The sequence below is a fragment of the Eptesicus fuscus genome, chromosome 3 (genome assembly GCF_027574615.1).
Source record: "Eptesicus fuscus isolate TK198812 chromosome 3, DD_ASM_mEF_20220401, whole genome shotgun sequence".
Taxonomy (NCBI): domain Eukaryota; kingdom Metazoa; phylum Chordata; class Mammalia; order Chiroptera; family Vespertilionidae; genus Eptesicus; species Eptesicus fuscus.
The window spans coordinates 54,576,224-54,831,702 of NC_072475.1; the positions used below are offsets into that span (position 1 = coordinate 54,576,224).

A 255,479-nucleotide genomic window follows, 5' to 3' on the forward strand; every position below is an offset into this window, starting at 1 on the left:
AACATCGATGAGAGAGAGACATCGACCTACCGGGGATGTGCCTGCAACCAAGGTACATGCCCTTGACCGGAATCGAACCTGGGACCTTTCAGTCCACAGACCGACGCTCTATCCACTGAGCCAAACCAGTTTCAGCTTGAGCTTAGATCTTTTAATTCTCAGTTTCTAATAAACTGCTCCTGTGAATTGAATACCCATAGAAAATGGTGGAATGGTGTGAGCTTGTCCGATATCTAAAAAGTGGCAAATATTTTAGCATTTGTAGCATGATAAGTAAATCTACTAGTGATGATTTTGAGACTTCATTATTTTGGTATTCAAGTTATATAGACGGACATATTAGAAAAAGTCAATGTTTCTAATCTATATAAAAAGGCAGCTACCGTAAAGACCATTAACAACCTAACAACTGGTCGCTATGACACCCACTGTGGCCAGTGAACCAGCCCAACATGGGGTGGGGCCGGCGGCCAACCTCATGGCCCCTACCCCCTGCTGGCCTGCCCCTGATCGGACTCTCCCACCCCAATCAAGAGCCGGGCCTGCTGGCCAAATGCCCCCTCCCTTCCCCTCTGGCCAGCTGTGCCCCCATCAGCCTGCTCCACCACAATAGGCCCGCCCCTGATCACACCCCCCACCCCAATAGGAGGCGGGGCTGGGCCGCCAATCTCCTGCAGCCCCTCCCCTCATCCGGCCATGCCCACGATGGACCCCTCCACCCCAATCAGGGGCAGGGCTGGCTGGCTAACCACCCATGGCTCCTCCCCCAAGGCCACTGGCCCCTGATCGGCAACCCCCACCAACCCCATTCAGGGATGGGCCAGCCGGCCCACCACCCACAGCCCCTCCATATGACCGGCCATGCTCCCAATCAGCCCCCCAGCCCCAGTCGGGGGCAAGGCCCGCCAGCCAATCTCCCTCGGCCCCTTCCCCAGCTGGTCCAGCCCTTATCGGGCCCTGATCCAGACAGGCTGGCTGGCCAACCTCCTGCTATCTCTTCCTCCTGACAGGCACAGCCCCCATCCGCCCTGATTGGGGCCAGCCGGACCCCACCCGTGCACAAATTTGTGCACTGGGCCTCTAATTTTTTTAATATGCATAAACTTGACAATTTTAATTATAAGCAAATCATAAAGTACTTCTGAATATGAAGACAATAGGCTTCATTGTCCAGTGGTTATTTTTATATCTATATCTATCTATCTATCTATCATCTATCTATCATCTATCCATCCATCTACCTATCTCTCCTATATAATAAAAGGCTAATATGCAAATATACTGAATGGCAGAACAACTGGAATAACCAAACAACTGAACAAACAGTCGCTATGACATGCGCTGGCCACCAGGGGGCGAGTGTGGAACATGGCAGGCTTCGGCTGTGGCGGGATGGTGGAACAGGTGAGCGGGGGCACCAGACCAAGATGGAGTGCAGTTTGCTGCCATCAGGGTGAGCCTCTGATGGTTACTGAAAATTCTTTGCTCCTGCGCACCGTGGTCCCGCCCAGGGCTTGCACTGGCTGCCAGCGCCAGCCCTGCTTGCACCCACAGCCGGTGCCAGAGCCGCTGCTTGCACCTGCTGCTGGTGCCCACTGCTGGTGCCTGGTGCCAGTCCCGATCACCGGTTCCAATCTCTCGGCGCCATCAACAGGTATGAGCGGTGGCTGCCGACCCTGATCACCCCTGAGGGCTTCTCCATCTCCCCCTGCTCCTGAGGGGTGATCGGGGCAGCAGCTGCCGCTTGCACCTGCTGCTGGCACCGGCCCCCAATCGCTCCACACCTTCAGCAGGTGTTAGTGAGGCTGGCTCTGTCAGTGCATGGGAGTGCCAGCAGTGGGAGCGGGGCTGCTGGCAGACAGGGTGGGTGGGTGGGGCATGTGGCAGGAGGTGCCAGGCAGGGGGTGCGAGGATGAGCTGAAACCCGCCCCTGTGCCTACTGCAGCCTCACGGCCCACAGTTCCTTTCAAGGTGCACAAATTCGTGCACTGAGCCCCTAGTTTTTGTGTGTGTGTGTGTGTGTGTGTGTGTGTGTGTGTGTGTGTACATATATATATATAATTTTGCTGTCAATAGCTTTATAATTCACACAACATACACAGTGTAGGGTAATTTCTGTTCTTATTTCTATTTAAGGAGAGAGAAAAATTGCTGACTTTGCACTAAGGAGAATACCATATATTCTAAATGCAGGCAGTATTAGGGCAGAAAATTCATTTCATTTCTGATCAGTATACCTTTGACCTTTCATCAGAATTATATTGGGTTTTTTTTGCCACTGTAAAAAAAGAAGCATGTGATTTAACCTTCCCTTTAAGGAGGCTTCTTTTTGCATAAATCAATTTGGAGTTTGAGCCTTTTTTTAGATGACACCAATAAGCCAAACCATTTACAACAATTTTGGACTATTGTGGACCATTAATAGGGATTTGGAGATTTGCTTATAAATTATTGACTTCTAATATCTCTTTTTATTCCATGCTATTACAGTTTACTACCTGAAATCTTTAAAACATAAAGTTTGATCAAGTAATTCCTTGTCCTTAATGTATTCAGGTGAGGTTTATGGTTGTTTAAAGATGAATAGGAAACTATTTCCTTAGTGTGTATGTGTTTAATTTATATATCAATTTTCTTCTAGGGTGAAGGAAAATCATATTGTCTAAATTTTCTTGTATGAAGTTTTAAAAAGTCAATTATTACTGCTTCTTATTAAAGGAGTCGGAAAGGGAAGGACCAAACATTGAATATATTCAACAAGCCAGTTTCTGTGTTTTACATTTGAAGAGAGTGGGATTGGCCAAGATTTTAACCCTACTGCTTTGAGTTTATAAAAGTGGAGCCTTAAAGGAGTGACCACAAAATATTTCTAATGAGTAGGAAGGGGGAAAGGACTTTATTTGTGCATGGTGTAGTCAGATATAGAGCAGGAGAGAGCTGTTGAGATCTGAGTGAAATCTTTGCTCCTAACTTTCAGCCTGTCAAATAGGAAGAAGCAGAGAAGTTCTCTATATTCCCAATGTTCAGTAACTCCCGCTGCCTATTTCTTCAGCTGCTTCCAGACCACAGAGCAGAGAGCAGAAGTGGAATAAGTTACAGATCCCTGTAGCTCTTTTGCTCACAGCCTTTTTGGAACCGTTTCTTTTATTCATCACTAAACTGGTGAACTTCCCACAATGATTCCCTTTCCTGTATCTCATTCTTTTTTTATTTTATTGATTTTTTACAGAGAGGAAGAGATAGGGATAGAGAGCTAGAAACATCGATGAGAGAGAAACATCGATCAGCTGCCTCCTGCACACCCCCTACTGGGGATGTGCCCGCAACCAAGGTACATGCCCTTGACCGGAATCGAACCTGGGACCCTTGAGTCCGCAGGCCGATGCTCTATCCACTGAGCCAAACCGGTTTCGGCCTGTATCTCATTCTTGCAAGATGATCTTGTCACTTGCTTTATGGAGAAGATTGAAAGAGTAGGATGAGAATTCCCTCATATTGTAAATGAAACCTCAAATCCTTCCAAGTCTCAAAAGTAATTCCTTGATCTATCTTCCAGCTTTCTTTACCTAGGACTTGTTCTCATATAGTGGCATATATAGCATCTTCAGTTTCCTCTTATCCACAAGCCTTTCTTTTGGCCTTCATATATTTACATACTTATGTATTCTGTTCTCAAAAATTGTAATTCTTTTTTCTTTCCTCCTAACCTTCTCTCCTGTATTTGTACATAACTTCTATTTTGTTAGTACACAACCCATCTTCTATCTGCTTCTTCCTATCTTAAACTCATTAACACATTGTGAATGGATCAGAGAATTCTCGATTCATATTACACTGTTTTACAAAGTATCATACTTTAAAAAGATATTAGCTTGTAAGAATATGTAAAAAATAACTTCAAAATGCAATGGGTATTTAATTTTAAAGTGTGCCTTTAACATTTATGTAAAACGTTTTTTTGTACTCGTTCAATAGAAACTTACCTGGCCACTGGATAAAGCTAGCAATAAAACTACTGGTCCGCAGGGCCTCTTATACTCATACCTGGGTTATGGAAGATAATGATAGATATTTTCTAATTGAATGGACAAGTAACAAGAAATATATAAATTTGGCCAGAAATTCAGAGACCACGATGAGCATGGAATGTTGCAATTATAATGAAATGTACAGATAGATAGGAATGAGTCATATTACAGAGAACTTGTCAGAAGACTTTAGTGTAAATGTGGAAGGTAATAAGTAATCAAATATAGATGACATAATGGTGCATTTTAGAAAGATCTGGCAAGTACATTTATAGTGTAGCATTAACATGGAATATATAATTATGCTTTTAGTCATTTTAGTTGGAATACTGTATCTCTAAAAAACAAAACAAAAGGAACTTAAAGTCTAAGAGCAACAAAATTTTAGGAATACCAGAATAATAGAAACCAATTCATGCATTGGATAAATGTTATTTGCCAGGAATAACAAATATATCACGTGCCATTGCAGTAACCCATGCTCATAAAAGGGCATTGATAATTGAACATGAAACTTGTTGTTGAAGAACCTAACATATAGTCTTGAGTTCATAGAACAATTCTGAGCAGCCATTACTAATTACCTTTGGTACTGTGTCTAAACATTTTTACAATCTCTTCTGATTAGGTTTAGGAGTCGGGGGAAGTGCTAGTCAAGGTTTCATTCAAGAGTTGGGCCTTGAATGATGAGTAGGATCTCCAACCTTATTTTCTTTTGCTCTCTGACATGAACTTTTGCCTGTGGCCTTAATGTTCTCCACATGTATCCATTAAAAATTATACCTGACTTTGTTCATGCTGATCCTCCCAATCTGGAATATTGCTCTCACCTTCCAGCCTACCTCACTTAATCCGGATTTGATGAAAAACTTAACTAATTCATGACATAGATTCCTTTTCTCTGAATTCTGATGGGTTATCCACACCACCCCTATTCAGATCTTTTTTCTTGTTCTCTAAATGGTCTATTTGGAGTCTATAATTAGATTGTAATATAGTAAAATGACTATCTGACAGCCTCTTCTACTTCCCACAGTAAATACTTGATTGGTTGTTGGGGAAATTTACACCATGTATCAGGAATGGCTTAAATGTACCAAAATACAAAAAAAAAAAAAAACCAACACAAAAAATCCTAAACCCCCAAACCCAATAATATGCTAAAGACTGCACTATAAGTGAAATCTAATTGGTTTAAAATATATTTTCCATTTTTTCAAAACTAAATTGTGTGTGTGTGTGTGTGTGTGTGTGTGTGTGTGTGTGTTACCACTTTCTTTAGTTCTACCTTTGATTCCCACATTTAGATTATGGTCAGATCATTTTCTCCTCAATTTTGGTTTCAGACTAAAATTTTAGACTTTAATGCCTAAAGTTCTTCTTGCCTAAAGGACGAGTACTATTTAAGATGCTTGTTTTATATTTGTTAACTATTTTATAAAAGCGAGGGAGGGCCTAAAGTACTTATATAACCCTTTCAGTGAGACCTATGGAGTTTGGGAGCCAGTTTAGCCCTTATTTTTCCTCAGGCAATAATAGTTAATAAATCCACAAGTTTCCATTTGTATCATTTGGTTTACAGAACGACAAGCTGGGAAATTTTTTAGATCGCAACGTTTTCGGGGGCGGGCATGAGGAAAGTGGGGGCATGAGTACTGGGAGTCTTGAGTGCCCGTCCCCTTCTCTCACTGCCCAAGTTTCTGGCAGCAACGGTGTTAAGAAGCCTTAATTTAATGCTTCATTCAATCCTCCAGTACTGAGAGAAGAAGGCAGAGAGAAGTTTTGAGAGGAGCGTTGTCTTAAAGATATTTTTGTAGAGGCATTTTAAAAATGCTACTGGCGGCTGCTCCAGATTTGTGTTTTCTTTTCCCTTTAAAACCTCGAGGGCGGAGGCAAGCGCCTGAACGCGTGGAGGGCTCCGCAGCCCAGTCCATCAAGAGGAAGGTCCGGGGTCTGGAAGTCCCTTTCCCCGCCCACCCCGCAGCCTGGCCGCGCATGCGCGGGGCCGGCGGGTTGGGTAGTTGTCGGCTGGGAAATGGCGGCCGCGGGCTTGGTCGCTGTGTCTACAGCTGCAGAATATTCTGGCCCAGTAGCGTCGGGAGGCAACCTCTCCGGGGTTAACTGCGGCCCAAGCTCCGGGACGTGTCCCGGTCCTGGCCCGGGCTCGTGGAGCCGTTCCCTCGATCGAGCGCTGGAGGAGGCGGCGATCACCGGGGTGCTGAGCCTGAGCGGCCGGAAACTGAGGGAGTTTCCCCGGGGAGCGGCCAACCACGACCTGACGGACACCACCCGGGCGGGTGAGCGGGGCGGGAGGCATTCCTGCCGACGGGAGGCCCTGGGCGCGGCAGGAGCCGCCCCGGCCGGTGGGAGGACTCGAGGGTAGGCACAGCGTTGGTTCCCGGGACCTGGGCAACGGGGAGAAGGCGACCGCCCCAACCCAGCCGGCTCCCGGGTCTGCGGGCCGCCCCCGAGCGTGGGGCGCGGCGGACGGCAGCATCCCTGGGGCAGACCGGAGGGGACTGATGGGCGGTGTTTCCCTCTCCTAGAGAGTTAGGTGCCAAGCCCCGGTTCCTGCAGGCCCGTGCGGACGTGGGAGTCTCCCAGCAAATGGACTTGGCCAAGATTTGGGTTGTAGCGCGCCCTTAATTAGATCACAGTAGTGTTGGTCGGTGCATTATCCGGAATGCTTTCATCTCAGCACGGGCGTTTTTTTGGGAGTTGTTTTTCGTGGGAACCCGAACGCTGTAACTTCACTTTATCGCCTCCTCTATCTATTTGAGTTACCATATGTACTTGTAAAAATAACTGGAGCCCACCTTCAGACTCCCTTTACTTATGCCCCCACTGCCCTCATGCCCGCCCCCGAAAACTTTGAAAGGAGAAAACTTGGAAAAGATACGTTGGTTGCCTACCATATCTGTATTTAATGCGCTTAAAAAACAAGCATTATTTTGCTTTATACATATTTTTGAACCCAGGAAAGATAAGGAATTAGATTTTCATAGTTGGAGAGAACCGTGTCTGGTGACTGAGGTGTTCACCACATTATTCTTCTCTTGTGTTTAAAATATAACTTCCTCAGGGGGTGGATTAAAAACAGTCTGTTCATGTTTTGCACAAATACAAAGGAGAAAAAAAAAATCACACAAGTTTGTATAGTATGGTGTAGTTAAATATTTTATTTTCATATAGTGTTTTGCGACCAAAGAATGTGTCTTATGTTTATTCCATTTTATTTACCTTACTTTATTTATCTTTATTTTAAAATCTCCAGTTTAACACCTTCCTATGTTTGTGCACTATTACATATGATTCATTCATGATAGAAAAATAAACAGAATGTTAAACTACTTCAGGAAACTTCTTTCCAAAGAAACTTTTGCTCTAGTGTAAAATAGAAGAAATTAAACACCTACTTATCAAATCCCTTTCTGGAAACAGTTGTACTGAATATAGTTTGTATTTTTTAGTAAATGACATTTAAGTTAAACTATTGCTAAGGTTAATATGAACAGCGACTTGCCTTTTGCATGTGTTCTGATAGATAACATCTAAAATTATCATTTGTATCCCATATCTGATTGTGTTCAGGAGATGGTTAGCATAGCGATTTCATATTGGCGTGAGTCATTTCATATTACTACATTAAGCCTGAAGCTAAAGAACAAGTTGATTACAGGAGTTTATCTAGTTCATTACTTACTTGCTTTGAAATAATTGTAAAACCAAAGTGTTTTTGCCTTTAGAAAATATTTTAACTAACAAAACCCAAGGGTATTTATTAAGACCAATAAGTAATCCCAGTGAATTTTTCTTTGTGCTCTGAATTTTTAATTTATCATTATCCATGTTTATTTTAATATTTAATAAATTTTATTATTTTAACATAAACCACAATTTCTGATGGTTGACATTTATCTGGTCAAAAAGTATGAAAAAGGGGAAAAACGTAAAAAAGGGGGGAAAAAAGACTGAAGGGTATTCTCTAACCTATTAGGCTAAATTCATTTTAATATGTTAGAAATACCATGTATTATGTATAAGAAAGCTTTGGTAGACCTTGTACAAAAACACAGAATAATTCTTTTTAATCAGATAGTTTGATGTGGATAAACATCATTTATTGAGTTTTCAGTGTTTGCTATTCAATGTGTTAGGTAGGTGTTTTAAAATACATTGCCTTGTTAAATGATTAACAACCAGTTGATTAAATATTATTGCATATGAGCAATTACACAGCATTTACAGATGAGGAATCACTCAGAGAAAGTCGTATAACTAGTATTAGTGGTAGAATGTCAGCCTGGGTCCATCTAATTCTTTCCACTATATCACATAGCCTCTTTATGTACAGACAGGTATTACCATTCCTGTTTTTACAGGTAGTGAAACCAAGATTTGGAGAGAGAAGATAATTTGCCCAAAGATCTGTAGCTAAAGGCCAGGGAAGGCGATATTAGCCAGGATTTGAGCCTAGTTTGAGGTAACTCCAAAACCATAGTCTATCTTAAAACAGGTACTGAGATGATGTTAGGCCCAACCTATTAGCTGAAGTATTTTGTTTAGACCCTATAGGAAATTTAAAGCCAAGAAAATTATTTTAGTACTGCCACACAGTTCTTTGATAATATATAGAATGTATCTGGTAGAGCTGCTGTCCTTCAAGAGTTTTTATCCTAAGAAACAGCACTCATTACCCATACCATTTATAATTTGACATGATTAGAATTCATCATGGAATCTTTTCTGGAGGTTCTCCCCTCCTGTTTATTTAAAAAGGAAGAGCTTTAGAAAAGGGGAGATCTTTACTTGGAATGAGTGACTTGATTCAGTAAACAAGGAAAATCTTAGAAGAAATCACAGAAGACTTTTGGGGGCAGAAATGACGTAGCTTAGATTTGGGTAAGCAGAAATGAGAAGGATAGCCTTTCCAGATATTGGTGGACATGCACAAAGTCTTAGAGTATAGGGCACGTCTGTTAATTTTGCCAATCTGTCCTGCATTCCCCTTCCCTCTGGTAACAGTACTGTACTCCAGTTTTCCTAGGAACCACCCCTCTCAGTTACACAGATCCCACCTGACACAAGGATGTGCACTTGACTCAGGCCTAGCCAATCAGTGTTGTCCATCCCTCTGTCCACAGTGATTATTCAAAGAAGGGCATCTTTTCCAGTCAGCACACATGAGTGCTAATTCAGAATTTTTTATTCAAACTATTGAGAAAGAGCCATGCTCTAAAGCCTGTGGATGCTGAGAGAATAGAATGTGATCCTGGAACTTGCCAATAAGTGGAAAGCAGAGCCAAAAGATGGTTCTGATGATAGTGTTGGTATCTTTGGATCTGTATGAATCTTTAGATCAGAGAATATAAGACCTATCTTTTGAGTATGCAGTAGCTAGATTGATGATAGGTTTGGAGTGAGGCTACTCAACTTTCATTTATTCAGCAAACATTTATAGACTAAGGGATTTTGTCAGGTGTAGATGTACGGAGAAGGACCACGACACCTCCTGCCCTCAAAGATTTAAGGGGTCAATGGAGGAATGAATAAATAGATGTAAAGATTACATGAGTTATCTAATAATAGTGAAACTTTTATGTATTAGGCATTATGCTAGGTAGTATAGGGGAAATAAAAATAAGAAGAGGTTCTACCCTTTAAACATAAAATCTAGTAATCTGGTTAGACGTCTGTGATGATAATCCTAATCTATTTGGGAATGAAAAACAGATGTCAGAAAATAGGCCCAGCCATTGTAGCTGAGTGGTTGAGCATGGACCTATGAGCCAGGAGGTCATGGTTCGATTCCTGGTCAGGCCATATACCTGGGTTGTGGGCTTGATCCCCAGTGTGGGGTGTGCAGGAGGCAGCCGATGAGTGATTCTCTCTCTGCATTGATATTTCTATCTCTTTCCCTTTCCCTTCCTCTCTGAAACCAATTAAAAAAATTTTTAAAAGAAAAATATACAAATGCTGATTGAATTGATTTTTTTTTAAAAAAAGAATCTGTCAAAGATTACTGAGGTATTAGAACCTGGATGACTAGGAAACATGGTAATGCTACTGATAATAGTAGTAGCTAACATTTATTGAGCTATTAGCATGTTCCAGGTATTATACTAAGCTGTATATATAAAACATGCACATATAACAAACCATATGAATTATAAGTACTGTTTTTAACCCTATTTTACACATAAAAATGGAGACAAGATTAATCTGATCAAGGTTATTCTCAGCTAATAAATGACAGAGCTGGGATTCAAATTCAGGTACTTCTGATCCTAAAACTTGTTTTTTATCACAAGCCATACTGACAAAGAAGTTTGGTACACATACACATAATTTATTTGGTTTGCAAGATTCCTTTAGAGGGCACATCTAGTTAATCATGTACAAGAAATAAAAATTTAAATCTGGAGCTTTAAAGTTAGGGCTCCAGCATAAATTTGAGAGAGTCATAATAGTTTATAAGATACTTGGAGAAAGAATGTAGAGAGTGGAAAAGCTGGTCACTGACAACCATGGAATATTCATTTATTTAAAAAGGCAAAAAGAGGAATTAGCCTGTTTCATAACTAGGCCTGTACTAGAATTCTGAGAATCCTAAAAACCAAAGGAATCATAGTACTCTAGATTATTTTACACAGGAGAAGTAGCAGTCTCAAAGAGGTTAAATATGTTTAAGATTAGATAGTGAATCTTACAACAAATGGAATGTCACCAATAACTGTAGTTATTGTAACTAGTATGCGGAGGTGGGAATAGAGTGAATTTCTTTAAGGTCTTGCTGAACTCAAATTTTATAAATATCTGATCTCATCAAAATGATTCATAGGTTTGTAAAGCGTTAGCACACACAAGAAACAAAAAGCAATTTTAAAAAAGATTATATAGTGAAGTGGTGCTGTTTCACAGAAGGCAGGCAAGTGTAAGGGTCTTAATTGAAGCTGTAAGAAATTTCTTTTGAATGGAAGACAGAAAACAGGAAAACAAGGACTTAGCTTTGGGGGAAAGCCTATAGTTGAAGGCAGAAGGGGAAGACTAAGGTTGCACACAAAGAAAGAAAAATTGAATTGTGGTGAGACAAGGTAATGCAGTCCTGTTGAAGCCATGAGAATTGAGACTTTGAACAAATGGATACTTATTTCCTAGGTAAAAAAAAAAAAATGAGGATTGCTAAAAGGCCATTTAATTTTTTAAGGAAGCAGTTCATAACCCACATAATTATGGGTTCGTTAGTCTTGGAAATATGTACTAACTGGAGTGTCAGGTCTTAAGAGGAAATCATATTTTTCTTGGAATCCTATTTATGTATATTTTGTAACAAATACAGTAGATATACTGTGAATTTCCAATATGGTAGCTACTAGCCATAAGTGGTTATTAAAATAAATTAAAATTTAACAATTTGGTTCTTCAGTAGTACTAGCCACATTTCAAGTGCTTAATAGCCAAGTGTGTCATATTGAACAGCATAGATAATAGAACTCTTGTATCATCGCAGAAAGTTATGTCGGACAGTGATTTTGGGGCATACTGTCTTGAATAGAATTGAAATTTTCTTCTGTATTACTACTTTATAAAATCTTACTTCTTTTGGAATTGTTTTTCTATATCCATGAATACAGTGAGCCAACATGGTGACAATAGCTGAAAACATTGTTAAATAATGGTTGAGAAGGGAGAGGCAAAGGGAGGAGGTAGCAACAAATGGGGGCACAATCATAATTACAAGATCCTTGCTACCATCTTAGGGTCAGGGGTGATATATAATTTTTTCTTTTAGAAATAAAATCTTATTAGCAGTGACTGCCATTTAAGCATGTCATCTTTGTTAATAGAAGCATTAAGTGTATATTTGACACATTTACCATCCACTGAATGTTATGTGTTCAAATCAGGAAGAGTCTTTTAAGAGCCTTAGAAATGAGGAAAGAGTAGAAAACAACAAAACTAATTTTATTTGATTAATCAGACTGGTTTGACTTAGTAGACTTTAAAAGTGATTTCTTCTGATATTAAGAGTTGTGGATGCTCAGTATAGTTTAGAAAGTTATAAAGAAGACACTAAAGATCATTCATAATTCCAGATACCAGAGATAACTAGTAGTAAACACTGGTTTGAAATCTTCCAAAAATTTTCTTCATTAATATACATATCCTCACTTTTTTAAATTACAAAATGAGATCATACAGAGGCTGTTTTATCATCAGATCTTTTTATTACATGAGAGACAATATCAGAAAATAGAGATCAGCATAATTTTCAGTAGTAGTTCACTGAATAAATAACTCATTTAATTTACCCTATTGATGCACATTGGGATTTTTAACTTTCACTATTACACATGATATTGCTGAGAATAGCCTAGTATGTATGTCTTTGCAGACTTGTCTAATTATTTCCTTAGGATAAATTCCTAAAAGTGTAAAAGGTATTTATTTAAAAGGTGTGCACAATTTTAGTGTTTTTATATAGATTGTGAAATTGTCCTTCCAGAAGGGTTATTCAGCTTAGATTTATACCAATAGTACCTGAGTTGTCTTTACTTTGCACCCACTGGTCTTCTCATCCTTTTTGATTTCCCACATATCTCTCTCTAAACAGTGTGTGTATGTATTAATCACATAAATTTTTAATTAAGTACCTCTAACCTCAGAGGTGGTCTGGGGGCAGAGTTTTAAGTTGCCTCAGTAGGGAACTTGAAATTTTAAGGCTTGAAATTTTCTTAGAAATTCCACCCTATACAGGGGAGGGCAAAAGTAGTTTTACAGTTGTAAATAAATACAAATAAATAATACAGTAATAAATAAATAATAATACAAAAATAATCTCTGTGTTTCACATACTCACAACTGTCCTACTTTTGCCCACCCCTGTAATTTCATGCTTGTTTTAATACAGATCTATGGTTTCATATGACCAACCATTAGGGAAGATCAAACCAAATAAGTTTCTATAAGGTTTATACTGTTGTTTTTCTGTAATCTAACCCCCCCACCATGCCCTATATCAGTGTCAAAAGTATGGATATATTATATATAATACTACTTTTTGTAGCACAGTTTCTATGGCTATATGCATATTGAATTGAAATGTGGGATGCTAAGAACACATCTCAGGAAACAACATTTATAACTTTCTTATCATTTCACCTCCCATTTGAAATAAATCCTTTGGCTCTAATATATTCTCATCCACAGACTTGTTACTTAATGTCCTCCCCCCCCCCACCCCTTCTGCAACACACATATATACATACACATGTTTAATGAAGAGAGGCAGGATCATGGGAAGATCATGGCTATTGGGTATAAAAGCATCTGAAATAAGATTTAAATTCATGTTTCAGGAGGAAAAAAATCTAAACTCAACTGTAGTGGCATTGTTTTTTAAATAGGAAGAGTAAATAGTAGGATGGTGCCTTTAGGAGGGATATGAAGATGAGTCAAATCACCACAAACTCAGTATTGAGATTAGAAGAATGGCAACAGTGTTGGGCCCAAGGATTTTCTAGGGTTCATTTCCTTATACAGTGGCTGTTCGGGGGGCTGGTGGTTAATATCTCATATTATAACATGAAATACTACTTTTTTTTAAAATACTCCATTTAAGTAACATAAATGTTAATTTTCCCCCTGTTCGTTTATAAAAGTTATTCATCCAAGCATGGGGAAAAAATATGGTAAGTATGTCATTTCACACATTATTTTGAGTTCTTGAAGTAACCAGCAATATTAAATGCAGTGCTACTAATCTATACTAATAATAGAGTAATATGCAAATTGTCCAGGACGCCATCACAGTAACAGTAATGACCAAATAGCAGGCTGTCTGGGGTGACCAGGCCACAGGGGGGTTGGTGAGGGACAACCAAGTGACCAAACAGCAGGCTGCATGGGGCAACCAGGCCGGTGGGGGGGGAGGGAGAGGGCAGTTAGGGACTATCAGGCCGGCAGGCAGAGGCAGTTAGAGGTGTTCAGACTGGCAGGGGGGGGAGGGCAGATAAGCAGTTAGGAGCAGCCAGTGGTCCCAGATTGTGTGAGGGATGTCTGACTGCCAGTTTAGGCCCGATCCTGTCGGACATCCCTGAGGGGTCCCGGATTGGAGAGGGTGCAGGCTGGGCTGAGGGGACCCGCCCCCCCCCCCCCCCCCCGCTCCTGTGCATGAATTTTGTGCACCAGGCCTCTAGTTTTAGAATAATAAACTAGTCCTAAATATTTCAGGTATTTCCTTTTTGTTGTTGTTAATCCTCACCTGAGGATATTTTTCCATTGATTTTTAGAGAGAGTTGAAGTAAGGAAGAAATGGGGGGGGGGGGGGGGGAGAGAGAAAGAGAGAGCTGAGAGAGACACATTAATTGGTTGCTTCCCACATGCCCCCTACTGGGGATGGAGCCCACAACCCAGGCATGTGCCTTGACTGGGAATCTAACTAGTGACCTCTTGGTGCATGGGATGACACTCAACCAACTGAGCCACATGGGCCAGGGTAGATTAGTACTCTTAATTATATCTGCAAAATCTCTTCTGCCTCATAAGGAACATGATCAAAATATATTTCATATTCAGAGCCCCAGGGATTAGGGTAGAAAATGTTGGGGGGCCATTTTTGTATTCTTCCTACTAAAGAGGGTTCTCTTTTGCTCTCTCTTTATTGTACAACAGCTAGTACAATGCCAATGCCCTCTGAGTATTTATTGAATGTATGTTATGTACATTGGATGGATGGGTGAATGAGAAGGGGAAAACAGAAAATGATGAAGTGCCTATTCACTTTCTTAGCTTGGGAAATAGTGACAACTGACTTTTGTGTGACTGGGTTTAATGGGGACCCTGGGGGCTTCAATCATGGTAGAATTCAGTCAGAACATGCTCAAGGATAATACCAGTGAACAGGCTTCCTTTTGATGTCAAAAAGTCAGGCTTTCAGACCCTCTTTAATTGGTGTTATAGAGGATGAGAGGATTTACATGTACTAAGAGTCAGTCCCCAAAAATGTAACCAGTGGCAATGAGAATTTTTAGGTCTTTGAAATTTTTCAAAATAAGATCTTGATTTTTTAATAAAAGAAAATAAATTTTAAACTCACAGTGAAGTTGGCTTTCCATGTATATTTAATATTTATAATGGATAATTATGCAAGTCTCAGTTGCCTGAGGAAAATCTTAACCTGATAACTATGTGATGCTTTTTCTAATTTAATAACTTTGTGATTTCTGGCCATCTATTATCAAGTGACAAATGAAGCTTAATTTTCAAATTTTAGTATGCATAAAATCACCTGTGGCAATTTTTTAAAAAAATGTACATTCCTGGTTCCAGACCCTCGAGAGTCTAATTGGGGAGATATGGAGCCGGGTGCATAAACTTGCTTTTTTAACAAGAAGTCTGGTGATTCTAGGGCAGATAGTCTATGAACCTCCAGTGAAGAAATTCTTTCTTAGACTTTTTTTTTTTTTTTTTTAATTTCTTTATTGATTAAGGTGTCACATATTTGTCCTCATCCCCCCATTCCCATCCCACCCCTCTCCCCACGCATGCCCCAATCCCCTGTTGAACTTAACCGTTGGATAGGCTTATATGCATGCATACAGGTCCTTTGGTTGAACTCTCCCCCTCCCCCCCACCCTCCCCCTACCCTCCCCTATCCTCCCTCTGAGGCCCGATAGTCCGATCGATGCCTCCTTGCTTCTGGTTCTGTTCTTGTTCCTCAGTCTATGTTGTTCATCATTTCCCCTAGATGAGCGAGATCATATGTCACTAGATATATACTAATAAGAACTGAATGTGAGACGAGCAATAATAGTTATGCTGACAGGCAAATGAATCAATCTGTAGCGAGCTTCCCCCTGTACCAACAGTTCTTTTGAGACCCAATTTCAATGTCCAGTAGTTCCTTATGTGTACATGTCAGCACTGACCCCTCAGCTCTGGATGGAGGACAAATGGTGGTAATGGAGGTCCAACTCCCTCTGGTTTGGTCTCGGCCGAACCCAGGGGCACGGCGTCACCCGGATTAAGGGGCACGTGGCCTCACCCATACCCAAGGGGCGCGTGGTCTCACCCGGGCCTGGGACCCAGCCTCACTCGGATGGATCCAGGGGCGCATGGCCTCACCCGGACCCAGGATCTGGCTTCACCTGTACCCAGGGACGCTTGGCCTCTCCCAGACCCAGGGGCACGTGGCCTCACCCGGGCCTAGGTGCACGAGGCCTCACCCGGATCCAGGGACACATGGTCTCACCCGGACCCAGGGACGCTTGGCCTCTCCCAGACCCAGGGCCACTTGGGCTCACCCGGGCCTAGGTGCACGAGGCCTCACCCGGATCCAGGGACACATGGTCTCACCCGGACCCAGGGACGCTTGGCCTCTCCCAGACCCAGGGCCACTTGGGCTCACCCGGGCCTAGGTGCACGAGGTCTCACCCGGATCCAGGGACACATGGTCTCACCCGGACCCAGGGACGCTTGGCCTCTCCCAGACCCAGGGCCACTTGGGCTCACCCGGGCCTAGGTGCACGAGGCCTCACCCGGATCCTGGGACACATGGTCTCACCCGGACCCAGGGACGCTTGGCCTCTCCCAGACCCAGGGCCACTTGGGCTCACACGGGCCTAGGTGCACGAGGCCTCACCCGGATCCTGGGACACATGGTCTCACCCGGACCCAGGGACGCTTGGCCTCTCCCAGACCCAGGGCCACTTGGGCTCACCCGGGCCTAGGTGCACGAGGCCTCACCCGGATCCAGGGACACATGGTCTCACCCGGACCCAGGGACGCTTGGCCTCTCCCAGACCCAGGGCCACGTGGGCTCACCCGGGCCTAGGTGCACGAGGCCTCACCCAGATCCAGGGACACATGGTCTCACCCGGACCCAGGGACGCTTGGCCTCTCCCAGACCCAGGGCCACTTGGGCTCTCCCGGGCCTAGGTGCACGAGGCCTCACCCGGATCCTGGGACACATGGTCTCACCCGGACCCAGGGACGCTTGGCCTCTCCCAGACCCAGGGCCACTTGGGCTCACCCGGGCCTAGGTGCACGAGGCCTCACCCGGATCCTGGGACACATGGTCTCACCCGGACCCAGGGACGCTTGGCCTCTCCCAGACCCAGGGCCACTTGGGCTCACCCGGGCCTAGGTGCACGAGGCCTCATCCGGATCCAGGGACGCATGGTCTCACCCGGACCCAGGGACGCTTGGCCTCTCCCAGACCCAGGGGCACGTGGCCTCACCCGGGCCTAGGTGCACGAGGCCTCACCCGGATCCAGGGACACATGGTCTCACCCGGACCCAGGGACGCTTGGCCTCTCCCAGACCCAGGGCCACTTGGGCTCACCCGGGCCTAGGTGCACGCGGCCTCACCCGGATCCAGGGACACATGGTCTCACCCGGACCCAGGGACGCTTGGCCTCTCAGACCCCGGGGCACGTGACCTCACCCAGGCCTAGGTGCACGAGGTCCCACCCGGATCCAGGGACACATGGACTCGCCTGGACCCAGGGGTGTGTGGGCTCTCCCAGACCCAGGGGCGCTTGGCCTCGCCCGGGCACGGGATCCAGCGTCATCCGGGTCCAGGGGCACATGGCCTCACCCGGACCCGGAGTCCGGCCTCACCTGGACCCAGGGGCATGTGGCCTCACCTAGACCCAGGGACGTGAGGCCTCACTTATACCCAGAGGTGTGTGACCACACCCTAGCCCAGAGGCGCGCAACCCCGCCCGCACCCGGGTCTCAGCGGGGCCCCGTCTTCCCGATCCCAATTCCTGCCGGTCAATCCCCCCTCAGCAATTCCCCTGGTCATCCTTCCAGAGCTCCAGTATGGCTGCTACTGAACTCGTCGGGCGGCGGCTCGGCGAAGCTCCGGTGCGCCCGGTGCATGGCGGTGGGCCGGTCTGGCGTCGCTGCGTCAGCCCTTGGGTCTGCATCGGTGGCCGGTCGCCGAGCATGCGCACCTGGCCACTTCCGGGGCGTTGAGATTCTTGACGGACTCGGAGGTCAGCAAGCGCGGAGTCTCCCACCCCATGTCTCATAGGAGCTCGTCTGTCCGTGCTTGGCTGCCAGTGGAGCCGTCCCCTCAGCCGGAGACCGCCGGGGGAACTGCGCCGAGCACGTTCCAGGCCGCTGTTGTATCTCCTGAGCCATAGTTCTTTTGTGTCGCCTGAGCCGTAGTTCTTAAAGTGTGGTCTTTGGGTCACCGGCATCAGCATCATCCCATATACCCCTCTTTTATTCTAGTTGTAGAGCATCTACTCAGCCAGCCCTATGGTGGTCTTGGATGGTGTCTGCTCTGCTTTCTTGTCGTAGTCTCAAAGTTGTTGTGGTAGGCAACAATCAGGCTTCCGCCCTATGCCTCCATCTTGGTCCTCCTTTGTATAGTTAAGTCTTGATTGTTGTTGGTGTCACTGGGGGGGCTCTCTTTGTCTATAAAGGAAGAGTTGCTGTGCAGGAGACACGTTTATGGGCCGGGTCTTGGTGCAGCAAAGCTTTGGCGCTCACTGAATATTCCCGTTGAATGTGTCCCTTATGCACGTGGTTGAAATCTGGTGTCATCTCCCACAGACCACTAGATGCCCTCGTTTCTGGGTCTCCAATGGGGTGTAGATCAGCTACTGCCTTAGGCACTCAGCAAGGATTACAGCAAAAACTGTAGTTTCTTCCTCCTGTCTGAGTGGCCCTGGAGCAGTCCGACTAGAACAGCAGTTCATCTGGTCCGCTGCCAGAGGGCAGGCCACCCACATGCATAAGCCGTTGCTTGGGGCGCAGGTGTGCCTGCAAGACTTGCGGGGCAGGTCTTCAAAACGTGCGGGGCGGGTCCCAGGGCGGGGCGGGGTCTCAGGGCGCCAACAGGCCATGGTGCGGCGAGCCACGATGGCTGTGAGTCTGGTCCTTCTGCCTTCCACGTATATAAGTCCCCTCGTTCCGCACTCCAGCGCAGCAAACACTGATTGCTGGGCGCACCTCCGCAAGAGTCCCGCCTCTCCCCGCAGGCATCTGGGTCTCCCGCGGTTCGCCAGAAGATGGCTTTCAGGGTGATGGAGAGCTAATCTCCCCTAGGTTTGGAACAAAAGCCCCTTTCCCCCGCCACCAGCCAGACCCACGCGCCTCCACACCTCATCCCCTCCGATTTCGCTGGGTGCGAGGCAACAGAACAGCCTTTAACCTCCGCCGCCATCTTTTTCAAACTTCCCAATTTTACTTCTTAATCCCTTCATTTCAGTCAACTCTACTGAAGTCTAGCGCCGCCGGGAGGTGCACGGAAAGGGCGCCCGGGCCTCCGTCCGGTGCGCGGTGCGCGCATCCCGCGGAACCAGGCGCGCGAGGGCCGCGCAGCGGGGACGGGCGCTGGGCGGCCGCCGAGCTCCAGGCACCGCCATCGCCGCGTTCCGGGCGTCGCCGCCGCGGCGTCCCCCCAATTGTACTTCTTAATCCCTTGAATTCAGTCAACTCTACTGAAGTCTAGCGCCGCCGGGAGGTGCACGGAGAGGGCGCCCGGGCCTCCGTCCGGTGTGCGCTGCGGCGGCGTCCCCAGCGTTCCGGGCCGGGCGGCCTGCGGGGGCGGCGGAGTTGCGAAAGTGAGTGAGTTTCCCAGGGTTTCGCCCGGAATGGGGTTCAGTGCAATCGGAGCGGACGCTCAGCGCACTCCGGAGCCTTTATCTCCTTCCTGCCAGTGAACGCCGGCCAGGTCATCAGCCGCCCCTTCCTCTCCGGTTCCATCCTCCCCGCAGGCGCGTGTGCTCGTGTCTCCGCCCGTTTCTCCATACCTCAGGCTTTTACGGCTTCCCCGACTGTCCCCGTGGCCTTCTCCTTCCCCCCAGCTGTGGGCTTTTCAGTCCACCAACTTTCCTGTGGTTCTGGACGATGTCCGTTCTGACCTCTAGTTGTATTTTTGAAATTGTTGTGCCCGGCTGCAGATTAGGTGTTTAACCTATGGCGCCATCTTGGTTCCACTTCTTTCTTAGACTTTTGCTACTTTACTCTAAAATTCATTTAGTAAGACAATTTTTCACATTCTAAAGTTCTTAATTAGGCAAACCAAAAATCTTATTCAATTTAAAATGTAAAATACATACTTTATTTTGCAAAATTGGACACTTCAGTATAGAATTAACACTTGAAAGATTGGTTTGTTTGTTTTAAAGATAGTGTCACTAAAGAACTGTGTTGTTAAAATTACAAGTAGATAACCAATTTACATGAAAAATAAACTATGAAAATTGAGCATGTATAGTTAGGGTTCTTAGTTATAAGCAACAGAAACCAGCTGTAGTTATGAGTAGTCCACAAAAATCTGTGGGAGGATGGAGAACCAGGCTGGAAGGAAGGTAACCAGGAGCAATATCCAAAATCATGTGACAGGGCTTGTCCTTGGAAGACATCCCTAGAACTGCCACTTGGGATAGACATCCAAACTTGCACCACCAACACCAGTATAATGAATACTGTCCGGCCAGCGCTGGAACTTCTGCCAGCACTCCTTCTGGAAATTGGGGTGTATTGTTACCTCTGTGCTTTGAGTTCAAGATTAGGGGAGGACTTTTTGGCTTGGGGGAACCTAGATCATGTGCCTATGCCCCTCACTGCAAGAGAGACTCGGAAAGCAAGTATATTCTGTTGAGGAGAGAACTCTGTTTCATTAAGGATTGGATTCTCTAAACATAGGAATAGTGTTTACATCCCGGGCAGCCGTGGAAAATGGCATGGATCTTCTACAAGTTGTATTTAATACTAAAATCAAGTAACCACGTAAGCATTTAGTGTGGAGTATATCATTGTAATGCACGGTAAACAAGCATTAAATGATAGGCTTTACTGACTATAATTAGTGTGATTTTTCTACAGCCAAACTTTCCATTTCTTGGTTTAATGGGGAGAAGAAGAAAAAAACTATTAATTAGACTCTTTTCTAGGATTATCTCAGGATATTTTTCTTTTTTAATTCAGAGAGAACCCTCATTTTCTTTTTAATAACTGCAGTCTGCATTAATTTGGAGAGAAGAAAGATGAACAGGGTTGCCTACCTCCTGCTCCTTCAAGTGTCTCTAGTATCCCAAATTCCAATTCCAGGGACAGTATTCTATTGTCATTTTAGCCAATGATTCCTATAGTAAAAGTTGACAACAAATGTATGTTTATTTACATTATATGAATGTACTAATATATTAAAATTATATGTATTTTAAATTATACATAAATATAAAATTGGAGAAATTAAACATAAGTAGAAATAAAAATTTTAATGTTTATCTTCCATGCTCCAGTGGATCATTTTGTGTATCCCCTGGATAAAAGGTTCACACTCCTCCTTTGAAGACAATTGATTCAGACAGTGGTTATCCTCTTAGAAATCTTTAAATAGGAGAAAGGGAATTTAATATTAATTATTTGAAAGCATTGCTTTGAAGAAATAAGGGAAACAGTCTGAGATGTGGAGGTCAAGGATAGAGAGCCTATAACCTTTTCAGAAGGAAAGGGTATTGGAAGACGAAGACTGAAGACATTTCTTGAAGCAGTGCTATAAATAAGGAGGGATGCCTTGTATAGCATGTACAAAACAAACCAGTGTGTATGTGAAGTGGAGGTTAGAATAGTTTGTAAAGGCTGAGCTGCTTCCATGAATTTGATGTGATTGCATGGGGTAGGAACCATGTTACTTAAGGAGTAAGAAGATTTGGATGTTTTAACCTCGATTCTTTACTATTTAGTTGTTTGACCTAAATCAGTCTTATCTTTCCTCATTGAGATCTTAAAATTTAGAAGGCCTAGAGCTTTGGAAGAATCTCCTCAGAGGTTGTGCTTTGGCATGGGTATGAGTTAAATTGTGCCCCTCCCCCAAAATGGCTTCAACTAAAATCAACTTTGATTCTGTGGTGTATTCATTTAACAAACAATGTTAGTCATGACCTTGTTCCTGAGGTCCAGACATATATTTAGTTGTCTACTTGATATTTTCACTAGATATCTAAATAGACATCTTAAAGGTACCTTGAGCAGAAAGGATTCTTTTTTAAAAAATATAGATTTTCATTGATTTCAGAGAGAAAGGGCGAGGGAGAAATGGAAACATCAATGATGAGAATCATTGATCTGCCTCCTGCACGCCCCCCACTGGGTATCAAGCCCGCAATCTGGGCATGCGCCCTGACCAGGAATCGAACCGTGACCTCCTGTTTCATACGTCAACACTCAACCACTGAGCCATGCTGGCTGGGCAAGCAGAAAAGATTCTTGATTTGTTTCCCCTACTCCCTTGCCCCTAAAAAAGAGGTAGAGAGAAGAAACTAACATCAAAAACCTGTTCTTGTAGTAAATGACACTATCATTTTTTATTGAGGTGGAACACATCTCAATTAGTGTTGAGTAATTGATGCCATTACTCCACCATCTGTGTATCCAGGGCAAGTAGCTCAGGCCTCAAATGTGCAAGTCATCTTTTATTCTCTCTATTTATCCCATCCTCTTCCGTCTGTTAGCAAATTATCTACTTTAACATACCTTAAATCTGTTCACTTCTCTCTGCCTCTCCTGCTGAACTCTAGCCTAAGCCCCATGATCTGTTGCCACGAGCTACTGCAGTAGCCTCATAACTAATTTTATTTCTACTCTTACCATTTGAAAGCATTCATACAGCAGCCAAAAATGGTAGTATTTTTAAAATGTCAATTGGATCATGTCTCTTCCCTTTAAAATCAAACTAACAAAATTTTATGGTACTATCCACTGGCCTTTTTAAAAAATATGTATTTTTATTGATTTCAGAGAGAAGAGAGAGAGAGAGAGAGAAAGAAAGAAAGAAAGAGAGAAACATCAGTGATGACAGAGAATCATTGATCAGCTGCCTCCTTCCTGCACACCCCACACTGGGGATCGAGCCTGCAACCCAGGCATGTGCCCTGACTGGGAATCAAACCATGACCTTCTGGTTCACAGGTCGATGCTCAACCACTTAGCCACACCGGCCAGGTTATCGACTGCCTTTTGTATAAAATTCAAATGTCTTACCAGGGTCAAAAAAACCTATGTATCTCTTCGATAAATGGTGTTGGGAAAATTGGACAGATACATGGAAAAAAATGAAACTAGACCACCAACTAACACCATACACAAAAATAAACTTAAAATGGATAAAAGACTTAAATGTACGATGGAAAACCATAAAAGTCTTTGGGCAACAAAATAACAGACATATGTCATAGCAATATCTTTACCGATAAGCTAGGACCATGCAAACTAAGGAGAAAATAAACAAATGGGACTGCATCAAAATAAAAAGCTTCTGCACAGCGAGTGAAACCATCAACAAAACAACATGAAACCCCACTGTGTGAGAGAACATATTTGCCAATGTTATCTCCAATAAGGGTTTAATCTCCAGAATTTACAGGGAACTCATACAACTTAACAAAAGGAAGGAAGGTAAACAATCCAATCAAAAAATGGGCAAAGGACCTAAATAGACACTTTTCGAAAGAGGACATACAGAAGGCCAAGAGACATATGAAAACATGCTCAAAGTCACTAATCATCTGAGAGATGCAAATCAAAACGACAATGAAGTACCATCTCACACCTGTCAGAATGGTTATCATAAACAAATCAACAAATGACAAGTGCTGGTGAGGATGTGGAGAAAAAGGAACCCTCGTGTACTGCTTGTGGGAATGCAGACTGGTGCAGCCACTTTGGAAAACTATGGAATTTCCTCAGAACATTAAAAAATAGAACTTCCATTTGACCCAGTAATCCCACTTCTACGAATATATCCCAAGAAATCAGAAAGGATATATATGTACCCCTATATTTATAGCAGCACAATTTACAATAGCTATTTGGAAATAGCCTAAGTGCCCATCAGCAGATAAGTGGATTAAAAAACTGGTACATCTACACAATGAAATACTGTGCTGCTATACAAAAAAAGGAACTCTTACCATTTGCAACAGCATGGATGGACCTAGAGAGCATTATGCTAAGCGAAAAAGCCAGTCAGAGAAAGATACATGTCACATGATCACACTCATTTGTGGAATATAATGAACAATATAAACTGATGAACAAAAATAGAGCCAAAAGAAAACTATATTTTAGAATATAATAGAAGTAATCCTGTTATTTGCAGATTTTTATTATTTTCTGCAACTTTTGTGATATACGATGTTAGTGTCGTTTTGGTAATATTATTATATTTAAAATCCTTTTTTCTTGAAATAATGTTTATTGGATGTAATATATTTAAAGTCATTTTTCTTGAAATATTAATATTTATTGCACATAAATAGCTAATTATTTTGTATCTACAATCTGGTAATAGATTTGTATATTGTAAAAAAAAAAAAAAAAAGCCTATGTGTGACCTCTGCCTACTTCTTAAGCCTTCACTGGGTTCATTCTTGGACTTAGCTCATTAAATCTTATTATACTTACACTTTTCTGCTTTCTCTTCATTAAACACATCAAACTTGGTTTTCCTTCATAATCTTTGTACTTGATATTCTCTATTCATAGAATGCCCTTCCTCCAAGTCTTTGTGTGATTCTATGTCTCTCATTCTTTAGATTTTTAGCTCAAATATGAGTTATTACATATAAAGCACGTAGGAATAATTAGGAGTAATTTTTAGTGATCAATAAATGATAACCCCTCCCCCTCAAAACTCAAATCTTTGCAGAGGTTCATGATAAACCCTCTCTAGGTACCTTGAACCACTTTTCTTCAGTGTTCTTTATTTCCTTCATAGCATGTCCCTATTTATTGATTGTTCACTCCTTTATAATAGAAGCTTCAGTAGAGTTAACAACCTTTTCTCTCTGTATCTCCAGCATTTACAGTAATGTGTGTCATATAGTATACCCTCAGTAGTCCTTTCTTTTCTTTTCTTTTTTTTTAAATATATATATATTTTATTGATTTTTTACAGAGAGGAAGAGAGGGATAGACAGTTAGAAGCATCAATGACAGAGAGACATCGATCAGCTGCCTCTTGCACACCCCCTACTGGGGATGTGCCCGCAACCAAGGTACATGCCCTTGACCGGAATCGAACCTGGGACCCTTGAGTCCGCAGGCCGACGCTCTATCCACTGAGCCAAACCGGTTTCGGCTATTTTCTTTTTCAAAAAATATATTTTATTGACTTTAGGGAGAGAGAGGTTTCTGAATTAAGTTAACCCCGATTCAAACCCCATGTCACATAGCTGACCAAATTGAGCACTTTCAACACTAGTCTATTAAAAAAGAGAAAGGACCCTTTTGGGAGTGTGGTAAGCAAAGAAGAAGGCTATAACACCAGTTACTTTGTTCCTAGGGTATAGTAGGCTCATGATCTGAGCATATCGTGTATATGTATATGGCTACAAGTTAAATACGATATTAGCAAGTCCTTTTAGCCTGTGCCTTGTTTTAGCTGGGCCCCTGCCAAAGTTATGCTAACAAGGTATAAAAAAAAAAATAGCCTTAGTATGTCATCCTAATAGGTATAGTAGGGGTCCCAGCCTATGTAGAAATCCTAGCCTGTGTCCAGAACTCAGTCTTCTTGTGTTGTTACCCCCCCTCCACCCCTTCTTATCTGTGAAGCTCTTTATCTGACCTTCTATTATGAAGGTAGGGTCTTTCTACCCAAAATTGTTATACCATAAGCAGGCCTTTACTTCTCATTGGTATATTTGTTTCTAATACTTGGTTTTGGAAGCTTTATTATTACTGCTTTAATTGCTTGTCTTGCTTTTGGAGACATTGTTTAGTAACAATAGGAACTAATCATTCTTGAGGTCAGATCAATAAGACCAGCATAGGTTTATTAATTTTAGTAATAAAACTTCATCAAATTTAGAACATCAATTAATTTTGATAATTGACAAACTAAGGAATTTACCTAAATTCTAAAGGTCTAATTTTGAAAGGTGAATATTTTAAAATATTCATGGTTACAACTTTGCATTTGGAAGTCCTAGTAATGTTATTTGCTGCTGTATAGAAATTTTATGTCATTCTCCCCACCATACTTTGTTTTAAACTGAAAAGCTGCCTTTTACTTTTTAGGAACCATTGAATGGGTGTGGAGTGGAGAGAAGTAAAGCTTTGATCACAATATGAAAATGTTATTAAAAGTTTTATTAGCCGAAACCGGTTTGGCTCAGTGGATAGAGCGTCAGCCTGCGGATTCAAGGGTCCCAGGTTCGATTCCGGTCAAGGGCATGTACCTTGGTTGCGGGCACATCCCCAGTAGGGGGTGTGCAAGAGGCAGCTGATCGATGTTTCTCTCTCATCGATGTTTCTAACTCTCTATCCCTCTCTCTTCCTCTCTGTAAAAAATCAATAAAATATATTAAAAAAAATAAAAAAACAAAAAAGTTTTATTAAATACTTCTCTTCTTCAAAATGTGCTAGAAAACAATGTTCTTGTGTACTATTTCAACCAGAAGAAAAAAAGGAACAACTGTACCATAGTTTAAATGAAATGAAAATACCCAGTATTGCAATCCTATCTAATAAAGAGGGAATGTGCTAATTAACCCTCACGCTGTCGAAAAGATGGCAGCATCCACAGCCAATAAGGAGGGAATATGCTAATTGACTGCCCCGCCCTCAAAGATGGAAGCACCCACAGCCACAAGATGGCACGCCCAGTCTCTTCAGCCCCACCAGGACGGCAGGCCCATGGCAAGGCAAGGCCCGCCCCCAGGCAGGCCTGGCCGCTCTGCGTGCCTGCCTCTGGAGTCCCCCAGTCCCCTCAGACCCCCAGCTGCCCAGGGCCACCCGAGGCTCAGGTAACCAAGGCAGGTCGAGGCTTACACTGCCAGCAGTGGCAGCAGCAGAGGTGTGATGGGGCATCGCCTTCCCCTGATCGCTAGGTTGCCTCCTGCCCCTGAGGGCTCCTGGAGTGTGAGGGGGCAGGACGGGCTGAGGGATCCCCCCTCCAGTTCATGAATTTTCATGCCCCGGGCCTCTAGTAAAAAATTAAAAATCCATTTACCCAAATCTAGTTGTGATGAAAATAGATGACATTGCTTACATTTTAGGACTTTGTCAATAAGTAGTCACAAAGTTTAATACTAATTTGTGGTCAGACAGAGCTTCTTGAGATAAAAAACAAACAAAACACCTTAGAAAGTAGCTAGAAACATCTTGTTTTAAGATGTGGAGAAATAATCAACAAAAGCACTTACATAAAATCAGTGTTTAGAAGTTTTACACAACTGCAAAATAGAAGTTGGCGGGTTTTTTTTAAAATAAATCTTTATTGTTCAGATTATTACAGTTATACAAGAGTTTTACAAGAATGTTAAGTTTTAAAACAAATGCTTATTTCATGCAATTACAATAAATGTAGGCCAACTGCTTTTTTAAAAAGCAAATATATGTTCAAATTACATAATAAATCAGAAAAAAGATTTTATTAGGAAAGATTCCATTTATGTTAAGAACTGACGCAAATTAAACTAATGACAGTAAATTATAAATTCACATTATAAATTCTTTTATTACATTGAAGTTATTTTTTAAATTGCATAAAATAATCTGAACTGAGATTTAAATGTTTTTATTTTATGATATTTCTTTTTCATAGTTATTATATCTTTTTTCATACTGTTGAGCATTTTTACCATCATTACTCTGAACTCTGTTTCAGATAAATTTCTTATCTCTGCTTCATTTGTCTCTTCTTCAGGAGAATTCTCTAGTTCTTTCAGGGTTGTTTCTTTGTCTCCTCATTTTGTTGTCTGTTTGGGTTTGTGACTATTTTTTAGCTAGATCCTCTACACCTCTCAATCTCTAGTGCCAGGACAGTGTTAAAGGCTGTTTCTGATTAATTGGATCAGGCAAAGACTCAAAGTCTCCAGAGACCGCCTCTGTCTACAGACTAATAGGATTCTGACTTGAATAGCCCCAGGCAATCATCCTCAGGTGTGGTGAGAGTTTTTCTGTTGTTTGTTTTTTGTTTTTTCAACAGGGTGAGACAGTTGCTTTGCCTGGAGACTAATTGTTATTTTTAATCTCTTAAGTGGCCTCACAGTCAGGTGTTTTCCAATAGGGTGTGTTGACTGTCTTCCCCCAAGGCAAGGCATATGTCTATGTGGGAAAGATGTCCTCCACTGCGTGAGGGAATGACTCAGCGTAGGAAATGGGGTGTCTGTCTTCTGAGCTTTATCCTCCGAGTCCCCAGTCCTGGGTTCTCCCCTCACAGCTCCATTCCACTTCACCCTCCTTCTGCCAGAGAACAAGGTGGGTAGCTTCACAGGGAACTTTTGTGCATTGATCGTTTAAGAGGGTGCCCGAACTTTCAGCTGCCACTCCCTGGTAGTCAGCACCCTGATGCTTTTCACAGCTAGATGTTATCTGAGTACCCTCCTCAGATTTGGTGCTCTCTGCTGGGGAGCCCAGCTTGGGGATTAGATCCCAGTGTTCTCAGTGGCACCCCCCCGCCTCCCTAAAAGCTGAAATATCTCTCCAAGACAGGACTTCAGTTCCTGTCTGTGGGTGCCTGGTCAGCCCTTTCCCGCCCCCGCCCCTCCTACCAGTCTCTATGCCGTCTCCACCTTCGGTCCTTGGGTATCAGGATTCTCTCCTTTGAGTTTTCCGTTGATTATTCAGGAAGCCTTTCTATATTTCAGTTGTAATTCCAACTTGTTCTTGGGAGCATGTTCGTGCAGCATCCACCTACTCTCACACACGTTATCTGTTTTATGGTATTTCTTGACACTACAACATACTCAATAAGAAATTTCTGTGAAATTAAGTGTAAATTTGAGGCTGGAGGTGGGTTTAAACATTTTATTAGAGATAAACCCAAGCACCTAAAAATATTAGCAGTTTATTAGGAATTTTCCCCTTTATTTAGTACAGGAATTCTCACCTGTGCTAAATACAAGTTACTGGTATCAGTATTTCAAATGAAAGTGTACTGTAAATAGAGCAAAGGACATAGACTGTGTAGGTTGGAAATAGTCTGGCTTATGCTAAGGAAAAAATAATAGCAACAACAAAAAGCCTTTTCTTAAAGCAGACATGCAGCTACAAACAAATTTCTTAAGTGTCTAGATACTTGGTCAGTCTTTATAGACAAAATACATGCACTTGTTTTTTAATGAAAAGTTAAATGAATTGTATTTTTTCAGAGTTACACATAAAATCATATTAATATTCACAGGTATTTTAAAATGGGAAAACAAGTTGCTTCTAACAATTTATTTTTCCAATAGCGTGTTATTACTATGTTAAGAAAATTTTACAGTGCATTCATATAATCTGGTGATCTTAATTTTAACCTATTAACAACAAATTAAACTTCATTGCAAAGAAATTCTTTTATTTTTTTAATCCTCACTCGATACTTTTCTATTGATTTTTAGAGGGGAAGACAGAGAGAAATATCGATGTGAGAGAAACACATCAATTGGTTGCCTCCTGCAGGAGCCCTGACCAGGGCCTGTGTCAGGGAGGAGCCCACAACTGAGGTACGTGCTCCTGATAGGAATTGAACCCAGAACCCTTAGATCCACATACTGACACTCTATCCAGTGAACCAAACCAGCTAGGGCAAGAAATCCTATCTAATAAAGAAGGAATATGCTAATTGACCCTCACACCATGGCAAAGATGGTGGCGCCCACAGCCAATAAGGAGGGAATATGGTAATTGACTTCCCTGCCTTCAAAGATGGCAGCACCCACAGCCAATAAGGAGGAAATATGCTAATTGACTGTCATGCCCTCAAAGATGGCAGAGCCCACAGCCAAAAAGGAGGGAATATGCTAATTGACTGTCACACCCTCAAAGATGGCAGAGCCCACAGCCAATAAGGAGGGAATATGCTAATTGATGGCCACGCCCTCAAAGATGGCAGTGCCCACAGCCACAAGATAGTGGTGCCCAGTCTCCTCAGCCCCCCAGCCACTCAGGGCCGGCCCAAGGCACAGGCAAGCCTTGGATGGCAGCTGCCCAGCCGCCCAGGGCCGGCCTGAGGTGTAGGCAACCCTCGGATGGCAGCTGCCCGGGGCCGTCCCAAGGTGCAGGTAACCAGGGCCAGCCAAGGCTTGTGCTGCCAGCAGTGGCAGCAGCAGAGGTGTGATGGGGCATCACCTTCCCCTGATTGCCAGGTTGCCTCCCGCCCTTGAGGACTCCCGGATTGTGAGAGGGGGCAGGATGGGCTGAGGGACCCCCCTCCACTGCATGAATTTTCATGCACCGGGCCTCTAGTTCTTTATAGTATTATAACCAGATTTTCTAATCCTAGCAAAGGCCACAATGAAATGGCCCAGATATGATGCCATTAAAGCTATGATGAGATTGTAACAAATTTGCCCAAAATGTTCATAAAATTCTAACTTTCAAGGTGCTGTAGAGAAACATAAGAGGATATCATTGAATCATGTAAAAATATGACTTTTAAGCATAGTCTATGCTTTTTATTTTCTAACTGATTAGAACTAATACTTGCCTCAAAATGAGGCATATTTGTCATCTCTGTAATTGCTGCTACATGTAAGTGAAAATAAGGAAAAGAGGTTATGATACATTCATAGCTTTCATCGAAAAAATGTATTTTCTGAGATATCAAGTGGCCATTATTTAGTACAAATTCTAATATTATAAACAAAATAAGACATAGATTTTTCTCTAATTGCCTATTTCTAACACTGCTTCAGAACTCATTTATCAACATCCCCATCATTGAATCCCTGGGTCTTTCTAGTTTACATTGTTTACGACTTTAGCGGTTGTGAACTATAGAGACTAGATCTTGTTAAAGTATTTGCTTTACTCTGTAGTCAAAAAGGCTCAATGGCACATTCTCTTGAAATGTGCCTCTCTAATTTTTTTTCTCATTTCAGTAATGACTCCGTATTTATGGTAGTCTCAGTTTTCATGCTTTAATGCAGAACACTTAAAATTAACATGCGGTTAAATTTTTGAAAATTTTTTCAGTCCATGAAGTATTTGCTATTTATCTTCTTCCTCTAAGGAATCTAGAGATTTCTCGAAGGCCCTTGCTTTCTGAAAAGGAATAGTAATCTTATGACAGGCCATTTGTCTTTTCTTCCTGCCTCTCCAAACTACTGGGGAGTGGTCAAAGTCCTAACTGTACTTACTAGTCCTCCTCTGACATCACACTAGCAGGAAGGTGGAGGACACCTCTCCACATGGTGGTGAGGGAGCCACATTACCTTCTGGCAGGCATGAAAGTGCTGGTTCCCTACTTGGCCTTCTTTGATACCACACCAGTGGAGACTGATGATGAGCCATCAAAATGCCAAGTTACAGCCTTACAACGGTGGAAGTTTGGCTTCCCACTCAGCCTTTGCTGGCAAAGGTGGGTGGTGATGTGTTTGGCTGGAGTAGAGCAGTTATTGTCTAAAAGTTTTCTGTCTTAAGTTGCCCCTTTCCTGGTATCAGTATTTCTTTGGCATTTCTGGGTTGCTAACTTGGAGACGTCAACTCCAAGTCTAGAATGAGTGAGGCAAATAGAGCCCAGGGAACTGATCACTATCCTAAAGTCTCTAGTCATCTTTTTAACCCTTTAGAGTCTTCTTATGTTTTTAAACTTATGTTGGCCATGGTTTTTACTTGTACTTAGCAGAAGGAATAGGAAAAAGTACATCTGCTCCATCTTCCCAAAAGCAGAAGGCACTGATTGGGATTTAAAATTATATAAATTCACCCAGCTGGTATGGCTCAGATGGTTGAATGTCAACCTATGAACTATGAGTTCAGGTTTCTATTCCTGGTCAGGGCACATGCCAGGGTTGTGGGCTCAATCTCTAGTAAGGGTTGTGTAGGAGGCAGCTGATCTCATCATTGATGTTTCTATCTCTTCCTCTCCCTTCCTCTCTGAAATCAATAAAGATATATTTTAAAAAATAAAATACTAGTAAAATTATATACATTCGCTAACTTTGATAAAAAAAACTTAAATTTAAAATTTTTAAAAGAAAACCTACAATTTATATCAAAAACTAAATACAGAATGAAAAGCATTATAAGACATTCTCATGTTTTATCTCCCTGGGTTACATAATTTGGTTAATAGCTAAAGAATGATTTTTATTGCATTCTCTTTCAGTAAAATTTTCATGGTAATGATGTAGTGGTTGCAACATAAAGGAAATACCTTAAAGTATAGAGTGTGTTTTTAAATGTGGCCAATTTAAAGAAAGTTTCAAAAGTATAACAAACTTCTATCAGTCATCACAGTATCTTCGTTTAATGGACAATTATATTCTTTCTCTCATTTGTTAGCTTGTGTCCTTACCATTTCTTTATTTGTTGAAGAATATTTATTCCTATAATACTCTTTTAAAGTTTACATTGCTCAGTGTAAAAATTTCTTACAGCATATTTATCATAATCTTGGACCCTTTTAACATTCATAGCAGTGACTGTTCTCATAGAAAGTGATAGTACTGTATCTGTGAGTATTGCATAATGGGCTTTATTTGGTAAGGATGATGTCATTGCGTGGGATAGCCTGAAGGAATTATTAGAAGAACATAAGACTTTTGACTGCTAGCATTTTTAATAAATGCCATTGCGTTGAAAACATTAATTTGTGTTTGCACTGAAGTGAACCTAGATTTTCCTGGCTTAACAGTAGAGATTTGAAATAAATTCTGTCATAATTACATAGTTGAATAGAATTTAATATTACATATTTTTCTCTCTGGGAAAGAGAAATGGAATTAGGAAGAAGTTAATAAATAACTGACATTCTTTGTTACACAGTTTGAGACTAACTTCTGAGAATTGACTTACAAGAATACTTTGAATTTTTGTTTCTGTATTTTCTGTATTATTTAATTTATTGCTGATGTATAGATATATTTATTAAGAAAAGTCCATCATTTTAGAGAGATGTTTAAGGTGTATATCAATAAAAAGAGGCAGCTTACATTATTTTTCATTTTGCATACTACACATTTGGTTTTTTTAAATTGTGTAAAATATACATAACAGCTTACTGTTTTAACCATTTTTAAGTATAAGTTCAGTGGCATTAAGTACACTCATATTTTTGTGCAATCAGTACCCTATACATCTCCCAAACATATTATCCAGTTAGCTCCTCCAACGACCCCCTGGTAACCATTTTACTTTCTGACTCCTTGAATTGGACTATTCTAGATACATGATACAATATTTGTCCTTTTGTGTCTGGCCTGTTTCATATAGCACAATGTTTTCAAGGTTCATCCAGATTGCAGCATGTATTAGAATTACATTCCTTTTTTAAGGCTGAATATTATTTTGTTGTATGCATATAACACATTTTGTTTATTCATCTGTTAATGACTATTTGGGTTGTTTCCACCTTTTGTCTATTGTGAATAATGCTGCTATATGCATTAGAACAAATAACTGTTCCAGTCCTGCTTTCAGTTCTTTTGGGTATGTATTCAGAAATGTAATTGCTGGATTATAAACATAACTTTATGTTTAACTTAAAAAACAACAACTGTTGTATTCTTTTCTACAGCAGCTATACCGTTTACATTCTCACCAGCAATGCACAAGGATTCCAGTTAATCTATATCCTTACCAATACTTGTTATTTTCTGGCTTTAAAAAAAACAGTAGCCATCTTAATTGATGTGAAGTGGTATCCCATTGTGGTTTTGATTTGCATTTTTTTAATGATAGTTATGTTGAGTGGCTTTTCATGTGCTTATTGGCGATTTGTATATCTTCTTTGGAAAAAATGTTCATTCAAGTCCTTTGCCCATTTTTTAATTGTGCTTGGTTTTTGTTGAGTTTTGGAGTTTTTAAAAATGCATATATATTCTGGATATTAATCCATTATTAGATTACTTATTTTATTTTTAATTTGTTGCAGAGGGTTGTTAGTGGTGTGGGTATAATCTGACCTATACTGTATTTATGTTTCCTACATTTCCTCTTTAGGATCCTTTCTTATTCCCTTCATGGAGTCACATTTTAAAAACTACCTCCCAAATAAAATTCATTTATTTAGAAACTAGAGGCCGGGTGCATGAAATTAGTGCATGGGGGAGGGGAGCGGCCCCCAGCCTAGCCTGCACCCTCTCCAATCCGGGACCCCTCAGATATCCCTCTCACAGTCCTGGAGCGCTGGCTCCTTATCACTCACCTGTCTGCCTACCTGTTCACCTTTAACTGCCCCGTCCTGCTGGCCTGATCGTCCCTCACTGCCTCTGTGTACTGGCCTGGTGACCCTTAACTGCCCCCCGCTGCTGGTCAGGTCGCCCCCAACTGCCCCACTCTGCCGGCCTGGTCGCCCTTCACTGCCCCCCCCCACCAGCCTAATCGCCCCCAACTGCCCTCCCTGCTGGTCTGGTCGCCCCCAATTGCCCCCCCCCCTGCTGGCCTGGTCGCCCCCAGCTGCCCCCGCTGCTGGCCTGGTCGCCCCAAACTGTCCCCTCTGCTGGCCTGGTCACCCCTCACGGCCCCCCCCCCCCCCCCGCCAGCCTGGTCACCCCACGCAGCCTGCTGTTTGGTCATTTGGTTGTCCCTCACTAACCCCCCTGCCGGCCTGGTTGTAGGCAGCCATTTTGTGAGGGTGTGAGGGTTAATTTGCATATTATCTCTCTATTATATAGGATAATTAACTTTCCAATTTTTAATAAAAAACATAAAATAGCTAATTAGAGATTTGACTAGCATGAAATATCCGATGTTAGCTTACTGAGTTAATTTTAGCAAATAAGCTTGACCTTTTAATAAATCAGGTATTAGATGTTAAAGATAAAAGCTCTTGGTTTCAAGGAACTTAAATTCTAATGAAGAATTATAGTACAGTGTAATAATTACTATAGTAGAGTAATAGAAATGCAGTCAGAGAATCCTTTGAGTGCCTAGACAAGTCAAGGGGAGTATAATGAGATTATGCTTGAGATGGCTCTTGACTGATGGTCAGGAATTTACCAGGATATTAAGAATGAAAGGCTCGCCCTAACCAGTTTGGCTCAGTGGATAGAGCATCGGCCTGCGAACTCAAGGGTCCCAGGTTCGATTCTGGTCAAGGGCATGTACCTTGGTTGTGGGCACATACCCAGTAGGAAGTGTGCAGGAGGCAGCTGATTGATATTTCTCTCTTGTTGATGTTTCTAACTCTCTATTCCTCTCCCTTCCTCTCTTTAAAAAATCAATAAAATATATATTTTTTAAAAAAGAATGAAAGGGTCACTAAGGTTAAGTAAGAATCACTGGTATATATGATGCTGAAAAACTGGGAGGGAGGGAGAGCCAGCCCCTGTGAATGAGTAGTAGTAAGCTGAGCAGATGTCCTAAAAAAATGTCTATACACACACACACACACACACACACACACACACACACACACAACATATACACACACACACATACACATATATATATTTTTTTTTAACATATATATATGTATACACACACACACACACACACATACACACAGGCAGTCTTCGGGTTATGTCGGACTTGACATACATCATTTCATGGTTATGTCGCCATCTCCCATTTATTTATAAAAAAATGTTCCATCATTTCGACGTATGTACATATGTGCTTTATGTTTTTTATTATTTACTAGAGGCCCGTTGCATGAAATTCGTGCACGTAGAGGGGGGGTGTCCCTCAGCCCAGCCTGTACCCTCTCCAATCTGGGACCCCTCGAGGGATGTCCAACTGCCCGTTTAGGCCTGATCCCGGTGGGGATTGCCTGCCTGCCTTCCTGATTGCCCCTAACCGCTTCTGCCTGCCAGCCTGATCACCCCCTAACCACTCCGCTGCCAGCCTGATTGATGCCTAACTGCTCCCCTGCCAGCCTGTTTGCCCCCAACTTCCCTCCTCTGCCGGCCTGGTCACTCCCAACTGCCCTCCCCTGCAGGGTTGATTGTCTCCAACTTCCCTCCCTTGCAGGCCTGGGTCCCTCTCAACTGCCCTCCCTTGCAGGCCTGGTGCCTCCCAACTGCCCTCCCCTGCTGGCCATCTTGTGGTGGCCATCTTGTGTCCACATGGGGGCAGGATCTTTGACCACATGGGGGCATCCATATTGTGTGTTGGAGTGATGGTCAATCTGCATATTACTCTTTTATTAGATAGGATAGAGGCCTGGTGCAGGGGTGGGGGCCAGCTGGTTTGCCCTGAAGCGTGTCCCGGATCAGGATGGGGGTTCCCTTGGGGCGTGGGGCGGCCTGAGCAAGGGGCCTGTGGTGGTTTGCAGGCCAGCCACGCCCCCTGGCAACCCAAGTGTAGGCCCTGGTATCTGGAATTTATTTACCTTCTACAATTGAAACATTGTAGCCTGGAGTGGAGCCAAGCCTCCTGCTTGCTCCGTGGCCGGCAGCCATTTCTGTTGGGGTTAATTCACCTTCTATAATTGAAACTTTGTAGCCTTAAGCGGAGGCCTGGGCCTGGCCAGGGTGTGCGGAAAGCTTTGCTTTCTCCGTTGCCGGGGGCAACCCTGGCCTGCTCTCTCCAGCTCCGTGGCTGCCGCCATTTCTGTTAAGATTTGTTTACCTTCTATAATTGAAACTTTGTAGCTTGAGTGGAGGCTTAGGCCTAGCAAGGGCAGGCGAAAAGCTTGGCTTCCTCCGTTGCCTGGGAAACCTTGCTCTCTGTGGCTGTAGCCATCTTGGTTGGGTTTATTTGCATACTCGCCCTGATTGGATAGGGAAAATGGTACTACTGCCTCAGAAGGATCATGTTATGTACTACTTTTTATAATCAGGGCAAAAAAATGTAGCTGCCCATACAACAGCAAGATGCCTTTCACCTGTATGAAAAGTATGGTCACTGGTGCATGCAGCATCCCGGATTGCAAGAGGATGTCCTACTGCCGGTTTAGACCTGACATCCCATGAGGGTTCCCAGATTGCGAGAGGGCGTAGGCCAGTCTGAGGGGATCCCCCCACCTCTGTGCACGAATTTCGTGGACTGGGCCTCTAGTAAAGTCATAAAGTTATTGAACAGGTAATGGGACAGATAGACTTAGGAAAAAAGTACTTCTTACCTGCAAAAAAAAGCAAAGTAATTGAAAGCATCTCACCAAAAGTCCTAGAGAAGGAGATTCTCAAATGTTCTAGAGATTAAGACAGTATAAATGGTAGAAGTAGCACTAAAGGCTATATCATATGACCCATCTACACTAATAAAAGAGAAACATGCAAATTGACCGTCCCTCCGCTACGCCCACCAGCCAATCAGAGCGAGTATGCAAATTAACCCAACAAAGATGGCACGGAGTGAAGACTGGAGACAAGCACTGTAGAAGGGAGTGAGCCGGAGCACTCGGCAGCGGAGATAGGAGCGGAGCCAAGGCAGTGGAGATGGGAGCGGAGCCGAGGCAGCAGAGACAGGAGTGAAGCCCGCCTCGGCAGGCTTTGTTCCCTTCTCTGCTTTGCTCTGGCCACAGGAAGCCCTATTCTTGCAGGAATCTTCATGCAATGGGCCTCTAGTTTAAGATAAAAGTTTGCTCTAAATTGTATTGTTTCAGGGTATGGTTTTGCAAACTTTATTGACAGAGTGTGAGATGAGCAGTGTTTCAAGATGAAAGAAAATATTGTAAGAAATGGATCACAGTTTAGGATGGTCTTTATAGACTCTAAAATTGAGTTTGTTTTCCAATATTCTGTGAAACCAGAATCCATTCTAGGCAGAAATTCATGTTCGTTCTTGTGTGAGCAAAGAGGGTCTTTTAAGTTGGTTGGCATTATTTCCTTTCTCTGCATTATTTGAAAAGGAAAAATATGTAATGTATTTGAATGATATCTAAAAATAAGAGGGGGAATTAAATTAGATGGAATATTGCTGCAGTGTGTATATGCATACCCTTTTTCATCATTAAGATCTAAAATTAATACTTAGTGATCTTTGTTGTCATATATATCTTAACTTCAACTAACATATTTCACTACAGATCATCGCATATATTTATGGTGATTTAAATCCTTTAGGTACCCTTTCACATTACTGCCAAAGCAGAACTAGGGTGCCCTTTTCTCCAGCCTTTAATAGCAATTTTTTCACTGCCTTCCAGCCTCCACTAACAGGTCTGGGAGGTCCCTTAAGGCCATTGTCTGCTGCCTCATTTTAAAAATAACAGATGTTTTGGGTTTTTATTAAAGCAGTACTCCATTTCCAGGTACCAGTTTCTGTTTTGCTTTTCTATTGCTGTGTAACAGACCACTACAAAGCTTAGTGGTTTACAAAAAACCAAGTCATTTATTCTGAGACTTGTCAGGATTGGTGGCTTTCCCTTTTGCTCCTAACCACCACTCACCAAGTCTGACTTGCCACAGAAGTTTATGTTATATGAGGGTGAGAAATAGATTCCAAAACTGGGGCACGGAAGTTGCAAGATAAGACTGGAACATGTTGTTGTGCCAGAATATAAGGAAATGCTAAAAAAGAAAATGAAGATGGCATATCAAAAAGATACAAGAGCTAACCTAAAATAGGAAGGGGAATATCATAAATTAAAAACATTTTGTACTTCTGAATGGAAAAAAGTTCAATGTCATTTATATACCTAAAACACTGTTTTTAAAAATACTTTTTAAACTTATTTTAAGAGAGGAAAAGAGAGATGGAGAGAGAGATAGAAACATTAATGATGCAGAGAATCATTGATTGGGTGCCTCTTGCATGTCTCCCACTAGGGATCCAGCCGCAACCTGCGCATGTGCCCTCACCCGCAATCGAACTGTGACCTCCTGGTTCATTGATCGATGCTCAACCACTGAGCCACCTGGGCCAGGCTACACTCTTTTTTTCTTTTTTCTTTTTTACAGTTGTAGCCTATTTCATCTTTTTTAAAATTATAAAGTATCTATAGTTTGATACATATGCTAGTTTTCCCTCTCAGTAGCTGTATTTGATTAATTTTATTTAAATATTTACTTGTTTGGAAAGAAGTTATTTTCAATCCAGATTGTGTATGTAGTATTTATTAAAACAAAACAAAAAATTATAAACATAAAATTGTGATTTTTTTCCCCCCTGTATGTTATGTTATATTCATGTTTTAGATGAAGCTCTATAGGTTGAGGACAGGATTCTGACTCATTTCAGAAAAAATGTAACCAAGGAAGTGAAATACCTGATATTGAATTCAAGACATTAATTAAAAAACTGAAAAAGACGTAAATAAATGGGAAGATATTCCATGTTCATGGATTGAAAAAAATAATATTTTTAAAATGTCCATACTACCCAAAACAATGTTCATTTTTCTGGATTTTTTTAAGTAATTTAGCTTTATAATACAAATGTTAGGCATACTTACTTTAATTTTTTTAACCATATTTTTATTGATTTCAGAGATGAAGGGAGAGGGGGAGAGAGAAACATCAGTGATGAGAATCATTGATCAGCTGCCTCCTGTACACCCCCTACTGGGGATCTAGGCCGCAACCCAATCTTGTGCCCTGACCAGGAATCAAACCGTGACCTCCTGGTTCATAGGTCGATGCTCAACCACTGAGCCACACTGGCCGGGCCAAACTGACTTTAAATAGTCCCTTCTTAAGTTTAATTTGTTGCCTGAAGTCATTTTCGGGGGAGGTTAAGTTTAAATACTTAAACAGTTTGCAATTGAAGTTAATTTCTTTCATTGTTTTTTCAACTTTTAAAATTATACAAATAATATTAAAATAAGGATTGCACTTTGTATTAAATAAATTATTTACAGTTATTTTGTAGGACATTTTTAGTTTTAAGTTCTTGATGGCCTCTTACTTGGGCTTTAACCTTTTCCTGATGACATTTTAACAAGACTGTTTCCCAGCTTCATTTAGTAACTGTCACTTCAGAGTAAAGTAGCTCTGGGGATCACAGGCTAGTGGTACCTGTTAGTTAGAGGGTGTGTGAATCTGGGATCCAGATGAAAACAAGAAGTAAAATTAATGGGGCAATAATCAAAACTTGAGTCCTTAGAAAGAGTTGTATCTGGGGAAATGGTGGTGAGGGATGGAGGGAGGGAGGTGTGTTCCAGACATTGTAGAAATTGCTTCCATTGTTTTGGTATTAATTCTAGCAGCTTGAACTGAGCTTCAGTATGAGGCAAGGTATGAATTGGCAATGAAAAATAATTCACTTAAAGGAACTCCAGCAGCCAGAGAGAGGATTAATAAAGATTATATCTAGAACAAATGACTTCAGTGAAATAGAACTATTGGAAGAGATAGATTACAACTTTAACAAGCAAAACAAATTATCCTGAGATTCTCAAGAGAGACAGTATGTTTCTAGTCATAGCATAAAATAATTAAAAAGTGAGGGGAAAAACTTCTATATATTAATTTGTGGGGAGGATGATTATTTTTGATACTCATATTCATGGTTTGGGACATTAATTAGAGTATATCAAAACAGAAAAAAATATAAAGGAGAAAGAGCACATTGAGGAGATGCACTAACTAAAGATATAATTGAGGAGAATTTCCCTGGTTTAAAGAAGGATTGAAAGAACCTACTGAGTTCCAGAATAGAAAGTTGGGGGTGGTTCAGAGATAAAAAACAAACAAAAAAAAACACAAGCCGCTTACACAGGAAAAATGATCAGATATGTGCTGGACTACCCAGTGTGACACTGAAAACTAGAAGGTAGTAAAATAACATCTACAGATTACTAAGAGAAGAACTGTACCTATTCCTAGACAAAATATAACTCACTTGTTATGATGAAAGCAAGATATTTGCAGATATGCAGGAATTCAGTCCTCTATTAGATAGAGGAAAGTTCTCAGTAAAGGGTTCTTACCAAATAATTCCCAACAGAGACTAAGATGAGACAGAAGAAGAGAAAACAGTGGTGAGCAAATTTATCTCACAGTCTATTTTATTAAATCTAAATGTGTAGTGGTAGAAGGACTGTATTCAGCATATTCCTTTGTCCTCTGCATTTCCTGAAAATCTGCAGCTGATCCAGAAGCTTGATTAGATTTGATTCTTTTCTCTGTGTCAAGACTAAAAGTGATATTCTGTTCTTTTAGTGGGAGGCATATAATTTCTGATTGTAAAGGCAACAGCCATCAATACTCAATTCTCGATCAAATAATTTATTGAGTGTTGGAAAATTGGTGATATTCTATCATTATTTTTCATTTATAACTAAAACGCATGTTATAAATGAGACATTTGGTTACTCAGTTCATATAGAAAAGACAAAGATAAATGTTTGATTTTCCCCTTTGTCAGTGTGCAAGATAATGAATTGGTTCTCTATTACCTTTTGGAGGTGGAGGAGAATATCTCATTATCAGCTTGTATAATTCAATATGTAGGATAGCTTTTAATCTGTTACAGTTATTATCTTTATTGGAGCTCAAATTGTCTCATTTTTGGCCAGTAGGAGCAAAGATGATTCCTGAGTCCTTTGACATGACCCTGTTTATCTTTGACTGGTAAAGAAAGAAATAGTATTTTTTGTTTGTTTTTGTTTTGCTTTGCTTTTCTAAAAATCCTCAGAATGTTGTCTGTTCTTTTGTAAAGGTGGATTTTAGGGATCCATTCATTTCCTTGGATATTGGGTAGTTAGTATGATCTTTGATGTAATTTGTTGGCAGATATGCCTTAGACTTTGTGTTACTTGCAAAGAACAATGGTTTTATTTTTTAGTATATGTGGAGACTCAAGAAGAATCAGCATTTCCCAGCAACAGGTGTAGAAGCATAAATTAAAATGGTTTGTTCTATTAATAAAAATTTGAATGTTTATTTTGGATCAATCTCCACAGTAGGAAATCTTGGTAATTCAAACATTCACAAAAAATGCCTATTTAAAATTTCAATAAAATGAGTTCCAAGGATTGATTTTAAACTTTATTTTTTCTTTCAGATCTGTCACGAAATCGCCTCTCAGAAATTCCCATAGAAACATGTCATTTTGTTTCTCTTGAGAATCTCAACTTATACCAAAATTGTATTCGGTATATACCAGAGGCAATTCTAAACCTACAAGCTCTAACATTCTTAAATATTAGGTAAGATGTTGTTTCTTTTTTTTTTTTAATATTTGATTTTATGTGACCTTATCAATTTTCTGCTCCTTCTTACTAAAGTTTACATTATCTTTTTATATCAGCAGTTACTATACATGTTCTTAGGCTAAATTAACAGTATTTCCTATGTCCCTCTAGTTTCTCCCTCTGTCTTTGCAATAATTGACAAACTCTAATAATAGTCATTAGCCTAATAGGCTTGCAGTGGTTCTCCAAATAACTTCGTTTGGTTCTTGTGATTATGTATTTTTATGTATTCAGTTCTGAATGTATAATTGCATTTCAACTCATGTACTTACTCCATTTTTTCACATCTAAGAATTCTTTGTTATTTTATAAGTTTCATTGGAGAAAATTAGCAAATGAAATACCCTTTGGAAATATTTCTATAAGTAATCATTTTATTATACAGTTTACGTACTTCTAAAACTCATTTTGCCTCTTCGTGTATACTGTAATGGTTAGGAGGGAATTATACCCTATTTTTTAATCATTTTTTTCTTAATATAAATTAACTTCAATAAAATAACATGTTGTATTTATATAGCACTTTATTATTTACAAAGGTGTTTTATGGTACAACGTAGAGGAGAAGTTAAGATTCTCAATTTACAAATGAATCTATATAAGATGCAGATAGGTTAAATGCTATGCCTAAAAATTACAAAGCTGACAAGTGAGGAAATGTAGGCTACAACTCAAATCTTGAATTCTGTTTGTTTCTTGCAAGACTTATATTTGTTATTTTACTGTGTATAGAGTGGGAAAGATGGAAATTTTTTTCTTGAGTAATGGGCTCTGAATCTTCTTTTTTTTCTGCTTACCCATTTTAGTCGGAACCAACTGTCAACACTGCCAGTACATTTGTGTAACTTACCATTGAAAGTCTTAATTGCTAGTAATAACAAATTGGTCTCACTTCCAGAAGAAATTGGACATCTCAGACATTTAACAGAACTTGTAAGTTAATATTTTATTTTTTGATTTTTTACAGAGAGGAAGGGAGAGGGATAGAGAGTTAGAAACCGATGGGAGAGAAACATCCACCAGCTGCCTCTTGCACACCCGCTACTGGGGATGTGCCCGCAACCAAGGTACATGCCCTACCGGAATCGAACCTGGGACCCTGAGTCCACAGGCTGATGCTCTATCCACTAGCCAAACCGGTTAGGGCAATATTTTATTTTTTGATTGTCCCACATATCCATAGTAATACCCTGTTCTTTTATATGGTAAAGATCCATTATTGCGGTGTATTTTTTAGTTATTTTCAAGTATTGATAATAAAGTTTCACTGATTGTTCAGTACTCAAGGGCTTCAGTACAGAATTAAGAAGGAACTGAAAGTACAAGTCTGACAGGCTCACATGGAATGGGGAAAGGTCATTAAATTAGGTTCTAATTAATATTAAGTGATTTCTGTTATTAAACTTTTGAGGTATAAGTTAATAATTCATTTGAACTTTTCAAATTAAATCTTGTTAATATCAATATTCTGATTTTTGGTTAACCCCCATTGGTAAATGGACACTATAGAGGTCAGACTTACCTTTTTTTCCTTATATGCTATCTTTAGAACCTATCTCCCATTCTAAAGTAAGCTATTCTTTTTTTTTTTTTTTTTAATATATCTCTATTGATTTCAGAGAAGGGAGAGGGAGAGAGAGATAGAAACATCAATGATGAGAGAGTATCATTGATCGGCTGACTTCTGCATGCTCCACGCTTAGGGATCGAGCCTGCAACATGGGCATATGCCCTGACCAGGAATCGAACCGTGACCTCTTGGTTCATAGGTCAATGCTCAGCCACTGAGCCACATCATCTGGGCAAACTATTCTTTACTGCCTTCTATTTCTAAGAACTTGAACCCTCACCTACCACTCCTTGTTACTCTTGAGTACTTTTGTTACGGGCATGGCAATAAGACTTTTCTCTTTTAATCACCACAGTTACATTATTAATTGAATACTATAATTATCGTATTACAGTTGAGGAAACTAGCACTCAGATAGGATAAGGCCCAAGGTTCCATAATTGAAGTAGAATTTGAAAACACTCTACCTTAACTCCAAAGCCATGTTTCATATTTCTGAAATGGTCAGATGCAGTTATGCCCATTGAGATTTGGGAGTATAGTTCAATGTACGTTTATTAATAATAAAGATGAACTTCACAAAAAACAAACACTATACACATATACTCTAATTGGACTACATATTAGCTAACTTTTTCAGGTAGATTTATGAATATAAAGGTCACGTAAAATTCACAAATATATTAAATCTAGATACTAGACCACTATTTATTTAGAGCCAATTAGATCTAGGAAATAGTTCAAAAATGTATGTTTGTTGGCATTTCTTCAGAGCTTGGGTTAATAACATGAACTAATAGTAAATTATACTCGTGATTGAAATTCTGATTTTCAAATCTTTTAAACTTTCTATTCCTACTTATTGAATCCTCAATACTTAAAATATAGATATGTCTTGCAAAAGGTACTTTCAGATTTCTACCAGAGTGGTGAGTTAATATCCTAGTTATACAAACAGCTTGTTGCAGAGTAACAATTAGTAACCTTAAACTTACTGATTCATACTTGATGGTCTTTCTGCACTATTCTTATTCATTTCTGAGTGAAAGTAAACTGTCTTTCAACATATACATTTTCTGAGAGAAATATTATAGATTGCCATTACCTCTGGCTCAATTTTCCGACCCTTTCAATTTCTTTTAGAACTCTTTTAACTTTTATGCCTAGAATATTGGACTAAGAAGTCTAGCTTTTGATTCTACTTCTGTCACTAATTGATAGAAAAATAAAAGTAAAATTAATTTTTCTAAAAATGTTCTGGGAAAATTTTAAAATAATATTTGAAGCTTGTTGAATTTTTTGATAAGTGGTCTTTTCTTTCTTTTTTTTTTTTAAAATATATTTTATTGAGTTTTTACAGAGAGGAAGGGAGAGAGATAGAGAGTTAGAAACATCAATGAGAGAGAAACATCAATCAGCTGCCTCCTGCACACCTCCTACTGGGGATGTGTCCACAACCCAGGTACATGCCCTTGACCAGAATCGAACCTGGGACCTTTCAGTCCACAGGCCGACACTCTATCCACTGAGCCAAACTGTTTAGGACTAAGTGGTCTTTTCTAATAGTAAGTCTGTTAATATATTTTTTACTCCTATATTGGAGGAATTTTAGGTGTTAATGTGGCATCTTGACACTTAATAACCTAGGCAGCTTCTTGATGCTACACATGGGTGTATAAATTATTCTGGCTGGTCTCAGAATTATGGAATCCTGGATATATCAGGATTAGAACCTAAAGTCATCTCTTTTTAGAACCAGTGGAATCAGAATCAAGCTATTACCAAGATAACAGAAGGCCTACCTAATATATATATATTGAAACCAGGTTGATCAGATGCTAATAAAGCAGTATCTATTTTTCCATATCCTTTTGAGTTATGTGTACTTTGTCATTTCCTCCTCACTTTGAATTTGATAAGGAATGATATGAGTCATCTTCAATGTATCTTTATCTTATACTAGAGGCCAGGTGCACAAAATTTGTGCACTCAGGGGCGGGGGCCCTCAGCCTGGCCTGGGTCCTCAGCCTGGCCTGCACCCTCTCGCAGTCCGGGAGCCCTCAGGGATGTCCAACTGCCATGGAGGCGGGAGAGGCTCCAGCCACTGCCGCTGCGCTCACCAATCATGAGCCCAGCTTCTGGGTGAGCAGCGCTCCCCCTGTGAGAGTGCATTGACCACCAGGGGGCATCTCCTGCATTGAGTGCCTGCCCCCTGGTGGTCAGTGCACATCATAGTGATTGGTCGTTCCACTTTTGGGTCGATTTGCATATTAGCCTTTTATTATATAGGATTCTTGACCAGTTGAACTGGTATTTTAAAAATGGGATTTTTAAAAAATGTATGTGGACTTTTTATTTTTTAAATTGATTTAAGAGCGGGAGGGGGAGAGAGAGAGAGAGAGAGAAAAAAAAAAGATCATTTTGTTCCACTTAGAGAGAGAGAGAGAGAGAGAGAGAGAGATCGCTTTGTTGTTCCACTTACACATTCTGTATGTGCCCTGACTAGGGATCGATCCTGCAACCTTGGCATATCAGTATGATGCTCTAACCAACTGAGCTAGCTGGCCAGGGCTTGAAAATAGGGGGACCCTTTCCCCCTCTCCACGTGGGAGTACATTCTGTGGGACTCTTTCCCCTCTCCCCATGTGGGAGTCTGTACTTGTTCTTCAATAAATCTCCACCTTTGCTATACCATCTTCTGTCCGTGGATTCACTCTTCGACTCTGGCGGACGAAGAATCCGGGATCCAGTCCAAAAATTCCATATCATAAATGACACAGGTCAGTAAGCCAGGACAAGTGGGATAGGGAAACTGTGATGGTTAAATAGCAGTTTGGAGCCATCTAGTAAATCCTATCTCCCCAAAACCAAGGACACTTAAGAGTAAATGATTTGCCCTAACCAGTTTGGCTCAGTGGATAGAGCGTCGGCCTGTGGACTGAAGGATCCCAGGTTCGATTTCAGTCAAGGGCAACAACCAGGGTTGGGGGCTCAATCCCCGGTATGGAGCGTGCAGGAGGCAAAGGCAACCAATCAATGATTCTCTCTTAACATTGATGTTTCTAACTCTCTTCCTCCCTTCCTCTCTGAAATCAATAAAAATATATTTATTTTTTAAAAAAGAAAGTAGGATATTCTTTCAAATAATTTTATAGTAATTTTTATCATTTTTTCTTCTAGCTTTATTAGAACAATATAAAATATTGTCCTACATCGATGTATTTATACTTTTTCCTTTTTTACCTTTTTCACCTGCATTTTTATTGATCTGCTATCCTATGCCTACCTGCTTTTTAATCATTTAATTTTAATTCTCATAAAATTAATGTAGGTATATGTAAAATGTATAGAATCAGTCAGAAGACTACATTTTTATAATTACTAGTAAATGCTTTTACAAACTACGGAATTATTCTTGGACACAGAATTATAATTTTTTTATAACAAGGAGGGACTGCAAGTATCTTGTCCATCCTCATTTTACAGATAGTTTAAAGCAGGCAAGTTTGGAATTTTAGAATAATTCTTTATTTTGTATCTTTTTGAAATAGGATGTGAGCTGCAATGAAATTCAAACAATACCTTCTCAAATTGGTAATTTGGAGGCCTTGAGAGACCTCAACCTCAGAAGAAATCACTTAGTACGTTTGCCAGAAGGTAAGAAACTGTGAAATAATTGTTTTATTATTATTTGTCTTTTTATTTTAAAGATAACTGAGACTGATGGGCATAAGACAAAAATGTATGGAGTTACGGCCAATGTTTGAGATGTAATGGTTGACTTAATATGTTATCTCTTCCATTGTGAATTTTATTTTTTTTCAACATTTTTATTTCTTTATTTTGAAAAATTTAAAGAAATATAGAAAACTATAAACATACCTGTACTCACCACCCAGAAATAAAAGGTGTTAGTTTTGTTACATATGCTTTGTATTTTTTTGAAATAAATTTAACTCTTAGTATTTATAGTAAAAGTCACATTCTATATATATGCATACATACACAATATATTTAATTTCTTACAACAGTTCTATCAACTTGCAACCATTTCTCATTTTACAGTAAAGTAATGATCTGATGGATTCACTGGTCCATTGTCACATTCTATCAAGTGACTAAACTAGGAATCTTTGATTATGAGGTTCTATACTCCCACTCTAGCTTGATTTTTTTTTTTTAATTAAATCTTTATTATTCAGATTATTACAGTTGTTCCTCTTTTTCCCCCCATAGCTCCCTTCCACCCAGTTCCCACCCCACTCCCTACCATTACCCCCCCCCTCCACTGTCCTCATCCATAGATGTATGATTTTTGTCTAGTTTCTTCCCGCATCCCCCAAACCCCTTTCCCCCTAAGAATTGTCAGTCCACTCCCTTTCTATGCCCCTGATTCTGTTATATTTACCAGATTATTATGTTCATCAGATTTTTTTATTCACTTGATTTTTAGATTCACTTGTTGATAGATATGTATTTGTTGTTCATAATTTTTATCTTACCTTTTTCTTCTTCTTCCTCTTCTTAAAGAATACCTTTCAGCATTTCATATAATACTGGTTTGGCGGTGATGAACTCCTTTAGCTTTTTCTTATCTGTGAAGCTCTTTATCTGACCTTCAGTTCTGAATGATAACTTTGCTGGGTAGAATAATCTTGGTTATAGGTTCTTGCTATTCATCACTTTGAATATTTCTTGCCACTCCCTTCTGGCCTGCATAGTTTCTGTTGAGAAATCAGCTGACAATCATATGGGTACTACATTGTAGGTAATTAACTGTTTTTCTCTTGCTGCTTTTAATATTCTCTCTTTGTCTTTTGCTCTTGGCATTTTAATTATGATGTGTCTTGGTGTGGTCCTCTTTGGATTCCTTTTGTTTGGGGTTCTGTGCACTTCCTGGACTTGTAGGTCTATTTCTTTCACCAGGTGGGGGAAGTTTTCTGTCATTTTTCTTCAAATAGGTTTTTAGTATCTTGCTCTCTCTCTTCTTCTGGCACCCCCATAATTCTGATGTTGGTACGCTTGAAGTTGTCCCAGAGGCTCCTTACACTATCTTCATATTTTTGGATTCTTTTTTCTTTTTGCTTTTCCAGTTGGATGTTTTTTGCTTCTTCGTATTTCAAATCTTTGACTTTATTCTTGGGATCCTCTAGTCTGCTGTTGGATCTCTGTATATTATTCTTTATTTCAGTCAGGGTATGCTTAATTTCTAGTTGATCCTTTTTCATATCCTCAAGGGTCTCACTAAATTTATCGACCTCCAGGCCAATCGTGTCACGGGTTGTTTTAATGGGTCTTGGTTCTGTTCCTACATTATGGAAACCTATTTATCTCTAACTTGTTCTTTATACAGACTATCATCTAATCCCTTTGTTATCCCCATCTTTCTATGGTATCAGGCCTTCAACTTTCTGTAGCTCTGTGAGGAGTCAAACAGCTTGCTTTTCATTAGTATTCCTGCCTGTAGCATCTAGATTTCATTTTATACCACTTTGCTATATCACTTAATCATTAAGAAAAAATGGAAGTAAATACATATATTAAATCCACCATATTTATTTCTTAATCATTAAGAAAAAATGGAAGTAAATACATATATTAAATCCACCAAAACAATTGTCTTGTTTTGAAGTATCATTAATTGTTCATTTCCATTTTATCTCTTTGCAGAGCTGGCAGAGTTGCCTTTGATACGGTTAGACTTCTCCTGCAATAAAATTACCACAATCCCTGTTTGTTATCGGAACCTCAAGCACCTACAGATGATTTCCCTAGATAACAATCCATTACAGTCTCCTCCTGCACAGGTAAACCATCGTTTATTTGAAGTATGTTATGAACTTTTTTGCAAAGAATGAAACTTTATGCATTTGTTATATGCATTTGTCTTTCTGTTGAAAATGAAGTTCTTTTAAAATAAATGCACACACTTATGTATTTATTAGAAGCCTTGACTAAATAGTGTGGAAGATAGGTACAGTGTCCAGAAGTGTTTTTTCCTTTCATTAAATTGATCTTCTAAAAAACTTGTCGGCCCTAACCGGTTTGGCTCAGTGGATAGAGCATCGGCTTTTGGATTGAAAGGTCCCAGGTTCAATTCCAGTCAAGGGCATGTACCTTGGTTGCGGGCACATCCCCAGTAGGAGGTGTGCAGGAGACAGCTGATCGATGTTTCTCTCTCATCGATGTTTCTAACTCTTTCTCTCCCTTCCTCTCTGTAAAAAATCAATAAAATATATATTTTTTTAAATTAAAAAAAAAACTTGTGGGAGTCTTTCATAAAGTTTTTTCTAATAAAATTTGAGTTAATTTTTTTCTGGTAAAATTTGAATGTGCACAATGTAAATGCTAGAGACAAATAAAAATTCTTAGCTTTCAGAACTAATGACTATCAATGCATCTTTTCTTACCAGTGTTATTGTACCTTTCCGTTTTCTAAAATCTTAAATTCCTTTATTTATTTAGTTTGGTCATTTGCTTAGCAATGACTGAAATGAGTCTATTTTAAATAAAGTAATTATGGGTAGTGTTACATATAGATTCTAAACATCGTACAATCTAAAAAATATTTACCAACCTGTAGCTTTTTTTACTTTATAATCAGCTGATGGTACCAGCCTTTGTCTAGCAACTATAAAACTTTATGAGTAAACATCATAACTACAGAAGGGTCTCATAATCCTAAAGAATAGGTGTTTTGACTTCTGGGACAGAAGCCAACAGGTAGCAACAGAAATATACTGTATATATAGCTTTAATATTTAAACATTTCCTGCTTTTCTTTCTGACAGAATGTACAATGGAGAACATAATAGTACATGATTGTTGGATTACTAAAAGCAAAAGTTGCTAATATAATTCATGTGGGAGCAATGCTTTAAATTCCTGACAATGCCTAACTAATAATAAGTTTACTTGATATTCTGTTTGTAATCATAAATTATTTTATATGTTACTGAGACTTATTAGTATCTAGAAAATAGAACCTATATTTATATCATTTAAATGCCTAAAATAACAAATAATATAATTTGTTAAAATGAGTGTTAGATTTTTAGTATTTGTACTTAATAGAAATGCCTTCTGTTTCCAATATACATTAAGTAAAAAGCTGATTGTGATTAAAAAAGGGACACATTTCAGATGAGTAACAATTTGATTGCATGTATGTGTTACTTTATTTAGATATGCATAAAAGGCAAAATTCACATATTTAAGTACCTGAACATACAAGCTTGTAAGATTGCTCCAGATCTGCCAGATTATGATAGGAGACCCTTGGGTTTTGGCTCCTGGTGAGTATGTTCTTTTTATTATTATTATTGTCATATTCCATCTCACAAGAAATAAAATACACTAGACCCTTAAATCTGCCTGAATGTTTGACTATAAGGAAATGACCTATTTTGACACTATTTTTCTCAGAATACTTATATTCAGTAAAATATTGATTAGTTAGATATGGCAAAGCGTAGCTCTAATCAGGGTTTCTCAACCTCAACACTGTTCGTTATTTTGGACCAGATAATTCTTTGTTGCGAGGAGCTGTCCTATACATTGGAAGATATTTAGCAGTATCCCTGGCTTCTATCATGCTCTTCCAATATGACAAATAAAAATGTCTCAAGACATTGCCAAATACCCCTGGGGGGGTACGGGAGGGTAGAGGGGTCTGTAATTGAAAACCACTGGTCTGAGTGATTTGAATATTAACCTAGCTCTGCTCTTAACTAGCTCTGTGATTTAGGCAAATCTCTCAAACTTTTTGTGCTTCATTTTTCCTATAGGGAGTGAAGAGATTGGATTTGATGACTATTGATGTCACTTTGGGATCTAAAAAATCAATTAAAGAAAAGATGTACTAAAAATAAAAGTAGCTTTTATTTTATATATACTAATTGATTTTCTCCCTTGGAGTTAGTAATTCTTGCTACGATAAACTTTTCCCCTAGTGAAATAACAGAATAGGAACATTAAACTGCTACTCTACCTTTGAGATTTGAGTGTAAGACAATTAATAGTGCATCCTGGTAGCTATATTTGAGAGTATGCCTAAAGACACTAAGGAGGAAGCATCGGCACCTATTGAATAACGAGCTTTAGCTAAGGGCTGCAGTGCTAATTGTAGACCGTGTGATTCTGTCTTTTGTCTTAGCCCAATTTTTTTTTTACTATAGCAATCATCATCAGATTACTTTAAAAACATACATAAAAAGCAACAACAAGTGCTTACAGCTCTTTTTGAATTTGTCCAGCATGTCTTCCGGCTCGTACCGGAAGGCCCAAAAAAAAAAAAAAAAAAGCAACAACAACAACCCAACAAGAGACTTGTGTATTTCTAAGAGATAAAAGAAACCTTGGATCAGTGGAGAAACCTTTCCTAAATGCAGAGTCTAGATAGCATAAATATGTCATGTCTCTCCAAAGGAGTTAAGATACTTTATTTGTAATGGTTTCACAATGTGCTAGAAAATTTAAAATATACATATATGTATACTAGAGGCCTGGTGCATGAAATTTGTGCACAGATCGGGTCCCTAGGCCTGGCCAGCCATCAGGGCCGGGGCGATTGGGGCCTGCTGGCCAGGGGCAGGGACAGGGAGTGGGAGGTTGGCTGCCGGCCCCAAGAAAGGAGCCAGCCCTCGGCCCCCCTGGGAAAGGGGCCACATCCGCCGCCACCCACCCCCGTTCCCCATCCCAGTCCAGGGCCTGGAGAGGACGCTATGGTCGCCAGGCCAGGCACTGATGCCGCAACCCTGCCACCACATGGTTCCCTGCCTCCCCCACTCCTCCTTCCCTCGCCGTCGTGCTGCCACCAGGGCCTGCCTGCCAGGGGGGAGGGACAGGGCATGGGAGGTTGGCTGCTGGCCCCCCTGAGAAAGGGGTTATGTCCGCCGCCACCCACCCCCGGTTCCCCATCCCAGCCTGGGGCCTGGCCCCAATCTGGTGATCAAGGCCTGCAGGCCAGGGGGAGGGACCACAGGAGGTTGGCCAGCCGGGTGGGAAGGACCGTGGGAGGTTGGCTGGCCAGGGAGGTTGGCTGTGGGAGTGCACTGACCACCAGAGGGCAGCTCCTGTGTTGAGCGCCTGCCCCCTGGTGGTCAGTGCACATCATAGCTACCGGTCGTTCCTGTCGTTCTGGTTGTTCCAGGCACTTAGGCTTTTGTATATATAGATAGATAATTTATATATTTACATATACATAAAATATTTCCTTGAACTCCACATGCACCAGTGAATGAGATATTATACGTTCATATCTTTCTCACTGGGGTACAGATTAGTGAAATTGCATTGTAATTTATTCAAAGTGCCGTCATGGAGTCAGAATGTTTTGGTTCTAGCTGTGAATCTCTGTACTATTGGGCAGTTCACTTAAATTCTTTGAACCCCCGTTTCTTTAATATGATCTTTACCCTCTTTATACTCTCACAGTAGTTCTGAGGATCAAATGACCTGTGTGTGAAAGTGTTTTACTGACCATAAAGCCTTATACAAATATTAGGCATTGTAGTTACTAGCTATCCACTGTGATCTAGAAAGAGTTTAGTTCTAAAAGAGTCCTGTCTTGCTAAAGAGAATTGTTATTAATCCTGTAGCTCTTCAGGTATTCAATACAAATTAGATGCTGTGATAGAATTAGTCCTTAGATGCAGCTTTCTTACTACTTTTATGTAACATAAAAGCAACACACAATTTTCCTTAAATCGTTTTATGAAGGTCACAAATGTTTTACTCATTTCCAGAGGTAAATGCTTCCAACTCCTTTAGCAATTGGCACTATTGTGATAATGCTTTCATTTTATACAGTGGCACACATATTTTTCAGTAGTGATCTATAGTGACCTATGCTTTTTTGCTGAGGTGATTTTAAGCTGATATATTTCTTTATGATGATGGCAGTGAAACAAACCTAAAGAAAGACTAAGCTGCTGGTAAGAACAGTCCTGCATCTCTAACCCCAGTAATGGAATTCTCTACAACAAGCCTGAGCTTGTGAAAGCAGTGACCATCATATTGTCTTCTTAGCACTTAGAACATTGCCTAGCATTCAGTAAGTGCGTGATGAACTAAACTCAGACGAAGCAGATTTGGTGACTTGTTATAACAGGAAATGTTCTTTCTTAAGGGTGCATTCTTCACAGATTGATAACTTTTATTTAATGCTTTGTGGCAACCAGGCGTTGTGTAAGGCTCTAACTTATATTTTCTCACTTAATCTTTATAGCAGCTCTCTGAGATAGATGTTAACCTTTTTCTATTTGAAACTTATGAGAAAACAGAAGTTGAGAGAAGTTAAACAAGTTAAAGTCATACAGCTGGTAAATTATGGTGCCAAGATGTTGGGCCAGATCTGTTAAACTATGTTTGAAACTCTTCACTGCATTACACTGATTTCATAGTTCATCTTCCTGCTACAGAGGTCACTTATGCGTTTGAATCTAGGTAGTTTATTAGGGAGACTGGACTTTCTGACAGCATAGCTGGAGCCTGGCAGAACTCTGTCTGGCCCCCTGAAGGCCAAAATTAAATATAGGATAACTATCTGTCTTGATTTGTGTATAACTAAGGGGATTTCTGGGACATAGAACTTTTAGGGCTAAAACCAGGAAAATACTGACCAAACCTGGAAAATTGGTAAGCTGGTATGTCTCACTGTAATTTTACCAGTTTAATCTCTGAGCCAGAGCGAATATGTACAGAAGCTAGAGGTAACTGAATAAAACAATAAAATAGCTTAATGCAAATATTCTCTTAATTTTCTTTACTTTTTGGTTTTTTAATATTTTTTTATTGATTTCAGAGAGGAAGAGAGAGGGAGAAAGAGCTAGAAACATCAATGATGAGAGAGAATCACTGATCAGCTGCCTCCTGCATGCCCTCCACTGGGGATGGAGCCTGCGACCCAGGCATGTGCCCTGACTGGGAATCGAACCATGATCTCCTGGTTCATGGGTTGATACTCATCCATGAGCCACACCAGCTGGGCTCCTTTTTGTTTTTTTAATCATCACTGGAGAATATAGTTATTAATTTGAGAGAGAGAGAAAAACATAGAACAGTTGCCTCCCATACATACCTTGACCGGGTACTGAACCTGTAGCCTTTTGGTGTACAGGATGAGCCACCTGGACAGGACTCTATTAATTTTTTGTTGACCACTGAAAAATGTATCTGAGCCACCTGGCCAGGACTCTCTTAATTTTATATTGACCACTGAAAAAGTCACAGTAAAATTGGGCGTATTTTGGTTGGCCACTTGTTAGAAAATACATTACAGTATATAAACAGTATCCTCTAGAGCTCTGAATATCTTTAGTTGGAAAACTTACATAATATTAAAAAGTATTTTTCAGTAAATCTTCAAATATACATATTTCTTTTGGCAGCTGCAGAAAAGAGTATTTTAAGTGTGGCTTAAATGTATATATATATCACAATGTGGCTTAAATGTATATATATATCACTTAAATGTGTATATATATATATACATATATATATATATCTCACAAATGTATAAATGTATGTATGTATATATATACTTACTCAGACTCACTCCCTCTGAGCTCCAGTGCTGAGGCAGTGGCTTGGGGGGATCCAGGAATATATTCACAAATTTGTGCCCAGGTGGGGGCCGGCCAGGGGGAGGACCGTGGGCAGTTGGCTGGCCAGTCCCGCCCCCTGGTCGAACTCCCGGTCAAACTCCTGGTCGAGGGGACAATTTGCATATTAGCCTTTTATTATATAGGATTAGAAAGCTTTTAAAATTAGGCACCTTGGCTTGACTTTGCCATGATAAAACACACATAGCACCTGTTTTTAAGATCTGGACTCTAAAACAAGCGTAAGAAAAAAGGGGGAAAAAGCACAAGAACAGATGTGTCATGTAGATGATATACATAATACATTCTGCTTAAACAACTGGGATATCTAGATGAAGGACAAATGATGTTCATTGTATTATCCTCCCAACTCAGATAGGTATAAGTTTTTTCAAAATAAAATGTTGGGAGAAATTAACTGCTTTTCTTGTAGAAAAGTAATTTTAGAATTATACTGAAAGAATTTTTGGTTAAAGTTTTGTGGAGGAAGGTAGGAAAATGAGGAAGGTACCTATATTTGTTGGATCTTTAGAATCAGTACATTTAGTACATTGGACAGATAGGTCTATATGTTACCACATGCAAAGTAAGATCTTTAGCAATAAAATAATTGACAAGTTATAAAAACTGTTTTACATTCACTAGGAGCTTTGCTGCTTTGGTTTTTACTTGACAAAGATTTATTTTACTATATGAAAGGCATATGATTAAATTTGGTAACTTTATTTTATAAATATTAAGTGACTTCTTTGAGCTGACAGTTCATAAGTAGTAAACTTGGTACCTTATCTGTGAAATCAAAGTTCATTGCTCTTTCCCTGTACCTGAAATTCTAATTTGTTGTGACAACATGATATAACTTTTTACAAGTTATATACATGAACAATGTAAGAGTACATGGAATAGAAAATTCAATACCAGGACATTATTTTAAATTTGTACCATTGAAAGTTATTTTACAACCTACGTAGGGCTATTCAATAAAATTCTAATAGACCATTAAAACATAGACTGTTGCGCCTGGTTGATGTGGCATTTCTGAGGACACAGAAAGCAATAACCATAATGAAATTAGAAGCATTTATCATGAAGAGAAAATGTTAAGAAAATTAACAGGTAGCCCTAGCTGGTTTGGCTCAGTGGATAGAGCATCAGCCTGTGGACTTAAAGGTCCCAGGTTTGATTCCAGTCAAGGGCACATGCCTGGGTTGCTGGCTCAATCCCCAGTAGGGAGCGTGCACGAGGCAGCCAATCAGTGATTCTCTCTCATCATTGATGTTTCTGTCTCTCCTCTCCCTTCCTCTCTGAAATTAATAAATATTTATATTAAAAAAGCAATCAATGAGTGCATTGGAACAATAAATTGATGTCTCTTTTGCCCTCTGTCTCTCTAAATACAATAAATAAAAAATTTAAAAAGAAAATTAACAGGTAAAGCACAGATTGGGAGAAAATATCTGCAAAATATAAATATGACAAGGACTTGTATCCAGTCTATCTAAAGAATGCCTGCAACTTAATGTTAAAAAGACAAGCCAATTAAATAATGGACAAAAGACTTGAATAGACACTTCACCAAGAAAGATATATAAATGACCAATAAGCACACATACAAGAAATACTCAACATCATTAATCATCATGGAAATGCAAATTAAGTCACAATGCTATTCCACTCCCCACCCTCTAGAATGTCTCAAATTGAGGCTGACAACATAAAATGTTAGTGCACATATGGAGCAACCAATGCTGTTACGGCAGATTTTTAAAAGCAGCTCTGCTGAGATACAGTTTTTGAATATCCATTTTAAATGTGTAGTTCAGTGAGTTTTAGTAAATGGATACAATAACGAAACTACCAACACAGTCAAGAAATATATCTCCATCACTATCATGCCCATTTATATAGTCAGTCTTTGTCCCCTACCCTCAGCCCCAGGCAGCCAGTAATCTTTCTGTCAGTATAGTTTTGCCTTTTCTAGAATTTCATATAAATTCAATAAAAACATTATGTGACATTTTGTGTCTGGCTTTTTTTTAGCAAAATATTTTTAAGATCATAGATATTAGTTTTACAACTAGAGAATTAAAGAAGAAAGCACATTGAGACTGGTAGGAAGGGCAGAGGCACAGAACGGGCTGCTCTAACACCCACATGTGTTTTTTTAATCAGGAGGGATATCTAGCCTGCGGAGGTGTACGTGATGAGCAAGGGGTCCCAGTTCCAAACCAGATCACTCAGCCCAGAGTTCCAGTGCTGGGAAGAGAAGCCCCCATAACTTTGGGCTATAAAAATCAGCGGGGATGGTGGCTGAGTGACACAGAGGCTGCTGGAGTCCCAGGCAATTCCTCCTAAAGAGCTGGTGCACGGACTTACTCAGACTCACTCCCTCTGAGCTCCAGTGCTGAGGCAGTGGCTTGGGGGCATCCAGGAATATATGGGGAGGAACTGAATTGTATGGCATTGGGGCAAGAAGTCAGGGGTGGCTTTCTCCCAGATGGGTGCTTGCAGGGGTCATTGTTCCTATGCTGAGACTTCCCCCATAACAGAGCTGATTGGCAGGGGCCATATCTGAATTTCCATTAACCTGGCCCACACTGTTTGCCCACCCTGGTGATTCCCTGTGACCCCACCCCACCCAGTTTGCAGCCCAACCAAGCTGTTTGCAATAGCTTTTCTATTTGAATGACCTGTTCTGGCTCAGACTTTCAGACCATCCTAAAATCTCTCAAACAAGGAGCTGCTGGCGTTAGCATGCCCCATGCCTCTCTATAAGAGGGCCCAGGCCTGGCACTAACAGCAGCTTGTCTTGCTTCACAGCTGGGCTTCAGCTGGGCACTTTCAAGCCCAACACAAGTAGCAGACATCTGCAGATAGCTCTGTAGCTCCTACCAGGTGGCCCCAGGCAGGACACAGGCAGTGGCTGACTTAGCACCTCCCAGGAGGCTGCAGAGCCAGTGAACCCTGTGGATAGCTTCAGACCATGCCAGATTACAACTCTACACAACCACGAGTGACACACTCAATTGGCAGACTCAGTGAGCACCCACTGAAGCAAGTCCTGCTCCATAGGGGTGTCTCTTGGACAGCATCTCTTTGCAGCTAGTCCTTACAGCCTATTGGCGTGGGGGTTAATTCCTCTGAGCGATGCCAACAGCAATCAAGGCTCAATTACAATAAGACAGTGCACACAGCCCACATACAGGCACACCCAGAGTGCCCAACTCAGGTGCCTGGGGAAGCTGAGCCCCTGGGCCCTACAAGACACCTACTACACAAGGCCACTCGACCAATTCCAGGAGACATAGCAGCTCTACCTAAAACATAGAAACAAACATGGGAAAACAGCCAAAATGTGGAGACAAACATGTCACAAATGAAAGAACAGGAGAAATCGCCAGAAAAAGAATGAAATGAAATGGAAACAAGCAAATTACTAGATACAGAGTTCAAAACAATGGTTATAAGGATGCCTAAAGATCTTAATGAAAGCTTCAAGGGACTTAGTGAGAACATCAAAGACACGGAAAAGGACCAGTCAGAAATTAAGCATACACTAACTGAAATAAAGGATAACTTATAGGGAATCAACAGCAGAGTGGAGGTTGCCAAGAATCTAGTCAGCGATTTAGAAAATGAGGAAGCAAAAAGCTCCCAATCAGAAAAGAAAAAAGAATCTTAAAAATATGAAGATAGTTAAGGAGCCCCTGGGACAACCTCAAGCATACCAACATTCACATCATAGAGGTGCCAGAAGGAGTAGAGAGAGCAAGAAATGATAGGCAGCAAAATCTCAGACATCTCTCGTAGCAAAATGTTTACAGATACATCTAGGGCAATAAAAGAGAAAATAAACAAATGGGACTACATCAAAATAAAAAGTTTCTGTACAGCAAAAGAAACCAACAAAATGAAGAGAGAGTCCACTGCATGGAAGAACATATTTGCCAATGATATATCCAATATGGGATTAATTTCCAAAATATTTAAGGAACTCAGACATCTTAACAAAAGGGAGACAAACAATCCAATTAAAAAATGGGCGAAGGACCTAAGCAGACACTTCTCCAAAGTAGACATACAGAAAGAAGGCCAAGAGACATAGGCAAAAATGCTCAAAGTCACTAATCATCAGAGAGAGGCAAATTAAAATGACAATGAAGTATCATCTCACACTGTCAGAATGGCTATCATCAACAAATGACAATGTTGGCAAGGATGTGGAGAAAAGGGAACCCTAATACACTGCTGGTGGGAATGCAGACTGGTGCAGCCACTGTGTAAAACAGTATGGAGTTTCCTCAAAAAATTAAAAATGAAACTACCATTTGACCCAGTGATCCCACTTCTAGGAATACCAGTATATCCTAAAAAACCCGAAACACCAATCAGAAAGAATATATGCACCCCTATGTTCATAGCAGCACAGTTTACAAGAACTAAGATCTGGAAACTGTCCAAATGCCCATCAGCAGATGAGTGGATACAAAAAGCTGTACATTTACACAATGGAATACTACATGGTGGTAAAAAAAAAAGAGAGAGAGAGAGAAGGAAATCTTATTTGCAACAGCATGGATGGACCTGGAGAGTATTATGCTAAATGAAATAAGCCAGTTAGAGAAAGATAAGTATCACATGATCTCACTCATATGTGGAATCTAATGAACCAAATAAACTGAGGAGCAAAATAGATCCAGAAACATAGAAGCATGGAACAGACTGACAGATTCAGAGGGGTTGAGGTTGGGGAGAGAGGTTAACTGGGAAACTTACTGGTATATGCATATGTGCATAGCCCATGGACACAGCCAGTAGTGTGGTGAAAGCCTGGGATGTGGGGGGGGGGGGGTGTCAATGGGACAAAAAAAAAACCAAAATACAAAGGGGACATTTGTAATATTTTCAACAGTAAAGAAAAATGTAAGTAAAAAAAAAAATAAGTATACATTTCCCATTTAAAAAAAAAAAAGAAGAATTGCTTCACAGACAAGAACAAGCTAAAGGAGTTCATTAAGACCAAACCAGCATTACATGAAATGTTGAAGGGTCTTCTTATTTTTTTTAATCTTTGTTGAAAGTATTACATATATCCCCTCTTTTCCCTCATTGACCCCCTCCAGCCTGCCCCACCCTCCACCCCAGGCCTTCACCACCTTGAAGGGTATTCTTTAAGAAGAAGGGGGGGGATCAAAATATGAACAAAAAATGGCAATAAATACATATCTATGAACAATTGAATCTAAAAGTCAAAATAAATAAGCAAGGCATCTAATGAACAAAATAAACTGATGAGTAAAATAGAACCAGCGGCATGGAAACATGTAACAGACTGATGAATCTCAGAGGGGAGGGGGGTGGTGGTGGGGTGGCAGGAAGAGATCAACTAAAGAATTTATATACATACTAGAGGCCTGGTGCATGGATTTGTGCACCGGTGGGGTCCCTTGGTGTGGTCTGTGGGGATCGAGCTGAAACTGGCAGTCCAACACCTCCTGCTGTTTCTGCCTGCTGCTCCAGCTCATCCCAGCCCCACTGCACCTGCCGCAGGCTTGCACCCAGTCAGTCCTGATCAGGAGAGGCTCACGCTGCCACAGTGGTGCTCGCCAGCCATGAACCCTGCCCCTGGTGCCCGTTGGTCAGCTGAGTGGCAGTCCCACTGTGGTAGTGCACTGACCACCAGGGGGGCAGCTCCTGCGATGAGTATCTGCCCCATGGTGGTCAGTGCACTTCATAGCGATCAGTAAACTGGTTGTTCGGTTACTTAGGCTTTTTTTTTTTTTTTAAATATATTTTATTGATTTTTCACAGAGAGGAAGAGAGAGGGATAGAGAGTTAGAAACATCGATGATAGAGAAACATCGATCAGCTGCCTCTTACACAACCCCTACTGGGGATGTGCCCGCAACCAAGGTACATGCCCTTGACCGGAATCGAACCTGGGACCTTTCAGTCCGCAGGCCGACGCTCTATCCACTGAGCCAAACCGGTTTCGGCTAGGCTTTTATATATATATATAGATATGCATTACCTATGGACACAGACAATAGGGTGGTGAAAGCCTGGGGCAAGGCGGGAACCAGGTGGAGGAGGGGGCAATGGATAGAAAAAAGGGGGACATCTATAATACTCTCAACAATAAAGATTTTTTTAAAAGATCATTGATCTTACATTTTAAAATGGGCAAAAGAGCCTGGTTGGTGTGGCTCAGTGGTTGAGCATGGACCCATGAACCAAGAGGTCCCTGGTTCAGTTCCCAGTCAGGGCACATGCTAGGGTTGCAGGCTCGATCCCCATGAAGGAGGCAGCTGATGGATATCTCTCTCTCATTGATGTTCCTCTTTATATATCCCTCTCCCTCTCTAAAATCAGTAAAAACGTGTTTAAAAAGAACAATAAAATGGGCAAAAGATTTAAACATTTCACAAAAGAAGATAAATAATAACCAATAACCACACAAGAAGATACTCAGTATCACTAGTCATGAGAAAAATACAAATTAAAACCATAATGAGATAATACTTCACCTCCACCAGAACACCTGAAATTAAAGACAGACAATGCAAATGTTTGCAGCTTGAACTCAAATAAGTTGTTGGTGAGACTGCAAAATGATATAGTTCCTTTTGAAAACAGATTAGCAGGGTGTTGATTTTTTTTAAGTTAAACCTACACTTACCATATTATTCATTCATTCACTCCAGGATATTAAAAACATCAATATTTTCACTGTCATGATGCTGAATTTTAAAAAAGTACATATAATTTCATTTTATGAGTTCTACAATAAGATAAACTAATTGTATTATTTTTCTACTACTGCCATAACAACCAACCAAAATTTCAGAGGCTTAAACAAGACAAATTAATTATCATACAGTTCTGTAGGTCAGAAGTCTAACTATTGGTCTCCTTGGGATACTGGCAAAGCTGCATTTTCTTCTGTAGGCTCTCAGTAGGATGCATGTTCTTGCCTTTTTGAATGTTTAGAGGCTGTCTGCATTCCTGGCTCTTGGTCCCCTTTCTCCATCTTCAAACCAGCATTACACCACTATGACCTCCTCTTCTGCCTCCCTCTTCAACTTTTAAGGACCCTTGTGATCCCAGTGAAAATGCTTTCCGATAATTCAAGATAATCTTCCTATTTTTTAAAAAATATATTTTATTGACTTTTTACAGAGAGGAAAGGAGAGGGACAGAGAGCTAGAAACATCGATGAGAGAGAAACATCGACCAGCTGCCTCCTGCACACACCCCCACCGGGGATGTGCCCGCAACCAATGTACATGTCCTTGACCGGAATCGAACCTGGGACCTTTCAGTCCACAGACCGACTCTCTATCCACTGAGCCAAACCGGTTTCGGCTAATCTTCCTATTTTAAGGTCAACCAATTAGCAACCATATTTCTATCTGTAACTGTAATTCCCCTTTTCCTTGTAAAGTACAGGTTCTAAGATAAAGTCTTGGGCATCTTTGCAGACCATTAATGTAAGGTGAAAAAAATCAAAATGGTGATTGCACACAGTGGTGGGGTGAGAAAAATTGACTGGGAAGGGATGGATGTGTGGCAATTTTCTGGCAAAATAGAAATATCCTATATCATGATAGAGGTATATGTTATTATAAAGATGTATTTATTTGTCAAAAGTGCACAGCAATGTTGAGTGTATTTCAGTGTATGTAAGAGTACTATTAAAAGTAAAAACAAATGACAGGGGCATTGGAAATGGATGGAGGAATAGATGAAACAAGGATGACAGGATGTTATTTTTGAAGCTGGTAACAAGTACCTGGGAGCTCATTATTCTGTTTACTCTGTTTTAATTTGGAATTTTTCATATTAAAAAATTAAAAGAATGTTCATTTAGTTCTAAATAGTTAAATCCCTAAAAGCCATGAAAATGTTTATTTGTAAAATTGAATCTGATTTATTTCAAATGTTAATTTTAAAATATCAGACTTTGCAGTAATAACTAACGTCTCTTTTTGGCAGCCACGAAGAACTATACTCAGGTCGCCCTTATGGAGCCCTTGATTCAGGTTTCAATAGTGTTGACAGTGGTGATAAGAGATGGTCAGGGAATGAAGTAAGTGTTTATTCTGTTCTGCATGTTATAACTCCTGATTAAGAGAAAATCAAATGATGAAAATGAAAAGTTTCTTAGTTGGGTTCAATTTCTCATTACATAAAATATACAGAAAAACCAAAGGAAGGATATAAATTCCATATAATCATACCATCCAAAAATTGTTTCTTCACTTTCTTTTTACCATGTGTGTTTTACATGTTTGTTACCTCAATGTCTTGTATAAATAGTTTTATATCCTAGAAACCTAAGCAAGAACTGAGCCAGTTACAACTGATGGATAAAGAAATGGGAACCTTAGTAAAGAATATCCATATACTCAAGATAAATGACTTTCTTAGCCAATTATATCTCTTTTGTTTAGTTATTAGTACTATATTTTCTCTTTTTATAAATTACTAAAGTATAATATTTTAGCTACAGATTGGGTTAAGTGATTAAGTACTATTTATAACATCATTTCATTGGGAGTACAAAGCAAGTTAATTTTAGGTGTGCAATGATTTGTAAAATTACTTCTGTATTTATATGTGAGTGGGTATGTACATAATTTTGGCTCTATCCATATCCTCCTATATAATAAAAGCCTAGTATGCTAAGTGTCCAGTTGTCCATTCAACCAATCAAAGCATAATATGCTAATGATATGCTAAGGCTGCTCAACCGCCTGCTATGACATGCACTGACCACCAGGGGGCAGATGCTCCAACAGGTAGGTTAGCTTGCTGCTGGGTCCAGACGATCTGGACTGAGTGAGACGGGCCGGATACGCCCTGGAGCCCTCCCGCAGCCCCTCCCCAGGTGGCCAACCTCCCGCATCCCTCCCCAGCTCCGATCGTGCACTGGTGGGGTCCCTTAGCCTGGCCTGTGCCCTCTTGCAATCCGGGACCCTCACGGGATGTCGGAGAGCCAGTTTTGGCCTGATCCCGCTCAACACAGGAGCTGCCCCCTAGTGGTCAGTGCACTCCCACATGGGGAGTGCCGCTCAGCCAGAAGCTGGGCTCACAGCTGGTGAGTGCAGCAGCAGTGGCAGGGACCTCTCCCGCCTCTGTGGCAGTCGGACATCCCCCGAGGGCTCCCAGACTGCGAGAGGGCGCAGGCCGGGCTCAGGGACCCCCCCCCTCGTCCCACAAGTGCATGAATTTCGTGCACCGGGCCTCTAGTAGATACATATATGTAAATACTTTAAGTTCATGTACATATGTATACAGGATGGGGCAAATGTAGGTTTACAGTTGTGAGTACACCAAACACAGAGTTTATACTACTACTAGAGGCCTGGTGCACGGATTTGTGCACCGGTGGCATCCCTTGGCCTGGCCTGTGCCTTCTCGCAATCCGGGACCCATTGGGGGATATTGGACTGCTGATTTCGGCCCAATCCCCGCAGGCCAGGCCAACGGACTCCACTGGTGCATGAACCTGTGCACCAGGCCTCTAGTATGCATATAAGATCTTTGATTAATCTCGCCCTCCCCCTTTCCCTCTGAGATTCATCAGTCTGTTCCATGTTTCCATGCCTGTGCGTTGAGCATCTGCCCCCTGGTGGTCAGTGCGCGTTATAGCTACCAGTCAAACAGTTGAATGGTCGCTTAGGCTTTTATATAGAGAGATTATTTATTAATTATTGAGTTATTTTCCATATGATCAACTATAAACCTACTTTTGCCCCACCCTTTATTTATAGTCATACATACCCTTCTATATCACCCGATGATATGTTTTTTATAGATCTGAGAGACAGAGAGAGAAACATTGATCTGAGAGAGAACCCAGAGAATGGGACCCTCAACCTCAGTATATGCCCTGACCAGGAATCTAACCCGCAACCTTTTGGTATATGGGATGATGCTCCAACCAGCTGAGCCACCCAGCCAAGGCCATTTTAACCATTCCTAAGTGTGCATTTTAATGGCATCAGGTACATTTACATTGTTGAGAAACTTTCACCACTATGCATATCCAGAACTTTTTGGGTATTTTTTTCTTAAATATACATTTTAATGAGTTTATATTATATCCATGCTTTTAAATACTTGGTAACCTAAAGTGTAGAATAATATTTTTTAATATTTCTACTAATTTTTTAAGCCTACAGATGAATTTACAGATCTACCTCTTCGAGTAGCAGAAATTACTAAAGAACAAAGACTACGAAGAGAAAACCAGTACCAAGAGAATCGCGGCAGTGTAGTAGTAGCAAATGGAGGTAAATATAATTCCTGATGACATTTGAAGTCTTTATAATTATTCTAAAAAATGGTCTTTTTCACACCTACTCCTTTGGTTTGTGTATCTGTAGTTTCTTCAACTCTTTTAAAGACTTTCTCTTATATGATTGGGAAAAAAATGTTTTCTGTTGGGATTAAATTTCAATTTCTCTGTATTTTCAGGCTTTCAGTTAAAATACGGTGCTTCTCTCTTATCTTTATTTTGGGAGGAAAATATTAATGACAGTTTATCTGGATTAGATTTTTGTTAATCTTAATTTAACCAGAATCTTCTTTTGAAGTATTAGTCTCCTTTCAAAGATTCTTTTTGTGGTTATTACTTTACCTCTTTTAGGAATTCACCGCTATTCTTCATTACCTTTTCCTTCATCTGGAATTGTGCTCTTCAAGGGCATCTGAATCTGAGTCATCCTTATTCTGATATTTTAATATTTGTGATTTAAAATTTTTAAAATTATATAATTGTTTTTATAGTTCATTAACAGACAGAACTCTTTCTGCTTGTATATCTGTGGCAGACTTGATTTTCTTATTCTACTCAATATTGCTTTAATTTGAATTTTTAAATTTTGAGGGTAAGCCATAAGGGAGAAATGACTTTGATTTTCCAGAAATCCATTGTATTATCTGAGAAGAGGTTTAATCTCTGACTCATTATTTCAGTTAAGTGGTTTGCTGTCTTTTTTTCCTACCATTTTATATTCTTTTTTTACTTCTGTTATTTAGCATTTCATTCATATTTTAGTAGTTTTCTTTTTAATCTTGCTTGTATATGTAATAATCTTTCTCATTGATTCATTTAAGCCTTAAAATAATGTCTATATCTGTGCTGTCCAATATAGTAGGCTCTAGCCACATGTGGTTATTGAGAATTTGAAGTGTGGCTTTTCTGAATGGAGATGTACTGTAAGTGTATAACAGATTTTTGAAGACTTTGCATGAAGAAAGGAATGTAAAATAATGTTTTATATTAATTACATGTGGTAATGATAATATTTTAGATCTATTGGACAAAATAAAATATATTATTAAAATTAGTCAACTTTTCTTTTTACTTTTAAAAATGTGGCTACTAGTTAATTTAAAATTACATATGTGGTTTACTTTTGTGGCTTACATTCTATTTCTCTTGGAGAGTGTTGGTCAAAATAGTATGAAAAAATGATATTGCATTCTTGGGAAGTAGTAATAAAATGAATTATTTATTTAGTCACACAAGTTGTAACACATTGGGAAAAAAATGCATTTATGTACCTGTTTCTAATGTGGGTGTAGACCTTTTCATCTTTTTACCTATTAATATAACTAGTAACTCAAAATTTATTTTTGTATTAACTTCAGTTATGGATATATTTAGAAATAATTGAATCAGAAAACTAAATTGAGAGGTACACTTCTTAAAATTGACTATTCCCAGAAACTGCAACTTTTAGCCAGCTTATAGAATATCATACAATAATAGCTGGGATTTAATACATCTCTAGAGAAACGATCTTCATAGCAAGTATTTTTTTTTTCTAGCGTGCCATTTTAACTGGATTTTTAAATGGCTACTGCCTTCGCAGTTCACCCAGATTTGGTTCTGATTGGTCAGTTTCTATGCCAGTCAGCGTTAAAAGCTCTGTCTCTTAGGCAGCCATTGGCTCCTCACAGTTCACCCAGATTTGGTTCTGATTGGTTGGTTTCTATGCCAGTCAGCGTCTCCAGGCCTGATCAGAGAGGCAGGGCTGATCAGCAGTCTCCGAGGCTGCTGGTGTGGCCCAGAGAGAAAGAGAGGCGCGACTGTTGGCGAGGCCCGGAGAGAAAGAGAGAGGCAAGGGCTGATCAGCAGCTGCCACAGAGGCTGCGGATCAGACCCTGCTTCCCTCTCCAGGCCTGATCCGCAGCCCTCTCAGCAGTCAGTGCTGGGTCACCGCGCCGGCACTGACTGCAGGACTGACTTGCGGTGTTCAGTTGTCCGTTCGGTCGTTTTGGACGTTATGGACCCTGGCTCTTTATATATAGATATAATGATGTGATTTTATACTTTATTTATATACTTCGCCTCACCCCAAGACATTTATAGAATAAAAAATTCCCCAAATGATTTTCTTCTATCCGCAAACTGCTATAAAATATCTACAATGCTGACCTCTAGAAAATCATTTTTAAATAGAAAATCTTTGTTCTGGTTTTGGACAGCAGTTACAGGAAGGGAAACAGTAGTCAGTATCTATTTCTTTATTTCCAAGTTCACTTTCCTCCAGTCCTTTCTCTTTTCTTTTAAGTTGATTGTGTTAGGTTTTCTGCCTCCCACCTCTTCAAAGAGAGGTATGATTACGCCCCAAATCTAAAACATGGGGAAGAACCTAAAAGAATATGTACCGTCCGATGTTTAAAAATTATTCTTTCTGCCCTAACTGGTTTGGCTCAATGGATAGAGCATCAGTCTGCGGACTGAAAGGTCCCAGGATCGATTCCGGTCAAGGGCATGTACCTTGGTTGTGGGCACATCCCCAGTAGAGGGTGTGCAGGAGGCAGCTGATTGATGTGTCTCTCTCATTGATGTTTCTAACTCTATCCCTCTCCCTTCCTCTCTGTAAAAAATCAATAAAATATATTTAAATAAAAATTATTCTTTCTTTCTTTGTGTCAAAAACTCAGACTGTCTTATTTAAACCAGTAAAGAGCTATCCAAGGAAAAAATAAATATTAAAGGTCTGTATTCTAATTCTTATCAATTACTATATGCTTTAGTGAATTAGGACTAAGATTTTTCTGGAGCCTATTTTTGTGAGTGGCCATGGACTAATAATAAAGGCTTACATAATTTAAACTTCTCATTTCTTCCACTTTCAGAATAGAAAATGTTAGGGAAAAGGAAAAAATGCAATGTAATGTCTTTCATTAGCTATCTAATTTGAATGTTTTTTTTCTGATGTGTGTGTGATGTGGACAGTGGAACATGATCTAGATCAAATTGACTACATTGACAGCTGTACTGCAGAGGAAGAAGAGGATGAGGTGAGACAACCCAAGGGCCTGGACTCAGACAGCCTCAGTTCACAGTTTATGGCATATATTGAACAACGGCGAATCTCTCATGAGGTAGTACACATATTTAAGCCTAACTCTGTTGCTACCCCCTAGTAAAAATAATTTATGGTAGTATAAATTTCTGTCTATCAGTGATTTGTTGGTTTAGGCCTTATTATTTGTTTTATTATGTTCAGTTCCAGTTTCATTACTGAATTTTTCAGATTCGTTTTTAAAAATCAGACTATAGTCTCAAATAGGGTTTACGTTTATTGTCTAAATAAGACAGATATCAGAATTTTTAAAAAAGAATTTAAAAAGTCCTAAGAGTATTCTATGCCTTTGAAGAAAATGCAAAGGAATGTGATGCTTTTAATTGTTGTTCTTACTGCTTTTTTATTGTTACATATTGACAAATCATAGTTTGATCAGTAACTAAGAATTGAACCAAACCGATGACTTTCGGAGCAACATAGAAACTTAACCATAGAATTTGTATAACCATAAAATTTGAGCTTAATGATATTGGAGCTTTTATGCTCAGTCACACAGAATATAAATTGTTTGCCAATAAAATTCTTGGATGTCTCTTACACTGGAGCATTGAGTTGCCTTATAAAACAAACGAGCATTCAGTCCACTGCAAGAACTATGCCAATTCCCCAAAGGTCTCAAGTAGAAATAGCATTCTTCAATAAATCTTGTCAGCATAATAAAATGGCTCCACTTTAGTGTGTGTGTTGTTAATGTCTGGTGTTGGTCCCAGGTTCTGAGCAGGGGTTATTGAGAAACACTTGGGCCTTTTTGGAGAATGATGAAATAGAGAATAATCATTTTAAGTGGGACATGTTAGGGAGTGATATTATCATTCTTTTAAAAAATCCTTTGGTTTTCCTATCTGAAGGCTTTTGAACACAGTATTTTTGTTGGTATTCAGAAGGCACTCTTGTATTTAAAGTTGAATAAAGTTATATAAATCAGAGTCCTGCAGCCCAGAGATATCAGTGTGTTCGAGGTGATTAATGTAACTACTTGTGGTTCAGGTTATAAACGTCCCTGCTAGAGCAACTACTTTATAATAAAGTTATAATCACTAGTGCACACTATAACCTTTTTTAAAAAATATGTTTTTATTTATTTTAGAGTGAGAGGAAGGGAGAGGAAGAGAGATAGAAACATTGATTAGAGAGAAACATTGATTGGCTACCTTCTGCACTCCTCCATCTGGGGATATACCCTGACTGGGAATCAAACCAGCAACCTCCCAGTGCATGGTTTGACGCTCAACCACTGAGCCACACCAGCTGGGCAACAATGCACACTATAATCTTAAAGGGAATCCTTTTTATTTTCTTAAGGTCTCTTTGATTATTTTATGGTTAATTAGACTGTATAAATGAGGTGTCTAATAAAAGTGATAATGCCTATTACTCTACTGGTGAAAAATTGTAGTGCCGTTTCTTCAATCCATTATATTGGCCAGTTTGTAATATGTTTTTAATTCTTGCTTCCTATTATGTATGGCAGTCTTTATGTCTGTCATAAGGCTCTTTATGACTTCTGTTTCATAAAGCTTTCTAAAATTTGGCATCTATAAAAATATGATGAAGCAACCCTGGCTGGTGTGGCTCCGTTGATTGAGTGTTGTCCCATACACCAAAACATTGCAGGTTCTGGATCTGGGCACATGCCCAGGTTTCAGGTTCGATCCATGGTCGGGGTGCAACCTATTGATGTTTCTTTCTCTCTCTCTCTCTCTCTCTCTCTCTCTTCTCTCTCTCTCTCTCTCAAAGCAATTTAAAAGAAAAACATTTTTAATGTGATGAAGCAGTATTATTTTAGATGGTTTAATAACCAGTGAAGCCCTAGCCGATTTGGCTCAGTGGATAGAGCGTCAGCCTGCAGACTGAGGGTCCTGGGTTCGATTCCGGACAAGGGCACATGCCTTGGTTGTGGGCTCAATCCCCAGTAAGGGGTGTGCAGAAGGCAGCCGATCAATGATTCTCTGTCATCATTGATGTTTCTTTCTCTCTCTCCCTTCCTCTCTGAAATCAATAAAAATATGTTTAAAAAAATAATCAGTGAAGTTTTTTTATGTTCTTGAATACTATCTGAAAATGGATTAAGATACTAATCTATTTGAGATTTTAAACACTCTGCTATTACTTGATTTTATTATAAATCTCTCACATATCTAGAAGTATGATAAAATAGGGCATGACTTACAGAATATGACTTTTTTAAATTAAACCAATGTCATATACATTTTTTTAAATATATTTTATTGATTTTTTTACAGAGAGGAAGGTAGAGGGATAGAGAGTTAGAAACATTGATATCAATGCTAACATCTTATCATTCATTTATACTGCATGTCCACTATAATTTATATAATACAGTGAGAAGGAAATCTACTTTTTTGAAAATAAAATAAACATTTTTGGATTATGAGTAGTTTTGTTTTTACCAAAGCAGTAAGATAGCCTATAATCCTTTAAACATAAAAATTCACATTTGAAAATTTTGTTATAATATTATAATATTTTTTAGTGTAATATATATATATTCCTAAATGTCAAGTTGAATGTGAACTGTGTAATCACAGTGTTCTGGATATATATTTAAATTGATTTATTTCTGCTTTTTTTGTGTAGAGTTCACCAATAAAGCCAGTACCCACAAGGGAGTTTCAAAAAACAGAAGACATAAGAAGATATTCACATCAAAACAGGTTTGAAAAACCAATTCTATTCATTTTTTTCTGTCTTAACACTCAATAAAAAGCATGAAATGATTTTAGTTTTATATAGATCTGTGTATAATGAAGACATTTAGATACCGTGTGTTTTAGACACTGTATTTAGAACTGCGTGATAATGTGCTTTGTGCTCATATAATAGCAAAACAAGTAAAATTGATTTATTGTTTCTAAATTCAGATCACCTAAACAATTATTTGATTTGAAGATAGTTAATAACAATGAGATTTTTATGGTGATAATCTGGATTTATCCATAAAGAAAGCTAAATGAAATTCTCAGCCTTTGTTTTTTTGCTTCCTCTGTTTTTATGAACTCCTAAAGCAGTAGACTTGGCATGCCTATTCTTAAAACAATAGTATATTTAGTATGTAGACGTGTCATACATAGTTCTTTACTTAAGCTTGACAGGATATTATAGTTTAGGGGACTGAGATATAGATGGATAAAGAAAATGGGGAGAGTAATTAAAGAAATTTATAACTTGGCCTTTTATAGTCTCATCAGTCAGTTCATAGTGATTTAGTTAAATTTTGTATCTTTGAAATTTATCTCAAAATGACTTTTTAGTTGCCATGTCTACTTCTACTGAGGGTGTAGTGTTCTAAGATTACAATTCAGGGATTTCCTATTACATTTTCCCACTTTGAATGGACCTAGACTCTATCTCCTGGCCCTGTTAGTTCCTATGTTCATCACAAGTAAAGCTCAATATCTCTAGGATTTTAGTATAAACCCTCAAGGTGAAAGCCAGCTTTTTAGCCCAGTTGCCTTATGTATTGGTTTCTAATGCTTATGTAACAAATTATCACAAATTTAGCAGCTTAAAACACACCCATTTATTATATCACAATTCTGTCGGGTAGAAATCTGTACAGGATTTCCTTGGTTCTTTGCTTTGAGTCTCACAAGGCTGAATCAAGGTATTGCCTGGCCTGGATTCTTATCTGGAGACCCTGGGGGAGAATCCCCTTCCGGAATTATACAGGTTGTTGGCAGATTTCATTTCCGTGCAGTTGCAGACTAAGGTCCCATTACCTGGTTGGCTATCAGCTGCGAGTCATTTTCAGCTTCTGGAGTCCACCCACATTTCTTAGTTCATGGCTCCTTCTATATCAAGCCAGCAGTGATGGACCAAATCCTTCTCACATTTTGAATCTCTCTGATTTCCCTTTCTGCTGCATCTCACAAACTATGTTGCCTTCCTCTTCTTTTAAGGGTCCATGTGATTATATTAGGCCCACATGGGTAATCTCCCCATTTTAGGTCAGCTGATAAGTAACTTTAATTTCATCTGCAAAGTCCTTTCGATGTGCCATGTGTTCACTGGAGTAACACCAGATGTGGGGATCATAAGGGCCAAAAATCTGTCTATTAAACCTTAATCCAGAGTTCCTATTTTTACTGATTTTTATAATCTGTGAATTCTTTATTTTCATGGCACTTCAGCAGTGTATTTTAAAATACTATTTTATTCAACATTTTAGTTGTTTCCATTGGAAGAATCATTCAGAGTGCCACAGTGCTAGAAACTGAAGCATAATTATAATCCTCCCTCATCCACAGGGGATTGGTCCCAGGACCACTTCAGATTCCAAAATGTGCAAGTCTGAGTTTGCTCTCCATATCCCCGGGTTCCACATTGGGATATTCAACCAGCCATGGATTTAAAATGTTGGTTGAGCCTGGCCAGTGTGGCTCAGTGGTTGAACGTTGACCCATGAACTAAGAGGTGACCAGTTCGATTCCTGGTCAGGACACGTGCCCAGGTTGTAGGCTCGATCCCAAATAGGGGGCAGGTGGCATGCAAGAGGCTGCCAATCCATGATATTTCTGTCATCAGTGTTTCTATCTCTGTTCCTCTCCCTTCCTCTCTAAAAAAAATTTTTTTTTCAATGAAAACATATATTTTTAAAATGTTGGTTGAATCCTGATGCAGAAGCCACAAATACAGAGGGCCAACTATACTTTGAATTGTGTGTTTCCAATCACTAGACCTTAATATAGTCTTTGAATGGGAGCTCAATAACCAGTTAAGCTCTCAGATCAATGCATACAGTTGACCCTTGAAAACCACGGTTTTGAACTGCACAGATCCACTTATACATGTTTTTGTTTGTTTTTTCCCCAATAAATACCTATACTGTTTTTGATTCACATTTGGGGGTCCACAGATGTGGAAGACCAACTTCATGCATTGATCTACGCCATTTTATATAGGTGACATGAGCATCTGTGGATATTGGTATCGCTGGGGGTGGGGGCTAAAACCAGTTTGCCAGGGATACCAAAGGACAGCTAAGTTTTTGGTGTGTCAAAAGTTATACTCGGGCCCAGCCAGTGTGGGTCAGTGGTTGAGTATCGACCTATGAACCGGGAGGTCACGGTTCGATTCCCAGTCAGGGCACATGCCTGGATCGCAGGCTCAATCCCCGGTAGGAGATGTGCAGGAGGCAGCCAATTAATGATTCTCTCTCATCATTAATGTTTCTATCTCTCCCTCTCCCCTCCTCTCTGAAATAAATAAAAATATACATATTTTTTAAAAGTTACATGCAGATTTTTAACTGTGCAAGGGGGTGGGGGTTGATATTCCTAACTGCCACATTGTTCAAGTGCCAACTGTACTTCATTTTTTCAATTAGATATTTGCTCAGTATCTACGTGCTACTTCTGTGTGCCAAGTACTTTTCCAGGTATTTGGAAACAGCTGTAAACTTTAATCAAAGTTCCCATCCTCATCGTGCTTATATGCAAATGGACTTGATAATTAGAACCTACAAAACAACATCACCTCTAACGACTGGAAACTTCAGGCTCCCAAGGCCTGTCTTAACCGAAATATCAGTCCTCCCGTTACAGAGACTCAAAGGAATTGAGTCAGTTTAACAAACTGCTACTTGCCCATTAGTCATTGCTGAAAAGGAAGTTGCTTACTTTCTCCTCCAAGTTCTCCTTCACATCCCTTACCCTCCATATACATTGCTCCCCACCTACCCCTTCCACACACACATAGTACCTACCTGCCTGGAGAATAATAAAGGTAGGGGGATAGATTATGATAAATTGTTAAGTATTTTATAGTTATTTGCCAAGATGGATTAAATAAATGTAAAGTCAAAACTAACAAAAATTACTGTTTTTTTTAAAGTGTTTACTTATTATCTAAATGTCATTTTAGCTCAGGAGAGGTGATAGTATCACGCTAAGTCTTGTAAAGTTTATTAATTTATATTGGAAGCAATATAGAATTAAAAACCATTTGGCTAATAATCATAGTTTAAAATTTCAGGTCCTAAATGTCAAAAAGTCACTGTTGCAACATTGTTAGTTTTAAAGACACAGATGAGTAACAGAGACTTGAAGCACCAAGTCCAGTTCAGGAAAAAGATAAATACCAAACTATAAGAATTAACACTGATAAAATGGAGAAGCAAGTTTTACTATTTTTTTAAGCATTAAATCAGGTTTCATCGTTTTCTTGAAAATAAAAACCAAGAGTATCTTTACTTTTGCTCTTAAAATTGCTTTGTCAATTGAAAATGGGAGTCGGAGTTCTTTGCAAGTACAGTTACCAGGTTCTGTAGTATTCCAGATGTCTGTTCATAAATTACTTTGTATATAAAACGATCTCCATTTATATGTATCTTGTTTCAATCATGGTAGTAAAGAAGATAACATTTATGCTATAAAAAATGATACTGTTTGAAAGTGATCTCAAATAATTGTATTATCAGCATTGGCTGATCACAGACAGTTGTTAGCTGTCTATAACTTGATCAGTGATATCATCACGTGAAACATGAGTTGAAGACATCAGGTAGTCCTGTAGCTTAATTTAATGACTTGGGCTCAAGTTTACAAAATTTATTTAGCCTTTAAGTGCTCACTAGACAGTTTGCCTGCTGATTAATAGAAAGCTACATTAACAATGAAGTTTCACTTGTCTTTTATATATCTGTCTCTCTTATCAAAGAGGGTTTTTTCTTTCTCCTTTTTCTTTTCTGGGTCAGGGTTCCAGTTGGGCCATCTTCTTCACTGTCACCAAGTCACAATCAGGTAAAAAAATGTTCCGTTTTAGTTTTTATTGTTTTTAAACTAAGATGGTTTTCCTTTTTTATATTACTTAAGTTACTATTAATGGCCAGATATCTGTGAACTTCACTGCCTGTCTCCTCAGTCATACATATAATATGTACACCTGATACTTGCTAACAGTGTTTTTAGTTACCATAATATAATATGTACACCTGATACTTGCTAACAGTGTTTTTAGTTACCAGACAGAAAATAAATCTTTATCCGCATGATGGCTTTATCCTATACTAGTGGCCCGGTGCATGGGGGGCGGGAGGGGGGTCCCTCAGCCCAGCTTGCACCCTCTCCAATAGGGGACCCCTTGGGGGATGTCCAACTGCTGGTTTAGGCCCGTTTCCTATGGGATCGGGCCTAAACCGGCAGTTGGACATCCCTCTTGCAATCTGGGACTGCTGGCTCCTAACCGCTAACCTGCCTGCCTGCCTGCCTGATCGCCCCTAATCACCTCTGCCTGATTGCCCCTAACCTCTCTGTCTGCCTGCCTGATTGCCCCTAACTGCCCTCCCCTGCTGGCCTAATCTCACCCCTAACTGCTCTCCCCTGCCGGCCTGATCACTCCTAACTGCCTCTGCCTGCCTGATCGCCCCTAACTGCCCTCCCCTGCCATTCTGATCTTGCCCCCAACTGCCCTCCTCTGCAGGCCTGATCTCGCCCCCAACTGCCCTCCCCTGCAGGCCTGATCTCACCCCCAACTTCCCTCTCCTGCAGGCCTGATCACCCCTAACTGCCTTGGCCCCTACCACCATGGCTTTGTCCGGAAGGAAGTCAACATCCGGAAGATGGCTGGTCGACCCGGTCTAATTAGCATATTACCCTTTTATTAGTATAGATAGATTATATAGGATAGGATTTCTTAAATGGGGGGCAGGGGGAAGCCTTTTTCAGCAGGAGGAGTTGCTCTTGGCAGACAAAAGTACATAATCCCTATATCTGGACTGATACCCAGCCATATGCACTATACTGCCAAACTGGTCATTAAAAAATTGAACCACTTTCTTATACCTTACACCAAACAGCTGTTGTCCTTAAAACTCCTCCTCAGCCCCCACCTTAGGTTCTGCCTTCGCAGTTCACCCAGATTTGATTCTGATTGGTCGGTTTCTATGCCAGTCAGCGACAAAAGCTCTGCCTCCTAGGCAGCCATTGGCTCCTCACAGTTCACCCAGATTTGGTTCTGATTGGTCAGTTTCTATGCCAGTCAGCGTCTCCAGGCCTATCTCTGGGCCTGATCAGAGAGGTGGGGCTGTTCAACAGCCGCCCCAGGCTGCTGGTGAGCAAGCTGAACTGCTGACCTCTTGGAGAGAGAGAGAGGCACGGCTGCTGGCAAGGCCTGGAGAGAGAGAAAGGCAAGGGCTGATCAGCAGCTGCCACAGAGGCTGTGGATCAGACCCTGCTTCTCTCTCTCTCCTGGCCTCGCCAGCAGTCGCAGCAGCAGCTGATCAGCCCCGCCTCTCTCTCTCTGAGAGGTCAGTAGTTCAGCCCACTCGCCAGTCCCCGCCCACCCAAGCCTGCTGCGCATGCAGCCTGGTGTTCGGTCGTCCCTTCAGTCGTTTTGGATGTTACAGACTCTGGCTCTTTATATATCATATATAATAAAGAGGTAATATGCAAATTAACCTTCATGCCCTCACAAAATGGCTGCCTACGACCAGGCCGGCAGGGGGGTTAGTGAGGGACGACAAAACGACTGAACAAGCAGGCTGCGTGGGGTGACCAGGCCGGCAGGGGGGGCAGTGAGGGGTGACCAGGCCAGCGGGGGGGGGGGGCAGAGTTGGGGGTGATCAGGCCAGCAGCGGGGGGCACTTAGGGGGCGACTAAGCTGGTGGGGGGGCAGTTAGGGGCAGTCAGGCCAGCGCACAGAGGCAGTAAGGGATGAACAGGCCAGAAGGGGGGGCAGTTAGGGGCAACCAGGCAGGCAGGCAGGTGAGTGATTAGGAGCCAGTGGTCCAGGATTGTGAGAAGGATGTCCCGGATTGGAGAGTGTGCAGGCTGGGCTGAGGGGACACCCCCCCCCATGCACAAATTTCATGCACCTTGCCTCTAGGCTATACTAATCCTATCTAATAATAGACAAATATGCAAATTGACCATACCTCTGACACACCCACAAGCCACGCCCACCATCCAATCAGAGCGAGTATGCAAATTAACCCAAACCAAGATGGCTACAGCCACAGAGAGAAAGGTTTCCTAGGTAACAGAGGAAGCCAAGGTTTCCGCCTGCCCTTGCCAGGCCTAAGCCTCCACTCAAGCTACAAAGTTTCAATTCTAGAAGATAAACAAATTCAAACAAATGGCAGCAGAATGGAGCTTGAGAGAGCAGGCCAGGGTTGCCGCTGGCAACAGGGGAAGCAAAGCTTTCCACACACCCTGGCGGGGCCCACCCGCTTAAGGCAACAAAGTTTCAATTATAACCCCAACACAAATGGCTGCCAGCCACGGAGGGAGCCCCAGGCTTGGCTCCACTCCAGGCTACAAAGTTTCAATTGTAGAAGGAAAATAAATTCCAGACACCAGGGCCTCTGCTTAGGTTGCCAGGGGGCGTGGCCAGCCTGCAAACCACCACAGGCCCCTCACTCAGGCCGCCCCACACCCCAAGGGAACCCCCACCTGATCCGGGACGCCCTTCAGGGCAAACCAGCTGGCCCCCACCCCTGTACCAGGCCTCTATCCTATCTAATAAAAGAGTACTATGCAGATTGATCATCACTGCAACACACAATATAGCTGCCCCCATGTGGTCAAAGATCCTGCCCCCATGTGGACACAAGATGGCCACCACAAGATGGCCAGCAGGAGAGGGCAGTTGGGAGGCACCCGGCCTGCAAGGGAGGGCAGTTGAGAGGGACCAAGCCTGCACGGGAGGGCAGTTAGGGGTGACCAGGCCAGCAGAGGAGGGAAGTTGGGGACAAACAGGCTGGCAGCAGAGTGGTTAGGGGGTGATCAGGCTGGCAGGCAGAAGCGGTTAGGGGCAATCAGGAAGGCAGGCAGGCAAGCAATTGGGAGCCAGCAGTCCTGGATTGTGAGAGGGATGTCCGACTGCCCATTAAACGGGCAGTCGGATATTCCTCAAGGGGTCCCATATTGGAGAGGTTACAGGCTTGGCTGAGGGACAACCCCCTCCGTGCACGAATTTCGTGCACCGGGCCTCTAGTAAAAGAAATAAAAGAGTAAGATGCAAATTGACCATACCTTCGCCACACCTACCAGCCAATCAGGAGTGAGTATGCAAATTAACCCAACAAAGATGGTGGGTTAATTTGCATATGCAGGTGCCAAGTGGCAGGGGTGGGGCGGGACGGAGGCGTTCCGCCCTGCCCCAGCCACTCCAGGACTCTGGGCAGTGTGGGAGGCGGAAAGGTGGCTCCAGCCGGAGCGAAGGCAGTGCCCACAGCCAGGGCAAGGGAGGCCCATTCTTGAACGAATCTTCGTTCATCGGGCCTCTAGTATAGATAATAAAAGGCTAATATGCAAATAGACCAAACAGTAGAACAACCGGTCGCTATGATGTGCACTGACCACCAGGGTGCAGACGTTCAACGCAGGAGCTGCCCCCTGGTGGTCAGTGCGCTCCCACAGTGGGAGCACTGCTCAGTCAGAAGCTGGGCTCACAGCTGGCAAGCACAGCGGCAGTGGCTGGAGCCTCTCCTGCCTCCATGGCAGCACTAAGGACCCCTCGGGGGATGTCCGCCTGCCAGTGTGGGGAGTGGGCCTGAGCTGGCAGGCGGACATCCCCTGAGGGGTCCCAGACTGCAAAAGGGCACAAGCCAGGCTGAGGGGACCTCCCCTCCAGTGCATGAATGTCGTGCATCGGGCCTCTAGTAGTACATTTAAGAACAGTGCAAAAATGAGAAAAAAAAATAGCAATAAACACATTTAAAGAAATGCTAGGTGACTGCAAAGTTAAAGTTGGGTCAGTAGTAGTTCCCTAAATAGATAAGTTGGTCTTTATCCCCACTTGCATATGCAAACTGATTTTTGTTTCAGCTATCACATACAGACTTAGAACTTCATCAGAGAAGAGAACAGTTAGTAGAGCGCACTAGGAGAGAGGCACAGCTTGCTGCCTTACAGTATGAGGAGGAGAAAATAAGGACCAAGCAGATTCAGAGAGATGCTGTCCTGGACTTTGTCAAAGTGAGTCCTTTGAATTCATTTAATGATATTCCTAAAGTTTCTTAGAAGTGTTTATTTGTTTTGCTGAAGCTATCAGTTTTTATTATCTTAATTAAAAGATCGACTTTTTTTTGCTCATATAAAGAATCTTGAGTGAATACTAGTAGTCTAATTTTCTCCTACTTGTGATTAGATTAATTGTCCTCATGTAGATAGGCCTGAGGACAATTAGAAGTTATGATCTTGCTCTTAGGACAGCAATCTCTTCCTCTTAATTACCAGTCACTTTATTATCCAGCTGCCATTCTCTCAATCTCTAGTGCAATAGTTATGAAAATGAAAGAGCCATGCAAATATAAACTATTGTTATCTAACCTATCTCTAATTTCCTCACTCTACTGGATACCAAAAATTTGAGAGATTCACAGACCTCTTTAGAGTTATCCTTTGATTCTTTCCTTTCTGTCCTCTCCATACCTACTCAATTAACAACTCCTGTTAATACTTCTTTTTTTTTCTCCCCTAACGTTTACAGCCTCTGTAGTTGCTTCTAAACCTGGTTCATTTTTTGCCTGTATTGCTTAAGTCTTCCTGTTCTGAAATCACTTTGGATTTATTTTCATAATTAAATAATTGTGTATTTTTGTTTGTTTAATATCTGTCTCTCCCATTTATCTGTAAATTCCATGAAGACAGGGACCATATCTGTCTTGTTTATTCACTGCTATATCCCTAGATCTGAGCAAGTCTAATCCTGTAGTAAAGCTCAATTAATATTTCTTGAATGAATGATTGAATGAATGAATCACTTTTGTCCTCCCAAAATTTTCTCTCCTGTGTTTCTTAACTCTAGCCAAAGACCATCTTCTTTAAGTATCATCTTCATGATAAATTCTTTTTTTTTTAAATTGATTTCAGAGAGGAAGGGAGAGGGAGAGAGAGATAGAAACATCAATGATGAGAGAGAATCATTGATCGGCTGCCTCCTGCATGCCCCCTACTGGGGATCAAGCCCACAACCCAGGCATGTGCCCTGACTGGAATTGAACCCAGGACCCTTCAGTCCGCAGGCCGACATTCTATCCATTGAGCCAAACTGGCTAGGGTTTCCCCCTCCCCGCCCCCCCGCCCAAATGTATCATCCTATGATGATGATGATATCTCGTGCTTGAGAGGATGATAATTTGCCTAAGGTTAAATACTCAGCTAGTATGTGGCAGAGGAAGGATTCTAATCAAGACAGGCTGAACAGAAAATGGAAATAAGGTTGAAAAAGAAACAGTTTCTTGCCCTAACCAGTTTGGCTCGGTGGATAGAGCGTCGACCTGCAGACTGAAGGGTCCTAGGTTCGATTCCGGTCAAGGACATGTACCTTGGTTGACGGCACATCCCAGTAGGGAGTGTGCAGGAGGCAGCTGAATCGATGTTTCTCTCTCATTGATGTTTCTAACTCTCTATCCCTCTCCTTCTCACTTCCTCTCTGTCAAAAATCAATAAAATATATATTAAAAAAAAGAAACATTTTCTTAAAAAAAAAGACAAACTGGCTCCAAACCCTACTCTATGACCACAATAATAAAAATGGCTAACTCATACTGTGTCCTGAGTGCTGTTCTATGCATTATTTTTGATATTTTTAAATTAATTTTGAGAGAGAGAAACATCACTGTGAGAGCAAAACATCCATGGGCAGCCTCCTGCACGCTCCCTACTGGGGATCAAGCCTGCAACCCGGGCATGTGCCCTGACTGGGAATCAAACCTGTGACCTCTTGGTGCATGGGACAACACTCAGCCAACTGAGCAACACTGGCCAGGCTATGCTTGACTTTTGGAAAGTTACTGAACCATTTTGTGCCTTTAGTTTCCTCATACATGTAACATTTAACTGTTAAATATTAACTATTTCAGAATTATGGATACATCTAATACTTTTACTACTATGGTGAGCATTACACACCCTACCATCACAGTGGATTTTAAAAATTGTAAGAGAGATTTCAAGAGAAGCATCATTATGTCTTATACATAAACTAGAGGCCCAATGCACGAAGATTCGTGCAAGAATGGGCCTTCCTTCCCCTGGCTGCCGGCACCACCTTCGCTCTGACTGGAGCCGCCTTTCCACCTTCCCACACTGCCCAGAGTCCCGGAGCGGCTGAGGTGGTGCGAGACACCTGTGTCGTCGCCATGGTGACAACACAAGCCTCCCACCCCGCCCCCAGCCGCTCGGCCTGCATTTGCAAATTAACCTGCCATCTTTGTTGGGTAAATTTACATACTCACTCCTGATTGGCTAGTGGGTGTTGCGAAGTTATGGTCAATTTGCATCTTACTCTTTTATTAGTATAGATGAGTGGGGAGGGGAGTCCCAAAGCAAGAATTTGAGGCAAAAAATGATGGTTTTAATAGGAGTCTAGCATTGTGAAAAGAATGTAGGATTTGGAGTCAGAAGACATAAATGCAAATATCAGCTATGCCACTTAAAACTTTGCAGCCTTGCATATGTCACATAACCTCTCTTATCCTCAATTTTCTCATCTCTAAATGATTATGATGTTTGTTTATCTCACAGAGTAACAAGAAGAATCACTTGAGAGATACTGTACATAAGAACACATTGTAAAGCACTGGCTATACAGATGTTATATTTTTATTTGATATAATAACAGAAATTAGCAAATTGGGGAAAAGAGTCAGTTGGTTTGGAAAATTGTGAGTTTGTTTCTGGATGTATTGAACATGAGGTGAGAGTGGGGTTTCCAAGTAGAGTTGTGTCCTCAGGCAGTTGAAATGCAAATATGAAATTTGCTGATGGTTGAGAGCTCAAGCTGTTAGTATAGAGTGATATCTAAGCCATTAGAGAATGATTTCAGTATGAAAACGTAGTGAGAGATCACTACTTTGTGAATGTTTGTATGCATGTGTATATGAAAAAGATAGTTTTAAATTTTTCTATGTATAGATGTTTATAGACATGAAAACACTGTTTGTCATTTTATTGCCTTTCCTCATTTCAATTGTAAGCTATTTCAGGGAAAGAGCAATATCTTCTAACCAGTAAATCTAGAAAAAACATTATACATAAGAAATACCGAATATGATTATTTTAGTAAATAGAATTTATCATCTCTAGTGTTCCAGCTTCTAACCAATTTCCCTTTTTTGGGGGGTGGGCGTCTGTAGCAGAAAACATCACACAGTCCACAAAAACAACAACACCCCTTAGATGGTGAGGTAAGTCTTTATAATCACCTTTATTTTGGAATTTTTTATTGCAATGGAAATGAAATGTTTGACATGTGCTTTCAGTGATCAAAATATTGCTATTTTCTCTTTTTCCCCTCACAAAATTCTTTTTATTGGATGGAAGAAGACACAAGCCAGGGAATTTATCAGAATCTGTAGATCAGAGGGTTTTAAAAGTATACACATCCATCTGGAGATTATTTATTTCCTTCCCTATCCCCACCAGAGGGATCATCTTCCTCATCCACTTTCAAAGCATATCACATAGTGAGAGTCCCAGAGGGGGATCCGGCATGGCTGACTGGTGTCAGTATTAAACAAAAAAAGACTCCACATAGTATTTTCAACTTCATTGCTCATTTCTTAAGCATGTATGTTATTTATTATACTTGTACACATTAGTTAACACACTCTTCCTTTTCCCCCCTACATTTCCTTCTTGATGGTCATTCTGGAGAATTCATTATCTGAAAATTAAAGCTTTTCAGGAAAATAACAGTTCTAAAATTTTCAATTATACTTTTGTTTTGTCTGAGAAAGGTAATAAAGAGATACCTAAACTAGAAATCATGATTCTTGAGTTGATTGTTTTTATTTGTCACTGGCTCACTAACTGACAAATTCTTCATGTTACTGCTCCATCTATACTTCAGCTTTCTCTTCTGTGAACAAAGAATAATCCCTGTTCCCTCTTTGCTTTAGAAAGTTTATAGGCAAATAAGATCATATTTGAAGTTATTTATCTTTGGAAGAAAATCATTACTCAAAACCAACTTATTAGCTCTTATGGTATGTGAATCAAAATGATATTGAATGCTGTCCTATATGTTAGCATCTTCACAATTATGTCTTAATATGGCTCTTTGCTTGTGTATTTGTGAAATATGTCACGTGTTTGCATAGTTTGTTTTGACATTGCTTCATTTTTTCCACCTCTCCAGTGTCCCTTCCCATCCAGAAGGTCTCAACACACTGATGATAGTGCCTTGTTAGTGGTAAGAGCCTTGCACAAAATGGAGTTTTAAATTGTTGTGTCTAGAGATTGGAGAATAGCGATTGTATTTTTCATTCAGAAATAATCTCAAAATCATAAAACATGATGGGCATCATTACTAAATGCTTTAAAAAATAGCTTGAACTGTTTTCCTACATTACCATTCATGATTTATCCAGTGGTCCGGTGTTCTGCAGCTATGATTAAAATATCTTTGTTAATGTTGCAAATGTAAACCATTTGCATTATGAACCATATTGACTTTGTATGTGTGTTGGGAGTTTTTTAAATGTCATTTCTAATTCCAGGTGCACTTATTTTATTAATAATTAATTTAACTCATGAGTCACCTGTGTGTTAAATGGGTTTCTTTACTCCATGGTGCTAATTATACAGCTGTGTATTTGGCATCCTATTTTGTCATTTCTCTTAAGCTACTGAAAATCCCAAACTTGAAAAAATTACTTACATCTCCATGCCCATTTTTACATTCAAGGGAAACATTAACTTGGAATGCTATCTACTGATCCTTTTTTAACACTGGTTTACTTTTATTGCCTGTTTCATCAGCCAAAACGCAGTATATTATGAGAACTTTATTAAAAGTTTAACTTTTATCAGCCTTGAAAGATAATTCTAACCATTTACATATTGCTTTTCCCATCATGTTTTATGTTATTTTTTCACAGTAGTATTGAAAACTAGCAGTTCAAAAATCTGCTGTCTATATCAATTCCTGTCTTATGTGTTAGTAACTGCCGCCATTGTGCATACTACTGCATGAACTGCATACTTCAGCATGAGAGTCCTAGTATGTTAACTTCCATTGTCTGTCCAAATTTCTGTGTGTTCTGCAATCATCATTTCCTTTGAGAGAGAGAAAGCACATTTTAACTGCGCAGTTTTATAGATAAATGTAACCACCAACTTCTGGGTTTTAGTGGAAATTAATTGGCATGAGAAGCAACTAATAATTTAAATCAATGCAGATATTGAGAACCTTTGATGGTTCAGACAGCTTACCAGAATTATCTCATTTTCTCCTCACAGCAACCTTAAGGTTAGTTTATCACCATTTTACAAATGGTTACTGAAGCACAGAATGTGTCTTGTCCAGAATGTAACTTGTCCAGGATCACATAGCTAGTAAGTGCCAGGCTTGATTTAAGTCTAGATTTGGTTGACTTGAGAACCGGCATTAAACACCATGCTGTATTGCCTCCCATACTATAATTGAAAAACAAGATGAGATTTAAGGATATACATATCTAATAAAAGAGTAATATGCAAATTGACCGTCACTCCAAGACATAAGATGGCTGCCCCATGTGGACACAGGATGGCTGCCACAAGATGGCCTGCAGGGGAGGGCAGTTGGGGGGCACCAGGCCCTGCAGGGGAGGGCAGTTGTGGGCGATCAGACAAGCAGGGAGGGGGCAGTTAGGGGTGACCAGGCCAGCAGAGGAGGGCAGTTGGGGGAGACCAGGTCAGCAGAGGAGGGCAGTTGGGGGAGACCAGGCCAGCAGGGGAGGGCAGTTAGGGGTGACCGGGCCAGCAGGGGAGGGCAGTTGGGGGTGACCAGGCAAGCAGGGGAGGGCAGTTAGGGGCAATTGGGCCAGCCGGGGAGCAATTAGGCATCAATCAGGCTGGGAGGGGAGTGGTTAGGGGTGATCAGGCTCGCAGGCAGAAGCAGTTAGGGGCAATCAGGCAGAGGCAGGTGAGTGGTTGGGAGCCAGCAGTCCTGGATTGTGAGAGGGATGTCCAACTGCCGGGTGGTCGGACATCCCTCAAGGGGTCCCAGATTGGAGAGGGTGCAGGCTAGGCGGAGGGGGGGGGTCCCTCAGCCCGGCTTGCCCCCTCTCACAGTCCGGGAGCCCTCGGGCGGGAGGCGACCCGGCAATCAGGGGAAGGCAACGCCCCATCACACCTCTGCTGCTGCCATTGCCGACAGCGCAAGCCTCGGCCAGCCCTGGTTACCTGCCGCCATCCGAGGCTTGCCTGTACCTCGGGTGTCAGCTGGCAGCCACCATCCGAGGCTTGCCTGTGCCTCGGGCTGGCCCTGGGCGGATGGGGGGCTGAGGGGACTGGGGGACTCTGGAGGCAGGCGCCCTGGCGGGGCTGAGGGGACTGGGCGCTGCCATCTTGTGGCTGTGGGCGCCATCATCTTTGAGGGCGTGGCAGTCAATTAGCATATTCCCTCCTTATTGGCTGTGGGTGCCGCCATCTTTGTGAGGGTGTGATGATCAATTAGCATATTCCCTCTTTGTTCGATAGGATAAGTCTTAGTGCCCAGACTTTTTTGTCAAGGAAAAAGTGGGATTTGAAACAATACAAATCCCCTTAGCATGAAATTTGAAATGGCCTTCAGCCATTTCAAGACACGTACACTTGTACTTTAGTTATCAGTATTCATGTCTCCCCTAAATGAGATGGCCTTTACTCTTTCTCCCATCTTGGAGCCTGAGGAGGCCTGCTTGGAACAGGGCTTCCATAGCGACAGATGTAACTGGAGGCTGTGGTCCAAGGCCATTTTCACTGGCCATGAGTGGGGTCTCCGGAACCAGAGGGCCCACACAGCTCTTCTTAAAATTGAAGGTGTTTATGCTTGAGGTGAAACTGAATGCTGTCTAGGCAAGAGATGTACTTACGTGTGCAAACTAAAGAACAACACAGTGACTCCTGGTGGCAAACCGAACAAAACCAAAGTAATCTGGGGAAAGGTAACTCATGCTCATGGAAACAGTGGCATGGTTGGATCTAAATTCTGAAGCAACCTCCTTGCTAATAAGGCCATTGGACACAGAATCTGTGTAATGCTGTACCCCTCAAGGATTTAAACTTATTGAAGAGCAAATAAATAAAATGGATTTGTTCTCTTGTTTAAAAAGGTGGGGGGGGGAGGGCGTGCCAAAGGCCATGTCTCACATATTTTTGTGTGCCAAATAGTGTCCAACACTGCAAAAAAAGTCACATTTTATTTTTTTATTATTTTTAAAATATATTTTTTATTGATTTCATAGAGGAAAGAAGGAGAGAGAGAGAGAGAGAAACATCAATGATGAAAGAGAATCATTGATCCGTTGCCTTCTGCATGCCCCCCACTGGGAATAAGTATTAGTAATATTTAATGTCAGTTGTACTCACATTCTCTTGGAGCTGCCCTTCAGGTTTCTGTTGCTTTCATCTGTGTCCCATCTGCATCTATATCCCATCTCTAGATACTTTCTCTTCCCTCCACTCCTTTTTTCCTTCTTTGCCAAAATAATGGCTTTTAGCCCTTTTATATTTGAAATTGACAGTAATTCTAGTACATTTGTGGTAGTGTCACCAAAGGAAGTATGCATGAGGCCAAAAGAGGTAAAGAATTATAAATTTACTAGGGGCCCAGTGCACGAATTCGTGCACCTTGAAAGGAACTGTGGGCCGTGAGGCTGCAGTGGGCACAGGGGCAGATCTCAGCCCATCCTCTGCACTCCCACCCGGCCCCTCCTGCTGCAGCCCCCTGGTCCTCTGTCTGCCAGCAGCCCCACTCCTGCTGCAGCCACTCCCATGTGCTGATGACTCTGAGCCCTGCTCACACCCGCTGACGGCGTGGAGTGATTGGTGCTGGCGCCAGCAGTGGGTGCGAGCGGGGCCAGTGCCGTCAGCGAGTGCGAGTGGCGGCTTCTGCCCCAATTGCCCCTCAGGAGCAGGGGGGAGGTGGAGAAGCCCTAAGGGAGATCGGGGCCGGCACTCGCCACTCACACCTGCTGATGGCGCTGAGCAATCGGGCCGGCACCGGGCACTGGTAGCGGGTGCAAATGGTGACTCCAGCGCCGGCAGTGGGTGCAAGCAGGGCCAGCACCGGCAGCAGGTGCGAGCACCAGGTGGGACCGCAGAGTGCAGGAGCAAAGAGTTTTCAGTAACCTCCAGAGGCTCGCCCCAATGACAGTCAGTGACTGGTGCCCCACCTTGGTCGGGCGCCCCCGCTCACCTGCTCCACTATTCTGCCGCAGGCGACGCCCGCCATGTTCTGCACACGCCCCCTGGTGGTCATTGCACATCATAGTTACTGGTTGTTCAGTTGTTCTGCCATTCAGTCTATTTGCATATTAGCCTTTTATTATATAGGATTAAGTTATCTGAAAACCAGATGGGCTGAGCCCCAAAATGGCACCAGAACCCAGGGACGGGGAGTCAGAGGTTTTTAAGGACTCTAGGCGGGCTTTTTTGTCTGGGAATTCGCTGGGCAGGTCCAGATCCTGGGCAAGTCAGAGTGTAAAGTTACTGGTCTTAGCAAATGGAATGTGATTTGAGTGAAAGGAAATATCAGTTGGGAAATGATCTAAAGGTCAGTTTCCCAGGGGAGGGGATATCGACTCAATTATTTGATCAGACCTAACAATTTGATTATAAGGAGGCCCTGGAAATCTCAACAGGTAAAGTATACACATTGTATTACTGTTGTTCTTTGGTATATTTCTTCACTTTTTTCTGCCTTAAGATAGATTATGTTGTACTATATATGCTACATGCTTTGGGGTGGGGTGGGGTGGGGTGGGGTGGGGTGGGGTGAGGAAAGACATTGCTATCAACTCTCATTAAAAATAGTTGTATTTACTTTATTGACCACCTACACACCTTTATTTTCTAAACACCCACATGTGTTCTTGTTCATCTGTCCCATGATTCAGATATTTGTGTTCCTAATTTAAATTTCTTAAAATTATTCAACTAATAAAGTCTTTAATATCATTAAGCCTTTGGCATTTTGTTGTTTTAATAGGTACTGTCTTATCCAACACCCTTTGTGAAAGTCCTGTCTTCTCTGATTTCCATCCATCACCAAATGAAAAAATTGTCATGTTTTGAGCAGCTTTTATCTGTAATCAAAATTATGTACAATAAATACTAACACTCTCTCTCATTAGTTACATGTAGGGTGGTGAATGGATAAAGGATTTAAAGAAAAGGACTTGCTCAGAGGTAGAAATGAAATGCTGGTTCATCCTTAAGGTGTGATGCAGAATTCTCATGTTCTGTCTTCTCACATCAGAACTATTAAATATAATACATCTAATTTGGATTAATTTTGAAAAAATATTGTTCTTCCATGCTGGTTCTGCTCAATTAAAATGACCTCTTTGGCTGGACTTTTTTTTTCTTCTATCATAGGAACACTCAGAACTCATTAGTTTCAAGGCTATTTTGCTAAAATAACCACACATGATGTTCTCAGTTTTATTTCTAAACTAGAGGCCCAGTGCATGGATTCGTTCACTGGTGGGGTCCCTCAGCCTGGCCTGCGGGTATTGGGTCAAAACCAGCTCTCTGACATCCCCTGAGGGGTCCTGGATTGGGAGAGGGTGCAGGCCAGGCTGAGGGACCCCAACGGTGCACGAATCCATGCACCGGGCCTCTAGTATTCATATAAGATCTTTGGTTAATCTCTTCCCGCCCTTCCCCTTCCCCCCTTTCTTCTGAGATTTGTCAATCTGTTCCATGTTTCCATGTCTGGGGTTTCTGCTCCTGTGGTGAGTGTCTGCCCCCTGGTGGTCAGTGCGCATCATAGCTACCAGTTGGCCGGTCACTTAGGCTTTTATATATATATATATATATATATATATATATATATATATATATATATATATAGCATAGTTTTTAATAAATCATGCCTTTAATTTCTTGATGTGGTATGAGGTGTTGAAATAGTTTAAATTATACAGGTGGAAACTTCTATAAATGATTAGAGGCCCCATGCACGGATTCGTGCATCAGTGGGGTCCTTTGGCCTGGCCTGCAGGAATCGGGCCAAAACTGACTCTCTGCATCCCCCAAGGGGTCCTGGATTGCGAGAGGGCACAGGCCAGGCTGAGAGATCCCACCAGTGCACAAATCTGCGCACCGGGCCTCTAGTGCGCATATAAGATCTTTGGTTAATCTCTCCCCACCCTATCCCTCCCCCCTCCCCACTTCCCTCTGAGATTCATCAGTCCCATGTTTCCATGCCTGTGGTTTCCGCTCCTGTGTTGAGCATCTGTCCCCTACTGGTCAGTGTGTGTCATAGCTACTGGTCAAACGGTCGGCCAGTCGCTTAGGCCAGTGGTCGGCAAACTCATTAGTCAACAGAGCCAAATATCAACAGTACGATTGAAATTTCTTTTGAGAGCCAAATTTTTAAAACTTCTTCTAACACCACTTCTTCAAAATAGATTCGCCCAGTCCATGGTGTTTTGTGGAAGAGCCACACTCAAGGGGCCAAAGAGCCACGTGTGGCTCACGAGCCGCAGTTTGCCGACCACTTGCTTAGGCTTTATTTTATTTTATTTTATTATTATTATTTTTTTAATGAGAGGAAGGGAGAGGGATAGAGAGTTAGAAACATCGATAAGAGAGTTAGAAACATCGATAAGAGAGAAACACCTACTGGGGATGTGCCCGCAACCAAGGTACATGCCCTTGACCGGAATCGAACCTGGGACCCTTCAGTCCGCAGGCCAACGCTCTATTCATGGAGCCAAACCAGTTAGGGCAGGCTTTTATATATATAGATAGGGTTACCCCCACCCCCCAGTATTCTTTTTGCACTACTAATATCTTAGTACACCATTTGAAAGTTTGTAAATGACCCTTCCTTTTCTAATTTTACTGACCAGATCTGCTTGCCTGCCTGTCTGACTTTTTTTTTTTTTTTTTAAGATTTTTAAAAATTGATATTTAGAGAGAAGGGAAGGAAGAGAGAGAAACATTGATGTGAGAGTAAGACATCAATGGATTGGCTGCCTCCTGCACGACCCCCCCTACCCCCACTGGGCATCTAGCCTGCAACTGGGGCCTGTGCCCTGACAGGATTCAGACCAGCAACCTTTTGGTTCATCAGATGATGCCCAACCAAATGAGCTACACTGGCCAGGGCCTGCCTGACATTTTGCTAACATAAATCCTGCCTTCTGTTTCTTCTCTTTCTCTTTTGAAATTTAGTTGCTGTCAGGGTTGAAGCAAGTGGGCTGTGCTGGTACCCTGCCTCACTCTTCTGCCTTCACACCTCTTAAGGTATCTTTTGTTATTGTAATTTACCAGGAACTTTGGGGGGGTGGTATGTAGTGGAGGTCTTAACTTTTCCCATGGATTGGTCTAACAGTAAGCAGTCTGGCATCTAGGGTTACATGAAATGTACTTAAACTATTTGAGTTTAACGTTAATTTCACTTGAAGTTTTGTAAAAGTTTTATCATACCAGAAACAGTCATAAAGCCTGTGTTAATTCTTTATAAATGTCATTCTCATTTTCTTATCAGTTTTTCTTTTGTCATGAGTTATTTTATTTTGACTAATACGTAATATCAAATTTACTCTGATACTACTGTACATGCAAAGTAATTTGAGTTCCAGACCTCAAACTATTACTGCCAAAACCCTCTACAGTGGCTCTAGGAGATCTGTTTGGGTAAATAGTTTTGCTGCTACACAGCCACTGCCATTTGTTTATGTATTATCTGTGGCTGCTTTTGTGCGTAGCAGCATACTTGGAATAGTTGTGATGGAGATCATCTAACCTGGAAACCTAAATAAAGAACCTGTAGTATATTATTTTTTAAAGGCCCATAGGGATGGTAATTCCATCTTTGTTATCATATGATACATGAGATGATTAATAATCCTCACTGTCAAGATCCTCTCCTTTTCTAACTTCTGTCTGTCCTCCTGTGGTTTATGCATATTTCTTTCCAGAGGGGAGATTTTCTAGTAAATAGCAGTCTTCAAATATTCTTTATATTTGAAAATTAATATGATGTCACCCTTGTCTTATCCTTAAATAAACTCTGATCCTTTTACATGCCTTTCCCAGCCTTAGGAACTTTCACAAGTTCTCTGCCTCCCATTTTGGCTCCACTGTCTCCAGCTACACATATCCCTCTCCTTAGAGCGCGCCTGGGGCTGAGCATGAAACAAGGGTTTTTCACACATCTTACAGAGCATTAGGTTGGCCTTTTCCATTTCAATATTCATTTGCTCAGTATCTGTTATAATTCTCAAATGTTTTAGTTAAATGAGAATTAACTAAATTTAGATAAATTTCTACATCTTATATCGTTTGTTTTCCAAAATACTTAATTTTGATTTTTTGAACATTTTTACTTCTCTAATGGACCAGAGTACTTTCAAATTCTTACATCATGTTCTTCTAAATGCTGACCCCAGCTTTATAACATCTGTAAACCTGATAAACCCCTCTGATGCTACAGGTACCTGAATGACTAGTGAAAAAACTTGACAGTAGGTCCTTGGGTTACATCGGAGATCCGTTCCTATGGCGCAACATAACGCAATTTTCGCCCTAAGTCGGAACCCACCTACATAAGCACCTACGTCACCCACATGGAGCACATACACAGCAGTAATGAAGTGAAACAGTAAAAAAAAATTTAAAAGAAAGATAACAATTCCTGACCTTTACTTGTGGTAAATAAATAATAAAAAACATAAAGCACATATGTACATAGGTCGAAATGACGGAACTTTTTTTTATAAAATGGCAGATGGCGACATAACCCGAGGACTGCCTGTATAATTCTCTTCTGTGTTAACCCTTTGCTAGCCTTTCTCAGCTATGTTCCTTATTTGAGCAGCAATACAGAAAATTATTTGAAGGACTGTTTCCAAAATTCTCTCAAGTAAGCTCTATAACTGGTACCATTCTAGTTGTAGAGGAGAAAACTTAATTCATTACACTTAATGGACAGTTTAGGACATTGGGGCTTATTCTAAATCAGAGTCGAGAAAGAACAGATGGAAATTTACCAAAATTGTAAGTCTAACTTTTTATCAGATGTGCTACACAGTCAAATGATTCGTTTTTAAAGATTTAGTCTTTATTTTTTGATATCCAGTTACTTTACGGAAGGTATACACTATAGTTAGTGTGATTTTATTTCTGTTGTTGCTTAACCAGGATAAAAGTTGAGTTTATGTCGGTTTGCTTTTTTTGCTCTTCAGTTCTGCAAGAATTCTGAAATTTAGTCAGTGGCTTGTGAGTGCTTTAAACTAATCGTTTTAATATCCTTGAATGCAAGTCACTTAGATTTATCCTATATAATAAAAGCCTAATATGCAAATTGTCCCCTCAACCCAGAGTTCGGAAGTTCGACCAGAGGGTGGGGCCAGCCAGCCAACCGCCAGGGGAAGGGAGGATTGAAGGGAAGCCCCGGCCAGTGGCAGTGCCGTCAGGCAACTGAGGGAAGGAAGGTCCCAGCTGGCAGTCACTAGGGACCCTACCCATGCACGAATTTTGTGCACTGGGCCTCTAGTAGTTTTAATAAAATTACATTTTTTAAATCATCATTTTACATCTTTCCTCTATTCTAGCTTTGTTTTTCATTACACCTAACTGTGTATTGTCTTTTGGTGTTTTGGGAGGTAGAGAACATTTCCTGCCATTCAGTGGAATTTTTTCTACTCTTCCTTCTCTCATCTAATAAAGTTGCTGATTAACTTTATCATTTTTTTTCCCTTAGCCTAACTCCTACTAATAAGTCTTTTTAAATTCCTAAAGAATATTTTTCCTCAAAAATTTTTTTCTAAATATATATGGAATAATTTCTACCTTTTCCATTTTTCTGTTTGTGCCATTGGTCCTTGAACAAGTCTTTAGCTAATCAGCTTTCTCCTTTCTAGCTCATATTTTTAAAAAATAAGGATAGTCTTTTGTTTCTTTATAAAGATATCCAGCTTTTGCCTCATTTGCGTGTAAATTTCTCTTAGTAGTTCCTCTTGTTATTTTAAGTTAAATTTATTTAAATTCTATTTCTTCTCAACATTCTAAATTTAGTTTATTGCCATCTGTAAAACTTGTTGAACATGTTCTCTTTTTCACTAATGAGAATGTTATACATTACTTTACTCAAGAATGCAGCTTGCTTTTTAAATCTTAGTTCTCAGACTAAGAGTATCAGATCAAGGAATAGTTACCACAAAATTGTCTTCCAGATCAGTCTAAGAATTTACTCAAACAGCATGGCTCCTATTTATGGATTTATTTTTGCAGTTAAAATTCCATTTCATCTGACCCAACTCCAATTAGAAATAAAAGATTTCTGGAAGTGCCCTAGCCGGCTTGGCTCAGTGGATAGAGTGTCGGCCTGTGGATTCAAGGGTCCCGAGTTTGATTCCCGTCAAGGGCACATGCCCTGGTTTGCAGGCTTGATCCCTAGTAGGGGTCATGTAGGAGGCAGCCAGTCAATGATTATCTCTCATCATTGGTGTTTCTATCTCCCTCTCCCTTCCTGTCTGAAATCAGTAAAAATCTATTTTTTTTTAAAAGATTTCTGGAAATAATGAAACCAAGAAGGAGGGGGGGGATGGAAGCAGATATGTATGTGTGTTTTAAAGTCATTCTGTTCAAAATGTGTCATAGTTATTGTAAGTTTTATTTAAATTTTTGAGTATAATTAGATATCAAGGCCTAAAATATTATTATTCTAGTACCCTGTTATTCTTCAACATCTTTAATCCAGTCAGCCAACACTTCTTTTTTAAAATTTTTATGTTTTATTGATTTCAGAGAGAGGGAGAGAGGGAGAGAAATATCAATGATAAGAGAGAATCATTGATCAGTTGCCTCCTGCATGCCCCCTACTAGGGATCGAGCTCACAACTCCGGGCATGTGTGCTGACTAGGAATCGAACCATGACCTGATTCCTGGGTTGAAGCTCAACCATTGTGCCATACTGACTGGGCCCAACACTCTTTTTTTTTTTTAATTTCTTTATTGATTAAGGTGTCACATATTTGTCCTCATCCCCCCATTCCCATCCCACACCCCTCCCCACGGATGCCCCAACCCCCTGTTGAACTTAACCGTTGGATAGGCTCATATGCATGCACACAAGTCCTTTGGTTGATTTCTCCCCCCTCCCCCCAACCTCCCCTCTCCTCCCTCTGAGGCCCGATAGTCCGGTCGATGCCTCCTTGTTTCTGGTTCTGTTCTTGTTCATCAGTCTATGTTGTTCATCATTTCCCCTAGATGAGCGAGATCATGTGTCACTAGAGATATACTTATAAGAACTGAATGTGAGACGAGCAATAATAGTTATGCTGACAGGCAAATGAATCAGTCTGTAGTGAGTTTCTTTCTGGACCAACAGTTCTTTAGAGACCCAATTTCAATGTCCACCAGTTCCTTATGTGTACATGTCAGCACTGACCCCTCAGCTCTGGATGGTGGACAAATGGTGGTAACGGAGGTCCGACTCCCTCTGGTTTGGTCTCGGCCGGACCCAGGGGCACGGCTTCACCCGGACTCAGGGGCGCGTGGCCTCTCCCAGACCCAGGGGCGCGTGGCCTCACCCGGACCTAGGTGCGCGAGACCTCACCCGGACCTAGGTGGGCGAGACCTCACCCGGATCCAAGGACACATGGCCTCACCCGGACCCGGGGGCCGTGGCCTCTCCCAGACCCAGGGGCGCGCCAACACTCTTTTTTTATGTTTTATTGATTTGAGAGAGAGCAGAAGGGAGAGGGAGAGAGAGATAGAAACATCCATGACAGAGTAATATCAGTCAGCTGCCACCTGCACACTCCCTACTGGGGAGGGAACCCACAACCTGGGCATATGCCCTGACGGGGAATTGAACCAGTGATCTCTTGGTTCATGGGTACACTCAACCACCGAGCCACACTATCCAGGCCCAACACTTCTTTTTAAATTAGTTTAACTACACTTTCCTTTATTTAGGTAAACTTTATACCATTTGACCTACCTCTTCTTCCTTTTTACAGTTCCTTTGTTCAATGAATTAAAAACATCTTGGATTCAAATTCTAGTCTAGAAATACAGCTATCTATAATATTTAAACACCTTGTATCCTAACTGAAATAAAAAACCTTTATCAATCTGTTTTAACACATTAAATTTTATTCTGCAGAGGAGAGGGGAGAATACTTTAGAAACTATACCAGAAAAATACTATTATAAACTAAAATTTTATTCTTTCCTGTGCATTTCCCAATAAATGATTATCTTTTTTCAGTTATAAGAAAGGCTTATTATATGGACTGTCTTTAGAGAATGCAATACATAAACCTTGTATTCTATAGAAATAAAAAATTTGGCCTTAAAAATATATATATATAATCACTTCTTAGCCTTTTGGCTAAGATCTTGCGTAGTACCTGTTCTTATAAGTATAAAAAACATATAAAATTAAATCAGTAGTCCAAATTTTCTTTTTTTTAAAAAATATATTTTATTGATTTTTTACAGAGAGGAAGGGAGAGGGATAGAGAGTTAGAAACATCGATCAGCTGCCTCCTGCACACCCCCCACTGGGGACATGCCCTCAACCAAGGTACATGCCCTTGATCGGAATCGAACCCGGGATCCCTCAGTCCGTAGACCGACGCTCTATCCACTGAGCCAAACCCATTTCGGCGAAATTTTCATTTCTAGACTTAATTTTGAAGGGAAGTTGCATGGGTTTTTTTCTCTTTTATAATCCTAATGTTCCCATAAATGTGGAGAGTGCCTCTTCTTGAATAATAAGTATTGATAATATCTCTTTTTCTCCATAGAATGACAGATCTAATGCTGTATCAAGTTCACCTACAACAGAAACAGGTAATAGATACAAAGGTGCAGTTCTCACCACATCAAGATTATAATTCTTTACCAGGATTTCCCTCATAAAGTATTCTTTTTTTTTTTTCAATTACAGTTTACATTCAGTATTATTTTGTGTTAGTTTCAGGGGTACAGCATAGTGGTTTGACAATCATATACTTTACAAAGTGCCCTCCCCCCATCCCCAATTTTTAAAAAAATATATTTTATTGATTTTTTACGGAGAGGAAGGGAGAGGGATAGAGAGCTAGAAACATCGATGAGAGAGAAACATCGACCAGCTGCCTCCCGCACACCCCCTACCAGGGATGTGCCCGCATCCAATGCACATGCCCTTGACCGGAATCGAACCCGGGACCCCTCAGTCCACAGGCCGACGCTCTATACACTGAGCCAAACCGGTTTCGGCCATCCCCAATTTTTAAAGTACCCACCTGGCTGATAAGTTACCTCTTAAAGAAATCAGACACAATATTGGGAACTTCCTGTACATTTTAAATTTTTTAATTCAACTGGTTATTCACCTATTCAGCCATTTGGTATGAACAAATGAGCATGAATTAGCCAGTGGTATAGGTTTGCAAGAAACTATATTCAATATGTTAACATTCATTCTACCTTTATTGATATACCAAAATAACATGACAATTAAAAATACACACAAGCAGCCTTCCTGCTGTCAGGGTTACTTTTCTGTACCAGATTTTGTATTAACAAAATTATTATCCTTTTATATCATTGCCATATTTAATTTTTTTTTCATTTATTGAACTTTTGTGACATGTGTCTGTTCATATTTAATGATTTTCCATCTCTTTTTATCTAATTTACTTTCTGTGCTGATTTAGTTCATCATTCTCCTGCATATTCTTTTCCTGCTGCTACCCAGAGAAACCAGCCCCAGCGCCCTGAAAGCTTCCTTTTCCGAGCAGGTGTCAGGGCAGAAACAAATAAAGGTAGGAGGTAGTGACTAAAGGAGGAGGAGGGAATGCTTTATACAATGACATTTACTGTTACATGCTTTTAAACTTCTACCCTAAGATGTCACCTTGGCAAGAGCTTTAGATTCTGCATTTATCTGTAATCTAACTGACATTAAAGCAGGAGAATCTTGTTTGAACTTGTTGTTTTTAATTTTTTTTAATTGATTTTTCAAGAGAGGAAGGGAGAGAGAGAGAGAGAAACATCGATGTGAGAGAGAACCATCGATTGGTTGCATCCTGCACTTGCATCAACTGGTGATTGAATGTGCAACCCGGGCATATGCCACAACCAGGAATTGAACCCTCCACATTTAGGTGTACAGGTTGACACTCCAGTCAGCTGAGCCACACTGGCCAGGGTCTGAATTTGTTTTAATTAGAAAGTTTCTTGGCCCTGGCCAGGTAACTCAGTTGGTTAGAGCATCATCCCAAAACACCAAGGTTGCAGATTCATTCCCCAGTCAGAATACATCCAAGAATCACCCAATGAATGCATAAATAAATGGAACAACAAATTGATGTTTCTCTCTCTCTCTCTCTCTCTCTCTCTCTCTCTCTCTGCCCCTCCTCCCCTCTCTCCCTCCTTCTCCCATCCCCACCCTTTCCCTCTCTCCCTTTCTCTCTCTAATATAGACAGTTGGTTTTTTTGTGTTTTTTTTTTAAAAAAGAGAGTTTCTTCATACCACCTAAAAGCAGGTTATAGTGTTTGAACAAATAAAATGCTTTTTTAGGGCTTTAGAGAATGTTTCTCTTCTCTATAATGAGCTCTCGTTCAGATTTTTTCTTTCTATGTTCTTAAATAAATGAATCTGTAATTTTTTTCTCATTTTTGTGTGTTTTTTGTTTTTAGTTAATATGAAAAATTTCTGCCTGGTCCCAAAAGAAGTTACTACTTGGAATTAAAATCAAACATTTCAAATCCAAATCTACCTTTAATGTAACTGATAGTTGCACTTGCAGTGAGATTTAAAATCAAACCAGAGACATACTACTGATGAGATTGTAAATTAGTATGGAAAACTTTTTACATTATCTACTAATGTTGAACATTTGTATAGCCTATAACTAGCAATTTTGCCTTCTGAAATATGTATACATGTATACCAAAAGATATGTACAAAAAGATTCATAGCAACATTTTTCATAATAGCCCCAAACTTAATGTCTGTCAATGATAGAATGGATTAAAAATTGTGGTATATCTATACAGTGGGATACCATATAAGCAATGAAGATTATCAAATTAACATATACAACATGGATAAATCTTTTAGTGTTTATTAAAAGAAGACACAAAAGCATGCACACATAAATATAGTTTCATTCATAGAAAGTTCAAATATAGACGAAACTATTCTGGTGTTAGGAGTCAGAAAGAGCTTTGGGTGTTGGTAATGGTGCATTTATTTACCTGGCTGTGTCCGCTTGGTGAAGATAATTCATTGTGCTCGTTTATGATTTATGTATAATTTTCTGTATGTGTGTTATTTTTCAATAAAATTATGAGTTGGATGTGATTAAACAAAAGTAGTTAAGCCAAATGGGTAATGGACATTTGTTGGTTTTTTATACTATTCTCACTTCGATTTTGTATATTTGAAAATTAGCATAATAAATTTTTTAAGAGTTAATCCAGAAGTAGAAAGTGCTATACTTGAAAGAAAACTGTGAACAGGTGGATCAGAGTATTTTTCCAACATTGGCAAATCACCTTTCTGTATTACATATTAATATTTTTTTAGGTCATGGTTCAACCCTTCTTTCATCTTCTGAACCTACCACTGATTCTACAGATCCCATAACAAGACAGAATTCAAGGCAGAGAGAAGAAGAACTGGAATCAATAGATCAGCTACGGAAAGTGTGTACATTACCTTGAAATTACACTTTTTCATTATAATCCTGTAATCAATTGTTTATGTGACTTAGAATTTTTAACAGAATAAAGAAGTACCCATTGTGTGACGAATGTAAAAGTAATTTTGCTATTAAAATTCTTTCAACTGTTTACTAGGAAAATGAGATGGGTTATTCTATAAAGCTCAATTCTTTAAATCCGGCCCTACTCATTTAAAAACATTTTTCTGCTTCATGTAAAGAATTCTTATAAGAGTAATAATAATTTATATGTATATACTCATATACATATCACACATCATTTATAGTATTTATTTTTTATTTTGGAGTTAAAAGAGAATCTAGTTCTTTTGTTGTTTTTTTCAATCCTCACCTGAGGATATTTTTCCATTGATTTTTAAAGAGAGTGGGAGAGAGGGAAAGAAATATCGATGTGAGAGAAACACATCAGTTGGTTGCCTCCTGCATGAACCCCAACCAGGGCCTGGGCCGGGAGGAGCCTGCAACTGAGGTATGTGTCCTTGATTGGAATAAAACCCGGGACCCTTTGGTCCGCAGGCTGATGCTCTATCCACTGAGCAAAACCGGCTAGGGCTAGTTGTTTTTTTAATCAGAAAATTATAAATGAATTTCTGTTGTTTTATTTTGCACCACTATGGCCTGACTGCCATATCTATATAATTGATATCCTTAACCTATTGACTTAGATAGAAGGATAAAATAGGGATTATACACTTAAGTTATTTGTGTTTTATCCTGATTTCTAATTAAATATATTCATTGTAATTTCTTTATGTCCTATGTGTCAGCCACTCTGCAGTTAATGTATTACATGTTTTCCTGTTCTTTTAGCATATTGAGTACCGTTTGAAAGTATCTCTGCCTTGTGATCTTGGAGCAGCTCTAACCGATGGTGTTGTTCTTTGCCATTTGGCCAATCATGTGTGGCCTCGATCCGTCCCAAGTATTCACGTTCCCTCACCAGCTGTAGTAAGTTTATTATGTTAAAAAATGTTGGCTGTTCATCAGACATTTATTAAGTACAATGGCAGGTGTTGTGCAGAATGCTAGAGATACAAATATGAATAGTGCAGTCCCTGCCTTCCCTACCTTCTACTAGAGAAGAAAATGGGCACATAGACAATGGCTTACAGCAGGTGCTTAATGTTAGAAGAGAGGTATGTAAGAGGTGTGCGTAGGAATACAAAAAATGGACCACTTATTTCTGCCTGAAGAATTCAGGAAAGCTCTCCCAGAAGAGGTAAAATTGTAGGAATTCTGACATAGTATTTCTAGATTTGAATGATAAGGAAGATCATGGCACATTCAAGGAATTTTAACTTGTTCAGAATTGATCCTGCACAAGGTGTGGGTGCAAAAGGCAGGAGATGTAGCTAGAGAGGTAAGGCAAAGGCCAGCACCTCTTTTTGTAATAAAATTTTATTGGAACACAGTCCCGCTTGTTTATGTATTATATTCTATGTTACCTTCAGACTATTAACAGAATTGAGTAGTTGCAGCAGATCATATGGCCCTCATTTGATCTAACATTTATTTGACTCTTTAAGAAAAAGTTTGCTGACTCTGGTCTAGAGCATTGAGTTTATAAAGCAACTGGCAAGAATATTTTTAACATTAGCAAAATTTTTTAAATTTTGCTAGTAACATCACATTTTCTTCCTTTTCAGCCTAAATTGTCAATAGCAAAATGCAGGCGAAATGTGGAGAATTTCCTAGAAGCTTGCAGAAAAATTGGTGTGCCTCAGGTAATAAATTCATCATTTTTATATTGCTTAAATAGATGGTTATTATTTTCCTAAAATCTTTCAGAAGTGCAGGTATCTATAACCTTATAGGGCTAGCTTTGAGCTATACTGATTATTACTAACATGATTTTGTGTTCCTAGAGGCAATCAGTATACTTTGAGCAGTTTTCCTTAATTATTTCCAAGGACCAAGCAAAAAAATCATACACATATAAATTTATTTATTTATTTTAAATCTTTATTATTGAAAGGATTACATGTGTCCTCTTTTTCCCCCCATTAACTCTCTCCAGCCCACCCCCACATTTAATTTTAAATGTATTGTAATAACTAATGCTAAGTAATCAAAAATAGTTATTCTGACATTTCCTAAACATTCTCACTTGCTGTTTGACTTGTAATGCATCTTCATGCACAATAGAGTCTGTGCTTCAAAATAAGTGCATCTTCGATTGAGAATGCTTCAGTGTGTTTCAAGTATTTTCACACTTGTAATACTTTTCTTGTTTATTTGAAATAAAGTTAGACTTAGAGAAATGTTGCAAAAATATCACAGAGAGTTATTGTGTGCACTTCACCCAGGATCCTCCACTGGTAACATCTATATGAACGTAGTACGCCATCCAGACTAACCAACACTGGGACGGTGCTGTTAACTGAATCACAGACTTAGTTCAGATTTCCCGTTTTCCCACCAAGCTCTAATACTTTGGAATTTAGCATTTAGCACCCAAGAGGCCATTTCTAGGCTCTTGTCCTGCTATTGAGATTTATTGCCTCTGACTTCTGCAGTTACAGCTTTATTGCCTTCAATAGTAAAAAAAAATTAAACTTTATAGATGTGATTAAGGGATATGAACTTGATACACTTTTTATTCATTTTACCCTTTTAAAAACAATTATGTTAAACCAACTAAGCATGGTACTCTTAAGAAATATAATATTTGCCGAAACCGGTTTGGCTCAGTAGATAGAGCGTCAGCCTGCGGACTGAAGGGTCCCGGGTTCGATTCCAGTCAAGGGCACGTACCTTGGTTGTGGGCACATCCCCAGTGGTGGGTGTGCAGGAGGCAGCTGATCAATGTTTCTCTCTCGTCGATGTTTCTAGCTCTCTGTCTCTTTCCCTTCCTCTGTAAAAAATCAATAAAATATATTTAAAAATAAAAATTTAAAAAAATATATAATATTTAATGAAATTAAATTTAAAGAAATAAACAACTTGGTAACATTTTATACGTTTTTTCATTAACCACAGTCATTACAGTTCCTGTCATCATTTTCTCCTTCAAGGAGAAAAACGTGATTTTTCTATCTCCTTAATTAGAAATCCAGTATTGGCCCCCGGACTCAAATTCCACTGTTTTTCTTGAAGTTAAGCCCTTGTCATAATAGCTTTCACAACAGTGACTCTCTTTTTACCCAGTTCACCATTCCTGTCTCTTCGCTCGCCATGACTTGTGAAGGGCTCAGCATCACTTGTCCAGTGAGCAGCTTTCTCTTTCAGCTCTTTCACATGTTGCAAAATGGAAGAGAAAGAGCTCAGCTCCATAGAGCGTCTGTATTAGTCAGTGTGTTTTTTCCTCCTTTTATTTAGTAAATCATGATTCTACTATTTATTTTTCACTTTTTTCTTTTGTGTTTTTTTTTTAAGAATTATAAAATGAAAGAATTGAAATATGTTTGGTGGTAGTTAGCAAGGACCTTTAATTGCTGTATGAACAAATTCAAAAATTTGTTTTCATTTTTACATCATAGTTTCCTAAAGGCTCATCATCTCTTAGAACAAACCTTTTTTAAACGTTATTAATAAGTTTTCTAAACGAATAGCATGCATTTTCTCCATATTAACAAGCAGGTTCTAATACTCAGATGTTCACATTAACATTCAGTGCTTCCTTTTTGTCCACTGAATATGTTCCTACCTGGTCATCACATTACACCAGCATGCCCAGTACCTGCCTGCTTCCATACCATCATGTCCTGAACAAAAGAATGTGGCATGGTTGGCACAGGGAATGGCAACCAGAGAAAAGATATGAGTGATTAAAGAGAGTCACTGCATACATAGAGGAATGCGGAAAACAGCCCCAAACAGCAAGCCATGTTAGTAGAATTAGCCTGTCAAGCCTGTTGAAAGTACTGTGTTTACCAGTGTTTATCATCATGGGACCTGTATTCTGGGCTTTATGAAACCATCATCTACCTCAAATTTAAAGTGCACACTCTGAAATTCTTTTAGAATGTACCTGCAATCAGCGAAATACAAAAACAGAGTGCCTTAAAGCATGCATTTAATTCAGCATTTGCCAAGCAGTGGTGAATAGTATTTATTGTGGGCCAGGTTGTTCCTATTCCTACCAGAACTGTGCTATTTGAAGTCGGGAGGTAGAAAGCAATATAATTTTAAAATACTGGGCGGTTAGAAAGGGTTTCTTGACATATTGACGTATCCTTCCTCTTCCCCGCTATTCCCCACCAGAAGGGGGAAATGGACATTCCACATAGGCCACCTCTTCCTCTCTCCTGCCTTCCACTCTACCACCACCACCACCACTACTTTTAGATGGGTTCCTGTTATGCTGCAACTTCTGCTTTAAAAAAAAATTAGTCATTTGCTTAGAACAAAGTGAAGGAAAATGAATAAATATACAAACTCATATGTTCAAAGGAGCATTCTCAGGTCCTTCTGCTGAGGAGGAAAGAGAAAGCCTGTGCCTCCTCCTCTTCCTCTGTTACCCCTGCTTCTGGGCGCTCTGAATTACTGCACATCCCACTTACCTGTTGGACTTGTAAAGAAAATCGGGAATGTAAAAATGATCACCTTTAAAACTGTATAATGTAAAATTTAGTATTATAAATATTAATATCAGATTCTTTGTATAAAGGCAAACAGTTTCCCTTCTCAATATAATTTTTAAGTGTTTACAATGTAAGTTATGAATAAAGTATTAAAGAATAAGGTGACTGTGCCCTAACCGGTTTGGCTCAGTGGATAGAGCGTCGGACTGTGGACTCAAGGGTCCCAGGTTCGATTCCGGTCAAGGACATGTACCTCGGTTGCGGGCACATCCCCAGTAGGGGCTGTGCAGGAGGCAGCTCTCGATGTTTCTCTCTCATCGATGTTACTAACTCTCTATCCCTCTCCCTTCCTCTCTGTAAAAAATCAATAAAATATATATTTTTTAAAAAGAATAAGGTGACTATTAAAAACTTCTGATAAGATTGGGCATGTGGGCATTCTTTTTATTACTATGCTTTTATTAGATACGTTACATTTGAAAAACTAGTGGGTGATAAAAATTTCTGTGTGAGTTCAATATCTTGTGTACTAAAATTATTATATGTTATGTGTTGAGTATTTTCTAGCTATCAAGTCCAATGATATATTTACTTATTTAATTTCTTCATCTATGAACTGAAAGGTTTGTATAATCTCTGAGATCTTTGTGATGTAGCTTCATTTTGCACATATTAGTGAAGACTTGGTTTTAGAGGAACACCAAATCATCCAGTATACCTGACCAGCTAGTGAATTTCTCTGATTATTAGGCTTTCCCCCTTTTTGAACCTTCTCAATTTACCTGGCTTTCTCTGAAAACTTCCCTCTCCTCAGCCCGCTTCAAGGTTTTGTCCATGTTTTCTGAGAAACCAGTTCTTTTTTGTTATTGAGGAAGCATGAGATCCGAGAAAGAGGTTCCCTCATGAAGTCCTCACTGCTCTCAGGCCTCCCTCAGCCAGCAGCCAGTGCTGTTCATTGTATCCTGAATGTTCATACCAGTCACTATTCCAGCCAATTTTATTCTGCTATTTTGTAGTAAAATCAAACTCAGCACACAGAGGTGTCTTTGTAGCTTTGTTTTTCAGCATTTTTTTTTATTCATCTTAGTAAAAATTGTTACGAGATGTGTTTCAGTGAGTATGATTGAGATGATCATATTGAATTCTATACTCAAATCTGTATTTCCGATCCACTGACTTTGTTTTTCTGTTTCCTTTCCTGCTCACACTTTGGACAGGACAATCTTTGTTCCCCTTCTGACATCCTTCAGCTAAACCTCAGCGTTAAAAGAACGGTTGAAACACTGCTTACTCTTGGGGCACATTCAGAAGAATCCAGTTTTGTCTCTCTGTCTATACAGCTTTTGGGTTTTGTGGCATTTTATTGTATTTTAATGTTAACTCTCTGTATGCTTTATTATTGGACCTTCCCCCTCTAGCTGAAAGATTGCATTCCAGTGGTTTTTCACCTCATTCCTGGGCGTGGTAAAGGAGGTTTGTTTCTCGTTCAGAAATATTTACATATGTGCTTTTATTTTCCTGCCCATCAAAGAGCTAACCCCTAAAGGAGATAAATCCTTTCCTCATATGTCCAGATGAGCATCCCATCACGTTAGTCAGTAAGCATTTATGGAGACTAACAAAGAGCAAAAGACCAGTATTTTTTCTCTTGGTCATGCATCCATTCTCCTGGCCTGTGGCCTTGTTTCTGTTAAGTGCTGAAGTGTTTCTACTAATACAATCTTGAGCCTCTTAGCATATGACTAAGAATTTTCATTCCAAATGACATAATAAAATTCCCATCTGGCTATTTTTCCATGCCTGAACACAACTTTTAAGTGTTGAAATTGTAAGTTGCCGAACTTCTTCAACATGCTCATAAGGAAAATAGTGGTACCCTTTCTGGTTTATAGGGCATATGCTCACTTAAATCTCTGCATTGAACTGTGCCCTGAAGTCGCCCTTTTGGCTGTCTGGGCATCTGAAGGCACTAGTTACTTCACCTTGATAATTTTAATTTGACCAGAATGGTCAGTCCAAAATCATGTAGTTTCTCTAGATTGTTATTCTGAGCCCAGTGTATACATTTAAAACAATACACAACAAGCAAATGATCTAGAGCTGACTTTGCAGGGGTAGGCAGCTGTCCAGATTTACTATGTGTTTATCTTTAATTGAGCTTCATATCTAGAATTCTATTAAGAATTTAAAATCAGAATTTATGTAATTCCCAATACCATTTGAACCATCTTACTAGGTGAGCTTGTATTTTATAGGCTGTTGAGGAGATTGTGTCTGAACAGTAGGTGAAGTATTAGGCAGCCGTCTCTGTTCTGTACCCACAGCAATGGATAGAGTCGCTTTTAGGACATCCTGTTGTAGAAGTCAGCCTGGAGGTTTGATTGCTTTCAGTTTCCTCTGTATTAAATGAGACAGTTACTTAAAACATTTAAAACTGTTTACTGTTGGTGCTGAAACATGGAACACTGTGTTGGAAACTTTAGTTTTATATAGTAGTAGTGCCTTCCAGCGTTTGGGGGAGGGGGAGGGTCAGATGTTTCTGAGTCAGAGATCATTTAGTTCTGTGGAATTTTGTCCTTTTGAAAAAACACCTGATAAAAAACACATTGTCTCGTGTGTGGTTTGAAGGGCGTAATTGTGCATTCTTTTCGGAACACAGGCTTCTCCAGGCCAGCTGGAAGGTAACTGCTTCTGGGAAGCATAGCCTCTGAGGGCATGTCTCAGTCACGATCTGCACAGGCCGCAGGGCACTCCTGAGACGAGATCAGGGAATTGGCCTCAGAGAGAATAGGTCTCTCCCAAGAGCAAAACCCTGAAAATTCATTTTAAGTATAGATATCCTATACTTGCAGTTGTACTCAAGGTATTTACACAAAGTTGATCATTTAAAAGAGCAAAAGGTTGCAGTTAACTTTTTTTAATTAGATAATTATTTTTTAAAAGAAAGAAGCATATAAGGACCAATAACTGCTCAAAATAAATACTTGTTATATTTTTTATTGCAGCTGATTTTGTAAAACTTCCTAATGTAGTAAGTGCTAATGAAAAGCTGAGAAAAATTCAGTTATCTTCTTTAATAAGTATGTCTAATTTCTTTTTAATGAAACCAGAATTCTACTTTCTGTCCAGTTTCTTCCCATAATCCCTGCCTGGTATGAAAGCCCTGATTTTCACAATCAGGACTATAATGCAGAGAGTAGACATCCCTCTCTAGTGCAGCCTGAGTGATGGCACCAAATAATCGTGCATTCCTAGTGTATGTAATTTCCAAAGTGCTTTCTCCGACAGGCTAAGCCATCTGGTATAACTTGTAATTTTTTTCTCTTTTCACCTGCCTGGTTTTACTAATTTCCATTGCTCTTTTATTTATCAGAGGTAAAGATGTTGCTTTCACTCTATAGTATTCTGTTTATCCTCTGTTGTTTGTGTAAGTGTACGAAACTTGTCCATTTTCCATTTTGCAAAACAATCCTATGTACTTTTAGTTGTGTTAATAAAGGTGATAGTGTCAGATACCATCTCTGTGTACCTCATATTAACAGAGGTCATTTTCACAGGTACTGACTTTTTACATCTCAGTTGATTATTATAAGAGAAGAGATGCTTATTTTTTTTCTTTTCAGTTCTGTGATGTTCATCCTGTTTTCTTTTGTGTTTGTTTTTATGTCACGTTTTCCCATTTCAGGAGCAATTATGTTTGCCTCTCCACATTTTAGAAGAGAAAGGTTTGAGCCAGGTTGCAGTGACGGTCCAGGCTCTCCTGGCACTGGCCCCACCCAAGCAGCAGCAGCACCAGCTATCTGCTGTTTAAGGACTCCCAGCACTCCGGGTATTGCCTGGCCAAAATGGAACAGGACACCACCATCACGCTGCCAGCCGTCTGCTTAAACAGAGCTCTAACATGTTCTTAAAAGGGACTGTTTCCATGATTCCTAACAGGAATATTTCGCTTCATTTCTCCATTTTAGGGGAGGTTATATCCATTTCCATTGAATTGTTTTTGAAGACCTGGTTGATTTTCACAAATTAAACGTAATCCTGTCATTATTGAGAACCAACACTGAAGCCTAACCTGGCAGTGCTTTCCTAGAGGAAGGGTCTTCCCCGCATACCAGAGAGAGCTTCTCTTGAAGGCACAGACATGCTGTTACCTTTACCTGTTCCCAAGACCTCTAGAGCGCTGGTTTTAAACGTGGTTGTTCAATGGAGTCTCCTGGAGCATTTGTTAAAATACAGGTCCTATTCAGTAGGGTCTAGTAAGGCCTGGGTATCTGCATTTTCAACGAACATTCCAGATATTTCATGTAATAGAGTCCACCGTTCCAAGCTAGATATTTGTATGATTGGGGGAAGTAATGACTCCACTGTGTTTTTCAGCCACATTTAAAATCAAAAGCTATATGATGACTACTTGGACTTTTGTCCAAGGCAAAACAAAAATATGTAGAAGGCCTAGATTTTGCATAGTAAAACAATGGAACAAAGTTGTTTGTAAGGCCAGTGCCCTAGGCCCTAGACTGTTCCAAATCCTCAGGCCAGTAACATGCGCTGCTCAGCATTTGCTTTGACTTCCTTGAGCCCCCTCCCTCTTAAGCCCCCATGCTGCTCCCAGGATACCTGGGCCTGCAACACCTTCCAGTCACAGCAATACACTTCCAGCTCCCCCGCTAATGGAAGGCCATGAAAACAGAGCAGAAGGAGTAAGGGAAAAGCCAAGAGTCTTTATTTCTTTCAGGTAACTGTCAGTTCCAGTGGCTGAATTAAAGCGCTTGCAGCATCTTAAAAACAGCTCGCTGCCTTTTCATCCAGCTCCACCACTAGTGCCTGTTCACCCAGTTGTGTGGAGTAGAAGGGCCTGGGGTCTCCGCCACACAAAGCCAGGGGCCTTTAAGCCTCTTGGGGCGAGTTTAACCCTCGGAGGTCTTTCTTCCTCTATATTTTGAACCCTTCTTAGTTGTCAGTGGTATGTTTTGGTCACTGTCTTTATAAACCAAGTAAATAGCGTAAGTGAAGATACTAATTATCTAGTTTTTTTTCTGTTGTTGACTGTTCTGGGTTTCCTTTACCAATGCATGCATTTGAGCATAATGTTCTCACTCTTTTTATCATGTAAACGCAGCATCTACAAGTAACTTTGGATAAAATAATGTTTAGTATCTGATAAATCAATGTTTTCTACTTATTCTCATAAGGAAACAAATTCATCAGAACATTATCACTTGTCCTAGTTTAAAATTATGTAACACAGAACATCTGCACTCAAAGCCCAATGTTCCTCACAGAACAAAAGTAAAATGTCTTTTAAGTGCTTAGAGCCAGACCCATTATATTAACAGTTCCAAACACACCCACCAATCATATGACTTGTTTAGAATTTAGTTATGTTTATTTTTAAACTATAGGTATTTTTCCTTTTGGTCACCATTAAACCTCAGTACTACTTCCAAATTATAGCAAGCCATTTGAATGAAACTCAGCAAAGGACAGGACTCTTTGTCACATATTATGCAAGGAATAATCCCAGAAGACATACATAATGCAACATTTGGAACATTTGCAACTAATTTTCCCAGAGGAATAAATGGAAATTTCAATTTATTTCAAATTTTACACATAACATGAAACCTGTTCATGTATTTTTATCAAATTTTACATTTCAATTGCTAGAAAAAAGATTGTGCAGTTTTGGTTGATAATGAAAGGAAGATATCAAATATATTGAATTTCTTTTCTGTGTCAAGATGAGAAAACAAATCATGATTTTTTTGTTGAAAATTATTTGTATTCAGTATTTGTACCTTTGGGTTTGTTTTTGCTTTTTTTTTTTAAGCTTTATTGAGGTATAATTTATATGTCACAACATTCTGTTGCTTTATAGTAATGTGCAATTTTTTAAGTTGTACCTTTGTTTTTTTAACTGAAAAATACGGTTTAACGTTTAGCCTTGCCAGATACTAATGAAGGTGACTGCACCAGTCCCACCTCACCGCTTACCTATGAACTTCCATTGAAGCGGCCGCCCTCCCAGTGCCGAGGTGGGAGGGAAGGGAAGCTGTGCCCACCCCCCGGGGCCTGCCAACGACAGAGACTGTAAGTCAGCAGGTTCTGGACTTTCAGACGCATACATGCTTGGCACTCCAAACCGTTTGTCTCCGGAAACAACTCAGAGGAGGAGGAGCCTTTGTATTTGACTAGAACAGAGGAGGAGGCTTACTAGTAGGTCACTTTTCTTTATAAAAATACAGTCTTACAGCCGATCAAGGAATCTGATTTCTCTTACTTGCCATAGCTCGGCAGTGACTAATGATGTGTGCCTGTGCTGATGTGTGTGATGAATTTTTAAAAACTAAGCACTTAAATGGTTATAGAAATGAAGGAAAACATGGCTATTTTGAAGGTTTTTTTATATACATATTGCAGTGAGATGGTTTACAGCAGATTTTATTTCTGAAAATGTTGTAAACATGTAATTAGTAAAAGAATTTGTGAAATGTTGTCCTATATTTGTATGTCTGTAAATATGCGTAAGTTCTAACTATAAATATGTCAATATCATGTATGTTATTTTAAATTGCCTGTATGCCACCTTACACTTCCACATTAAAATAAAAACCAACACTTCAATAGCATGAGATAAAGGCTGATTGAAAATGTTCTTATCTAAAGCATGGTTTCCTTGGCAAAAATTAAAGAGTATCTAATTTCCCGAAGGAACGTCAGATCAGGAGAAACTGGGTTCTCATAATAGGCCCTTGAGATCAAAATGTACTGTTTAAAGGAAGTATGGAAGTTAGTAGTGCCTTGTGTTTGGACTTAGATATAAGGCTTATTTATTAGTACATGAAATATGTGTGACTCTTTGAGACAATTTTTCTCTCAGAAACTACCAGTTGTGCCATCGGAAAAGCTTTACCATCCCAAGACTTTCTATTTTGATTAAGCAAAACACGAATGACCCAGCGGGCTCATTCTTTTTTATGGGAAGAGGGACCAACAATCAGCTTTATGTTGCAGGCACAGGTTAGGTATTTTCACATGCTTTGTCTCTTAGTCTTAATACCTCTTAAGGTGAGAATTGCTGAGTAAGCAAAATAGGTATAGACCCTAGTGTCTCACTTATCAAAAATATCTCCAAACTAGTCTTCCAGGGAACCTGTGTCCCCCATCTTTACCTGGTTGGGTTTGCTGACATCTCATTTCTGTCATTTCTGGGAAATGTGAATTATCCTTGCCTATTTCCCAGAAAAGGAGCTGAAGCTAAACCACCATCAACCCCTAATAAAAACACTAAAATAATGATAAATCTAAAAGGCAGGAAGGAACCAACCTTTAATAAAACTTCACTACATATGTATATTATGCTGGACACTTCATAAACATCATCTTGTAATTCCTATTGAATAACTTCACTTTTGCTCATAGAGTGTTTTCACTATCAACCAATTGAATAAAATCAGAATCAGAGACGTATTATAGGAATTACTGAAGTTTTAATGCATTACTGTAACAGCCTATGAGTTTTTTCCTGGTAAGAAAGAGCAAGAGGAATCTTCACAAGGCTCCTACAAATACTTCCCAGCAAAAATTTTTCAAAATATGAACAAGCCCTAAATCAATGCTATAATCTTAATTCAAGGTTTGAAACTAATATAATAGGCAAAGTAAAATAACCAGGCCACACCTCGGAATGTCCAAAGCAGAAACTACCTGTAGATGAGTTATCTGATGGCAATAGATGTTTCTTGTTCCCTTCAAGTCCTTCCCATCTCCAGAATGCCAGAGGAAAAGACAGGAGATACTTGGTCATTATCTCTTGATTCTCTGTCTGTCTTTGCCTCTACCTTTACCTTTTGAATCCTTGCCATCATCTTTGTCCTTCTTAGGCATTCTGAAACCACCAATTTCATTCCGTACTATAATGCCTCGCCACCAAGCCTGGAGCTGGAAGAGAAAGGGGAGTGAGAACAATTTTTTTTTTTTTTTTTTTTGAGAACAATTTATAGTGCCTGACAAGCTGCATTCTTCCTACATAAGGGATTGGGTTTTAACGAAGTAACTTGTATCTGAAGAATGGACTGAGAAATGGGTGTGCCAAGCATGCCCTCCCTGCAGCAGCTGTGCAGGACCCAGAGCTTAAGCCATGGACTCTAAAGTTCACAAGGAGTAAAAATAAAAAGAACCTTTTTCTTACACTTAGAAACCTGACTCCCTTGTACTTCTGATCTTTACAAACATACTTTTCCATCTAACAACGATTTGATACAAGTTTAAAATGTGCAGATAGGCCTAGCCGGTTTGTCTCAGTGGATAGAGTGTCAGCCTGCAGATTGAAGGTCCCGGGTTCTATTCTAGTCAAGGGCACATGCCTGGGTTGCAGGCTTAATCCCCAGTGTGGGGCATGCAGGAGGCAGCCGATCAATGATTCTCATCATTGATGTTTCTATCTCTCCCTCTCCCTTCCTCTCTAAAATCAATAAAAAATATATTTTTAAAAAGTAAGTAAAATGTGCAAATAATCTAGATGATTTCAGTAGTTCTGGTGTACTTCCTATCTGTAATACTCATTTTCATGCATATCTTGGTCATTAGAGACAACTGTTCTGGGCTACTTTAAAATCACACTCAGCCCTAAAGACTGAAAGCAAATCCACTAGTAAAAAAAAAAAAGGTAGCCTTCCTCTAGTTCTTAGATTTTTGCTCTCAGTCAAGGAATCCTGACTAGTGGCTGACAAATAGAAAACATCATAGTAGCTTGATAAATACTAACTGTACATATGACTCTCCTAATGGAAAGCTCAAGTTTGGATTTGGTTACCTGGTCCTGAATGCACTTTAAAGCTTACTATATATATATTTTTTATATATATTATATATTATATTTATATATATTTTTTTTTTTTTATTTCAGAGAGGAAGGGAGAGAGAAACATCAATGATGAGAGAGAATCATTGATTGTCTGCCTCCTGCACGTCCCCTACTGGGGATCGAGCCCGCAATCTGGGTATGTGCCCTTGACTGGAACCGAACCTGAGACCCTTCAATTCTGCAGGACAACGCTCTGTCCACTCAGCCAAACCAGCTAGGGCTAAAGCTTACTTTTTTAATCCCCCCCCTAATACATATCCCAAACTACAGCCTGCATATTATTATTTCTCCGCAGGTACTCCTCTTTCAGAAACAAGGACGATCCTCAAAACAAGTTTCAGTTTCGTTGATGTTATTTTTGCTTGATATTTCCTAGAATCTGACCTGCCAGTTAAAGCATCATGAATATACAGAAGTTCATATAAAACTAAAGCTATTTTTTTTGTCTAAACGTATCCCTTCTACTTTTTTTGAAAACTGCTCTCATCAGAATCTGGCAGATAGCCTGGGCTAACTTATAAATAGGATTTTCAGAAGCAGTATGATATTAGAACTCTGTCAAGAGCTGTTTTGGTTAGCCCAGCTTGTATAGCTCAGTTAGCTGAGCTTCATCCCATGCACGAAGAGGCCACCAGTTTAATTCATGATCTGGGTTTTGGGCTTGATCCCCAGTAGGGAGTGTACAGGAGGCAGCCGATCGATGTTTCTATCTCTCCTCCCTTTCTCTAAAAATCAATAACATTTTTTAAAATCTATTTTGGTTAGAAATAGTATCCTTAAATTTGACCTCTGGGCACAAATTCTAGGTTTTGCTTCCACTGCTAAGCCACCTCCTTTCCCCTGGATTAAAGTTGGAGGAATGTCTTTTTCTGTTAACTGTCTCCCTGCACCACTGACTGTAGGCCATGTTTCCTCACAGATCTCCTGTTCTGAGTTTGATAATAAATGAGAGGTACTTTGCATTCCTCAGTGTTAAGCCAGATAAAGAATTGAAAGGACCCCATTAAGACAATTACAACTTTCTACCTTTATGATGCTCTTTAATTCCAAGAGAGACTGCTCTACTTGCTTCTTGTTCTTCTCCTTTTCTATACGATCTTCAATGATGACCTGTTCATACTCCCTTATCTGCAAAAGTAAACATTAATTATACTACAGGACTCTTGGCTAAGCTGTGGCCCAGCCAGCCCTGCAATTTTAATAAAATGTAAAATAAAGCATGCCAAATCTAAAGAAAAACCAAAGGAAAAAATACTTACTGGATTCCTATGTTATAAATATTCACATATTAGCTTCATAATTGTTCCCAATTGTTTTTCAGTTTGAATAACTCAAATTTGCCTTAAAATATTTCATAAAAATGAAATACTAACAGATGTGATTAAAGACCTCAAATTAATGTCGTTTTTTAAGAGCTGTGATAGAATGCACACATGAAGCCATAATTAGAAGCATTTTGGAAATCATAATTTACTGTCTTCAGAGACCATAAAGTAGAAATCTCAAGAGGTTGTTGTGAGGGTCAAATTAAGTTCTACTAGAGTATGTGCAATAATAGTAAGGCGCCTGGGACAGAGTAAGCACTAAGTGTTAGCTACTGCTCTTGTTGCCTCCATCATTAATGTTGCTGCATTGTCATCGCTATCATCATGATCATTGAAAAAGAATCCCATGGCCCAGCCAGTGTGGCTCAGTGGTTGAGTCTCAACCTATGAACCAGGAGCTCATAGCTCGATTTCCAATCAGGGCACATGCCTGGGTTGCAGGCTTGATCCCCACGGGGAGGCAGGCAGGAAGCAGCCAATCAATGACTTGCTCTCATCATTGATGTTTCTATCTCTCCCTCTCCCTTCCTCTTTGAAATCAATAAAAATATATTTAAGAACAAGAAAAAAATGGTTTACATCTTCACTTTGTGACAGAAAATAGCATTACCCCAACTACTGTAACTTAGCTCCACCCACTCCTCAGTGCTCAGCCTTAACTATTGAAACTCTGCTTCCTTACCATCCTTGCAAGGTCTTGAAGGTGTGTTAAGTCACCGGCCTTAATAGATTTGAGTGAATTCAGTTCATTCTGTTTCATTTCTGTGTCCTTATCATATTTCTCCATCCAGAACTCTAGCTTCTCCTCAAGTTTCTATTGGGAAAGAATATTAAATCATGGCTTCTGCCAGACACAAAGCACTTATATAAAATTCAAGAACAAGCAAAACTTTTCCATAGTGATAGAAGTCAGAATCGTGGCTATTTCTGGAGGAGAGTTGGTTTATTGATGCAATGGGACATGAGGAAGACTTCTGGTATGGTGTAAATGTTTTCTTTTTGGTTGTTGTTGTTAATCCTCACCCAAGGATATTTTCTATTGATTTTTCAGAGAGAGTGGAAGGGAGGGGGAGAGACAGACAGAAACATTGATGTGAGAGAGACATTGATTGGTGCCTCCCACACGCACCCCGACCGACTGGGGCCGGGGATTGAGCCTGCGAATGAGGGATGTGCCCTTGACTAGAATTGAAGGTGGGACCCTTCAGTCCTCAAGCTGATGATCTAGCCACTGAGCCAAACTGTCCAGGGCTGTAAATGTTTAGTGTTTATCTGAGTGCTGGTTACAGGAGCATATATATGTACATATTCATCAAACTACTTACTATTTATGTTATTTGTGTATTAATGTTATTTATTTAATACTGAATTTAAAAATGAGGAAGAGGGCCTTTTCAGTGTCTGGATAAGATAACTTGCAATGAAAAGGAAAGGAATACCCGAGACCGGTTTGGCTCAGTGGATAGAGCGTTGGACTCAAGGGTCCCAGGTTCGATTCCGGTCAAGAGCATATACCTTGGTTGGGGGCACATCCCCAGTAGGAGGTGTGCAAGAGGCAGCTGATCGATGTTTCTCTCTCATCGTTGTTTCTGACTCTCTATCCCTCTCCCTTCCTCTCTGTAAAAAATCAATAAAATATATTTTTTTTTTAAAAAGAAAAGGAGCCAAAACCGGTTTGGCTCAGTGGATAGAGCGTCGGCCTGCGGACTGAAGGGTCCCAGGTTTGATTCCGGTCAAGGGCATGTGCCTTGGTGCGGGCACATCCCCAGTAGGGGGGTGTGCAGGAGGCAGCTGATCGATGATTCTCTCTCATCGATGTTTCTAACTCTCTGTCCTTCTCTCTTCCTCTCTGTAAAAAATCAATAAAATATATTAAAAAGAAAAAGAAAAGGAAAATATAAAACTGTTACTATTCACAGTCAATAACATTTTCTACCTAGAAAACCCAAACAAATCAACTGAAAACCATTAAAATGAATAGAAGAGGACATAAGGAATCTAAAAGCAATATACAATAATAGTCTTCCCATACACCATGCACTTAGATACATGTCCAAGAATGTTTAGCATTGTTTTAACAGAAAAAGTCAGAAAATGACAGAAGAATGGTTAATTAAATGTTGGTGTAGCTTGTGTATGGGATATTATACAGCAGTTGTACTGACAAGGAAAAGATTAAAGACAAGGTAAATAAATAAATAAATAAATAAATAAATAAATAAATAAATAGGGTCTACAACAATATACCTAGTATGATCCCATTTACTTTAAAAACATAAATAAATACTAAAAACATGTAAGTAGGTACACATAAAAGTATGTCTATTAAAAGAAAAAGATGTGGAAGAAATGTTTTTTAAGAAGGGGAGTGATTCAGAGAGCTTTGACCTTTAAAAATCTATATATATCTGTCCTAATTGGTTTTGCTCAGTGGTTAGAGTATTGGCCTGTGGACTGACGGGTGGCAGGTTTGATTCCAGTCAAGGGCACCTACTGAGTTGCAGGTTTGATCCCCGGCCCTGGTCAGGGCCCTTCCTGCAGGAGGCAACCAATAGATGTGTTTCTCTCATATCAATGTCTCTCTCTCTCTCTCCTCCCTGCCCCCCACCCACATCCTCCCTTCCACTCTCTCTAAAAATCAATGGAAAAAAGATCCTCAGATGAGGATTAATAATATATATATATATATTTCTGTACTGTTTCAAATGTTTCATTAACAAGTATTTATGTACTGCTTGTGTTATTGGGCTGAAGATCCAGGAAACACTGACTTCATCCACAAATCGTTCACTTAATCTACTAGCTCATCTGATTGTTATGCCTGCGGTGTCTAACACTTGAAACAGGTAAAATGATACATAATTCTTAAATTGCAGGTTACAGGACCCTGATTCTAATAACCTACCAGATATTTTTTCAGTAAAGATCTGTGATATAGCATCTAGTAATTCTTTAACTATAAATTTGGAATTCTTTTCTGAAAATTCATTAGCGTTCTCAAAATCAGGCTTATCATGGAAATTGTTTCCTTATTCATCCAATAGATATTCAGCTTGGTTTGTTGTTAGAATTAGAAATACTAATTAAAACCCTATGATTCACACAAGAAGAAATAAAATGAGTAAATAAATATATGAGAAAATGGTCAAGTCAATCAATAAGAAAAAAATACAAAATAAAACAGCTCATTAAGTTAGCAGACTTTTAATAATATCTAAAATGGCTAGTGCTGCTGAGGATACTTGATATTAGTGCCTGGATATACTGCTGATGGCAGTGTAAATTAGAAAGTATTAGCAATATTATCAAGTCACAAAATACCACTCTCTCTGACATCATAATCTCATGCTTGAGATTTATTTTGGGTAAATAATTGCAATAAAGAAAAACAGTTATTTGGACAAAGCTTTCATTACTACTGCATTATTTATAACTAGAGGCCCGATGCATGAAATTTGTGCACGGGGTGGTGGTCCCCTCAGCCCAGCCTGCACCCTCTCTAATCCGGGACCCCTCGGGGGATGTCCGACTGCCGGTTTAGGCCCAATCCCAAGGATCGGGCCTAAACCGGCAGTCAGACATCCCTCTCACATTCCGGGACTGATGGCTCCTAATCGCTCACCTGCCTGCCTGCCTGATTGCCCCCAACTGTCCCTCCCTGCTGGCCTGGTCGCCCCACACAGTCTGCTGTTAGGTTGTTTGGTCGTCCTTCACTAATTCCCCTGCTGGCCTGGTTGTAGGCAGCCATTTGTGAGGGAGTGAGGGTTAATTTGCATATTACCTGTTTATTATATAGGATAACTTGTTACCTCTTTATTATATAGGATATTTAGAAATAACCTAAATATCTAAAATAAAGGGTAACAAGTAAACTATGGCATAACCATTCAATGGAAAATTATAAAACTATTTTTAATTATTTTATGAAGAGACTGATAACATGAAAAAATGGGTTAAACAATTGGCAATTTAAAAAAATCTTCCCTCAACCAAGAATGTTAATTTTTTTAATTTAATAAATCTTTATTGTTCAGATTATTACAATTGTTTCTCCTTTTTTCCCCATATCTCCCCTCCACCTGGTTCCCACCCACCCCGTCTGCCCTTACCTCCCCCCCCCGCTGTCCTCTTCCATAGGTATATGATTTTTGTCCAGTCTCTTCCCGTACCCCCCACACAGACACCCCTTTGCCCCTGAGAATTATCAATCCACTCCCTTTCTATGCCCCTGATTCTATTATATTCACCAGTTTATTCTGTTCATCAGATTTTTAATTCACTTCATTTTTCGATTCACTTGTTGATAGATATATATTTGTTGTTCATAATTTTTATCTTTACTTTTTTCTTCTTTTTCCTCTTTTTAAAGAATACCTTTCAGCAAAGAATGTTATTTTTATAATTTTAAAAAGTCATATTTTAAAATTATGACAATGAAACAATATAGGAATGAGGAAAGTTTCTCATGTATTCAAATTACAGCTTTATAAAATATTTATTCAGATGAATAACTGTATTTTGTTTTGATGTATGTGAAATACATGTTTAAAAATATTTTTTAAATATATTTTTTATTGATTTCAGAGAGGAAGGGAGAGAGAGAGAGAAACATTAATGATGAGAGAGAATCATTGGTCAGCTGCCTCTTGCACACCTCCTACTGGGGATCCAGCCCGCAACCTGGGCATGTGTCCTGACCGGGAATCAAACCATGACCTCCCAGTTCATATGTTAATGCTTAACCACTGAGCCACACCAGCTGGGCTCAGATGAATAACTTTAAAAGATAACATGGGCTATATATAGCTCATTCATTACGCTGGTAGAATTAAGATTGATTTTTTTCCCTTAAAAAAATGTGTTGGCTGTCCTTGGTATTTTGTAAGTGAAACACAAACATGTCAGAGGATAAAATAGTTTTGGTGACTCACCTGCTGCTCCCTTCGAAGGAATATTTCAATCTCCATATGAATCTGGTTTTCTTCTTCAGTTCTCAGCCTTAGTTTCTGTGAGAACAATAAACCACGTCAGTTCTTCCCGGCAGGGATGCTGGGTTGGAAATGAGAACTTTTCAAGATTAGAGGTGTAGCTGAGGCAGAAGCACAGGACTCCGTGGTATTGCTCCGGAGCCACAATTCTGCTCCTTTCAACTCGCTTAGTATTTGTTCACCAACTGCTGAGCTGTGTGCCAGGCACTGTGCTGGGTATGTGAGAGTAACCAGAATAAAGGGGCCGTAATCCAGTTGCCTGGAAAGTGATGTCAATTTAAGGAGAGAAAGGATGCTTCAAAGGCACACGTTCTTAGGCCAGAAAAGGAAATTCCAGGGTGCAAGGAAAAAGTTTTCTATCACAGATGTAGCCACCTGGGGAGTGAGCTTCCAATAAGCAGGGAGCTCAGAAGAAAGGAGTCTCGCACAGACAACTCTACTGCTTGCTCCTTGTCGCCTGTTGTTCTTTTAGCCATTCAGCTTTCCTTTTTACATTTTATGAACTTCAGATCTCTAGATTTTGTATTTCTTAGTGGAGGGATAAAAGGTACTGGTTGAGCTGGCCGGTGTGGCTCAGTGGTTGAGTGTTGACCCAGGAACCAAGAGATCGTGGTTTAATTCAGAGTCAGGGCACATGCCTGGGTTGCGGGCTCAGTCCCTAGAAGGAAGTGTGCAGGAGGCAGCCAATCAATGATGCTTCCATCTCTTTCCCTTTCTCTCTCTAAAAACCAATAAGAACATTTATTTTTAAATACTTAGAGAAAAAAGGTACTGGTTGAGTGAGGAAAGCAGCAGCAAAATCCTGCAGTTACTGCATACCTTGTTTTATTCTCTTCCTATGATTGCCAGGAGATATGGCAAGTGGTTTTATAAAAGTGACCCAGGGAAGAAAGTACAACCAGTTTTCAGTCATTACAAAACAACAGGAGATACAAGCTCTCCAGCCCATCAGAGTCTCTACGGGCAAATAAGCAAGTCCTCCTTCCCTTCTCACTTTTAACCTCAAACGTTAGGGCTACAGAAGAGATCAAACAAATCATGAGGATCTTCCTCTCGCTCCTCCGTTAGCTGAGGCAATGTGAGGAGGGACAGCAATGCCATCTACCTAGCTCCTGCCTGTGCAGCAGCGATTACCTCGATCTCTTCCAGCAGGAGCTCCTCTGTTTTGTTACATTTTTTCTGGGTCTGAGAAATCTGCAGCTCAGTGTTTCTCTTCATAAAGCGATTCTCCATGTTAGTTTTTGCCTTCAGCTCTTGCAACTGGTCCTTGAGGTGAGCAATATATTCATTCCGATTCTATAGAGGTAAGACCAGGTTTGTAAGTTAAAATACATTCTACCTCCATTCAGTTCAGCCAGTGGTTTTAAGCTAACCTTTTGTATGTATATATCAACAAGGAACTGAATCTATTTTTCTATCATGCTCTGGGAAGTTTAGCCAGTAAGCGTGGATAGTATAAGTGAAAAGGAAAGATAGGTAGTTCTAAACATCAGGACTGTGAGATTCTTTCCGAGACACACTATTTGGGTACTTGGTATCCACAAGAATTTCCCATTTCTCTCTCTCTCTCTCTCTCTCTCTCTCTCTCTCTCTCTCTCTCTCTCTCTCTCTTCCTTTCTTTCTCTTTCTCTCTGTCAGCAAAGATGGCAGACTCCGGCCAAAGCAAAGGCGGAAGGCGGCAGCCAGAGCTAAGGCCTGGGTCCCGGGTGCCGGAGGAAAACTGGTGCCGGAAGCCAGGGGAAGTAAGGCCTATTGCACGAATCTTTGTGCAACGGGCCTCTAATATATATATTCTTCTTACTAAAAAGAAAAAGGTTTTATTGATTTTTTTTAATATATTTTATTGATTTTTTACAGAGAGGAAGGGAGAGGGGTAGAGAGCTAGAAACATCGACCAGCTGCCTCCTGCACTCCCCCTACTGGGGATGTGCCCGCAACCAATGTACATGCCCTTGACCGGAATCGAACCTGGGACCTTTCAGTCTGCAGACCAACGCTCTATCCACTGAGCCAAACCGGTCTCGGCAAGAAAAAGGTTTTATTGATTTTTTTTTTTTAAGAGAGAGAGGAAGGGAGAGGGAGAGAGGGACATGGATCAAGCCCACAACTTAGGCAGGTGCCCTGATCGGGTATCAAACTGGTGACCTCTGGTGCATAGGATGATGCTCAACAAACTGAGCCACACCAGTCAGGGCTCCATTGCTATCTCTTTTGGTAGGAAGAGCACTAGTCTAATGGTCAAAAGACCTGACACTCTTCCCCCGCAAGCCCACAGCTGTGTGAACTTGGCCAATGAGTTGAGCTCTCCAAGACTTACCTTCCGTAAAATAGAAAATTAACATCTACCCTGCCTGAAATATCTCATGAAGTGAATATAAGAACTGATTATATTTTTTTTGCAGGTTACAAAGCAGTTGGCAATTTTAATGTCTCAATATTTATTTTAAAATATTTATTCAATACCACACTAAGTAAATAGTAGAGATCTTACTAGACATAGTCTTTGACATCATAAAGCTTACAATCTTGTGGTAGACAAGTGGTTAAAGGAAACAAACAAATATGTGTAAACTATTTTAAAGGTGCAAAATGCTCTGTAAGAATAGGGCAACCAGCTACCGGAGAAACTAAGAAAGGAGACCTGCACTAGAATGGATTGTCTAAAAAGGATTCCCTGAGAAAGGAATGTTAACGCTGACACCTGATGGATAAGTATGTCTGTCACATGAAAAGTGGTGTCAAGGAGAAGTCTAAGGAAAAGGAAATAAGCGTTCCGAGACCTGAGGCAGCAAACACCTAGATATATTCCAGGGACCGAAAGAACATTCTGGAGGCTCTAGTCCAGTGAGTTGACAGTGGGACAAGATGAGGTTGGAGAGGCAAGTAAGAATAAGACCTGCAGGACCTCAGAGGCAAATGACAAGGTTTGAATTCTATTCCAGGTGCCACTGGAAGCCGTGAAAGTTTTAGTCAGGGCGGTAACATCTGATTGAAAAAAATCAGACGAAGTGTGAGTAATTTCACAGAGAGATAAATAGAGTTAGCCAACAGCACAACAAGCAAGCATGCAACTAACAACAAAAATGCATGGCTTTAGTCATTAATCTATGTTTCCCCAATTATCAACCAACTTTAATCTTACCATGTAAACCGGGCAGAATTAGTTCTAAGTAAGTATTAGAAGAAGAAACAAAGCAGATATTGGTCAAGATAATCCATAATGAAAAGCAAATCCTGTTTAAAGAACCATAAAATTAGGAAGGAATTCTTCAAGTCATTTTGCCTACCTTCTTGATATAACTCTGTTGAACTGTTCCAATTGTATAGCAATTATTTCAACTGTATCAGAGCATTCCAAAGAGTATTTCTGATAGAGAATATGCTACAAGCCTAATTGATAATACTTAGTACTTTATAAGCTTTTACAAATTATAGGACTGTGGGCAAATTACTTAACCTCTCTAAGACTATTTCTCATCTGTAAAATCCTGCCAGTGCCTGGCACAACTTAGGTGCTCAATAAATGCTTATTAAGTAAATTTTAATATATTACTTTTTTGGCTCAATTTTTCCTTCCCTTCTCTACACTCTCCTCACTTTTCTCCATTCTTCTCCATTTTTCTTTTCTTCTCTTCTAGTTCCAAATTGTATGGCAGTCAGTGATAAAGTTTGAATCTGTAGGAAGACTTGAGTTAAAGTAAAATGTGATGTGTTCACTTCTTCATCAACTGGGATCCTTTAACCTATTTAATCACTTAGACTTTCTTCAAGGCTCAGCTTATATATCACTTAAATCCAGAAAACCTTTTCCAGAAAACTTCAGTCCACTTAAATAATTGTAGTTTTTCACAGAATCAAATAGTGTTAAGCCGGTAGATATTCTTTAACCAGTTAACTGCCACAATATTTTGAATTTAATTTAAAAAGGTCTGCTGCTTGCGTCTATAGACGCTTATGGCGTACAAATGTTAAATAATGCCCATACAAAAATATACTTTCAAAAACTCAGGAGAATGTTCTGGTCAGGTTTCTTTATCAAATTGAACATTAAGTCTTTCAGAGCAGCAATATGAGGATCAGAAATGCAGAGTTAAAACTCTAGGAGTTCCTGTCCATGGCAAACAGAAGGCATTACACTATGTAACTGTGAATAAGGTCATACAACATTGGTCTGCAGTTACACTGTGCCAAGTCAAAGGCATCTGGTTTTCATGTTATTACCATGGGCCTCTGATTACCCTGCGTTCCTCTCTACATTTCTGTTCTGTACAAATGTATGGCCTTCCATGCGACAGTGGGGAAACAGAAGAGGAATACTGAATGTATAATACTGACAGGCCAGTGATGGTAAAATCATGATCAAGGCATATACACTAATAATGAACTGAAGCGTCATTCCACTTCTTCCTCTCCTAGTGTGCAAAACAGAGAAGTAGTGGGTTACAGGCCAAATGCCTTGGATTGTATGATTGCCTTTTGAGATTCTCACTAAGAAAAGGTTTGCCTTCACCACCACCCACCATCATAACCCTGGTTGTCCTCAGTGTCTGGAGTTCTCTCCATGATCAGGGTCTGTGGACTGGACAGCGTATTTGTGGGGTTTTGTAGCAGACCAGATTTCACTTCCAAAACTGCCTTCAGATCTGGACTTCTGGAATTGTTACTTGAATTCAAAAAAGCATGAGTAATGGAAAGAAGGAGTTGACCAATTAAAGTTAATAAGGCTCTGGTGGCTGCACATTATTGTGAGCCAAAGGATTTTAATGGTAGTGTCTGTTTTCATAATTGAACATAAAGTAGGGACAAGAGTACTGGTTCCTGGAATTTTTGGAAGCTACTGTCTGGAAAAGTTGGAATTTGTCTTACAATTCGGTTGGAAGGAAAAAGGAAAATGGGAATGTGGCCTATTAAAGTGATAACAGCCACAGAAACAAGTACAGTTCTGTGTTAAAGTAACATTTCTATTTGTCTGTCTATCACTAAAAAATGCTGGCTGATTTTCTAAGAGTCTACAAATAAAGTCTGAGCTAAACGGAGTCTCCCGTTATAAAATATAAATGAAACCTAATCAAGACCAAATTCTAAAGTTTCAGGCTCCAGTTCCACCCACTTCCACTTGAACTATTTTCTTTCCAATAGTACCAATTTCCTTTTTTCTTTCCTTTTGTAATAAAGTTTCCACACACCTCACTGTCTTGGCTGATCTCTTCTGAGTAAACTCCTCCTTAAATGTGACGCCTAAAACTGTACACATTATTCTAGCTGTCTGACCACAACAGAAGACAGGGGAATGGTTTTTCCCTGTTGTATCAAAACCCACAGTGCCAAATTTCAGTAACCAAAACCAAGAGAAAGTACTCCAAATGCTTTTAGAATGTATGGTAACATGTTGTCATATTGTGAAGACTGGTGACAGGAAGGAAGAAGGAAGAAGGAAGGAAGAAGGAAGAAGGAAGAAGGAAGAACTATGAAAGGAAGACTGAGAAGTTTAAAGAAGACAGGGGTAGGCAGGCAAGGCTGTTGCTACAACTAGTGGTGGAGCTAGGCCTAAATTCAGATTCTCATGTTACAACCTGGCTGAACCTCTAATGAAACTGCTGAAGACAAGTTAGGTCTTCACAGTGCTCAACTTAGAAGATTCTTCTAGGGACATTAGTTTCATTCACATGTGCTTCTTTTTGGAATCAGTTCGAAATTCTAACAATCAACAGGGTCTTTAATTCTAATGTCTATTATTTATCACATACCAGCTTTGAGTTGCTAGCAAATTTAGTAAGCATGCTTTCTATATCTTCATCTAATTCCTGAATCCATTTTAGACCACAGAGATCATCAGAGTCATCTCAACCTATTCTCTTTGGTACTCTCTCAACCTGGCCCCCAAAAAGGAATTAGTCATCGAAGTGTGCAAAAAGCTGAGGGGACTGCCCTGGCTGAGTGACTCAGCTGGTTGGAGTGTCGTTCTGTACACCAAAAAGGTTGTGGGTTCGGTTCCCAGTCAAGGCACATACCCAGGTTGTGGTTTGGTCCCCAGTCGGGGTGAGCAGCCAATCAATGTTTCTCTCTCACATAGATGTGTGTGTTTTATTTCTCTCTCTCTCTCCTCTCTCCTCTCTCTCTCTCTCTCTCTCTCTCTCTCTCTTCCTCTCTTTATATACAAAAAATTTTTTATATATTTTTTATATATAAAAAATATATATATATCCTCAGGTGAGGATTTTTTTTAAAAAAAGGTGAGGGGCTTGAGTGAAGAAAAGAGCCAGGTAACATGCAAAGTAGTAATAGGGTGGCCAGAGAAAAAACAAGTATGGCTTGAAGGCTGGAGTAATTCAGGCCAGTTTTAGGATATCATGCAAAGTTTTCAGGATAGCACTGGGCGTCCCAAAGTACAATGACCATGGATGACAATGGGGTTGCTGAATGGAGAACAGAAGGGTGAGGGATTCGTAGTGCTGCAGTTGACTTAGGGCCACCCACAGTCTAGACATTCATGTGAACCCAATTCTAAGGGGAAAAAAATCCTGATTAGCCCCTGCTAAGGAGGAGGTACAGAATGCCTTCCATCCAGCACTAGAATACAAGTAGGGCACTAGCAGAGTCAAAGGGCAAGAGTTTGTACTCAAAATCACTGAGCATTACTGGGAAGGTCCTCTTACTATTGCAATAAGGTTATAGGGTTCCAGGCTTCGTGCCCTTTGACTCCTTGGGAAGCAACTTGTTCAGAAGACCTAAAGATAGTATGTACCTTGGAATAAAGGCTAGTGGCCTTTTTTAGACAATTCTTCCAAATATATTTTTAAATATTCTTCTAACTTCCATGCAGGGAATAGTGACAATTCCCTAATCTGAAGCATAACCTTGTCCAAATAGCTAGGTAATGATAAGCTGAAATTAGGCCATTCTTTTTAACTCCCTAAACTGCTAATAGTGTTTGTCATTCTAGTAGAACTAATTTCTAACTGACTAAGTGGTAGTCCAAACATTACTTTGTAAGTGAATTGCTTAAAAGTTGGATGCATTTTCTTATAGAGGTAATTTAGATATAAGGTTAGGTCCTAATAACCATAAAAACTCAGTAAACCCACTCTGTATCTATATATATAAAGGGCTAAGCGACCTTTATGACCGAATGACCAGAACGACCAGAATGACCGGTTGGCCAGTCACTATGATGCGCACTGACCACCAAGGGGCAGATGCTCAACGCAGGAGCTGCCCCCTGGTAGTCAGTGCGCTCCCACAGCCAACCTCCTGCAGCTGGCCAACCTCCCACGGTCCCTCCCCTCGGCCGGCCAGCCCCAATAGGCCCCAATCAGGCCTGGGCAAGATGCCCCGATCAGCCCGATCACCAACCAGGCCGAGGGACCCCATCCATGCACGAATTCGTGCACCAGGCCTCTAGTTTAAAATCCTACCTAATAATAGACAAATATGCAAATTGACCATACCTCTGACACACCCACAAGCCATGCCCACCATCCAATCAGAGCGAGTATGCAAATTAACCCAAACAAGATGGCTACAGCCACAGAGAGCAAGGTTTCCTAGGTAACAGAGGAAGCCAAGCTTTCTGCCTGCCCTGGCAAGGCCTAAGCCTCCACTCAAGCTACAAAGTTTCAATTATAGAAGGTAAACAAATTCAAACAGAAGTGGCGGCAGAATGGAGCTTGAGAGAGCAGGTCAGGGTTGCCTCCAGCAACAGGGGAAGCAAAGCTTTCCTCACACCCTGGCCGGGCTCACCCGCTTAAGGCTACAAAGTTTCAATTATAACCCCAACACAAATGGCTGCCAGCCGTGGAGGGAGCCCCAGGCTTGGCTCCGCTCCAGGCTACAAAGTTTCAATTGTAGAAGGAAAATAAATTCCAGATACCAGGGCCTCCGCTTGGGTTGCCAGGGGGCGTGGCCGGCCTGCAAACCACCACAGGCCCCTCGCTCAGGCCGCCCCACGCCTCAAGGGAACCCCACCCTGATCAGGGACACCCTTCAGGGCAAACCAGCTGGCCCCCACCCCTGTACCAGGCCTCTATCCTATCTAATAAAAGAGTAATATGCAGATTGATCATCACTGCAACACACAATATAGCTGCTCCCATGTGGTCAAAGACCCTGCCCCCATGTGGACACAAGATGGCCACCACAAGATGGCCAGTAGGAGAGGGCAGTTGGGAGGCACCCAGCCTTCAAGGGAGGGCAATTGAGAAGGACCAGGCCTGCAAGGGAGGGCAGTCGGAGGTGATCAACCCTGCAGGAGAGGGCAGTTAGGGGTGACCAGGCTGGCAGAGGAGGGAAGTTGAGGGCAAACAGGCTGGCAGTGGAGTGATTAGGGGGTGATCAGGCTGGCAGGCAGAAGTGGTTAGGGGCAATCAGGAAGGCAGGCAGGCAAGCAGTTGGGAGCCAGCAGTCCTGGATTGTGAGAGGGATGTCCAACTGCCCGTTTAGGCCTGATCCCACCGGGCAGTCGGACATCCCTCGAGGGGTCCCAGATTGGAGAGGGTACAGGCTGGGCTGAGGGGCAACCCCCCTCCGTGCACGAATTTCGTGTACCGGGCCTCTAGTATAATATAAATGGCCCTCCCTGGCCCATAGCTCAGTTGGTTGGAGTGTCATCCTGCTATGCCAAGGATATGGGTTCAATCTCTGGTCAGGACACATATAAGAATCAACCAATGAATGCATGAATAAGTGGGACAACAAATTGATGTTTCTCTCTCTCTCTCTCTCTCTCTCTCTCAATTCAATAAATAAATAAATTTTTAAAAATACACTACATATGCCATTATTAACCCTAACCATCATGTATAAGAAGGTTCATAATGTGCTTGATGTCCTACCAAGGACTATAGTCTCCCCTCTGGTATGCTGGAATGAGACTGCCTGAGATAAGGTCTCCTGTAGGGAAGGAGTGGGTGGGATGGTTGGGTGGGGTGGGAGGGGTAAGGCTGACTGAGAACTCCAGAGGGTTGGGGTCTCCCAGAGTTCTATTCTGGACATACTTGTACATCGCAGAGCAACTCTGTAGTTACTCTCTTCATATTTTCAATAGTAAAGGCACCCCAGGAGAAACAGCAACTTTTCATATAAAACTTGGCTTAAGAAAAACGGCTTCTATACTGCAGTTTTAGCTCAGTAACTTTTGGTGTTGCCCAGGAAATTCTTACCTGTACTTCAACTTGCCGTTCTCTTTTGACATTATGAAGCTCCTTTTGAAGAGATTTTATTCGTTTTCTTCCTTTTTCCTCCCTAGAAGAAATAAGAATGATTTGTGTGTAGAGCAGTGCTTCTCAAACTCCAGTGTGCACAAGGATCGCCTGGGTGTTAAAAAACAGATTCCTGGGCTCTCCCCGAGGTTTTTATTTCAGTAGGTCGGGGGCAGGGTCCTGGAATCTGCATTTCTAACAAGTTCCCAGGTGATGTTCATCATGCTGGTCCATGGAGCACACTTTCAGTGACACGTTTTTTAAAAAACATTTTTTAAAATTTTATTGATTTTAGAGACAGAGAGGAAGGAAGGAAGGGAGGGCAGGAGGGAGGGAGAGAGGTTGGGGAGAGAAACATCAATTCCACCACCCCCCCACCCGTGCTTTCATTGGTTGACTCTTGTATGTGCCCTGGCTGGAGATCACACCCCCAACCGTGGCGAATCGGACACTGCTCCAATGAACTGAGCTACCCAGTCAGGGCTCAGTGATACTTTTGAAAAGACGGATTTGTTTTAGTAACTCGAAGGAGGATTTTTTTTGGCTTATCAGTGTTGTATCTAAAATTGCTGCTGCTGAATTACTTATGCTAAGTTCAAGGTCTTGGTTAAGGTGATAACCACCACATCTCTATCACACAGGCACACTCTCACCATGCGAATATCTTGTTCCCCAAGCACCTTTTACCTAATGTGTTCAGTACCATTGCTAACATTTGACTGAATCATTATTCACTATAAAAAGTTGCAAAAGTGGTGAATTTGTAATTTTATCATTCCTTCTCCATTTATGAACTGGCATTCTTCTGTTTAAAAATAAAAGCTTCCCTTTTTCTCCTCACCCCCACCCCCCCAAAACAAAAATATAAATAAAATATCTACTGCTGAGAAAAACTAAGAGGAGAAGGTACAGGAAGAGGATAAAAAGAATCTTTTCTATTCTGAGTACTTCACATATTCTTACCTTGCAATAACTTTGGGTCAAGGGTTCCCTGATGACCTTGCCCAACATTCTTACCCTGCAGGCGGTCTCTTCCAGCCAACCTTCCCTCTCCTTCACTTGGGATCCGTCCAGCATTGGGTCTGAAGGCTCCCTTCCATTTTCTTCAACTCAGGTGACTAATCTCATCTTGGCATCTCTCTCTCAGAAGACACAGACCCAACACACTTGCCACAGTCATACAAACAGTAAATGGCACAGCAGGATTCAAACTCAGTACTGTTTGAGAACTTACTTTTTGTTATTGTTTCTGTTTACTCTCTGTTTATCTCCAGCAATCCCATTACTTAAGTTTAAAACAAGCAAACAAAATAACAAAACAACATAAAGATAAACAAAACTAAACAACTGTCTTAGCTCGCTCGGGCTGCTATAACAAAAATATCAGAGGAGCCTGATTAGTTAGTTCAAGGAAAGAGACTTTGGTAATACCATACAATCCATCCTTTTAAGCAGTACAATTTAGTGGTTTGGGGTTTATTCACAGTTGTGCAACCATCACCACTATCTAATTCCAGACATTTTCATCATCCACCAAAAGAAACCTTGTACTCATTTGCACTCACTCTCCATCCCTCTCCCCTCAGCCCTCTATTTATGAAACTTCTTTTGGGGGAATGGTGGATGGAGGTAGGGGCAGGGAAGATCAAGGCCTAATAGAGAAGGAGGCTCAGAGGAGCCTTCTGTGTATAAGGATGCCACCCCACCCCCTCTCATCCTTGGTGGACCTGCATAACCCAGTTTTAGCAAGAATCCTGCAAAGTCAGTTTAGATAGAATCCCCCACCTTCGTTGACATCTGATCACCCTGGATATTCGCTCAAATTCTTCATTCCCCACCCTTGAGTCTAAGCCCTTGGTCTATCTTCAGCAACAATCCTGTTAAATTAATTTAGCAAGAATCCCCTACCCTTTATACCTCCTTTTAGGAATTTTCCATCCACTGAACCCCTCACTGTTCTCCTTGGCTATACATCCCCAGCTGCCTTTGCTGCATTCGGAGTTGAGCCCAATCACTCTCCCCCCTATTGCTATAGTTTTGACACCTATTGCAATAGTCTTCAATAAAGTCTTCCTTACCATTTTAACAAGTGTCAGAGTAACTTTTTAACAGTATATAAATTTCTCAATAAAGCTCTTTTTAAAAAACTGAATAGAAAATTGTCTAATTCATACCCATCACTAAATTGGATATGACTTTAAAAGTACCGATCACACCAGGACCAAACCAGAGAGAGTCGGACCTGCATTACCACCATTTGTCCACCATCCAGAACTGTAATGTCAGTGCTGACATGTACACATAAGGAACTGTTGGACATTGAAATTGGGTCTCAAAAGAACTGTTGGCCCAGAAAGTAACTCACTACAGACCGATTCATTTGCCTGTCACCATAACCATTATTGCTTGTCTCATTTTCGGTTCTTATAAGTGTATTTCTAATAGCACATGATCTCACTCATCTAGGGGAAATAATGAACAACATAGACTGATGAATAAGAACAGACCCAGAAACAAGGAGGCATGGATCAGACTGTCGGGCCTCAGAGAGAGGTAGGGGAAGGGTGGGGGTAAAGGGGAGAGATCAACCAAAGGACTTGTGTGCAAGCATATGAGCCTAACCAGCGGTTAAGGACAACAGGGGGCTGGGGGCATGTGTGGGGAGGGGTGTGGGATGGGAATGGGGGGATGAGGACAAATATGTGATACCTTAATCAATAAAGAAATTTAAAAAAAAAGTACCAATCATACAATATTTAAAGTACTAAACACCATTTGTCATTGATTTGCCCAAATCTAGATGTGATTTTCAAATTTAAATTAATCTAAATTGATGCCTTTCTAACTGGAAGAAAAATGAAAAGAAATCATTATAATTAATCGTATGTAAAATCAATCACTGGCAAACTGTGTACATTGAGTTTTAGACTATTTTCTCCTTCCTATTCAATGATACATATATTTATTATTTTTCTTACTTGATTAGCTTTTCAAAATTACTTTTTCATTATCCACCAAAAGAAACCCTGTACTCATTTGCACTCACTCTCCATCCCTCTCCCCTCAGCCCTCTATTTATGAAACTTCTTTTGGGAGAGTAAGTGGTAGGGGTGGGGGAGGGGAAGGTCATATACAATTAGTGCACATTGTAATATTTCAAAACAATAGGAATATATGAGGAAAAGTACACAATCTGCCATCTCCCTTCTCCCCTCCAATTCTACTCCTATGTATTTTGTTTAGCTTTTCTGTTAACACGTTTATTTTCTACCTTAATAAAGTGAAAATTGAGAAAATACTTAGAAATTAAAAGGTTTTTGGGCCCTGGCCGGGTAGCTCTGTTGGTTAGAGTGTCATCCTGATATGCCAAGTGTGGCTCCCATTCCTGGTCAGGGCATATACAAGAGTCAGCCAGTGAACACATTAGTAAACGGAACAATGAATCAGTCTTTCTCTCTCTCTTTCTCCCCTTCCTCTCTCTCTAAAAAATCAATAAAAATAAATATTTGGGGGGAAAAAAGATGGTTTGTAAAAACACCCCAGTGTTAAAACATTGGCATATATTTCCTTCCAGTTCTCATTTTCTATACATGTTTTTGTTAATTTTATTATACAGATGTGATAATACTATATTATGTCTAGCCTTTCTTTTTCTACGTAAAATTGTAACAAACATTTTCTCCATGCTATTATGACTTTGTAAGCAATATTGTTAACAGCTTCATAATGTCATCCATCAAACTATAGACTCTCTCTTTGATTCTGTAATTCCACATATAGTGAGTCAACCAAATGGAATAATAAAAGGTTCAGACATTTGATGATGCATATTTATGTACAAAAAATGTACACTGACACATTATTTGCTATGGCAAACATTTGGAAACAAGCTCAATATTCAAACTCAAGGAATGGTTAAATAAATTATGGAACAGTACATATATAATAGTGAATAGTATAAAATTAAAATCAGGTGTATATCTTTTCATTTTCATGAATGAATCACTTTTTTAAAAGTTTTACCAATTTATTCTCCCACCAGCAATGTACACAACTGCTCATTTTCGTGCTTCCTTGCCAACCACAATTGTTAAATTTATAATAGTAGCTATTATAATAGTAGCTATTATAAACTTATAGTAGACATTTACTGACTATGTGCCAGGAACTATCCAAAGTGTTTTACATGTATAAATTAATCTAATCTTCACAATAAGGCCAGTACTGAATTTATCACCAATACCAAGGCACAAAGGAAGAGTAACAAATTCAAAGAAAAACAATTCCACCTATGCAGACAAAGATCAACATTTTCTCATTCTGAGTACTCAGGGTTCATATAAAGAGACTTTTATCTTGGTCCCAAGGCATTTTGATTGTGTTGAATGTCTTAAAGCAATGAAAATCTTTGGAATTAGTTGAAAGGCTCTGGAAAAGTAAGCTTCCCTCTACATACTTTTATTGTTACTGTTCAGGAATTTTCAGTGAACTCAGTCTTAAGAAAGACTACTATATGATAGGAAGAATATTCTTGATATACTGTACATACAGATAACGGGAGCCCAGAAACTTGAATTATTGTCAGAGCAGATCTAGGAATACAACCCAAATTTCTGACTTTTAGTTATCTTCCCTGGGAAGCACAAATTTCACTTGTTTTAGAAATCAAGGACTTGTGGTAAGTTTTATAGCACTTTAAAATGCAACAAAGAAAACAAAATTAGTATTACTCTGACCTGTCAATGATATCATAGAAATGCATTTTGTTTTCCCTCTCTTCATTCAAAGATGTCAGGAGAGTGTTGAAAGTGCCTGAATTTTGTAACTCCTGCATGGTATCTGAAATCACATCACTGAGAAATTGCCTGTAAGGAGAAAAAATATAAGTTAATAAGATTCATATTTCACTATATTCACAAAGGGCTACAGAAGTCACACAAGTTAAGACCCAGAAGGAACATCATATCATATCTAAGTTGGAATTATTTCTGAAATGCCAGTGTAGTTTAGTATTAGAAAATCTACTAAAGAATTCATCACATTAATAAAGGCAAAAGGAGAAAAACCATATAATCATTGCAATAAGAGCAGAACACGCATTTGGCAAAATTTGACATACACTTATTTATAAACAAACAATAAAAACTCTTAGAATACTGGAAATAAAACAGAACTTTCTTAACCTGAAAAAGTTTACATACAAAGGACTGAGAAACATTGAATGTACAGTATGATAATATATATATACATTTAAAAACATGTAAAAGTATATATATTGGTTTTTTGTTTTTTATTTATTGATTGAGAAAGAGAGAAACATCCATTTGCTGCCCCACTCATTCATGCATTCATTGGTTGCCTCTTTTTTTTTTTAATATATATTTGTATTGATTTCAGAGAGGAAGGGGGAAGGAGAGAGAGAGAGAAACATCAATGATGAGAGAGAATCATTGATAAGCTGCCTCCTGCACAACCCACACTGGGGACTGAGCCCGCAACCCGGACATGTGCCCTGACTGGGAATTGAATCGTGACCTCCTGTTTTATAGGTTGATGCTCAGCTACTGAGCCACGCTGGCTCTGCCACTGGTTGCCTCTTGCATGTGCCTGGCCAACCAGGATCGAACCCACATATTGGGATGACACTCTAACTAACTGAGCTACCCAGCCAGGGCTATATGTATTGCTTAATAATATACATACATACCTAATAAAAGAGTCACACCCAGCCGGCGTGGCTTAGTGGCTGAGCATCAACCAGGAGGTCACGGTTCAATTCCCAGTCAGGGCACATGCCCGGGTTGCGGGCTCAGTCCCCAGTTGGGGGTGTGCAGGGAGGCAGCCGATCAATGATTCTCTCATCATTAATGTTTCTATCTCTCTCTTCCTTTCCCTTCCTCTCTGAAATTAATAAAAATATTTTTTAAAGTATCACAATTTGCAAAAGAATAATTCAGAAGACACTTTATTGTTGAGGGAAGCACGACAGGGCTGGGATCAGAGGCTTCAATTGTATCTGAAGTTATTTTATTAAAAATAGAAAGCTCTATAGCAATCATGGTAAAATGCTGATTTGATGGTTATATAGATAAGTACTCATTATTTTATTCTTTGCAGTTTTCTTTATTTTTGAAATAGTTTCTAAGTTTAAAAAAGTTAAATCATTTAAAATTTATGAAAAAGAGCCCTAACTGGTTTGGCTCAGTGGCTAGAGCGTCGGCCTGCGGATTGAAAGGTCCCAGGTTCGATTCCAGTCAAGGGCACATCCCCAGTAGGAGGTGTGCAGGAGGCAGCTCATCGATGTTTCTCTCCCATCGATGTTTCTGACTCTCTATCCCTCGCCCTTCCTCTCTGTAAAAAATCAATAAAATATATATTTTTTAAAAATTTACGAAAAAGAAAGACCCTAATAAAACCCTCACATTTTAGAGATGAGTAAACCTAGGCTCAGAAAGGTTAAATGACTTGCCCAAATCACAGAGCTAATTTGAGATAAAGCTAGAACCATGTAATCCAGGCTCCTGACTCCTAGTCCATTGCTCTTTATATTCTCTTAAGTAGAAAAATTTTAAACTGCTATTTAATTTTCTGATATAGAGTTAGCAAGAATTACACTTACATAGTAATGTATTAATAATAATGCACATAAAAAGATTCAATAACTTTTTTTCATAATAATTAAGAAGTCAAGAAACTGAAAAGCCATGAGCCTCATCCTGAGAATGAAAAGGGCGTTAATAGTAAACAGCACACCTTTCTGTCATGTCTGCAAATTTGAGCCAGACTGATTTTAACAAGAGCATCACTCCTCTAGTGAGGGCGTAATGCAGGGGTCTGCAGACTTTTCCAGTAAAGAGACAAACAGTAAATATTTCTGGCTTTGCAGGCCATAAATTTTCTGTTATAACTACTCAGCTCTTCTGTTGAAGCGTGAAAATAGCCATAGACAATATGTCAACAAATGAAAAATGCTGTACTCCAGTAAAATTTATTTTCAAAAACAGACTACAGGCTGGATTTGGCTAGTGGTCCTAGGCAATTACTACAAGCTCTCCTTTACCAAAAACCCTTACCATAATGCTATACCCTCTTTATTTTTTTAAAAATGTTATACCCTCTTTTAAACATAACAGGGTTTTCTGTCAGCAAGTCAGTTGACAACAAAAACTGAATAATGAGACAATGGAAATTGAGACTGTCTTTAAAAAACCATCAGGATTAAAACATTAGCTTGAAATTTGGCTACTTTGATGATGTCTGTCTCCTATTAATGGATAAAGCATCGCAATAGCTACCAATTTATGCTGGACACTTGATTGAAGCCTCATTTCTAATCCTCACATTAATGTTGCAAAGTTATTCTCATTTTTAAACATTGCAAACAAATACTCAATACTTGCTTTAGATCCTAAAGCTCCTATCCTTTCCATTGTACCACACTTCCTCTAGGCCAGTGGTCGGCAAACCACGGCTCGCAAGCCACATGCGGCTCTTTGGCCCCTTGAGTGTGGCTCTTCCACAAAATACCACGGCCTGGGTGAGCCTATTTTGAAGAAGTGGCGTTAGAAGAAGTTTAAGTTTAAAAAATTTGGCTCTCAAAAGCAATTTCAATCGTTGTACTGTTGATATTTGGCTCTGTTGACCAATGAGTTTGCCGACCACTGTTGTAGGGCAATCTTTAGCTAATTCTATTATCAGCACTCACTTTGGATACAAGGACCGTCCAGAAGGGAAGAGGTCAGCCAGCCACCCTGGCACTCATTCTTTACCCACCCAGAAATACACGTGCACTTCCCAATATGCTCTCCTTCCTTACCTATCATTCTGAATTTTTTTCATTGTCTCTGTAGAAACTACGGACTGCCTTGCAGGTGATTGGAGGACAAGATCTTGAACTTGGTTAAATTCGTTGGCTAACTGGCTTCCTTGTCTGATTTCTGGCAACTTGGGTTCTTCTTTAGACATTTCCGGGACCGCAGGAGGGTTTTCCGGGCTCTTTTCTTCTAAATTCATTTCAAAGTTTTTCTTCTAAAAACAATAAACGCTGTTTTATGTAACAGATTTTCAAAGAGTAAAGAAACAAAGCTATACAAGGGCCTCCGCCTACATTGTTAACCTCGTTTTTGTCTAGGAGAGAAAGGGGAAATGTAAGGCCTAGGAAGCTCTGGTTTTCTGGTTGCCCTACTTTGCCTCTTCCTTTATGCGTAGGCATCTGGAAAAGGAAGCAAATGTGTCAAACTGATTTACTGATTAATAGAAATAGGAATTTCTAGAAGAGAACTTTAAGGAACTAGCTAAGTGTTCTATTTAGTGCAGTCACTAATGAAGATTTTTATATAGCATACATTATGTACAAGATAGGGCATTAGACTATAAGGAAAAAGAAAAACAGTATTTCCTGCAAGGGATCTCTTTCCAAACATGGTCCATTACTTCGCTTCTGATAGAGCCTGGTATATTAGTATAGTTTCATGACTCCATTCCATGTTTCAAACAAATGAAAAAAAAAATCTACTTGGAGATGTCGTTACCTATAAAAATGGCTGTAAAAATGGGATAATGCTAACTAACTGTTCAACTCCAGGTTGTTATAAGGCTAACCAATGTGAAGTCTTTGGAAGAAAAAAACCCACATATACTAAGATTTTAAATTGTATATCCTATGACATATGGGGTAATGGCATAGTAACATTTATGAAATTGAACAGCTATATTACTATGAAGTAAAAACAAAACATTATTTTAAGAGATCCATCATTTTTTAAAATATATATTGATTTTAGAGAGATAGGGAGAGGGAGAGAGAGAAACATCAATGATGAGAATCATTGATAAGCTGCCTCCTGCATGCCCCACAGTGGGCACAACCCAGGCATGGGCCCTGACCAGGAATTGAACTGTGACCTCTTGGTTCATAAGTCAATGCTCAATCACTAGCCACACCAGCCGAGCAAACCTTTATTATTTATACTTCTATAAAATCAAAAGCAGAACCTTTGTTAAGTCAGAAAATTTTGTGGATGAAGATCATTATTAGCCAGAATAAAACAGCTTAAAAGTTGTGTTCTTTTATTTACTAAAGTGGTGACTGCCGCTGAAGGCTGTTTATAAATTTGGGTTTTTCATTCTTTCTTGAATTTCTATGATGGCAAATTATTATTATTATTTATGCCTGACAGTATCGTTATGTATAATAAGACTTCATCTTGTTAACTGATTATCTTTTTTATTTTTTTGTTTTTGTTAATCCTCATCTGAGGACGTTTTTTCCATTTATTTTTTAAGAGTGGAAAGAAGGGAGGGTTAAGGAATAAGAGGGAGGGAAGAAGGGAGGGAGGGAGGGAGGGAGGGAGAGGAGATACATCGATTGGTTCTCTCCCGAATTCACCCTGACCAGGGCTGGAAATTGAACCTGAAACCCAGGTATGTGCCCTTGATCGGGAATCCACTCAAGACCCTTTGGTGCATGGGCTGAGGCTCTAACCACTGAGGACACGGGCCAGGGCTATTTCTTATTGAAGGAGACAGTAAGTAGGAAGGAAACACTAGTCTCCTCTGTACTATTTGTAACTGTCTTAATTCATGAACCAGGGTATTCTTTTACATGCATTGAAAGGCTTAGTTCTTGGGTTTCTAATCTCTTTGCCATTTATAAATTGATAAGGAAATTAATTTGTTATAAAATACCTATTAATATCTATTAAGGTCATTTAAAAATTACCTTACTCATAGAATTTTAGCATTGGAAAGGACCATATAGATCATTTACTTAAAACTCCATCACAATTTACAAATGAGAAAACTAAGACCAAGAAAGTGAAATGAATTGTTCACAGCACACAACTAAACTGCAAAGGTCTCCTTGACTCCAAATCCAGTGTTCTATTAAAATCCTGTGTAAAATTTTTTAAAAATGTTTTCATTAACTTCAGAGGGAGAGACAGAAACATCAATGATGAGAATCATTGGTTGGCTGCCTGCTGCAAGCCCCCTACTGAGGATGGAGCCCGTAATCCAGGCATGTGCCCTTGACCTGAATCGAACCCGGGACCCTTCAGTCCACAGGCCAACGCTCTATCCACTGAGCAAAACCAGTTAGGGCTAAACTTTTAAACTTTATTTCATTTTATCTTTTAAGTCTATATTGTTGAAAATATTACATATGTCCCACTCCCCCCATTAACCCCATCTAGCCGCCCTCCCCAGGCCTTCACCACTCTATTGTCTGTGTCCATGGATTATGCTTATATGAAGTTTTAAACTTTAAAAAAGCTTTACAAACCCAGATTATACATATAATTTTTGAATTATAAGGAGCAATCAAAGGGAACTTTATCTAGTCACAATAAATATGGACTTCTTTTCCAGTTAGACATAGAAAGCAATTTACCTCCTCATTTATGTAGCAATTTTATTCTTTTTGTATTTATTGACTTGAGAGAAAGAAACATTGACTTGTTGTTCCACTTACTGATGCATTCATTGGTTGCTCCCTGTATGTGCCCTGACCCAGGATCAAACCCGCCACCTTGGCGTGTTGGGACCATGCTCTAACCAACTGAGCTACCTGGCCAGGGCTTAAAGCAATTTTCATTTGTCAGAAATAAGAATATATTGTGTACCAAAAAAAAATACGAAGACTATATTCTGTACAAATTATATAATGTTAATTTTGCTAAACTTAATAAAGATGTATGTGGGTTATTTTGTTTGGAATCATTAACTTTATTTGTTGCTCTTTATAGACATTGGTCCACTTCCACATGATAAGTAGGGAGCATCTACTTCCACTTAATATTCTATAATGATACAAACCAGTTACTGAAAAAAAAATTTTTAACATTTGTTTTTTTAATACTCAACTGAGGATATGCTTTCTTATTGATTTTAGAAAGAGAGGAAGGGAGCGGGAGACAGAGAGGAACATCAATTCAAGAAAGAAACATTGACTGGCTGCCTATTGCACACACCCCAACAGGGGTTTGAACCTGTAACCTGGGTATGTGCCCTGACCAGAAATTGAATCTGAAATCTTTCGGTGTACCAAACCATGCTGCAACCGAGCCACACTGGCCAGCAAACTAAAAGACTCTATATTCATGGCCCAAGATGTTCCCTCAATATGTTTTTGTGTGTATAATTACAAGCATTTATAACTCCACAAAGCTAGTTTCTTTTTAGATCACTGTAGTATTTTTAATATCCACATTACACCAAATGTGGATCACCAAACTTTCAGAATAACTTAAAAAACAGCTATTCTCTGTCAATCAGATGCAGTTCCAAATCTCAGTGACTGTACATGCACTTTCATAGTTTAGGGCTGCTATAAAGTTTAAAACCTTTTCTCTTGCTTCAGAAATATTAACATCAAAATAAGCCATTGCTCATAGCATATAACAACCCAAATATGATGTTCACCTATCCTGTGTAAGGACGTTGAGCATTTAAAAGTTTCTCTAATAAATTCAGTGCTTTTTCTCAACATAAATTACACAAACTATTCTAAATGTTTTACATTTATTTCAGTGTATTATATTCAAATACTAAATGGGATGCAATTATAATTAATATTTGAGCATATTACAAAATCTATCACACAAATCAATTCATGTCAATATACTTTACTCTAAAACAACTTCACAGGTACACACAAAATAGAGAACAAAATTTGCTTTTTTAAAAAAAAAATTAAAGTATACTATCTACTTTAAATTACACTATTTTCACAAAACAGCCAATTTCCAAACCCCTTTTGTAATTTTGGCATAAAGAAAGTTCAATCCACTCGAATCTTCTGGTTTGTCATCCTATAAATGATGCTATCATATCCAGGATCCATGTTCCAAATACTGTAAGAGGTGATAATCACAGCCAAGGCCAAGGAGATCGTTACCCAAAGTACCATGTTGAAAACCACTGCATACTCAAAATTATACTTATATGCAAGGTTATAGGGACTTGATGGGTTCTTCTCTTGTTTTGTCTCAAGGATAGTCCTTGTCTTCCTCACAAGTGATGTGTCATATGATCTGACAGTCACTAGCTCTATCACTGCATTCCCATCATAAAGACTATACATGCCATCTGCAAACTTTTGCAGAGCATCAACAAGGACCTTAGAAGCATCTCTGAATTGCTCAGAATCTTCTCCGTAATGTTTCCCAATTTCATCCAAACCTGCAAGCTCCAGTGAATATAGATCAGGAGAATGATCCTTGACTAGATGCTTATGTCGAGACAGCAAACTTGAAATATCACACAGAACTTGCAGTTCAGAAAGAAAGAGCAGATCAACTTCATTGTTACTACTCAGAGAATTGAGGGGAAATGAATTAAGAACAGAGTTTTTTTGAAACAGGCGATTGCGGAGCTGTCCTAAGGTTACTGGAAGATCTTCAAAAACTGAGTTGGCCTTCCCCACCATATACACTCTTTCCTCACTGGGAGCCAACTGCAAAACTACAGGAGTTTCTTGAGAAAATAAGGAATGAATGGAATTTGCAACACTGTCAAGACTAAAAGGAACTGCATTCTCCAAAGGGTAGGAAATGACACTGCCTGGGGGTAGAGCGAGTTTGTCCACTCCCTTCACTATCACCATAACAGTAGCTTGAGGACGATGGAATAGGTTACCCACAGCAAGTCCAGGCCAAGAAAGTTCTTCTTCCACAGAGAAGCCCATGGCTAATGCAGCCACGTCTGGGATTCGCTCTCCTGGTATAGACCAATTTCCATTGCGGAAAACAACATACTCTGGTGATCTTAATATACTAAACTCATTCCCCAAAACACCCGCCACCAAGGACAGAAGCATGAAGAGCAGGGCCATGGTTCCCCGCTGGCCACAGCAGTGCAGGGAAGGTGAGTGATCACCGCAGCGCCAGGGGGTGATGCGTTCCAGCTGGTCCTGACTCCCTGAGACCGCCCCATCGTTGCCTCCACTGGGACAGCTGCCGCTTTCTCCACCAATCGCCAGCTACCAATAAATATGTATTTGTATTTAAATTTTTTATTGTATATACAACCTAAGTTATTAAGATTAACAAGAGTTTAATAACTTATAAACCTTTTGTACACTACCACGTTGAATTTTTTGATAAATACATGCTTTGAGTAGTCCACAGCATCACTGAAAATGTTAATGACTGACACAGTAATGTGGCGGATATTCAGAAAGGCAGATTACAATATATTCTGAAATGACAACAAAGTCACTTTAAATGATTAAAGCAATGTTTAGAGGGTCCAGCAGTTGAATTTCCTCCACCTAGTGTTCAGTTAGCTTTTAGCAGCTGAGAAATATAAATGGGACAACTCAGTAATTTGTCTGATCTCAGTGCACATACTGTATTTATACCTATTTAACTACAGGCCTTTTGAATAATGCCAGCATACTGGAAGAAAAGGATATTCTGGCTGGTAATGAACCTTGAGATATGGCTATTTCACTGCAACTGAGAGTCCATGTTTCAGGTAATTATTATAGCCCTTATATGAGATAAAGATGCTATTTCCCATGTTAAATTTAATGACATAGATACTGTAAATGGAGAAATAAAAAGAAAAAATAGATTCAATGAAATATACCATGGTGCTTTGTCTTCTTTCATACTGAACTGGCATGATATAGTTTAGAATAGAGAGCTGGTCTGTGGTATCTTCCAGAACAGCACAGATCCTCAGTACATCTAGAATGGAGAGTGCCTCTATGATTTCTGGGATGACTTCTATGTCTGTTTCTGGAGCTGTTTCTTCTTCTTCTACTACTATACTAGGTGGTTCGCCTGTCACTGACACCGTCACCTCAGGTTGCCAAGTTTTTGAAGAAAGATTTGAGGCTTCCAGTTGGCTTCTACAGAAAAAATAAAGGAAAAAAGTAAGTCAGCCACCAAATGTTTTAAAGTTAAACTCAAAAAGCACAGGTAGCATGTAGATTGGCTCCTATGAAGTCTATTGTCATATAACCAAGGTGAACAAAAGTAGGAGTTTTGCACGTGATTCTGCTAAATACCTGTGACATTTTAACCAACCATAAGCAAGCAACTTACTGTTTAACAAAGTTATGTGATCCATGCAATTTGGCTATGCTTAACCAATTTGAATTAACTTTTTTTCTAGCAACATCTTTAGATGCTACTAACCAAAAGTGCCTCATGATTAGTGAAAAACAGAATGTGGTGGCCAGTTTCCAATGTGGCCCATATGATTCTCACCTTCATGCCCTTTTGTAATCTCCCCCACACTGAATAGGACTAACTAACCTATGTAACTAAAAGAATATCGTGGGGTCCAAGGCTAGGTTATAAAAGGCTAGGTGCAGGCCCTGGCCCGGTAGCTCAGTTGGTTAGAGCATCCTCCCGATACACCAAGGTTGCAGGTTTGATCCCTGGTTAGGGCACATACAAAAATCAACCGATGAATGCATAAATAAGTGGGAAAACAAATCAATGTTTTTCTCTAAAATCAATAAAAGAAAAGATGTTGCAGCTTCTCCCATATGCTCTTGTCTCTCTCACACTGTGGGAAACCAGCTGCCTTGTCATGGAGACACTTAAGCAGCTCTGTGGATAGGTTCATGAGGGTGAGGAACGCAGGCCTCCTGCCAACAGCCATCATCAACATGTCAGCTCTATAAATGAGACATCCTGGAAGGGGATCCTCCAGCCTCAGTCAAGTCTTCAGATGACTGCAGGATTGGCTAACTTCAACATTTTGAGGGACCCCAACCTAGAACCATCCAGCTCCAAAATTCCTGACCCACAAAAACTGTGTGAAATAATGTTTATATTTTAAGTAGATAAGTTTTGGGGTAATTTGTTACATAACAATAGATAAATAATTCACAGAAATTTTATGTAAGGGACAATTTAAATAAATAAATACACACAAAATAAATTCAAATTTTGAACATACGCTTCCATTCTTCTTAAGTTAGCTTTGTTAACTTCCAAGGTACATGTATAATATCACAAAAATGAAGTCAGCTAAAATGGGAAGAAAACATTGAGATTAGTTTGAGTATTGAATGACATTTAAGTTTTTTCTATGCTCTTCCATTCCAAGAAAATTAAAGAATTACAAGAGCTGTAGTTTATCCCATCTTTTTGCTATTAGAAGTTTTAGAGATGGAAGAACCATCATGTGGTGCAGGTTTACTAGGTCACCAGCTTAATTATCAGCAGGTAAATGCAATCTTTGAGTCTCTTCTTAAGGTAAATTAATATCCAATATTGTTTTCATACTTTTTATTATATTCTGATTTTTTAATTGGTAACCTCTATAAAACAGATTTATATTTCTGCTACCCTGATTACTAAAATATTTAATTAATCTTTCCTCTGATCTGTCAGACAGCAGAGTTAACACTTGAGACTACACTTAAAAAAATTTTATTTATCCTAAAAATCACAGCTACCAAGATGTTAACCCTCCTCGGTAAATCAGAGTCCTTTCTGCTTAAAAGAGCTTTAAATTTTCTATGGAGAATTTTGCTCTATACTGAATGAATAGAGAATGGTAAGTGTCCAGTGTGGTTTTGTTCACACAAAAAGTGGGGTGGTACAAATGCCTCACACAACGAAAATCTCATATGCAAAAATTCTAACATATGAATCAGAATGTTTATGTAAATTTTGAAACAACCATACTCCAAACTAGCCAAATTTTCTGGTGCAAGGGCAGTCTTAGGAGGAAGTAGCATGGTGTTAATAAGATTTTGTTCTTTTGTTGTGTTATTAGTTTTTCCATTTTTTTCAACTTGGGGCCTAGATCCACGTGCTTCACATAGGTAAGATAGAGCTATGCTTATACAGTACCCAGTACTTTTGTTTTGTTCTAGCTTCTCATCCCTCAGTGATAGAAACCCAGGAGTCATTCCTGCTTCCTCCTTCATCTTCACATCAGCTTCCTCCAATCTAAACCACACCAAGTCCTGTGGATTTTACCTAATATTTCATATTCTCTAATACCATGCTAGACCATGTTGTTTCTTGCTTGAACTACCCTAATTGCCTCCAAATTGGAAGTGATCTTTTGTATTTAATATATTTTTAATTGATTACTAGAGCGAGGGAGAAGTAAACATCGATGAGAGAGAACTATCATCAACTGGCGGCCTCCTACATGCCCCCTACTGGAGATTGGGCCCACAACATGGGCATGTGCCCTGACCAGGGATCAAACCAGTGACCTCTTGGTTCCTGAGTCCCTCTTGGTTTCTGGGTCAATGCTCAACCACTGAGCCACACCAGCCAGGCCGAAAATGATCTTTTTATATATATTTAAAATACATTTTATTGATTTCGGAGAGGGAGGGTGAGGGAGAAAAAGAAACACCAATAATGAGAGAGAACCATTGATTGGCTGCCAGTTGGGCTGAAAGTGATCTTTTTAAAATGAAAGAGAGAGCTGAAACCGGTTTGGCTCAGTGGATAGAGCGTCGGCCTGCGGACTGAAGGGTCCCGGGTTCGATTCCGGTCAAGGGCATGTACCTTGGTTGCGGGCACATCCCCAGTAGGGGGCGTGCAGGAGGCAGCTGATCGATGTTTCTCTCTCATCGATGTTTCTAACTCTCTATCCCTCTCTCTTCCTCTCTGTAAAAAATCAATAAAATATATTAAAAAAAATAAAATAAAGTAAAATGAGAGATCTTTTAAAATTGAAAATCTGATCATAAGGGAAGACGGGGGTGGGTGAGTGGGTGGGAAGAGATGAACCAAAGAACTTATATGCATAACCCATGGGCACAGACAATAGTGTGGTGAAGGCCTGGGGCAAGGGAGGAGGGTTCGGGCTGGAAGAGGTCAAAAGAGAAAAAAAGGGGATGTAGGTAATATTTTTAATACAAAGATAAAAAAAAAAAATCCTGATCATGTTCCATCCATGGTTTCTCTTTGCCTTAGGACAAAAAATAAAATTCTTAACTTTGCCTATAAGGCCTTCATGATCTGTTCTTTTCCATATCTATCTGGCACTGTCTTTTTTTCTCTCATGGCTCTCACCTTGTCAAGTCCCGTCAGGTAGCAGTTTAAATTAGTGCTGTTTTGCTAGCTATCTGCCTTTCGCCCCTCTAAATTCAATCTCCATCATTTCCCGTGCCCTGGGATTCTAATCCACATGGAGTGCATCATGCATCCGTGGGAAATTTCAAAAGAGATCCAAAGAGTAGGATTGTAAGGTCCCGTGTTTATTCCCCCAGCTTCCGCTCTTCCAGACCACCATTAGCTGGCCGTTTCTCTAACAAAGGCCATGGCTCCTGTCAGGCAATCCTCTCCATACTGCTCTCTCTTGGGGGCTCAGGTAACTTCTTCCACCTGGAGAATGCATTATCCCTTATAGTTTCACCCTTGCCGACACCTTTGTAAGCAGACTCCTTATTAAATTCTCTTCAACTCTGCCAATCCTTTCCTTCCAGGAAAACACTGACACAATGACCTACAATGACACACATACATTTTATATACAGTATATATGTAAATACACATACATGCAAATAACCGAAAAAGTTTTATAAATTTACCTGCAACATTTGTGATATATTCTGATATTTTTTATTCTATTGCATGTGCCTTAGATCAGGATTGTAATCATGATCTAACGGGTGATCACCTGCAGTTTGAAAAATGCCTTGACTGACACTTCTGCAAGTGACACCTTCCCTTACTCATCCATCAGGCTGGATCACGATTCCTCTGTGCAAGCACGGATTGACTGCACTTTTATTTTCCCGCGGAGCTCTCTTCACACTTTGTAATGTTTATGTCCGTCTCCCCCACTAGACTGTTAAGTTCCATGAGATCAGGAACCCTGACATGGATGCTCCCTATTGTATCCCAAGTTTCAGGCACTATGTTCAATAAATATTTGTAGAATGAATGAACAAAGGAATCCAACTCACAATGTGTTAATTCCCCCGAGGAGTGCTTTTCTAATATATTTAATGCTGGAATTGTTAGCACATTCTCTAATAGTGGGCTTTCTGGTATATTTCTGGGATACAGAAAATTAGATGGGGGGGGGGATGGGCCATAAAGGTACATAAACTCTATCCTGATGAACATTTATAAGGATCTGACTTGAAATAGGATTGATATACATCTATTACATAAAACTTTGGAGTCACCCTTTACTCTTTCTCTCTCATTCCTTATCCATTAGCAAATCTGGTCAGCGTTACATTTAAAATGTACTCAGCATATATTTTGCTCCCCCTACTAGAAAGTAAACTCTATGGGGGCAGATTTCTGTTGTTTTGTTTATTGCAATGTCCTCTGAGCCAAAAACCAAGCTTGGTACACGGGAGTCATTCAATAAACGGTTCGATAAGTGAATGGATCCCAAGGGTAACCCAAACACAAATGTGCGATAATTAGGAAACGTCAATCTCCGACGTCCATTAATCTACATCATGCTAGTCTCTACAAGGAATCACTGAAGACCTATCGCAGGGCGCCCGGTTTGCACGGCAGCTGAGTGAGTTCTCCCTAGAAAGGAATAAGGCTTTTACTACGACGGTCCTCCTTACCCTCGGGGACAAAAACAAAGGATCGAGGTAAGAGCTAAAGCCATTTCTGGAAAGAGAGGAAGGAGTACAGAAGGAAGGAGGAAGGGGAGACGGGGAAGGTAAAGAGAAGAGCTCCCCGCTTCGTGCGACCGGCCTTTCTCTTCTGGGCTAGGATCGGAGGCTCCGCTCGCCCCACTCCCGTGCGGTAAGAGCCAAAGACACCCCCGCGTTGGCGAATCAAACCTGAGGTACCCGAAGCGGGGGTGACGTCCTCCAGCCGGCCTCACTTCTCCCACCTACCGCACCCGACGACGCATGCGCCAAACCAAGGTATTTCTATGGCAACGCTGGGCTTCATGGGACCGTTGTTTCTCCTCCTTTAGCTGGCTACCACTCTGCCTCCCTCTGTTCCAATGTAATACACGTGGCAGCTTGCAAAGGTGAAATTACTTAGGGACAGAATTGTAAGAGTGCTTTTGAACGTGGCTTGTTTTAGTCAGAAAACGATTTCCCCGATGTGTGTTTTCTTTCGGCGGTTGCGGAAGATGCCTAAACTGGGGGCGGGGCGGAGAGGTGTGTCTCCCACAAGGCCACGCGGCGGGGCCTTGCCTTCCTTTTTCCGCCATCTTGGACCCTGTGGAGGTGAGTGGGAGCGCTGCTGCTGAACTTTAGGGGTGAATAACTGGAGTGGGTCCCACCATATCTTTCGGAGAGGCACTGCTGGGGCACGGAGGCTCTGCCAGGCATTGATTTTGATGGGTCCCAGCCACAGGGAGGACAGGATGGAGGAGATGTGGGACTGATGGCGCTGGTCCCCGGACGCCCGGGAAATGGGTGCTCCCGTAGTCAGAGTTGGTTCCTGGGCCCGGACCAAAGGAGACAGATGCACTTTGTCGTCTGCATTTACCTTTTTGAGACAGCGGCAGCTTTTTGGCGGGGTTCTTTGCATTTGCTCCCCCTGCAAACCTGGCTTTGTCTATAATCTCTATCCTCAGTTTTTCTTTCCCATTCATTGCCTAAGAGTCTTGTCTTCTCCGTGCTTCTCTGACTTCTTGATCTTTATTTTGTAGTGATCATGACATGAATTTTCTTAGGACTTCCTTTAGGAGTTTTCTAGGGGTTATAAGTGTACCGTCTCGCAACTTTCATTTTGGAGTTTACTTAGTTATCAGGCATTCTCTGACGTTGGAGTGTCTTGCCAGACTGCGCTTCATGTGCTTGTTACAGGGCAGTGACGTCTCCCCGTGCTCTGACCGTGAAATGCCGACAGGTTTCAGAAACAAGTAGGGACTCGGTGGGGAACGTGCGTTCCAAGAATTTAAACTGATTCTTTTTGTTTAAGGCCTGCTGGGAACAGGACTTCTATAAGGACAAGTATGTCTGGAAGGTATGCGTTTTTAATATAATTGTTTTTGTTCTTGTAGTTTTTGTTTATTAGGCATGGACCTAACTAAACTCGAACTTGAAACTAGTGTGTGGGGGGGATTAAATGTTTGCTATAGATAACTGGTGGATGGGGTCATTACAGGTCAAATCATACTGGTTGTTTGTTGAGTTTAAACGAGATCTTACAGCAGTTTGTGGTTGATACATATTTTGTGTGTCTTAGGCTGTGGTCCAAGGCCATTTTTGCTGGCTATAAGCGGGGTCTCCGGAACCAGAGGGAGCACACAGCTCTTCTTAAAATTGAAGGTGTTTATGCTCGAGATGAAACAGAATTCTATCTAGGCAAGAGATGTGCTTATGTGTACAAAGCAAAGAAGTAAGTTTATAGTATTGTTATGCGTATTGAGTTGTTATTTGAGATTTGTCTCATTTCCCTATTCAAACAGGAATAAATTGGTATTGTTGTGGCTTCTACTTTGGGACTTTTAGGAACTTTATGGGAGGTTTTAGGTTATAGAAGGATGTTACTTTTGAGGGTAGTGTTGTATTTAAGTATCTTCTGCAGTTAATAACAGCTGTTCATTATTTCAAGGAAGGAGCCAGGGATAAAATCCCAAACCTGGAAATTGAACCCACTACCTTTTGGTGTCCCGAATGATGCTCCAACCAAATGAGCCACACCAGCCAGGGCAGAAAATTATTCATTTAAATATTATTTCCCTCCACAAAGCTTCAGCAAAATCTGAAATCTAGGCACAATTCACTTGAAAAATTTGCCTTCAAACTAAGCTCCTTATATTATGATACTAAGATTTTATAGAGTGCTTTTCGTGTATCTTAATTCATTTCATTGATTCCTTGAAATTATATTTCATATACATACTTAAAGATGTATGTCTCCAGAGCATCGATTCTCTATCCTGGGTTCTTAAGCCCATTCCAGACCAATTAAAATCTCTTGAGTACATGCTTTCATCTTTGTCCTCCTTTTCTCCTACAATCAGAGTGATCCTTTGAATTATGTCAGGTCATCTGTACATTGTTCAAGCTCCCATGTCATTTGTAAAAGCCAAAGTAATTAAAGACTATGCTTTCAAGACTCTGTTTCTACTCTTAATCTTGCTGGGATTCACCTCTTGGTCTCTTCTGCCTGTTCACCAGCAAAGCACACACCTCCTCAGTCTTTGTTACCTTTTTAGTGAGACCTTCCGGATTTTAAAATTTGATACACACAAATACCTCAAACTACTTAATCCCCTTTCCTTTATTCCTTCTCAGTATTTCAAAAGCTCTTACCATCTTACATTCTATATTTTACTTACATATAAATGAAGGCTATATACTTGGTTATCCTCTGAAAGTGATTTATGTTTTGTAAACTGCTGTATTTTACAAAATTCCAAACAATTACATTGTGTCTGGCGTATAGTAGGTATGTTACAAAGGTATTGTTGAGTGAATGATGCCGAAGGCTTTTAGGTAATGACTTAAGTGGTCATGTGTCACTTTGAATTTGTACCACATTATAGTACTAATTGCCTGGGTTCTCACGGTTTTTTTGTATTCCCTATTAAAATCAGCAATACAGTGACTCCTGGTGGCAAACCAAACAAAACCAGAGTAATCTGGGGAAAGGTAACTCGTGCTCATGGAAACAGTGGAATGGTTCGTGCTAAATTCCGAAGCAACCTTCCTGCTAAGGCTATTGGACACAGAATCCGTGTAGTAAGTACAATCATAAGCAAAATACTTGTTGAGTCAAACTAAGCTCAAGGTGTTGCACTTTGGTCTCTTAAGAACTTTTGTGATGATAAAATGTGACCAGTAAGATTATGCTACAAAATTAGTGGCTCCTGTGTAAATGTATTATCCTATCTAATAATAGAGTAACATGTAAATTACCATCACTCCGCTACGCCCACGATTGGGCAGCAGGAGGCTGGGGGGCGGGACTCGGGGAGGCCTATCCGGCCATTGAGAGGCACGGATCCGCTGCCACTGAGGGGGGCTACCCTGCGCCTCTCAACGGCCAGATCCGCGGCCGCTGAGGGGGCCTGCCGCAGACACCCAGCTGCGCCTCTCAACTGCAGGGTAGCCCCCCTCAGCGGCCGCGGACCATCAAAAGTGGGGGAGCTGGGTGCCTGGTGCACCAGTGGACAGGCACCCAGCTCCACCGTGAAAAGCGAAAGCGTGTAGGGGACCCTACACATGCATGATTCAATCATGCACTGGGCCTCTAGTAGAACATAAGATTCTTGACATTAGAAGGAAAGTGAAGGCAAAATTTTCAAGTGAATTGTACCTAGATTTCAGATTTTGCTGAAGCTTTGTGGAGGGAAATAATATTTAAATGAATGATTTTCTGCCCTGGCTGGTGTGGCTCATTTGGTTGGAGCATCATTCGGGACACCAAAAGGTAGTGGGTTCAATTTCCAGGTTTGGGGTTTTATCCCTGGTTGGGGCATGTGCAGGAGGCAATAGATAGATGTTTCTCTCTCTGTGTCCCCTCCCTTTTCTCTCTAAAAAAAATCAGTAAAATAAAATAAATGAACAAATTCCTGGCAAAGACATGTATTGGACACTAAAATAGTTGCTAGAAAATTAAAAATCAACATACCATTTCCTGGCATAATTATTAATATTTTCCCATCTTTTCATCAGGACAGTTTTATTAGATTAGGTCTTGTTAGTCTTATTTTGTGGAAGAAAACTGATGTTTTTGTTGATCCTCACCAGATTTTTTAAAATATTTTTATTGATTTCAGAGAGGGAGAGAGGGATAGAAACATCAATGATCAGAATCATTGATTGGCTGGTCCTGCAGGCCCCACACTGGGGATCAAGCAGGAAAACTGGGCATGTGCCCCAACTGGTTCATAGGTCAACGCTTAACCACTGAGCCATGCCGGCTGGGCCCATAGAATATTTATTTTTAGACAGAGTGGATGGGTCGGCGGGGGGAGAGAGAGAGAAACATTGGCCCTGGCTGGTTTGGCTGTCATTAGAAGAAGCAAAATTAAATGGACTTTCGGTGTTCCCAGAATGTTTCTTAAAACATCTTCACCTAAAAATTGAAGGCCATAAAAACTTGGTTCCTCCCCCTACCTACATATAAGTCATTGAATGCCTTTCAGAGATGAGTAATGGGACAATGGGAGATTTATCCATATTGTGTTACTAATGACATTTGTAAATTTGTATATATAACATGCACCTAATGACATTTTCTTTTCCCCCCTCCAGATGCTGTACCCCTCAAGGATTTAAACTTACTGAAAATAAATAAAATGGATTTGTTTTCCTGTGTTTTGGTCAAATGGCTTCAAAATCACTTTGCCCTAAATTCACTTGCTATGTGCTTAAATGGTGGCAGTTATCAGGTATTTTCAGAGTATACAAGGAAGTCAGAGGGCTGTATGTAGTGATGATGACAGAGATTTAAACAACTGGATAAGAATAATGTATCAGGCCTTACAAGTTAATGGAGAGAGGGGACAAGTTAACTTTGGGGACAGTGAAAAAGAAGTACATTGGAAAGTGATGGAGTACTTAAACCTAGCCTCTGATAAGCTTTTGGACAAGTGGAGACATAGCATATTCCAGGAAGTACAGAAGCCAATTTTAGCCAGTAAGGTAAGCACCATGTAACAGTTTATTTCAACTTTGGTACTGCATTTTACTAAATATTCTGGGAAACGCCTCCCAGATCAGATTGAGAGTCGGTGAAGAAACATACTATCTTTTTTTTTATTTTACTTTATTTTATTTTTTAATTTCTTTATTGATTAAGGTGTCACATATTTGTCCTCATCCCCCCATTCCCATCCCACACCCCTCCCCACGGATGCCCCAACCCCCTGTTGAACTTAACCGTTGGATAGGCTCATATGCATGCACACAAGTCCTTTGGTTGATCTCTCCCCCCTCCCCCCAACCTCCCCTCTCCTCCCTCTGAGGCCCGATAGTCCGATCGATGCCTCCTTGTTTCTGGTTCTGTTCTTGTTCATCAGTCTATGTTGTTCATCATTTCCCCTACATGAGCGAGATCATGTGTCCCTAGAGATATACTTATAAGAACTGAATGTGAGATGAGCAATAATAGTTATGCTGACAGGCAAATGAATCAGTCTGTAGTGAGTTTCTTTCTGGACCAACAGTTCTTTAGAGACCCAATTTCAATGTCCGGAAACATACTATCTAGATCTTTTCAAATACCTTGTAATAGTATGCCCTGTTCCATATAGATTGGGTGGAAAACTTGTGACTTAAAAAAGGTAGTTGGGAGAAATTTGAATGGAGACTATATTGATGGTATTGGCAGCATACTGGATAGGCAGGGATGAGATATCCTTGGCACTGTGACTGGACAAAGCATTCAAGTGTATCACAAGTGGCAATAATTTGTTGAAAATGTCAAAATAATGCCACATGCCTCCGTTATCTGTGTGAGGGGGGGGGGGGTCAGGGTTGGTGTTGCCTCATGAATATAGCTTTATTTGGCTCTGTTTTAATATAAAAGTGCAGGATTGAGATTTTAGCATAATAAGGAAATTAAGCAGGGCTGCAGATTATTTTAAATCTCAAAACGTTGAAATAAAAGTTTAAACCTAGTTAATCAGTTTGTAATATGTTGGTTGTAAATTGATTCGGTAGCAGCTAGTCCTTTAACAAATCTTGACATCCCATGGAAATAAACCGAGTTTGCCAAACAGCCCCTCTTATTAAAGTTTTCACTAGTATTTGGGTTCCCTAAATAAATGCTGGGAAACAATTAGCATGCTAAAAATGTATTGTGGTGTGAAAGACCTTTGAGGGAGAGGCTCTAGGAAAGGATTAGGATTGGGTACTAATAGCACCCAATGTGGGAAAGGTTTGCTTAGTTCAGTAATGGTCTTCAAGCCAAATTTGCTGTTGGAAGAAGCCATGTTTCACAGAAATGGGCTTGTATTTGTAATACCAGTCTTATTTGACGAACCTCGATATAATGGACTAATTTGGGCAAGGGGGATCCCTTTAAAGCCTAAAGTCATATAGTAAATGGTTTTCCAGATGCTTATGTTAAAAAATTGACTAGTTAACCTGTTTTTACTTACATAGACAAATTTGTGTAGTTGAAATTATGTATGCGAAGTTTACTTTCACAGGAAACTTTTCTATATATTACAGTAATTTTAAATTTATACTGAATAGGTCTAGTAAATTCACCAGTCAGTGCAAATGAACAAATACACACGGCTGGGATGTGGCTTAGTGCATGTTAGAACATCGGGTCAAGAGCTAGTCACTCCCTGAACATTGAGTAGTGGCTCATGGATTTAAATATGTAGCCTATAGTTGTAGATAATATTTATGTTGGTGAAATTACTAGTTTTTTTTCTAATATATGGCCTATTTGATAAAATTTGTTAAAAATAAAAAAAATTACCTGTTAATTATAAACAAATCTTGATTAAAAGCATTTTAACGTTAACGGTGTTAATTTTCACGAATACAGGCCAGAATTTTTGTTTGTTAAAACCGAATTCTATTAAGTCAAGGTCTGCAAAATTGAGGGTTTACTGTATCAGTATTGGGGTGGTCAGGGATAGAGGGAATGCTTGAAGCATTTGAGAAAAAGGAAATGACAAGTTTTATGGGGAAGAAGGCATGTGAGGAACTATTCAACTAGGGCAGTGGTCGGCAAACTCATTAGTCAACGGAGGGGCAAAACGGTGCTCGCGAGCTGCAGTTTGCCGACCACTGAACTAGGTTATATAATGTGACTAAAAACTATTGAGAATAGGAAAGTATCAAAAACTAAGATGCCAGGTTGTACAAGATCTTTCTTAACTACTAGGGATTTTAGGCCTACTATTCTTATATGTACTAGTAATAGTGTCATTAAAGCACTTGATTGACAGCGTTGACCAGATTTATACTTTAGAACTCAGTAGGGACCCAGCATAAACTGAAGGAAACCCAGGTAGGGATTACAGTCTTAACTGAGTTTTTTGAGCACTGAAATAGAGCAGACTTCATAAACTAACAAATTAAGAACCAAGTAGAGAGAAATACTGAGGGGCAACATGTTTCCACCTTTGTTTGCTGGGTGGGTAATGCATTTACAAAGTTGGGGGACCAGATGTGGGTTGTTTTTTGTTAGTTTTTCAGAGGTCGGGGAGTTGAGTTTGAGGAGACGGGTTACTTAGCTGTGAATATGTTCAGGAAGACGGATATTTCAGGTCTGGCTTAGTCTTGGAGAGGAAAGGAAAAGAAATAGTGTGGCCCTGGTAGCTCAGTTAGTGCTTTGTCTCAACATGCCAAGGTTGTGGGTTCAATCCCTAGTTGGGGCACACATAAGAATGAGCCAGTGGATGCATAAATAAAAGGAACAACAAATTGTATGTTTCTCTCTGTCACCATTGTAGGAGTCAGGTGAATGTGGTATTCTGAGTGGGATAGATGATGGTAGAGCAATGGGGTGAATACACAAGAACTGATAGGCATTTGAGCAAAGCAGGGAAGAGAAAGCTGACAATCCTTGGGATGACTTAAGTAAATATAGTTGCAAAGTAGCCTTGCATGCACATTCATCCTCTTTTTGAGTGATATAATGCATCATTTTGAAATGAGGGTGTCTGCGCTTTTCTGTTCCCATATGAGGTTCGGTCTGTGCAAAAGTAGTCCTCAAGCCAAAGTTACCATTGCGTGACTCCGTTTGACAGAAATGAGCTTGAATGACTTAACAGCTTTTCCACTAGACCACTGAAACAGCCTTCCCACCATGACACGATGCTCTAACCAACTGAACTACCCCACCAGGGTTGACATATTATCTGATGACTCTATTTGTAAAATGCCTTACCCCTTATTATTTGAGTACATGATCTTCACCAATGAAATATAAATTCTTAGGGATTTTGTATCCCCTACACTTCCAACTATAGTAATTTACAATATCCACTTCTCATTGAATGTTCCAGCTAAGTGCTTCTAATACCTAATTTTCTTTGTTTCATGCGCTATAGGTTTATCCCGATTTTCAAATTTTTTTGTAGTTCCTCACTGTTCAATTTTGAAGGTAGTTTCCTTAATGGCAAGGATTCACCCAATCTCTTACTGAGTTAATATAGTTGCAATTCTTGTGTTTTATTTTAAAAAATATATTTTTATTGATTTCAGAGAGAGAAACAAATGAGAGAATCATTGGCCTGCTGCCTTCCGCGTGCCGGCTACTGGGATGGAGCCCCGCAACCGGAGCATGTGCTCTGACCCAGAATCAAACCGTGACCTTCTGGTGACCTGGTTCAAATAGGTCGTTCCTCAACCACTGAGCCAGGCAGGCTGGGCCAATTCTTGGGTTTTAAATAAGTTAAGGGATAGGGTTGAATAGTAAAGGACAGACACATGGTTGACTTTATAGAAAATGACTTTAAGAAGAAATGGGCCACCCGGTCATCGTGGCTCAAGTGGTTGATTACCTTCCGGGCACATGGCCAGGTTGCTGGCTCCATCCCTGTTGGGGGGATGTGCAGAAGGCAGCAGATCAATGATTCTCATCATGGATGTTTCTATCTTCCTCTCTGAAGTCAATAAAAATACATTAAGCCCTAACCAGTTTGGCTCAGTGGATAGAGCATCGGCCTGTGGACTGAAGGGTCCCAGGTTCGATTCCGGTCAAGGGCATGTACCTTGGTTTCGGGCACATCCCAGTAGGGGGTGTGCAGGAGGCAGCTGATAAATGTCTCTATCTCCCTCTCTGTAAAAAATCAATAAATAAAAATACATTAAAAATTATATTCCATTCACCTTTTGTAGAGGGCTACACCATAAAGAACTATGCAGCTCTTTGTCTAAGCCACTTGGCATCTAGTTTGTGTGTATCTTTATCGTGGCTAACTGAATTAAAGACAAACTGCCTCAGTAGAGACCCATACACCATCATTACCATCGACGTCACTACTAGCACAGTTCAACTCACGTGAGCTAAGCGGCATTTACTGGTTGGCTTCCCGCAATGAGGCACATCTTGCGTTCGTGGTGAACTTCCGGGTGCCGCGAGCCAATGGAAAAGCGGCTTCCCGCCAGCTGGCCCTCCACCTACCCTGAGCGGTGAGGGGCGGGGCTGGCGCCGGCGTGGAAGCGTCAAGTACTCCATGGAAACGACGCTCAGCCCAAAGATGGCGCCCGAACCGGGTAGAGGGACAGGGTCCTGGGGTTCAAGCCCGGGCCCAAGTCGGTGGCTCTGGAGCGGTTCTTTATGGGTCCGAGGCATTTTACTCCTGTTGGGCGGGCTCCGGGCAAGTGCTACGTCTATTCCTGTCTCCTTGAGCCGTTCCTTTCCCTGCCGGCACCACGTCCCCTCTGACGCTGAGGTAGGGTGGCGGAGGAGCGGAGCGGGCCCTGTGAGGGGGAGTCATACGGGGGGCAGTGGCAGAGAGAGGAGTGACTGGAACCGGGTGTACGGGAGGAGGAAGCCAGCTCCGAGAGGGCTGGGCCTTGGTGTCAGCTCCCTGTACCCAGCAAAGTGGCTGACTGAGGCACTCGGAGCATCATCGCGTTCTTGTGCGGAGAGCTGTGCGTGTAAGGTAGTCCTGGAGTGATGGCTTCCAAATTTGAGCATGGATCAGATCCCCTGAAGGGCTTGTTAAAACAGATTGCTGCCCAACCCCCCACTTTCTGACCCTTTAAGTCCGGGATGGGTCCCCAGTATTTGCAGCTCCAGTTCCCAGATAGTTGATAGTACTGCTTATCCATTGACCACATTTCGAGAAACACTGAACTAAAAGTTTGGGAAGGAATTAATTGGGGAATCGGAGGGATATTGGGGGTTCTGTGGAGACAAAATCCAGGTTTATTTTCAAGTTACCTCATCACATTGCTTACTTTACCCTGTTCTCCTGCCCTGGAAGTACCTACCTCCGTCACACTCCCTGTTTCTTCCTCTCAATTCTTTCAGTCTCCGTTTAAGTTCTCTTATCTCAAGGCAGCCTGCTGAAACCAACCCCAGCAGAATGCTCTTTCCATTTCTCTGGACGTCTTATCTGGAGTCTCTTCTGTAACTTGATCAAGTACTGCTATGTGATGCTGGCTTATTTTTACTTATTGATCAAGTACTGCTATGTGATGCATGTCTTGCCTTTGTAGTTAAATTGTAAGGTTCCTTGGGATAAAGTTAAGCGTTAGCTAGCTAGCTTAATTAGGCAGACAGGAAGTGGGGGGTGGGGGGGCTTCAGGGAGGATAGAGGCATTTCTGGCCTGAGCAATTAAAACAGCCATAAACCAAGGACAGGTATCTATGGCCTGAGCAATTAAAGCAACCATAAGTTAGATCTAAAGCAGCCCTGATCTGAGCAGCTGGGAACGCCATCAGGGAGATCAAAAGCAACTCCAACCTGAACAGATAAGATGACCAAATAGGAGAGGTGATTTAGGAGCCCTGGGAACTGATGACAAGGCTGAAGTCCCACGGTGGGAAAGGCACAATACGGGAAAGGATGGTCTCTAGAATATTTACTACCTCAAGACAAAGAGAGACAGAGTCTTAAAATTAGAAATTTAAGAGGTAGTATCAAAAAAAAAAAAAAAAAGGTAGTATCTACTTGCAGTAAAGTTTCTGTACTTCTCATCTACCACCTTTTGTCCATGGCTTCATTCTTCGAATCTCTCTGGACAAGAACCTGGTAAAGAAATCATCCTTGCACCCTGCTCACCAAGAAACCTCAAATCACTGTGATTCTTCCACAGTACTTAGCTCAGAGGGAGGGCCCACAACAATTACTCTTCTTTGAAGAAAAGAGACACAGGACCGGGACAGGGCTGCATTTTGTGATTGGTTTTACAGTTTGTCTTACTGCTTTATCAGTATTAACCTAGAAATATTCAGTTCAGCCCAGTAATCTAAGACCACTCATTTCATGTGGTAACTTCCAAAAATTTCTATGCATAATGTTCAACCATATGTGTCAAAATATTAAGTGTGTGGTTTGTAGTGGTATAGTTTTTATCATGACACTGCATTTTGGCTGAATTGTTTTATTTTTTTAGTATCTTAGTAACTTTTAAGTTTATAATACACTAGAGGCCTGGTGCACCAGTAGGTCCCTAAGCCTGGCTGGCAATCAGGGCCTATCGGGAGCCTTCCTTCCGGCTGCCGGCTGGGGCCTTCATTCTGTGCTGCCTCCTGGTGGTCAGCACATGTCATAGTGAGCGATCGGTCTCCCGGTCGAACTCCCAAGGGGACAATTTGCGTATTAGGCTTTTATTATACAGGATTAGTGTTGTCCATAATCACTATGCTGTGCATTAGGTCTATAGGACTTATTTATCTACTGGTTGTAAGTTTGTACCCTTAACATATCCCCCTGTTCTCCCACCCCTCTTTTTTTTTTTTTTTAATATATATTTTATTGATTTTTTACAGAGAGTAAGAGAGAAGGATAGAGTCAAAATGTTTTATGGTTCCCCACCACCTCTAGAAACATCGATCAGCTGCCTCTTGCACACCCCCCACTGGGGATGTGCCCGAAACCAAGGTACATACCCTTGACCGGAATCGAACCTGGGACCCTTGAGTCCGCAGGCCGACGCTCTATCCACTGAGCCAAACCGGTTTCGGCTCCCACCCCTCTTTTTAAAAAATTTCCACAAAGCCCTGTGCTTCTCCCTTTTAATGTAGCTTAAAATAAGAGGAAGTAAAAAAACAAATAATAAGAGGAAGTAGTGTAAAGATCTATAAAACCTCTGCTAGAAGGAAACTTCATAAAATCTGTTTTCTTCTAGTGGTTGTTGCCAATGTATAAATCTCCAACGTATATTTTAACATCTCCATGAATAGGAGCATTATCTCCAGAGGCAGCCCTTATGTTTTTTGGAGATCAACATTGTTAAAGTTTTTCTTTATCATAAGAGCTGAAAACTCTTTCTGAAATTTCCACCATCCTCACCCCTGTTACTGTTTATGCCTCTCAGCTGAAAAAAACTTGATAGTGATAGTGCTTCAGCTATTAAGTTCTTGAGAGTTCTCATCCCTAGTAAGTTTTCCTAGTTCTTGATAGGGTATGTAATAGCAAGCCCTTAGTAACTATTTTCTTTGCTTTAACACAAAGTATAGGGAAGAACCATTCATTGTACTCAAACTAGTTAAATGCTACAGGAAATTACCGTAACTTTTCTTGGTGGTGGTGGGGAACCATAAAACATTTTGACTCATTTAACTTGTTCTCAAAACTTCTGTGTTTTGTTTTGTTTTTACTTTTTATTATATAAATTAAAATAAAACAACAACAACATAAAAGAATAGTATATTGAACTCCCATGGACCCATTCATTACCCAACTTCAAACTTACCAATATTCAGTCATTCTTGTTTCATGTACTTCTAGCCATTCCCCATCCTTTCACTTTTTGAAGTTTTGGGGGGTAAAATTTACATATATTGAAATGCAACAAATGCAGTCATGTACATTATGTAAAACTCACAACCCAATTACAATGTAGAACATTTCCATATCTTCAGAAAGTTCCCTCCTCTCCTGTGCCAGCAGTCTCCTGTCCATACCAGGCAATTATTGTTCTGATTTTTATTTTATAATAGATTTAGATTTTTTAATAGGTTCATTTTGCTTGTTGTAGACTTAGATTGTATAAATGGAGTGATACAGTATATATCCTATTATATGGTAGATTATATTGAATTAACCAGTAGTAAATCAACCTTGTATTTTTGGGATAGACCTTACTTCTTGGTCATGATGTATTATCCTTTTTATATACCTCAAAATTCAATTTGCTAATAAATTGTTAAGGACTTTTGTATCTATGTTTATGAGTGATGTTAGTTTATAATCGTTATTAGCCAAGTTTTTGTTAGCTTTTGATATCAGAATTATATAATTTATATATAATTATATATTATTATATATAAAAAATATATAATTTATATAAATTATATAATTCTGATATCAAAAGCTAACAAAAACTTGGCTAATAACGATTATAAACTAACATCACAACTCTCTTATATTTTCTAAAGTTTGTATAAAATTGAAATAATTTATTTCTTAAGTGTTTGGTATAATTTATAACTGAAACCACATGGGCTTGAAGTTTTCTTGTAGAGAGTTTTTCCAGTAGCTTTATTGGGCTATAATTTATATACTGTACCATAAAATTTCCCCTCTTAATTGTCCAATTCATTTATTTTTAATAAGTTTACATAGTTATGCAACCATCACTACAATCCAATTTTAGAACATTTCCACCACTCCACAAAGATCCCTTGTGCCCATTTTTTTTTTTTAATGTATTTTATTGATTTTTTACAGAGAGAAAGGGAGAGGGATAGAGAGTTAGAAACATTGATGAGAGAGAAACATCAATCAGCTGCCTCCTGCACACCCCCTACTGGGGATGTGCCCGCAACCAAGGTACACGCCCTTGACCAGAATCGAACCCGGGACCTTTGAATCCGCAGGCCGACACTCTATCCACCAAGCCAAACTGGTTAGGGCCTTTGTGCCCATTTATAGTCAATCCCTATTTTCAAGCAACTACTATGTAGAGAGATTTATTTTTTTTAAATATATTGTTATTGATTTCAGAGAGGAAGGGAGAGGGAGAGAGATAGAAACATCAGTGATGAGAGAGAATGATTGATTGGCTGCCTCCTGCACACCCGCCGCTGGTATCGAGCATGCAGTCTGAGCATGTGCCCTGACCTGGAATCAAACTGCGACCTCCTGGTTCAATAGGTCGAAGCTCAACCACTGAGCCACACTGGTTGAGCTAGAGAGGGTTAGATAAATCCAATTTCTCTGTTACAAATCTATTCATGTTTTCTATTTGATCTTGTCCTTCTGGTTAACTTGTTTTTTTCAAGGATTCTATTTCATCTGAATTTAAATTTATTGACATAAAGTTGTTCATAATTATCCTTTTGAGTAATGAAAGTAAGAACTTACAAAAATAGTCACAGGGATGTAACTATTTTGTAGACAGGGAATATAGTCAATACTCTATACTAATAAAAGGGTAATATGCTAATTATACCAGATAGACTGGACGTCTTCCAGACATCCTTCCGGACAAAGCCACAGTGACGGGGCCGAGGCAGAGGCAGTTAGGGGTGATCAGGCAGGTAGGCAGGCAGGTAGGCAGGTAGGCGAGCGGTTAGGGGTGGTCAGGCCAGCAGGTGAGAGCAGTGAGGGGTGATCAGGCAGGCAGGCAGAGGCAGTGAGGGGTGATCAGGCAGGCAAGCAAGCAGGTGAGCGGTTAGGAGCAAGTGGTCCCAGATTGCAAGAGGGATGTCCAACTGCAGGGATCGGGCCTAAACCTGCAGTAGGACATCCCTCAAGGGGTCCCGGATTGGAGAGGGTGCAGGCTGGGCTGAGGGACACACACCCCCGTACACGAATTTCATGCACTGGGCCTCTAGTTATAAATATTTAATGTTGATTTTGTCCTATAATGACTATTATGTATAACTAGAGGCCTGATGCCCGAAATTCGTGCAGAGGGCTCAGCCCTCGCACCCCTGGCTTCGTCTGGAAGGCTGTTTGGCTGTCTGGTCTAATTAGCATATTATGCTTTTATTATTGTAGATTATTGTAGATAGTATAGTACATCTAATATGATGTTGAATAAGAATAGTGAAAATAGACATACTTGATCTTGAGGGGAAAGCATTTAGTCTTCCACTATTAAGAATATTAGGCTGGGCAAGAGAGAGAGAAACAAAGAGAAACATCGATTTTTGTTTTTCCACTTATGCATTCATTGGTTGATTCTTGTATGTGCCCTGACCAGGGGTCGAACCTACAATCTTCGAGCATCAGTAAAATGCTCCAACTGACTGAGCTACTTGGCCAGGGCACCATCTGTATATTTTCTTCAGTGAAATGACTATTAAAGTTTTTGGCCTTTTTTTTCTTTAGATTTTTAAAATTAATTTTTAGAGAGAGAAAAACATCAGTGTGAAAGAGTGAAACATCAATTAGATGACTCCAGCACTCCCCCTACAGGGGATGGAGCCTGCAACCCGGGCCCAGGCATGTGCCCTGATTAGGAATCCAACTGGCAACCAACTGGGCCACACCAGCCAGGACAGTTTTTGGCCATTTAAAACATTGGGTTGTTTGTTTTCTTTTTCTTTTTTAACATTTTTATTGAATTTATCAGGGTGACATTGGTTAAAAAAATTATATAGGTTTCAGCCTGGCCAGCTTGGCTCAGTGGTTAAGCATCGACTTATGAACCAGGGAAGTCACAGTTTGATTCCAGTCAGGGCACATGCCTGGGTTGTATGCTAGGTCCCCAGTTGGGGATGTGCAGGAGGCAGCTAATCAATGATTTTCTCTCATTATTGATTTTTCTATCTCTCTCTTCCTCTCTGGAATCAATAAGAATGTATTTTAAAAAATTATGTAGGTTTTAGATGTACAATTCTATAATACATAATCTGTATATTGTGTTATGTGTTTGCCACCCCAAGTCAAGTCTCCTTCCATCACCATTTATCCTCCTTATACCCTCTTCTACCCTCCTTCCCCCTCCTTAGATTGTTTGTTTTCATAATTGTTTCGTTTTAAGAGTTCTTTCTATATTTTGAATAATAGTCCCTTTTCAGATGTGTCTTTTGCAAATATTTTCTCCTATTGTGGCTTAACTTTTTATTCTCTTGATGTTATCTTTCACTGAGCAGAGTTTTTTAATTTTAATAAAGTTGAATTTATCAATTATTTCATTCATGGACCATGCCATTAGTGCTATATCTAGAAAGTCATTGCCATACCCAAGGTCATCTAGGTTCACTCCTATTGTATCTTTTAAGAGTTTTATTGTTTTGCATTTTATATTTAGGTCTACAGTCTATTTTGAGTTAATTTTATGAAGAATGTGAGGTGTGTGTCTAGATTCATTTTTTTCCGTATGGATATCCAGTTGTTCTAAAACCATTTGTTGAAAAGATTATCTGCTTCATTGTGTTGCCTTTTTTTCTCTTTGTCAAAGCTCAGTTGATTGTATTTATGTGGTTCTATTTCTGGTCTCTCTCTTCTGTTCTATTGGTCTGTCTCTGCTTTTGCCAGCACCACACTGTCTTAATTACTGTAGCTTTATAGTAAGTCTTGAAGTTAGGTTGTGTCAGTCCTCTACCTTTGTTCTTCTCCAATATTGTGTTGGCTATACTGGGTCTTTTAACTATTTATGTAAATTTTAGAATCAGTTGATTTATATCCACAATATAACCTGCTGAGATTTTGATTACCTTGAATCTATACATCAAGTTGAGTCTATCCATAAATATGAAATATCTCTCTATTTATTCATTCTTTATTTTTATTCTGGGTATTACACTTGAAATTTAGTTTATTAATTTTACATTATGACCTCAATCGACTACTCTGTACAACATCTTTAAAAAAACTTTAAATCTATTCCTTTTTTTCAGGTCATAAATAAGGTCCATCTTAAAGCAAATCATGTTGTAAAGAGAGATGTTGATGAACATTTAAGAATCAAGACTGTCTATGATAAAAGTATTGAAGAGTAAGTACATCATTATTTTGTGATCTTTTTTATTAAGAATTAAAACTTAAAAAAAATTTTTTTAATTGATTTCAGAGGGGGAGAGAGAGAGATAGAAACATCAATGATGAGAATCATTGATCGGCTGCCTCCTGCACACCCCCTACTAGGGATCAAGCCCACAACCCAGGCATATGCCCTTGATAGGAATCAAACCAGGGACCCTTCAGTCCACAGGCCAACACTATCCACTGAGTCAAACCAGCTAGGGTAAGAATCAAACTTTTAAAGATATTTTTATCTGTTATCTGAAGTTCCATAGATTGAACTCAGAGCCAATGCATCTTCAAGATGGAATTAATCTAAAAATGCTTTTTAATTTGGAAAGATGATAGCCATGGGATATGATCAAAATCTGTACATCATGTTCAGCTGGTGTGGTTCAGTGGTTGAGCATCAACCCATGCACCAAGAGGTTATGGGCTCTATTCCCAGTCAGGGCACATGCCCGGGTTGAGGGCTCGATCCCCACTAGGGGGTGTGCAGGAAGCAGCCAATCAATGATGTTTCTCTCTCATCTGTGTTTCTAACTCTCTCTCTCTAAAAATCAATAAAAACCTATTTTTAAAAAATCTATATGTTATGCATAATTTGAACAGAACAAATGTGGATCTCTTTGGATGTGGTCAATAACAGACCCAGAAGGCACCTCCTCAGTAAGTACTTGGAAGAAAAATAAGAAGTGCTTATATATATACACAATAATAAGAACATTTACAAAATTGTTCACCAGAGAGGTGGTATAGTCTAAATTTTTTATTTAGTGTAAGTAGTCCAGAAACATGTAAATTATGAATCTATATTAGGTTTTTTAAAAAAGATTTTTTATTGATTTTTAGAAAGGAAAGGAGAAGGGGATGAGAGAGAACATTAATGGGCTGCCTCCTGCATGCCCCCCACCAGGGATTGAGCCCACAACTCGTGTATGTGTCCTGACTGGGAATTGAACCAGCAACCTTTTAGTACAGGGGATGATGCCCAACCAACAGCCACACTGTCCAGGACAATCTATAGTCCTATATAATAAAAGGCTAATATGCAAATCGACTGAACGACAGAATGACAGGTCTCTATGACGCGCACTAACCACCAGGGGGCAGATGCTCAATGCAGGAGCTGCCCCTTGGTGGTCAGTACACTTTGCCGCTCAGCCAGAAGCCCTGAGCTGGGCTCACAGCTGACGAGCACAGCGGTGGTGGTGGTAACCTCTCAAGCCTCTGTGGCAGCGCTAAGGATGTCCTACTGCCAGCTTAGGACCACTTCCCGTGGCCACCAGGCCTAAGCCATCAGTTGGACATCCCCCGAGGGCTCCCAGACTGCAAGAGGATGCAGGCCAGGCTGAGTCTCTTCCCCCCACCCCAGCCCCAGTGCATGAATTCTGTGCACTGGGCCTCTAATCCTATCTAATAATAGACAAATATGCAAATTGACCATACCTCCAACACACCCACAAGCCACGCCCGCCATCCAATTAGAGCGAGCATGCAAATTAACCCAAACCAAGATGGCTACAGCCACAGAGAGCAAGGTTTCCTAGGTAACAGAGGAAGCCAAGCTTTCCGCCTGCCCTTGCTAGGCCTAAGCCTCCACTCAAGCTACAGAGTTTCAATTATAGAAGGTAAACAAATTCAAACAAATGGCAGCAGAATGGAGCTTGAGAGAGCAGGCCAGGGTTGCCGGCGGCAACAGGGGAAGCAAAGCTTTCCTCACACCCTGGCCGGGTCCACCCGCTTAAGGCAACAAAGTTTCAATTATAACCCCAACACAAATGGCTGCCGGCCTTGGAGGGAGCCCAGGCTTGGCTCCGCTCCAGGCTACAAAGTTTCAATTGTAGAAAGAAAATAAATTCCAAATACCAGGGCCTCCACTTGGGTTGCCAGGGGGCGTGGCCGGCCTGCAAACCACCACAGGCCCCTCGCTCAGGCCGCCCCACGCCCCAAGGGAACCCCACCTGATCCCAGATGCCCTTCAAGGCAAACCAGCTGGCCCCCACCCCTGTACCAGGCCTCTATCCTATCTATTAAAAGAGTAATATGCAGATTGATCATCACTGCAACACACAATATCACTGCCCCCATGTGGTCAAAGATCCTGCCCCAATGTGGACACAAGATGGCCACCACAAGATGGCCAGCAGGAGAGGGCAGTTGGGAGGCACCCGGCCTGCAAGGAAAGGCAGTTGAGAGGGACCAAGCCTGCAAGGGAGGGCAGTTGGAGGTGATCAACCCTGCAGGAGAGGGCATTTAGCGGTGACCAGGCCAGCAGAGGAGGGAAGTTGGGGGCAAACAGGCTGGCAGCAGAGTGGTTAGGGGATGATCAGGCTGGCAGGCAGAAGCGGTTAGGGGCAATCAGGAAGGCAGGCAGGCAAGCAGTTGGAAGCCAGCAGTCCTGGATTGTGAGAGGGATCCCATATTGGAGAGGGTACAGGCTGGGCTGAGGGACAACCCCCCTCCGTGCACGAATTTCGTGCACCGGGCCTCTAGTATTTTATAAAAATCTATTAAGAGTAGTTGATGTCCTTTACCATCTTTAACTTTCCAAATGAATGAAATAGCATATGATCATGCCTAGCACTGTGCTTTGGCACAGAGTGAACTCTCAAATACTTATTGCAATTAATTGAAATTTTGGGGGCTTGATACTGCATGCTTCCACAAAGCATTCCTTGGGGCTCCTACCAGATGTATTCTGAACAAGTGAGTCAGTGCTCTGCCCAGGATGGCAATTCTTATCTTTCATGTTGTCACTTCTTTCAGGTTGCTCCCTGAAAAAAGATACCTTGTTAAGGTAGGTAATAAATACTCATGGTTTGAATTGGATACTTAAAATGGGTATATTTTATTGTATGTAAATTCTACTGCGGTAAAGAAAGCTATATACATGAATTTTGTGAATGACTGAATATAAGATGTTGGTAGTGAATTGATAAATGTATTTATCATTTTCACCAAAAGTGTCTTTGTTATGTACTCACCAAGACTTTGTCTGTATTTGATATTAAATTAGTCTTCTGATTTTCTTAATTGTTCTCTTAAGTTTTGGGGAAGCAGAACATATTGAGGATAGTGTACAAAAAGCTGATTTTTTGGAAATGCATTGAAAATACCATTGTGGAAATGCTTTTTCTCCTGAAGATTAATTAACCTGAAAGTATGATATGCCAAAGTTGTTTATAGAAGTACTAACCTCATTAGTTTTTTTAACTGTTACAGAGAGTCACACACACACACACACACACACATGTTAAGCCAGTTCATTCACAGAAATAATAGAGGTTAAAGTAAATTTTCTGAACATAAGATTTTCTTAACATAAATTTACCATGATGTTGGAACCAACTAACTCAGTCCCAAATTTGAAGTAATTTAGATTAATAGTTCAGATTTATGTTTTCTAATATTCTATTTACATAGAGGTAGGGAAGGAAGTTTCCAGCTAGTGTTCTTTCCCCAAACTCACCTAGAAAATAGAGGAAATTCCTTTGCTTCTAGACGTACTTACTCTTCCCCCTACTCCTTGCCATGCAGCCTTTAACTAATTAATATCTGTATTCCAGAGTTGTAAGGCTTTTTCCTTTTTCCCCTCAGGCATTAAATCCTATGTGTACTTGTTTTAAAATTAATTTATACTTTGATTATAATTCTGACTAGTTTTCTTTGTTTAACTTTTATTTAGAACAAACTTTTTCCACAAGCTATTTCTTATTTAGAGAAGACTTTTCAGGTTCGTAGACCTGCGGGCACTATCTTACTTAGCAGGTATGTCACTTTAAACACAGATCATTTTCTTGTCATTTAGTACTCTGCCCTCCCCATTCTGCCAGTATGGAAAATTATGAAATTTATACTAGAATGTTTTTTTTTTAAATATATTTTATTGATTTTTTACAGAGAGGAAAAGAGAGGGATAGAGAGCTAGAAACATCGATGAGAGAGAATCATCAACCAGCTGCCTCCTGCACACCCCCTACCAGGGATGTGCCCGCAGCCAAGGTACATGCCCTTGACCGGAATCGAACCTGGGACCCTTCAGTCCGCAGACCGATGCTCTATCCATTGAGCCAAACCGGTTTCGGCTATACTAGAATGTTTTATTATGATTTTTTTAAAGACCAAAATACAAGCTATTTTAAAAATAATATAAAAGCTTCTGTTGGATAATTATTCTTTTCCTGACTTTCTATTACATGGTGACCTACTAGATTTTTTCCTGGGGTGTAGTTGTATAGTTTTCCTGCTTGCTACATCCCCTTTCTCCCTCCTCCGTTGTCTGCAGTATTGGTTTTATGAAATATTCGGGTATTTGAAAACTCAGATCAGGAGGATTTCCCATGGAACCAAAATTTTTTCTTAGTCCATTTTTCTAACTGAAATAGTAACTATTAATGAGCTAATATAGCAGTTACTAGTTTTTTATGATGTGTTTGACTACTGTGAACTCTTCTCCCCCACCCCCTTTTTTTTCTTTTTGGCAATTAAACTTTGATGTACAAATGAACTGAAGACAATGTGCAACAAACCAATACCTACGGAAGGAAAATGATCCCCACAGATACTGTACTGGAGAATGTGCAGAGCATACAAAATGTGGCCCCGTTATAGTGCCTGAACAGCACCTCCAGGTAATTCAGCCTGCTACTAGCAATGTTTTTTGTTTTTGTTTTTTGCCATAAATGATCCTTAAGGGTTTTTCTTTCTTTCTTTTTTTTTTTTTAAAGCAATGTTTTTATTCTATAGAATAACTTTAGGGGAAATTTTGAATCTGTGTTACCAAGAAGTGTTTTTTGAAATATATATTTTTATTGATTTCACAGAGGAAGGGAGAGGGGAGAGAGAGAGAGAAACATCAGTGATGAGAGAGAATCATTGATCAGCTGCCTCCTGCACATCCCCCACTGGGGATCAAGCCAGCAACCCCAGCATGTGCCCTGATTGGGAATCAAACTGTGATCTCCTGGTTCATAGGTCGACGCCTAACCACTAAGCCATAAGGCCGGGCTACTTTATATACTTTTGTATTTGAATTTTTAAAAAGATACATGAATTATTTATAGTAGAAAATATATTTATATTTTAAATTTTTAAAATTAATTTTGAAACAAAATAACTATAGATTTATAGGAAGCTGCAAAAAAATGTATAAAGAGGTCCCTTTTATATTTCTTTTTTGCATCCTGGTTGGCTGCTGATTAGAAATAGCAATTATTTGTTTGAGGTAAAATTATAGATTTATGATTATTTTACATAAAGTAGAAATTTTAGTAAAATGAATTCAGAGTTACTAGTAGAGACAAGAAGTGAGTAGAGGGAGGTATGGATTTTGATAAATTTGAGGGATAAATAAAAATTAAATTATATATATTCAGAGTCTGGATTCACTATAAATTAAAAGTCTCCACAGCTAATCTTGTCTTTGGTCTGATCTTCTGTTGCCTCCCCTCACCCCCATGGGTGCAGCAATGCAGGGTCTGCCGTGGGGGTAAGTGGCCCTGTGGAGCAGTGGGTGTGCCAGACCAAGAGGGGGTCCGAGATGCTGACTTTGTTCTTTATGTTGGTGCTCTGGCCACCGAGAGGTGCAGCCATGAAAACATCATTTCTTATGCAGCCTATTGTCAGCAGGAAGCAAAAATGGACAGGTAAGCTTTCCCCTGAGACTTATTTCTCAACATCTAATATGGGAACGTTTAAAACAAACTATGTGTTTAGAGTACAGGAAGTTGGCACTTGCCAGATTGCCTTCAGAAGTAAGAAATGGCACACTGCCTGAATGGGGGGCCAGGGAGTGGCGGAATCAGGTTATAGGACTGTTACATATATGGCAATGTCAGTACCAAGTCCAAAGAAAAAGTCTACTGTCAAGAGAATTTTCTTTAGAAGTGAATACCTCTCTAAGGAAACAATTTAAACTTAAATTTGAGCAATTCTGTGGCTAAGCTGTAAGTAAGATGTTCAAAATAACTTCATCTAATTGTCATATTTATATGTGCTATACTTAGCTAAATTATCAGTTAAAAATTTAGAGTCCTCTTTTTTTTTTAAATATATTTTATTGATTTTTTACAGAGAGGAAGGGAGAGAGATAGAAACATCTATCAGCTGCCTCCTGCACGCCCCTGCTGGGGATGTGCCAGCAACCAAGGTACGTGCCCTTGACCGGAATCGAACCTGGGATCCTTCAGTCCACAGGCCGACGCTCTATCCACTGAGCCAAACCGGTTTCGGCAAGAGTCCTCTTTTTTATTTACAAAATATTTCCAAAATATTTTTCCAGTGAAGCAGCCTTAAAATGAAAAGTTATTATATATGCAGAGGTTTGCCTGTCACACTCCAGGCAAATCAATTAAAGGCAGTAGAAATTGCAACTCTCAGAATAGATTCTATGTAACATTCTCAAATCTAGGAAAGTTAATGTGGCCAATTCATGTGTACATAAGGATAATTTCTGAGGTCCTGAACATTCATTTATTGTTAAAAGGCTTGCTGGCTTTAAGATTTGTTTCACTTCTGTTGATATGTAATACATTTAAGGAAAATGAAATTTTCTGAATCACTGGTATGTGCTTCAGAATTATTCTGTCAGTCAGTACTGAAGGTGGTAAGGAGTTCAAAATCAGCATCATGGATTATGAAAAGCAGTGTTACTATGATACTATGTAATTGTTGATCCATGAAATTGACTCAAAAATCTTTAGCTTCTGAATGTTCAAAAAGCTTTTCGTCAAATATTGAGTGTATGTACTAATGAAGAAGAAAGTGCTGCATGTTTTGCAGATACATATGTCATCTTGTTTAGTAAAAAGAATATATATTTAATAGAGTATTTCTTTTTGCCTAAGATATTAGTTAAATATTAGGGGTCCAGTGCACGAAATTCATTCACAGGTAGGGTCCCTAGGTCTGGCTGCGCAATCAGGGCCAATCAGGCTTTCCTTCCACTGGCTGCCGGCTGCCGGCCAGAGCCTTCCTTTGTTCCACGCTGCCCCCTGGTGGTAAGCGCATGTCATAGTGAGCGGTTGAACTCCCAGTCAGTCAAACTACTGAGGGGACAATCTGCATATTAGCCTTTTATTATATAGGATACTTATAAATAAGCTTAGGTTAGGAAGAAGCCATGTATACCTATTGCTGTTGGAAGCCACTTCAGTGGACACTGTGTGTGAGGATGAGAACTTCGTGAAATGGATTGAAAAGAATGATAGGGCTGTTTTAATCTAATGTTATAGAAGTTCCTGATGGGTTTTAAGCCTGACAGTGACATCCATTTTGTATTTTAGAGGTCGATAGCAATGTTTTGGTAAGTGAATTATTTATATATATATATATATACACTTTTTCTAAGTGTAAGTCTATTGTTTTCAAGTATGAAGAATCTATACTATGTTTTTTAAATAAGACAAATGTGCAATCAAAATTTAGTGAGGTTTGTGGTATTTCTATGGTAAAATGTTACGATAGTGATGAGAGAAATGACCTGGGGGTTCCTTACCATTGTTTGCCTTTGCTTTTGAAAGATAGGTAAGTACATGACAAAACTGACTGAATTACTCTGGGTCCTAGTCAGCTCTGGGACTCAGGTTCTGGGTGCAGAGGAGATGTAGAATTCTATAGATTCTAGAAGGGATAGAATATGAAAGAAGATAATGGGAAGATAGAGATCTTCATATGAATGAAGGGCAGTGTTGGGGCAGGAGAGGGAATAGTGAGATGGAAATAAGAAGATTCAGCAACTGTCAGCAACCTGAATGATTTGCTAATTGTCCTATAGTGTATCTCGTTTCCCTCTCTACTTACTTGTCTGTCCTTGTGCCTGTAAATATAGAGAAATGCTGAAGTCATATATGGATTTTGCAAGTAAAATAGTGTTAGAATTTGAATTATCCAGTACATTTCTTTATTTGGTATATATTGAAATTTTAAAAATTCATAGTAAAATAAAATTAACTGACTAAATCCTTTTGTAGAAATAGTTGTTGATTATCCATGCCATAGAAACAGAGGTATATGTCTTCAAAGTAAAAGATAGTGAAAGTTAGACGTTATTATACAAAATGACATTTGATATTTAGCGAAGATTTTTTGACCTTGGGCAGTTTTTTGTTTTGTTTTTAATTGATCTTAGAGAGAGAAACATCAGTCAGTTGCCTCCTGTAGGTGCCCCAACCAGGGATCGAACCCACAACATGTATGTGCCCTGATGGGGAATTGAACTTGCCACCTTTTGGTGTGTGAGATAACGCGCAAGCAACTGAGCCTCACCAGCCGGGGCAGGACCTTGGGCAATTTTTTATAGAAAAGTATAGGTTAATAATACCATAATGCATATTATTCTGGAATATAATAAAAATTCAATGTCTATTTTAACAGGCCAATAGCAGGATATGCTAACCTGTGTCCAAATATGATCTCTACCCAGCCTCAGGAGTTTATTGGGATGCTGTCTACAGTGAAACATGAGATTATTCATGCCCTGGTAAATTTTCCTGTTAACTGTTCTGTGTGTGTGTGCGCGCGCATGCGCGCGCCTTGGTTTTCTGTTTATTGTGCTTTCATTTTGATGTATATATTAACATTTAAGATTATGTAGATTCTTAGATTCATGTTCCATAAAACAGTTGATTAGGCCTTTGCCAGTAGAAAATTTCTAATGATTAGCATTTGAGCTAGGTTGAGTTATACTATTTAAAATAATTAAACAGTGCTCGCTTTGGCAGTACATATACTAAAATTGGAACGATACAGAGAAGATTAGCATGGCCCTTGTGCAAGGATGACACACAAATTCGTGAAGCGTTCCATATTTTTACAGCCTAAGTGCCCATCAACAGATGAGTGGATTAAAAAACTGTGGTACATCTACACAAGGGAATATTATGCTGCTATAAAAAAGAAGGAACTTTTACCATTTGCAACAATATGGATGGAACTGGAGAGCATTATGCTAAGCGAAATAAGCCAGCCAGAGAAAGATAAATATCACATGATCTCACTCATATATGGGATATAAGGATTAACATAATTTGATGAACAAGAATAGATCGGTCCTGACCGGTTTGGCTCAGTGGATAGAGCATCGGCCTGTGGACTGAGGGGTCCCAGGTTCGATTCCAGTCAAGGGCATGTACCTTGGTTGCGGGTACATCCCCAGTAGGGGGTGTGCAAGAGGCAGCTGATCGATGTTTCTCATCGATGTTTCTAACTCTCTATACCTCTCCCTTTCTCTCTGTAAAAAAATCAATAAAATATATTTTAAAAAAAGAATAGATCGATCTAGAGACAAATGGTAGGGGAGTGGGGAGTTAGAGAGCAACTAAAGGACTTGAATGCATGCATATTAGCAAAACCAATGGACACAGACACTGGGTCAGTGGGGGCTTGCCCAGGGTTGTGATGGCTGGGGAGGGCGTCAATTGGGGGAAAAGGAGACATATGTAAAACTTTAGACAATAAAAAAATAAAATAATTAAACAAATTAGTATATTAGGCAAATGGGATTTTTGAGAAAATAATTAAGTTTCTACAGAAAAAACTTAGTAATTTAGAAAAATTTACTTTCCTCTAAAATGACAACTGATATACTAATTATAGATCTTATCTCCTACAGAGATCTCATTTCTAAAAGTCCTCTTGGTCTATTTAGGCTTTCTAAGTGTATATATACTAACTGATTCAGAACTTCTTCCATTTCCCTAATTTATCCAAAATGAATTTTGACTATGTGTCTAGGGAATTAAACAATGTTGCCTAAGATGCTAGGACATGTTCTCCTGATACCATCTGTGTATTTAGACAGTAGATGGCAGTAAGTTTAAGAGAGAGAATGGATTACACTGATCTAGGTGTGATTCTTTTTAATTCTATCACTAAAAATCTTTGGGATCTTGTGTAAATTACTTAGCCTTTGTAAGCCTCAATTTCATCTATAAAATGAAGATAGTAGTACATGCTACAATGGGATTTTTCTCTTGAAGATTATGTAAGACAAAACATATAAATGGGCCCGGCCCGTGCTGCTCAGTGGTTGAGCATTGACCCATGAATCAGGAGATCACAGTTCAATTTCAGGTCAGGGCACATGACTGGGTTTCAGGCTGGATCCCTAGTAGGGGGCGTGCAGGAGGCAGCCGATTAATGATTCTCATCATTGATGTTTCTATCTCTCCCTCTCACTTTCTCTCTTGAAATTTAAAAGAAAAAGTTTTTTTTTTAAGTAGTAGAAACTGAAATTTAAAAAAAAACCAACAACTTATAAATGGCTTAGTACCATGTTGTACATAGTAAGGTGTAATAAAATTAGTGGCGATTATTTATTGGTTTATTTAGTGAGCTATCATGTATGACCTTGAAATGCAAGCCTCACTCTCTTTTTTTGAGGAGGCCCTCAAATATTAAGGACATATTTTGATTTACCGGAAGTATAAAATGTGGGATTTAGGACTAACTTACCCTACTAGTCCAACTCCATTTCCCTGTGCTTCCCTTGTCTGTATTCTTCTTAAGCATCAGTCTTTAAATCAGCATATACATTGAGTAACTTGGTGAAATTGTAATGTAACCAGATAGTACTTACATCTTTCAAGTAAGGAGATTCCAAAATGAGTCATTTATTTTCCCTTTGTTAAAAGTAAGTTGAACCTGCTCAATTTGGTGAAAGACAAATGTCATTCTAAGTAACATTTTAAGCTTTAAGTTATAAAATCTATAGATACTTGAGAGAACCAGAGTAAAACAACAGGTTTTTAAGTCTAATTCATAGGTGAACATGAATACAGTGGTCCCAAACATGAGAAAAATTAGGTTATGAATAGACAATTCACAAAAGAAAAGGTTCGGAGAAACCAAGATGGCAGCATAGGTAAACACCTGAACTGCTGCCTCGAACAACAATTTCAAAACTACAACTAAAAGACAAAACGGACATCATCCAGAACCACAAGAAGGCTGGCTGAGTGGAAATTCTACAACTAGAAGGAAAGAGAAAAGCACACTGAGACTCACAGGAGCTGCGGAAGGCAGAGGTACGGAGGCGCGCACACGGAGAGGGCTGGCACCTGAGAACGCGGCTGACTTTCTCAATAGGGAGGGAGACAAAAGCTCCTGACTGCTCTGAACTCCAGTTCCGGGCAAGACTCTGGGGACCCAGACTCATTTGGGGAGAAACTCGACTGTCTGGAAGCGGGCAGAACTCGAGGGTGGCTTTCTTTGAGGTGCTTGCAGCGATTACCGCAGGACACTGAGACCCAGGGGCCTCTTAGGGCAGGGCTGACGGGAAGCCATTGCTGTTTGCTCCACCCTGAGGTCCCGCCCCATGAAGCCATTGCTGTTTGCTCTGCCCTGAGACTCCACCCCATCCAAGCTGAGCACAGAGGCTTTTGCATATGAATGGCCTGGTCCTTTGAAATCTAAACTTACCATACAAACTGCAGCTGAGTCAGTGAGATCCAGAACATCCAAAAGAAGGCCCAAGGTCCCTCAGCAGCTTGCATTGCTTCACAGCTGGGCCTCATCTGGGCACCTCCAAAACCCAAACAAAGAAGAGGAATCTGTAGATCTCTCTGTAGCTCCTGCTGGGTGACCTCAGGCAGAGGCTAAATTAGCACCTCCTTGGAGATCCAAGAGCCAGTGTACCCAGGGGTCAGAGTGGGACCATCCAGATTACAACTCCTCAGATCCATAAGGGACACACTCAGGGGGCAGACTCAGTGAGCATCAAAGCCCCACTGAAGCAAGTCTTGTCTCATAAGGGTGACTCTAGCACAGAAGTTCTCCCTTCTCCCAGCGTATACACAGCTGATCCTCACAGCCAATTGGCCTGGAGGTCAATTCCTCCCAGTGATACCAACAACAATAAAGGCTTAACTACAACAAGACTGTGCACACAGTCCACAAAGGGGAGCACCAAGAGTGTCCACCTCAGGTAACTGGGGAGGCTGAGCCACTGGGCCCTATAGGAAACCTAGCACACAAAGCCACTCTATCAACTCAGGGAAGCAGCCAAAATGGGGAGACAAAGAAACCGGTCACAAATGAAAGAAATGGAGGAAAGCAAACGACTGGATATAGAGTTCAAAACCACGGTTATAAGGTTTTTCAAGAATTTTCCAGAAAAGGCCGATAAATTTAGTGAGACCCTCTAGGATATGAAAAAGGACCAACTTGAAATTAGCATACACTGACTGAAATAAAAAATAATATACAGAGATCAAACAGCAGACTAGAGAATCGCAAGGGTCAAGTCAAAGATTTGAAATACGAAGAAGCAAAAAACACCCAAACGGAAAAGCAAAAAGTAAAAAGAATCCAAAAATATGAAGATAGTGTAAGGAGCCTCTGGGACAACTTCAAGTGTACCAACATCAGAATCATGGGGGTGCCAGAAGAAGAAAGAGCAAGATACTGAAAACCTATTTGAAGAAATAATGACTGAAAACTTCCCCCACCTGGTGAAAGAAATAGACTTACAAGTCCAGGAAGCGCACAGAACCCCAAACAAAAGGAATCCAGAGAGGACCACACCAAGACACATCATAATTAAAATGCCAAGATCAAAAGACAAAGAGAGAATCTTAAAAGCAGCAAGAGAAAAACAGTTACCTATAAGGGAGCACCCATATGACTGTCAGCTGATTTCTCAACAGAAACTATGCAGGCCAGAAGGGAGTGGCAAGAAATATTCAAAGTGATGAATAGCAAGAACCTACAACCAAGATTACTCTACCCAGCAAAGCTATTATTCAGAATTGAAGGGCATTTAAAGAGCTTCACAGACAATAAAAAGCTAAAGAAGTTCATCACCACCAAACCAGTATTATATGAAATGCTGAAGGGTATTATTGAAGAAGAAGGAAGAGGAGAAAGAGGTAAAAATATAAATTATGAATAACAAATACATATCTATCAACAAGTGAATCCTAAAATCAAGTGAATAAAAAATCTGATGAACAGAATAAACTGGTGAATATAATAGAATCAGGGGCATAGAAAGGGAGTGGACTGACAGTTCTCGGGGGGGGAAGGGGTGAAGGGGGTGCGGGAAGAGACTGGACAAAAAGCATACACCTATGGAGGAGGATAGTGGGGCAGGAGTAAGGGCAGAAGGGATGGGAACCAGGTGGAGGGGAGCTATGGGAGGAAAAAAGAGGAACAATTGTAATAATCTGAACAATAAAGATTTATTTTTAAAAAAAGAAAGAAAAGGTTTATTTGGCCAAGAAATGTATGAGAAGGTATTCACACTTGCTTTAATAGTCAGGTAATTTCAAATAAAAGTGAGATGCCGTTGAATGTAAAAACATGTATGAGAGTTATGCAAATTGATTTCAAGGTAGCGGTTACTTCTGGGAAGAGAGGGAGGAAAAAGTGTTAGGTAGTGAGGCTTCAGCAGTATTTACTCTGGAGTGTTTTACCTCTTTAAAAAAACCAAAAACCTGAAGAAAATATGGAAAAACTAACATCTTAAATCCTTTTAAAGAGGATGCATAAGTTTCTATTAGGCTTTTGAAACTTGTCTGTGTATTTGAATTATTTTAAAAATTGTAAAGCCCTACAAAATTTAAAGATTATTTTAAATCTCAAAGACCATCCTGGAGGATGGAAAGAATTAAATGTTTAACAGTTACAGGTACTCCCTGTAAAGTTAAATATGTTCATAGCTATCAACTACAGTCATCCATGGTACTTTAGATACTAGATAATCCTTCTGAAATATGAGTGCTTAGAAAAACTTTCTAGTTGATAGGGTAAGAAAATGTTTATTTAGAATATCATAAAGGATGAGACAAATCATACTATTTTAAACTTTATGTAACTTCAGTGAATTGTATATTTAAAACTATTTAGATGTTCTGAGCTGATTCCATTAAGTATCCTTTGCATCTTTAGAAGTTAAATAAGAAGAAATACAGGAATACAAGACTAATATGGATTCCATTAATCATTTTGGCAAGTCTTGAATGACAGAGGCCACAGTTATGTAAGCAAAGAAATGATCATTTATGATTGTTACTTATCTATAATAATAAAAGCACAATATGCTAATTAGACCAGACGTCCTTCTGGATGTCCTTCAGGTCCACTTTCTGGATGAAGCCAGGGCTGTGAGGGAAGTCCAGGTTCCAGGTGCCTGCCAGTGGCCGGAGGGAAGCCCGGGTCCCGGGTGCCAGAGGGAAGCTGGTGCCAGCAGCCAGGGGAAGGAAGGCCTACTCTTGCATGAATTTTGTGCATCGGGCCTCTAGTTTGAATATAAGTTGTAGCATATTCTCAATGTATAAGATATACATAAAGAAGTAATTACAGCCCGGCCGGCGTGGCTCAGTGGTTGAGCATCAACCTATAAACCAGGAGGCTGCGGTTTGATTCCCAATTAGGGCTCATGTGCCCGGGTTGCAGGCTCATTCCCCAGTAGGGGGTGTGCAGGAGGCAGCTGATCCATGCTTCTCTCTCATTATGGATGTTTCTTTCTCTCTCCCCCTCTTCCTTCCTCTCTGAAATCAATAAAAATTTTAAAAAAAAAAAAAGTAGTTCCAAAAGTGCTTTGTTTTAGCTATCAGATTAGGAAGGAAAGCAAGAAAAGAAATAGGAGATATCAAATGTCAGCAATTTTTTTGCCCACTTTCTCATGTTAATTGGAAGGGGAGGGATAGAGAATAGGAATTTGAATGTCTTTATGTGAAATATGCATTATCATTAAAATTGAACACTTCCTTAGAAACTATTTAAAATGTGATTAGAAACATAAAAATTCACATTGTAAAACAATTTTGGGAATGTGGGTGATTTTACACATTATCATATTAGCAAAAGAACCACAGCTAACATTTTGATATATGTTCCAGTCTTTCTTAAGTGTATAAATATATACACACACACACACACACACTCATTTCCACTTTACTTAAGTGTAGATATATATTAAATGTGGATTTTGGGATCAAAGACACTGAATTTTTATGAATGCTCTTAGGAACATATTTGATCACTCATACTCTATATTGTTAATTTTTCTCAATAGTAGCATTTCCTGGATGCAGTTATAGAGTTTAGTAAGTTTATGTGAAGGTCAACTGTGATTAATACATTCTTAAACAAATAAATGCATTGTCTATACCCTAAAGAATATCTTTGTTACTGTTACTTATGGTTTCCTCACTTAATAACCTCAAGTAATTGGAATTTAGAATTCAAAAGTATGGAGCACTTAATTGTCCAATTTCAATATAAGAAGTTCCTATAGAAGTACTGATGCTTTTATGTGGTTATATCAGTGTTCTCTTTTGATAGCAGCATGTTATGATGTCTCTAATCAGAATTGATATTTTTTACTTTAAGACATTTCCAACTTTTTCTTATAGGGTTTCTCTGCTGGGCTATTTGCATTCTACCATGATAAAGATGGAAATCCTCTAACTTCAAGATTTGCAGATGGTCTTCCAGTTTTTAATTATAGGTATTTGTTATTTTTATTCTTGTTCTCTTTTAGGAGAGATACTAAGACTTGAATCTGAGAATCGTAGCATGTTAAGTGCCATAAATAACAGTTGTTTTATGGCTAGCCTTAGAAAATTATAGCTATTAAAACAGGATAGGGTATAAGAGGTCATTTAGCTTCACATACGAAGAATTTTTTAAATTTTATATCATTAAATTCATCTATTTTTTTCTTTATTGCATAAGCAAGCTCCTGCCCTCCAAAGATTATAAAAATATTATTCTTGCCCTGGCTCTTGTGGTTCAGTGGTTGGAGCATCATCCAGTACACCGAACACAGGTTGCAGGTTCAAGCCCAGTCTGGGTGCCTGTGCGAGGCAACCGATTGATATTTCTCTCTCGCATCAGTGTTTCTGTCTCTCCCTGCCTCTCTCTAAAATAAAAAATGTTACCCTAAATTTCTTACAGTAAATTATTATTTAAATTTTTTACATTTATAACTTTATTTGAAATTTATTTTTGCTTCATATATTTTGGTTCTTTATAATAGGGATGGGGAATGTCTGGCCTGAGGGCCGTATAAGGCCCACAAAATCATGTGGTTTGGCCCTGCCCAGGCAACCCCTGGCAGTACTCGAAATTCAATAAATCTAGGAGCTTTTTTCAAGCAACATAAACTTATATTTAGTGAATTATATTAAGTGAATGATGTTATAAATACCAAATGGCTCTTGGCAGAAAAAAGGTTCCCCATCCTTATTTTATAAGGTACACAAGTCTTTTTTTTTTTTTTACACTTGTCATGCCATGAATTCATAGGGAAGGGGTTCCACAGCTCAGGCTCCTTCCCACGGTTCTCCCACAGTGAGCTTCTGTGGGAGGAGCAGGCTGATGCTTTAGCTGAACCCAGGTGCCTTTCTCTTTGGCTTCCTTCTTTTTTTGATCATTTTCTTTCACACGTTTCAGGAAGCTATCGCGGCTCTTAGAGTGCTTAAGATGCTCAATACGTACATTAATTCTCTTGGCAAGAATCTTACCCTTAACTTGTTTGTTCACAGCAGTACCCACTGCATACGGGTGACTCTGTAGACTCTTCCAGTTTTGCCATGGTAACATTCGTGGGCCATACCTTCTTGTAGATTCACGTGTATGTGGCTAGAGGAACAATTCCGTGCACGAAATTTGAGCACTGCTGAGGGGTCCCTCAGCCCAGCCTGTGCCCCCTCGCAGTCTGGGACCCCTTGGGGGATGTCCGGGACTCCTCGCTCCTTACCACCCACCTGGTCACTGCTCCTTGCCTCTTGGCTCGCTGCTCCTTAGCGCTGCTGTGGAGGCAGGAGAGGCTCCTGCCACTGCCGCTGCACACGCCAGCTGTGAGCCTATCTTCTGGCTGAGCGACACTCCCTCTGTGGAAGTGCACTGACCACCAGAGGGCAGTTCCTGCATGGAGCATCTGCCCCCTGGTGGTCAGCATCATAGCGACTGGGTCGTTCTGGTCGTTCCACCTTAACAGTTACTTAGGCTTTTTTTTTTTTTTTTTTAAATATATTTTATTGATTTTTTACAGAGAGGAAGAGAGAGGGATAGAGAGTTAGAAACATCGATGAGAGAGAAACATCGATCAGCTGCCTCCTGCACAACCCCTGCTGGGGATGTGCCCGCAACCAAGGTACATGCCCTTGACCGGAATCGAACCCGGGACCCTTGAGTCCGCAGGCCGACGCTCTACCCACTGAGCCAAACCGGTTTCGGCTACTTAGGCTTTTATTATATAGATGTGTATAGATGTATTTTTTATTTTTATTTATTCATTTTTTGAAGGGAGAGGGATAGAGAGATAGAAACATCAATGAGAACGAACATTGATTGGCTACCTCCTGCACACCCCTCACCAGGGGACCAAGTCTGCAACCCAAGCATGTTCCCTGAGCGGGAATCGAACCAGCGACCTCTTGGTGCATGGGTTGACACTCAGCACTGAGCCACACCGGCTGGGCTATACATAAATTTTTATAATTGTTATGTCTTGGTGGATTGATTCTTTCATCATTAGAAAATTTCCCTCTTTGTGTCTAGAAATAATTTTTGTCTTAAAGTCTATTTTGTGTGGTATTAATAAAACTGTTCCAGCTCTCTTTTGAGTACTGTTTGAATGTCATGTCTTTTTAATCCTTTTATGTTCAACCGATTTGTGTCCTTGAGTCTGAACTGTCTCTTGTAGATATCTAATTGGATCATAGCTGTTGTTTTTTATGAATTCTTCTGCTGGCTGCCCAGTTGCTGGTTTTTGCCATGTCTGGGCTTTTGGTTTTCAAGCCTGCCATAAGACGGGAGAGAGGGCATGGGAAATCACCACAAAGCTTGCTGTTCTTACAATTCATTTTTCTTAATTTATCAGATTCATCCATTTTTAAGTGCTTCCTGTATTGCTGCAAGCCTTTGGTTAATTTCCAGAGTTCTAAAAAAGTTGATTTGGACAATTTTGCTACTTTTCTCATGGCTTTCACAAAGTAGAGAATTTTCAGAGGTCCTTACTCTACTATTTTTGCTGCCATCTGTCTGGAATTTATTTCTTTATATGGGACAAAATAGGGATTTAACTTTTTTTCCTAGATGGATAACCGGTTTTACACAGTTATTATACTTTCCCACTAAATTAAAGTGCCATCTCTTTTTTGGTTTAAGTTTCTTTATATACTTGAATATGTCTCTGGACTTGCTTTTTCCCCCAATAAATGCCTTAAAAGGAAAGAATTCATTGTTGTCGTAGCCAAGAATTGGCTATGTGGACTTGAGCAACTTACTTCATCTCTCTAAGCTTCTGTGTCTTTATCTATGGCATGGTGATGACAATCTCATGATGTTGTTGAAAAGATTAAATGAGAAAATGTTATCAAGTACTTTTAGTAAGCTTGAAAATTTTAATTTTATTGATATTCATAAGCACATTTAATGTGGTAAATTTGCAAAAGTGACTGTCTTCTTATCCTTTAACTACAGTCTTGGATTATATCAATGGAGTGATAAAGTAGTTCAAAAAGTGGAGAGATTATGGGATGTTCGAGATAACAAGATAGTTCCTCACACTGTGTATCTCCTAGTAACACCTCGTGTTGTCGTAAGTATTACTAAATTATTAATGTCTCATGAGCCATCAGCTCTTTTCCTTCATAATGGTCCTCTACTAATCATTATTATTTAAGAACTATGATTACATTTTAGAGCCTATAGTAGGAAAAAGAATAGAAAGGCAATACAATAAAGCTACACACCCAGAGAAATCTGAGGAAATGGAAATTTGGCATGGACTCCTGGTTCCCCTTCCACCCATTGCTTTAAGTCAGTGCTCCTCTGTTTACATACCTCTTAGTATTACTGGCACTATTGCATAATTGCGGATCATTTAATTTGGAGTCTGTATTAGTCAGAGTTCTCCAGAGAAACAGAACCCACAGGATGTGTTGACGTGGGGGAAGGGAGAAGGAAGAGATTCATTTTAAGGAATTGCCTCATGTAATTGCGGAAGTTTAGAGAATCTACAATCTGAGAGAGTTGGCTGGCAGGCTGGAGACTCAGGGAAGAGTTGTAGTTTGAATCCAAAGGCAGTCTGCTGACTGAATTCCTTCTTGTTAGGTAAGGTCAGTCTTTGTTCTGTTAAGGCTCTTAACTGATTGGATGAGGCCCATCTATAAATTTGCTTTACTCAAAATCCTCTAAGTTTAGTGCTAATCTCATCGAAAAGCATCCACATAGAAATATCCAGACTAACTTTTGACCAAATATTTAAGCACTGCAGCCCAGCCAAGATCACATAAAATTAACCATCACATGTTTATGTAATGACAGAAACTTATTCTCCCTCCTTGACTGAACACAGCTCTCTCTAAGAGTCTTGAACTTTTACACTGCTCTTGGTATATTTTCCATCCCTGGAAGTCTCTAACTGAAGGACAGGCAGAACCAAATTATATTCTTAAAAACAATTTTTAAAATATATTTTTATTGATTTTAGAGAGGAAGGGAGAGGGAGAGAGATATAGAAACATCAATGATGAGAGAGAATCGTTGATCGGCTGCCTCCTGCACGCCCCCTGCTGGGAATGGAGCCTGCAACCTGGGCATGGGCCCTTGACCGGAATTGAACCCGTGACCCTTCAGTCCACAGGCTGACGTTCTATCCAATGAGCCAAACCAGCTAAGGCACCAAAGTAATTCTTTAATTCTTTATTACATCTAGTGTGATCATTTGCCATTATCCTACTGTACTTTTGTAGGGCTTATATTTTTTTCTGGTTTTAAGGATGAAGCAAGAAAACATTTTAACTGTCCAATTCTGGAAGGAATGGAACTTGAAAATCAAGGTGGTATGGGCACTGAACTCAACCATTGGGAAAAGCGGTTATTAGAGGTAAGTTTACATTAAAATTGTACTAAATCTGTTTTTTCTTTAAATGTTACTAGACTTATTTTTTCTTATGGTAAAAAGTCATTCAAACAGTGTAATAGCATATACTAGTAAAGTAAAAAAATTTTAAGTCTCTTTTGCCCTTTAGTTTTCCAGATCCACTTTCCTGAAGTAATCACTTTTTAAGTTTTTTGTATATCCTTTCAGAAGTATGAACTAACATATATACTTTTAAAGAAGTGGTTCGTACATTTCTATAACTTTCTTCACTTAATGATACTTACCTTAAACATTTCTCCAAGGTAGTAAAGTGCTTCCACTGTAATGCAATGTATGCTTTCCTAGAAAAAGCTCTTCCTCCAAAATTGAACACTAAAAATAACAAGGCTTGTGGGAAAACAAATACCAGAGCACTAATGAAAGCAATAAGTCATAATAAAAGTGCTAGCTTGGGTTTAAAAAGACATATATTTCCAATAAATAAACTATATTTACTCTGGTATTTCTTTATATTAAACAACAATAACAAAAAGCAGTGATAGTTGGATGGGAGACTATAAATCTGAGCAATGGAAGAAAATAGTAAAATTGTACAAAGATTAGAGAGAACCATGCAATAAGCACTTCCAAGTCAGAGCCTCTAGCTGTATCAAGCCATGTCGAAGAGCATGGAGTGAACGGACACCCTGCACAGTATAGCATTTCTCTGTTACTGTGTTTATTAGCTGCCTTCGTGTACTTTGTATTTAGCTGCTATTGCTCCATTGCACAAGACATTAAAATCCAGGGGGAAAATCATTATGAAGCAACACGATTCCTTATTATGATGATGTTGTTTTCTTATTTACCAGGCTTACATGAGCTCATTCACATACAGAAACCCATGCTTTAGTAGAATAATCTGTATATTGGATCTATTCATTTTTTAATAGCTACATATTATATGAACATTCCTATGCTAATGAATAATTGTGTTTTTAATTTTTAATTTCAAAAATATTATAATGAACAACTTATTTAAATCTGCAATGTCTTCTAGGAGTGTTGTCCTAGTGGTGGTAATTAGGTTCAACTAAACAATCAAACTAACAAGACCTATAAGGTCCACATTGAAAAAACATTCATGTAGAATGATAGATGAAAGAAAGCACAGCATGCCACCATGGCCATCAGGCATTTCTCTTATACTCCATACAGCAGTCTAAGAGTTATCCGTAGATATAACTTGCAGAACCCTGTAAGGGTCATACCCATAAAAGTCACTGCACACTGGGAAGTCCAAAATTGTGGCTTACCAATAGGTGTTCATGTTCACTTATAGTAATCCCAAGTCCAGACACATATCAGGAGGTCTTTTTCCCTGTGTACTGTTGCCTGGTAACACAGTTCACATTCCACCTTTATTAGGTTCCCAGAAACCAGAATTAGGAAGTTAACTGAAGGTCAAATTTCTTTATATAGAAAAAGAAAAGATAAATCCCTACAAGTGGAATGTCTTGCTCAAAGGGTATATATATATATATATATATATATATATATATATATATATATATATATATGATGTGATACCAAAAGCATAAGCAACCAAAGAAAATAGATAACTTGAACTTTATAAAAAATTAAAAACTTTTGTGCTTCAAAAGACACTATCAAGAAAGTGAAAAGACAACTCACAGAACGGGAGAAAATATTTGCAAATCATCTGTCTGATAAGGGTCTATAATCCAGACTATATGAAGAACTCTTATAACTCAACAATAAAGCATGGCTAACAGTGGTTGAGCCTTGACCTATGAACCAGGAGGTCATGGTTCAATTCCCAATCAGGTCACATGCCCAGGTTTCAGGCTCAATCCCCAGTGGGGTTCGTGCAAGAAGCAGCCAATCAATGTTTCTATCTCTCCTTCTCCCTCTCCCTCTCTGAAATCAATAAGAAAATTTAAATATTTTTTTAAAAAGAAGACAACCTAATTTAAAAATGGGTGAAGGATTTGAAAATTATGCTTACATGTATCATGACCCGAGTTGGTAAAACTGTGAAAAGAGTAAAATTAATGCTTGTACTGACTGTTCTTATCTAGATGACCACAAAGTAAGTGATGGAAACTTACTTGAAGTGACATACATTTCTCCCGTGGGAATTTCAGTTTATTTTCTTTAAGCAATTTTATCAAGTGATTCCCTTTAGAAAGCTGTAGATTGGTCAGAAATGAAAGCTTATTTACTTTTCAGTAGATTGTAATAATTTTATTAATTTCATCAACTTGTACCTTTCTCTGAAGTCAACTTTGTGTCCTTGACCTATTTTTTTAAAAGATGATATTAAAGTACTTGAGAAGACCATCTAGTGTTCAAATTAAAGATTGGAAGGATAGTCAGAGCTGCCCAAAGATAGAATACACCTTCTTAAGAGGCAGTGAAGTCCTTATCGTTAGGTAACCTACTGGTATAAATTTTATGATATGAATTAAAACATTGGAGCCGAAACCGGTTTGGCTCAGTGGATAGAGCGTCGGCCTGCGGACTCAAGGGTCCCAGGTTCGATTCCGGTCAAGGGCATGTACCTTGGTTGCGGGCACATCCCCAGTGGGAGGTGTGCAGAAGGCAGCTGATCGATGTTTCTAACTCTCTATCCCTCTCTCTTTCTCTCTGTGAAAAATCAATAAAATATATTTTAAAAAAAAACAAAAAAACATTGGGTAGATAGTAGACCTTGATGGTATTTTAGGTCCCTCATGCAAATCCTTTGATCCTGTGATACGTGTTTTGCATATTAATGTGTATTTCTGTGATCACAAAGTTGAGGGTTATGAAAGCATTTTTGTGTAATTCAGGTAAGTATTATCTGGGCATCTGTCTCAACTACCCATTTTGCCTAGGTAGTTAATATTTTTACAGTATCCCTGTTTCAGTGTATTTATTCTCATTTTCATCACAGAGTTCTAAATGCTGGCTGTCTACCATTCAAACAAAATTGGACACAATGTAGACATTTGAGGCAGAAAGTAGATTTTAATCTTCAGTCTTATCATTTTAAACAAGACTTACGTATTTCACTATTTGAAGTGAATACTTCATGAGCCTCTCATACTTAAGACATTTTAAATATACATCAACGTAATCATGGAAATTATTGAGATTGCAAGGGGTCCAGTTCTCTAATGAAAATCTGTTGGCGATTTTCAGAATGAAGCAATGACTGGTTCTCACACCCAGAACCGAGTCCTCTCTCGAATCACTCTGGCATTAATGGAGGACACTGGGTAAGACAGCTTTGAGATTATTATATGAATTGTTTATTAAAATGAAATGAATATTAAAATTAATACGATTAAGCTAAATAAACTAATCAGCTTAAAATACTGACATTTTGCATTGAAGTAAAATATTCTTAGAATTTTGTGCAGTTAGCTATCCATTACCTCTAACAACTCCATTTATTCATTCAATAAATATTTGAAGCCCTGAGATATAGTAAGGAATAGAACAAAATTCCTAGTATTATGGAATTTATCTTTCAATACATAGAGGCCATGCTAACATGAAGGAAAGACTAATTTAAAAAAAAATTTTAATTATAAGTGAAATTGGTGATGTATAGATTCCTGGTTTTTAAGGCAGTGGAACTTTCTGGTAAAGCAGTAGAATACTGTTTTTAAATGACTCCAATGGTGGTCTTTTTCTTTATTGGCTCCTGGAACATGTTGGTTTTTGATAGCTTCCTTGGTTTCTGGTATGGTAGAAAGTACCAGGCTGATCAGCACATACTCCCTGGGCATCAGCCAATCTTACAAAGAGCGCTGGTTCCTTTTAATAGAGACTAGAGGCCTGGTGCACGAAATTCGTGCACTGGGGGAGGGGGTGCCCCTCAGCCCAGTCTGCACCCTCTCCAATCTGGGACCCCTCAGGGGATGTCCAACTTCTGGCAGTCGGACATCCCTCTCACAATCCAGAACCGCTGGCTCCTAACCACTAACCTGCCTGCCTGCCTGATTGCCCCTAACCCCACTGCCTGCCTGCCTGATCGCCCCTACCTTGCTCCCCTGCTGGCCCAATAGCCCCCAACTACCCTCCCCTATCGGCCTGATCACCCCAAACTGCATGTGCCTTGGCCCCCAGTCTGGCCTTCCTCTGGGGGCACCGCCCCTATTATCCCGCTGCTGCTGCCACTTCTGGCCTGAGCCTCAGCCGTTCACAGCTGCCCATGGCTGCCTGAGCCTCAGCCCTTGCAGCCGCTGCAGCTTTGTCTAGAAGGATGTCTGAAAGACAACCACTCTAATTAGCATATTACCCTTTTATTAGTATAGATTTGGGGACCATTACGACCACGCAGAACTTGAAGAAAACACATGGCCCTGGCTGGTTTGGCTTAATGGAGAGAGCATCGGCTTGTGGACTGAAGGGTCCCAGGTTTGATTCTGGTCAGGAGCACATGCCTGGGTTGTGGGCTCAATCCCCAGTAGGGGGCCTGTGGTAGGCAGCTGATCAGTGATTCTTATTATTGATGTTTCTATCTCCCTCTCCCTCCCCCTTTCTCTCTGAAATTAAAAAAAAATTTTTTTTAATTTTTTTTTTTAAAGAAAACACATGATCTTCACTTTGGACTTTGTAATTTTACAAGATCCTTTGTGCAGTATTTTAACTTCCCTCAACTTTCCTTACCCACCCTTAAAAATACAATCTATTTTGGGGAAAATGATCAGGAAAGTGATTCCAGTGGGTAGAAGTTTTTTTTTGGAGGGGATGGGGTTGTGAAGATATTTAAAAATTGAGCATGGTGATGGTTGTACCACTCTGAATTTACTTTAAAAAAACAGTTCATTGTACACTTTAGGTAACATGTACAGTATATGAATTAGATCTCAACAAAGCTGTTCTTTTATTTCTTTTTAAATAAAGACCAGTCTTATAATCAATTGTAGATGTTTTCAGGGACCCCCCAAGATTTGCTTACCGCGTCCCAAATCACAGCTTTGACTTCCAGTTGCCTCCAGTCCTTGCAAAGGAGAAGGTGGCAAGAGGCTTGTGGAATTTCTGCAACCCCATTCCCATGTTCTCCTCATAGGGTACCAGGGTCATTTCCACTGTGCCAGCTCTCTGCTTCTTTTAACCTGTTGGGCAAAAGGTGCTCTGGCCAGAAAGTGCATTCTCTCTTAGGTGGCCCGAATACTTTTTTTAAGGTCGTTTTATGGATTCAAAAGAATAAACAGAGATGTGGAAAGCTTTTGTTGAAATCCTTTTACATGGTTCTTCCAGTCTCATGGGAAGTGAGATGTGTCTCTGAATTCATCCCAAAGGGTGTCTTTGGGCAAAAGAACCCAGAATGGTACAACTCCTTCAGGATGCCCTACATACTTCCCTGTCAGGACTCAGGGGGGCTTGAGAGTGAGCGAGGCAGTGGTGCCAGCACAGGACCCGGGAGAAGGTAGCGCTTTCTACACTACCCAGTCCACGTGGACTGCAGCTGTACCCGCCCAGGTGGGCAGGGTGTTTCTGTTGTTTTGTTTTGGTCTGGCCTCTACCCTGTCAGCCACGGACCTGTGTCTGCACTGAAACTGAATGGTTTGATGGTCCTACTTTTTGGTGGACAGTGGATGCACTCCCACCTCCCAGAGACTGGCAGTTACACTCTGGCGGCTTCTGAGTCCCTCGCGGGGAGAGCCTGGCCCTAGGTCAAGAACAGACTTGGGCGTCCTCAGCCAGGAGGCCTCCTCGGGCTAGGGGCTGCCACAGTTTGAAGGCCAGCCATGACCCCAATCCTGGCAGGGGTCTCCTCTGGGGCACTGGCCAGCCTGGGCTAGGGTCACTGGAGGTTTGGAGGCCGGCCATGCCTCCTAATCATGGTAGGGGTCTCCTCTGGGGCACTGGCTGGCCTGGGCTAATGGCCTCCCACGTTTTGGAGGCCGGTTACGCCCCCGATCCTGGCGGGGGTCTCCTCTGGGGTGCTGGCCAGCCTGGGCTAATGGCCGCCCACATTTTGGAGGCCAGTCACGCCCCCGATCCTGGCAGGGGTCTCCTCTGGGGCAGTGGCCGGCCTGGGGTAATGGCCGCCCGCGGTTTGGAGGCCAGCCATGCCTCCTGATCCTGGCGGGGGTCTCCTCTGCGGTGCTGGCCAGCCTGGGCTCTGGGCGCCACAAAGGGAGAGGTTCCTGAACCCACTTCCCACACACCTAGGCTAGGATACATCTCGTAGGAGGCGGCTTCAGTGCCAGGGGGGGCAGTGGCCAGGTCCTCAGGCGCCTTGCCTCCTGGGCTGCAGTCCCACATCTCCCAGCACCCCAGCCTCGGATGCACCCCCGCAATTCCCCTCACCACCAGTTGCCTCAGCGCAGGTCCCAGCAGCCGAAATCCGGCCTCCCAGCAGCCGAGCCACCACACCCACCACCGCTGGTAGCTCTCCACTGCTCGCTCGCTGCCGAGCCCTGTCCGCTGGAGTGAGGGCGTGCTCCGAGCCGCTCCCACCCCTGGTGTGTGCCCACTGCCCAGAGGCCCTCCCTCCCTCCGCAGTCCGGCTTGGGAAGCTGGCCTCATTGCCGGGGCTACGATGCCAGCATCCCACCCTGGCCGCTATGGGTGCTGCCATCTTTGTAGCGGAGTGATGGTTAATTTGCATATTACCCTTTTATTAGATAGGACAGCTTTAAGAAACTACAGCATAGACACTGTGTTCATTACTACTAGGTTATCATTGTTTCTCATACTTTATAGTGGACCAAGTTAGGGCATTCATATACTGTATTTGAAAGGGGAAAAAAACCCATAATGATGGATGTTTTTTAGTGCCAGTATAGCTCTTTCTCATTTATCCCTGAATAAGCAGTAGCTAGCTGAAGTGGTCCTGCTGCTCTGCTTAACAGCCTATTTATAGCCTTTTTCTAAACAATGCTAGTTTCTTTAAGATACCAGTTGGATACAGAAGCACTGTGGAGTGTGTGAGTCACTAATGAAAAATCATGGCAGTGGTGAATTTTAAAGCATTTTTCTTTTTTTCTGAAGCAACACAACAGCAACATGGGCTATATGTTTCTAAATTTCTGACAATATTTTAAAACTAGACATGGAGCCCAGACAGTGTGGCTCAGTTGGTTGAGCATTGTCTTATGCAAGAGATTGCTGGTTCCAGCTGGCATGGAGGTCACGGTTGGATTCCCAGTCAGGGTACATGCCCAGACTTTGGGCTTGTCCCCAGTAGGGGGCATGCAGGAGGCAGCCAAGCCATGTTTCTCTCTCATCTCTGTTTCTCTCTCTCTCCCTCTCCCTTTCTCTCTCTAAAATCAATTAACCAACAAAAGAAGTATAAATTGGTTGTTACAGAATAGTCATGAGGATGTAAAGTAGAGCATTATAATCAACTAGAGGCCCAGTGCATGAAATTCGTGCATGGGTAGGGTCTCTAGGCCTGGCCAGTGATCAGGGCTGATCAGGTTCCCCGCCTCCCCGCCTCCTTCTTCCCTTGTTCCCTCAGCCCCGCTGTCGCCACTGGTCACCCACCATGTTCTACACTGCACATCATAGCAAGCGATTGAACTCCTGTTCTCCTAGCCAAACTCCCAAGGGGACACTTTGCATATTAGTCTTTTATATCCTATCTAATAAAAGGGTAATATGCAAATTGATTGTCACTCCAACACACAAGATGGCCTCCACCATGTGGTCAAAGATAGCTGCCCCCATGTGGACACAAGATGGCCACCACAAGATGGCCAGCAGGGGTGGGCAGTTGTGGGTGATCAGGCCAGCAAGGGAGGGCAGTTGGAAGGGACCAGGCCTGCAGGGGAGGGCAGTTTCGGAGGGACCAGGCCAGCAGGGAGGGCAGTTGGGGGTGACTAGGCCTACAGGGGAGGACAGTTAGGGGCGACCAGGCCAGCGGGGGAGGGCAGTTGGGGCAATTAGGCCAGCAGGGGAGCAGTTAGGCATTGATCAGGTTGGCAGGGGAGTGGTTAGGGGGTGATCAGGCTGGCAGGCAGAAGCAGTTAGGGGCAATCAGGCAGGCAGGCAGGTGAGTGGGTGGGAGCCAGCAATCCTGGATTGTGAGAGGGATGCCAGATTGGAGAGGGTGCAGGCTGGGCTGAGGGACACACTCCCCCCGCCCCCCCCCCCCCCCCCGTGCACGAATTTCGTGCACTGGACCTCTAGTATATAGATAATATTCTAATAACTATGTATGGCCCTAACCGGTTTGGCTCAGTGGATAGAGCGTCGGCCTGTGGACTGAAAGGTCCCAGGTTCGATTCCGGTCAAGGGCAATGTACCTTGGTTGTGGGCACATCCACAGTAGGAGGTGTGCAGGAGGCAGCTGATGGATGTTTCTCTCTTGTCGGTATTTCTAACTCTCTATATCCCTCTCCCTTTCTCTCTGTAAAAAATCAATAAAATATATTTAATAAATAAATAAATAAAATAATAACTTGTACGGTGTTAGATGGGTATGAGATTTATTGTGAGGATCAGTAAGTTATATAATGTCTAATCAGTATGGAGTGCATCTGAAACTAATATAGTATTGTATGTCAACTGTAATCTATATATATAAAAGGCTAAGCGACCTGCCAACTGGCTGACCAGCCGGTAGATATGATGTGCACTGAACACCAGAGGACAGATGCTCAATGCAGCCGAATGACAGCAACTTTGCAGAATGCCCTCTCGCATTCCGGGACCCCTCGGGGGATGTCAGAGGTTTCGGCCGATCCCTGCAAGCCAGGCCGAGGGACCCCACCTGCCGGAGGGACCCCACTCACTCCGCAGATGCCCTTTGAGCCCCAGCGCCACCCCAGGTGCGGCCAGCGGGGAGGGACTGCAGGAGGTCGGATCCAGGGCGTGTCTGGCCCATCTCACCCAGTCCTGCCCCACCAACCACCTTCTAATTAATTTCCTTTCAATGTGCACAAATCCTTGAAAAATAAAAGATTTTTTCTTTCTTTTTTTTTTTTTTATTAATCCTCACCTGAGGACATTTTTCCCATTGATTTTTAGGGAGGGTGGAAGAGAGGGAAAGACAGAGAAACATTGATGTGAGAGAAACACATCGATTGGTTGGCTCCTGCACGAGCGCTGACCTGGGCCTGGGCTAGGGAGGAGCCTGCAACCGAGGTACGTGCCCTTGACCAGAATCGAACCCAGGACCTTCAGTCCGCAGGCCAATGCTGTATCCACTGAGCCAAACTGGCTAGGACCAAAAGAAAAAGATTTTTTTTTTTTAAAAAAAGAGAGATGCTGATAAAACTAAGCTTGTTGATTAAATTTGCCAGGAAACTAAATCAATGTGCTGTGTGTGTGTTTTTTTTCTGAAATGAGAACATTTTAAAAAGTATTAGACATTGTATTCATTTGTCTTATTTTAATGGTATAATATTTAGTCACAAGCAGGGCCTGTATGATAAAATAGCACAGATTCAAGGCCAGAGAAGCAAGAAACTAGGGCCAACTGAATCAGATTAGGTAAAAACTAGCTACCTAACAATTCCACTGTTTCTTCCTCAGTTTACTTCTCTTTTTCTCTCATTCTCTTTCTGTTTCTTTGGCCCTCATTCCACTGGTCTCACACCTGGACCAGTTTCTACTCTGTGACTTCTCTCATCTTTGGAAATTACAATGGAAACATGGTTTGTTAGTGTTGTTTCCAACTGGGAACAGCCTCACCATAAACTGACGTTCCCCAGTCCTGCTCTGGAGACCCTTGCAGCAGGGCTTTCTTAGTGATTCCTATCCGTGGGATGGCCACCAAAGTCCCTTTTGAGGTCCTAGTTTTCTCATTGTTGAGATTTGTCATGGATATGTTGGAATTGTTTTTTAAATGACAGCAATAAAAAATGCTTTGTTTGAATTATTTCCACAGCTGGTATAAAGCTAATTATAGCATGGCTGAGAAGTTAGACTGGGGTCGAGGAATGGGCTGTGACTTTGTCAGGAAGAGCTGTAAATTCTGGATTGATCAGCAGAAAAAAAAGTAAGAATACATTTCCTCATAATGTTTGATAACAATTTATTTCTGATTTTGTTCTTTATCTGGAGTCTAAAGTGTTATTTTCAAAATATGGTCTGAATAGTTCATATTCAAAATGTATATAAAATCATTTATGGTGCTTGGTGATATAATAAATAGCTGCATATTGTTTTAAATCATAGACTTAAAGAATCTACAATGTGGGAGCCAGACCATAAAATATTTCTGTTTAGCTTATAATTCATAAATATACATTGCAAAAATTTTACATACTCTATATTTCTTACTGTTTTCTTCAGAAAATGCGCTCATAAACATAGATGTAACTATTGATTCAATATTAAAAAAACATAAAGGTATTTTTCAATAGAGTCCTCAAATTTGGATGCATATTATAATCACCTAGCAAGCTTTTTTAAAAATACAGTCTCCAATTTTGGGGGATACACACAAACACACACATGCATGTTTATATTATATATATAATTTTTTTGAAGATAATTACAGATTCATATGCAGAGATTCCATGTACATTTCATCCAGTTTCCTTGATTGGTAACATTTTACAAAGCTCTAGTACAACGTCACAGCCAGGATATTGCCACTGATACAGTCAGACACAGAACATTTGGATCACTGCAAGGATTCCTCTTGTTTCGCTTTTATAGTCATACTCAGTTCCCTCTCATGCCAGCCCCTCCTTGACTCCTGGAATCACTAATCTGTTTTCCATTTCTCTAATTTTGTCCTTTCAAGAATATTATTTGAATGGAATTATATTGTATATAATGAATACATTATTCACTATATACTGTATTCATATCAATGAATTAAAAAACATTTTAATGAATGAAAAAAATCTTTTGACTTTTCTCTGTTTCTTTTACAGTTTTACTAGATGTTTGTCAGTTTTACCAATTTTTAAAAGATATATATATATTTTTATTGATTTTAGAGAGGAACGGAGAAGAAGAGAGAGCTAAAAACATCAATGATGAGAGAGAATTATTGATCGGTTGCCTCCTGCACTGCAGGCCCCCTACTGGGGATCGAGCCTGCAACCCAGGCATGTGTCCTTGACTGGGATCAAACCAGGGACCCCTCAGTCCGCAGGCCAACACTCTACCCACTGAGCCAAACCGGCTAGGGCTGCAACCAATTTTTTAAAAGAACCAACTTTTTGTTTTATTGATGTCTTCTGTTGTTTTCAAATCCATTGATTTCTGCTTTTATCTTACAGCTTTTCTTCTGCTTGTTTTTTATTTCTTCTTCTCTCTCTGTATTGTTGATTATTAATTTGAGATGTTATATCTTTCTGATTTAGTGTTACAAATTTCCCTCTCAGCATTTCTTCAGCTATGTCCCACAAATTTCAATGTTTTATTTTTATTTCCATTCATGTCTTAGTCTGCTTGGGCTCCCATAACAAAATACAGAGGGAGTGGCTTAATCAGTAGAAATTTATTTTCTCGTGGTTCTATAGGCTGAGAAGTCTGAGATCAAGGTGCCTGCCAATTTTGTTGCTGGTGAGAGTTCTCTTTCTGGTTTGCAGACAGCTACCTTCTCACTGTGTCCTCACATGGCAGAGAGAGTGCACTCTGGTCTCTCTTCCTCTTCTTGTAAAGATACCAGTCCTATCAAATTAGGGCTCTACCCTTATGGCCTCATTTAACCATAAAGACCCTTTCTTCAGTTATAGTAAGATTGGAGGTTAGAGCCTCTACACACGAATTTTGGAGGACTCAGTTTAATCTGTAGCAATTAGTGCAATTTTTAAAAAAAGTTTCTGCCAAAACCGGTTTGGCTTAGTGGATAGAGCGTCGGTCTGCGGACTGAAAGGTCCCAGGTTCGATTCCGGTTAAGGGCATGTACCTTGGTTGCAGGCACATCCCCAGTGGGGGGTGTGCAGGAGGCAGCTGATTGATGTTTCTCTCTCATCGATGTTTCTAACTCTCTATCCCTCTCCCTTCCTCTCTGTAAAAAATCAATAAAATATATTTTTTAAAAAAGTTTCCATTGAGCCCTGGCTCGTGTGGTTCAGTGGGTAGAGCATTAGCCTGCACACTAAAGGGTCTTGGGTTCAATTCCCAGTCAAGAGCATGTACCTGGGTTGCAGGTTCGATCCCTGGCCCCAGTCAGGGCATGTCTGGGAGGCAACCAATCAATGTGTCTCCCTTGCATCGATGTTTCTCTCTCTTTCTCTCTCTCTCTCTGTCTCCCTCTCCCTCCACCTATCCTTCCTGCCCCTCAATCTCCACCCTATCTCCCCCCTTCTCTCCCTCCTTTCCACTCTCAATGGAAAAAGTATCCTTGGAAGAGGAGAGGATTAACAAGTTAAATAATTAAACATTAAATAAATTACTTTCTCTCCAAGATTAGATTTAACAGACAACAGAATAAGTTGTAACAATTAGGAATATTAACACAATTTTCATTTTACTCAGAAAAACAAGATTGGATTGTGGATATTGTTTTTGTTTTTGTGTGTATGTGTGTTCTTTTTTAAACCTCACCCAAGGAATGAGGATATTTTTTCCATTGAGTTTTTAGAGAGAGTGGAAGGGACGGGGGAGGGAGGAAGGGAGAGAGAGAAAGAGAAACAGCCAGCCGAAACTGGTTTGGCTCAGTGGATAGAGCGTCGGCCTGCGGACTCAAGGGTCCCAGGTTCGATTCCGGTCTAGGGCATGTACCTTGGTTGTGGGCACATCCCCAGTAGGAGGTGTGCAGGAGGCAGCTGATCGATGTTTCTCTCTCATCGATGTTTCTACTCTCTATCCCTCTCTCTTCCTCTCTGTAAAAAATCAATAAAATATATTTAAAAAAAAAAAAGAGAGAGAAACAGCCATGTGTTACAGGCACATTGATTAGTTGACTCCCGACAGGAGCCGGGATTGAACCTGCAACTGACGTACGTGCCCTTGACCGGGAATTGAACCTGTGACCCGCCCGTCTGAGGGCCGGCCAGGGCATGAATGTTTTTAACTTAACAAATTGTCAAATAGGATTTTTTGAACTAGATTGTAGCATAGAAAATATTTAATTAACTCTCTGTAGCTGCAAGACAAAGGGGACGTCATCTCCATTTGTTTCTGAGACTCCATTTGTTAATTATGAAGATGTATATTTTTGACAAGCTCTGGAATTTCATTATTTGTCATATAAAATGCAAATCAGGTCTTTAAAACTCCATTTTACTGACAAAAATGGAGAGAGATAAATAGGATTTTATTTAATAACAGTGAAATAATGTTATAATGCATCTAGCTTTAATCTTTCACATCTACATTACTCATTCCTTTTACCCTTTGAAAATAAGTTTATAACTCAATTTAGCAATTAATTTTAATCTATTAAAACATACTGAAATTATAGTGGAAAAGATAAGCTTATAATGGAAAAGAATAGATGTGTACTATTTTCTTTACAGTTTTATACTGTGGTTTTTATTTTTATGTGCAGGAGGCAGATGCTGAGCCCTTACTGTGACACCCTCAGGAGTAATCCCTTGCAGTTAACTTGCAGACAGGACCAGAGAGCAGTTGCAGTGTGTAATTTGCAGAAGTTTCCAAAACCTTTGCCTCAAGAATACCAGGTAACACTTGTTTGGGGCACAGTTTTAACAATCACCTTTTTAAAAATAAGTTTCTATTTTGAATTAGAAGAGTAAAGCCTCTTAACTGTTTCAATTTATAAGGCCGCATTTGTTTTCTATAAGTCAGATAAAACTGAGGAATTCCTCCATTTATTTATAACTAATGTGATAATAGATAGTAATTAATATCTAGCAATTCCTTGTAGAAATAGTAAGAGGCATTTAGAATATTTATTTTGCTCTAAATATTTCTAAACTGTATGTTTTTTTTTCTTTATAGTTTCCAAAGTCTTCATCTTTAATTTCCTCTAATTTACACACCACAAAACCCCACAAGATTTTTTAAAGAAAATAACCCAGCTACTCTAAGCCGATTAATTAGAAGGCTTGGGAGTTCTGATTTAGAGAAGGTTTGACTCAAGGGATGTAAAAGGTGAAGAAAATGGCCCCACATGATGTTCAGTCTGAATCTCTGATTTGACCTTTTAAGTGGTACGTTGCCAAGGCTATCTCTAAAACCCTCAACTCAGCCTGTCATTTTCAAAGGACACGTTAGTCAGAAATTATATCACAAAAGCTAATTTTAAGTAATTGCTGCTAAAGTTTGAGCTTCCTACATATGTTTATGACCTTTCTGAGTGTTTCAGACATCATATGATGGTAACTATATTTCTAGACGTCCTATATAATTAAAAGCTAATATGTAAATTGTCCCCTCAACTGGGAGTTCTACCAGGAGTTCAACCAGGGGGCGGGGCCGGCCCATCAAGCACCCGTGGCCCCTCCCCCCAGCTGGCCTCGCCCCCGATTGGCCCCCTCTCCCCCCCAATTGGGGCAGGCCGGACGAACCCCACCTGTGCACAAATTCGTGCACTGGGCCTCTAGTAGTATTCTAATTCAACTAGAGGCCCGGTGCAGAAAATTTGTGCACTTGGGGGGCGCCCTCAGCCCAGACTGTGCCCTCTTGTAGTCCAGGAGCGACCTGCACCCTCTCAGAGTCTGGGAGCCCTCAGGGGATGTCCGACTGCTCCAGAGGCGGGAGAGGCCACCTCCACTGCGCTCGCCAGCTGTGAGCCCGGCTTCTGGCTGAGCGGCACTCCCCGTGTGGGAACGCACTGACCACCAAGGGGGCAGCTCCTGCATTGAGCGTCTGCCCCCTGGTGGTCAGTGTGCATTATAGAGACTGGTCATTCCACCATTCAGTTGATTTGCATATTAGCCTTTTATTATATAGGATGAATTGGTGTAAAATGTGAAATCTTTAAGATTTATCTGGTACCTTGTTCCTTTGGAGTTCAAAGTATTATCCTATCTAATAAAGAGGGAATATGCTAATTGACCCTCAAGCAGTCGCAAAGATGGTAGCATCCACAGCCAATAAGGAGGGAATATGCTCATTGACTGCCCTGCCCTCAAAGATGGCGGTGCCCAAAGCCACAAGATGGCAGCACCCAGTCCCCTTAACCCTTCAGGGGCGGCAGGCATGCAGCAAGGCCGTGCCCTTCCACCTGCGGAGTCCCCCAGTCCTCTCAGCCCCCTAGCCGCCCAGGGCCGGCCTGAGGTGCAGGCAAGCCTCGGATGGTGGCTGCCCAGCCACCCAGGGCCACCAGCCCAAGGCACAGGCAAGCCTTGGATGGTGGCTGCCCAGCCGACACCCAAGGCACAGGCAAGCCTCAGATGTCGGCTGCCCAGCCACCCAGGGCTGGCCCAAGGTGCAGGCAAGCCTTGGATGGTGGCTGCCCAGCCACCCAGGGCCGGCTGAGGCTCAGGTAACCAGGGTCAACTGAGGCTTGCACTGACGGCAGTGACAGCAGCAGAGGTGTGATGGGGCATCTCCTTCCCCTGATCACTGGGTGGCCTCCCACCCCTGAGGGCTCCCGGACTGTGAGAGAGGGCAGGCCAGGCTGAGGGACCCCCCCACACACACTCCAGTGCATGAATTTTCATGCACCGGGCCTCTAGTATGTATATATGTGATCTCTTTCATTTTCTCACAATTTTATTTTTTCAAGAATGTCAAAACAGCATATAAATTAAGTATTCTAAAGACTTTTGATGTATAGTATATTTAAAATCTTAATTCTAAGCAGTCTTTTGTGTTTTGTCAACTCTTAAAAGTCTTCTGATTCTTTCTTTAAAAACACATCAAATTTGTTATCTAATAAGAAACTTAACCAGTTTACTTACCTTATTTATTTCTAAAACTATAATAGCTTTGACATACCCCTGAGTAGTATATAAATATCTTTGTGTTACACTGTACATCAAGCATGTCAAACTTGCGGCCCATGGGCCACATGCCTCATTTATTTGGCCTGTGTTAGCCTTTGAGTTTGACATGCTTGCTGTACATGAGGAAAACTACATTAATATCTTCTTTGTGTTATAAAGCATTAGAGGGTTGATATAAATTGACTGTGGACTTGGTTTGGTTATACAGAATATTTCTTTTTCTCCTGTCTTCCTAATACTTTTTTTGTAGTACTTTGATGAACTCAGTGGAATACCTGCAGAAGATTTGCCCCATTATGGTGGTTCAGTAGAAATTGCTGACTACTGCCCTTTCAGTCAGGAATTCAGTTGGCATGTAAGTGGTGAATATCAGCGCAGCTCAGATTGTAGAATATTGGAAAATCAACCAGGTTAGTAGTCTAGTGAAATGAAATGTTATATACACATTACAATTATATATCAGCAATGTAAAATAGTGGTTAAGAGCACAGACCCTGGAATGTGTATTGTGGTTCCACTGCTATTCATCTGTTGTAAATAATCTAACTTCTCTGTGCCTCAGCGTCTTCCTCTGTAGAAAGGGGATAATAATACCTATCTAATAGAGGTCTGGGGAGAATTAAATGAATTAATGTAGTAAGAGCTTAGAACCATCACACATAGAAAGGATTTTTAGCTATTAGATAGATTTGTACATGTATACACACACTGCTTAGTAATACCTTACATCTGCATGACACTTTCATTTACAAAACACTTTTATTTTTATATTTAATTTTATTCTTCTAAAAACCTGACGAGAGACATAGAGAAGATATTATTGAATTTCACAGATGAATAAAAAGACACTAAGTGATCCAGTTACTCAGTGCAGGTTCCTCCAATGGAGAGCTCTTTTTAGCTAATCACATTAAGTAACCTATTTTTTCAACTCCTGAGGAGTGTGCATTTTATGTAATTTAGAAGTAACATGCCATTCTTCATATATCAGAATAACATTATTATCCCATAGCTAGTAAGATGTTATCATACTATTTATTCTTTCTTAATACATATAAATGAATATGTCTTCAAAGGGGTAAGTAGTATGGCAATTGGATATTCAACAATAATAGTTACAGCTCTAAATAAATAAATAAATAAATAAATAATAGTTACAGCTCATACTGTCCACCTCTATAAATAAAGTGTTCTCACATCTGATATGTTAATAAATAGCAATAAATAGTTTTTGTTTCTGTGATCATCAAAATTATTTTTTAAATATACTTTTATTGATTTCAGAGAGGAAAGGAGAGGAAGAGGGAGATAGAAATATCAGTGATGAGAGGGAATCATTGATTGGCTGCCTCCTGCACATTGGACTGAGCCCGCAACTGAGGCATGTGCCCTTGACCAGAATTGAACCTGGGACCCTTCAGTCCACAGGCCAACACTCTGTCCAGTGAGCCAAACTGGCTAGGGCGTTATCAAAATTTTTAACCTGGTCCTTTTCCCCCCATTTTATTTCATACTTTATTACAAACTAAGTCTTTTAAATTTTGAATTTCCATAATGTTTTATTTTTAAACCTAGCAGATTTAACTGGGTTTGTAGTTTTGTGTTTTTTTTATCACTCACCTACTTAATAAATATCTAAAGATTTATGATACAACTACTCAGCAGTTCCATATAAAGCAAAAGAAATGCACAGATCTATCAGTAATGGGTTGGCTAAAAATACATTATCACATTTTATTGTTTTATAGGTGGAGTTGGCAAACATTTATTGTAAAGAACAAGATAGTAAATATTTTAGGTGTTATGGGTCATAATATCTATTTCAGCTGCTCAACACTGCTATTGTATTGTGAAAGCAATCATAATCTACAAATGAATGAGTGTGGATGTGTTGGCTAAAACTTTATTTATATAAACAGGTAACCCTCAGGATTTGGCCTGAGAATTGTAGCTTGTTGATGCTCTTTTTCTTTTATATACCATTGGTCACTGTGTTTTTTGAGGACTTTGAAATACTCTGAAAATAAAAGAAATACAGAGTTCTATTTTACATTTTCTTTCTTTGTTTATATAATTAAGATTTTTCAAAACTGACAAAATAAAATACCTTTAAAAATTTTTTTTATTGATTGATTTTAGAGAGAAAAAGAGAAACATCAATTTGTTATTCTACTTATGCATTCACTGGTTGATTCTTGTATGTACCTTGATGAGGGATCAAACTTACAACATTAACATATCAGGACAATACTCTAACTAACTGAGCTACCCCCGAGCCAGGGCAATACTTGTCTTTTTATCATATATATATATATATATATATATATATATATATATACACACACACACACACACACACACACACACACACACACACACACACACTAGAGGCCTGGTGCATGAAATTCATGCACCGGAGCGGGGAGTCCCTCAGCCCAGCCTGCTCCCTCTCACAATCCGGGAACGCTCGGGTATGTCCGACTGCTGGTTTAGAGGTTAGAAAGAAACATTGTGAGAGAAAAAAACAAAACAGAGGCCACTCCAGTGAGGGTGGGTTCTGAGGAGCTAGGGTTAACCTTTTGCACTCGGATGTCGAGTATGACTCGACACGGTTAGCATCGGTAGCAGGAATCGAGAAAAAAGCAAGCGAGTGCAAAGGGTTAACTTTCTGCATGAAGATTTGCCAAGCCAGGGAAGAGGGGAGGAAGGAGTGAGTGAGTGTGTGTGTGTGTGTGTGTGTGTGTGTGTGAGAGAGAGAGAGAGAGAGAGAGATAACACCCCCCCCAAAGACTCCAGATTATTTTGTTCTAAAGCACAAAACTTTGCTTTCCTCATGTTTATCACATGTCTAAACACAAACCATCGTGTACTTCAAGCAACATGTGTTAGGGAAGGAGAATGCAGCCTTAAAGCAAAGGGTGAGGGTGTCAGAAGTGAGTAACTCCTCTCATCCCCCCAGCTGAAGTTCCTCGGGGGCCTGCCTCTTTGCAAATCCACATTTATCTCTTGGCACGTGGGAGGTTAGGGAGCACAGCGTTATCCTGGGAGGGGAAGGTCATGGGGACTGCACCCTTGGTACTCGCCCCAAGTTTCATTTCCTCACCCCACTACTGATCCAGTTAATGGGGTTGGAGGTCAAAGCTGGATGTCTCCAGGCGGAGAGCATGCTGGGGGCCGGGTGGTCCAGCTCCAAGGCCCCTGTGTCCATGCCCACCCCTGCCAGCATCCCGCCTGCGGGCAGCAGCTCAGGGTATTCCGCCCCACCGCGTGCCAGACTTAATCTGACTGGGTGTGGGGAGAGAGTGGGGGCTCCGCAGCAGATGGCTCCTCAGCTAGTGCCTTTGAATTGTACATCGCTGGGGGGAAAAGAAAAGCCTCCCCAGAAAGAGGTTTTTCAAAAGCCTTCAGGGACGGGGTGGTTGGCCGGCTGGGGCTTTCCTTTCCCCAGCCCCCAACTGCCGGCAGCCGGCCCCATCTCCTGCCCGCACCCGCCTTGGCCTGGTGCTGCTCACATCCACCGCCACCCTCCCCGGGTTCCACATTCCCCATCAGGCGATCAGTGCCTGCTGGCTTGGGGGAGGGACCAGGAGTTTGGCCGGCAGGCCCCGATCAGGTGATCCGGAGGGACCGGGAAGTTGGCTGGCCGGGGCCTTCCTTTCTCTGGCTCCCCGCTGCCAGCAGCCGTCCGTGTCCCCCACCTGTACCCACCTTGGCCTGGCACCACCCAAGTCCACCACCACCCACCCCCAGTTCCCTGTTCCCATCAGGCCGTCGGTGCCTGCTGGCCAGGGGAGGGTCTGGGAGGTTAGCCGGCAGGCCCCGACCAGGCGATCGGGGTGGTCAGTGCGCATCATAGCAACCAGTCGTTCTGGTCATTCGGTCATTCTGCTGTACCAGTCGCTTTGGCTTTTATATAGATAGATATAGATATACATACACACATCTATACTAATAAAAGGGTAATATGCTAATTATACAGGATAGACCGGATGTCTTCCAGACGTTCTTCTTGACAAAGCTGGGGATGCGGCCGGCCTGCAAATCACCTGCAGCCCCTCGCCCCGCCAGTCCCACTCTCCAGTGGACCCCCACCCCAATCCAGGGCCCCCTTCAGGGCAGTCCAGCCGGCCCCCACCCATGCACCAGGCCTCTATCCTATATAATAAAAGGGTAATATGCAAATCGACCCTAACGGCAGAACAACCGCTGGACCAGTCACTATGAGGCACACCGACCACCTCTTGGTCCCTTTCCTCGGCCAGCAGGCTCCAATTGCCTGATGGCCACCTGTGGTGGGGGCGGGGCTGGCGATCGGGCGGGAACAGCCGACCTTTCGTTCCCTTCCCCCGGCCGTCAGGCACCGATCACCTGATGGCAAATGGGGAACTGGGGGTGGGTGGCGCCGGTGGGGCGGGGCCAGCTGTGGGCAGCTGGGGAAGATGGCCCTGATCAAAGGTCAGGCCTAGGGACCGTACCTGCACACGAATTTTGTGCACTGGGCCTCTAGTATATTTATATTTATATATAATTTCAGAGAGGAAGGGAGAGAGAGAGATAGAAACAGCAATGATGAGAATCATTGATCAGCTGCCTCTTGCATGCCCCCTGCTGGAGATTGAGCTTGTAACCTGGGCATGTGCCCTGACTGGGAATTGAACCACGATCTCTAGGTCCATAAGTCAACACTTACCCACTGAGCCACAATGGCAGGGCAATACTTAACTTTACAATATTTTTAAATGGGCTTATTGAACTCTCTGCTTTCAAAAGATGAAACTTACTTGTATTAAGTATAAAGAGAGCAAAATATTGCTTGTGTTTTAAGAGCTTCATCCTTTGCCCATTTGCTATTTAGAGGTCATTGAGTCTACTGTGCAAGTTTGTGTTTAGTCTGAGACTAGATCAGCATGGTATTTATGAACTTCCAGGGGATGACAATACAAGTTGAAAATACAAAGAGTTTTGCAAAAGTTGTAAGACCCCCAAAAAGCTTTCATTATATAAATAGTTGCCTTCATCCTATTTTGGGTCATTTGGGAAGTGACTGCTTTTAAGCCACTAATAAAGGTGATTCTCAGTGCCATTTCCTCTGTATATTTAACTTAAATACTTTAGGTCCAGTTTTATCACTTGTTTCTACTATAGTAATTTTCTCCCAGTAGTTTCTGTATTGAGAACCTAGTTTGAGTTTGGAGCCCTCTTTCTCTTGATATTTTAAATTGAAATTTTCCATTAAACATGTTTGTTTTTAAAATAACCGTTAGTCATAAGGATGGAATACTTCAATTTCTTGTTCTTTGAGCCAAAGATAAGTTTTTAAGAAAATTTTTCTGTTTTTCTTTAGACCTTTTTAAAAACTATGGTGCTGAAAAGTATGGACCTCATTCAGTTTGTCTAATTCAGAAATCAGCATTTGTCATGGAAAAGTGTGAAAGGAAGCTGAGTTACCCAGACTGGGGGAGTGGATGTTATCAGGTAAACTAAATGATTGTTAATAATTATACCAAATATTACATAACTTTTGTCTCATTATTTGATTATTAAATTTAAAATACATTTTATTTTTTTATTATTTACTGATTAATATTTTAACTTATGTTTGTTTATGTAAATATTAGTTTGAATGTTTGTGTTTTGTGAAAATATTGTCTTTTTTTAGAGAAATTGCCTTTCTCTGTTTAATATATATATTAAATATATATATAATTGCTATTTATTAACAAGTTTTATAATAATTTTACTTCTGGGCATATATCTTAAGGAAATAATGGAAAGTAGATAATTCTTGAATAGCTATTACTTTGAATGGAAAAAAATTTACAATTTTATTTCATAAGATCTGAGGAAAGTATAGATTTAAGAATTAATAAATCAACTACTAATTAATTATAGTTTTTTCTCCTTTGAAAATAGAAATCCAAAGGGAGCAAATTTTCTTAAGTATCTTATTTGCATGTCTGATATTAAATGAGTGCATTACCATACTAAAAACTTATTGAGACACAGGCATTCTGTAACTTAGGAGCAGATCTTAAGGAATATTCCATACCCTACTAATGGATGTCAAGGAGGAGAGTGTGCTCCTGAAAATGAAAAATCAGAATACATTGTACTATTTCAGCTGCAAGAGCTGAACGAACTTCTGTAGCTGGAAATTTAAATATTATTTTTAAAGTTTATTATAAAATTAACCATTTTGGAGTACAGCTTTATTGAGATATAGTTTACCTACCATACTTGTCATATAAAATTATCTTTGACATTTTATAAAAGGTCATTAAAAATACTTTCTAACTATAATCCAGTATCTATTTTCTGATAAATTCCACTAAAGATTTATGTATTGACTAGAGGCCCAGTGCACAAATTCATGCACGGGTGGGGTCCCTTGGCCTGGCTGGTGATCAGGGCCAATGGGGGCTGGCTGGCTGGGGGAAGGAACACAGGAGGTTGGCTGGCCATGGGAAGTTGGCTATGGGAGCACACTGACCACCAGGGGGCAGCTCTGGTGGTCAGTGTGCATCATAGCTATCGGCCGATTGTCGTTCGCTTAGGCTTTTATATATATAGATTACATACACAGTTTTGACCTATTGTAACCATAATGCATAATTTTGTTTTACTTCCTTCACTTAATACTTTTTATGCAGAGCAAAAGACCCTTTCTAAGTTTTTCCAGTAATAATACTTACTATTCTTTATAGCTGTAGAACATTGCATCATCATAATTTGAGAAATCACTTCCTTATTATATTTTGTATGTAAAAATGCTTTTGTTAGTATACTTGCATATTTTACCTTTTTAAAAATTTATTTGTTGAAATAAATTCCTGTAAGTGAGAATATTAGGTTAAAGGAATAAAGCTAGAACAATGACAACTACAATAGAAAGATGACCCTTTCAGGCTATTTTAATGATTTATCAACATTACCACCACCACAACGGTATTATGCAGATTTGAAATACCATCCATAAAGATTGAATGTACTGCTTGGCTTCCCTGTACCTAATATTGTCAATTAAGTTTGCTAATTTAACACTAACACCATTTATGTGGGAAAGTAAGTATTTCCAAATATTTCACATATGGATTAACTTGTTGTTTTCCTTATTTTGACAAAAGTTGTAAGAATGGTACAAAAACTTTTTTAAGTATAAATTGCTGACATGTTGCCCATTCAGCCCCAAATATTTTAATGTGTACTTCTTATGAACAAGGATATCTTCTACATAACGAAAAAATCTAGAAATTAACATTGGTACATCTAATTCTTCAACCCCATTCAAGTTTTGTCAATTGGCCCAATAATGTCCTTGTAGCAGTAGGAACTGTACTAATCTCACATGTTGTGTAGTTGTCATGTCTCTGTTCTTCAATCTGGAAGAGTTCCTCATCTTTTCTTTACTTTCATAACCTTACATTTTTAAAGATTACAAACCAGTTCTAGACAAGATGTCTGGTGTTTCATTGAATTTAGGTAATGGGTTTGGGGCTGTAATATAACAGAAGTGATGCTCGTGTTCTACTGACAAGTTATTCTTTTTCTGTTTTAATTAATTACCTTTGTAATTAATAAGTATTGGGGGGAAGGTACTATGTCAATAATATTTCTTATCATACTTTCATTTTATTTATGTATTTATATCAGTTTTGACTCATGGATTCCATTTTATTCAATGAGTATTACCATTACTATCTTTATTTATTTTGATATTCAAGTTGCTCCGGCTTTGGACAGAGGGAGCCCCTTCAGGTTGGTCCCTGTGTTCTTTAGTCTGTCCCCATCCTACCTAATAATAGACAAATATGCAAATTGACCGTACCTTCGCTATGCCCGCGATTGGCCAGGAGGCGCGGGGGGGTGGCCAGGGTGGCCGATTGGGCCGGCGGGACGCTGAGCTCGCATGGCGGCTCAAGCTCAGCGTCTGCGCCATGGCTGTGCTGAGGCACAGAAGGGGCCTCTGGGGCAGCGAGCTCACATCCCACCGCGGACCATCAAAAGCAGGGGAGCTGGGTGCCTGTCCGCTCAGGCACCAGGCCTTTCAGAAGCCTCCGCGGCGCTGGAGGCTTCTGAAAGGCCTGGTGCACCAGTGGACAGATACCCAGCTCCCCTGCGATCGAAAGCAAAAGCGTGGGAGCTGGGTGCCTGAGCAGACAGGCACCCAGCTCCCCCCCTACACGTGCATGATTCAATCATGCACTGGGCCTCTAGTCTTTTAATATTTCCTGGCTTTCTGGCCCAAGATATTCTGGGTCCATATTTACTTTCTTTGCCTCCACCTAGAATTAACCATTTCTCCAAGGAGCTCTAGTTTATTTCAGTAGAGTATGGTATTTAGAAACGAAGATCTAGTTGCTAGGTGAACTGTTCATTGCTATTGAAATATAGCTGCTCTCCAGGCCCTCTTGGTAAACAGAGCTAGGAAATATGTGTTATCTAATTTTTATATATACTACTTATACATGTGTAAATATATAACAACTCGAGGCCCAGTGCATGATTGAATCATGCACGTGTAGGGGGGGGAGCTGGGTGCCTGTCCGCTGGTGCACGTGTAGGGGGGGGGAGCTGGGTGCCTGTCCGCTGGTGCACGTGTAGGGGGGGGAGCTGGGTGCCTGTCCGCTGGTGCACGTGTAGGGGGAGGAGCTGGGTGCCTGTCCGCTGGTGCACGTGTAGGGGGGGGAGCTGGGTGCCTGTCCGCTGGTGCACGTGTAGGGGGCGGAGCTGGGTGCCTGTCCGCTGGTGCACCAGGCCTGAGCGGACAGGCACCCAGCTCTCACGCTTTTGCTTTGGATCGCGGGGGAGCTGGGTATCTGTCCGCTGGTGCACCAGGCCTTTCAGAAGCCTCCGGCGCGGCGAAGGCTTCTGAAAGGCCTGGTGCCTGAGCGGACAGGCACCCAGCTCCCCCGCTTTTGATGGTCCGCGGTGGGACGTGAGCTCGCTGCCCCAGAGGCCCCTTCTGTGCTGCAGCACAGCCATGGCGCAGACGCTGAGCTCGGGCCGCCGCTGGCGACGCGAGCTCAGCGTCCCGCTGGCCCAATCGGCCACCCCGGCCACCCCGAGTCCTGCCCCCCCGCGCCTCCTGGCCAGTCGCGGGTATAGCGAAGGTACAGTCAATTTGCATATTTGTCTATTATTAGGTAGGATGAATTTGCATCAGTATCTTTGATTCCAGTCTAACATCAAAGGGTTCATTCTGGTTTTTTCCCTTCCTATATTTGTAACTCCTTTCTCTGACAGCAAGAAATATTGCTTTCATTGTCCTAAATATATTGTCCTATTTCATTTGTCCACACCCCTTTCACCTTCTCCCACCCCCCTATGTGGTTGCCCTCCTCACCCATTTAGACTCTGACACAACCCACCAGGTCACAATATCTCTCCCTCACTGACCCAAATCCTATGCACATCTTTATTTATTTATTTTTTTATTTTATATATATATTTTATTGATTTTTCACAGAGAGGAAGAGAGAGGGATAGAGAGTTAGAAACATCAATGAGAGAGAAACATGGATCAGCTGCCTTTTGCACACCCCCTACTGGGGATGTGCCTGCAACCAAGGTACATGCCCTTGACTGGAATCGAACCTGGGACCCTTCAGTCCGCAGGCCAACGCTCTATCCACTGAGCCAAACCAGTTTCGGCCTATGCACATCTTTAGGATAAAAAAAAATGATATCCCTCCCTTCTCTCCTCAATCAAAGCTGCTAGAGGGCAGGCATTGTGTTGTGAAGTTCTTTGGTATCCTTTTTAGTATTAAACATGATAATCAAGTCTCACTTAAAAGGTGATTACATTGTACAATAGCTATGGTGGTACTTATTAGATGTGGATCATTGAATGATAGGCTATGTTGTTTATTTTCTCAAAGGCTTTTTATAACTTAAATTTCCAAATGAGTATTTACACTTAATTGATGATGGAGTTGTTTTAAAAATGACTACTCCATTGTTGAAATACATTTTTGGAACTCCTTTTTTGAAATTGCCTTTAGTTTAATAGCCATTTTAAAAAATCAGTTTTAGTACTTTGCATAACACCTATGTTAACCTAGTGTTAACCAGTTTAGTCAACTACCTTTACCAGACTCAGTTCAGGGCAGCTTGTGGGTATTTCCAAAAACTTCATCTACCTGTAGAGTAAAAATTTGCTACTAACAAACATTTTCAGAAACATGCATTTACTTTGAAAATAATTTTAGGAGAGAAGTTTTAAAATATTTAAAGTGAAGTACCATAATTGAAATTAACACGAAGTCTTTTTAGAAAACAACTTTGAAGAAGAAATAATCATTTGAAATTTTTATATCCCAAATTATATTTTATAGCCAGTATTTTTAGCAAATTCTAACCTTTTCCTGCAGATGAAGGAGGCCAGTATACTTACAGATGTGATTTTTTTTCCTCTCTGTTTGAAGGTTTCTTGTTCTCCACAAGGTCTAAAGGTTTGGGTCCAGAATACTTCATATTTGTGTAGTCGAGCCGGGCAGGTCCTCTTCGTTAGTATTCATATGAACGGCTGGATTCACGATGGAAACCTGCTCTGCCCATCATGTTGGGACTTCTGTGAACTCTGTCCTCCAGAAACAGATCCTCCAGCTGCTAACCTGACCCGAGCTCTACCCCTGGGTGAGTATCTCTGTGGTTGGAGTAAAGACAGAGACTTTTCTTATCAGATGTTGAAAATTCCCTTCAAGGAAGCTCTAAAACAGGTTGAGCATCTTCTCTTCTAATTTCAGTTTTATTGGAAAATCTCCTTCCCACCACTGAATTTTTTTTTTTCCTGGCAGGAGCAATATCTATCAATAGAGTTATTTCAAAAGTGACTCCATTATTTTGTTTTGTTTTAATATGTTTTTATTGATTTTAGGGAGAGAGAGATAGAAACATCAATGAGAGAGAAATATTGATAGGCTGCCTCTTGCATGTCCCCTACTGGGGATTGAGTCTGCAACCCAAGGCATGTGCCCTGACTGGGAATCGAACTGGTGACCTCTTGGTCCATGGGACAATGCTCAGTACACAGAGCCACAGCAGCCGGGCAATTCCATTGTTGAAATAGATTTTTGGAACTCCTCTTTTTAAATTGCCTTTAGAAATAGCTTAATGACCATCTAAGAAAACCAAATTTAGTAATTTGCCTCACACCTATGTTAACCAGTTTAGTCAGCTACCTTTACCAGACTCAGTTATTGGCAATAGATTACCTCTCACTCACAGCACCTCAGTTTTGAATGCACAGATTACATCCCAGTCAGCCACTGACCTGTTTCAGCACAGGAGCCTGTCCCCCCAGCACTTCATATTCAGAGGGCACTACAGCCTCCCAGATCTAGCTTAATGGTCTTCAGCGTATGTTGCCCTAAATTCTTTGTTGAGGACCTAAACTCCTGCACAAGGACACAGGAGCTACCGTAGCACGTATTAAGTGCCACTGCCACTTTAGTAAGAGCTTCCTGTGGTAGTGTGGAGCCAGCCTGTCCCTGTATTTTGGAAATGTTTTCAGGTTGTAATGATGTAAAACAGATAAGTTTTAGTTCTTCTGTTAGTTCAGTGCCAGAGAGAACCCTTTGTGTCAGACAAGGTCAATGGAATCAAAAACAATTTCCAAAGTCAAAATAATTGAGTCCTCAGTTGTACACTCTCTCCATGTTGAACCACTCTTTTTTTTTATGAATACTACAAAATTCCTTAAATCAGACTACTGTTTCAACATTCACTAGCCAAAACCACATTGCCGTGACAATCCCCTACGTTCCTTTATCTCTGCATCTTGATTCCTTACTCCTACTGGTCGTCAGGCCACCTTTCACTCCTTCCTGACATCACTATTGTGATTTAACCCTAACCCAGCCAGTTTCTTTGCGATGTTTCCAGTCAGTCCAGCCCACATTCCTGTTCATGGAGCAGCACTGACAGCTTTGATGTACTACATGTGACCCTGGATGGCGATCTCAGGGCTACTAAGTTAACTCTTTTCTGTACAGTACTCCAGTGAATCAGCTGAGTTTCCTGCAGTTATAATAGCAATGATACAATGAGTTGTTTGAAATGATACAAGATCTTCGGTCCCTTTGATGTGGTATGTAGTATATGTAGTGTTAAATACTCTTAGCTTTTACTTTCATGTGAGTTAGTAGGATAACTTACTTTTATTATTATTATTAAATTACTTTTGCTGCTAGTTCATAAAGAGAGAGTTACTCCAGCTGGTTCAGGGGTAAAAATCTTAGGAGTATAGTAAAAGAATGTATAGGAATGTGAAGAAAGGCAGGCCAGGGCAAAGAGCTATGAAATGATTAGTTTCTGTCCTTGGAGCATGACAGAGACAAATGAATCTGTGGAAGGAGGTGGGGAGTAGAGATTGCAAACCACCCAAACCCTCCACGTCCACCAACCTGCACCTTAGACTCTACTTCTACTTATCCTGGCTCCCTCTTCATCAGTTACCCTTCTGAAATTGTGGTGCTATGATGTGATTTCTTTTTCCCTGTTAACCAGTTCTGTGAGGAAGCATACTCAAAAAAGCATTGTAATCTATAAGTCATTACACAATTTTGAAAAATGTATAAAATATTATAAGAATAGATGTCTCTAGGCATTGCTTTTTAAACATTATAAGTATCACTGTTGAAATTCTAAAATATCCTGATTTCTCATGTTTGTTAATGTGTGAATAGAGCACACACTAGGCCCTTAGTGAACTCTGTACCAGGGACTATGGCAGACTTTACATATGCTATTTCTTTTAGATAAATAGTTTATTTCTTTTTAATATAGTCTTTATGACCCACCAAACTTATAAAAATAAGATTTGATGCTTTAAATGTACTTATATGAGAAATACTAAAAATTAGAATTAACCTATGATGAAGCTTATTAGACAAATGATCATCTTAATACGTTTTAGGAATTAAAATCATTTAGGTTTTTTTTAGTATGTCTTTAAAATATTAGAATTGTTAATATTCTAGAGGAAGTATAAAAATATATTCCTCTCCCCAAATTCTTCTGATTTTTTTTTATTGTTGATCTCAGCTTCACATAGCTTTTTCTTACATTTGTAATTTCTCTTGGAATGTAAAACTTACCTTTCTTCCTTTTTTCTGGTTGTCACTTCTAAATGCGAGAGTATAATTAGATAGTTGTTCTATACTGCCTAAGATAGTGAATATAAAATATTTATTTCTAAATTCTTTCTGGTCTCTTCAGATTGTCGGTGTTATTTTTGTTTCCATTTATTGAATGCTGAGTGCTTTATGTCTATATCATTGCATTTAATCATCACAAAACCTAATGAGGTAGGAATAATCATTTTACACGTGAGAAAACTAAGGTATAAAGAGATTAAGTGAATGTGTTTACTGTCACAACTAATAAATAATGAGATTCAGGTCAAAACCCAAATCTGATCATCTCTAATTCCTTTTGAAATACCCTCTTTGAATATTTTCTTTTTAAAGATTATTGTCATATAAAGTTCAGTATTTTTTTTTAAATATGTTTTTCTTGATTTTAGAGAGAGAGGAAGGGAGTGGGATAGAGAGATAGAAACATTGATGAGAGAAAAACATTGATCAGCTGCCTCTCACATGCCCCCTACTGGGGATAGAGCCCGCAACCCAGGTATGTGCCCTCACCAGGAATCGAACTGGTGACCTCTTGGTTCATGGGTTGATGCTCAACCACTGAGTCACACTGGCCTGGCTAAAGTTCAGTATTTTTGAAGGACAACAAATGTTCCAGAGCTGCCATTAATGTTTTAATAGTCTGTTAAATTTTAGTGTCAATAGTAGAAAAAGAAACAGGTAGTCCTTCTCCATTTCCTTGGGCCAAATTGAGAATCATGAGATAGAGGGATATGCCTGCGTTATTAGACTCCAGGTTCCATTCCTTATTCCAGCCAAGACCCTTCTACCTCATGCTCTAGGCCATAGCTTATCCAGTAGAACTTTCTGGGGTGACGGAAATGTTCTGTTATCTGCATTGCCCAACAGAGTAATCATTAGCCACATGCGACTGTTGAATGTGTGAAATGTGACTGGTGTGATTAAGGAACTAAATACTTTATTTCATTTGAGTTAATTTAAATTTAAGTAGCACATACAGCTGGTGGCTATCATATTGGACAGTGCAGCGCTAGATCAGCTTCTCAAACTTTTGCATGCATCAGAATCATGTTAAAACACAGGTTGCTAAGCCTCAACCCCAGAGTTTCTGATTCAGATCTGGGTCAGAGCCTGAGAATTTGCATTTTTAACAAGTTTGCAGATGATGCTGATGAGAAGGACTGTTTTTGGGAAAGTAGGGTCTTTGTAAGATTTAACAATTACCAGCTGATTCCATTGGGAAGAATAGGAGTTTCCTCCTGTTTTACCTGCATTACATGCAGTTAAATAATTTTTTAAAATACTTATACCACACTATATAAGGTGCTCAGAAGAACAGGCTGCAGTGCCGTGACGTTATCATTCTATTCATTCTAGAGCTGAAGACTAGCCCTATTTTTCACTTTTAAGCAGTCAAACTTGAAGCTTGGTTGGCTCTTTATTGGTCAAAATACAGGGTGTCTGTCCCAAAAGAAGTATACATAATTTAATCGCTGAAAACTCAATTTTGAAAAAAATGTATTTTAATAAACACTGACTTTATAATTATTCAAAGTGTGTGTATACATTTTTAGGGGACACCGTATATTAGAAAGGACAATTTATCTCAAGATAAGTTCAAGTTGGCCTGGTCTCTTTGCTGCTGTAAAAATGTTTATCAACCCTGGCCAGGTAGCTCAGTTGGTTAAGAGGAGTGTCCTGTTACACTAAGGTTGCAGGTTCAATCTCTGGTCAGGGCACATATAAGAAATAACCAGAATAAGGCATAAATAAGTGGAATAACAAATCTCTCTCTCTCTCTCTCTCTCTCTCTCTCTCTCTCTCTCTCTCTCTCTCACTCACACACACACACACACACACACTTTCTAAAAACAACAGAATTAAAAAGTTTTTCTTTGTGAGAATTATTTTGGAAAATAGTTTTAGCTGTGAGAACAGCTCATGCCTAAATTAAAATGGACTGCTAGTGCCCAAAGCCCATAGACTCTTTTTTTAAAAATTTCTTTATTGATTAAGTTATTACATAATAATAACTGTCCTCGTCCCCCCATTCTTCTGTTTCTAGATAAAGGCTGGATGTGGATAGATAGGTAGTTGTTTAGAGATTGGGGACCATATGCCCTGGCTTGCCTGGGACAGTCCATATGCCTTTTGTCCTGGTATAATTGTTAATAGCATCCCCTGTGTTTAAAAAAAATCAAAGAGAACGTTTATTTGATCTAAGCAAATTTTATTTCACACTTCATGAAGCAGGCAGTCTCCACTCTCAAGAGTCCAGAGAAATGCAAAATAAGGAAAAGGGATACAAGCAGGAAACAAAGAAGAAACACTCGCCTTAAGTTGATTGGCCAGAGTTGCATATCTGACATTATGTTGAAAGATCAAGGAGCAAGGAAATAAGTACAGCCCAGAGTTGGCTTCTTGGTTGGCAATTGGCTGACTGGATATACTATCTTTCTGGTCAAGCACACGGAAGTGATCTAAGTTTCAATTTGCTGACATGGCACCATCTTGAGATTAGCAATTTATTTCAAAACTTGTCTCAAAATTTCCTTATTTGGGATGATAAATTATATCAAATTACCATAAAAAAGGGACAAGAAAGAAAAGAAGAGAGTTCTACTTCCCATGTCAGAATAGCCAAGATATTAATCTACTTTCCTGTGTAACATCTTTAACTTTGCTGGGATACTAGCCAAAGACACGTCTTTCTCTTCTTGGGTGCTGTTTTTTAACCATGATATGGTAGGTACATCTTTTCTTCCTGCATAAATATTTTGTTCTTTTTCAAAAAAATGCAAAAAATAATTGACTTTATATATCTATGTTTTAGGGAGTCATATTGATTGATTGATTGATTGATTGATTGATTTCAGAGAGGAAGGGAGAGGGAGAGAGAGATAGAAACATCAATGATGAGAAAGAATCATTAATCAGCTGCCTTCTGCACACCCCTTACTGGGAACCGAGTCCACAACCCGGGCATGTGCCCCGACCGGATATTGAACCGTGACCTCCTGGTTTATAGGTCAACGCTCAACCACTGTGCCATGCCAGGAGGGCAGAAAGTCATTCTTGATTCTGCTTTCCAAGGTGGTCCTTGTTCACCTTTAGTAATCACCTATATTCATCTGTCAGTATTTAGTTGACATAATATATTCCAAAAATGTCTATAGAAAGTCAATTTTTGTTTTCAACCCTAGATATCTGTTCCCGTTCCTCTAGCCTTGTGGTCACCCTCTGGCTTCTGCTAGGCAATCTGTTTCCTCTGCTGGCTGGATTTCTGCTGTGTGTGTGGCACTAGGAATGGAAATGGGAATTCTCAAGCATTCTTTTGTGTCATGTTCCTCTGAACAAAGCACAAAATCTGAGCGAGTATCAGCTTGTGCAGATGGCTGAAGTGGCATTCCTGACTTTGGCTTGAAAGTGTTGACCACAGTCAGACCTTGAAGCAGAGCTTCACAGCAGCCCAACAGCCTCGGCTTGGAGAAGGGGAAGGAATTCCAAGTCATCAAGACTCTTTATTGTTCAGGATGCATAACCTTCCTCAAGTTTTCCTTTGAAAATGGGATATTGGTGAAATTTTCAGATTACATACCTCAGCATTCTCATTAACCTAGAATGATGGGAAAGTTCATCAGTACTGCAATAGTAAGGAACTGCTAATTACTTCAAGATTATAAATTGTGGATCTTGAACCCACAAGTATAAATTATCCTTTGACTTAGAGAAAATAATTGAGTTGAGGTTTCTACATCATTGTTATACCTATTTTGAATTTAATGAGTGTACTCGCACAATTAAATCATTGTTCTTGTTGTTCTAAAATGTCTTTTTTTAAATTATGTTTTGCTAAATGTTACGATTTAACCATGCTCGCCTTTTCAAACCAGCTGTGTGATAGTTTACTATGGAATCATGGTGTGTTGGTAGCCCTCTTCCAGCTGCATCTGTTACTCCCAGATCTCCATACTCAGTTTCCTGTTGTAGCCTCCATTCGTTTAATAATGACCTGAAAAACTGTAGAAGCAGAGAGAAAAGTAATGTGCTCTGTAAAAACATTGAAGATTTGCACACAGAAGAAAATATAAATGTATGTTTTTCAGATAATAGATATGACAACTATAATCCAACAACAAATAGAACTATTCCTTTTTTAACAATGAAGATAAAAAGAAATCCTGGGATAGACAGGTATACAGTTGTCTTCACGTGGGCTTACGAATTGTTTCAGAAGAATTTCTGAAAATTATTTTATATACAAGAAGAAAAATGTAAGTCAAAACAAGATAATCTGAATTGCTTACTAATAGCAAAGTGTAGGTTTGGTGTACGGCCCATCCAATAGGGTTCACTTTACTGCACAACATATGGCTCAATCCTCAGAAGTTGAAAAATAGCCTTTACTTTAAAAGGAGGTGATGTCCTTTACCTCCTGCTTTTGGCCCTTCTGTTACCACGTAGATTCTGGTCCACAGAAGCAAGTCTACTCTGGAGCTTATCACCCCACTTTACTAATTAAATTCTTTAGTGATGAATGATTCCAGTTTTTCTCTCTAAAGCTCACAAAGTCCTGTGGCATTATAAACACAGCCCTTGGACAAGCATGAATGCATGCATTCATTCATTCATTCATTCATACATTCATTCATTCATTCATTCGTTAGCCCTTTAATTCAGTATATAACTACTCAGCACTCTGTGTAAAAAATTGTGCGAAGTGAGCAAGCAACATAATTACTAAGGAGTAATTCCAGCCGATTATTTGGACCTGGGGCCAAACAGCAACCCCAGCAAAGGAAAGTTGCCTTTTTTAATGCATAAATTTTAAATATGTATTTAAATGTGCAGTTTTGAATTAAAGGTATTTCATTGTGAAAGCTGGGGTCTCTAGCATATCCACCTTCAGCTAAAGAGAAGCTAATAGTAAAGGTGTCAGGTCAGTGCTCTGTGTTCTGCCTGTGTCATGTATCTTAAATTGTGCAGCATCTGAGAGAAGTATAGAGTATATTTTTTAAGAAAACTATAAAAATCTAAACTTACATTCTGATTGTGATTATGGATCATCCTGCAAAGTTGTATAAAGAATTTCACCAAAAAAAAACTATGGACTAAGAATATATGTGAGATTTACAATGATAGGTTTGATTATATTTTGACTGTTGTGTAGTGATGCCATTTAGATAGTATTGTTTCTGAGCATGGTGCTTTTTATACTTGAAATATATTTTTGCTTTATTGATATAATTATATTTGCACTAATGACTTTCTGGAGAAAATATTATAGATGACATTTTTTCTACATATATTTATTAAGCTTGGAATCTGGTATCCCAGTGTTTTCTCTGCACAAATGTGAAACTTGATAAAGTATAATGTTAACAAATCTTGAGTTTCTGAGGGTAACTAAATGTGCTGTTGTCTTCCTTCCTCTTCAAGTCTTGAAAGTGGTTGCTTATCACTGATTCTGCATAGTTTAATCAGTGAAGACTTAGAAGGCCATTGAGCCTGTAAAAAAAATTTAAGAGGCACATTTTAATCACTCAGATTATGACAATATTCTAAAAAATGAAGACTTTTAAAATCTGAGGTTTCAATACAGAATTAGTGGGCTAGAATTCAGCTTTGTACTGAAGAGTTTGAAATGGCTGAAGTGTCAATATTCTGCGGCAGGTATACCCTTCATATTAGCAAAACCAGTTCCCTAAGAAAGATGGAGCAGACTGCGGCCGTGGTGGAAGAGTGGGGTAGGGAAGGAGAGTGGGGAGGAGCTGATTTGGGGGTAGTAGACTGGAGTCCTTTCTGACTCAGAAAGTGTCAAGTGCTTATAAACTCCGACTACCTCAGTTTCTGTTCAGACTTAGGTTTATTTTGATAGGATTAAGGTCCCAATTGTATCAAGTGAATTTGTCTCTCAGGTTTTCAAGAAAGAATTTACAGGAAGGAAGCAAAAGCCATGTCAGTAGATTTGAGCTGACAGCTTTAAAGAAACTGGCAAGCAGTTAGGAAGTCTTCATGTCAACCCCTCTAATATTCTCCTGAAAAACATCCTTTTCCCTTACTGATTTCTTAAGGGTACCTATTTTTGTTAAGATCAAATAGACATTCTAAAAATGTTATAAACTGTGCTAAAATTAGTTTCAGTGTAATATGTTGGCTTAGAGTTTATGATTATGTGAAGATGAAACATGAATTAATGAAGTTTAGGTGTAAATAAGTATATCAGAGTATTCTTTAAAATTTAATATCAATATTCTCTTCAGTGTTAGAAGACTCCCTGGTTGAAATCAGCTGTAAAATGACTAGGTGCTTTCTCAGGATCTCGCCAGCTCTGATATTCCATGACTAATACTGATCCGGAATAGCTAGGTTACTGCTGGGTCTGAGCCGCCGCTGAGAGGATGCCAGCTTGCACGTCATGTTCGTCGCAGCGTCTTGTGCTTGAAGCCATCGCACAGCCCGTGGCCTTGACGCTGAGTGGAAAGAGAAGAGCCTGCCCCTGAGGGCGTTTGCGCAGTCCTGCAGGAGGAGGTGGACTCGTCACAGCCCCTCAGACCCAGGTATCGTGGGCTCCAGTCACCGTGCCGCGTCCTCGCAGCCCGGGAGGACTAACGTTAATAAAGACTGTGCTACTCGTTCTGAAGAAAGAGCTTACGTAAGGGGTGACTTTTTTTTTTATACATTTAGGCAGAGTTGGGGAAGGAGTGGTGAATTTTTTTTCTTTTATGTTTACATTTTAAATAAGTAAAATAGAAGATTTAAAAACTAATTTTTATTTATGGTATTGAACTTTAAGTGTAATATATTCCTTAAAAAAATATCTTTAATAAAAATGAAAACTAAACTATGTCTTGTCTTTAACACTGGGTGGTTGTTTTGTTTTGTTTTTAAATCCTCACCCGAGGAGTGAAGATATATTTTCCATTGATTTTTAGAGAGAGTGGAAAGGAGGGCGGGGGGAGGGAGACAGAAACATCAATGTGAGAGAGACACATTGACTGGTTGCCTCCCACACACGCCCTGAGTGGGGGAGGGGTTCAAACCTGCAACCCAGGTACGTGCCCCTGACCAGAAATCAAACCTGCGACCCTCTGTTCCAGGGCTGGTGCTCTAACCATTGGGCACACCAGCCAGGCCAACACTCAGTTTTTAAAAACCTCGATGGGAAACACAAACACAGCCAGCACTCTGCATGGAGAAGATGAGGTGTTTGTTATGAAGTATAGTTCAGTTTTTATTTTTATTTTATTTTTAAAAAATTTTTATTTTTTAAAATATATTTGTATTGATTTCAGAGAAGAAGGAAGAGGGAGAGAAAGATAGAAACATCAGTGATGAGAATCATTGATCGGCTGCCTCCTGCACACCCTCCACCCCCCGCCCCCCCGGGGATCGAGCCCACAACTCAGGCATGTGCCCTTGACCAGAATTGAACCTGGGACCCTTCAGTCCACAGGCCGACACTCTATCCACCGAGCCAAACCGGCTAGGGCAGTTTTTATTTTAACTGGATTAAAATTGTCCTACTTAAAGAATGAGGACAGATGTTATGAAAAGCTACAGGGAATAGCCCTCAAATAGTGAAACAGAGAAGAGAACAGACAATTCAGGGCAGCCACCTCTGGCTGAACATGCACCCGTCCCTTTTGCCCTGTGCGGCCATTCAAGTGCCACACTGTGGTGGCGGCAAGTAACTTGTGTCTAGTCTCCGAGTGGGGTTCTTCCTCATGACCCGAAAGTAGTTTGAGAGCATGTCCCTGGGACATGCCTTCACTGTGTGCACTTAGCCATCCTGCCCTGTGGCATGGAGCCAAGCACTTTGTGAAAATGATTGAACGTAGTAGCCTGTGTGACTGGATTGCTGAGCTGAGATCTTTGTGGGGAATGTTAATATTTGCCCGTGTACTGAAGATAAATCTCATATATTACTACCTGTTTACACTACCTTTTGGTATGTCCACAGAGTATAGCTTATTTAGTAGACGTTATTACTGGTACATAAACTAGTCTTTTGTCCACAATTTCAGATGTGCTGAAATGGAGGGGTTTATTTAAATCAATTTTGTTAGTGTTCAAACAGATATTCATTTTTTATTGTTTTAAAATAAATTGGACATATTTGGAGATAGTTGTCCAACTATCAACTATATGTGATCTGATGTTCTAGTGCAGGGATGGGGAACTTTTTTTTCTGCCAGGGGCCATTTGGGTAGTTACAGCATAATTCTTGGCCATACAAAAAAAAAGAAAAAAAACAAAAAAAAAAAAAAAAAGAAAAAAAGAAAAAGAAAAAAAAATAATAATTCTTGGCCATACAAAATGATCAACTTAAAAATTAGCCTGCTAGAATTAACTCACCGCTAATGCCTCGGCTGGGCCAGACCAAATGATTTCGCAGGCCTTATATACAGCCCGCAGGCTGGCTGTGCCCCACCCCTGTTCTAGGGGATGACCAATGCCATTCCCATCTTATATGGATAGAAGTGTTTTTTGCTACCCATAGACATTAGTATGTCTCGATTCAATGCCACGTTAACTCTCAATACCACTAACACTCCTTTTTAGTTTTTTTTTTTTTTTTTGGTTTCAACAGAAACTCAACAACTTTCTGTCATCTCATTTTAAAATATTCAGATCACAAAAGTAGGTTTACAGTTGTGCATATGGAAAAAGACATGCAGGTTAGGATTATTACAAAAGCTGTATTAACTCAAAAGAATGTCATGTTGCAACTGTAAACCTGTGTTTGTCCACCCCTGTGTGAATACTTGGCTTCCTCCCCACATCAGTGGGTCTCCTAATGACATGTCAAGAGGGCTGCAATCCCCATTCCTACCCCCACCTTTGCCCACCTCCACCCCCCCCCCCCCCCCGCCTGCACCTTCCCTCTGGCCATTACCACACTGTTGTCTGTTTCTATTGGTTATGCATATATGTTCTTTGGCGAATCCCTTCATCTTCTTTTACCTAGTCCCTCCCTCCCCACACCCCTCTGACAGATGTTGGTCTGTTCCATGTATCCATGCCTCTGTTTCTATTTTGTTCATCAATTTATTTTGCTCATTAGATTACACATATGAGTGAGATTATATGGTATTTGTCTTTATCTGACTGGCCTATTTCACTTAACATAATAATCTCTAGCTCCATCTGTTATGTCGCAAAAGGTAAGAGTTCCTTTTTTATGGCTGCATAGTATTCCATTGTGTAAATGTACCACAGCTTTATTATCCACTTATCTACTGATAAGATGTTTGGCCTGCTTCCAAATCTTGACTATTGCAAACTAGAGACCCGGTGCATGAAAATTCATGCACTGGGGGGGAGAGGGGGTCCCTCAGCCTGGCCTGCCCCCTCTCACAGTCCAGGAGCCCTCAGGGGCAGGAGGCAACCTGGCAATCAGGGGAAGGAGACGCCCCATCACACCTCTGCTGCTGCCACTGCTGGCAGCACAAGCCTCAGCCGGCCCTGGTTACCTGAGCCTTGGACGGCTGGGCAGCCACCATCCGAGGCTTGCCTGCACCTCAGGCCGGCCCTGGGCGGCTGGGGGGCTGAGGGAACTGGGGGACTCTGAAGGCAGGCGCTGGGTGCGGGCCCAGCCTTGCCGCGCGCTTGCTACCCCGGTGGGGCTAAGGGGACTGGGCATCGCCATCTTGTGGCTGTGGGTGCTGCCATCTTTGAGGGTGTGGCAGTCAATTAGCATAGTCCCTTCTTATTGGCTGTGGGCGCTGCCATCTATGCAGTGGTGTGAGGGTCAATTAGCATATTTCCTCTTTATTAGATAGGACTAGAGGCCCGGTGCATGAAATTCGTGCACGGAGGGGTGTTGTCCCTCAGCCCAGCCTGTACCCTCTCCAATCTGGGACCCCTCGAGGGATGTCCGACTGCCCGTTTAGGCCCGATCCTTGGGATCGGGCCTAAACGGGCAGTCGGACATCCCTCTGACAATCCAGGACTGCTGGCTCCCAACTGCTTGCCTGCCTGCCTTCCTGATTGCCCCTAACCACTTCTGCCTGCCAGCCTGATCACCCCCTAACCACCCATAGGAAGTGGATTGCTGCACAACATAAGGACATTTTGAGTCTCTGTCAGTGAGATGGGAGGTAGCCACTGAGGTCTTCTATTTCACCTGCTTGCTCATTTCTCCATTCTTGTTCCTACATGGAGGAAGAGTTTAGCCAAAAGACATGTTTACCTTCTGATGTAAGAATCATAAGGAAACAACTTGCTAAGCTTCAAGCACATGCATATAACACCTCTGTTGAATGACCCTAGACCTGCTGGAATCCTAAGCTACTGTTGAGCTTACACAAATAGATAGCCAGATACTTCTCCAGCAAAATGGGCTTATTGAGAACAGTAAAGAATTGCAAGGACATGAGATCTAATAACAAACCATGTGCAGGTCCCAAGAAACAAAGGACAGGAGACTCTTTTATAGAAAAGAATAGCCCTAGCCGGTTTGGCTCAGTGGATAGAGCACCCACCGGTCAGCCTGCAGACTGAAGGGTCCCAGGTTCGATTTCGGTCAAGGGCACATGCCTGGGTTGTGGGCTCTATCCCAGTAGGAGGCGTACAGGAGGCAGCCAATCAATGATTCCCTCCCATCATTGATGTTTCTATCTCTCTCCCTCTCCCTTCCTCTCTGAAATATATATATAAAACAAATATATATATATATATATATATATATATATATATATATATATATAAATAATAAGTTGGTAATGCTATTCTAAACAGAGTTCTTCCTGCTGGGCTTTGTGCTTGGCTAGGGGGTAAGGGCTCCTCCTTCTGGCCTTGCAACTTTATTTTTTAAAATTAGGTTTCTGTTTATTAATTTTTACACTACCCATTTTGGATCTGTTTGAAGCCTGGCTTTCTAGCACCAGTGACATGAAACCTGAAGGCTGTTGATGGCAAAGAAGAGTTTATAATCCTTCTCTGAGCCAACGAGAGACCTGAACTTATAATATTGCCTTTTTTTAATATCTTTTTTAAAAACATTTTTTTTATTGATTTCAGAGAGGAAGGGAGAGGGAGAGAGAAAAATCAATGATGAGAGAGAATCATGGATCGGCTGCCTCCTGCATGCCCCCTACTGGGGATCAAGCCCACAACCCAGGTATGTGCCTTTGACTGGAATTGAACCTGGGACCCTTCAATCCACAGGCTGATGCTCTATCCACTGAGCCAAACAAGCTAGGGCTATACTATTGCCTTTTTTAAAAACATGTTTTTTATTGATTTTAGAGAGAAAGGAAGGAAGAGGGATAGATAGAAACATGGATGAGAAACATCATCAATCGGCTGCCTCCTGCATGCCCTTTTGGAATTGAGCCCACAACCTGGGCATGTGCCCTGACTGGGGATCAAACCAGTGACTTCTTGGTTGATGGGTTGACGCTCAACCACTGAGCCACACTGGCCAGGCAATATTGCCTTAAATAATAATGTACTTTTTTGGTGTAGCTACACTTTCATCTTCAGCTTAGAGAACCTCAGTTTCAGACTGTTATTTGGGTCATTATATATTTTCCTTCTAATTTAGGTAGTTAATATTAGCAAGTCAGTGACTTGTCTCTTATCTTTTATTTCTTTTAAAGCTTAAACAATGGAAGATATTTCACAAAAACTTTCTTTCTTTTCTTTTTTGTTAATCCTCACCTGAGGATATTTTTTCCATTGGTTTAAGAGAGAGTGAAAGGGAAGAGGGGGGGAGAGAGAAACAGCGATGTGAAAGAAACACATTAATTGGTTGCCTCATGCATGTGCCCCAAACAGGGCCCGAAATTGAATGTGCAACCCAGGTACATGCCCTTGACCAGGAATCAAACCCTCCACCTTTGGTTCACAGAACGATGCTCTAACCATTGAGCAACATAGGTCAGGGCAACAGAAACTTTCTTATACAAGAAAACACATAAGGGAGCATTTGAGAGCTTGCTCGCAGGCATATGTACTTATTTTGGCTCAAATAAACTCTGATAAAAAATCCTATATAATAAAACCGTAATATGCAAATAGACCCAGTGTCGGAATGACAGGTCGCTATGATGCGCACTGACCACCAGGGGGCAGACGCTCAAAACAGGAGCTGCCCCCTGGTGGTCAGTGTGCTCCCACAGGGGGAGTGCCACTCAGCCAGAAGCTGTGGCATGGTGGGAGCCTTTGCCGCCTCCTTGGGTCCCAGACTTGCAAGAGGACACAGGCCGGGCTGAGGGACCCCCTCCCCCCAGTGCACCAATGTCGTGCACCAAGCCTCTAGTTTTAAATAAAAAACACGTAAGAAAAACAGCCACTAGATGATACTTTAATTTACAAATTGGCATCACTTTGGTCAACAAATATCCAGACAGAGGCTTATCTTTTAGACTAGAGGCCCGGTGCATGAAATTTGTGCACTTGGGCGGGGGGTCCCTCAGTCTGGCATACGCCCTCTCGCAGTCCGGGAGCCATCAGGCAGGAGAGGCTCCCCCACCGTGCTGCACTGACCACCAGGGGGCAGCTCCTGCATTGAGCATCTGCTCCCTGGTGGTTAGTGCGCATCATAGCGACTGGTCATTCTGCTGTTCGGTTGATTTGCATGTTAGCCTTTTATTATATAGGATGGCCCTTCTGCTCTTTAGAATGTGAGTCTCGCCGTAGCTGGATAGAGCGTCGGCCTGCAGACCAAAGGGTCCCAGGTAGATTCCAGTCAAGGGCACATGCCTGGGGTTGTGGGCTCAATCCCCAGTAGGGAGCATGCAGGAGGCAGCCAATCAATGATTCTCTCTCATCACTGATGTTTCTATCTCTCCCTCTTCCTTCCTCTCTAAAGTCAATAAATATATATGTATGTATATAAAAAAAAGAATGTGAGTCTCATCTCCTGGTTTTTCCAGGTTACCTCCGAAAGCGATGACACGCCAGGACAAGCAAAAACAAAGAAGTTGTGAACATTTCCATGGGGCTCATTCATCCACAGGAGTGTAAGTTCTACAGGGCAGATATTTCTGCCTCTTTAGTTCACTGATGTGTCCCAGAGCCCAGAACATTTCCTGTCACATAGTAAGTGCTCGGCAAATATTTGTTGAGTGTTTGAAGAAAAATGAGCAAGACACCTGTTTTGTTTTTGTTTGAGAGAGGCCAATAGCACACAGGATGATAACTTTTAATAAGCCAAGTAAAGAAATAACATACTTCAAATAAAAGACAGCCCCGCTGGCATGGCTCAGTGGTTGAGCATCAACCTATGAACCAGGCATTCATGGTTCAATTCCAGGTCAGGGCACATGGCCAGGTTGCAGGTTTGATCCCCTGTGGGGGATGTGCAGGACGCAGCCAATCTGCGATTCTCTCTCATCATTGACATTTCTATCTCTCTCCCCCTCTCCCTTCCTCTCAGAAATCAATAAAAATTTATTTAAAAAATTAAGAAGACGGATGAATCACACTCTTGTTCCAGGCAAGGAAAGATGAAGGAATAAAGTCCAAATTTAAGAGGAGGTGTACCTTTTTATACTTGAAGGCACCTGGGAGAGAGGGTGACCAACCAAGAGCTGATTTGCAGCTGCCGGCGCAAAAAGTGACAGCCCGCTGTTGCTAGAAAGACCAGTGTTGGTAAGTAAGCAGCTGACCTCTCTCACGGGAGCTGCTCTTTCTCAGCACTGCCTGTGAGGAGTGCCTCACCAAGACAGAAGCTAACGCCCCAAGGGTCTTTGGGAACTTTTCAGGCTTAGGAAGAGTTGCCTCTCCTAAACCGGAACTCTCACATAGTCCTCACAGACTCAGGATCTATGGTCTAAACTAGAGGCCCGGTGCATGAATTCGTGCATGGGTGGTGTCCCTCAGAGTGGCCTGTGGGGATTGGGCCAAAACCGGCAGGCCCCGCTGTGCCTGCCGCGGGCCCGCGCCCAGTCAGTCCTGATCGGGAGAGGCTCGCGGAGCCGCAGCGGTGCTCATCAGCTGTGAGCCCTGCGTCTGGCACCCACCCCAAGGGAGGTGGGTGGGGGGCAGGATGCGATCGGCCCTCCGGGCAGGCGGTGAAATGCCCTTGCCGGCCTGGGATCCAGATCCGTCCCGCTGACATTCGCACCAGTTGTTGGGAGCCACCTGGCAGCCGCTTTTATATCGTTTCTTCATTACGGAGCATCTAGGGAGGGGAAGCGGCCACGGTGCCCAAGGCCGACTTCCAGGAGGCCAGAAGCGCTGTCAGGATCGTGCCGGCAGTGCTGGTCTGTCGGTGCCTGGCTCATTCTCCAGAGATTGGACCTGCAGGACTACTGAGGGAGTGAGTGGCTGCCACTGGGCTGGTGGGCCACCGGAACAGGTCAGTCAGCTGAGTGGCACTCCTGCTGTGGGAGCGCACTGACCACCAGGGGGCAGCTCCTGTGTTGAGCGTCTGCCCCCTGGTGGTTAGTGCACATCACAGCGACCAGTCAACTGGTCATTCGGTTGCTTAGGCTTTTATATATATATAGATTATATACATATATACTAGTATATATAGATGCCCCCTCGCCATGTTGTTTTTCTACATGTTCTTATTCATAGGCCTCTAGCGGGGCCCCTAACCACCTGGACTGCTCACCGCTTCTCAAGGACAATAGATGTAGAGTGATCCTGGCCTGACTTACTTCATTCTTATATCAAATCAACCTTTTTTTTCCCTTTGTCATAAGCAAGTGGATTAAAACAACTTCACTTAAGTCATAAACAAGTGGATTTGAAATCATATTAAACCAATACACACCACCAACTTTGTTTTATGATGCCTGTTCTCAAAGGCCAGTACCTTCTAGAATTGATCTATTCCCCTAGTTCAGTCTTGGTGGGGGGGGGGGGGGGGGCGGTTTCCTGGATATTAGAAAAGACTCCAGTCCAGCTGGTGTGGCTCAATGGTTGAGTGTCAACCCATGCACCAAGAGGTCTCTGGTTCGATTCCTGGTCAAGGCACATGCCCAGGCTGCGGGCTTGATCCCTCTCTCTTTCCCTTCTCTCTGAAGTACTTTTTTAAAAAAAAAAAAAGACTCCATGTGAACCCAGAATTCCATTTTTGACCAAGACAAGTCTCTCAGCGAGATGCCCGAGGCCTTAGCCCTCTGGGCAGGTCCTTATTCTTCCATGGAGGTGGGGTTTGAGGCCTACAGCAGTAGCTCAGGACTGATAAACAAGAGTTTTATCCCAGCTGCCCAGAATGCTTTTCAAAAAGAACCTTTTGATTTCTCATTGGACTTTCCTCTCTCTGATCCCCCTGAGAAGCTCAAAGGACAGGCATTTACAGGGTGCATACAAACTGGTTTGGGATTTATTTAACAGTCCTCGGAGAGGGGCCGTGTTGACTTAGGGTTTGCCAAGCAGCACTCTCTCCCTGGTCCCCGCAACAGCTCACTGATAAGGCGCAATCACAGTGCTCACTGAGCTTGCAAAGCAGGAGCAAATCTTGGCTGTATCCTGGGGAGGGAGATGCCAGAGGCTCTAGGCTTCACAATGAGCGTCAGCTCCATGCATGCAGCCCAGGTGTCACTTGGGTTGACCAGCACAAGGATATCAGAGTCAGAAGAAGCAGCCTTTACCTGCGCCTTCTGCCAAATCACCCTTCTCTCCCGCAACCCACCACATCAAAACCTGGCTGGAATACTTCCTGGACTTGCCACCGTCACCGGTACACTGTGCTCAACTGACTTAGCCTCTGCCTCAGTTTCTCTATACGGGGGCCCTTCATCAGAGTCCATTAAAAGCGCATTGCACCCAGCCTCTTGCCTCCTGGCAGCTCACTGCTAAATGGTCCGAGAGAGACATGTAGATGTCGCCATTACCAGAGACTCCAGAGTCATTTTTATTTTATTAGAAAAGACATTTTCTATAGCCTATAACTTTATGAAATCATTTTCCTTATTTGTATTTTTTCCACCCCACATAACTGTAGACAGTGCCTGGGAAGGCATATGGGCATTTCTTTCATTGTTGTCAGCTGAGTCCGAGGCGACTGGCAGAACCACGTCTTGGATACACATTCCCCAAGAAGGTGGAAAGTGTTATCAGCTTGGCCTTCATATCAGCCCAGGTGTCTCGGTAGTGGGCCTAGATATGTAAATCCAATCAAGCACCAGGAATGCTCAGGCCTACTCAAGAATGCAAATAAGCTCCTTTGATCCTTAGTTTTAGTGATACTTCCTGGTATTTGGAGGTGTAAAATAAATGTGCTGCGTGGGCTCAGGGTCCTGTCCCTCCATCAGAGCGGCAGCGTCCCACCTGGCTCCCAGCTTTGTTTCTATCTTTCTCTCTGGTCTCTTTCTTTCTTTTATTTCTTAATCCCCAGCTCCTCAACTCAGGAAACTGGACCCATTCCTTTTCTGTGCTGGACGCGGAAAAGAGAGAACACCTCCACACAAAACTAAAAATTCCTCCTAGAAGTAAGGCCAGATCAAGTAGGGGGTCCTCTTCCCCAATGGGTGCTGCTGGGGGTGAACTTACGATGTCCTGAGAAAAAGCATTTTCTGAGACTCACATGGGAAAATGAGTGGTTTTTATTTGTGTGGAATTAAATCCCTGTGTTTCCGAAGTCCCATTTCCCTTAGTCCAGTCACAGAAGACGTATAGCCCTGGTTTCAGTAGAGCCAGAAGCAAAGCCAGTGTCAGAGTTCCTTTCCACGTTGGAGCCGGGCCCAGTACAGCATCAGGCCAGCTGCAGTCCATTAGTCCAGTGTGTGTGTGGGGGGGGAGGGGCGGGGATTGTGGGGAGCAGGAGCAAAAGAGCCCATAAGCCCAGAGTCACACAAGTTCCAGCAGAGCCAAGAGCATAAGATCACAAGAGAGCCAACTTCTTTGTTGAGGGGTTAAGCATCCCAAATCTTCACGGGCTTGCAGTGGCCAAGCACATCTGGCCAATGACCGTGTTCCCAAGTGTGACTGACAGACAGCACCTTCCCTAGGTCACCCCAACTTCACTGGGCATGTGTCTCTCTCCCCCTTGTCCAGTCCCTTCCCCCCAGTGTTTTGCAGGGAACATGCCTCTAATAGCTGGCCTCTCCTTTGCTCCTTTCCTGCTGTTAATAACTAGCTAATTACAGCGGTATCAGAAATCCTACATTTCATTATTGGCCCCAGCTCCTTAGTAACCGGTCAGAGCTCCAGTTTTCCTTTTCCTTTTCCCCCGCTTCTCTGAGAACTTCATCTCCGGGTCAGGCTGTCCCAGTTCTGCATCCTCATTCTTGACATAAGAATGAGGTAAGTCAGGCCAGGATCACTCTACATCTATTGTCCTTGAGAAGCAGTGAGGAGTCCAGGTGCTTAGGGGCCCCGCTAGCGGCTTATGAATAAGAACATGTAGAAAAGCAACATGGCGAAGTCCATCTTTCCCCCACATGTTCTCTGTCACGATCGCTGCTGGATTCTCTCATCCCTGCGTGCTCTTGCCCCCAAATCAGTGGCATCTGTTGGGAAGTCCTGCGCTTCTGCGTTTTTCTTTCTTCATGCGCTGTCCCCCAGGGAATGCTTTGGTTGCTTCATCCCCTCCTCCCGTTCATGGACTTCCTGTAATGATGTTCCAGACTTGGGGGCTCGGGTGGAAACAAGCAGACACAACTCCTCACCCTTTATTTCACCTTCATTTTCTACAAAAATACAGTATACCAAAACGTAAACTTAGTGAACACTTTTTGTCCTTACACAAGGTCAGAGAAAGTGTATTCACCCACCAAACAGTTTCTAGTTTTTGTTGTTGTTGTTGTTGTCAGTGATCACCCAAGGATATTTTTCCATTGACTTTTAGAGAGAGTGGAAGGGAGAGGGAGAGACAGAGAGAGAAACATTGATGTGAGAGAGACATCAATTGGTTACCTCCCACACACGCCCTGACCAGGGCTGGGGATTGAGCCTGCAACCATGGGACATGCCCTTGACAGGAATCGAACCCGGGACCCTTCAGTCCCAGGGCCAATGCTCTATCCACTGAGACAAACTGGCTAGGGCATGGTTTCTATTTTAAAGAGACAGATGTTTCAGGAGGGCCTGGGTCTGGGGGCAGCACGCCCTTCCAATGCCCACAGGGCAGGGGACAAACTGGAGGCCACCGCTCCCTTCCCAGGGGCAGTCAGCTCTCGGCTCCAGTGACTCTTTCCAGGCAAGACCATGCACTCAGCTTCGCTGGGCCTTCCGATTTTTCAAAAGAAGTCATAAAACAGAATTCGATGCCAATCTTTCGATTTTTAAAGATTATCAACCAACTCAAACAATGTGCAGACCAAATATATCTGGAGCTATATGGCTTCGAACTCTCTTTTTTGATGATATATTAAAATGTTCTGTATATAACTTGACCTATTGTTTGCCTTCAAGACCTTTGTTGCAATTTGTCTCACCACATCCTCATCAATACTCCCCCTCTGTACTTTCTAATATGTCTTATCATCACACGTACGCTCTGTTCCCCTTCATCTCTGAAATTCTGAGCAGATGGAAGAATAAGACCTCTCAATGTTTGTCTTGCTGCTTTGTTTCATTAAACCCTAAAATCAGCATATTGTGAGATAATTTCATATGCATCCGTCCCAGGTCTTCCCCTAAGGCTGATAAGATTTGATAAAACTAGTTTAGCTGTTCCCTGTGTTACACTACAAAGGCCAGAATATTTGTCTCCACCAAGGCTCTATATTTAAACACTTTGTCCTTTATGAATCTTGGGATTCACAGGATCTACACTTTTTACCTTGTGGCAGGGTTGATTCACTGAAAGCTAGTCTTTCCCTGGCAAAAAGGTTCATGGTTTATTTTTTTTTTTATTTTTTACAATTGTGGTAATCCTATATAATAAAAGGGTAATATGCAAATAGACTGAACGGCAGAACAATGGAACAACCAATCAAAGCGTAATATGCTAATGATATGCTAAGGCTGCTCAACCGTTCACTATGACGTGCATTGACCACCAGGGGGACAGATGCTCTGACCGGTAGGTTAACTTGCTGCTGGGGTCTGGCCTATCGGGACTGAGCAAGATGGGCCAGACATGCCCTGGAGCCCTCCCGCGGTTCCTCCCTGGCCCAATTGTGCACCAGTGGGGTCCCTCAGCCCAGCCTCTGCCCTCTCGCAATCCAGGACCCTTCAGGGGATGTCGGAGAGCCAGTTTCAGCCCAATTCTACAGGCCACTCCCCTTGGGAGGGCACCAGACGCAGGGCTCATGGCTGGTGAGCACTACTGTGGCAGCACAAGCCTCTCCCAATCAGGACTGATTGGGTGCAAGCCAGCGGCAGGCACAGTGGGGCCGAGATGAGCGGGAGCAACAGGTAGGAGCTGCAGGCGGCATTGGACTGCGGGTTTCAGCCCAATCCCTGAAGACCACCCAGAGGGACCCCACCCATGCACGGATTCATGCACCGGGTCTCTAGTCATTTTAACCATTTTTATATGTGCAATTCAGTAGCATTAAGTATATTCACAGTGTTATGCAACCATCACCACTATCTGTTAACAAAAATTTTCAGCACCCCCAAAAGAAATTCCGTACCCATTACGCAATAATTCCCCATTCCCACTTCCCCATCTCCATAACCTCTAATCTGCTTCCTGTCTCTATGAATTTGTCTATTCTAGATATTTCATATAAGTGGAATCAGACAATATTTGTCCTTTCGCATCTGGTTTATTTCACTTAGCATAGTGATTTCAAGGTTCATCTATGTTGTAGCATGTATCAGAACATTCTTTTTTATGGTTATATAATATCTAATTGTATTTATAAATCACATTTTGTTTATTCATTCATTTAATGATGGATATTTGGGTTGTTTCCACCTTTTGGCTAATGTGAATAATGTTGCTATGAACACTGGTGTACAAAAATCTAGTTTCAATTCTTTTAGATATATACTTAGGAGTGGAATTGCTAGTTCATGGTAAGTTTATTTTTAACTTTTTGAGGAACCAGCAAACTGTTTTCCACAGCAGTTGTGCCATTTCACATTAGCCACCTGCAATGTATGTAGGTTTCAGTTTCTCCACGTCCTCACCAACACTTATTTTCCTTTTTGAAAAAAATTTATTATGATCATCCTAGTAAGTGTGAAAAAAAATCACTGTGGTTCTGATTTGTATTTCTCTGATGACTAATGAGGTTGAGCATCTTTTCATATGTTTATAGGCCCTTCGTCTATCTTCTTTGGAGAAATGTTTGTTTAAGTTGTTTGCCCTTTTTTAAATTGTTTGTTTGAGGTTTATTTTTATCTCAGAGTTTTGAAGGCCTTACTACTGTAGGTTTGCAGGCATTCCATCTGCACTTGCAGAGTTTATTAACAATCTAGAGCACCACTCAACCTTAGCTAATAGACTCTGTGTTCAGGGCTGTCCATTTTTAAATTCAGGGCCAATTGGAAGAACAGATTGCTCAGCATAGAGTTGGTCTTTCTGGTCCTATCATATCTTTAGATGAACCAAAAACTGAAATGAAAATGAAACAAAAAGAGAGGATAAGATTTGAAGTTAATCTAGGTGACTATTCCTCGCTCATCAATTTAACAAACATTTCTTGAGCATTTTATATGCAGCAAGCACTGTACTAGGTGCTGGGGATACAGCGGTCAACGAGATGGATGTGGTTCATGTAGGAGACAGAATAATAGTCCCCAAAGATGTCCATGTCCTAATCCCAGAAACTGTGAATATCTTACCTTACAGGCCCAAAGGGACTTTGCATATATGGTTAAGGATATTGAGATGGAGAGGTTATTCTGGGTTATCTGGTCGGCCCAAGGTACTTACAAGAGTCCTTGTAAGAGGAAGTCCGGAGGACCTGATTGAGAGAAGATGGAAGATGGAAGCAGAGTCAGATAGAGAACTGAAGATGCTATGCCTTTGGCTTTGAAGATGGAGAAAGAGGCCATGAGCCAAGGAATGCGTGCAGCCTTTAGGCTGCAAAAGACAAGGAAGCAGATTCTCCCCTAGAACCTCTGGAAGGAACATCGTCCTGCCCACCCCTTGCTTTTAGGACCTCTGCCTTTCAGAACTTTGAGATAATAGGTTTACATTGTTCTAGGCACTACATTTGTGGTGATTTGTTATAGCAGCAATAGGAAACGAACACAGTTCCCCCATAAAGGACATTGTGGCCTGGTGGGTAGCAGTTAGCAGGCTTGGGTCTGACTCTGTGCTCAGCGCCCTGTAGCTGTGTGACTTGGGGGCAGGTTACTTTATCACTCTGAGACTCATTTTCCATGTCTATAAAACGGGGATATCTCCCTAGCTGGTTTGGCTCAGTGGATAGAGCATCGGCCTGCGGACTGAAGGGTCCTCGGTTCAATTCTGGTCAAGAGCACATGCCCAGGTTGTGGGCTCTATTCCCAGTGGGAGGCATGCAGGAGGCAGCAGATCAACGATTCTCTCATCATTGATGTTTCTATCTCTCTCTTCCTCTCCCGTCCTCTCTGAAATCAATAAAAATTATAGTTAAAAACAATAATAAGTAAAAGGCAAACTATACAAAAATATTTTTTAATGGGGATATCAATGTTTGCCTCACAGAGTTGTTGTGAGAATTAAAGATAAACTATGTAAAACAGCTGGGATGTAGTAGGCTCTTAGTAAGTGGAAGCTGTTATTTTTGCTATCACTATTTATTTTTTTACGTGCTTTCCTTTCATTAGGGAAGAAGATGGGAGCCCAGAGACACAGGTCCCATTGAGAGTCAGGATACTGGAGGGGAGTAGATTATAAAATGTTTAGGTGGGAGTCATTGGGGGAGGTTCTATTCTAGGGAGCAAAGCAGTGGCCCTGGCTGCTCCGTCTCTCCCTTCTCCTCTCTTGTAGGCACACTATCCTGCTCCTTACTCGCCAGGCATCACACTCCAGTATTCTCTTCGCCCATCTTCTTTACCCTCATTGAGCTCTGCTTCGTTTTCTCCACCTACCCAGAAGCCAGGCCCCTGTTTTATCTTTCTTCGCCATGATTCCGATCCCTTTGCTTATATTTGCTCATGTTTGGTCTTTTTTTCTTTTCCTTCTTTATGTGGTGTCCATACCCGCTCTGGACTGGTCTCCAGTTCTTGGTCACAAGCTGTGATGAGTGTGTCTTCCTCGCTCGCCGTGGACAGGCTCCAGTAGCCCGGTCTGCACAGTACATCTCACCCCTTGGCTCGCAGGAGCTCATGGGCCCGCGATGGATACCGTACCCACGCCGGGAATTGGGATTGGTGACCTAGACAGCCCTGACTCAGAGCTGGTAGGAACCGCAGCCACCAGTCACTGTCTCAGGAGAGTGGCTAACCGTGGAGGGTGGAAGGGAGAGAGAAGAGCCCAACAGACGTGCAGGGAAATGTGCCAAAGGCTTTCTGTTCCCTGTGTACCCCTTCCTGCAGCTTTGTGTGTCCCTGTCCTTGGATCTCATGAGATTGCCCTCTACATATCCTTACACATAAAATAAAGTACATATCCAGGATATACATATGCATAACTATGCATATACATATACATGTCAAAACACATTTTTAGGCCCAAGATGTCACCATACTGAAATTTAGAGAGCTTTCCTGTCCTTATAAATTCTCCACTTGACCAGAAACACAGCTCAGTCGCCTCTGGAACAATGTGGGGGTTAGGGGTGCCAACTCCCACACAGTTGAAAATCAGTGTATAACTATAGTCGGCCCTCTGCATACTTGGATTGTCAACAGCAGGTAAAAAAAACAACAACCTGTTTTTGATCCATGATTGGTTGAATCTGTGGATGTGAAACCTGAGGATATGGAGGGCTGACAATAGGTTTGTTCAAAACATCTGTGTATAAGTGGGACTGTGCATTTCAACCGGTGTTGTTCAAGGGTCAACTGTATGTCCATTTAGCCAACCTCACAGTCATTCCTCACAGTCACCCCCATACACCGAGCCAACTCCGGGCTCTACATTATTTCCTTGTTCCTTCTGACCCCAAACAAGGTTGACTATGTGACTCCAGCCAATTAGATTTTCCATTTTTCTCTTTGTTCTTTATTCTTTATCCTATAAGTTTCCTGCCTTCTGCCTAGTAGTAGCTCTACAGGAAAAACATTAAATATGAATGCTGCTGTGTACCCTCATCTTATTTTATTGCTCAGCCAGAGGCCTGAAAATCTTGATGACCAATGTCCTTCATCATCAAACACCTCATCTAGGAGAAAGTCTATGGGAAACCACACAGTGTGGTCATTGCCAACATTAAGCACGGACACATATTCTTTCTTGAAATGTACCCCAAAAATGATGAGTTCAGGATGTCCCAGCCTAGGCTCTCCTGTTACTTCTTTTTTTTTTAATATATTTTTATTGATTTCAGAGAGGAAGGGAGAGAGGTAGAAACATCAATGATGAGAGAGAACCATTGATCGGCTGCCTCCTGCACACCCCCCACAGGGGGTCGGGCCCACAACCCAGGCATGTGCCCTTGACCGAAATCGAACCCGCAGCTCTTCAGTCTGCAGGCCGACACTCTATCCACTGAGCCAAGCCAGCTAGGGCGATATTAATTTATTTGTGTGTGTGGGAAAAACACAATAAAAATGATGCCCGCTAGAAGGGCTTTTCTCTCTTTCATTTCTTACTCTTTCTCTTTCTCCCTTCCTTTTTTATTTATTTTTTATCTCTTTTCTTCTGCTTCTCCTTCTTTCCTCACAGGTCTAAGTTAGCTTGAAAAGAGGCACTTTTGAATGAAGATCCCCTCAATCAGCACAGACATTGATGTTCCAAATCATTTGTGGGTTTTATTGCCCCATTAGGCTAACTCACCAAACCAGGCATGTCCTGCCAGGCATTTGCACAGCCAGAACCCACATAGGAAAGACCCAAAGAATGGAAGGAGACTGATAATATGCTGAGCGCCTGCTTTGGGCCAGCAACCTGGCTTCTACATAGTCATTCCTCACAGTCATCCAATGAGGCAAGTGGTCTTTTCCCCATTTGACAGATAAAGTGCTGATGTTCACAGTCTAATATCTCACAGGTGAAAAGGATTGATTCCATCTCAGTCTCGAGCCTGCAACTTTTACTATACAAAGCACAGCCTTCAGTTGAGAGGGACCTTATTTCTAGAAGAAAAAAAAAAAGGTATAGTTTTTCTATTAGGCCGTGGACAGTTCACATTCTAGCCTATGTCTGAAATTATCCAAACAGTCACCCAAAGGCCTTCCTGTGATTCTGTTGCTATGGATTCAGAATTCTGAGCTCAGAGTTGATCCATAAGCTCAGTCCCAGGGCACTCTCTCTCTCCAAGGAGCACACCCATGCCATTTCCTTCCTCCTCTCCTTCCCCCAAAGGCACGTGTCCCCTAACCTCTAAGAGACCCCATGAGACTTGCAACCAGGGGAGCAATGGGCAGTGGCAGCTCATCCTGGGCTAACCCCCTGAACCTGTCTCCAAGGCCTCCTTCCCTCTGACTTCCCAGTGAGCCAAAGCAGCCCAGCCTGGGCTCTCCTGTTACTTCTTCTATGCCCTTCCTTGTTCCACTGTCCTAAGTCTATTTTTGCTGAGGTCAATAAATTCTTGTTTTGTTTTCTATACTCTGTCTCTTGATTGAAATCTTTCCCTCAAGAAAACAAGAACTGAGTCTCCTCGTCTCGCCAGTAACAAGGATGATGCTCTAACCCAGTGGTCGGCAAACTCATTAGTCAACAGAGCCAAATATCAACAGTACAACAATTGAAATTTCTTTTGAGAGCCGAAAACCGACTTCTGTTCATGGGCCACGAAGTTTCAATCGCACTGTACGTGCGCACCCGCATGTGTTATTTTGTGGAAGAGCCACAATCAAGGGGCCAAAGAGCTGCATGTGGCTCGTGAGCCACAGTTTGCCGACCACTGCTCTAACCAACTAAGCTACTCCACCAGGGCAATGTGCCTTGGTTTTCAAACCCATAACAAGAATAGTAATTCTTGTCTGTTTCACCTAACAAAGGACAACGTGGAGGAGAAGGCACTTCCGAGGGTGAAACTATCCTTGAGTGAGGATTAACAACAACCAGCGAGCCAGCACAATGCAGGGATCCAAGGTCCCCTCTCACCCTTAGCAACATCCCTGTCATGGCAGAAAAATGTGACAGATGGGAACTCCTGCAGATGCGCCTCCTGATATCAATGCACCTCACATAGCCTTACACACCTAAGAGCTGCCCTTCCCTGGGGCAGGGGAGGAACCTGGCAAGACCAGCCAAACTGCCCAAGCCTCATCTAGGTTACTGGAAGCCAAATAAGCAGGGCTTCATCCAGCCCTGTTCCCCTGAGCCCAGAGCAAAGGTGAGGGATGAGATTAAGGAGCCAGGCAAACAAGACAAAATTAATTGCTCTGCCACCCAGTGGCCTCCCATCGCACGCTGCTATTACAGCACTTACGACACTATCTTGTCTTTATTTTCATGCCTGCTTCCCTGAGGTTGTGAGCAACTTGTAGTTAGGGACCTTCTTATATTTTGCAAGAAAAACATGAATACATTTTCTTTGTTAAATAAAAATAAAGCTCTGGCCGGGTAGCTCAGTTGGTTAGAGTGTTGTGGTAAGCCAAGGTTGTGGGTTCAATCCCTAGTCAGGGCACATACAAGAATCAACCAATGAATGCATAAATAAGTGGACAACAAATCAATGCCTCTCTCTCTCTCTCTCTCTCTCTCTAAAATTAAAAATAATTTTTTTAAAGAAGCAAAAAAAATCGCCCTAGCCAGTTTGGCGCAGTGGATAGAGCTCCAGCCAGCAAGCTGAAGGGTCGTGGGTTCAATTCCAGTCAAGAGCACATAACTTGCTTGGTTGCAGGTTCCATCTCCGGCCATGTGGGAGGCAGCCAATTGATGTGTCTCTCTTACATCAATGTTTCTTTCTGTCTCTCCCCCTTCCTTCCACTCTCTCTAAAAATCAATGGAAAAATATCCTCGAGCGAGGATTAACACCACCAACAATAAAAACTTGGAAAACAAACAGACAAAAATACCCCAGGTCTCTCAGCTGTCCTGTGCTTCTCAGAATGTGACCGTTTTACCACCCGTGGGGATGGTTTTATTTTCAAGGGTAACACTGACAATACTTGGTTTTTCACTTAAACATTAACTTTTTAACCCAACCCCTATAAAAGTTGCTCTGTATATACCCACTCGGGATCCATGAAGTAACATGATACCCAGGGCAAGACCTGAAATACAGGGATAAAGTTAATTCACACATCGGGATCCACAGAGGCTGCCCCAGTGGCCCAGCTCATAAATCAAAACCTTAGTCAGCCTGCATTTACTTCCGGAGATGCCTCACCGTCAAGGAAACCTAACACCAATCGCAATCCTCCAAGTCATCTTAAGCCAGCTTACCTGAACCTAGAAAATAGGGCCTGCAAGCCTCCTCCGGAAATCCCTGCCCTCCTAGCCCAGCACGCCCCGTGTCTGCATCCCCACGTCCAATATTCTCGCTCTGGCGCACAATATGTTGAGAAGAGTGCTCCACCGCTTGTGAGGCCCTGTACTCCCCCAATGCACGGATTGTTTCCCCTTGAGTAAAGGAAGTCAAACTCCTTCCTAAATTGTTTTCATTTTGCCCTTTGACAAGAGGAATGCTCTGTAATGTTTCAGGACAGAGGAAAGGAGAGAAGGAAGGACCATGGAGTGGGTGTAAGCTTACAAAAGAAGGAAATGCTAGCTACAGAGTATTTGGTGTAATGGTATTTCTGACTTTGCTGGGAAGATATTCAGAGGGAACCACCACTCTGCTTATGTATAACTAGAGGCCCGGTGCACGAATTTGTGCACGGGTGGGGTCCAGCTGGCCTGCCCCAGATTGCAGCTGATCAGACCGGGCCTGCTGTGGGGAGAGGCTGAGGGCTGTTGGCTGGCCAGCCCCGCCCCCTGGTCAAACTCCTGGTCAAACTCCCAGTCGAGGGGACAATTTGCATATTAGCCTTTTATTATATAGGATGTGGGCCTTAAATGGTGGCCATTTGGGGGCCACCCTTCAGGGCAGAAATTGTGGGCTTTCTGCTCTGAACAGGGGGTCACGCTAATAGGGCCTCCATCAGCAGAAAGTACCAGTGGGCTGACCACTGTCCACACAAACACTGTGATTCCAAAGTCTGACTTGAGCCAGATGTACTTTCCTTTCCACAGCTGCACTTTAAAGGGAACAGGACTGGCTGTATTTTCTCCCAAGACCAGGGCAACTTTCAGCCTAACTCCCCTCACTACATTTTTGGGGATCTGGTGTCCTGGCAGATACTTGGGGTTTTCATGGTCCTAGCTGATGATCACTATCAAATTTCTCCTACTCACCAGCTCTTCCATAACCCAAAGTGTTACTTTACTGTCAAATGTATTGGTTTGGGGATATTCTGAGCAGTGATTCTTGCCATGGTGAATCCCTTGCAAAGGAGGAAAGGAAAAGTGAACAGCTGATTTTTACAATGTGGAAGGTTGTCCTGGAGTTGCACAATCAGCTCAGAATCACCAGATAATTTCCATTCTGACCCGGCCAGTGGAAGGAAACAGCTGCATTAGGAGAACAACCAAGCTCCTGCCCAGCTGTTCCGGGGTGGGGTGGGGCAGGGCAGAGCTGAGACCGTGCTGCTAAGCACCATGTGTGAGCCGTTTAACCCCGGCAAAGGCCAGAGCTGTTCATCTCTGCCAGCAGGATAGAAGGTGGGGGTTAGAAGGGCCATTAGAATACAGCCATGCCACTTTAGAGTTTTCCATTCTTCCCATTTACAAATGAGGAATCTGAGGCTCCAAAAGGGGAGATATCTGGTTCAAGATCACACATTTCCGTTGTTGGGAGAGGAGAAATGGGAACTCCAGTCTCCTGACTTCTAACTGCAGTGCTTGTTCCTTGACACTATGCTTTGGAAATGTTGGGAGAAACAAGATGAAGCCATCTTCTTTATCACCAGATTTCTGAGCCTTTAATATGCTAATTTGCACTGTGTCTTCCTTCTTAGAATATGGTTTTCAGACTTTCCCAAGGTTTTTTGACCAGGCTACTTTTTATTATTGTTGTTGTTGTTTAAAGTATTACAAATAGTAGTACACATGTCTCCTTTTTTTCCCCCCATTGACCTTCCCCCAGCCTCCCCTACCCCCCGGCACATGCTCTCAACACCCGCCCCCCCCCCCCCCAGTGTCTTGCATTCATTGGTTGTGCTTATATGCATGCATACAAGTCCTTCGGTTGATCTCTTACCTGCCCCAACCCTCTCCAGCTTTCCCGCTGTAGTTTGATAGTCTGTTCGATGCTTCTCTGCCTCTGTATCTATTTTTGTTCATCAGGTTATAATGTTTTTTATTGTCCATAAATGAGTGAGATCATGTGGTATTTTTCTTTCACTGACTGGCTTATTTCACTTAGCATAATGCTCTCCAGTTCCATCTATGCTATTGCAAATGGTAAGAATTACTTCTTTTTTTTATAATATATTTTATGGATTTTTTTTTTACAGAGAGGAAGGGAGAGGGATAGAGAGTTAGAAACATCGATGAGAGAAACATCGATCAGCTGCCTCCTGCACACCCCCCACTGGGGATGTACCCACAACCAAGGTACATGCCCCCGACCGGAATCGAACCTGGGACCCTTCAGTCCGCAGGCCGACGCTCTATCCACTGAGCCAAACCGGCCAGGGCAAGAATTACTTCTTTTTATAGCAGCGTAGTATTCCATTGTGTAGATGTACCACAGTTTACTAATCCACTCACCTGCTGATGGGCATTTAGGCTTTTTCCAAATCTTAGCTATGGTGAATTGTGGGATGTGAGGGCGATCTGGCTGTAACATCTGTCACCCCATTGATCAATCACCAGGGTTGATTCGGCCGATCTGGCTGGCTAGGCGGGTGTCCCCCTCCTCCCTCACCGGTCCGTGTGTGTCCCTCCCGAAGCTGCGCGCTCGGTCAAAGAGGACGACCTTCCCCCCAGAGGAGAGGACCGGTCTTCGGTCAAGGGTACACGAGTAGCTGCGCTCCCCTGCTAGAACCTCCAAACAAGCTCTCAGGCTACTTTTTAATACAGTGTCTGAATGCATTTTCCAGAAAAGGATTGGAGGATGTCTCATAACAGTTTAGGAAACACTGCCCTATACCATGGTGTTACTATTAAGTGCTACACACTTAAATTACCTAACACAATCCGTACAATCCACACTAGACAACAGTGATGCTGAGACCCAGGATAGTCACCAATGGTAAACATCCTCGGTCATTCCGCAGATCAGCAGTAAACTCTGCATCTCAAAAAGCAGACGTGTGTGGTGGGGGAGGGGATGTGGGTAGGACACGGACTAATGGTCAGCTCCTCTCAGACATGCAGGTCTATCTCAGCATATCTGAGGTTAGGGCTGGTCAGCCTTTACGAATATGCATTGGTTGTGTCCTAGGTCCTTGCCCTGAAGGAATCACAGTCTAGTAGGGGAACAAGTATATAAAAGCGTGAGAACTGTGATAGATGCGATGACCGCGTATGTACCACAAGGCAAAGCTAAAGGTACTAAGGAGGGAGGGAGGGAGAAGTTAGGCCTGGAAAAGGGGAGCAGAGGCGGAGGCTAGAACAACTTCCCAGAGGGGCCCCTTCTATTGGCTGTTAAAGGTCCAGATGGCTGAATGGGGTGAGGAAGAGAGAACCGCAGGTACAAAGACAGAGAGGGGGGAAACAACATGGTGTTTGGGGACAGCCTCGGTGGTTGAGTATTGTGAGAGGGAAGGGGGCGAGTCATAAGGTTAACCGGCTTTCTGCGCCAGGCTGAGGTGTTTGGATTGCATTTGTGAGGTCTAACGACAGGAGTCAGCCCGACCTCTCCCATACATACCTACCATTGTGTGACTATGCCAAAGTCAGTTACTCCTCAGGTCAGACTAAGAACCCAAATTACCAAGTCAACAGATGACACTTTGAGAGTGGGGGGACTGAGTTTCACAATAGCCTCTTCTACCAAATTAAAAATGGAACCCAGCCCAGCTGGTATGGCTCAGTGGTGACTATCGACCTATGAACTAGGTGGTCAGGGTTGGATTCCCAGTCAGGGCACATGCCCAGGTTGTGGGTTGTAGGCTTGGTCCTCAGTGGAGGGCGTGTAGGAGGCAGCCGATTGATGATTATCTCTCATCATTGATATTTCTTTCTCTCCCTCTCCCTTCCTTTCTTTCTAAAAAAGAAGAAGAAGGAGGAGGAGGAGGAGGAGGAAGAGGAGGAGGAAGAGGAGGAGGAGGAGAGGAGGAGGAGGAGGAGGAGGAGGAGGAGGAGGAGGAGGAGGAGGAGGAGGAAAAGCAGAAGAAGAAGAGGCATTTATAGTGCCGTGAGGCCCAGGGAGGCTACCAGTTCTAACAAAGTAGCTGCTGATAATTTTGTGACAGAATCTCAAGAATGCGCAGAGGCTGAGGGATTTGTTCCCTAACAAGTGTTCAGGTGTGAGGAGACAGGCCTCTTCTGGAAGGAAATGCCGAAGAGGACCTACATCGCACAGGAGGAGAAGTCATTGCCAGGACACAAGCCAATGAAGGACAGGCTGACAGTATTGTTGTGTGGGAATGTGAGCAGGGACTTAAAATGGAAGCATCTATTCATCTACCATTCTGAAAACCTTTGAGTTTTTTTTTAAAAAAAGAATGCCATGAAAAACAAATGGAATGTGATAATATGGAGGGCTAATAGCAAAACTTGGGTAACCAGGCAATTTTTTGTTGAGTGGATTTATGAAGTGTTTGCCCCAAATGTGAAGAAATAGCTCCAGGAAACACAATTGCCACTCAGGGCACTTCCTGTAAGGCACAGGGCTGCTGCCCACCCCCCAGGCCTGGAGGCCGAGTTGGTGCAGGAGCACAGCTTCATCACTGTGAGGCTCGTGTCACTGCAGCTCCTCTCATCCGGCCCATGGACCAGCAGGTCCGTTCTTTCTTTCTTTCTTTCTTTCTTTCTTTCTTTCTTTCTTTCTTTCTTTCTTTCTTTCTTTCTTTCTTTTAAATATTTTTATTGATTTCAGAGAGAGGAAGGAGGAAGATATAGATAGAAATATCAATGATGAGAGAAAATCATTGATCGGCTGCCCCCTGCACGCCCCCTACTGGGGATGGAGTCCGCAACCTGGGCATGTGCCCTTGACCGGAATCGAACCTGGGACCCTTCATTCTGCAGGCAGACACTCTATCCACTGAGCCAAACCAACTAGGTCATTTCTAATTTTAAGAAACTCTACCCAAAGGCACTGTTTCAGAAGTGTTTTGAGGTGATCTCTGAAATGAATTGGACATGCACTGTATATCAGAAAGTTTAAAACGAATCATTTGGGGATCTGGAACGGACTAAATTCAATTTACATTATTTCTAATGGGGGAAAAATGACTCAGTTTTCAAACAAATCGCTTCTCAAATAGTCTTCCAGAACAAATTGAGTTTGAGAACCGAGACGCCACTGTATTTGGCAAAGAGTCTGAGTATTGAAAACAACTCATCTGATAGCTGAAATATGAGAGTCAGAGAACACTTGACTACATAGCCCAAGCCTCTCTGACTTAAAACATCTACCACAGGGGAACATTGTTAAAGTCTTTATCCATTTCCAAGATGACTTCACAGTGATGGAGGCCTGGGCTTTAAAAGCAGAAGCAGAGCCCTGGCTGGTGTGGCTCATTTGGTTGGGTATCGTCCTGTGCACTAAGAGGTTGCTGGTTTGATTCCCAGTCAGAGCACATGCTCTGGGTTGTGGGCTCAATCCCCAGTAGGTGGCGTGTAGGAGGCAGCCAATGGATGTTTTGTTTTCACATGGATGTTTCTCTCTCTCCCTCTCCCTCTCCCTTTCTTTCACTAAAAATCAATAAAAAATATTTTAAAATAGCCCTAACTGGTTTGGCTCAGTGGATAGAGCTTCGGCCTGTGGACTGAAAGGTCCCAGGTTCGACTCTGGTCAAGGGCATGTACCTTGGTTGCAGGCATATCCCCAGTAGAAGGTGTGCAGGAGGCAGCTGTTGGATGTTTCTAACTCTCTATCCCTCTCCCTTCCTCTCTGTAAAAAATCAATAAAATATATATATTTTAAAAAATATTTAAAAATAAAAGTAAAAGCAGAAAAGAAGGCAAACCTTAATTTAGGACTGAGCCACAATAAGTGGGCTAATATTTGTAGAACCCTTAGAACAGTTACAGGCACCCAATGAACACTAGTTGTGTAAGTGTTTCACAAACAAATAAAGTACTGACACGTGGGTGTGGGAGGAGACCTAGTTAGAAACACCCACACTTGGGTGGCAATTGAGCTTTCTTTCACACTCTCATACCTCCCTGACCTTAGAAAAATCATTTCATTATTAAACCTCAGTTCATGCAATAACTAACTCAAGAGGGTTCTTATAAGTACCAAATGAGACCAGTGAGATATTAAGGATGAAAATATGTTATTTGGAAACTATAAAGCACTTTACAAATGTCATGACTGTTACTATTGCTTCTTATTCAGAATTCATTTCCATGTGAGGAAAAAGACTAGAAAGATGCCCTGAGGCAGAGAATCGAATTCCTGGCGCTGGTGGGATTATCCGCCAGGATTATCTGCCCTTCTCTCCAGCCCCCTCCTTTCCACCCCTAGCTGCTGGCCCAGCCAAGGAGGGAGGAGGGGAGAGCTGTGTCCCTGGCACCCGAAGTTGGAACACAGAGTGCCCTTTCTCCCTCTCTTACAAAATCAAGGCTGTGCAGAGTTACTGGGAGTAAATGAACAGTGCATCTAGTGTGCCCGGTAGGCAACATTCAGGATTAGATAGACTTTGTGGACTGCCCTAAGCACCTGACGACCCAAGGTAACCTCATTCCCATGGGCACTGGCATTGTGAGTTTTAAATAACAGGCTTTGGTGCTCGCTTCGGCAGCACATATACTAAAATTGGAACGATACAGAGAAGATTAGTATGGCCCCCGTGCAAGGATGGCGCGCAAATTTGTGAAGCGTTCCATATTAAATAATTAAATAAATAATTAATTAATTAACGGCTTTGTAAATACACTATGGAATCCATAGCCTATTTCAGAAGTGGGGACTGTTTGTACAGAACGAAATCAAACTGCTTGAAATATGGTAGGTAGTTTAGAAAAGAATACAAAGCCTTAACATTACTATAAACTATTGGATATTACCCCATGGGGAAGTTCCCTTTGCTTTTCCTTTTTAAAACTTTTCTTTACTGTTTGGGAGAGAGCCATAGTTACCTATTGATTTGTCTCTAGAATTAAATCAAGGGGGAAAACAAAGGCCCATACACCCAACAAACGGTTACAGGTTTGATTCCCGGTTAGGGCACATACCTAGATTGCAGGTGCAATCCCAGTTCATGGCACAACCTATAGATGTTTCTCTCTCACATTGATGTATCTCTCTCTCTCTCCCTAAAAATCAAGAAAAACATATCATTAAGTAGGATTTTTTTTTTTAAGTGTGTGTGAAAGACAGGACTCCATGGATGCCATGTGTAGGAATTAGCTGCCACAGAGGGTAAAAAGCAATATAAAGCTACCAACAAAAGATTGAACTGAAAGGTAATAAGGAGGAAGTTTTTATCTGGCACATGAGTTCAAGAGGGAAGCAGAAACCTGCAAGCTAGCGAAAATCCTTTGTAAATACAGCTGTAATCAGCTTTCCAGTCTGCCATCAATGGCAGAGATTGGGTGAATTCTGTCTAGAAATATTTAGATCAAGTTTCTTTACCTGAAATAATGTGAGAAGGTAACTAACATTAGATGTTATTTCATCTTTGTTCCCATTAACTCCAGCATGTAAGTATTAATAAGATTAGAGAACTGATTCTTAGGAATGATTTGTAGTTTGTCCACAGTCACATGATTATCAAATGGTGGAGCTAGGATGGTCTGACTTTAGTCCAGGGTCATTCAACCACACCATGTCATCTCCACTATGCAGCTTTATGAAAGAGCCACACTACAGAACTTCCACAAGGTAGACAGGAAAACAATTAGTCTGGAAAGAAGAATGAAATTTGGTTCTCATACATTTGGTACGGGAGTTCAGATACCTTTAGCTATCTGATGAGTATTTTATCTGGGTGATGCTTGTCTTTCTGGTTCAGATATATATACCCTCAGGTGAGGATTAAAATATTTTAAAAAATAGTCCAGAAGCTATAAGGAAGTTAAAGAATGTATACAATGGCATGATAACTTTTTAAAAAATATCTTTTTATTGATTTCAGAGAGGAAGGGAGAGGAAGAGATAGAAACATTTGCCGAAACCGGTTTGGCTCAGTGGATAGAGCGTCAGCCTGCGGACTCAGGGGTCCCGGGTTCGATTCCGGTCAGGGGCATGTACCTTGGTTGCGGGCACATCCCCAGTGGGGGGTGTGCAAGAGGCAGCTGATCGATGTTTCTCTCTCATCAATGTTTCTAACTCTCTATCCCTCTCTCTTCCTCTCTGTAAAAAATCAATAAATAAAAAAATTTAAAAAAAAAAAAAATCAATAAAATATATTAAAAAAAAAAAAAGAAACATCAATGATGAGAGAATCATTGATTGGCTGCCTCCTGCATATCCCCTGCTCGGGATCGAGCCCACAACCCATGCATGTGCCCTGACCTCCTGGTTCATAGGTCAATGCTCAACCACTGAAGCCATGTTGACTGGGCAATACAATAACTCTTTAAGATTACTTTAGACCCAATTAATATCAGTCAAAATGTGACTGAGACCAGGACCACAGAGAATATACTCAGAGTCCAGTCTGAGGTGAGGAAGAACTCTCAGAGCTCTTATTCTGGACTGAATGTTTTATTTCCCAACAAAATTCAAATGCTGAAACCCTAACCCCTCAGTATGATGGTGTTTGAAGGTTGGGTCTTTGGGAGGTGCTTAGGTCGTGAGGATGGAACCCTCACGAATGGGATTAGTGCCCTTATACAAGGGACCTCAGAGTGTTTCTTGAGCCTTCCACCAGGTAAGAACACAGCAAGAAGGAGGCCCTCTATGAACCAGGAAGTGGGACCTCATCAGACAATCTGTCAGAGTCTTGATCTAGGATTTCCAGCCCCCAGAACTATGAGAAATAAATGTTTGTTGTTTAAGCCACCAGTCTACGGTATTTCTGTTACAGCAGCCCGAAAGGACTAAGACAGCGCTCATGCATATACGCTTGGGAAGGAAAGGTGAACCTGATGGAAATGTGATGTATTTTCCTTTGAAGGCCTGGACCTAAAGAGGAAACCGGGAGCAAAGAGGAAATTCAGACTGAGTGGGAGAGGCTTTCTGAGCAATGGGGCGCCTGAAGCTGAAGGTCCAGGTGGCATCCAGGAGGAAGGTCACCTGGATACCTGAGGCTTAAAACACATGAGGCTTAAGACACGGTGCCTTCCACTTTCCCCTCTCTGTGGCAATTCTCTTACAAGTGGCCTGCTAATCCTTGAAACAACCGAAAACCTTGCACAGTCTGGGGTCAGGTTTGCTCGGGGTGACGCCTTCCTTAGGTTCTGTACCAACCCCATCTCTGACAGACTGGTGTTAATCCTCTGCCTCAAGCCCTGCCGGGACCAGCAACTCCCTGTATCCTCCTTGTAGACTTCCTTTGTTCATATTTTAGAAACAAAGATGGGGACAGGAGGTACGTTGTGACATTAGAGTTGTGATATCATAGGAGAATGGGACTCAAGACAAGCCTAGACACTTTTCAGCACTGGACTAGACCAGAACTGTCCACATAGTTCCCTTAACTAGTCACATAACTAAAACATTCTTTTACTTGAGAGAACAGAATATTCCTAAGAAGTGTCTAGACCAGTGATGGGCAACCTTTTGAGCTTGGTGTGTCGAACTTCGCCAAAAAACTGAGCATAACTCGGGTAGTGTGTCACTTTGAGGAAAAAACATTATTTCGCAAATGTTTCATCCTCAGGAGCAGCAAATGTTTCATCCTCGGCATGCGGCCCTCAGCGGCCGCGTGTCATCAGAAATGGCTACGCGTGTCAGTGCTGACACGCGTGTCATAGGTTCGCCATCACTGGTCTAGACTATAGTGCTGGGTCCACTTTTGACATCAGCACAGTGGGGGAAAGACAGCCTGAACCTCCTTGACCTCCAACCGAGCAGCACTTCGGTATGGAAAAATCTTCCTTGCCATGAATGCTCGAAACAAACACCTCTTTCTTGGCCCTCGTCGCTAAAGGAACACGGCTGTAGTGACTGAATGGTTATCTGGCCCAGATCTCCTGCCAGACCTGCCAGCTCTAACAGCATTTCTAGGAAGGAGATTCCACAGGGACTGTTTCCACAGAACTGTTTCAAGTGATTAACAGCCCACACTGAAAGAAAATATCATTTTCTCCAAGCTGTAGGAAAGGAAAATGGGAAAGGACATGGCATGTTCAGATTCAGCCAGAGGTTTGAATCTGCCTGCAGCTCTGTTCTTGAGCTTGGATCATGGACAGGTTACTCTACAGCCCTCCTTTCTCATATCCCTTTCCTCTCTGCCGATGGAGGAGAGAAGAGCCCATCCTTGGACTGTTTCAGTTGTATGCTTCTCATGTCTCCAAGTAGATTGGGAGATTTAGGACAGCAGCTATCACACTGTTTTAGCTCAGCCACTAACCTGCTGGGTGATTATTAAAAATTAAGGCTTCTTGCCGAAACCGGTTTGGCTCAGTGGATAGAGCGTCAGTCTGCGGACTGAAGGGTCCCAGGTTCGATTCCGGTCAAGGGCATGTACCTTGGTTGCGGGCACATCCCCGGTAGGGGGTATGCAGGAGGCAGCTGGTCGATGTTTCTCTCTCATTGATGTTTCTAGCTCTCTGTCCCTCTCCCTTCCTCTCTGTAAAAAATCAATAAAATATATTTTAAAAAAAAAATTAAGGCTTCTAGACCATAGGGTAGGGAAATGCTGTAACCACAGAATTTCAGCCAAATCTCTTACTACTTTCTTTCGAATTAGGTGGAGAAATACAAGCTGGGTGAGAATGGAGACAATGCACCTCATCAAAGAGTCCTGATTGATCGGATCATGTGAATCCAGGGGAAAGACTCTACTTAGGCTCTGTCCTGGTGAAAATGTTGTCCATGACTTGGATGAGTACAGGTGACCATCGAATGAGTCTGCAGCCGATATGAAGCCAGAGGAGGCCATGAATGGAGAGGATGTCAGGCTGGAGCAATGAGGAGAATTTGACAAGATGTAAGTTAACAGGAGAAAAACCACGTACCAGGCACTACGTGGGGAGATGGGCTTTTCATAGCAAACACATAAAGGATTTAAGATGAGGTTAATGCACACAGGCAGAGTCGTGCTAAGATGACTAAAGGCTGTATTTATAGAAGCATAATGTCAAGAGTAAAGTAGGTAATTGACCTGATCCACTTTATACAAGTCTGGACTCTTCTACAAGTTTGCTTCTTTCTATTCTGGGCATACCTGGGACATGCAGGACAATAACAACACTTGAAATCATGTCTTAAAAGGAATTGAGCATTTTACTTAGAATTGAAGATTTTTACCTAAAAGAAAAAAAATATTTATGGTGACATGATCTCTGTCTTGAAATAGCTGGAGCTCTGCCATGCAAATGTGGAATGAACTTGGGTTGAATCTGGTCATGAAACATGCTTTGTTTTGGTTCCTACATATTAAACTTTTTTGGGGGAAACGTTTAAAACTTGAGGGTCTATCACATTAAAGCCCACATTTCTGGCTTCTCTTAGCAAATTAGATGTGGCTTCACTGGGCCTTCCTGGCAACAGTCTGTTGGCGTGGAGTGCTGGTTCTCTCTTTAGGTGGGACAGGCATCCTCCTCTTCCCACCTGGCCTTCTGCATTCACTCACCTGACTCTTCAGCATTTGCATCTGTGACTCCTGTCAACTAAAAAGGCCACAAGTCTGTTACACTCCGCCCTGCAAGGGTCATCACAGATTTCCTCCTCAATAGCAAGATATATACAATAGAAGCCTGATATTTTCTTTGCCTTTTGTTCAACTAGCAAAGTCTATACCAAATACTTTGGATCTTGATTAAAAGTTGAACAGGAAACTGGGAGCATGCTGCCATGAGAAAGGATCACAGGAAAATGGAAAGCTTGAGCTTAGGGAAGACTGGAGACAGAAGATCAGAGGACTAGCTGACCTTGACCTCCAGCAGCCTGACCCAATGCTCCAAATTAGTAGCTTGGTTTCCCAACAGCACTGCATTTGCAAAGAATAACTTAAATTGCCAAGAACAATGAGGAAATTGTTGCCTCAGACTCTCCAGCATTGAAAGAAGGTAGAATCACACCTTGCGTGGCTGAAGGAGGAAAACTGTCTCTGTTATGCTTTTCTTGAGATGAATTGATACCATTGGGCTGTGGTCTGCACCAAATGTCTTCATCCATTCTCTTCCTAGACCACATGAGAAACTGCTTTAAAGATCTGATCAGTTAAACTCTAAAACATTTGGAATGGTTCAGAAGAGTAAAATAGGTTTTGTCGCAGGCAAAAGAACTATGAACAACTATAATTGCCATAAAAGAAGAGCTTATGATGAGAGCAAATGGCCTCAGAAGTCAGAAGAATGTCCCTTTATGCCATGTCCATTGTATTAAGCAACTTTTCACAAGGCTGTATGGTGCCCAATACCACTTTAGAAACTGTAGAGATGGTAGGAGGAGAAGAAAAGAACAATTAGGAGAGAATTGACGTGTCTTTATGGTCAAACGAGTCAGGAAATTGAGAAATGTAAACAGGTAGGATGAAGATCCATTACTTCACACTCTTACAGAATCTTGCTGGAAGTTTCTGTGCCCATCTGATGGCTTGCAAGACCTGGCAGTGGAGATCTTTCTACTTGAAATCCAGCAATGTGCGTAGGAAATATTTTCTTAACAACCTAATTTAGGGCAAGGCTGTACTTAGATCCAGGAAGAAGCTAGGGCTAGAAATAATGTCATTCTATATTAAACAACCTTAATCTCATCATGCAATTAAGTATTTTGCTTAGACTCATTCAATGGCTCCCCTTGTGTTTAGAAAAAACTCCAAATTTCTTGCCCACCATCTGGTCCTTGACGACATCCCTAGACTCATCTTCTGTTATATCCTTTCAAGCTCTGGTCACCCCACCTTCTTTAATCTCTTTTAAACCTCTTCTCTCATTGTTGGATATGTTTTTCCCTCTACCTAGATCATTGCCATACTCTGCCTTCAACTCATCTTTGCAGCTATCAGGTTAAGTATCAGTTTTCTCAAGAAGGCCTTCTCTGATTGCTACATTAGGTAAACAACCGCCCACTCACTCACCCACCCATTTCTCCTCCAGCTCCATACTTACATATACCTTGACACTTCTCACATTTATTTTATTATTATTATTATGTGTGTGTGTGTGTGTGTGTGTGTGTGTGTGTGTATGTGTTTGTGTTTATTTTTTTTTTTATTGATTTCAGAGAGGAAGGGAGAGGGGGACAGAGATAGAAACATCAATGATGAGAATCACGGATCGGCTGCCTCCTGCACACCCCACACTGGGGATCGAGCCTGCAACCTGGGCATGTGCCCTGACCAGGAATCGAACCGTGACCTCCTGGTTCCTAGGTCGATGCTCAACCACTGAGCAACGCTGGCCGGGCCATTTTTTAAATATGTTGTTTAATAACTGGTTTCCCAGCTCTATGTGTGGGCTTTGAGGGCAGAGGCTGTATCTTGTTCATTGTAGTAACCTTTGCAACTAGCAGAGTGCCTGGCATATAATCCATGTACAATATGTATCTTCAGTTAATGACTAAAGTAAAGGTTTTTGTAGAAGAAATAAGGAATAACATTTGTGAGTTTTGAAAATCTGAGACCACTTTATCTCTTTTCCTTTAGCCAGGTCTCATTTCAGTTCAAGAAGATGGGGATCTTTCTTCATCCTAAACTCCCATAGAAAGAGAAACCATACCACTCTTTTTAAAAAAAAAAAATTTTTTTTTATTGATTTCAGAGAGAAAGGGAGCAGGAGAGAGAAACATCAATGATGAGAGAGAATTACCGATTGGCTGCCTCCTGCAGGCCCCTACTGGGGATTGAGCCTACAACCTGGGCATGTGCCTTGACCAGGAATAGAACCATGACCTCCTGGTTCCTGGGTTGACACTCAACCACTGAGCAACACTGGCCAAGCATAACACGCTTGATAGTTCATCTTTGGGTCCCATATGGGGAACCTTGGGATAAATCTGACTTAAGTCCATTCGACTGCATGATCTTACCGTTCTCTTTATGACTATGAACGTTACCAAACCTCTAGTTCTTTGTCAATAAACTTACAATAGAAAGTTACTTCCCACATCATTAATCACTTGACCTTGCCGCTTTGTTCCCTGCTCTGACAGACTCAGCCATCTTCCAGCTTCCACAGGGACGAAAGAGGCTTGTTTTCATTTTTTTTTTTTTTTTTTTAATATTTTATTGATTTTTTTACAGAGAGGAAGGGAGAGGGATAGAGAGTTAGAAACATCGATGAGAGAGAAACATCGGTCAGCTGCCTCCTGCACACCTCCTACTGGGGATGTGCCCGCAACCAAGGTACATGCCCTTGACCGGAATCGAACCTGGGACCCTTCAGTCCGCAGGCCAACGCTCTATCCACTGAGCCAAACCGGTTTCGGCGAAAGAGGCTTGTTTTCATTTAGACATTGTACTCTATGAGTTCAGTATTTAGAAAATTAGTAACAATTCCCCTGGTGGAGACCTGGTGGCTAATGTATGCAAAGATGAGACGTCCTCTGGGTGGTGTGAGTAACATCACAAATGCCATCATCACAACTGACACTGAGGCTGCTGGCACTGAGGACAAAAGGGTGGCAAGAGCAAGCCCAGAACATACCATGTAGCTGAGGCCCACTGATGCAGTCTTGGCCTGAATGCTGTGAGGAGCTGCCAGACCAGGAAGGGATAAGGCATTGTGTCTTCTGAAAGGTTCCCACCATTCCTTCATTCCACAAGCATTTACAGGCCTGCTCTGCACCAGGCTGTGTTAGTCTCTCAGGACCTAGGAATCTGCCTTCTAAGTCGCCCACAGCCTGGGGTGAGGGTGAGGAGGGAGGAGTTCCTATATGAGAGAGAGCATTTCTGTTCTTATGTTATCAAAGATTGACGTTAAAGACTTCATGTTAATGCAAATATAGTCCCACAGAGATCTTTTTTTAGTTGCGTGTGTGCGGTATTTTTTGTTTGTTTGTTTTTTACACAGAGATCTTAAACATAGAACACAAAGCAGTTATCCAGTATCCTGAGGGGGGGTTGGGGTGGGGACGAAAAAGATGGCCCAAGGCAAAGCCATAAAATAGGCAATTCACCATCGATGTAGCCAAACCACCCCAAATTCCCTGTTGCCATGAGCCTGTCCTCACTGGCTGGTACCCCTGGGCCCCTTCCTGTGGCACAGTTTGCTACTACTTCACCATCCCCCCCAAGTGTGCTCTCACAGATGGAGAAGAGACTGAACTAAACCCATTCGTTCCAGGGTAGGGCAGCAAGGGGGTTGGGAACTCTTCCCCCACCCCATACCACCACCACCAGGCAGAAGGCATTTCTCCCGATCCAGTGCTGTTACCCAGTAAGCACACCGCCTCTCCCAAGTGTCTCAGGTTTGAAACATGACATTTCAAAACAGTTTTTTTTATGGGGGAAATCCAAACTTTGTTGGGCATCTTTCATTTGTTTCACAGGTTGATATTATTATTACTAGAGGCCCAGTGCACGAAATGCGTGCACGGGTAGGGTCCCTAGCGGCTGCAGGCTGCTGGCCGGGGCCTCCCTTCCCCAGCTCCCTTCCCCTGTCTGCCGGCCGGGGGGCTTCCTTTGTTCTGCGCCACCCCCCAACCCCCAGGTGGTCAGTGCACATCATAGCAAGTGATCAAACTCCCAGTCGTCCATCAAACTCCTGTGGGGACACTTTGCATATTAGGCTTTTATATATATATATAGATTATTATTTTGAACATATATGAGAAACATCATCTTTCAATGCTTAAGGCCCCAAAGGTGTAACTCCTTCCCTGCCAGAGGCTTTATGGGCACATCTGAGGCCTCTGCCCAGCCACCTCTAGGGGAGTTATTCTCAGGAGAGGGATTCCAAGCCACACCGAAGCAGGGGGATGTTAGGGAGGGAAATGATGCTAAAACTTGAAAAATAAGGTGAATTTAATCTGGATGGTTTCTTCATAAGAATTCACTTACTTTCTAATGGTATCCCAACCTATAAACTTTATAGACATTGTTAACACTATACACTTTATGGACACTTCAAACCTGTAAAGAATTTTTGTGAGTTTATTTGAGCCAAACTGTTGACAATTGCCAGGAAGCAGAATCTCAACGTATTGGGATAATGCTCTGGAGAATGGCGGTTTTTCATCTATTTTTATACATAGGAGGAGATGTAGGTGGGTTACATGAAATCCATTGGTGATAGATTAGAAAGGCGGGAGAAAGCAAAGCTGGGGGGGACCTCTGGGATTGGATAAAAAGTAAAATGATAGACACATACTTAGGTGGGTGCGGGATAGTTAACCATCAACAATTAACCTGATAACAATAACAATGAAGGAATTTATGGTCTCCTGTCCTGCCCAGGGCATTTGGTTGTGGCCTGAGGAGTCTGGAAAAAAGGGAAGTTATTTGTTACCCTGACATTTCAAGGATATGTTATTATAGATGCAAAACAACAGATAGGCTCAGTTAAGGTAAAGGTTGACCTTGTCAGGGAAGATACCGGCCTAGGCGGTGACTCCTTTGTGGTTCCTTTAGGTCTCTGAGTTTGCAAGACTGCCATGCAGGCCTTCCCCGAGCTTGTCAGGTCAGCATGTGGCCCCTTTCTTCCACACACAGGTTCAATAGGGATTCAGAAGAGAGGTACTGGGAGAAGCAAAGAATGGGAGAAAAAAATTATTTTATCCAAATCTGAGCACAGCAGCTACTCCATTCTCTCTTCCCCAGCAAAAGCTCTGAGTGTGTCTATTTATTTCACTCCCACAACAAGCTTTGCGCTTGGCAGAGGAGTGTTTCCGTGAAATGCTTGCTCCGGCGCTGAATCACCTAAGGATCTCTGCCCAAGCTGGAGAGGGAGGAGGGGCTCCTGGCTAATTGAAACTCTGTTTCACCACAGAAGTAACGTCTATTGTGAATGTGAACGTATTTCCTTCTGAAAATTCCTTTCTTCCTTTTTCCTTCTTTCATTTTTAAAAAAATATAAATTGTGGGTCCACAGCTTTAGTCTCACAGTGTCTCTGCACTGCTCCCCTCTACCCTGCCCCAGC

At 41.0% G+C, this 255,479-nt stretch overlaps 4 protein-coding genes, 4 non-coding genes and 1 pseudogene across 15 annotated transcripts; 8 read left to right on the forward strand and 1 right to left on the reverse strand.

Moving 5' to 3' along the window:
• The first annotated feature begins 6,054 nt into the window (after nucleotides 1–6,054).
• LRCH3 (leucine rich repeats and calponin homology domain containing 3) lies at nucleotides 6,055–107,855 on the forward strand. Its single transcript, XM_054713894.1, is given in 21 exon segments — nucleotides 6,055–6,325; nucleotides 41,820–41,964; nucleotides 42,816–42,942; nucleotides 47,131–47,236; nucleotides 49,250–49,386; nucleotides 50,765–50,874; nucleotides 63,178–63,271; nucleotides 65,363–65,480; nucleotides 68,393–68,589; nucleotides 71,172–71,248; nucleotides 75,289–75,334; nucleotides 79,361–79,510; nucleotides 82,675–82,725; nucleotides 83,679–83,732; nucleotides 90,692–90,763; nucleotides 96,281–96,326; nucleotides 97,178–97,285; nucleotides 99,055–99,173; nucleotides 100,022–100,159; nucleotides 100,858–100,935; nucleotides 107,420–107,855. Coding segments are annotated over 21 exon segments (2,361 nt in total). The 5' UTR covers nucleotides 6,055–6,063; the 3' UTR covers nucleotides 107,546–107,855.
• On the forward strand, nucleotides 51,803–51,865 carry LOC114227768 (U7 small nuclear RNA). Its single transcript, XR_003613839.2, has one exon. It is a non-coding gene; the product is annotated as a U7 small nuclear RNA (small nuclear RNA).
• LOC103298743 (60S ribosomal protein L35a-like) lies at nucleotides 86,156–86,568 on the forward strand (annotated as a pseudogene).
• Nucleotides 95,843–96,033, forward strand: LOC129148641 (U2 spliceosomal RNA). The gene has a single exon (XR_008555641.1). It is a non-coding gene; the product is annotated as a U2 spliceosomal RNA (small nuclear RNA).
• Nucleotides 107,856–111,204: 3,349 nt separating the features above from the next.
• IQCG (IQ motif containing G) lies at nucleotides 111,205–147,581 on the reverse strand. 6 transcript variants are annotated; one of them, XM_028131096.2, is made up of 11 exons: nucleotides 146,859–146,914; nucleotides 143,027–143,097; nucleotides 141,701–141,965; nucleotides 135,927–136,138; nucleotides 132,847–132,975; nucleotides 128,072–128,153; nucleotides 120,048–120,209; nucleotides 118,857–118,931; nucleotides 114,608–114,739; nucleotides 113,627–113,728; nucleotides 111,205–111,675 (listed from the first exon to the last, which is right to left on the reverse strand). In XM_028131096.2, exons 2-11 carry the CDS (start codon nucleotides 143,032–143,034, stop codon nucleotides 111,541–111,543), a joined length of 1,302 nt encoding a protein of 433 aa, XP_027986897.1. In that variant the 5' UTR covers nucleotides 143,035–143,097; nucleotides 146,859–146,914; the 3' UTR covers nucleotides 111,205–111,540. The 6 variants fall into 6 exon arrangements, with proteins under 6 accessions (XP_027986897.1, XP_054569872.1, XP_054569870.1 ...); XM_054713897.1 differs by lacking the exons at nucleotides 111,205–111,675; nucleotides 113,627–113,728; nucleotides 114,608–114,739; ... (4 more) ...; nucleotides 135,927–136,138; nucleotides 146,859–146,914 and adding exons at nucleotides 138,818–141,089; nucleotides 147,523–147,581; XM_054713895.1 differs by lacking the exons at nucleotides 111,205–111,675; nucleotides 113,627–113,728; nucleotides 114,608–114,739; ... (3 more) ...; nucleotides 132,847–132,975; nucleotides 135,927–136,138 and adding an exon at nucleotides 138,818–141,089 and having other exon boundaries at nucleotides 146,868–146,928.
• LOC103298723 (60S ribosomal protein L35a) lies at nucleotides 147,200–151,318 on the forward strand. Of its 3 annotated transcripts, XM_008155496.3 has the most exons (5): nucleotides 147,201–147,257; nucleotides 147,958–148,002; nucleotides 148,225–148,377; nucleotides 149,582–149,726; nucleotides 151,245–151,318. In XM_008155496.3, exons 2-5 carry the CDS (start codon nucleotides 147,992–147,994, stop codon nucleotides 151,266–151,268), a joined length of 333 nt encoding a protein of 110 aa, XP_008153718.1. In that variant the 5' UTR covers nucleotides 147,201–147,257; nucleotides 147,958–147,991; the 3' UTR covers nucleotides 151,269–151,318. The 3 variants fall into 3 exon arrangements, with proteins under 3 accessions (XP_027986908.2, XP_008153718.1, XP_027986909.2); XM_028131107.2 differs by lacking the exon at nucleotides 151,245–151,318 and having other exon boundaries at nucleotides 147,200–147,257; nucleotides 149,582–149,783; XM_028131108.2 differs by lacking the exons at nucleotides 147,201–147,257; nucleotides 151,245–151,318 and adding an exon at nucleotides 147,267–147,289 and having other exon boundaries at nucleotides 149,582–149,783.
• A 4,818-nt stretch (nucleotides 151,319–156,136) lies between these two features.
• LMLN (leishmanolysin like peptidase) lies at nucleotides 156,137–216,063 on the forward strand. Its single transcript, XM_008155497.3, has 17 exons — nucleotides 156,137–156,355; nucleotides 163,429–163,526; nucleotides 166,322–166,352; nucleotides 167,241–167,323; nucleotides 168,069–168,186; nucleotides 169,022–169,200; nucleotides 171,929–172,034; nucleotides 178,912–179,006; nucleotides 181,988–182,105; nucleotides 183,288–183,395; nucleotides 186,579–186,655; nucleotides 193,231–193,341; nucleotides 196,798–196,930; nucleotides 199,413–199,572; nucleotides 204,507–204,637; nucleotides 209,587–209,797; nucleotides 215,481–216,063. Exons 1-17 carry the CDS (start codon nucleotides 156,137–156,139, stop codon nucleotides 215,579–215,581), a joined length of 2,079 nt encoding a protein of 692 aa, XP_008153719.2. The 3' UTR covers nucleotides 215,582–216,063.
• LOC114227771 (U6 spliceosomal RNA) lies at nucleotides 172,260–172,366 on the forward strand. Its single transcript, XR_003613842.2, has one exon. It is a non-coding gene; the product is annotated as a U6 spliceosomal RNA (small nuclear RNA).
• Nucleotides 216,064–245,072: 29,009 nt separating the features above from the next.
• On the forward strand, nucleotides 245,073–245,179 carry LOC129148648 (U6 spliceosomal RNA). The gene has a single exon (XR_008555646.1). It is a non-coding gene; the product is annotated as a U6 spliceosomal RNA (small nuclear RNA).
• Nucleotides 245,180–255,479: the final 10,300 nt, after the last annotated feature.

Coding starts and splice junctions, on each gene's coding strand:
- LOC103298723 (XM_028131107.2), top strand. Junction 148,378..149,581: donor TATGTGTACAAAGCAAAGAA/GTAAGTTTATAG, acceptor TATTAAAATCAG/CAATACAGTGACTCCTGGTG.
- LMLN (XM_008155497.3), top strand. CDS start 156,137: ATGGAAACGACGCTCAGCCCAAAGATGGCGCCCGAACCGGGTAGAGGG. Junction 179,007..181,987: donor CTTCCAGTTTTTAATTATAG/GTATTTGTTATT, acceptor CTTTAACTACAG/TCTTGGATTATATCAATGGA. Junction 204,638..209,586: donor GGGGGAGTGGATGTTATCAG/GTAAACTAAATG, acceptor CTCTGTTTGAAG/GTTTCTTGTTCTCCACAAGG.
- IQCG (XM_054713897.1), bottom strand. Junction 141,090..141,700: donor AAAGAAGACAAAGCACCATG/GTATATTTCATT, acceptor ATTTATTGGTAG/CTGGCGATTGGTGGAGAAAG.